The 206,938-nt window shown below is 37.4% G+C and overlaps 3 protein-coding genes and 1 pseudogene across 11 annotated transcripts; 1 reads left to right on the forward strand and 3 right to left on the reverse strand.

The window, feature by feature from the left end:
* Positions 1 to 2,206: 2,206 nt before the first annotated feature.
* IFT80 (intraflagellar transport 80) lies at positions 2,207 to 118,979 on the reverse strand. Of its 2 annotated transcripts, XM_087870319.1 has the most exons (21): positions 118,867 to 118,973; positions 113,451 to 113,576; positions 104,422 to 104,506; positions 101,832 to 102,051; positions 92,865 to 92,975; positions 91,306 to 91,374; positions 81,804 to 81,913; positions 75,083 to 75,172; positions 74,255 to 74,392; positions 45,303 to 45,482; positions 35,496 to 35,614; positions 31,580 to 31,654; positions 28,313 to 28,476; positions 22,808 to 22,872; positions 19,877 to 20,012; positions 19,319 to 19,466; positions 18,053 to 18,224; positions 17,022 to 17,111; positions 16,756 to 16,928; positions 12,360 to 12,483; positions 2,207 to 3,036 (listed from the first exon to the last, which is right to left on the reverse strand). In XM_087870319.1, exons 3-21 carry the CDS (start codon positions 104,458 to 104,460, stop codon positions 2,926 to 2,928), a joined length of 2,334 nt encoding a protein of 777 aa, XP_087726445.1. In that variant the 5' UTR covers positions 104,461 to 104,506; positions 113,451 to 113,576; positions 118,867 to 118,973; the 3' UTR covers positions 2,207 to 2,925. The 2 variants fall into 2 exon arrangements, with proteins under 2 accessions (XP_087726445.1, XP_087726444.1); XM_087870318.1 differs by lacking the exon at positions 113,451 to 113,576 and having other exon boundaries at positions 118,867 to 118,979.
* LOC148108434 (alpha-ketoglutarate dehydrogenase component 4 pseudogene) lies at positions 35,629 to 45,296 on the reverse strand (annotated as a pseudogene).
* Positions 118,980 to 119,292: 313 nt separating the features above from the next.
* On the forward strand, positions 119,293 to 155,593 carry SMC4 (structural maintenance of chromosomes 4). 3 transcript variants are annotated; one of them, XM_045811568.2, is made up of 24 exons: positions 119,293 to 119,448; positions 120,598 to 120,741; positions 121,639 to 121,817; positions 122,282 to 122,473; positions 124,040 to 124,216; positions 131,159 to 131,323; positions 131,574 to 131,701; positions 134,925 to 135,065; positions 135,813 to 135,963; positions 137,192 to 137,356; positions 139,330 to 139,563; positions 141,209 to 141,394; positions 142,631 to 142,792; positions 145,175 to 145,400; positions 145,478 to 145,557; positions 146,390 to 146,542; positions 147,558 to 147,684; positions 151,191 to 151,380; positions 152,382 to 152,526; positions 152,817 to 152,990; positions 153,425 to 153,607; positions 153,748 to 153,980; positions 154,496 to 154,679; positions 155,124 to 155,593. In XM_045811568.2, the coding sequence occupies exons 2-24, from the start codon at positions 120,603 to 120,605 to the stop codon at positions 155,274 to 155,276; spliced, it is 3,867 nt and encodes a 1,288-aa protein (XP_045667524.2). In that variant the 5' UTR covers positions 119,293 to 119,448; positions 120,598 to 120,602; the 3' UTR covers positions 155,277 to 155,593. The 3 variants fall into 3 exon arrangements, with proteins under 3 accessions (XP_045667524.2, XP_045667533.2, XP_045667543.1); XM_045811577.2 differs by having other exon boundaries at positions 119,298 to 119,448; positions 120,331 to 120,741; XM_045811587.2 differs by lacking the exon at positions 121,639 to 121,817 and having other exon boundaries at positions 119,298 to 119,448; positions 120,331 to 120,741.
* Positions 155,594 to 156,604: 1,011 nt separating this feature from the next.
* TRIM59 (tripartite motif containing 59) lies at positions 156,605 to 175,859 on the reverse strand. Of its 6 annotated transcripts, none has more exons than XR_006782256.2 (4): positions 171,109 to 171,265; positions 170,097 to 170,174; positions 157,518 to 159,756; positions 156,605 to 157,023 (listed from the first exon to the last, which is right to left on the reverse strand). XR_006782256.2 is itself a non-coding variant. In XM_045811530.2 (4 exons), the coding sequence occupies exon 4, from the start codon at positions 159,751 to 159,753 to the stop codon at positions 158,542 to 158,544; it is 1,212 nt and encodes a 403-aa protein (XP_045667486.1). In that variant the 5' UTR covers positions 159,754 to 159,756; positions 170,097 to 170,174; positions 172,109 to 172,292; positions 175,329 to 175,859; the 3' UTR covers positions 156,605 to 158,541. The 6 variants fall into 6 exon arrangements, 5 of the variants coding, with proteins under 5 accessions (XP_045667486.1, XP_045667494.1, XP_045667508.1 ...); XM_045811530.2 differs by lacking the exon at positions 171,109 to 171,265 and adding exons at positions 172,109 to 172,292; positions 175,329 to 175,859 and having other exon boundaries at positions 156,605 to 159,756; XM_045811538.2 differs by having other exon boundaries at positions 156,605 to 159,756; positions 170,101 to 170,174; positions 171,109 to 171,267.
* Positions 175,860 to 206,938: the final 31,079 nt, after the last annotated feature.

A 206,938-nucleotide genomic window follows, 5' to 3' on the forward strand; every position in this document is an offset into this window, starting at 1 on the left:
TTGGAGCAAGAGAAGAGATTGTCTTTTAGCTCAATTATACCAGATGCCTGGAAGTGTGAAGCTGAGACCACTCCTGTTTTTGGAACTTGACAAGATTAAATGGAAGGAAGCCTGCAAACCTAAGTGCCCTCACTCTGAGAGACATTCTGGTCCTGGGATATGGTGACAATTGGACTAATTATTAGAGACTGGATGGGACTCTAGTAATGTGCCAAAATCTTTTGACTCTTATTTTTCAGGTTATGTCTATCATATGTGATATGCTATTACACACTGGCATTGTTGAAAAGATAGTACTGATATTGATAATCAAATGTTTTGGGAAATTGATTAACAGATTCCTATCCTTACCCCACATTGACTCTTCTAAATGTTACTGTATCTTTTATACTCAGGTATAAAAGATCCCATGGTCAAAGACCAGGGGATGACCTGTGACATAATAAAGAATATATCTGGTCTGAGGTGAGGTGTTGGGGGGTGGCTGGTACAGAGCTTCCAAAACTCTTTGAATTTCCTTAATGATAGAAGTATCTTTGTTATGCTAATGAGGTGACTGTGTGTGTGTGTGTGTGTGTGTGTGTGTGTGTGTGTGTGTGTGTGTGTGTGTGGTGATGGGGGCTAGATAGCTTCAGCATGAGAACAGGTCTGCAGAAAAACCACATGCTTGGAGGGCTAAAACTTTCAGCCACCTGACCTCTAGGGAGAGGAAGAGTTTAATCACATAGCCAGAGATTTAATCAATTATAATAAAACCCTGATAAAAAATTCAGAACAGCAAGGCCTATGAGAGCTTCCTGGTTGGTGAGCACATCAAGGTGCGGGGAGGATGACGGTCCTGGATTCTATGGGGAGAGGGCATGGAAGCTCTATGCCGCCCTGCTTTCCCCCCAGACCTCTCCTTTCTCCTGGACTTTGCTCTATGCATCTCTTCTGCTTGGCTGCTCCTGAGTTGTATCTTTTATAATACAATTGTAGTTGAAAGTAAAGCATTTCAGGGAGCTCAGTGAGTCATTCTAGTGAACTATCAAACCTAAAGGGGCCATGGTAGGAATCCCCAAATTTGCAGCCAAATCAGAAGTGTGGGTATCCTGGGGTCCCCACATGTGGCTGGCAACTGAAATAAGAGCAGTGTAGTTGGGGATCCTGTGCTCTAGTTTGTGGGACCTGACACTAACACTGGGTCTTAGAACACCTTAGTATCAGAACTGTTAGAATGCAGACGTATTTCATTATATTTTTTAACTTTTTAAATTGTAGTAAAATAAATATAAAACTTACCCTTTTAACCATTTTTCTTTTTAAACTTTTTATTGAAATATAATATAAAACATATAAATAAGTACAACTTATAAGTAAACTGCTCAATCATATTTCACAAACTGAACTCACTCTTACACCCAGCACTTGGATGAAGAACAGAACATTTCAACATTCCAGAAAGGAAAAGAAATACATTGAAAAGATGAAACATTTTCATAACAGAAATTTAGATATATTCATTAAAATGGGGGTGAGAGAGGTAATCACTTTCCAATACATATGCATACACCCAGTTTATAATTTACCTTTCCAAAATTTACTTCATGGAGGACTTTCTAAGGAATATTTGTGTTAATGTTCAAAAGCTTTTGTGGCAATAATTTTAGGACAAACTGAATTAAAGTAATCAAAAAGGTTTATCATTTAAGAGTTTCTCAAATTCAGACTCCAGGACTTAGCACCTGAACATTCTCAAATCGGGAGAGAAATGAGGAAAATATTTCTTGCCCATTCTAGATATATTTCTAAAATAATGGTAAGATAGATAGATGGATAACAAAATTTAGCATTTTAACCATTTTTAAGTGTACGATTTAGTAGCATTAAGTATATTCACAATGCTGTGCAACCATCACCACTGTCCATTTCCAGAACTCATTCATTCCAAACAGGAATTCTGTACTCATTAAATAATAACTCCCCATTTCCACTTCCCCCCTGGGCCTGGCAACCACTATTTCTTCTGTCTCAATGAACTTCCCTATCATAGGCACCTCATATAAGTGGGGTCATACAATAGTCTGGCTTATTTCACTTAGCACAATATTTTCAAGGTTTATCCGTGTTGTAGCATGTGTCAGAATTTCCTTCCTTTTAAAGGCTGAATAATATTCCACTGTACCTCTATACCACATTTTGCTTATCTATTCATCTGTTGATAGACATCTTTTTTTTTTTTAAAGATTTTATTTATTTATTTGACAGAGAGAGAGACAGCCAGCAAGAGAGGGAACACAAGCAGGGGAGTGGGAGAGAAAGAAGCAGGCTCCCAGTGGAGGAGCCTGCTGTGGGGCTCGATCCCAGAATGCCAGGATCACACCCTGAGCCGAAGGCAGACGCTTAACGACTGAGCCACCCAGGCGCCCCGATGGACATCTTTTTTGTCCATGTTTTTGCTACTGTGAATAATCCTGCTATGAACCCTGATGTTCAAATATATATACATTTTCATAAATCCATCCTCATGTATTTTTCTTGTATAAATAAACTTTTGGAACATCTTACAATTTAGAGGTCAAATAAAAATTAAGGATAACATACATTTTTAAGAGTCCAATGTTTTATTATCAGAATTAATATTTGTTCATGCTGAAGATTCAGGGATAAAATAATGGACAAAAACTGGAACATAAGCAACACTACATAAGTGTGTCATACACATACAGGAATATTTAGCTAATTATTGGACTAAAATATATAAAAGATGAAATTATGTCAATTATTTTGTGATTAGTCTTTCTGAATGTACTTTTAGTACTAAATACACAGCAAGTGCTTGTACTTAAAGATTCTGCCTTTTTTTTTAGCACTGAAAATATGATTATCCTTGATTAATCAGAATTAGTTTCAAAAGGTAAAACTTCTTCGAGGTAAGCAAGAAATTTAGTGCCTCAGACCTATATTCTTGCTGGACTGGCTGCTTGATGATCGCTCTCGTTCTTTAGTAATTTCCATTTCAATTTTGGCTCGGATTTTCTCCCAATCTATTTGGAGCTGCAAAAGAAGAAATGTACTGATATTTTATAAAATATCTTTGCTTAATTCAAGGTAACCAAGAACAAAGAAAAATAGAATGATGTCTTCTAAATCACTAGCGAAAAAGAGAGCATGAAAGACAAGTTATGAAATAATGCTAAAAAACATGCCTTAAAGAATAAGACCAAACGAAACAATTACCGCAATAAAAAGCAAAGACTCTCATTATGATTCAAAAGACCAAAATCTAGTTGTAGCTATTTACAAAAGGTACATCTAAAGAGTCCCACGGAGTCTTAGGATTCTGCACAGGTGCCTCAGGGACAGGGGGGAGAAGGTGAAACAAGGGGAAAAATGGACAGGGTCCTAGACATGAGGCCATGTTTCAAACGGGTTAGCACTTCATCTCTTAATGCTGAGGTTTCCATTAGAAGCCTAGCTATGATAAGGAGAGGGGAGCATTTGCTTCTCCTGAGCATATTCTGAAAAAGTGGCTGCTTTGTGACAACTTTTAAAGTAATACAGACATGGTGATGGTTTAGACAATGACAAAAAGATATTAAAGGAAGCGCAGTGAGTAACAAGGCTGGGGACACACAAAAATAATCATAAAAGGTGGTACCATTCTTGTTTCCTTTCCTTTTTTTTTTTTAAATCTCTTTGCCCAAAATGGGGCAGTTTTCAAACTCACAACCGGAGATCAAGAGTCAGCCAGGCACCCCTGTTCCTTCCCTTTGATCCATAATGCAGTGCCTCCTGCCTTGCCTTTCCCCTAAGCTCATTACACTCGGTGTTAGCAATGGACTCTGTTCTGAGTTCTCTGAACAAATTTCTTTAGGAAAAAGCATTCTATTGTTTATAAAAGTTTGGAGATCACTACATTAGGAATGTGTGTTCTCTCAGGAAAGACACATATAAATTGGGGCCTAGATTAAACTAATTCTGATTTACAATGAAATAAACCCAACTCCTGAGACTGAGCCAAAAGGGATGGGTTTCCCCCTCCATATAGGAGAGCTGAGTGAAATAAGTAGCATTAAACCAGACTGAGGTATTACATGCTGCCTGAGCAGATTTCTCTCAAGTAACTGGGAAATTAATTTAACCTTATCAGGACTTCATGCTTCTTAAAAAAAAAAAAAAAAAAAAGATTTATTTGAGAGCGGGGGGAGGGGCAAAGGGAGAAGGAGAGACAGAATCTCAAGCAGACTCCCCACTAAGCGTGGAGCCAGAAGTAGGCCAATCCCACAACGTTCAGATCATGACCTCAGCCAAAATCAAGAGTCAGAGCTTAACTGAACACCCCAGGTGCCCCCATGCCTCTTTTATTTTGTGCTGGAAGTTGATGGAATTAAACATGTGGTTCTTTTTTATTCCAATATCTGTCAACTAAATTTCTGTACAGTAATTTGTGGATATTTTGGTCACTTTTCTAAAAAGATAATTCATATGCTTGTCTATAATATATAAAATAGATGAATTAAAAGAATCCCTCCTACTCATAGAAGATGAATGTCTGTGGTAAGATGCAAGTGACAGCTCACTGAAATGTTAGATTATTTGGAAGACTCATTTTTCAGTCATGCCAGAACTTGATATTTTCAAATGGCAAAACACTCGTTTCTATGTCTAACAAAACATTTGCAAAGAGAAAGACAAAACTTGATTAATGCCTTGGCCTTCTTCCAGCCTTAAGCTGACTTACATATGTTTCTCAAATCCACCACAGTAAAACCATATATTGACCGCACACTACACAACTGTTGCTCTGTTGCACCAGAAGTCCCTCAAGTAAATTGATGACATCTACATTAGTCACTTGTTATAGTACAGACGGGGGCGTCAGTTGATAGATATCCTATTGAAAATAAATGTTTCACTTTCACTCTGGCATTAATCCAGTTTTAGAATAGTGTTCTACTGATAATTTAGTTCTTAGAATAGAATATTTCTACTAGTGGGTTTTAGATAAGGATGTGCTCATGACAGCTTCCAAGTGACTGACTTCTACACAAAGACACATCTTTTCCTATTAGAGGGAATGTCAGTACTATTTGGCACTTCTTATTCTGGTCCCCAGTAAATTCCTCTCACTCACATAGAAGTAATTCCAAAACCATACCCAATGGCCTTCCATCCTCTAAGTCTCATACTCTTGACTGAAAATCAGCTTCCTCTTTACAGAGAATACAGTAGCCATCAGACACGAATTCACTTAATTTCCTTCTTCACACAAACTAACCTACATCTGTATCCATCTCTGTCTCTTTCGTTCTGTCTCAGGCCAACCTCTTCACTTATGTCCCTGATCCCATCTTCTTCCACTCCACAGGGACATCTGCCTTCAGTTATCACTTACATATTCAATCTCCCTCTCTTCACTGGCTGCTCATCGTCCTTCCCCCTCCATTCTGTCTCCCTGCAAACTACCACCCTCATTCTTCTCATTCCTGACTCTCACTTTCTCCCCAGAGCACTGTAATGTGACTGTTCCTACTACACTTCATAAACTTTTCACTAATGCCACCATCAAGTGTTTTTATTCTTCATCCTATGTATGATTCAATTACTCATTCAACAAATATTTAGTGCTTACAAATGCCAAGGATCGTGCTAGGTACAAGGATTCAGCAGTGAACAAAAACATAAAAATCACAGTCTTCATAGAAAGATAAGCAAAGATAACAGTGGAAGATATAAACATATATAAAATGTGGGAAGTGGTAAGAGTTCTGAAAAAGGAAAGGGAAACAGTGAGTGGCAGGGGTGGAGTTGAGGGGAGTGGGTGTTGTGTTTCAAATAGAGTGGTAAGAAAAAGCCTCCCTGAGAAGCTTACATGAAGACCTAAAGAGATGGGTGAGTCCATGAGTATATCTGGGGAAAAGCATGATGACAAAAGGAAGAAAAAGGTCCTGAGGTAGAAGGATTTCCTGGACCTTGTGGACCACAGCTCTCTGAAAAATCACTCAGACCATATAATACCATTCTCTTCTGGTTGGTGCTCTCCCTTCTAAATGTTCTTCCCAGTCCTCTTTTTTTCTCCTGTATCTTTTTCCTGGACAACTCTTAACTCTTAGTATTCACCAGGGTTCCAACCACAACTTTTTTATACTTTCCCTAGGAGATCGCATCAACTCACGTAACCTCAACTATGCCTACATGGTCATGACTATACATTTATTTATCATGTCCTGATTGCTCCTTTGTCAATATCCTTCAATGTTCACAATTCTATTTCCAATTGCCCATTAGATATCTCCATCTGGATACCCCACAGGGACTTCAAACAAAAAAAAAATGTATATTTTCATGTATTCAAACTCAAAAGATCTAAAACTTGCATATTCTCATGTTCCTTATCTAGATTAATGGTATCCCTCCCCATTTAACAGTCACCCACACTAGAAATGTTGAAGTTGTTCTCAAATGTCTTGCCTAGCCAACCTAACCACCCCTCCTCTCACCCCCAACCACAATGTTCTCTTGATTTTACAACTGATATTTATTTTTACATTAATCTTACTCTTTCCATCTCCTGGTGGAACTATTATAGTAAGCACCTAACTAGTCTCCTAGTCACCACCCTAACTTCCAATTCATCTTCTACATCAGAAGGTATCTTTCAGGGGCGCCTGGGTGGCTCAGTCGTTAAGCGTCTGCCTTCGGCTCAGGGCGTGATCCTGGCGTTCTGGGATCCAGCCCCGCATCAGGCTCCTCTGCTGGGAGCCTGCTTCTTCCTCTCCCACTCCCCCTGCTTGTGTCCCCTCTCTCGCTGGCTGTCTCTCTCTCTCTGTCAAATAAATAAATAAAATCTTAAAAAAAAAAAAAAAGAAGGTATCTTTCAAATCATTCCCTTGATTGCAAACTTCCAAGTCTTCCCATTGCCTACATTATGAAGTCCATTCTCTTAACATGGTATTAAGACCCTTCAGTGTCTGGTCCCAAACAATATTCTAACTACTCAGAACCCAGGATCCAGAGCAATTGCTAGGGACTCCTTCCCCATTCTTTCAAGACCTCATTTGCTCTTATTATTGTATCCTTTGACTGACAAAATCCTACTCAACATAATTTTGTAGAAAACACTTTAAGTTTCCATTTATTTTGAGGGATCAGGATTTTTAAGGGAAAAGCAATCATGTTACTTCCTTTCGATGACTTCACATATGTCTTAGGATAAAGTTCAATATCTTTAATTTGCCCTATGAAACCCTCAAGTCAATCTCCCTTTTGTTCCTTACTGTTTCCCACTTAAGATCCTTCCCTCTGCTTGGAACATGTCCACCCCCACTTCCTCTCCCACTCCCACCCCAGTCAGCTTCTACCATTTATTCTTTAGAGCTCAATGCAAATATTGTTTGCCTTGCTTAGAAAGTTTTTGCTAATCTCCACCACTCTAGGTCAGTTTCCCCACCCATAAAGTTTTATAGCACCTTCAAGGTAATTATCACAATTGAAATTAACGACTGTATAATTAACTATCACTTCCATTGAATATAAGCTTCATAGAGCTGGGGTCAGTGTCTGCCATGTTTACTCTTATATTCCAAGTAGCAAGGGGAGTACATTGTCTGCCAAAAGTGCTCAGTAAATATTGAATGACAGAAAGGTAACTACCTAGCAGGTGAGCTATCACCTAACAATTTCTCTTGGGTTCTGTGTCTCAGGACCTATAAGATCATAAGGTTAAAACCTGCAAAAGAGTTTAGGGGTAGCTATGCCTAAAGTGGTTTGTCTAAACTAGAGTATTGGTTCTTCTGGATCTTCTTCAAAATTCTATACTTTCTGTAATTCTGCTCCCAAGCTGTTGGTTTGTTTATATTTCCACTGTTTTCTTTCTCCTGGGATAATATTTTAAACATTTCCTGATTTTTCTACTTTTCTTCTTATACAGAATATATTCAGTAGAGTGACATTTATTTGCCCGAATTACAAATTATTTTACAAATATTTACTGAACACTACTGTAGACCAGGTATAATGAGTCTAGTTGGGGTATCAGAAGACAGTCCATCTTGTATGAATCCCAGGTTTTCGTATTTTAAACTAGAAATGCCCAAATAAAATTTCAGGGCTCATAAATACAAATGCATATGAAACTTTTCACTTATAAGATTTTACATTATACATTGTGAGCCCACCAGAACTTACCACATATCTAGAATAAATATCTCAGCTTTTTTTTTAAAGATTTATTTATTTTGTGAAAGGGGGGGAGGGGCAGCGGGAGATGGAGAGAAAGAATCTCAAGCAGGCTCCACGTTCAGTGCGGAGCCTGATGTGGGGCTCAATCTTATGACCATGAGATCAGGACCTGAGCTGAAACCAAGAGTCAGATGTTCAACTGACTAAGCCACCCAGTCACCCCTAATTTCTCAGTTTTTAAAAATGATCTCTATATAACTCATAGTTCTCAACTAAAAAGTTTATATAATCAAAATCTTGGCTTAGATAAGTAGCGGGAAATTTTTAAGTAAAAAATAATTTTCATCTTAAAATACTGCTTTGTAATTTCTAGTTAGCTTCCAAATTACATTAATGAAGAAAAAAAAGGAGGATACTAGACCGTAGGACCATGGGGAGTCAAGGTAACCTATATAGTTTCAGGGTTAAAAAAAAAAACCCTCAAAATACCAGAAAGTCATGTTGTTCTAGTTATCCCATTTGAAGATTTCTGCCACTCTAGTGATTGAAGTATTACATTTTGGCAACAGTTGAATACATAGATAATAAGAAAGAAGATAAAAATGTTAAGTTTTTGCTATCTAAAGTATAATTTTAATTATAATAATGCAATAATTATAATGTAAATTATAATCATTATAAATTTGAGGGTAAGAATTATATATTCTATGTCCTCCAGAGCACCTAATGTGAAAAAAACTGAAAAAATATTGATGGTGAGAATGATGAAGAAGAAATAGAGTAGTACGAATCTGTATAAAATTATGCAATAAAGTAAATTTAACGTGGGTGCTTAGGTTTAAAATTTTCAAAACTATACTAAAAAGATCAAGTAATCAGTGATTCTCTGGGCTGCTTAGCACTGTAGTGGTGGTGGCTGCTGTCATATTCTGTGAATTAGAGTATAGTCCTCAGAGGTCCCAAGGCCCTGAGTTTGTCCCATAGTAGAGTAAGCTCTCATAGCCCATAACTCTCAGAGGATTCAGTTTCAGTACTGAAGGTCCGAATGAAACAAAAAGTCTGTGGAGCATCTAGAAAATACACCCCTTTCTGGGCAGCTGGGTGGCTCAGTCGGTTAAGCATCTGCCTTCGGCTCAGGTCAGGATCCGGGAGTCCTGGGATTGAGCCCCTCGTCCATCCGGGCTCCCTGTCCCTCTGACCTTCCCCCCTCCACCCCCTGCTCATGCTCGCTCTCCTTCTCTCTCTCTCAAATAAATAAATAAAATCTTTAAAAAAAAATACACCGCTTCCTACCAAGAAATAGACAGCTTGTGTCTACCCAGATCCAGATGTTGAAATCGCATTGCAGAAACTCTGAGAGTGGCCCCAAAGTCTTTACTACCTTGTGTACTGTTTAGAAGTGCAAAAATGTGGATCATGACACTCAGTATCTAGATATGGTGTGAGACAATGGAAAATATATATATTGGTTTCTGCCCCCAGTTCCCAGCAGAGAACTCCCGGAACTCTTGTAATTTCCTAAGTGATAGCACTAGGAGCATCTGTTGTTCTAGTATTTGGTCTTTGACCTCGGTTCCTGACACAGGGCTCCTGAAACCTTTGTAATTTCCTGAGTGACAGGAGCATCTTTTCTTTCAAAGAGACAACTCCAGGGTGCCTGGGTGGCTCAGTCGGTTAAGCGCCTGCCTTCAGCTCAGATCATGATCCCAGGGTCCTGGGATCGAGTCCAGTATCAGGCTCCCTGCTCCTTGGGAATCTGCTTCTCCCTCTGCCCCCCACCCCACGCTTGTGCACTCTTTCTCTCACTCTCTCTCTTTCTCTCCAATAAACGAATAAAATCTTAAAAAAGAGAGAAAGAGAGAGAGAGAACTCCAGATGAGTCCCTGGATGGCTCCTGCATGAGGGCTGGTCACCAGAAAGATCAAGCCATGATTAGAAGCTAGGAATTTTCAGTCCTGCCCCGCATCCTCTTGAGAAGGGAGAAGTGCTGAAAAAGGAGTCAATGATCTATCACATCTATGTGATGAAGCCTCCATAAAGTTCCAAAGTACGGGGTTCAAAGAGCTTCCGGGTTGGTGAGCACATCCACACTGGGAGGGTGACACACCCCAGCTCCAAAGAGACAGGGGCTCCTGACGTTAGGGCCTTCCCAAACCTTGCCCCAAGTCTCTTTTCATCTGGTTGGTTCATCTGTATCCTTTATCATATCCTTTAATAAACTTATGTTTTAAGTAAACATAAGTCAGTGTTTCCCTTAGTTCTGTGAGCTACTCTAGCAAATCAATCGAATCAGAAAAGGGATCTGGGACTGAGTTATAGCCGGTCAGTCAGAAGTACAGCTAACAAACTGCACTTGTGACTGTCATCTGAAACCTAAGGCAGGGGTTACTGGGATCTCTGATCTGTACCTGGTCAGTCAGAAGCACTGGTGATAACCTGGGCTTGCAACCGGCATCTGATGGGGGTTGGGTGCAATCTTGTGGGACTGAGCCCTTTATCTGTGGAATCTGATGCTATCTCCAGGTAGATAGTGTCAGAGTTGACTTAAATTGTAGGACACCCAGCTGGTGTTGGAGAATTGCTTGTCGGCATGGGAAAAAACCTCCACATGTTATTAGGCGTCCAGAAGTGAAGTGCTCTTTTTATTTATTTATTTATTTATTTATTTATTTATTTATTTATTTGACAGAGAGAGAGAGACAGCCAGCGAGAGAGGGAACACAAGCAGGGGGAGTGGGAGAGGAAGAAGCAGGCTCCCAGCGGAGGAGCCCGATGCGGGGCTCAATCCCAGGACTCTAGGATCACGCCCTGAGCCGAAGGCAGACACTCAATGACTGAGCCACCCAGGCGCCCCCAGAAGTGAAGTGTTCTGTGTGAATAGTAAAGGAGGCTCACAGGTGAAAGACTCATAGTAGGGAAGAACTGTGTTTTAATCTATACAAGAGGGGAAAGACTGAGTTTCTCAAGTCATATGGCAAATGGATAATGTTGGCTTTAGAAGAAATTGTAGGTACCTTCTCCCTACCTTCTCTCCTCTTCCCAGGATTCATCTAATTTACCCTGCCCTTTAGGCCAGGTCAGAACATCCCACTTTATTCTGTCTCCAAGGAGCAGCACTCCCACATCGTCTACAAGCTCCACAGAAACAGAAGTCATAGCTGACTTAGCATCCAGCATAGTACCTGGCCCAGAGCGAGCACTCACAAACATTTTTTGAATCAAAGGCTAAGAAAATCAGCTGGTTCACAGAGCTGGAAACAAGGTTGCCCCTGTCTTGGGATTGCAAGGCTCTTGGGTCTGCATAGCTAGAGGTGAACTCTTTATTTCTGTGGTCTGAGCCTAGATGGATCTAAGCAGGTGGCCAACAGCAGTCCTATTCTAGGTACTTGGGCAAACTGCTCCACCTCTCCTTGTGGGCTGATACATACTGGAATGACTTTCTTCTAATTATACTGATGAAACCTGAGATTCTGGTAGGGATTTGAAAAGCAAAGGTTTAGCCTTCTTTGGTTCTAGGCAGTGAAATCTCCCTGGGCTAGGCCCTTCTCCAGGTGCAAATAGCGCCCTAGAATTTTACAAAGTGACAGAGTATCCATTTTTTGGCCAGTGCCCTATGTGTTTAGTATTTCCCCTGGAGCAGAAGGGGCAGCTGGTGGAAGACAAAATTCAGGAATTAGAAACTTTTATCCCAGCCATTTATATTGTTTATATAAAAATATCGATTAGCACCCAACTTTAACAGAAATTAAATATAATGAAAACAGACTTGAGTTCATCAAAACATGGATTTAAGGGGCACCTAGGTGGCTCAGTTGGTTAAGTGTCTGCCTTCAGCTCAGGTCATGATCCTGGAGTCCCGGTATCAAGGCCTGCAGCTGGCTCCCTGCTCAGAGGGGAGTCTGCTTCTCCCTCTGCACCCCCACCCCCATTTGTGCACTCTCTCTCTCTCTCTCAGATAAATAAATAAAATCTTTTAAAAAAAATAACTAAACAAAATAAAAAAACACATGGCTTTAAGATTCCAGAAAAAAATCAGTAATATAATTACATAATCAAAATAAGACTATAATATCATAGGCAAAAAGTTATTTTTTGGAGATTATGGTATGAATTATTCCAATTTTGTCTTATTAAGATAAATATTATATATACTTATAAAGCATATACATTATCATAAAAAACTGTATAATACTTACACCTTCTGCATACTGCAAGTATCGTTTATTAGTTTCCTGTTTACCAAATGTCTCCAAAAACTTTTGACGGTAAGCAAGAACTGTATCAACATGTGTTTTGTATTTTACAGCCAATTCAAGTGCCCTATAATAAGAAACAAAAGAGATTATCAGCATTGCTTATATTAGCCTCCGTACACAGTAGAGTTTTGGGATAAGAGAGTGGGACAAATGGTCTATGTTGGTCCCTCCCCACTCATCCCTTAATATGGAACACCATTCCCTACCTCACCCATCTTGCAAATTCCTACTTATACTTCAAGGTTCAGATCAAACATGATCTCTTCTCCCTGACCAACTTCCTTTGTAGAAATAAATGACCATTTTCTTATCTGTGTTCCACAACATTTTACATATACTATTATTCCTACAGCACTGCTTACAGTATATTATAATGATTACTTATGAGTCTGTCTCTTCCATAACCTATACATTTATTGAAGGGAAATTTGGGTTTCATTTCTCTTTGGTGAGTACTCTGGAGTGTATGTATGGTCAGTGTTCACTGAAAAACTCATTGAAATCATAATAAAATTCAAGTGAATGAACATCCCCCCAATTTAAGTGGCTTAACTATCTTGACAATTTTTTTAAAATCCATAATTTATTCTGTTCTTGAATTTATTTATCTAAAGTCTAGAATTTATTCTGCTCAATATTCAATTAAATACTGATATCTTTTATGTTATAATACAGCAAATTTAAAATATTATAAAATTAAAATTTGTGGATAATAAAAATCTGACAAAATGCCTTTGATTCTTAGAACAAGTGAATTTGATTTGATTTAGAACTTAGAACAAGTGAATTTGATTTGATTTAGAACTTAGAACAAGTGAATTTGATTTGATTTAGAACTTAGAACAAGTGCATTTGATTCTTAGAACAAGTGAATAGTCATTTAAATCTTATAATCCAATTAATATGTATCAATATAACTAAGTTTTTTTTAAGATAGTATTTTATTGAAATAGCAGGCAAGAACTAAATTGCTGAAATCAGTGGTACAACAGCAAAGACATAAAATCTATATATTGATAATTTTGAGGGAAATGAAAAGATAAGTCCTCAGTTGTTGGCCTATTTGTGTCTGTAGGTTTGGACAGCATCTCAGCCCATGATCTTCTGCATAACTCATATTAGCTGAGTCAGAAACAATCCTGTACAGTATAGCTCTCTTACATGGTTCACTGTAATCTTGTTTTTAAGTATGATGTTAAAGCACATTCTTTTTCAAGTTCCCTGGCTTTCTAATACGTCATATGACTCTGAATAGGCCAGTCATGATTTATTTATCAGAGCCAACTATTGTAAATCTGTTCTTTTAGGCAATACTGACTACTGACTAGATTTTTTGCAATATGTGACCCTTCAGTAGGAAAATCTGTTTCATTCTTAGCCTGCTTTGGTTTGACCTAAATAGTCACTTTAAAACGTATTTTAGATATGCCATGTGCATTACTTGACAACTGGTAGACAATTGAGAGAAATATTAAAGACAATATAAAAATTATGAATATGTCATGTGTAATACAAATGATAATACCAAAATTCAGCAAAATGATTTCTTATAAACATATTTACATAAACCATATGGCCGACTCCAAGGATCAGTATTTGCTACCCACCACAAACTCCTCACAAAGTTCCCTCATTCCTCTGTGACTTTAAGTCTTTCAGAGAAAAAGAGGATACACAGAAAAGAATGTAGAAGTACTGCAACATAGAGGAACAAAAGTGAAATGCAAGAAGGCAAAAATCCATTCACAGAGTCAAAAAATGAGAAATAGAAGTAAAGGTGCTTTAATCCTTCTAATCCTCTCCCATATTACCCTCTATAGATCCCCAAGGCTCTGACTCCAGTGTAGATGTGAGACTGGAGACTCTGGTGGACCAGCCCTTTGGCACCTGAAATACGTCATTTCCCGTTTTTTTTTTTATGACTGAACATAATTGGGGAAGGAGTTCTTGTTGTGCAAAACCAGAAGTATTCCAAGTACGGAATATGTAAGCATCTATTTTGGGTTGGGACTTTTCAAAAAGAAAATTATCTCCAAAAAGATAATTTGCTATGGAACATCAGTACATTTAATTATGTAGAACGGATAGACTATGATGTCTAATACTGCATTTAGATACTAGATGCTAAGTATTATCTAGATGATAGTCATTATTATTATAAAATATGTATCTATTATCTGATTGAAGAGCAATAGCTGAAGGTAAACATTCAAAGTCTATGTGCTATTTTAAATGTTCTCTAAAAGCATACACTGGGTAAAAAAAGGTTTCTTTATCACACAGAGGAGGGAATTCACTCCAAATTATATAAGGGTTATGGGAACAGCATGTCTCTAGCTTTAAAACGGTTATTTGGCAACCAAACAAATGTGACATTAGATTATGGGCCTGGAATAAATCCATGTACCCTCTCTGATTTTAAATAGAAGGAAGTTATATAAAAAGATTTTATAACTTCAAAATATGATCTTTTATATAACTTGAATGAAGCAAAATCACTTTACATAACTGGCAGAAGTGGAGAAATTATTTTTTCTTAATACTTACATAAATTACCTCTCTTAACTTCAATTTTTGAGAACAGACTACCACCAAATGTCCAAGGTGAACATCAAACAGATGGCTTGCTTACCCACAACTCTTCAAGGGCTGTAACTTATTAGGTGGCAGGTAATTTTCAAATTCAAGTATGAGTGACAGAACCACAAGCCAGCAAGACTGTGCTTCTCAAATGGAGTAACACATACTAACAAAATGAAATCTGTTCCCTTCTAGAGGACTTAAACCAATACAGAAATTCAGGGATCTTAAAAGCACTGTAATATATTTTTCATCCAATACTTAAATTCCATCTTCCTAGAATTCTAATTAATTAAGGGAGCTGGGCAATGATCATCAAGGACTGCTAATATCAGAAAGAGACAGGCAATCAGTCACTGTGAAAATGTACTGAACACCACCTCTCACTGAGCCTTACCAAAAGAAAAAAAAAGTTAAACCTAAACCTAATCAAGTTTCTAGATTCAACACCAATTTATGGCTAATTCAAGGGGCAAAGGAACATGTCAAATGACACCACAACGATGTAATCAACAAAATCCAGACTATGGGAAACTTTATTGGCCCACTTTCTGCGGTGGGAAAATTACAAGACACATAAGAGGAAAACCTATAGGTTAAAGGAAACTTAAGAACATATCAACCAATCATAATGTACAGAACTTTTCTGGATCCTGAATCAAACAAACCATAAAACAAAACAAGACATTTACGAGACAATCAGAGAAACAAGAACACTGAATAGAATGATTGCTAACTCTTTGAAGTGTGACCATTTGTGGCTAGTACTGTGTGGTAAATAAATAGATTTTTAAAAACCTTGGGATACATACTGAAATATTTACAGAAAAAGTGATCTGATGACTGGGATCTGCTTTTTAAAAAAATGGTAGGGTAGGGGTGGAGAGAGACAAAGATGATGAAAGACATTTCAAACCTGGAAGGAAATATTAGCATGCCAATTTTATAACATAGGAACTTCAGGTGTATGTCAGCCCCATAGCCTTTTTCACCGAGAGACACATGCCTGAGGGAAGGAGGGGAGAAACCTAATATGTCATAGAGAAGAGCAGCATGCCACTCTGTTTCAGAAAGCAATGTGACAAAGCCTAATGCAGAGGAGAAGGCTACTACTGACCACTCCTCATTTCAAATCCTATGGTCTTTCTTCCTTAGCATCACAAATCCCTCATGGCTCTACTTCTCTCTGCCGGTCTGACTGCTTCATCCCAATCTTTCAGCAGATTTCTCTTCTTTCACCCACCCAAATGTAGTTGATGTCTTCTCACTCCACACATTTCCCAAGCAATTATGTCCATTCTTCTGGCTTTAATTGCCATCCATTTGCTGATGACTCCCAAATCTACATCCCCAGTTCAAATCTTTCTCACGAGCCCCAGGCTCATTAATCAACTATTATCACATATCTATCTCTTCACAAATATTTCAAATCCAACATGCTTAACACTGAATTCACTATATTCCCTTCCAAATCTGCTAATAGTACCATCATCTATCCAGTTATTGAAATCAGGAATTCAGGAGACATCCTAGACTCTCTTTTCTTCTTCCTTCATACTTCAACTTCTAATCAATCACAAGTTTAGAGAAGGCATAAATCTTCAATGGCAAACTCCTCACAAATAGAAATGTGAATAAATTCTGTGATGTTAGGAAACTATTAAATACAGCGGAAAATGTAATTTACCAAGTCACAGATAGGAGAAAACATTAAGATCAGTTGGGTTCTAGAATTGATGAAAAACATTTTTATTACCTTTCCCAGTTATAGAGATTAATATTGATCTGGATTGCTTGATAAACAAGGCCAGCCTGAAGAAGTAGTATTTCAGCCTCCTGTATGTTCCCACTGAACATTAATATGTGAGCCATTTTTGATTCTTTAGATGGAAGATCTTTTATAGAATTGATGTACTGAACCTTATCAATCTAAAAAAAGGAAAAAATATATAAAAGTGACAGCAATGTAACAAATTATGTTAAGAAAAACCACAAACAGAGAGATAAGTAAACGTTATTTACTTCACCAATTGCCGCGTAGGCTATTTCTGCAGTGGTCATTTCTCTGTTAGCAACTGCCATAGCAGCGAGGCAAGCCCACATGGTCTGCTCCTAAGTGAAATAGGACAGCAATTATTTCAACTACGAGCAGAACTGCCTTAAAACAAGCAGTGATTTAAAATACTTAGAAGTTACATTTTAATGAAAAAATTAAACATTGCTGAGCACGGCACTGAAAAAACTACTAATTTATTTAATTAATGACATGGAAATTTCATGTCCATAGTCATGTCTACTATTTTGTTGAAATATATTAATAACATACAAAGAACTTCTTTTGAATAAAATTTCTTGCAAATTTTCATTTCTAATTATCAAAGATTTATTTGTGAACTTCTGACATACTTTTAAGATAATTAAAGGTTATAAACCCTCCAGTCTTTTTGATGAGGTCAAAGAATGTAACTTATAAGGAACCAGAGAAATAGTGAGGTTCCCAGACAATGCTATTATCGCAGATTTCCATCAACAACTCATTGTAAGGGAAAGCATCTAAAAGTCATTTTAAAAGTGTATTCTAAGGGCCGCTAAGCCATGTAAAATTAAAAAGTTCTGTGGTCAAATATGCTTGGAAAAAACTGGATTCAACCAAGCTAGGAAATGCTGATCTAAAGTAGAGGTTCTTAACCTTAGGTGTACAAACCATCTGAGGAATTTAAAAGATATGCCCAGGCTTCATCCCAGATTGAATAAATTAGAATCTCTGTGGGGGTAAAACTTGGGAATCTGACTTTTTAGCAAAAGTTCCAGGGAAGATTTTTACATGTGCCAGTATAGAGAAATTACTCATTTAAATTATAGCTTCTTCAAAAATAAATCATACAGCAATATCTATCCCCTTGTATTGCTTATGCCTTCACTTATCAAAAAGAGACATGATCTCATTTGCAATTTTTCCAGCCCTTAGCTGTTACCATTTCTTATCTTGCACAAAGATATGTGTAAACTGATACATGATATATACACAATTAGAGATCTAAAACGTGAAGTACCTTAACAAAGCGACAAAGTCTTACAGCATCTTCCCATTTTGAACTGCTTACATATTCATGGAGAATAGCAGGATATGGTGATATGCTGATGTGAACCAGTGAGCCATCAGCTCTTCTTATAGTTACTTGATTCCCAACAAAACTCACAATATGGGGATTTTTACTAAATTCACTGTTGGAAAAAAGCAAATTATAATTTATGTTCTGAGCAAAATCTTTCAAGATACTAAATTTGGGGAGTTGACACTTGACACAGATATCAATACTTCAAATCTCCAAAATTCACCCCCAAAAAAGTTAACTCCAGGGAGAATGCATATATTTAAATAAACATTCAAATCCAACTTGCCATACACTTGGAGCAAAATATAAGTTTAATGTGCCAAAATTATTACATATTTGAGAGCTATGCCTAAAAGCATTTGAAATAACCTTTTTTCCGCTAAGTCTTAAGGTAAATTATACAAATGATTAAAAAACTCAGCGTTCACGTTTGAAAGTATAAACCAATAAAAAATGAAGATGTTTCCAAGATTATTTTCTCATAATAAAAGGAGGTGAACTTTAAGAGATTAACTTCTCTTCATTAGTTTAAATACTTTTAAAATGATGCCTCTCTGGTTTTGCTTAAGTTATGAATTGAATATTAAAATGAACTCAAAATAGATTTGAAAGTTAAGCTAAGGTTTGGAGCTAAGAACCTTTGTATTCTTATTTTGTCAAGAGTGAGAGATCTTGTTATTTCTTAGAGAATTTAGAACTATGTATGTATTTTCTGAAGCCTGTAAAATTTAAAAAACTCTTCAGTAATCTTATATATTTTTTCTATCTTTAATATTAATTTAAAAATTAAATTCTGGAGATACATACAGTCCTGTACGATTATAATTAATAAGTTATGATAATCTAAGAAAGAATAAAGGTTGACACATGTTGTATTTCACTGAAAAATCTTAAAAATGTCCATATTAAAATCACTAAACCACATTGAAAAAAACTGCCTGAGTTAAATTAAACAATACTAGGCTTGAAAATTATATTTATATATGGAAAATTATATTCATAGAAGGAACAAATAAATATAATAGTATTATACAACACTTTCAACCTGACCCCAACACTTAAATCTTACTAAGCTAGCTTTAGCTGAGCAATTTCGTTGACTGAGTTGAGTGAAAGGTACCTTGCAGGATTGGAATTAGAGGCAAAAACATGACACTTAAGAGTTACTTATCACAACAAACAATTCCAGTAGTAAAATGTTACCTTGCATCCCTTTCATATAATGTTTTAGGCAAAATGTCTCTGTCCACATAAACCGTATTGGGGTAATACCACACTGTAAATCGAGTATCTTGAAGTCCACAAAGGATATTACATGTGTCACTCCATGCCAAAGTATGCACCATTGTTCCTTATTTTAAAAAGAATGTTAATGTACTATTAGTTCCACTATAATAAGTATTAAAAATACTTTAAAAATCAACTGACATACAAGCCCCTTCTAATTTCTGGTAGGTATGACTCTATTTTCTGATCGTATAATGGTGAAAATATGTGCAAAAACTCATTTAAAAATGTATGAAAATATTTGAGTATTTTACCTAGAACCATTATGTGTTAATTTGTAAGTCTTTCTTCCAATGCTAGTGTAGCTGTAACAGTTAAAGACTTGCTATTTAAGTGGCGTCAAGTAGTTAAGGGTTATAAGACCAAAGCATTATTCACAGATTAATTCAAGCAAGTATGCTATTTAGTATAAATATGACAAAGTAAATCTAAGAAAATTCAAAGTAATCAATTTTAAATGTATAATTATTTTACCAAGTTTGATAATTTGTTCTTCCTTCCCAAATCGTTTCACTGAAGTGATATAGAGATCTCTATTCTTATCAATGAAGGCAATTTTTCTATTATTGGTAAGTCCCTTTTGATCCAGAGCAATTTCCAAAATTTCATTCTAAAATTTAGAAAAATGAAAATACTGGATTAGTTTTAGTGCTTGACATCAGATCATTTAAATTATTTAATTACAAGAACATTTGTTTATTTAAAGATCAATTAAATATCACTCCCTACTTACAATAAAATGTCCCTGTTAACTAATTTTATTTTTTGTAATTTATTTTTTTTTTAAAGATTTATTTATTTATTTGACAGAGAGAGAGACAGCCAGCAAGAGAGGGAGTGGGAGGGGAGAAGCAGGCTCCCAGCGGAGGAGCTTGATGCAGGGCTCGATCCCATAACGCCGAAATCCCGCCCTGAGCCGATGGCAGACACTTAACGACTGAGCTACCCAGACGCCCCTGTTAAGTAATTTTAAACTACTGATATAATTCAAAAGCTAAAGCACAGTTACTTTTTTTTTAATTTACAAGGGAAGGATGCCCTTAAAACACTATAAATAATGTATACTTTTTTGAAACTCTGTAAGCTGGGAAACATTTCTTTTTCTTTTAAGATTTATTTATTTATTTGAGAGAGAGAGTGTGTGCACCTGTGGGGAAGGGGGGATGGGAGAGAATCATCAGGCAGACCCCCCGTTTAGCTTGGAGCCCAACTCAGTTCAATGCGGAGGAGGGGCTTGATCCTACGACCCATGAGATCATGACTTGAGTCAAAATCAAGTCAGATGCTTGGCTCAACCAACTGAGCCACCCAGGTGGCCCAAGCTGAGCAACATTTCTATCTGTCCTACTGTGCTACCTTTAGTAGACAGAGTGAAAGGGTGAGGCAAGTCTGAACATCACAAAAGAGGTCTACTTGAATTAATATGTTCCATAACAAAATTTACTCTAAGTAGAAAGCCTATATTTTAAAGATTTGTAAGAGTAGATTTATGAAAATATCTTATGTTTTTGGAGTTTTAAATTTTATACATTCTTTCACATTCATTTCCTCTGAAACAGGAAACTACCTCGTATTGTAGATACAAGGTACTATACTATACAAGGTACAAGATACTTTACCTTGTAAAGTAAGCATTACTATACTTACTTATAGACAAGAAGACTGAGATGCATAGCCATTAAGTGATTTTGCTCAGAAAAACTGGTAATGAGCATATCTAGAATTTAAAGTCCAGATCCTTTTTTTTTTTTTAAGATTTTATTTATTTATTTGAGAGACAGAGAGAGAGAGAGAGAGAATGAGCAGGGGGGAGAGGCTGAGGGAGAGGGAGAAGCAGGCTCCCCTCTGAACAAGGAGCCCAATGCAATGTGGGACTCGAGCCTAGGATCCTGGGATCATGACCTGAGCCAAAGGCAGATGCTTAATCGACTGAGCCACGCAGGCATCCCTAAAGTCCAGATTTCTGACTTTAAGATTAGTGTCCTGTCCACATAACAAAGTATTTCTGGCATACTGCATTAATCCACTACACTATTATACTACCTATACTATAAGGAAATGACTTTCCTTATAACTTGGAAATGGTTCAGTGTGGATTCATTTCAACTCAGTCCAGAGGGATTTATTTACTGCTTATTGTCTTAAGGCTTGCTAGAACTTTTTTTTTTCTTAGACTTGCTAGGATTTGTTTTGTTTTTGAAGGTATTACAATAGTACCTTAAATGCCCACCATTTGGGCACAGGTTAAATAAATTCGGATACACTCATAAGATGTTCTACTGTATGGTGGGGGGAAAGAATTGGGAAAGCACTTTATGTACTGATGTAGAAAGATCTCCAGGAATAGTTTATGTGAAAAAAGCAACATAGAGAGTTGTATGTTACATTTTTGTAAAAGAGGGGGAAAGAACATATATCAGTTTTGCTTACATATATGCACTAAAAAATCTCTGGAAGGAAAAAGGAGTTTAATAATGGTAGTTACTTCTTTGGTGGAACAGAACTGTACTGATAAGAAACAGGTGCAGTAGGGAGATTTTTTCCCTCTATACTTTTTTATGGTTTTTCCTTTCTGAACGTTATGAATGTATTTGTTATTCAAATTCAAACTAATAATTACAAAAAGAAGAAAATAAAATATAGAGTAACGCTTCACTAGTGGCATTGAACAATAAAGTTAAAAACATATCTAGACCTGAATATATCTCTTACCAGACTAAATAAAATGTGCTTCTTTGTTTATTTTAATGTTAAAAATCAGAAACCAATAAGCAACTTCAAGATCTTTCTGTACTTCTTTAGCATTTTTTTTTTCAGTTTAACTACAGTGTTAAAACCTAAAGAAAATGCAGGCTAAGGACAGGTCAATGGGAAAACTGCAAGATATTCAGAAATACAAAACTTTTTTATTTACCGACAGGTGCTAAAAGTTTAATCAAGATAGAACATTTCATTGAAAAGCAGTGAACAGCCTGGATAAAGACATGTAAGTCCGATTGTTTTATCCAATTAATTGGTATATATAGCTATCCATTACAGAGCTTACTAGTGCTTAGTCCTCTGACATTTTTACACAAAATACTATATGTAGAATGCACAGTGGTTTAAATATAAAACTAATTTCTAAGGGTGCCTTCTGGCTCATTCAGAAGAGCATGCGACTCTTGATCTTGGGGTCATGAGTTCAAGCCCCATGCTGGGTTATAGAGATTACTTAAAATGAATAAATAAATTAAAACTTAAAAAAATAAAATAAAAATAGAGGATTGAGGCAATTATTGCAGATAACCATTAAAAAAACTAAACTAATTTCTGTTTTTTGCCTTAAAAAATGAAACCATTAATTTTAAAAAGGTAGCAAATAAATAGTGGCTATTTACATTAGAAGTAGCTAATGTCCATTACCTTATGAGAAAGAAACTTCCCATCATCTAATGGTTTTCCAGTTGATGCCTCAAAAAGGTAGATTACTTGAAAAAAAGTAAAGCATTAGTTAATATATTATATTAGAATTTTTATTGGTAAACTTCAATGAATTATCATGTCCTGATGAGAAATTATTTAACCCTTTGGACCACGGAGAATCCATCAGCATAGAAGAGCAACAGCATCAAATTCCTACTTACTAATGGGTCCTATTTCTTAAAAAACAGTGGAACTGAATACTTCTTCCTAAAACATATTCCTTAATTAGAATAGTTATTAATAGGTATGGCTTCACTCCTCCATAAGATCTACAATGGCAAGTCCAAATCTAGATGTAATTTATAATTTTCACAAGTCTGATTTTCTTGAACATAATATCAGACAATCATATTTCACAAAAGAAAAATGTGTCAAGTGTGTACCAGGCTATGTGTTATGTACTGTTTCGTTCCCTGGGGTCAGTACACAGTTCCCCGTGGTATAATTAGAAATTTGTCTGGTTTTTGTCCTGGGTTCCTGGCAGGGACCTTCAACAACCCTTGGAATTTCCTGAGTGATTCGGAGTGTCTTAGTTATACTAGTGGGGAGAATCTTGGTGGGCCCCTAGATAGCTTCAGAATGGGAGATGGTCATCAGAAAGCCCAAGCGTATTCAGTTCCCTGACCTCTGGGGATAGGGAGGTTGGGGGATTGGAAACTGAGTTCAATTATGTGGCCAATAATTTAATTAGTCATGCCCATGTAATAAAAATCCTACAAAAACTCAGTGTTGCTTCCTCATTGGTGAACATACTGATACACTGGGAGGATGAAGTGCCCTGATTTCATGAGAGGGCACAGAAGTTCTGTGTTCCTTCCCAGGCCTCACCCTATGTGTATCCTTTATAATAAAAGTATAATTCTAAATTTAGAATTAAATTCTAAAATGAAAATAAGAGATGTGCCAAATACAGATTTTGGACAGTCCCAATTATAGCCTCTAGTCCCAAGGCTCCCACTGAAAGAATATGTTGGAGAAGATCCTGATTCTGGTCAGCCTAAGGTAAAGCGACTATCCTCAGAGCCATTTCCCAAGGAAAAAGTTATGCTAAAAGAAATCATGAAAAAGGCTAAAATAATTAGAGATAGACAGACGCATCAAGGTCCTCATCCCAGCAAGGTGAAAATCTAAGAAATGGGATGAATAAAGCAAACATTGATGGGGTAAAAAAAAATAGAGGTTGGATGAACCAATGGGAATCCCTGTTGGTCCCCCAACATTGAAGGCCTTTAAATAAATCTGCTTTATTCATCCTAGTTTGGAGGAATTTGGAAAGCTACATGGCAAAATAGCAAAAAGAAACCTCATCTTCAATTGCCTGGGGCTTTGGTTCCCCAATTTAATCAAGAGATGGACTGATGAAAGGGCCAGGGTTTCTTGACTCAACACTCTGTTGGGGACCCAAGGCCTTATGCACCGGAGTCAGTAAAAGGGTCAGGGGGCAGAATAGAGAAGTTTCTAGGACCTTTTGATATGAGAGTCCCATGCAGTATGGTACCAAAACCCATTGGTGAAGTTCTAATGAGGACACAATTAAAGTGAGAGAACAGAGAATTGAAGATGAGGTTTTATGAGTCTTATTTTCATTTTACCTCTTGCAGATTATAATAACCACAGGATTGCATATTTTTCCTTTTTCTTATTATTTTGCATTTTCTTATGCATCAAGTGAGCCAACTTCCCAGGAGATGGATCCATCATCCCAAAATTCCATAGGTAACTTTTACCTCTCACAGCTGATTGCAGCTTAGCTGCTGTCTCATACCGTGGTGATCCTGTTGCCCCTAAGAGTCAGAGGTTCCTCATCCCCTGTTCTTTCATCCTTTCTCTTCCCAAACCACATGTTGGTGTCAGGAAGGGTTAGAGTCACTGGACCAACCCTAATTCATTGAAACATGTGGTTTGCTTCTCCCTCTCCCTCTGCAACCGCTCCCCCCATCCCCCCCCGCTCATGCTCTCTGTCTTTCTCTCTGAAATAAATAAATAAACTCTTTTTAAAAAATAAATAAATAAATAAATAGATTGTTAGGATGAAGGGAAGATTGTTGGAGTGTTAGTTTTGGTGATTTTCTTTAAATAATTCCCAAATAACTCCAATCCAAGGTTCATCCCAAATGGAGTAATTTTATATGACCAAACATGCATAAAGCTTACAAAAATGAAAAGACAGAAATAGCACGAAAAGACAATAGTTGCACAGTAGTCAGCAAAAAAATTGAACAATTCATACAGATCATAAAAATGCTGAAATATGTATAACATGATATTTAAATTCTAGAGGATCACACTTCTAGTATATTGATTATTAGCTGTTAGTAAATCTTAGGAATGTTAAGTTTGAGGTCCCTGGCTATATTCACAGAGGAAATAATGTTGTAACAATAAGTTATGCTTTAAAATTGCCAATTTTGCTCAGAAAATGAAAAAGAAAAATACTGTAACTAAAGTTTTAATTAAGCATAACAAATTTAAAATTTTTGGCTTCCATTAAAAAATGTTTTGGGCTTGGCTAAACCCAGTTTTTTCATAGCTATACAAACTAACAACTTTTTAAAAAGATTTTATTTATTATTTTGAGAGAGAGTGCATGTGCGAGAGTGGGGGGGGGCAAAGAGTCAGAGCTCGATCTCATGACCCTGAGAGCATGACCTGAGTCGAAATCAAGAGTCAGACACCTAAGCAACCGAGCCACAGGCACCCCCAAACTAATAACTTTTTTTAAATATAAAAGTGTTCCCTCCTTTTGCTGATGGATATTATAAAGAGATGGAGGTATATGGATGGACTTCTCTACTTCTTTCTATAACTGTAAGTGGCCCTGAACCATGGGAGGCTGACTCTGTATTTTAGTGTTAGTATGTAGCAAAAACTGGTAGAAAGAACAACTAAGCAGCTGCGGGCCTCAAAGCTTCGAAACATAAGTGACTGCTCTCTAACTTCTACTCTCCCCATACCCAGACACTTGTTTCAAATAGTCACCCACACTAATATCATAGCATCTATCTGTGCAAGTGTTTGAGAAGGAAGTCAAAAGCACTAGTATCTCCACTACTCAATCAGTCACCTGAACTGGTAGAATACTGTGACTTGGTACAAGAATCCTGTTTATTAAGGAGCTCCCAAATTAGGAAGGAACCACTGGTTTCATATGTGAATGTTCTCCCTTGAAGGAAAATTTCATAGGTTAATGATTCTAAGTACTTCAATTTGTTTTCTACTGTTAGCATATACCTCTATTTAATCATCAGTGAATACTAGTTTCTTTTAAAAGGAACATAAGGAAAATGCTTTCCTGCTCATTTTATATCAGTTTACAATAATAATTTTATTTTGGTCTTTTTGATTTTCTGTTTACAGTAAAACAGAATTGCATGATTATCTTGTTCAACAATCAAAATTTATGTGAGTAAAATAGATAATTTAATGGCAGATAAACCCATATTTCTGAAAACGTTGATAATTCTTTCTAGCTCTAAAATTCTATGACTTATCAAAGACTTAAAAAATAATGAACTATGTTTCAGATGTGAATTAAATACAGAAAAATTCAGAATAAGGTATAGTCAGTTGGAAACATACATGCTTTCTTACAGCTTCGATCTGAAATATGCAGTGTTGAACAAGAACAGTACAGATAACTCACAATGTCACTGGGATTTTTAAATTTAAGTTTGCTGAAGACAAAAATCTGACTTCCAAATTATTATTATCAACAATTATCCACTCATCTTAAATGTGTCCGCTAACTAGATACTATCTTATTTGATTTCTCTTTTTAGCCAGAAAGGAAGGCCTTCAAGAAAACAAAACAATCACCAAATGTCCTCTGTCAGAGAAGGTCTACGGCACGAAGAGTCAGAAGTTCTATTTAGGAAAATTATATTTCTACCACCATGAGACATGATGTTATCTGAAAGTACTGAAAATTAAAAAACGGGACAGTTTTCTAGCTCCTGAATTAGGTCTTTCACAGTATGAACTAACAAAATTAACCATCAGGTCAGATTTTTTTTTTTTTAAGTAATATGTCACAGTGACAAACAAACGTTTAGCAATATGTATTAATAAAGAAAAAAATTATTTAATATTTTTCCACTAGGCTTTAGGGATAACTCACTCTCTCATCTCATTGGCTCTACTTCCTCTCGCCCACCTCTGAATATTGCTGTGCTCGGTCTTCGGGCCTCTTCTCCGCCTATACTCACTTCTTAGGCGACCTCATTCAGTGCCATGGCGGCATCTGTACACCGGCGACTCCCAAATTCACATCTCTAGTCCCCAGCTCTCTCCTGAGCCCTGGCTTGTCTATGCTATTGTTTACTCTCCATTCCTGCTTGAATGTGCAAGAAGCATTTAACTTACCGTGACCAAAACAGAACTCCGTATGTGGACTTCCTCTAACCTTCCTCCTTCCCCATCTTCCATCTCATTCATCCAGGATAAAAACAGAGGATACTATGCTTGCCTCCTCTCCTTCTCTCATGCCAACAGTCTTACCACGGCCAAGTTTTTATATGATCTGGTTTCTGCTTATCTTTCTCTGTCCTCTCCTTCCACACTCCGCCTAGCTCATGTTGACCAAGCCCCATGGACTTCTGGCAGTTCCTTTTACATGCCAATCATTCCCACCTCAGAACTCTGCATTTGCTTGTCCTATTGTCATTCCCCTGTCCCACCTGCAGTGTGCTCTATTCCCTCACTCGGCATTTTCTTCACAACACATATCATTAGCTGACTGCTTATTATATATTTATGTTTATTTGTGTGTCTTATTCACTGTTGTATCCTCAACTTCTAGAAAAATACCTGGTACATAGCAAGTACTCAGTATTTATTGGATAAATGTTGCTGTGATAATAGCAATGCCCTAATAAAATGGTGTCTGTACGATGGAATTCCAAAACATCTGACATACTTATATCAATTTATAAATATAATGTGGTCTTTATTTTTATATGAAAATTTTAAATTATTCATAACTTTCTTCTAATTCATTAATTTAAAATATAAACAAATGTAAAAATATTTATAAAAATATAAGTATATATAAGCAAAATAAATAGTACAATGAAGCACAATATTTACTATGTTACCAAATGAAGAAAAAGGGAACATTTTAAAAGACCACTAAATTTAAAAATTAACAAACATTCTTAGGACTCACAAACTTGAACTCAAACCCTCTACTAACAGTTACTATATACATAAAGATTTATTCCTTACCAATAAGCTTTGATGTTGTGACAATCTCTATCAATTGGGTATAATATGACAACTTTAGTTCTTTAATTAATTCACGTGTAGGACAAATTAGGAAGCTCATAATTCATTCACAGAAAGTTAACATATTAATACATGAGAAAATGAAAGTTAATTTAAGGAAATTTTACAGTGTTAACAAATTTCATGAAAACGTGACATGGAAAATTATAAAAATGCACTTACTTTTTTCATCAGCTTTGTCTTTTATTGCTATGGTATCATTACTCAGAGATACAGTCTGTGCATTCAGGATATCTGTTCTCATTCCAGGAAATTTTGGAGAAGAAATGAAGCGGCCTTCATAAGAATATAAATAGATACCACTACCATCTACAAGAAGAAAATGTCTAAAAAAAAAAAAAAGAATAAAAATACATTCTCAAATAGAAGCTTACTATATTTTCATTTTTATATTAGAGAATAGTTTATTCTTTGGAAAAATCTAAATCTAATTTTTTTCTTTTGAAAATTTATGACATTGCAAAAAACAATTCAAACAATAAAGGGAAAGCAAAAGATCTCTTGCAATCCTATCTCTATAGAGATAACTTAGGGCAAAGTATGGATATATTATGATTTCATTTTATTCATTCATTCCCAATAGACATTTATTTCAAATTATTCATTGTTTTAAAGAATGTCTAGTATATACACATCTCTATATGTTTACCTTACTTATCTCCTTAGTATAGCTTCTAGAAATGCAATAATTAGATCAAAGGGCATATACTTTGAAAATTTTAATATATATTGTTAAACTGCCCTTTCAAATGTTGTAATAATTTACACTCATATTGGAATACCTGTTTCCTCGATGCTGAACACAGTATTACGTTTTAAAATCTTATGTTCAAAACTGTAATATCCTTGATTCAGAACTATTTCTTTTTTTTTTTTTTTTAAGATTTTATTTATTTATTCGACAGAGATAGAGACAGCCAGCGAGAGAGGGAACACAAGTAGGGGGAGTGGGAGAGGAAGAAGCAGGCTCATAGCAGAGGAGCCTGATGTGGGGCTCGATCCCATAACGCCGGGATCACGCCCTGAGCCGAAGGCAGACGCTTAACTGCTGTGCCACCCAGGCGCCCCACAGAACTATTTCTTGATTCAGGAATTGCTAAGTGTTCTTTCTTGCCATGGAAACAAATGTACACATTTTAATTAAATTAATACTTGAGTACTGGTGTGTAGTTTAATTAAAGGGTTTGGCCCTTACACATTAGTGTATGAAAACAATATTTACTAATGTTGACAAAATGACACATCATATTAATATATATTTTTTCTTTGTTTCAATACTAAAAACTTTTTCTCTCCTAAAAAAGACACTATAAGCTTTTAACCTCCTTGTGAGTAACACTGTGTTTCAAAGGGCAGACATCTCTAAATGAAGAAATAGGACAAGCATTGGACAGTAAGTAAATTATTCTTTAATTGCCTCATCAGTTATACCATTAACATATGCCTTTACTAAGAGCATACTCAATACACTTATAAGTAATGTATAAATAAATAAAATTATTTGGCACTGTTCAAGTAAAAAGAATTTCAGAAATATGGTTTTTTAGGGGCGCCTGGGTGGCACAGCGGTTGGGCGTCTGCCTTCGGCTCAGGGTGTGATCCCGGCGTTGTGGGATCGAGCCCCACATCAGGCTCCTCTGCTGGGAGCCTGCTTCTTCCTCTCCCATTCCCTCTGCTTGTGTTCCCTCTCTCGCTGGCTGTCTCTATCTGTCAAATAAATAAATAAAATCTTTAAAAAAAAAAGAAATATGGTTTTTTAGATAGCTGACATCTTACCTTTTAAGTGGCAAAGATGTCTTTTTGTATTAAAAATTTATGATATTACAAAATAATATATTTCAATTTCACTAAACAGATGACACAAAATTTGACACAATTTTCTCGATCCCTCAAGGTCATGAATATGATGAGCACCGTCTTCAGTACCTGTTTAACTGACAGCTTTGGTACTCATGAGACTGTTGGTGCATCAGAATAATTAAGCTATTCAGCTATACAGTTCTGTGCTTTTTGTTTTCTCTATGCTGCCTTGCCAGGCAGTCACTTTTCTTCTTGTCCTTGTGCCAGCCTCTCACAGCCCACCAGCATTCCTCTTCTGGTTTGCTATTTATAAAAGGTTGTGGGTTAGAAAACCTGATAACAACACTATTAAGAGATTGCCTAGGTGGTGAGTAAAGAAAATGAGGAATAAAATACAAGGTTTTAGTGCAAAGATTTCATGAGTAGCTATTTTAGGCAATTGTTGATTATATTTTTAAACTTTATTCCTGGTTTTGTTGGGCTGTAGCTTTCTAAGACTGACCTCTGATTCGGTAGGATATCACTGTACTTGATAGACTGATGATAGTTTTCATGGAAAATGTGGGTTCTTGAGGACTAGCTATTCCCACTGTACTCCAGTTTGTTGGCCTGGAGTTTCATCGTCCTCTATACACCGAAGGTGTGGGTAAAGAATATTATTTTTCAAACTTCAGATCACAACCATGTAGTGGCTCATAAAACCAGCATGTTTCAAATATTTAAAACCAAAAACAAGAACAGAACAGAGTAAAAAATAAGGACCCTGAGGTCAAAATGATCTCATAGTAACTCCACCGTCTCTCTTTTTTTTTTTTTTTAAGATTTTATTTATTTATTTGAGAGAGAGAAAAGAGGACATGAGAGAGGGGAGGAAAGATGGAGAGGGAGAAGCAGACTCCCCACTGAGTGCAGAGCCAAACCTGGGGCTTGATCCCAGAACCTTAAGATCATGACCTGAGCTGAAGTCAGAAGCTTAACTTTAGACTGAGCTACCCAGGTGCTCCAACTCACCCGTTTCCCTCTCATTCTCTCAGATCACTACTTTGATATTTACTTGTAATAAATTTAGTCTCATCATTCTTAATAAATTAATACCTTTTATATTTCTTGATTTAAATTTTTAGTATAGTAAATGCTGAGACATATTACTTGTAATAAGTTTAGTCTCATCATTCTTAATAAATTAATATCATTCATATTTCTCAATTTAAATTTTTAGTATAGTAAATACTGAGCCATATAACCTATATGTAACCCTCAAGGACTTTTTAAGAGTGTAGAGAGGGGTGCCTGGGTGGCTTAGTCAGTTACACATCCAACTCTGTATCTCAGCTCAGGTCTTGATCTCAGGGTCATGAGTTCAAGCTCTGCGTTGGGCTCCACACTGGACATGTAGCCTACTAAAAAAAAAAAAAAGAAGAAGGTGGTAGAGAAATTCTGAGACCAACAAGTTTTAGAACCACTGAACTAACAGCTTATTCTTACTTTTTTCCTTTAAAATAAAAAGAAACAGATTGATTCCAAATGAGTAATGTACCATTCTGAAAGGGAAATGCTTTAAAGAGTGCTTGACTGCAATCTGAAATATTTTAATCCCATATTCAATAGTCGAACATGATAAACAAATACCTTTCTGCCTGCAGAATTAAACTAACAGTTCCTTCTTTGAGATCAAATATAAGTGGTGTATTCCAGTTCTTCGTACTAAAAGATTAAAAAAAATGGATATTTATTAACATTCAAAATGCCAAATAACTTTAAATAAATAGATAAGTATTCATTTTAAATAGTGTCATCAGTCTCACTGTAACTGTATATATTTCTATTATAGCACTAGGCACATTGCTCTGAAATCATTCACTTACATGTCTGTATCCCTGACTAGAAATCAAACTCTGTGTAAGTAACAAGTATTCCACAGTAAATGTCAACAAATGTCTATTCTAGGTATCACAATATGTGAATTGAGGAACCCTAAGTACAAGTTCTGTCATTTATTAGCTCTGTGATTTGGGCAAGTCATCTGATGTTTCTCATCTGATAAATAGTAGCAGTATGGCATAGTGAAGAAAGGACACATTTTTGGCTAGACAGATCAGGATTAGCGACCTGGTTTCACCACCTGTCGGCCATATGATTTTAATAAGCTTAACCTCCTAAGCATCAAGCATCAGTTTCCTTATTTGTAAAATGGAGATGATGGCAACTTACGTAAAGTGCCTAGCTAACTGCCTGTTATATAGGAGATACTGAACAAACAGAAACTATAATAACAATAATGTTACGAACATGAGCATTTTTCCTACAAGTCTCCCAATGTTACTGTTGGTCCGAATGAAGATTTCTGTGAAGCATTTTGTAAACTGTAAAACACTATATAAATGTAAGCTATGACCATGCTTATTGAATAAACAAATAAGTGAACAAATAACTCCTTTGGTTTCTATAGTGTAATACGATTGAAAGATAGGAAAAGGGAAGAAAACATTTACAAACCGAAAACCCACCCCAAATCATCAAAATTTCAGTTTAAAATGTTTTATGACTCTCGTATATTCTGAATTGTTCTCAATTATTTTCATGAAACCAATTCTTTAAATCAGATTAAATCTCATATTCAGATCCAAAAAGTGCGGGAAGCAAGTGGGCACACCGGTGGGAAATTAATACTGGCTAATGCAAAGAGTCTGACACCCATTTTAATAAGTAAATGCATGCATAGAGCAATGAACAAGCTACTATTAATTAGTAAGCCTGGTGTTCACAGGTATGACAAAGATATGTGCTTTGTATTTTAGAATGCTTCATTTATGTAGTCATTAGAAGTAACCTTCATTCTTTGATAGGAATAGTGATTGTGAAGTTTTTTAAATGTCCCCTTACAAAATATCTGATATTTATGACAACCGGGATATATACACCTGCCATGGAAATATAAACTCCCTAAACCACATTGGTGAAAACAGCAAGGGTATTTTTCTATACAATTATTTGAAAAACCAAATGAAAATTTAACATAGAATACTTATATATTATTTACTTTTTCTGGAACTTCTTTTCATATAAACTACTATATTGCTTACATGCTAGTTTTTAAAACTATATATTTATTACTGAAAAAGGAGTAACAGTTATTAAGAACTAGGAGTCAAATCCCAGCTCTTCCTTTAGTAAGGCAGGTTTAGTAATTCGACCTAGGGTGAGTTACTTACTCTTGTTTCTTCATCTTGTAAATGGTAATAATAATAGTACTCAACACACAGGGTAAATTAGACCAAGACCATAACAGACAATATAATAGTGCTCGATAAATGATAGTTGTTGTTATCTAAAATGCTGGTTAGGTTTGTTGGGGCCCGTGGCTGGCTCTGTTGGTAGAAGATGCGACTCTTGATCTCAGAGTTGCGAGTCTGAGCCCCATGTTGGCTGTAGAGACTACTTAAAATTAAATCTTTAATACATAAATAAATAAAAACACTAGTAGGTTTTTTAATTTAATGAAATACATTTTGGTGATGATAGGTCTCAGCACATCGCATTCCCACTACTGCTCCCTGGTATTTCACTATAATAAACATTTTGTACCTTAATAAATGTCTTGACAAGAGAGGGGAGGCAGGACTAAACCAGAAAAGAAGAAGAGCAATCTTACATTTTGCGACATATTAACTAGTATGTGAAAAGTAGAGTGACCAAAAAAATTAAATCACAGCTGCTAAACTTTTGGTAAGTATTTTAAAAAGCAACTTCTCTAATACAAGTAACACATGATACTAATCTTATGGATTCAAACGTTATGTCATTGCCACTAAAACTTGCAGAATAAACCCATCATCTGGGGTGGTTAATAGCCCTACCTTTCTTCAAACAAACCCTAAACTGAAGAGATCTTCTCTATTTTTCCTCAACTCCATGAAAATTAATTATTCAAATGACTATTTGCACTAAGTGATTGTGAAATTTCTTCACATTCTAAACTCCCTCCCTTATATAGCAACTGTTTAATTTGGTATCTTTCTGGACTTTTCCCAGAGTCTTACTGTTGCTCCTTCTCTTTCATGTAAGAAAAAAATTTCACTTAAATTGAGCCACCTGTTTCTTTAGTCCCTCTCTTCTCTGCTTCTCCCATTTAATTCTTGGCTGCTGTCCTAAGTTGCAGATTCTGATTAGTAGCAGACTTACACATAGTGAGTGAGAATTTTTGATATATAGTTGTAGTCAGTGTTACTGTTGATCAAACTGGATACCTCTGCGTTGTGTTTTACTGGGCTTAGGAATCCAAGATACCACTATACTTTGTTTTTTGATTCATTTATTCATCCAAGAATACTTTTTTTATTAAGTACCTACTAAATGTGGAATACAGTGCTGGGTACTGGGTGTACAGTTGTGAAGAAGACATATATAGTCCTTACCTTCAATTTTATATTTAATGATTAAACTATAACCATGCGATGTTACAAATATAAGCACAGAATGTAAAAAACAATCCTTAACTATTCACAACTCTGGAAAGTAATATAGTGGTTACATGAGTTTTCTGGATAGTTGAGAAGTCAACCTTGTACCAAGTGGTGTATTTTCAGGAATTTTGCAAGCCAACTTTTAAATAGAGCTATTATCTAAAATTAAATTATATAAACTTATAATTAAGCAAATTATATTCAAAACAAAGATAATACTCCAAGCCTATTATTTCCAGATGATCCTATTACATTTTACTATTATCTATGCACTTGAGATTATTTACATCTGTTGTACCCATATGGTGCCAATTCTATATAATGCTTTGCTACTGTGCATCTCTCTTCAATTCTGCCTTCCACATCATATCGGTATCTTGAAATCAGGCTTGATAGGAGTATTTACATTATGGAAATAGGCAAACACTGCAAATCAGGTTGGTTGGTTTGTTTCCAGAAAGCCAGCTCAAAATTAATCAGTACGTATTGAGTTACACTTTGAAAAATACCAAGTATGTTTGTTTAAGACACAAGTTTCTTGAATGTACTGAATTATTCCCTGCTTTCTAATACAAAGTAGATTGAATATATTTTCTTTCATCACTTCTGGGCAACTCTGGATTTTCAATATGAACATCCATGATTACCCTAGGCTATAACACTGAGCCTGAACATCTTTACTGAACATCTTTCAGCCTGTTGTCGGGCTGCTAGCTGTCCCCTCTCTTCCAGTGGTTAGGTGGGTCCTTTTCTCATCATTTATCAACTGCTCCTCTGGGCTCTGAAATCAAGTTATACTAAAGTCCTTAGAAGTGTGAGTAAAGTAAGAGTAAACACTATCTCAGAGAAAGCATTTTCTATTATAAAAATGATTATTAACCTCTGATGCACAAACTTTATTAGATTTATTTTCACTGCTTATAGCTCATTTTAAATCACTTCTTGGTTGGGAGTAAGTTCAGGATAAGTGAGGTTTTAAGAAAATTAAGTTTAGAACCAAGCCATGTTGATAGGAAAGCTTGAAAATAAATTTTCTCATCACAGACAAAACTCTGAATTTTTAAGAAATGCAAGATGCTTACGAGAACACATAACATTGAAGAGACGTTGAAACAACTAAGTGTGCATAGTTCAAAGATGCTTTAATGACTCTATCACGGAATTCCAGTAAATCCATGGCATCATTAAGAACATTACGAACCTAAACAAGGAAAAATGAAATACCAACAAACAACATTAAAATACATCAGAATTTTAATTAGGTAAGTTAGCAAGATTTTGAAGCATAAAATTCAATGCACTCTGGATTACCTAATCATATAAAAAAGAATTCAATAGGAACTAGGCATAAGATGACATATTTGGGTATAAAAATCAACCAACAAAAGAAAGACACAAAAAACTCTTAGAAATGTAGATTTCTAACCTGAAAGCCAATCTGAATGAGGTAGCAATGGAGAAGTAAGGTGGAAAATGCTATAACATTGAGATATAGTAAAAAAAATATATATGGCATATAGGAGATGGAAAGAGACTATATGATTTCTGCCCAAACAGTAAGAATATCTCTTTTTAGGGATAGGTTTTACTTTAAAATTTAAGTCCTAAAAAAAGAGATAAAAATAATTTTAAAAATCAAAATGGAGTGGGAGGTATTAGTAAAGACAGCAACTGCACAGTGAAGAAGTGAGGCGCACAGAGGGACACAAATATTTCCATATGTTAAAGCATAGAGATAACATTTAAGGAAGCTAAGTACCAACTAACATTGTAGTAACAGGTGAAAGTAGAGGAAAAAGAGATTAATTGTACCTAGAAGTTAGCATTTCTTTAAATTCCCCTCAAAATGTTATCATCTTTCTAAATATAATGTGACAATTATAGAAAGAGTAAGGGAAAAAAGATAAAGTCAAACTTCGTTTAAGTACTTCTTCAAAGCACAAATACCTATTAGGCATATTACATGTTTATTTATTTTTTATTTTATTTTATTTTTTTAAGATTTTATTTATTTGACAGAAAGAGACACAGAGAGAGAGGGAACACAAGCAGGGGTTGGGGCAGAGGGAGAAGAAGAAACAGACTCCCCACTGAGCAGGGAGCCTGATGTGGGACTCAATCCCAGAACCCTGGGATCATGACCTGAGCCGAAGGCAGATGCCTAACGACTGAGCCACCCAGACGCCCCTACATTTTTATTACCTGCTCTTCAACTCCCATCCCCATGAAACAACCACCATGATGGAGATGGCAAAATTACATATACCTATATTCCTTGACCTAACAATCTTACTTCTAGAATTCTGTCACAAAGATAAATAAGCAAAATCATGAAATAATATACACACGAAAGGCTATTACTATATACAACTCTATTGGTAATAGTAAAAGACTGGAAACAGCCCAAATGTCTATCAGTAAGTGATAAACTGAACAAACTACGGTATATTCACAAAGTGGAATACTCTACAGCCCTAAAAAGAAAGAAGAAGATCTATAGAGTGATCTCCAGGATATAATAAAAGGTGAAAAATGCAAGATGCAAAACAATATGTATAGTATAATACCTTTTATCTAATAAAGGGAAGGATATGAAGATATATGGATTTGGGTTTTTTTAATATATACTTTAATCAGTATATAAACAATTAGGTAAGCTTATGGAGAAGCTGACCAAGATACATATATTGGGAGATATAAGTATCCACCTAAATTTTCTGTATTTCATTTTTTACAGAATATGTATTCAAGTTGTTTACTGTATAATTTCTCATGTGCCATTTTAGAAGTCCTTTATTGTGAAGACCATTCTTTTGTCTGATGACAAATAGCAGCCAGCCACACTGTCAGTGATTATTCTGGACCTACACATCGGATAAATTCAATTTCTTCTTGAGCTACAAGTTTCCTTCTGCATTTCTGAGGTAATATTTTTATTATTTCTGCAGCATCTGGTGGACCCTGATGTATCAGCAAATCTGGTGATTTTTACTTCCCTTAGAATGCTGTGAAATTGAAGAAGAGTGAGATGGTAGTCCTGCTGATCTGAAAACTTCTGATACTTTGGGTTTAGGATTGTCTCTTCTGTCAGAGTACCATATTAATGGAATACGTGGCTAGGCTACCTGAATGACCCTGCTGGCAGATGCCATCTTGCGGTCCATCATGACCCTGAGATGGGGCAGCTTCTGGGATGCTTGATAGGCACAGAAATAACAGGAGTCCTGGGCAGTTGGGGGTGGACCCTGCCTGTGATATATGGATTTGTTTATGTGACAAAAACAAAACAAGCAATCTAAAACAGTATTCAGTAACATATTATTAGAATAATATTGGTGTTGGTATTTTAAACTATATTTTGGGATATAGTTTAATATATATATGTATGTGTATATATATGTAAGATAGATAGATAGATCGATTGATTGATCGATCGATAGGCCAAAGGGACCATTTGAGCATTAAAGAGAATAATGACTGCAATGGACTGAAACACACCAAAAATGTTAAAATCTGCAAGTTTATAACGATAATATCATCAACAGCAACAACAAAACTCATTGGGAAATCAACTCATTATTTGAAAATTGGTAAATATAGAAAATACTTCAGAATTGTCTCACCTCAGAGTAACCAAATGGTTGAAAAGGCAGTGTCTTATGGAAGAACTTTAGCTAATAAATGAGGAAGGAGTGGTAGAATTACAAGATTACCAATCCCAATGAAACAGGGTTCTAGACAAGTATTATCAATGGGTGCTAAAAATATTAAAGTAAAAGCTTAATGAGCTCTTCAGACTTTTTTCATGATTGATGAATCAAGACTTACAATACCTAAACATATTGATTAACCATAACATCACTAAAAGAGAGATAAGCAGACATATGTGTCTCTTGATGTGATGCAATAGGAAGTCCACAGCACTACCTACAAAGTGTCCTTTAAACTTATCAAGGCTCTAAATCGAATAACCAGTCTACAGGAAATACAGGGGCTAGATAAACATGTTAAATGGAATCATACCATAGGGATGCAAATGGGAAAATGGGAAAAATTCAGCAGAACCAACCACCCGGTTTCTTAAGCAAATAAGAAGGAGAAGAAATTGTTTCAGATTTAAAAAGACTGAAGAGACAAATTAACTAAAAGCAATGTGAAACTTTGTTTCCTGACATAAACAAACCAACTATATAAATATATATTTAGAAAATAACTGGAGAAGCGGAACCTGTTATAGAAAGATATATTTAGGAAACAACTAGAGAAATGTGAAATGCTACTATGGGTATGTTAAAATAAACAGTTTCATCTTTCAGACACTTTTTGAAAGTCGTCATACAAAACAGCAATGCTGGACTATGTTAAAGAAAAAAGACACTGATATGTTTGTATCACTCTTCAGTGAGTAGGAGAAATGACTGCAAAAGGGGGAGTAGTCTGAGGTAGGTGCTTTAAAGGGCTGGTGGTGTTTAGGGAAGAAGAAATTATTGTGGCCTGAAATCAGCAAAGAGGCATAAGGAAGACATCCCCCCAGTCTCCAGACCCAGTAATACCTGGCATAAAGACGAAAAGTCTGTAGAAGCAACATTGCTCTCTGGAATCAGCCAATTTTTACTTGAAACAAAAATGCGAAGCGTGCTTTCAGTGAGAAGGTCTTCAAAGTTACGGATGTATGCTGCCCACTGTATACTACACAACTCCAGGCCTAAGTGCATGGGTCCCCTGGAACTACCAAGCAGGCCACAACTGCAGGTGGCAACTATGCAACTCTCTCCTTAAATCCAAGGCTTTTTGAGATCTTTCATGGAGGGGAGAAGACCACTAACTACCTTAGAGATCCCCATGTTCTGATTTTAAAGAGACCCAGGTCAGGCCACTTGTCTCACTTTAAGTCCTTCTCGTTCCATTAGCCAGCAGAGCCACTCTTCTCACTGTCTTTGTCTCCTTGCTACTGGACCAGGATTCACTCCACACTCTCCATTTTTGTTCCATTTCTGCTCCACAGACATGTTTACCTTGTTTTTGAGTCCAAATAAGTCTTTTAATTTTAATTTTTTAAAAGATTTTATTTATTTATATGCCAGAGAGAGAGAGAGAGGGCACAAGCAGAGGCAGCTGCGGGCAGAGGCAGACAGAGAAGCAGGCTCCCCACTGAGAAGGGAGCCCAATGTGGGACTTGATCCCAGGACTCTGGGATCATGACCTGAGCCGAAAGCAGACGCTTAACTGACTGAGCCACCCAGTTGCTCACCCATTCTGAGATAAGTCTTTTTAAAAATACATATATTTCATATATTATTGATCTCTTTGGAGCCATAGGTATGTCTCTTTCTTCCAAGTGTGAACATAATGACACCATCTTCACCAGAAGTCTAGGCCCCCAGAGACTTCTTTAAAGGCCCAAAATACCATCCTCTCTTAAAAACATTTTAAAGCTAATGGACTGGAATGAAAGTTTTTAAAGGAGGTTATATGATAGTTTCTTTATAGCAACATGATACACAGTGAAACAAATTGGCTATTAATACAAATTGGGGGAATTCAATATTTAAGAGTAAGATTGTATAAGCCTCTGCCACTATTCAATTATAAACAGATTTCTTAAAATTCATATTTGCCTAAAGCTTCCCATGGGGGAACTCCTTTTTTTGTGAACCTAGAACACTGGAACTAAAAAGGAATAAAACATCTCAGCCATAATAACAAAACTAAAGACAACCTGAAAATTGTGGTTATAATTTCAAAACTATGATGAATCCCACATCAGAAATGTCCTATGCTGATTTTTTTTTTTTTTTAAGATTTATTTACTTATTTGAGAGAGGGTGGCAGGGCTCGATCCCACAGCCCTGAGATGATGACCTGAGGCAAAATCAAGAGTCAGACACCCAACGAACTGAGCCACCCAGGTACACCATTGTGCCGAATTTTAAAATGCACCCATTTACTCTGTTCAATTTAGGACACTTCCAAGATTAACCTCTTGATACTTGTATCACCTAATACTTGTACCTGATCACAGTATTTAGACTCCTCAGATTGACTTAAGTCCAAAAATTCTGTTCCCACATTTCAAAAATACTCATTTAATCCTATACATAGATATAATCATAGCAATACTTACCATTTATTTTTGTTTTACATATATCATCTCATTTAGTCCTCAAAATCACTCTATTATTAATTTTTATCTTTACAAAAGATAAAGTGACTAAAACTCAATCTTGCATTATGGCAACTATTAGAAGCCAAGGTTGTGGCCCTTGCTAAACTGAGAGTAGCAGGGGAAAGAAAAAAGTAAATGCTTCATCTCCTTCACCAGTACCCTCTCTCTTCTAGGCATTTCTTCCTAACAAAGACATCAACAATCTCTTTCAGAAAGGATCATCCACTAAGATTCAGCCTAAAGGCAAGGGCCAGAGGAAGAAAACTTCCCACTCCAGGTTACTGTACACAGAAAAGCTGAGGTCCAGGGAGACAGGTAAGGCAATGAAGCCTACTGCCAGATAGCAACTGCTAGGTCCAGCTCTGTTATTTAACAATTCGGACTCAACATGATCTCTGGTTTCTGAATTAGTAAAATACAAACCAGCCAACAGTCTACTAAGTTTCTAAGGAAATTGTGAAACTCTAAACCAGGCAAACAGCAACAACAAAAATGTGATTATTCAGTCCCTATAACAATCCATGGCCCCACCTTACAACAAAACTAAGTGCTGCTTAATGTACAGTGCCCAGAAAGGGAATTCTCCCAAGTGGGAGATCTTCCCAGAAAAGCACACCAGAGTTGCCAAATTAACCAAGCAACTAACTCTACTGCAAAGAAAAAGAGTTCTCGGTATATTCCTGGCCAGCTGGATTTTAGCTATGGACCCAGTAATCACAGTGTGCTGTTTTCGCTCTCCTCTATTCCAAATAGTCACAGACATCCTGTTTTCCCTTCACCACTGTAGGTTAGCAATATGGGGGGAGGAAGAAGAAAAAGTAAAATTCATATTTATTTATAGTTTTCAGACCAGAGATTTAGAACTGGATGGAATAAGTGGATGAGTCTAAGTTATCTTCTTTTAGGGAGGGATGGGCTTGTTTTCAATTGCATACAGAATAGCTTCATTAGTTATGTAAAGTGGCTGGTAAAGCTTAGTGATCTCCACATCCTGTTATTCACATCCGTGTATATGTCTTTCCACTTGTGTGTGGATTGGATCTAGTAGCCTGCTTTTAGTGAACAGAATCTGATAAAAATGATGAGGTACCAGTGCTGAGTTCAGGTTATTAAAAAATGTGACATGTCTTGCTCACACTCCCTCTGGCCCTTCTCACTTGCTTGCTCTGATAAAGCAAGCTGCCAAGTTGTGAGCTGCCCTTTGGAAAGGCTACATATAAGGAACTGAAGTTGGTCTCCAGTCAACAGTCAACAAGAAACTGAGTCCCTCAGTTCAGCAGATCATCATAAACAGAATCCTGCCAACAACCATGTCAGTGAGCTTAGAAGCAAATCTTCCCCTAGTTGAGCCTTCAGATGTGTCTAAAACCCTGGCCAACACCTTGACTGTAGCCTTGTGAGAGACTCTAAGCCAGATTCCTGACCCACAGAAACTGAGAAATAACAAATGTTGCTGTCTTAAGCCACTAAATTTTAGAGTGATATGTTATGCAACAATAGATAACTAGTACAGTGTGGTCGCTAAACAGCCAAAGGATAAACCATACTGGATATATGTTAGTTCTTGTCTTCCCGGAATCAAATGCTCTTTTCTGGTAAACATGCCTTGGTTTTCCTTTGGGGAACCATTCTCTCCATTATTCTCAATTACCAAGAGGTTTAGATGGGGTTGACTCATCCTCCCCCACAACTAAATACACTCAATCTAAACTTGACACATGAGACCTGATGCTGAGACTTCTGTTGGAATCATTGTGGGGAGTAAAGCACTCTTCTTCTTGGACTTGAGGTTGATAGATGTAAGCCTGGAACTATCGAGGCCATAAATGAGGGAGAGGTTTTGTAAAAATAAAGCCAACACAAAGAAAAGGAAAGTCAAGGAAGAGAAAATGATGAAATCCTGTTGACATTTAAGCCTCTGAATCCAACAATGCCTCGTCTATTTCTTGACTTCACATGAAGAAATAAGTTTCTTTCTTCATTGTTTACCTTAAATTAATTTGAGATGAATTTATGAAAAAAAAAAAAAGAGATTTTCAACATACTAATCTAGGAGGTTCCATGAGAACAGGGACCAAATTTGTTTTCATCGCAACTACACTTCCCATTGCCTAGCCCAATGCCTGGCAAGAAGGAATCACTCAATAAATATCTATTGAATATGTGAATGAAAGTATTCTAAGAAAAAACACTGAATAGGCCCAACTTAGCAAAAATGCAATGCAAATGTTTTATAATCACTGAGAGAGTAAAACAAAACACCTTTAAAAAAATTAAAATAGTGTTCTAGTTCTAAAACTTTGAAAGATTATTTAGAAACATTATTTTAAGTATAAAAACAATTTGGATTAGATAAGTCACTTAAGCACCTCCACTGTTCATTTTATCTCATGTAAAAATCTCTAGGATGACTCCTTTTTATTTTGGAAGAAAAACTCCTCTTTCTAGATATATTCTCGTCTTGGGGCATTTTTGAAATTAAGGTTAGAATTTATTTTAGCAGTACTATATTAGCTAGTTCCCCATGCACTGTCTGAATAAAAGAACCATGTCCCCAGATCAATTGATTAGAACTCACAATGCAGGGTGCCTGGGAGGCTCAGTCGGTAAAGTGTCTGCCTTCAGCTCAGGTCATGATCTTGGAGTCCTAGGATTGAGCCTGTCAGGCTTCCCTGTTCAGTGGGGAGTCTGCTTCTCCCTCTCCCCCTCCCCCTGGCTTATGCTCTCTTGTGCGCTCTCTCTCTCTCTCTCTCAAATGAACAAATAAAATCTTTAAAAAAAAAAAACTCACAATGCATTCTTTGTCATAGGCACAGTACTATAAGTAATGTTTTGGTTTCCAGGTTAATTAACAGAAATATCTATTTATACATAATATCATCTAGATCCCAAAACTAACGTACAGGAAATATGGAAGACAGAGGGACATGTCAAACCATACCACAGGGGTACAATCACTAAAGTCCGGACTGTGGGAAACTCTGCTGGACAAACAATTTGGTTTCTTCAACAAATAAACTGCAGGGGGTAAAAACAGAGATTGAAGGGGAATCTACAGATTAAGAGATTTAAAAGACAGGTCAACCAATTGCAACATGTAAGCCATTTTGGATCCTAATTCAAACAAACTTTAAAAAATGTGACATGTAGGAAACAAGTGAAAATTTGAAGACTTCCCGGATATTTGATAATATTAAGGAATTATTATTTTTAAGGTACAATAATAGTACCTTATTGTGGTTATGTTAAAAGAGTCCTTATCTTTTAGGTGTATATTGAAAATTTTACAGATAAAATATGATATCTGAATTGGCTTCAAAATAATTGGGGAAGGAGGAAGATATGAACATGGATGGGGCAGGCTTGATCCCAGGTCAATGGGTGTTAGGGTTGGGTGATGAGTACGTAGAGATTCATTATACTATTCTGTCTACTTCCGAATAGGTATTAAATTCTCCATAATAAAAAGTTAAAAAATTTAAAAATAAGTAAACAGAACAAAGAAAAACTATAATGTATCTAATTATTATAAATCTAGTGATCATATTATCCAAATTAAAAAATCTGGATACTTAGGCTAAAGAATATTTGAATAGGCCTAGAAATTACAAGATATATGCTTCCAAATAATTACAATACTCTGAATTCTGAATATGAAGTCAGAGGCAACTGATACAGAGAGGAGGAAGAAGAGTTAGAAGGTACAGTTCCCCTTCCTCTGGCACAGAGTTGGCCACTGTAAGGCCTCTTCCTCCTACCTTTTGTCAACTAACTTTTAAAATATTTGTTGAGGGGTGCCCGGGTGGCACAGCGGTTAAGCGTCTGCCTTCGGCTCAGGGCGTGATCCCGGCGATCTGGGATCGAGCCCCACATCAGGCTCTTCTGCTATGAGCCTGCTTCTTCCTCTCCCACTCCCCCTGCTTGTGTTCCCTCTCTCGCTGGCTGTCTCTATCTCTGTCAAATAAATAAAATCTTTAAAAAATAAAAATAAAAATAAAAAAAATAAAATAAGATATTTGTTGAGCATTTATTATATGTAAGACACTGGGCTTGAGTGAAACATAGCACTATGCCCTCAAGAAGCTTACAATTGCATAGATAACCCCTCTTGCTGCAGTTCTCAGACCTGAACATTTCCACCTACCTCCCACTGCCACATTCCAACCTTCCTCTCTTGTTTTACTAGAAAAGTACCTATTTTTCTCTCCCTAACTCCCAATAAGAACTTCCTACCATTTTCCCACTTTGGCTTGCCTTAGGTAATTCTTAAAAGGAAAAACAATTTTTTTTAATCAGGTTAAATCAGCTTCTACAATTATAAATAAATAAAATAATGTAACCCTGACAGTGACTAGCAGGCTAGGCCTGCCATGAGGTCAACCCCAGGAGTTAGATCTAACTTATCACAGCTTCTTCCCTCCTTCCTGGAATATCCAGGAATAAGAATATCCAGGAATATGAATCCACATATTCCCTAACTGCTTTGAGTTTCACCATCCCTGCCTCAACCCCACAACCACAGTAGCTGTGGGCACTTGGGTTCTATATCAGTGACAGGTTCTTATCTTAGGTCATGAAGAAGTCACTAATGACATAGTTAAAATATTTGATATGCCTGAATTTTTATAAACTTGATTTAAATATAATTAGTGAAGATCATTCCATATTCTTAGTGAGCTAATGTGAAGGAAGCAGGGTTAATCAGCCATGAACATAATCATACCTGCATGGTTCTTCGTTTAGTTAATGTTACTTGAAAATTTTTCCACTCCCAACGTTGCTCCACCACGTGTGCAAAAACAACGTGTCCATTTCCACAGGCTCCGGCGATCTGAGTGCCATCAATTGACCATGCAATGTTAAATATGCTGCCAGTGTTGGGCTTTTCTAAAGCATATGACCACTGGAGGAGAAAGAATGAGAGAAAAATCGATATACTGAAAAAAAATTTTAAAGAAGTTTTAAACTAAGCATACTTTAACATTTTAAGATTATTTTTTAAAAGAATGTCTTTATCCTAGAATTAATATTTTTCATAATAAAATGATTGTGTACTGAACAGAAGATACAGATGTAATTTTTAAAGTACACAGAATATGATAGAAATGTATAAAATCTCTCAAGCACTGCAAAACACCCACACCATTCCCATTCACATCATTAGTGATAATACTGAATGGGTAAATACTAAGATTCCATAGAAGAAAAAAAAAAGATACCTTACTATTAATTCTTAAGGATTTCTATAGTCCAATCTAAAAGATTGGTTATAATATTCCAATAATGTCACTAAAAATTGAAACTAAAATACACAATATAACTAAGACATCTGATATACATTTTAAATCATGAGAGCATAGGTTAATTGATCTTTTTTTCTTGTTTGTTTTTCATAATATAGTAAATATAAACTCTTCTAGAGTCTACCTATGTTTTTAAAGTTATCTAAAGGTATCAATAAGGATCAACTGGGACAAAAGAGATGTGTGTGTGTGTGTGTGTGTGTGTGAATAAGAGAGTAAGAAAAAGCCTTTTAAAAGATGCTATTACATGCATTTTCTTTCATTTTTCAGATGCAACATATGTATTTGCTAAAAGGATGATTTATTTATTTGACTAAATTAATATACATTCTCTTTCCATTCTTCCAACCTTACAGCCTACAAAGTAAGTCTTGATTTTTTTGTGGTTGATTTTTTGGTTGCTCTTGGGTGGGTATTTATTTTGTTGCACATTATTGTTGTTTCAAATGTGTTCGTTGTTAGCTATAGGCTCACTGACAAAAAGTGTGGAGAAAATGGAAAAAATATAGAAAAAGATTCATTAATTCATACTACTATCAAAAAAGACTTTAAATTCTCAATAAAGTTCATATATACAATAAAAATGCTGAATGATCCTTACCACTCACTGACACTTTTTTTCAATTCCCTTCCACTACACTTTAAACTTCTACCTGTTGTTTAAGTAAAAGGCCTATAGGACACCTGGGTGGCTCAGTTGGTTAAGCAACTGCCTTTGGCGCAGGTCATGGTCCCGGAGTCCCAGGATCCAGTCCTGCATCAGGCTCCCAGCTCGGCAGTTCTCCCTCTGACCCTCCCCCATCTCATTCTCTCTCTCTCAAATAAATACATAAAAACTTTAGAAAAAATAAAAATAAAAGGCCTATAAAAAAAGTTATCAAGGAGGAGGTAATGAACAAGCTTTCGCTTCATCAGCAGCATGAAACTGTTAGAAACTTCCTTTTCTGAAATTAAGAAGAGCAAGTTCAAAATATATATATATATAATAGTTGAAGTCATCTTTTTAAAAATAAGACAAAGAACATCAAGGATACAAACAATGTGCTTCTGGCAATAATCTGAAATTAACTCATTTGTGTTTGACAAACAGAATTATGAAATACTGCATGACTACTATTTTACATAAAAATTAAATGGTTGGTATAGGCAAATGAGACTTTATTGTCAATATACAATACTTAACAGACTGGACTAGGCTTATGGCACATCTGTCGTTCTAAATCTCGTCTATTCTCATGGTGTAGATGCAACAGAGATCTTATTTTAAAACCACAGATTCATATTTTAAAACTATTTGCTTTTTTTTTTTGAGAGAGAGAGAGAGTGTGTGAGAGTGGGGAGTGGGGGTGGCAGAGAGGGGTAGAGTGAGAGAAAGAATCTTAAGCAGGTTCCATGCCCAATGTGGTTCCTGACACAGGACTTGACTCATGACCCTGAGATCATGACCTGAGCCGAAATCAAGAGCTGGATGCTTAACCAACTGAGCCACCCAGGTGCCCCTTAAACCTATTTACTTTAAAGTATGATCTTAAAATACCCAAAGAACCAAATCAGCCAGAAAGACACATCTTACTAAAATTAAACATAGAAAAATGTATCTAAGAATTCCTGGATGCCTGATCCTAGCTAAGAGGAGAAACTGGAAAGAAATGTTTAGATAACACTGTCATCACTCTATATTTCTCTGATTTCTTTCAGAGTCTGTAAGGTTCATCAAAAACGAAGTCTGCAACATGTAACTTATCCATAAAACAAACTTCAAAGAATGTAACAGTGCCATGATATTAAAGTTATATTAAATTTTTACATTTTTACTTAAAATTAAGAAGTGATTCCTTTTACATGACTCTAGTTTCAAAAAAAAAATACAAGCACAAGCAAATCAGAGAATGGGTCTTTAATAGTTATGAAATTTGGGGGCTGGAGTTGGGAGATAAGGTTATTTTGTCCAGTCAGTAAATTTAATAATTATTGTTAAGTCAAAAAGATCTATTTATCATCTGTGCTTTAAACAGACTTTTAGGGGCGCCTGGGTGACTCAGTTAAGCATCATTAAGTGTCCTATTCTTGATTTCAGCTCAGGTCATGGTCTCAGGATGATGGGATTGAGCACCCCATTGTGCTCCCCACTCAGCAGGGAGTCTCCTTGAGACTCTTTTCTCCTTCTCCCTCTGCCCCCAACCCCGCTGCCGAGCTCTCTCAAACCAACAAATAAATATTTAAAAATAAATAGAGATTTTTAACATTCTAAATCTCTTCTCTTCCCCAAGTATGCCAAAGATTATTCACGTTTGCATTTCAAACTCTAGAAAGAAATGAAGCAGCCTCCCTCAATGTGATTTAGTGATACTAGTAGTAAGAACCATGAGAACGAATTTTTAAATAACCCTCTCACTTAACACTTATCTCTTGCTTTACCCCAACTATCCCTTACTTTAGGATATGCCCAGGCCAGCACCACCCATATTGCCTGTGATCTTGTTAGAAATGCAAATTAATGTGCCCAACTCCATCCTATTGACCGTGATCCTCTGGGGGTACGAGGGCCAGAAAACTTTTAATGAGCTCTTCCGGGGATTCTTAAGCACGGAAAAGTTAGGACACTGGTTCTTAACTGGTTGCACATTAGAATCACCTGGGATGCTTTATAAAAAAATACCAAAACCCAGGAATCCAATCAATTAAATCCAGAAATTCTTGGGATGGGATCTGAGTATATTTTTTAAAGTTCTCTATGTGATTTTAACATACAGCCACTGTTCTACAAGAAAAGCAAAATCTGTAATTTGGTTTAAGACTATCATTAACAACTGGCTCACTGTTAATACCCTGCCAATTCATCTGCCAACTCTTGAGAAAATTACATGACCTGTGTCATAGCCTCTAATCCAGCATCTCACAGTTATGTGTAAACTTGGTTTCTTACATTCGTTACCAAGTCCAAGCTTGTTCTGCTCACCACATGACAAGCCAGTTAAATTGAGAGGCTAGGTGTTAGGGCAAGGAGAGTGACTTTGTTTGGAAAGTCAGCAAATCAAGGAGATGGGAGGGCCCAAAGAACCATCTCCCCACAGCATGAGATTTGACCTTCTGTTATGTTAGGAAGAGGGGGAGGTGGGAAAGGAGTGGAGTCAAAAGATGATTGACATCTGTAGACATCTGAGAAAGATCACTAACCCCTTTGTCCTTGATCTTTAGGTATGGAAATCTGGTCATGTAGTTTCTGTAAATCTTAATCACAGCATAGTCATTTCTGTATATACTTCCTCATCTCCTTGGGTGAGGTAGATTTTGGGTAAAAAGCAGTTTTCACAAACCTTATCCATAACATGTCTGAGTGCAGGGCTAAGCAGAACTTTCTAAGCTAGGGAAATCGAAGCAATAAGGAGTCAGACATGCTAAGTTTCTCCTTGTTACACATTCATCAATCTAATTTTTCCTCTTTCACTTTTTATTATTAGACTTTCAAACAAACTAAAGTAGGAAGAGTAACATAAAGCACTGGTTTTCAAACTTTAGTGTGCATTAGAATTACCTAGAGGGATTGTTAACATAAATTACTGGGCCCACTCCAGTTTCTCTGATACAGTAGATACAGGGTGGCTGGGCCAAAACATGTTAAATGACACCATGAGACAGCAGATGGCAAAATCCAGACTGTGGGAAACTATAGGACATGACCCAGTTTCTTCAACTACAGAAAATTAGAAAGGGGAAAAAAATTTGGAAGGGGAACTTACAGATCAGCCAATCACAATGACTGTATCTTATTTGCATCTTAATTTCAACAAACTGAAAGAGAAAAGAGTTGGAAAAATCTGAAGTGACTGGGTATTTGCTAATATTAAGGAATTATTGTTCATTGTTTTTAGGTTTATTGTTATTGAGATTAGGTTATAAAGTCTTTGTGGTTTTAGTGCTATATACCAAAATATTAAGTGATTAAATGATACGTTATCAAGGATTTGCTCAAAATAATCTGGGCCATGGAAAAGTAGGTGGTGGTATAGATGAGCTAAGAATTAGCCATGAGTTGGTAACTGCTGGACGCTGGGTAATGGGTAAATGGGGATCCATTACACCAAATGCCACCAATAAATGTTATTGTTAAGTATCATAAACTCATTAATTTTAACATATTTGATGTGTTCCAATTAATATAATGTTCAAATTAATCTAATTTTGGCCAGCTTTTCTGACAGAATCTTGTAGTATTTGATCACTTCCCTTGTCTTTTAGTATGACGAAATGTTCCAGATTCATATTTTATATTTTCTGACCCACACCTCACATCAGCTTTTTCTTCAGTGAGCCTGGGCTTTTTTTATGGAAATGTGGGAAATGGTATTGAGAGAAAACCCTTAAGTGTTAGGGGTGCTCACTGTTACAAAGTTGATCATTGCTTTTCCAGGCCTTTTTAGTGGAAAGAGCTAGGAAATTTTTTTTCATGAACTTAAACTGATACTTCCAATTCAAACCCAGGAACTATAGGATTTTACTTCAATATCTCCTTTCACCTAGCCAAAATCCCAGTTCTTCAGAGCACCAATAAAAACACTCAGAATAACCATATCAACACCATAGTTACAAAGAGTTTTAGAAATTTCGTTTTTAATTCTTTTGCTCATAAGCCTATTTTCTTCTTTTTTTAAATGACAATTTTATTGAAATATATTTCACATATTATAAAATTCACCCTTTTAAAGTATAGAATTCAGTGGTTTTTTGGAAAAGAGCTATGCATCTAACTAATTTCAGAATTTTAGAACATTTTCATCACCACAAAAAGAAACTCATACCCATTAGTAGTCACTCCCATTTCCCCCTCCCCATGTCTCATGGCAACCACCAATCTGCTTTTATTTTCCACACTGGCCATTTCATCTAAATGGAATACATTATGTGGCCTTTTGTTACTGGCTTTGTTCACTTAGCATAATGTTTTCAAGGTTCATCCATGTTGTAGCATGTTTCTTGCTTCATTTCTTTTTTTTTTTTTCTTTTCCTTTTTTTTAAAGTAAGCTCTATGCCCAACATGGGGCTTGAACTCACAACACCGAGATCAAGAGTCGCATGCTCTATCAACTGCCAGCCAGGTGCCCCACTTCGTTCCTCTTTGTTGCCAAATATTGCATGGATATAACATATTTTGTTTCTCCATTCATCATTTGATGGGCACTTGGGTTTTTCAGGTTATTGGCTGTTATAAATAATATGGCTATGAACATTGCACAGAGGTTCTTGTGTGGACATGTTTTCATTTCTCCTTGGTACATACCTAGGAGTGGAATTGCTGAGTCTACAGTAACTCTCTCCTTGACCTCTTGAGGAACCGTCAAACTGTCTTCCAGAGTGGCAGGGCAATCATTTGAGTCTCTACTGTGAGCACAAGGAGCCGACACTCAAATCATTTAAGTCATTTGGAATAGCTCCTCTCTAGGTAGATACACAAACAACTGAATACATAATTAAGGTTTAATTTCCTTTTGAGTTTTAGAAATTGCTTTCTGAAAATTTCATTTTGTTTTATAATTATGTAAAATATTTACATGGGTCCAAAGTTCAATTTACAAAAAAAAAAATTATAAAACAAGGTATAGTCAAAGAAGTCTAGTTTCTACCTTTTCTCTCCCCCATTCTCCTTCCCCACATAGACATATGGATAGCTATTTTTTATTTTATGTTTTATCCTTACATCTTTGTTCAGTGTGTGTGTGTGTGTGTGTGTGTGTGTGTGTGTGTGTGCGCGCGCGCATAGGCACCAGCTTTTACCTAAGAAAGGGGTATGGGACCTATTTTATTTGCTCTCCCTTTTTTGGAATATATTTTAGCATTCAGGAAGGTTTCTATTTTTAAAGATTTATTTACTTATTTTAGAGAGGGGGTTGGGGCAGAGGGAGAGGGGAGAGAGAATCCCAAACAGACTCCACACTGAGTGCAGAGCCCAATGAGGGCTTGATCCCAGGACCCTGAGATCGCAACTTGAGCCAAAGAGATATCCTCCCCCTTCCCTGTTCCCTGTGTCTGATTTTAAGTAATATCTTTTTATTCTTAGTTAATACCTAGAAGCAACTTTATTCTACTTTTCATATGCTTCTCATTCTGTCCCCATTTTGCAATGTTGGTACCTGTGCTATACTTTATCCTTCAGAGACATCCTTTTGTCTTAGTTCTCAGATAAATATGTATCTTGTGCTCACAATCAGCACTTCTTTTACTACAACCCTAGTCATGTTGTTAATCTGAAGCTAATTCTCCAGTAGACTCCTTGAAACACTCATGGGAACCACATTCCTTGAGTTCTTGTATGTTTATACCAGTTTGCTTCTGACCTTTAAAGTTCAGAATGGCCAGATATAAAATCTTTGGCTCACCTATTCTTTGAGTATCCTATGTTAACCAATTGTCTTCTGGCATTAAGTGTTGCTATCGAAGTCTAATGACATTTTCATTTTCTCCCCTTTATGAATGGCTTCGTCTTCTCCTTGGATGTCCACAGAACTTTTTTCTTTTTCTTTAAACTCCTATAGTTCGTTTTTTTTTTTTTTTTTAGCAGCCTATATCTGGGTGTTGGCTATCTGGGTCAATTCTCCTAGGTATCTGGTATGCCTTTGGTATGCCTTTTCAATATCAATTACAAATTTCTTACGTTTGAAAAAATCTTTCTTGAGTGGTAGCTTTTAGTATTTGTTCCATTCATTACCTTGGGTTTCTCCTTTGAAGACTATTATATATACTTTACATCTTTACCTTCTGTATCTATCACTTTCTATCAAAACTTTGTACTCTTTTGCCATTTCCTTGCTTCCATTTCATGTTCTGTTTATCCCCTAAGGCAGTATCCATTGCATTTGTTTGCCCTTATAATCCTCTAGTTTTATCTTCACTTCTGTAATAATTTTTCCCTTTTTTATCACTACCTTCTGAGTTCTGCCACCTCTCCTTAAAAATCTCCCTTTCTCTAGTCACTCATTTCTTAATTTTCCTATGGCTATTTCATAGCTTTTGGCATGTTTTTAATATCCCTCAGCTTGTTCTGAATTATTTGGCAGAGCTTGTCTATTTACGGCATGCCTTCATTGTCTTGGCAACATTATGTACTTTGACTACGATCCTGTTCTAGGACTATGATCCTACAGATTTCTGTCCAGTTTCAACTGCTGTTTAAACTGATTGGCCTGTCTCACTTTCAGCCATTTATTGGCAGTTTGGGAGTTCTTTTCTCATGGTCTTAGAAGCCTAGCTGCCTTTCCTCTGCTTCCTCACACGTAAATGCTGAGACCCATGGTATTTTGGAAAACCACTTACATTTGGGAGTTTGTAGGGATATAATATCACCTAAGTTTTGTTGTAGTAGCTGTCTGTGGATTGTTGGTTGTACTCCCTTACTTTCTGTTTTATGAGGAGATTTGAGAAGATTCAAAAATTATGACACTATACCCAACAACATAGATAAATCTCACAGACATACAGTTGAATGAAAAAAGTCAGACCAAAGTAAAAATGCTGTATGATTCCATTTATAGAAAGGTCACAAGCAGGCAAAACTAACCTAACAGTGACACAGCTAGAATGGCAGTTACAATGGAGGAGTAACTAACTGGGAGGAGGCAGAACGGAAGTTTCGTTGTTGATAATATTTTTTATCAATATGGGTGGTGGTTTCTTGATTACTTACATACATAAAACTTTACTGAGCTGTATACATAAGACACTGTATATGTTATATCTTAATTTTTTAAAATGCTGCCTCTGCCATTATCTTTCCCCCTCAACCTATTTTTATTGAAATTATGCTTTGTTTTCATAGTTTGAGTATTTTAAGACATAGCATAATGTTGAACTAAAATAAGTACACAACATCAATACTAAAAAGTAAAAAGATACATAAAGATATATTTACAGTAATCATAACCATGTAAAATATGTCTGTTTGGGGTGCCTGGCTGGCTCAGTCAATGCCACAAGTGACTCTTGATTTCAGAGTTTTAAGTCTAAGCCCCATGTTGGGTGTAGAGATTACCTAACAAAATAAAATCTTTTTTTTTTTTTAATAATGATTTTTTATTATATTATGTTAGTCACCATACAGTACATCCCCGCTAACAAAATAAAATCTTAAAAAAAAAATGTCTGTTCAAAGACTTGAAAGGTACACAGGTACATACAAATATAAAAATATTAATTGTTGTATGTTATGATTATTGGCATTATATTTTCTATTTTTTGTTTTCTTTTTTGTTATATTGCTTTTTTGCTGTTAATTTCTTCAAAATATAAGCTTTTCTGTATATCTAATTAAGCTATTTAATATTAATCACTATTTGTGCCTTCACAATACTTCACAAAATAAGGTTTTTTTTTTTTCCCCTAATTCAAAGCAATAAGTTGATTGCAGCTAACAGTTTTCTTAGGATACAGAATATGAAAAGGCAAGCAAAAATTACTTTTGACTTGGTTAAGTACAAATAATTTCTAAAACAAGATAAGCAAAGAACAGAAAAAAAAACAATAGAAAAAGAAGTAATTATAAAATAAGTTTACACAACACAAATGTGATCTGTATTCACAATATGTTATCCAAGTAAAACATCAATGTTACTTTGAGCTGCCTCTAAAGGAGCACCGTGTCACCGAGCAGGAACACAACAACTGATTGCTAGTATGCTTCTGAGAGGTTTAGCAATATATTGTTTTCTAAAGGCAATCTTGAAAAATTATAAGGCTGGCCAGTTTGGTTTTGGCTCTGGGCAAATATTACTGGCACCTCCCCAAATACCCAGAACCTTGATGGTGTTCTATGGCCAACCCAAAGTCTCCCCATAAAGGGCCGTCTCCCTGTGTAATAGTATTTTATGCCTCTCTCCTCACTCTCTCATCTGAAATCTGCTCTCAACTAGCCAAATACTTGGAAAAGGACCTGAAAATAACAATTTCTTAAGTCAACGCAATAAAACTAATAGAAATTTGTTATCAATAAGAAGGTGGTGAAAGCCTTCCCCAACATATTTCCACCCACATGCTCATTGCTAAAATTGGCCCTGAACTGCAGTTACAAAGATGCAGTTTTCTATTCCTGTTACAACAAATTACCACAAACTTAGACTCTTTCATAGATCATAAATCCAACACAGTTTTCACTGAGCTAAAATCAAGGTGTTGTTGGCAAGGCTACATTTCTTCTTGGAGACTCTAGGGCAGGATCCATTTCCTTGCTCATTCAGGGTCTTAGCAGAATTCAGTTTCTTATAGCTGTAGGACTGGCCATTGGTAGCTTCTAGAGGCCACCTGCGTTCATGGCTGTGGTCCCGTTCCTCCATCTTTAAAGCCAGCAACAGCAGAATGAGTTGCTCTTACTTTGAATCTCCTCCTCCTTCATCCTTTAACCCAGCTGGGGAAGATTCTCTGCTTTTAAGGATCTGTGATTAGACTGGGCCAATCTGAATAATCCAGGATAGTCTTACCATCTAAAGATCCATACCTTTAATCACATCTACAAAGTTCCTTTTGCCTTTTAAGGTGACATATTCACAGGTTCTGGGGATTAGGGCATGGACATGTTTGGGGGCCCATTATTTGACCTACTGTGAAATTATAGCATTCAATGTAGGGACTTTATTATTTTTTTCAAGATTTTATTTATTTGAGAGAGCACACATGAGACAGCATGTGGTGGGGGTGGGCAGAGGGAAAGGGAGAAACAAACTCTCCACTGAGCAGTGAACCCAACTTGGGCCTCAATCCCAGGGTCCTGGGAGCAGAAGGCAGACACTTAACAGACTGAGCCACCCAGGTGCCCCAATTTGGAGATTTTAAGGTTTTTTTCCTAATGATTCAGATTCAGATATAAGTATAAACACATGAACCAGTACTTTTACCATTTTGTAAAGTAGTTTGGGGTTTGTGGTTTTGGCTTTCAAAAGGTTTATTCACAGTTAAAAAGAAACTAAACAATAATTTGATCATGTTGTCGCCAAGTGGTAGTAGGATCTTGGTATTGCTCACATGGTATTGAATTATCAAGGACATCCAGAAGAAAACATTAAAAATTATCGAACAATTTGCTTTTAAAAAGAAAAAAGAACCAAAATGGGTTTATGACATCAAGCAAACTATGCATGTAATAGTCTATCATGTAAGGAATACAGAAAGCACTGAAGTTCTACAGGCATACCTCATTTTACCGCACTTCACTTTATTGCACTTTGTAGACACTGCATTTTTTACAAATTGAAGGTTTGTGGCAACCTGCATCAAGCCAGGCTATTGACGCCATTTTTCCAAAGTATCTGCTCACTTCATGTCTCTGTGTAACAATTTGGCAATTCTTACAATATTTCAAACTTTCTCATTATTACTATATGTGTTATGGTGATCTGTGATCAGTGATATTATTATCATTGTAATTGTTTTGGGGCACCATGAACCAAGTCCATATAAGACAGCAACTACAACCCTAATCAGTCAGCAGCCATCCACACTAAGGCAAGATCCTCCACCAGCAAAGATTAAGACTCACCAAAAGCTCAGATGATGGTTAGCATTTTTCAGCAATACAGGATTTTTTAATGAAAGTATATACATTGCTTTTTTAGACATAATGCTATTGCACACTTAATAGACTATAATATAGTGCAAACATAACTTTTATATGCACTGGGAAATCAAAAAATTTCATTTTGCTTGCTTTATTGTGATATTCGCTTTATTGAAGTGGTCTGGACCCAAGCCCACAAAATCTCTGAGGCATGTCTTTACTGAGAAAAAGCAAGCTATTTTTTTCATGAATATTTCCTGATAATATACGTGAAAAAATTAGACTCTGAGACAGAACCTTCCTCAGAGAAAATATGAACATCTTAGAATCCTGAAGGGAAAATCCTTAAGGATCAATTTTAAATTATTAAATCTATGGCCCCTAAACAGATGATACTGCAAATAATTAGATATGGCCTAATGGTCTGGAAAACAAATCTACAGAATTTCTTTAAAAGGGAAAGAGTTTCAGAAGGAAAAGGCAATTTATCAGGGAAATTCAAATCAAAACCACATTGAAATACCACCTTATGCCAGTTAGAATGGCAAAAATTGACAAGGAAGAAACAACAAATGTTGGAGAGGATGTGGAGAAAGGGGATCCCTCTTACACTGCTGGTGGGAATGCAAGTTGGTACAGTCACTTTGGAAAACAGTGTGGAGGTCCCCTAAAAAGTTAAAAATAGAGCTACCTATGATCCAGCAATTGCACTACTGGGTATTTACCCCAAAGATACACACATAGTGAAGAGAAGGACCATATGCGCCCCAATGTTCATAGCAGCATTGTCCACAACAGCGAAATTGTGGAAGGAACCGAGACGCCCTTCAACAGATGACTGGATTAAGAAGTTGTGGTCCATATATACAATGGAATATTACTCAGCCATCAGAGAGAATGATTACCCAACATTTGCAGCAACATGGACGGGACTGGAGGAAATTATGCTAAGTGAAATAAGTCAAGCAGAGAAAGACAATTATCATATGGTTTCACTCATTTATGGAACATACGAAATAGCAGGAAGATCGGTAGGAGAAGGAAGGGAAAAATGGGGGGGGGAACAGAAGGGGGAATGAACCATGAGAGACTATGGACTCTGGGAAACAAACTGAGGGCTTCAGAGGGGAGGGGGGTGGGGGACTGGGATAGGACGGTGATGGGTATTAAGGAAGGCACATATTGCATGGTGCACTGGGTGTTATACGCAAATAACGAATCATGGAACATTGCATCAAAAACTGAGGATGTACTGTATGGTGACTAACATAACATAATAAAAAAATTATTATAAAAAAAAAGAAGGGAAAGGCAATTTAACTAAAAACAATGAAATGAAAGGAAATAACATCTTTCCTTAAATCAAAATAAAGGATTTAAAAATTTTTACATGACTGGTATCTCCAGCATTGACTCATTGGAATGTGTGAATATTGGAGTTGAGTTTATGAGGTGTCTATTTATGCGGAAGATACTATGAGAGAGCTTTTAGAAGAGGAAATTGTACCACTTCTCCCCCAAATGGAAGGTGGAGGAATGATGACCTACTGTGTATAAGGAGTTAGTAGATTGGTCCATGTGTAACGGGAACTTTTGCATGATTTTAGCCTAATTACCTAATGAACATTTGTCAACAGAAGTAAAGTTCTGTGCTTCTAGACATAGGTAATCAAATTAAGATTACTAAAATCAGAAAAAGCAAAATCAAATTTGTGCTTCTTGGTTAAAAAAAAATCTCTAGTCATTTAAAAAAAGACTTTTTAATGTTTTTAAGTTATTCGACCTAGAGAGAAAGCTTACTTAAACCAAGTTTAGTCTCATCCTAAATAAGTACAGACATATCTTAAAATTTACCATTATTCTACTCCTTCTCTATTCTCCCACAACAATGATAACCTTTGCCATTAAATAACTATGTTATTAAATTATCTGTTTACATATCAATACTCTCAATAGAGGGTGAGTTACTCCCAGAGGACACACATGGATGTTAATCTTTGACTAGCTAGAGTATCACAGAGAGCTTAGCACACATCAACACTTGTTGAATGAATGAGTGAGTGAGTGAGTGAATATGCTTGTGTCCTTAGGAAAGAATTCTGTCCCAGAGCTCAACCATGACTTCAACCTTTAAAAAAAAAAAAAAAAAAAAAAATCCAAGGAACAAATTAAAAGCCAAAGATTTAGAAATCTTAAAGTAGCTTTCTCAAAAAACATCAACCAAACTGATTAAATGGATCAATTCTAGTAATGACCTAGTTAAAATGTTGCAATGTAAGTCATTAATTGAGTTACATTAGTTGTATTAAGTAAATGTAAACCGTTAAGAACTAAAACAGTATCTTCTGTCTGTACAATGATTCATTAAAATGCAACACCTGCTGTGTGCTAGGTATTGGTTTTAAGAAGGTTAAAAGTTAATTCTGTAACAGAACTCTGATTTTGTTATGCTTGGTGAATTTCCCAATTTCAGATGGCAGGGTCTCCTACTGTAAAGGAAGCACAGCTCCTTGACCTGGCCTCTGGAAGATATCCCTGTAACCTTGTAGCCAATTCTTCTTTTTGCTTCATGGTTTCTGCTACTTGTATTCAACTATAATAAAATGTAGAATAAGTTTGAAGTTATAGGATCAGCCACACTTCTCCAGCACTGCTTGAGTTTTTCCCACTTCTAGTATACCATGTGCAGTGCTGCCTCTTCCTTGTAACAATCTTCCTATAAAACAAAGAAACAGAAACACCCTACTACTACTTATGAGAGGAAGCAAGCAGTATGTCCAATGGCCATGGGAGAGGTATCACAAAATGGTGGAGTTGAAAGGAAAGAGGTTATCACTTAGCTTAGCCCATTTAACTTTGTAAATTCACCACTGGAGTCTTGACTCCAGGCCTCTACGACCGTGTCAATACTACTCCTACATTAAAATATACACTACAATAGGGGGCGCCTATGTGGCTCAGTGGGTTAAGTGTCTGACTCCTGATTTTGGCTCAGGTCATGACCTCAGGGCTGTGGGATCAAGCCCCATGTTCCAGCTCCACACTCAGTGCAGAGTGCGGAGAATCCTTGAGATTCCCGCTCTCCCTCTGCCCCTCCCCCTGCTCACACACGCACGCTCTCTCTCTCCAATAAGTAAATAAAATCTTAAAAAAAAAAATACAATACGCCATCATACTGGACAGCACAATATGGAGAACAATTGAGAATGCATCTATAAAGTACTGACCTATTCATTAAAGGATATTACATCCCTGTGAGTGAACAGACCATTTCCCCCCTGTATTCTGTCAAAATGCTTAGGCATACAGTTACCCACCAAGGAAATAAGAGATATTTATACTAAAAAACAGGACTTAGGGGCGCCTGGGTGGCACAGCGGTTAATCGTCTGCCTTTGGCTCAGGGCGTGATCCCGGCGTTACGGGATCGAGTCCCACATCAGGCTCTTCCGCTATGAGCCTGCTCCTTCCTCTCCCACTCCCCCTGCTTGTGTTCCCTCTCTCGCTGGCTGTCTCTATCTCTGTCGAATAAATAAATAAAATCCTTAAAAAAAAATAAATAAATAAAAAATAAAAAATAAAAAAAAAATAAAAAACAGGACTTGACTATAATAACTTACAAAAGCACCTCCCAAATGTTAACCTTACCTTTCTCTTTACTACTACTATATAAATATACTAGATTAAAAGGATTCTCAAAAGCATATATCTTTAGCCAAGTTGGATGAATTCAATTCATGAAAGTGTGTGTTCACAAATTCAGTTTAGGGGGAAGAGATGATAGATGCAAAGTTTCTTAATTTCTTTGTTACACTAATGATTTCTAAAATCAATATTCTCTCTCATATACCAGGAATTAGGAAATTGCAAGCTACCTTAAATTATATGTGTTGATATCCATAATTGACAATGAAAAGTTACATATAGCAGTAAGACCAGTTACTGCAGATGATGAATCATTGCAATTATTTTAATTGAATGGAAGAATGAATGAACAGAGGGAAATCTTTTTATTATAATGACTAACTGAATATTCAAGATTAGAGTGAAAAAAAAAAAAGGCAAAAGTTCTCTTACACAAACAATAGCACCACCTGCTGATTAATAAAAGCAACAACGTCAGTTAATTTAAAAAATCTGGCCAAAGTTACCTTATATACTCAGATCTTCACCCTTGAATTCTGTTCCATTTAATGTAACATAATGCAATCATTAATATATTCTGTATATTTATTTATAATAACTAATTTAATCTGAAAGTTTCTATTTCACGTATTTGAATCATAAGTTTCTTAAAAATCAAAGGTAAAAATAAAATTTTATTATCAAATCAAGGGGAAAATTATGGTACTATGGCTTTTAATTCTTATTCCATAAGTAATTTACTCATACCATAATTTATCTTACTAACCACTCAATAATGTATATTTAGTTTGTGTCTGATATTCCCTGACCACCTCACCTAAAATAATGCCATCTTCCTTACCCAGGCTTTTTTTTTTTTTTTAAGATTTTATTTATTTATTTGACAGAGAGACAGCCAGTGAGAGAGGGAACACAGCAGGGAGAGTGGGAGACGAAGAAGCAGGCTCCTAGGAGCCTGATGTGGGGCTCGATCCCAGAACACCGGGATCACGCCCTGAGCCGAAGGCAGACGCTTAACGACTGCGCCACCCAGGCGCCCCTACCCAGCCTTATTTTTTTATGTCATTTATTACCATTTAATATATTACAAATTCATTTTGTTTGTTTGCGTATAGCTTTTCATCTGTTGGAATGAAAACTCTCAAGAGCAAGGAATTTAGTTTATTGCTGTTTCTTTAACACCTAGGGCAAGTGCGTGGCATGTAACAGATTCTCAATAAATATTCATGAAGGGGTTAATGAATATGAAAATAAATGAACAAATGAATATGCAATGTATCTTTAAACTTCCTTGAAAGGATAATAGCTGTGTCAAAGTTTCAAGGATCTTGATAGATTCTGCCAAATCATACTTGAGAAAAGTTGTACCAATTAATACTCCCTTCACAGCTTTTTGAGGAGGCCCATTTTCCCATTTTCTGATAAGTGAAAAATGACATCACACTGTGATTTTTATTTGGATGAAGAAGAGACTGATCATATTTTGGGGTTCTGTGGGCATTTACAATATACTTCTTTTATTCTTTGCTCATTTTTTTTCAGTTCAAGATTTTCTATTTGATTCCTTTTTGTAATTTTTCTATCAATCTTTTCTATTTGTTCAGAATTTGTTCTTCTGGTTTCTTTTTTTTTTTAAGATTATTTCTTTTATTTTAGAGAGAGAGAGAGCACGTACGCTTGCAGGAGAGGTTGGGAGGGGCAAAGGGGGAGGGAGAGAAAGAATCCCAGGCAGATTTCCCACTAAGCATGGAGCAGAATGTGGGGCTTGATCTCACAACCCTGAGATCATGACCTGAACCAAAAGCATGAGTCTGATGCTCAACTGAGTGTGCCACCCAGCACCCCTGGTTTCTTTTAGTTCTTTATCGGTGATTTTCTTTAGCACTTTAAGCAAATCCAATGCTGGGCTTCCTCAGGGATGGTTTCTAATTTTTTTTCCTGTGAACGGGTCACACTTTCCTGCCCCTTTTATATGCCTTGTAATTTTTTTGTTGAAAATGGACGTTTTGAATATTATGATGTGGTAATTTTGGAAATTAGATTCCCCTCCCTCCCCAGGGTTTGCTGTTGTTGCTTTTTTCGGGCTACAGTATTTGTTGTTTCTTTTTTTTAAGATTTTATTTCTTTCTTTGAGAGAGAGAACGTGGTGAGCAGGGGGGAGGGGCAGAGGGAGAGGAAGAAGCAGACTTGCTGCTGAGCAGGGAGCCCAACGTGGGCTCAATCCTGGGACCCTGAAATCAGGGTCGGCTGAAGGCAGACACTTAACCAACTGAATCACACAGGTACCCCAGTCATTTGTTTATTTAGTGACCTCTCCAAACTATTTTTGCAAAGACCGTATTCCTTTCATGTATGGTCACCTAAGTCTCCATTCCATTATGTAAGTAGTCAGTTAGTGACCTGACAGAGCCAAAAAGAAAGAAAAAATACTCTCCTGCTCTTTGCCAATTGGCTGTGAGCTGGGGCACTCCTACAACATTTAGCCAAGCCTCCCATAATGTTGCCTTAGCTTTCACCACCTGCTTGTGCAGAGCCGAAAGATCTGCCAGTGATGCAAGCCTAGCACCCTCTCAAGTCTTTTCTGAGTGTACATCTGGCCCTGGGCATGAGTTTTGCACTACAGAATCCCCAGTATTTCTAAGAGCCCTACAAAACCCTTATTTTTCCATTTATCTTCCTCCTCAGCCTCCTCCCTCCCAGGCTTTTTGGTCTATCTGCTGCTTCCCCATTCACCATCCCTTGCCCACAGCAGCTATGGGTAGTATGCTTTCAACAGATGCTACCTGGGAAGCCACTGCAGCTCTGAAAGATTTCCAAGGGAGGCAACACAAAGACACACCTCTGTGCTGGTCCCTTAGGGGCACCAAATAAGTCAAAAAGTACAACCACAATTTTTTTTTTTTTTTTTTTGAAAACATGGTCTGTATCATTCCTCCTGGGACCAGCAAGCCACACCAGAATGCAGGTTGTCATTGCTATAGCCACTGCCACGCTGGGAACAGGGGATGGTAGAAAGGGAAGCAAAAAACACCACAATGGTTTCTAACCAAATTTAGCAGTCTCTTTCTTCGTTAAGCATTCCCCTTGGGTGTGGCAAGTTCTGAATTAGATTCCAGAGCTCTGAAAAAGTTGATTCTGACATGTATTGCCAGTTAATTATTGCTTGAGTGGAGGCAACAACTCTTGGAGTTCCTTCGTCCACCATTTTCTGCAACATCACTCCTCTTTGGCTCATTTTTATTGAAGAGATTTTTATTTTTATTTTTTTAATTTTATTTATTTAGGGGTGCCTGGGTGGCTCAGTTGTTAAGCATCTGCCTTCGGCTCAGGGCATGATCCTGGAGTCCTGGGATAGAGCCCTGCATCGGGCTCCCTGCTCCACTGGGAGCCTGCTTCTTCCTCTCCCACTCCCCCTGCTTGTGTTCCCTCCCTCACTGGCTGTCTCTCTCTCTGTCAAATAAATAAATAAAATCTTTAAGAAAAAAAAGATTTTATTTATTTATTTGAGAGATAGAGAGAGAGGGGGCATGAGCAGGGGGAAGGGCAAAGGGACAAAAAGAGAGGGAGAAGCACACTCCCATTGAGCAGGGAGCCAGATGCAGGACTCAATCCCAAGACCCTAGGATCATGACCTGAGCCAAAGGCAGATGCTTAACTGACTGAGCCACTCAGGCACCCTGAAAAACTTTTTAAAAACCTTTACTGCATCTATATAATTGATACATAGTCATTAAGAAAGGTTTACACTAAAGAAAATCATATGAAGAAGGAAAAGATGACCCAAATATAGTACTGGGTACAACTTTACCCACGTAGTTAGAGATATGAGTATAAAATTTTACACAAATGGAATCACAGAATAACATGTTCTCCTATAACCTGGTTTTTTCACTAAATAACCATGTATATCTTTCCAGGTTATTAAACATAAACTCTCTTCCCCATTTTTAATAAGTTAAGGGTATTCCACTTCAGGCATAATCAAATAATAACCTAATCAATCTTCTTGTGGACATTTACTTCTAATTTTTATTATTATTTTTTAAAAGATTTTATTTATTTATCTGACAGAGAGAGACACAGCAAGAGAGGAAACACAAGTAGGGGGAGTAGCAGAGGGAGAGGGAGAAGCAGGCTCCTTGCCGAGCAGGGAGCCCGATGCGGGGCTGGATCCCAGGACTCTGGGATCATGACCCGAGCCAAAGGCAGATGCTTAACGCCTGAGCCACCCAGGTGTCCCTCTAACTTTTACTATTATAACAATTCTGTGATGAAATTGTTATGCACACATCTTTGTGTACTCGTACAATGATCTCTTTAGAGTAAATTCCTAGAAGTAAGATTACTAGGTCAAGGGATATGTACATCTGCATTGGATATGTACTATCAAACTACCCTTTAAAAAGGTTGAATCAGCCCACATTCCCGCCAACAGTGAGAAATGAGAGAGCTCAATTCCTCCTACTTGAGTGAATCTGAGGTTTTCAAGTCATTATTAATCTTTTCAATCTATCAGGTAAAACACGTCATTATTTCTTTATTTTATGAGTTAAATTGAACATCTCTTCATGTTTTTATTGGCCACTTGCACTTCTTTTGTGAACTGACTATGTCATTTTGCTATTTTCCTGGCTTATTTCTTGAACACAGAATGTCAAGCAGGTAGCTCTCCTCCACTCCTCCACTTTGAGAATCACTGCAGTAGTCAGCATAACCTTCAAATATGCAGACCTAATGTTTTAAAACTTGTGATCAATTATTTTACATAAACTCGATATGTAAGGAATGATAGTGGTAGAACGGCTGCTATCAGATCAGCCTTCTCACAAATAACGCCTAGTCACTTCAAATGAGAAATAAAACAGCTACTTGAAGACTGGAGAGCGATCAAAAGCAGCAGTCAGCTACTCTGGAAAACAGTTCGGCAGTTCCTCAAAAAGTTATAAAGATAGAGTTACTATTTAACCCAGTAATTTCATTCCTAAGTATACCCAAAGAAATGAAAACATATGTCTGTACAGACTTACATACATTCTTAGCAGCATTATTCATAATAACCAAAATTTGATACAATCTAAATGTCCACCAACTGAGGAATAGATAAACAAAATATTTATATTCATATAATGGAATATTATTTGTTCATAAAAAAGGAATGAAGTACGGATGTATGAAACAACGTGGATGAACCTTGAAAACATTATATTAAGTGAAAGAAGCTAGTCACAGGAGGCCGCATACTGTCTTATTCCATTTATATGAAATGGTCCAAATAGGGAAATCCATAGAAAAAGAAAGATGATTAGTGGTTGCCAGAGGCTGACGTTGGGTAGGGAGAAATAGGGATTGATAGTAAATGAGTTTGAGACTCCTTTTAGAGGAGAGGAACATGTTCTAAAATTAGAGCGTGGTGCTTGCACAACCTTATGGATACATTTAAAAATGCTGAATTGTACACTTTAAATGGGTAAAATGTATAGAATATAAATTATGTCTCAATAAAGCTGCTTTTTAAAAAGGAGGCAGAAACTTGGGAGGAGTCAATGGTTGAAAAAAGGGAACAGTACTGAGTAAATTTCCATTTTTTACAATCTTTTACCTAAGAACAGACTCTAGTTGGTGCCAAGCATGGTGGCTAAACCTCAGATAGAAATTTGCTGTCACTGGCAGAGAAATCAGAGGATAAAGTTTAGTGACCATGCAGATGGAAATTGAGAGGAAAACTCCAGAAAGAAAAAGGTCACAGAGAATTCATCCATCCACCAGAAGGAAGACAGAGACTGAAGTCTGAGTTCAGTCAAATTAACTCCCTGTTAACAAACGCAGAAAAGTCAGTGCTCTTTAGAGAAACGTAACAGAATCCAGTCTTTACTACCTATGTATTGTTCACAATGTTCAGAATACAATTCAAAATCACTAGTTATGCAAACACACAAGAAAAATGGCACAAGAGAAAAGGCAATTGATGACAAAATGCTAGATTTAGGAGATAATGATTTTAAAGAAGCATTTATAACCAAGGCCTTAATGGAAAATATGATTTTGAACATATATAACAGAGAAAATCTCAGCAAAGAGAAAAGAACTGTGAAAAAATAACCAAATGGAAATTCTAGAAGTGAAAAATACAACATCTGAAATTAAAATTCACTGGACAGGCTTATGAAAGATTGGAGATAACCAATGAAAGGATTAGTAAACTTGAAGATAGATCAACAAAAATTATCCAATTAGAAATCTGAGGGGAAAAAAGACTAGGAAAATATGAATAGAGCTTGATGACCTGTGGGATAATATCAAAGGTCTAAAAAATTCATAACTTGTATTCCAGCAGGGGAGGAAAGTAAGAATGGGACAGGAATAAAATCTGAAAAAATGGCCAAAATTTGTCCAACTTAGGTGAAATCATATATTTATATATTCAAAAAAAGTATACAGAACCCCAAACAAGACAAATACAAAGAAAAGCATACACTATCAAACTGCTGGAAACCAAAGACAAAGAGAAAATCTGTAGAGCAGCCAGAGGTAAATACCACTTTACACTCAGGAGAACAATGATACAAATAGTCACTCATTTTTCATCAAAAACAATAAAGACCAAAAGAAAGTGAGACAATATTTTAAAGTGCTCAAAGGAAGAAAACAAACAAAACTCTGTAACTCAGAATTCTAAACCGAGTAAAGACATCCTATAAGAATGAAATGAAAACAGACATTTTCAGATAAACGAAAAGTAGGAAAATTCTTAACCAGGAAAGGAAGATTTTTAGCCTGAAGGAAATTTATATCAGATGGAAACTAGGATCTTCAGGAAGAAATGAAGAGCACTAGAAATGTTAAACATGTAGGTAAATATAAAAGACTACCTTTATTCTCTTAATTTCTTTAAAATGAATATGATTTCCAAAGCAAAAGTTATGACATGCTGTGTGATACAATACTTATGACAACTATAGCAATATAGGAGAGGTACATAAATGGAGTTATATGGACACAGTTTCTTATGTTTTACACAAAATGGTATAATATCAACTCTAAGTAGTATATGAGACAAAATAAGCATCAAGTAATGCCCATTCTCTTTGGACAAAGGACCAAGTAGAAGGGGCCCTGCAGCCGGGAACCCTTTTGACATAACTACCCTAACTCCAGGAATACACCAAGAAGAAGCCATGGCACCCACCCCACTAGGCACTGTGTGCTGTGGAGACAGTGGGATAGAATGCTACGGAACATTGCCACCCTGCACTAAAAGAGCAGAGGGGGCACCCCTCCTCTTCCCCACATGGTGCTGCCAAGGCTATATGGTAGATCTCAGTCAGACCATTCCAGCCCTATAATACTGAAGCAGGGGCCATCCCTGATGAGCACTGCGAAGACTGACAAGTAGGGCCCTATCTACCATCCCCAGTTTGCACTAATGACAGCAAAGAGGCAGCACCCAAGTCTTCTCAACAAAAGCTGGGGTAGGATTACGGAGAGAAGGGAGCTACAGAAAGGTTTCTTTAGGTCTGTGTATGAAACCCCTGGAACGCCATCTAGCAGCCCATGCATGCAACCCACTAGAAGCAACACAGTAACACTATGACAACTGTACTACAGTGTGGAAGAAATACCACTTAGGTTTTAAATTTGCCTCTGGGTTAAAAACAGGGCAGACCAGAATAGCGCTGCAATGACTTTAAAAATGAAACTAATATTTGAACCATAGTCCACAAAAGTGAACCAGGACATGGGTTCTGAATCAATACAGGTAACTGCCTGATTAAAGAGAAGATATAAATAGAAACCAGAGTTTCATATCAGCTTAGTGAGGGTCTTTCAAAAATAAAATCTCTAATTTGTAGATGAAAGTTAATGGCAATATTAAATTTATTGTATAAAAACTGAGTTAGAGCAATATACCTATTCACAAAAATATACAAATTTCCGCTTTTTCAGCATAGGGAATATAGTCGATGGTACTGTAAGAGCATTGTATGGTGACAGATGGTAGCTACACTTGTGGTGAGCACAGCAATACATATGGACTTGTCAAATCACTATGCTGTGCACTTGAAACTAACATAACATTGTGTATCAACTACACTTCAGTTAAAAAGTTCGCTTTTTCAATATTCCTGTCATCAATCTAGTTACACACTTGCACGGTAAGAAATGTACTCAAACCAAAACCTAATCTATCATTAGCAGCCTCCAAGCATTTGAACTTTCCCCTCTCCACTAGAAATATTTCTTGAAAAACACTAAAAGAAAATGTTCACAAAAATCACATTTTTCTAGGCTTAATATTTCACAGATATCCTGAAAGTTTATATCACCATTATTCTTTGAAGCTTATTTTGTAAAATTACTATCGAATTTTTGTCAGGGAAGCCTAGATAAGAATTTTTAATAAACTGTTAAGAAACACTGCACTCAACTAAAAATTTGTGAAAAGCTCTCAAAATAGAAATCTGATAAATTTGTAGCAAATGCTGGGGTACAGATCACTCTTGAAGACCAGATTCTTATATTTAATATTGAAATTCTTCCACAAAATCAGGCTCTGGATAAATGATTACTACTATTTAAACTTTCCGTTCCAAATTAGGAGAGGAAAAAAAATAAATGAGCTACATTTAAGAGTGACATTTCCAGGTTGAAGAGAACACGTAGTCACTTCTTAAAAGAAGCCTTAGCAGGTTTTTTCAAGAGATAAACAAATGTGTGAGAAAAGCATCCAATACCAACTGACTTACATTTTTGATTCTAAGTTGAGATCACTTACTTGGTAAGTAGAAAAGATGAAGAGTCTCAGTGAGCATTGCCCTGCTTACCTTTCATCACGCTACCTTGCCTTGACCCTCCAAATAGATTAGTTCCCATTTCTAGGAGCAGCCTGTACCTCCTTGTTAAATTTATTGCAACTGTAATTAAATAACTGAGTGTGTGATCAACCATTTAATATCTGTCTTAGCAACAAGACAGCGAGCTCCACAGGGGCAATGGCCACTTGGCATTTTTTTAAAGATGTGCAAAAAGTACTCATACAGGTAATTTGGTTTTGACTCAAAATGCTTACAGCATTTATATCTTAGGAAAGAGAATTATTCCTCAAGAAATATGTAATGTTCTATATCACCTTAACAGTAATTTCCACGTTTTAACATTTGTATGTATGTATGTATATCCATATGTGTGTGTGTATATATACATATTTAAATAGCTTCAGAAAGCAATATTTTTTCCAAAAGGTGAGAAGGCCGAATTAGATGATTAGAGAATCAAATGGATTTTGCGAACAAAATAAAAGGATAAATCTAGTTTTTTCTCCTCTTCAAAAATTACATGAAACATTGTTATTTGAAAATTTTAGAAAATGCAGATATGCAAAAAAAATTTTTTTAAATCACCTATCATTTCAAACTCCAGAAGTGACCTTTGCTATGTATTATATTGTCAGACTATTTTCCACTCATACATAGAGATAGATAGATTTTTATACAAATTGGACCATCCTATGCACAAAATTTGTAACTATATTTTTCTTTTGGCTATAGATCTTAAAAATCTTTTCATGGCATTATGAAAGTAGATTAGCATTTCTAATAACTACATACTAATCATTATAATAATTATATTCCATGAGTTAAATAACGTCCTAATGTTGGAGATTTAGATTGCTTTTCATTTGTTGAATCATAAAGAACACTTCATTGAGCATCTTTACCCTATTATAGATTTCTAGGACCAGAGTAGTGAAAGTATGTGTGTATTTCTTGGGTTTTTGATATATAGTGTCAAATTGTTCTCCAAAATGTATGAAGAATCAATATACATATATATAGTTTTCTAGGAACAGTCCTTGTCTAATCAAATAATTCATAAAAATCTAAAAAATAATTGTATGAAGGGAAATATTATATGGTTAATAAAAATCTTGCAAAAAGAAAAAATGATCAGATAAAAGAATTCTAAATAATTTTTGTGAAAATACACAAGGGAAAAATGAAACAAAAAAAATCCATTCAATTTCCATTGATAATCCAATGACTATAAACGCTCAAATAGTATTTACAACTAGTTATTCTGAGTCCGCAATTATCATATGGTTTCACTCATTTATGGAACATATGAAATAGCAGGAAGATCGGTAGGAGAAGGAAGGGAAGAATGAGGGGGGGTAAACAGAAGGGGGAATGAACCATGAGAGACTATGGACTCTGGGAAACAAACTGAGGGCTTCAGAGGGGAAGGGAGTGGGGGACTGAGATAGGCCGGTGATAGGTATCAAGGAGGGCACGTATTGCAGGTGCACTGGGTGTTATACGCAAATAATGAATCATGGGACACTACATCAAAAACTAAGGATATACTGTATGGTGACTAACATAACATAATAAAAAATTATTATTAGAAAAAAATAAAATTAGGAGACAATATCATCACATACATTATTTATATACTATAAACATTTTCCCTGAAGCAAAATGATAGAGTATAGATCGTTCCTGAAGACTAAATTCTTACAATATCTAATATTGAAATTTGGCCACAGAATATGCCCCTGGGAAATGATGACTACTATTAAATATACAACGTTAAGTTACAGATTATGGGAGAGAAAAAATATTGTATCTCCAAAGTAATTTTAAATGAGACAGATGCTAAGGAAGAATCAGAAGAATAAATTACATGAGTTTTTTTTTTATACTTAATCTTTTCAATTAGACCACTCTTTTGGTATCACCTTCATTTCATTTACTCTTTCAGCTCTAAAATTACAGCATGTTTTCTATAGTAGTGCAAGCATTAACACTTTCAGAACTCAGAAGGAATAATCAAACATCTCACATGTTTTACTTAAGTGTTCCTTCAAGTGTGGTCTGAGGACTACCTAATAAAGGTAACCAGGGAACTTCTTAAAAATACAACTCCCTGGACCCCGTTCTACTGAGGTTTTATTCATCACGTTGCAAGTGGGAGCCCAAGAATATGTATTTTAGCAATCCCCAGGTGATACTTCCGAACGCTGAAATTTAGGTAACTTGATTTATCATTGTAAGGACTGCACAGGGATCTAATAAAATTCTATCACACAAAGCCAGTACAAATTATACCAAACCATAAGAAGGCACCATCCTCAGGCCAGCACCCAGACAGTAAGGTATTCAAATTGAAATCCAGGTAATTATTCTTGAGTCTTGCCACTTTTTATAGCAAGAGTCTCTCTCTTGAACCTGTCCACTTCCCATCCCAGCAGCTATTCCCTATTATTCCGGACACCACTTACTTTTACTACTGCAAAAGCCTCTAATAGCCATCCTGCCTACCGTCTACTGTCCCTCTAATCCATCCTCCCTGCTGACCTCAGAATACACTTCCCTAAAAATGCCAAATCTAATAAGGCCACTACTTAAAATGGATCAGTGGCTCACTATTGCCTGGGGATAAAATCCAAGCTACTTTTAATTTTTCTAACAGACTATAATTCCTTGTCTTTGCATGTTCTGTTCCCTCTCCCGTGCCACTGTTCCTTTGATACCAAAGCAGTATTTCCAATATTTGAATATTATCATGTCACTAGCCACCACCCATGGCTCTCTATTGATAACATAACATGCCAGTTTTCCAACTCATTTTTCTAGCTGTTCAAAGGAAATCTTATATTGGATGCTCAAACAGTAAAACTGATTAATATAGAGCTTTTCTGGTTGCACCTGGACAGGATGCTCCTCACCTCCTTTCTACTTTACAGCAACTCCAAAGAGTACTTCATGGAAAATAATTTGACTTTTAAAAGCTAGACTCTTTTACATGGCAAACACATGTAAAATACTCTGGTCCAAGAGTATCTTTTCTGTATTATCTCCTGGTACTACCCCATGCAAAATCTTACTGACACTGCATAAAAGGCACCATACTTGGATACCCAAAGGCTTCTTCTGACTGCAACTCTCATCCCCCAACTTGTCTCCTTGAAGAACTACTGATTCTTCAAGCTTCAGCTCTCCAATCAATATTTACAGGCAGAATTAAGCTCTTCCATACCTTCACAGTGCTTGCACAAAACAAACCTCCTGTATAACATTTATCACATTGTACTATAGTCTTATAGCCTGATTCTCTACTAGACTGTCAACAACTTGAGTGAAAATGTTTACACCTGTCCATCCCCAGTTTCTAAAATACTCTGATGAGCAGTATACATGTGATGCCTATTGAATAAAAGAAAATATATATAAATGCTAATCTCAAGTCCTTAAAAAACTATTACGTCTTCAGTCTATTCAGTCAAATAAGGTAAAAGAAGAATCCTTTTAGAAGGTGTACTTTTCCAGAATAGTTAACATTCTAATAATAGGCTTGGGGTTTAATAAAGTAAATCTTTAATTCAGTTATTCAGATCAATTCAACACCCTGTATTTTTAAATTTTTTAATATTTTCATCAAAATGGCAAGTTAAAGATTCATCTATTTTTTTTCAAAGATTTTATTTATTTATTTGAGAGAGAGAGAGCATGAGCGGGGGGGGGGGGGGTAGGGGTAGAGAGAGAGGGAGAAGCAGACTCCCTGCCAAGCAGAGAGCCCCACGTGGAATTCAATCCCAGGACCCTGCGATGATGACCTGAACCGAAGGCAGACGTTTGACCAACTGAGCCACCCAGGCACCCTTATCTATTTATTTTAAAGAGAGAGAGCACACACAAGTAGGGGGGAGAGGGGACAGGGAGAGGGAATCCTCAAGCAGACTCCACACTGAGCGTGGAGCCTGACACAGAGCTGGATCCCAGGACCCTGAGATCATGACCTGAGCCAAAACCAAGAGTCAGATACTCAACCAACTAAACCATCCAGGTACCCTAAAATGGCAATTTAAAATTATCATGCTTAAATCAATTTATTAGTGAATTATTGAGTATCTACTGTGTTACCTAGGTAATAGAGAATCATTGAGCTATGGGATCTTATAAATTATCTAGGGAGTCAACAATAATATACATAAAATGAAAATGGAAAATATAAGAGCATAATACATTGTGAAAATGAGTACATATTCTACAGACTTAGAATCATTGCTGAAAAATTGGATGAAAATGAGATTATCTGATATAACATCCTAATGTTATAACTAAAAAAACAGAGACTTTATATGAGAAGTTAGAATAATAGATAAATACCCATGGAAGGTATCAGGAAGGGAAGTCAAACACAAGCTGGGCCTTAAAGAATGGGTAGAATTCAATAAGTATAAGACAGTGATGAGAGCATTCCATGAAAGGAAAACATGAATGAGGATGTTAGTGAGGGTCAGAGAAGATTCGTGAGCCTGATTTGAGCACAGACACAAATTAGGGAGTTGTGGGGAAAAGATGAATGGATTTTATGGCATCAGGGTTCAGAGAGCATCTAAAACTAGGCAGAAGACCTCATATTTTATGTGATAGAAAACAAGTAACCAGAAAACTTACAAACCAGATCATTTATAAAGCTTTAATAATTCTAACTTAACGGTTTTATTTTGCATTCAAGGAAAATAAGCCACAGAACAATTATGTGATTTCCTTTTAGTTAGGAATAGTACAGAATAGCCCCACTCACCACTCGGCTGCTTCTGGAACACTCTGATGAAGTAACTCATCATTCAAGTACAATGGGTGAATGCTGTTGAGCTTGGCTGTTTGTCTAGGTTTTAAACTTAATTTGTACAAGAAGGGTATACTCTCTTGTGAGGAAAAAGTCCCCCACGTATTCAAACATGAATTCTTGACAAAAACCCAATTCCTTTGGTTTTAAAATAATCCTTTTTAAAATTTACTATTAATACCATGCCAAAAATATGCAACTAAAACTTTTATATGAAACATATTGACAGTTTAAAAAAAAGTTTAAAAACTGAACTCTCCATATTGATTGGGTATAAATTTTAATACTTTACTTCACCATCTTCTACAATCATGCTTAAATTAAGTATTTCCAGAAAGACAAATAATAGAGAACGTACCCATTCTTCAAATTCAACTTAAAGAGTTTATATGGTTCCATAAATCTGGAATTGATTGAACCAGTATATTCAGAAGACAAATCAGAAAGATGCGGTCAAACGCATTCATTGAAAATATTTTTTAAAGATTGAGAACCAGGTGTGTTGTGCATAACCATATTTATGACAGCACATCTGTGATTGTTCACCATTATAACTTACCCCAGTTTTATCACACAAGCGTAAAGTATGAAACGATCCAACAGCAAATAACTCTCCATCTGGAGCCCAGGCAACTGAGGTAATAGGATGCTCGTGAGGTTGTGAATTGTACAAAAGGCGGCCATAACTATCCCATACCTAAAAAAGCAAATTTTTAGAAGTCTTTTATAACAAGTCCCCACATTATTACAAAGAAGCTTGACCTAACAGTAAAGTATTGATTAAAGATTTAGAAATCATCACTTTATAGTAGTAGTAATTAAATGTCTTTACTATCACATAAGGAGGGGGGAAAGCTGTATTCTTTAAAGCCTAAATATCTCAAAAAAATTTTATAACATGGTGATAACTTTCCAATTTCACTAAATCACTGATTAATCATATAGCCTACACATTTTGAGTCTATCATTTTGCTCTATCAAACTTTCCCTAAAAGCATTTATTTCAATTAAATTTCCTCTAACTCCAGTTACATTAAATCTTATTTTTAGTATAAATTATTTTGGTCTGAAAGTGAATAATGTTTAACAAACCAGCAAGATAGATTTTTAAAACTTCACTTGAGTTGATTTTAAATAACTAGTAAACCTAGGAGTTTTATTTATGTTGCTACTCATTAAATCAAATTCTATGGGTCAGTGAGATAGGTCAATGAGAAAGTCAACACTTTAAAGTACCACTTAAAATTATAAAATAACAATGTGCCAAATTATTAGAGTTAAAAGACATAGCTAAAGTGAAGGACTAAAAGAATATTCTTATTTGCTAAATACTTTTCACCTAAACTTAATTCCTTCAACAAGGTGATAAATGAAAAACATCACATACCTTATATTTACAGTCCTCACCAGCAGACAAAATCAGATCATTGACAGAGTTCCAATCTACTTTTAGAATAATGCCATCATGAGCTTTCCACTATGAGAAAAAAATAAGATATTAATTAAAACTTCAAGAACACTAAAAAGTTTTTTTGTTTGTTTTTTTAAAAAAAGACATTTTGCCTTTCTAATGATTCTCTTGTCCTGTCTTCGGAGATTCCTATCTTCCTTTGACAGCTGTTATGCATAACCTCATTTGCTTCTTTCATTTCTAATTCAAAGTAATGAAAACACTTAGCATTATGACATCCACTATATAGCTTACCTCCTTATAAATCTCAATTGCCTGGACTCAAGATGGAAAATCTCTTGCTATTCAACTATTCCAAGCTTGACCTGTGTGTGATAACACTGGACGGAATCCAAATCTTGCTCTCTTTTATACAGTTGCTTCAATCAAAGATAATGCCTTCATTCTTATTTACTAATTCTTTTCTTTTTTTTAAACTTTTATTACATGACCATTTTCTTTAGTACTCTGTTCATTCTATTCTGCATTTTTTCCTAAGCCTCATTCTCTTTACCTTCATGTCTCTAGTCACTTAACTATATAAGAAACCTCTGCATATCACCTCTGTTACCATATAACAAAAGGATGTTTTCCACAGATATGTATATATTCTATACATAAATATAGAATGCATACATGTATGTCACCCAGAAATTGATCATCTAGAAAGTAAGCATGGATCCCTTCTTGCTCTTAAATACAACCAATTCATGTGTCCATTTAGCACATGAATTTTACCATGTTTAGGCAAAATAACATAACTCAAAAAGAATTAATTCTCCTTGAAGACCATAGGTACATTTTAATGTCTGAGCCAATTAATTTCACATCAAAGAGTAACTGATGTTAAGGGCTCTATTTCTATAGACCATTCCCAACCTATTGTTCCTTCTTTTTTTTTCTTTCAAGATTTTATTTAAATTCACGTTAGTTAACATCTAGTATAGTATTAGCACAGGAGTAGAATTTAGTGATTCATCAGTTGCATGTTAACACCCAGCGCTCATTACATCAAGTGCCCTCCTTAATACCCATCACCCAATTGCCCCATCTTTCCACCCACTTCCCCTCCAGCAACCCTCAGTTTGTTCCCTATAGTTAAGAGTCTCTTACAGTTTACCTCCTCTGGTTTTATCTTATTTTTCCTTCCCTTCTCCTATGTTCATCTAGTTTGTTTCTTAAATTCCACATAAGAATGAAATTATATGGTATTTCTCTTTCTCTGACTTTTTCACTTAGCATAATACCCTCTAGCTCCATCCACGTCATTGCAAATGGCAAGATTTCACTCTTTTCAACGGTAATATTCCAGTGTGCACGCACGCGCGTGTGTGTACACACACATCTTTTTTAAAAATTTTTTATTATGTTATGTTAGTGCCCATACAGAACATCCTTAGTTTTTGATGTAGTGTTCCATGAGTCATTATTTGCATATAATACCTCCATGCAATACGTACTCTCTTTACTACCCATCACTGGGGTAGCCCATCCCCTACCCCTCTCCCCTCTGAAACCCTCAGTTTGTTTCCCAGAGTCCATAGTCTCTCGTGGTTCATTCCCCCTTCTGTTTATCCCCCCCTTCATTTTTCCCTTCCTTTTCCTACCAATCTCCCTGCTATTCCGTATGTTCCACAAATGAGTGAAACCATATAATTGTCTTTCTCTGCTTGACTTATTTCACTTAGCATAATCTCCTCCAGTCCCGTCCATGCTGCTGCAAATGTTGGGTAATCGTTCTTTCTGATGGCTGAGTAATATTCCATTGTATATATGGACCACATCTTTTTTATCCATTCGTCTGTTGAAGGGCATCTTGGCTCCTTCCACAGTTTAGCTATTGTACACACATGTTCTTTACCCATTCATCAGTCAGTGGACATTTGGGCTCTTTCCATATTTTGGCTATTTTGGACATTGCTGCTATAAACATTGGGGTTCATGCGCCCCTTTGAATCACTATGTTTGTATCCTTTGGATAAATACCTAGTACGGCAATTGCTGGCATGTAGAGTAGTTGTATTTTTAATTTTTTTAGGAATCTCCATACTGTTTTCTAGAGTAGCTGCATCAGTTCGCATTCCCACCAACATTGTAAGGAGGGGTCCCCTTTCTCCACATCCTCACCAACATCTGTTTTTCCTGAGTTGTTCATTTTAGCCATTCTGGTCAGTGTGAGGTGGTATCTCATTGTGGTTTTGATTTGTATTTCCCTGATGATGAGTGATGTTGAGCATCTTTTCATGTGTCTGTTGGCCATTTGAATGTCTTCTTTGGAGAAATGTCTGTTTATGTCTTCTGCCCATTTCTTGATTGGATTATTTGTTCTTTGGGTGTTGAGTTTGATAAATTCTTTATAGATTTTGGATACTAGCCCTTTATCTGATATGTCATTTGCAGTATCTTCTCCCAGTCTGTCAGTTATCTTTTGGTTTCGTCGACTGTTTCCTTTGCTGTGCAAAAGCTTTTTATATTGATGAAGTCCCAACAGTTCATTTTGCTTTTGTTTCCCTTGCCTCCAGGGACATGTCTAGTAAGTAATTGCTGTGGTGGAAGTCAAAGAGGGTGTTGCTCGTATTCTCCTCTAGGATTTTGATAGATTCTTGCCTCACATTTAGGTCTTTCATCCATTTTGAATTGATCTTTGTGTATGGTGTGAGAAAGTTGTCCAGTTCCGGGGCGCCTGGGTAGCACAGTGGTTAAGCGTCTGCCTTCGGCTCAGGGCGTGATCCTGGCGTTCTGGGATCGAGCCCCACATCAGGCTCCTCCGCTATGAGCCTGCTTCTTCCTCTCCCACTCCCCCTGCTTGTGTTCCCTCTCTCGCTGGCTGTCTCTATCTCTGTCGAATAAATAAATAAAATCTAAAAAAAAAGAAAGAAAGAAAGAAAGAAAGAAAGAAAGAAAGAAAGAAAGAAAGAAAGAAAGAAAGAAAGTTGTCCAGTTTCATTCTTCTGCATGTTGCTGTCCAATTTTCCCAACACCATTTGTTAAAGAGACTGTCTTTTTTCCACTGAATAGTTTTTCCTGCATTGTTGAAGATTAGTTGACCATAGAGTTGAGGGTCCATTTCTGGGTTCTCTATTCTGTTCCATTGATCTATGTGTCTGTTTTTGTGCCAATACTATACTGTCTTGATGACTACAGCTTTGTAATACAGCTTGAAGTCTGGGATTGTGATGCCTCAAGCTTTGGTTTTCTTTTTCAACATTATTTTGGCTATTCAGGGTCTTTTGTGGTTCCCTACAAATTTTTGAATTGTTTGTTCTAGCTCTGTGAAAAATGCTGGTGTTATTTTGATAGGGATTTTATCGAATGTGTAGATTGCTTTGGGTAGTATAGACATTTTAACAATATTTGTTCTTCCAATCAATGAGCATGGAATGTTTTTCTATTTCTTGTGTCTTACTCAATTTCTCTCATAAGTGTTCCATAGTTTTCAGAGTACAGATCTTTTGCCTCTTTGGTCAGGTTTATTCCTAGGTATCTTATGGTTTTTGGTGCAATTGTAAATGGGATTGATTCCTTGATTTCTCTTTCTGCTGCTTCATTATTGGTATATAGAAGTGCAACAAACTTCTGTGCATTGATTTTATATCCTGCAACTTTGTGGAATTCCTGTATCAGTTCTAACAATTTTTTGGTGGAGTCTTTCAGGTTTTCTATATGGCGTATCATGTCGTCTGTGAAGAGTGAAAGTTCGACTTCTTCCTTGCAATTTGGATGCCTTTTATTTCTTTTTGTTGTTTGATTACTGAAACTAGGACTTCCAGTACTATGTTGAACTACAGTCAATCCTATTGTTCTTAATGTACACAGAGTAAAATATTAAATTAGGGTCAAACAAGATCTAAGAATAAGCAATAATTCATAGCTTGCTTTATTCAAGATATATTAAAATATGTACTCTCAAAAACAAATGTTTTGATAATATACTTTAAAAAGCATTAATTCACACAATTTACTGCCAAATTAATACAATGTCCTGAAATAAACTGCAAGGATAAAAATAACAATACATAGACACAGATATGAGTATATATAGATACACATACACAGAGATTCTCAAGAGTGTCATTTTTTTTTTAAGATTTTATTTATTTATTTGACAGAGAGACAGCGAGAGAGGGAACACAAGCAAGGGGAATGGGAGAGGGAGAAGCAGGCTCCCCGCCAAGCAGGGAGCCCGATGTGGGGCTTGATCCCAGGACCCTGGGATCATGACCTGAGCCGAAGGCAGACACTTAACGACTCACCCAGGCGCCCCAAGAGTTTCATTTTAAAGCTACAAAAATAAATTTTGCATATTCAAAAGTTAGGAACAAAATATGATTTAAACTTTCTGTATACTATGATTTAGGATTATCAGTTTATATATTACACATATTTATATACTACACATAAGGCATAGACAATGTTAATTTTTCAATTAACTGGGCATTTTGTGAAATTCCTTTGAACAACAAGAGGGCAGGAACTATGTTCTGTTTCACTCTGAGTTATCTCACATGTGGCATAGTATCTGGCATATAGTATGTATGCACTACATTTTCACTGAATGAATAAATAAACAAAAGTCTCCTCACTATAAAACCAAGTTCTGGGTCTCTAGAAAAGTCCCTAAAGCTTTTGAGGGAAATCAGGTATATACTTTTGAACTGTATTCTACAAGCAAGGATTGTGTCTCCTTTTGTGCACAATTCAAATTTGAATATGTTTTTATGCCCAAGGAAAACTGCCTCAGCTTTAGTTTACCAAAAAGAAGAAAAAAAAATTGCATTAAGTTACTAATTATACTTTAACTCCTCTTCCACTCTAGCTGAATTTTGGCAATGAATACTTTTCTTTCCCTCCACTAAGTGCTGGCCCAAAGATTCTACTAAACCACTGAACTATAATTTACCAATGGTAATATATAGTATCTTTCTGAGTTTCATTTATATAAGCCTAATTACAGGTATCTTGATAAATCACGTAACTATAAACCAAAAGATTCCTCTTGCCTATTTTTGCTGTATAATTTTAAAGCAGATTTTTAGAGTTTAAGTAGTATGGAAGGACTTTAACTAAAGGCAGGCAGAACTAGTCCTCTTTCACAGCTTCCTCTATTTGCCCAAATTCTTTACCTTAGCTGCTTAAGGGCAAGCAAGGACTTGTATCTTTTTTTTTTTTTTTTTTAAGATTTTATTTATTTATTCGACAGAGATAGAGACAGACAGCGAGAAAGGAACACAAGCAGGGGGAGTGGGAGAGGAAGAAGCAGGCTCATAGCAGAGGAGCCTGACGTGGGGCTCGATCCCATAACGCCAGGATCACGCCCCGAGCCGAAGGCAGACGCTTAACCGCTGTGCCACCCAGACGCCCCAAGGACTTGTATCTTCTATTTCTTGTTTGTACCATAGTTCTTAGCAGAGTATTCTGCATGCAGTAAAAACCAAAATTCATGATGACTTTATGAAATATATATAGCTAAATCTACATTGAAGTTAAAATTATGGAAACTCAATGTCATTTCTATTTCCTTACTTCCCAAAATCTATACCTACTCAACTGTTAAATCTGATGCTTTTCTTAAAACACTTTTATACCCATTGCAGCTGCTCAATTTCCAGCACCAAATCCCTTACTCAGGATCCAGTCATTCTACATCTTTTCTCCAGCCTCCTTGGCTCTAACTTATTAGGGGCTGACTAAAAGGTAGAGATGACATAATAACTCACACAGTTAACATCCATAGTAACAACTACTCTATATTGAGTGCTTACTGTATGCACTCAATGTGCTTATTGTATAGACTGTCACATGCACTTTGCAATTTAACTCATTTAATCCTCACGACAGTCCTATAAGTAGGTATTAGCATCACAACTAAGAGGTGAGAAAGCTGAGAATCAAAGATTATTTTTTAACTTGCCTAAAGTTACATTTAGGTAAATGAGTGAACATCTGAAATCAGGTGATTAAGTCTGAAGCCTGTATTTTTATTATCCACACTACACTGCGTCATTATCAAAATATGAAGAAAATGATTCTGCCTTTTAACACTGAAATCAAACATTGAAATCTGAATAGGCCTAAAGGATTTCCATTAATTTGTCCTACTCTGACCTGTCTTAACTGCCACCATTGTTTTGTTTCTATATATTTTGTAAAATTATATACACCTAACTTGTTCTAAACATTTACTGACAAGCCCTCCACTCTAAAAATACTAAAAGAATGCTAAGGTTTTAGAGAAAGCTTAAGTGTATTGAATAAATGATGTTGAAGAGAAGGAGGATGCTAGTTATAACGATAAGAAACACAGTCTAAACAAGCTTTTAAAGTTTTAGGATTTTGTCCTGTTTCATCTCAAATCTATACATGTGAGGCTGACTCTGCTAAATTTAAAGATGCCTATCATGCCAAATCATGTGACAATTCAGTAACTCAAAACACATTTATGATTCACTGGTATAATGTAAGTTGGAATAATGAGGAAGTGAACCTTGTTAGAAACATAACCAGATATCCCCTATTCTGTAATAAAGGCTAATAAAAACACACACTTAAAAGCCTCAGACAGAAAGACCACCCAGAAGAAAGGGACTCCTGAGAAAGTGACCTCTCACTTAGCAGTCCAACAGATCCTGATAACAGTTTGCAAATGCCTGAGAAGTACCTGTAAAACTTTAGCATTTGGTTGAAGAGGTTTAATGATCAGCTGCTTGCCTGCTGTGTAAAGAACCTTTTCTGAATCAGGGCCCCACGCTACTGAATATACTGGTGTTCCTGTAAAAAGGAAAAGAAAAAAAAAAACAAACAAGAGATTTTCATTATTATGCCTTATAATAAGAGAGATAGTTAAGAGGATCAAAAAAGCAATGTGGGGTGTCATTTCATTTCCTTCTTATTCAACGGCCCTTTCAAATTGGAGCATAACTTGATATTGAAACAGACTGAGTTAATATTAACCATTGAAATCTACTGTAAGCAACTGAAAAACTGTTTTTAACTAATTTTGATCTTGCTGAAAAGGTATGATGGGAGTTTTTAGGAATTAAGTATAGTGCGCTATTGAAATATAGAACATAAAATAAATATACTTCATTATTTTAAGATATAAAGTATCATGACATCAATGCTTAAACTGATTCAATACATAAGTTGACTTAAATTTTCCATACAACAATATACATGGTGTATTTACCTTATTGATTAATTCCCATTCCTGAGGCTACTACAGGAAAGAGACCTACCACTCAGCTGCTGCTTAAGCAGTACTCTAATGGACAGAAATCACCCTGCCCCAAAATGATATATCTCTCCTATCTATGAGTTTACAAATGGCAAATTAAATATCAGATTAGGGAAAGTTTTTTTATCTATCAAGTGTGGCTTTGGCCTGAAAGCTAGGCTAAGAAGAGTTCAGATATCCCATAATCAGGATGAAGTTGACTTACACTTTCAGGAGAAAAGTACATGTTTGACTTACATACCATTCTTTAAATTTCATACTGTTTTCAATTTCTTAGGTTAGGAATTTAGAGAAGGTATTTTTTAACTCAATGACTTTCTACATTATTTAATATCTTCTAGAAGGCTATACTTTATTTGAACTGAGTTTTTAAAAAATGAATATCATACCTATAGAAAGCATTAAATAATCTGTATTCCACTGTCTGACCCAGTTGCCATCCATTAGGAAAGTGAATCAAGTATACAATTAATCTATGAAATATTAATCCATTTATATTTCTAAAGCCACTTTCAAAAATTGTCTAGAACTCCTCAGACTACTGTAGCAGTTGACCTTCTGTGAATGAATAAGAGATTCTTAGTAAAATGAAATCTGGATCTGAGGATTTATGTATACGTAATCAATAAGATTAAATTGTTCATTTAAATGGAAAACCCAACTGATGTTAATCAACAGGGAGTAATCAGTAATCAAAAGGGAGTAAATTTCAGTAAGATAAAGGCCTGTGTTCAAGTGGCACCCTACTTCTTTCATGCCATTTTCTTCCCAATCAGGATATAATTCGGTTGTGAGCAAGTCTCAGTGGTTTAAGGGATTTAGAAAGTCTATTTTACAACAGACCTAGTGCAAAAAAAACCCTGAAGCATGCCTTTCATGATTCAGGTTAGGTATTATATTGGGTCTAAATATGCTATTCAGTCAATGACATCTAGGGTTATTCTGCATCAGAGGAACCCACAAATGGCCAACCTCATTCAGAAGGCACTTCTTCTGTACTTGGTAAGTACATTCTCTTGGAATATTCTCAGGAAGTAGCCAGCAGCTGACCTGGATTTCACAAGTAAATCGCCAAATAGAATTCAATTCTAATAAACTCCCCAGAAAATGTAAATAAAAATTTCAGATATTTCAAATGTGGTTCTTGATGAGTACTGGAAGGGAACAGAAGCTGAATGCTTATTGGATAGGGTGGTAGAGTTATATATAGGTACCTTCTTTATTTCCATTATTATAGTTGCAATTATTGTGCAAAAAAGTAAATTAATATATTTTAATTAAAGACTATCAAATCATCATGAATACAATCAGTAAAATTACACTTTCCTGGGGTGTACACTAAACGATGACAAACATCTACCCCCAAGGAAATAATTCAGTAAATACGACTCCCATTGAGTTATACAGGATGTGACTCTAGCCCTTTAGTTGTGGTAAAAGGCACAGTTGGGGTATAGGATGAGGAGCTAGGGACGCTTTTGTCCTCTTTAACATTGAATTTGTGGCCTCATTAAGTCAGCTGTGTCACCATTTCCTTGCTTCTAAACCTTATAAATCTTCAGAATACTTATCTTCCCTGTTGGGACTTGGGAGTTTATTCATTTCCTGATTATAAAATATTTTTTAAACAATAATAATGTTTAAAAAAACAGATATAAGAAATTTGAGTATAAAACAAAATAAGATTATAGAGGAAAAGTTAAGCAATTCCTTTGCTATAACATGTGGCTTTTAACCACATTTGTTTAATTAAAAAACAAATATGGGGTGTGAGAGATAAGATTAATAGCTAAATCTCATTAGTTCAATCTTCCTAACCACTAATCTTTAAAATGGATATAACATCAAGAACAAAGAGCAGTTTTCATTATATTCATCTCTCATATTTATAATGAAATGTTAAGTGTGAAACTACTGTATATATCAATGTTTTCTTTTCCAAAAGGAGATATACTATACAACTTCCAATTTTGGTAGTTCTGATGAACATCATTATTGAAAGTGGAAAAATTAGCTTCATAAAGAAAATAAGGACTTTTATTATGATGAAATCCATCCCACTTGCATTTCTGTAATGCAAACAAAACTGTAATATTTAAAATATTTTTTTTAAAGAAACATGCTTATTAAAGCATTGAATTACTCTCAGTGCTACACTTCACTTCGCGAAGTCAGTACGAAAATAACAACTACAGCCTTCAGGTTAAATAAGTTTTCAACAAAAAGTTTAGCAAATTATGTAAGGTTATTAATTCCAACATTAACCAAAAAAATGGACAAAAAACAAAAGGAGTTTCATAATAATTAATTTCTTGTTTTTTATATTGGGAATTTTTATTTATGTTCCATTTCAGTTAAGACACTCAAAAATATCTTGTTTTTCTGACTTTGTACACTAAGATCACGTGACCTTTTTGACATTTTTTAAGAAACCACATGCACCTGGGGTTGTGTTAAATGTCAGACCCTTATCTCTCTGTAAAACAAATTATCTAAATTCTTTCAACCTGTTGAAGGCATTTTAAACCACAGAAGAGGAGACAAAAATGTATCTCAATTGTTTTAAGGAAGTACATGGTCAAATATACCATGTTTTTCACACTCATACTAAAAAGTAGCCCCTAAAAATGTTTTTGCATGTTTTTAAGAATGCTTTTGAAACAAACTCTTCACTATTACACTGAAGTATTAGCTATCTTTGCCTTGAATGCAATATAGGTCTGCACTGGGTGAATGTAAGTAAAGTACTTAGAGCACAGTGTGATACTCTATAAGCACTGTACAGTACCTGCTACCACTAGAAATTACTTTGTAATGCAATAAGCAACCAGTTGTTTATTGTGTTGTTCATGATAGTAGGAACTCAATTTTTTTTGGTTGCCAAATCATCAAGAATTAAAAAGCCAAGAACTATTTCCCCTTCATTCTATTCGTAGGGACATATATTAACAGTAAGCAATCAGGTAGATTGCAAAAATCTACACAAAAAAAGCAACTTTTCAGTTACATATGTCACTGGGTTAGTAAAGAGAAAAAGCGTAAATGAATGCATTTGTATCTTTAGTTTCTATCCTAGCCACTTCTCTCTTGGGGATCGCAACCTCCCCTATAGCTTCACCTTTTACCTTTCTTTTTTTTTTTTTTTTTTTTAAGAAATTAGGGTTTTTTGTTTTTTTAAAGATTTTATTTGTTTATTTGACAGGGAGAGAGACAGCCAGAGAGAGAGGGAACACAAGCAGGGGGAGTGGGAGAGGAAGAAGCAGGCTCCCAGCGGAGGAGCCTGATGTGGGGCTCGATCCCATAACGCCGGGATCACGCCCTGAGCCGAAGGCAGACGCTTAACGACTGAGCCACGCAGGCGCCCCTCACCTTTTACCTTTCTATAACTGATTCTCACATTAATATTTCAGCCTTTACCTCTGAGTGCTAACACGGTATTTCCACTTGCACCAAAGACTTCAAACTCTACACATTCAAAACTATCATTCCTCTACACATATTCTTCTCTCCGAATTCTTCACCTCTTACAGGATATCATTCCTGTCAGCCACTAAGAACTAGTCAGTTTTTTTCAACCATCATCACTGTCTCTGTTCAAGCTTCAATGCATACTAGCATAGAACATTCCAATAATCTCCTTACTGGTCACCCCCATTTTTTTCATTTTTTTGTTATTATTATTTTTAATTTTTTTGTGTAGCTGACACACAATGTTACATTAGTTTCAGGGGTACAACACAGTAATTCAATTTCTCTATACTTTATGCTATGTTCACCACAAGTGTAGCTGCCATCTGCCATCATACAACACTATTACAATATCATTGACTATATTCCTTATGCTGTGCTTTGTATTCCTGTGACTTATTCATTCCATAACTGGAAGCCTATATTTCCCACTCCCCTTAAACCATTTTGCCCATTCCTGTACCCCCTTCCCTCTAGCAACCATCAGTTTGTTCTGTATAAGTCAGATTCTGCTTTTTGTTAATTCATTTGTTTTGTTTTTAGATTCCACATATGAGTGAAATCATATGGTATCTGTCTTTCTCTGTCTGACTTACTTCACTTAACATGATACCCTTGGGCTCCATCCATGTTGTCTCAAGTGAGATAACCTCATCCTTTTTATGGCTGCATAATATTCCATTGTACATATATACCACATTTTCTTTATCCATTCATCTATCGATGGACGCTTAGATTGCTTCTATATCTTGACTATTGTAAATAACGCTGCAGTAAACATGTATATACCTTTCTGAATTAGTGTTCTTATTTTCTTTGGGTAAATACCCAGTAGTAGAATTACTGGATCATACGATATTTCTGTTTTTAAGAGGAACCTCCATACTATTTTCCACACTGGCTATACTAACTTAGAGTCCCACCATCAGTGCATGAGGATTCCCTGTTCTCCACATCTTCATCAACACTTGTTTTTTGTCTTTTTCATTTTAGCCATTCTGACAGGTTTAAGATGATATCCCATTGTGGTTTTAAATTGCATTTCCCTGATGGTCTGTGATGTTGAGATCTTTTCATGTGTCTGCTGCTGGCCACCCCATGTAATCTCTATTTCTTCTAATTTATCCTACATATTACTGCTAAGTTTATGTTCCCAAGAGATAGTCTTTATCTCTTATTATTCTGCTTATTTTTTTAAGGTTTGGTATGCTCATAGAATAAAATCAAAACCACTTCCTTTAGTAACAGCACCATCAATGTCTTGGTCCCTCTGGATATACAGCCTCATACAGCCTACCCTCTGGCCCAAGGGTCTGATTTCCATGCCGTACGCTGTACTGCCTCTATGCCTTTGATCACTAACTTCCTCCACAGCTCCACTCCATTGCCAACAAGTCCATTTTCTTCCCTAATTTCTTTATCCTTCAAAGCTCAATCAAAAGATAGTCCAAGTGCACCTGGGTGGCTCAGTCAGTTGAGCGTCTGACTCTTGGTTTTGGCTCAGGTCATGATGTCAGGGTTGTGAGATCGAGCCCCACATCAGGCTCTGCACTGGGCATAGAGTTTGCTTAAGATTCATTCTCTACGTCTCCCTCTGCCCTTCCCTGCAACCCCCTCTAAAAAAAAAAAAAAAAAATTTAGACATTCCAATAGTTGCCAGGAAGACTCTCTGATACTTTTTTCCCCCCAAAGCGATAATCTCTGCTTTCCTGTCCTCTCACAGCACCTTATAATAACAAAAACATCCTGGCTATGTTAGAGTTATTTATATTTCCAGTTCACCTCCTTTACTAAATTCATTATAGACAGGTTGCATTTTTGTCATTCCATTTTTCCATTTGAATATAATGTGGGGGAAATGTCCTCAGAGGTTTACTCTACTCCAGAGTATTACTCTACTCCAATTTTAGCCTATCATTAAAATACACAATGTAACACAATTTAGCCTATAATTAAAATACACAATGCTTAATTATAATTATCCCTGGCCCATACACTATTTTTCTCTAATAAGGAAAAACAACTCCTCATAGGTACCAGTAAGAATTGTTTTTAAACTAAGTCAAATTAAAAAAAAAAAAAAAACAACCAACTTGGGATTAATGCTTTTTCTGTATTAGAGGAGAAAGTGATGGCCATGATTTTTTCTATCTATATATCTGTCTCCAAACATTAAGAAATGAATTAAGGGAGTGCCTGTGTGGCTCAGTCTGTTAAGTGTCCAACTCTTGGTTTCAGCTCAGGTCATGATCTCATGGGTTGTGAGACTGAGTCCTATGACAGGCTCCACGCTCAGTGGAGAGTCTGCTTGAAGATTCTCTCCCTCTGCCCCTCCCCCTACTCATGTGAATGTGCTCGCTCTCTCTCTCTCTAAAATAAATACATAAATCTTTAAAAATAAATAAATGAATAAAATATGTATTTCTAAAAAAAGGAAATGAATTCAGGAATTTTTCTATTCATCAAAAATAAATGTAATTAATATAAACATGTAGTAAAAATCGCAAGGATGCTTTCAACATTGCTTACTGAATTCCAAGTTTTACAATAATTCAGGCTTATGTTATTTCATTTTTGTGCCAAAACTTACAGTTTTTCCCCTAAAAGACGCAGAAGTCCCCTACCCCACCTATTGTGGCCTCCTTATTTGAGCCTTTAGCATCCAGCTCTCAGTAGTTCATAATCACCCTCAAAAGTTGTAGTCTCTAATAAATCAAATAAACCTTATAAATAACCAGAGATTTTTCCTTCAGGGTTAATAGCATTATAACTTAATTTTTCCAATGATTTTTCCTAGAGATAAAACAGGAAAAGTCTATGCCTTATTAGGAAAGTGTGGGTGGCCCAAACAATCAAAAACCTAAAAATCAGATGCATAGTTCTATGGTAAATCTGTAATTCTTAATCTAAAGATATCTGATTACCTTGAAATACCAATAGGTTAACTAAAATAAAATCTATATAATTTAATTTTGCTCATTAATCTCATACTTAATATAAACCCTGAGAGAGGAAAATAAATAAGATTCAAATGAGATAAAAATGATCAGCCCTTTCACAGTTATTTGATGTTAAGAAAATTACAGCTATTTGGAATGTCAATGGAAAATATGATTACATGATGCGATGAAGACATAATAAAATTACCTATATTATGACCAATCAATATTTTAGCTTTCTAAGAGAACTTATTTACCTATCTATTTAGAAGGAAAAAAAAAAAAGTACCACCCATACCTCTCTAAATAAACATACACAAATACTAACTCAAAATGGATTGTAGACAAAAATGTTATCACTGAAACTACAAAACTCTTAGAAGAAAATATAGGTCTAAATCTTCATGACTTTGGATTAGGCAATGGTTTCTTAGATATGATACCCAAAGCGAAGCAATCAGAGAAAAAAAACGTATAAACTGATTTCATCAACATTTTTGTGCTTCAAACATTAACCTCAGGAGATAACCACTACCAGGTATTTATGGTTACCTAGATAAACACTACCTAGTATTTATGGTTACCTTTTCTAAAATTTGGTCAATGTGTAGCTAAAGAAATGTAACTATTTTAACACCATCCTAAGAGTAAACATGACTTAAAAAATGAAATCTGGGGGCACCTGGGTGGCTCAGCCGGTTAAACGTCTGCCTTCAGCTCGGGTCGTGATCCCAGGGTCCTGGGATCAAGCCCCGTATCAGGCTCCCTGCTCTGTGGGGAGCCTGCTTCTCCCTCTTTCTCTGCCTGCTGTTCCCCCTACTTGTGTTCTCTCACTCTCTCTTAAAATAAATAAATAAAATCTTTAAAAAAAATTTCTTAAAAATGAAATCTGGAAATTTTTGCACGTCAGTTACCAGAGATGCTTCACAATGTAACTTTATCATATAATTCTCAAGAATAGTCTGCTACTGGGGCGCCTGGGTGGCTCAGTCGTTAAGAGTCTGCCTTCGGCTCAGGGCATGGTCCCAGCGTTCTGGGATCGAGCCCCACATCGGGTTCCCTACTCCACTGGGAAGCCTGCTTCTTCCTCTCCCACTCCTCCTGCTTGTGTTCCCTCTCTCACTGGCTGTCTCTCTCTCTCTGTCAAATAAATAAATATATAAATAAAAATCTTAAAAAAAAAAAAAGAATGGTCTGCTACCTTTGAAGATCAACTGATACATGCTCAGTTCAACATGAAACTGCTTTACTATTACTAGATAAAATCTAATCAGGAAAATAAAACTGCTATACACACACAAAAAAATCATATGTAATCTAAATCCCAACAGGAATGACCACTGAATTGACTTTATGGGCACTTCTTTCCAATTAACATGGAAAACTGAGATGCTACTCTAAGCGTTGCAGTTTACCAAGTTTTGGACCATCAGGGTATCTGCTCCCCTCCATTAGTATAGATATCAAATGTAAAATACAATTTAGAAAGGGTGATAATATTATGAGGCTATTAGGACTTTTAAGTAAGGAGTTACTCTTAATGTTTCTATTACTATTATTTACTTAACTAGATACCCAATCCTATTCCAGATAGTATATGCTCATAAGGATTCAGAATTTTTTTTTTAAAGATTTTATTTATGGGACAGAGAGAGACACAGAGAGAGAGGGAACACCAGCAGGGGGAGTGGGAGTGGGAGAAGCAGACTCCCCACTGAGCAGGGAGCCTGATGCAGGGCTCGATCCCAGGACCCTGGGATCATGACGTGAGCCAAAGGCAGACGCTTAACGACTGAGCCACCTAGGCGCCCCCAGAATTATTTTTAAAAGAATCATCAGCCTTTAACTGCATTTATATAGACTCACTAAAGAAGAAAAAGTCCTTGAGTGTTTCTTATATTTCTTGGCTCAAAAAATACAGTTACCATGGCCTATCAGGCAACATGGAAAGTAAGAGGAAAGCGTATAAATAGAAATAAGAGATTTCAGGGTGCCTGGGTGCCTCAGTTGGTTAAGCATCCAACTCTTGATTTCAGCTCAGGTCATGATCTCTGGGACGTGAGATCAAGTCCTGCATTGGGCTCCCCATTCAGTGCAGTCTGCTTGGGATCTTCTCCCTCTCCCTCTCAGCGATGCCCCTCCACTCATGTGCGTTCTCTCTCTCACATAAATAAATAAACAAAATCTTTTTAAAAAAAATAAGAGATTTCAGGCTTTGAACCTTATCTAAATCAGTCTTAAGAACTATAACAGTTCTTGGGGCGCCTGGGTGGCACAGCGGTTGGGCGTCTGCCTTCAGCTCAGGGCGTGATCCGGGCATTGTGGGATCAAGCCCCACATCAGGCTCTTCCGCTATGAGACTGCTTCTTCCTCTCCCACTCCCCCTGCTTGTGCTCCCTCTCTCGCTGGCTGTCTCTATCTCTGTCGAATAAATAAATAAAATCTTTTAAAAAAAAAAAAGAACTATAACAGTTCTTAAAGGGAAATGTTAAGATATCTTAATTGATTAATATATGTACCTTGCTGAGCTAGAGTTGATCTCAGCATCCCAGTCTTTGACCAGATTTTTATTTGTCCGTCTTCTCCAACTATGAAGAGAAAAAATAATTGATATTTTTATCTATAGGAAATAAATTTAAACATTAAATTTGCATATAAAAATCAGTATATCTATGTTAATACATATTTAAAATTCAGACACAGTTTACTCATTAAACGACAGTGCTTCATAACTGTAAAATTTAACTGAAATTACTTTGAAAAAATTTTGTCAGAGTAGGCTAACTTCCATGCCAAAAATTTTTATATTTTCCTTTAATCTTAGAAGACTTATGAGTATATTATTCAAATAATGCTTTCATTTTCACTAAAATCTCCATCCGAGAATTCTAAGAAATGTGCTTTCAGTGCAGTAAGAGTTGCAGACAAATACCAGTGAGTTGGGGACTGAATGGAGTGAAGTAGTAGACTTTTCTTTTGAACAGCTTGCCTAAAAGAAGAAAGAAAGAATTCTCTAGAGAGAATCATTTGTTAAAGGCGGGATTTTTATTTCATTCTTCTCAATTTCAAGATGGATGACATCTAAATTCATTTATATGCTGAAAAAGAAACAACTGGAAAAGGACAAGTTGAAAAAATAGGCAGGAGAGGAGACAACTCACTGAAAAAAGTCCTAAAGAAAGGGATAGGTTGGTGGTTTGATTACATATCCGTAATCTTTGTTACTCCTCCTTTTGATAGGTGGAGCTTAATTTCTCTCTCCTTTGGGCTATAGTGACTTGCTTCTAATAGAATACACTAGAAATGATGGAGTATGACTTCCAAGGGTGGGTCATAAAATATATTGTAGCTACCATCTTTCTCTCTCTTGGATCACTCCCTTATGAAGCATACTATTTGGTTGTTACAACAGTCAAGCAGCCCTATGGAGAAGCCCATGTGGTGAGGAACTAAGGTCTCCTGCCAATAGTCAGAGAGGAACTAAGACCTCTTGCCAAGAGCATATGAGTGAGCCATCTTGGAAGCAGAACCTCCAGCCTCAATCAAGCCTTCACATGACAGCAACCCTATCCAACATCTTGAGTCTGAGACAGAACCCCCCAGCTAAATTAAGTTGTTCCCTGTCCCATAGAAACTATGAGATAATACATGTTTATTATCTTAAGCCATTACCTTTTGGGATAATTTGTTAGACAACATTAGATAACTAATACCATAGATGAAGATGAGAATGCTTATGAGAATAGGGCAGGAGATGGGAGAGTGATGGAACAGGGGTAAATGTCAGTTAAATAAGACTATTTTTAATTTCAAAATTTTAAAGAATTACAACTTTTATTTACTCCATAATTGACCATTTCAAAAGCCTTGACAGAACATTCTCTGTAAGTCATATATGAAAACTAATAATTAATATGACATTCTGAATTATAACATCATCTAGCAGCCTAGTTCAATACTATGCCAATTATTTGCTATTGGACAATGAAAGACACTATTACTAAAGAAAATATTCTGATTCTGTGAAATTTTTTCTTTAAAAATTTCATTTAAAATGTCATTTTTGCAGACAACTTACCTGTAACTAATGCTGTTCCTTCATAATTCCATCTTCCTGCAAGAACTGCTCCACAGTGAGCTTCTACACTTTTTTCCACTCTTCCTAACTTAGAAATCAGATGAAATTTACCTAAAAGAAATTATACTTGAGAAATCTATTTGAATTTACTCAATCAACAAATATCTGTTGAACAGGTACCTACTACTAGACTAGTTAACATAGTGCTAGGCACTGGAGACATAAGGACAAATAATATTCCTACTCAAATAATTGTTCCTACTGTCAAGGGAAAAACAAATCTATTGGAAAATAGGCACAAAAACAAAATTATAAAGTCTTGAAACAAGTGGTGTAATAGAAGTAAGTGTATGATGCTATGATAGATCAGAGGGACAATAAAACTCCACTGGGATATGGTCAAAGGGGGCCAAGAGAAATGTCAAGAAAGCTTTTTAATTAAGCACAGTTTTGTGGTCTTATTTTTTTTTTTTTCTTTTTGCAGGCTATAGAAAAGCTGGAAAGTATAGAAGACAGGAACCAGGGCAGTTAAATGGTGTTAAAAAATAAACTGAAGCAGGGGCACTGGTATGACTCAGTCTGTTAAGTATCCGACTCTTAATTTCAGCTCAGGTCATGATCTCAGGGTTGTAAGATCAAGCCCTGCATCGGACTCCATGCACAGCATGGAGCCTCTTAAGATTCTCCCTCTCTGCCCCTCCTCCCTGCCTCTTTAAAAAAAAAAAAAAAATTCTCTCCTTCCCTCTGCCCCTCCCCTCTTCTCTCCCTCTCTAAAAATAAAAAATAAAAACATAAACTGTGGCCTAACAAAAATTTTAAGAGTTTATTTGAGCAAAAATCTTCCAAATGGGCAGCACTAAACCAAAAGTGGTAGAGTGTTTCACCAATAGGAGCTGAGGAAGAGATTTTTATAGCGAAGAGGGGGAAGCAAAGTAAGGAAATCATTGATTGGTTATAGCCTAGTTGGCTGTTTATGATTGGTTGTCCTTAGGTTTCAATTTCAAAACTTTGAGGTGTTTACAGACTTCAGATTTTCATTTGCTCACGCTGGCCAAAGGCATTAGGGCCACCTCTGTTTAATGGCCTTGTTGTTTAATTAATTTAACAATTGATAATTCCAAATTTTAAAATAATTGCCTCATACGATTTTACACTGTGCCAAGCACTAGGTAGACAAAAAAGGAGCAGGCTACTTGATTGCTGTTCTCAAAAATTTCATACATATATAGTTAAAAAGCACAGCTTTTTAAACTTACAACTTTAAAGGACCTAAGCAAACTAAGAGATGTCACGGGGACAAATCAACTGTGCTGAGAATAAGTGCTATAGAAGGCTGAGCTGTGTGGCTCAGTTAAGCACCTCGACTAGGGTCATGATGGCAGGGTTTTATTTATTTGAGCGAAGGAGAATGCGAGAGAGAAGAGAGAGAGAGAGAGCGCACCCGACAGGGGAGAAGGGAGAGGGTCAGAGGGAGAAGCAGACTCCCTGCTCAGCAGGGACCCTGGTGTAGGACTCAATCCGGGGACTCCAGGATCATGACCTGAGCCAAAAGCAGTCGCTTAACCGAGCCACCCAAGTGCCCGAATAAAATCTTTAAAAAAACAAGAAAGAGAAAGAAAGAAAGAAAGAAAGAAAGAAAGAAAGAAAGAAAGAAAAGAAAGCAAGCTGAGAAATCATGAAATAATGTGGGTTTGAATAATCATGAAATCTAGTAATATATAGCTCATAATAATTATTTTAATTAAGTACAGTAAAATTAGAAACTTCCCCCAAATCTATCTATCTATCTATCTATCTATCTATCTATCTATCTATCTATCTATCCATCCATCCAACTATCTATCTATTTTGTAGTAAAAAAGTCATGTGGCTAATCAAATTTTGACTCAGAGAATTTACTTTGCTTGAATTGACTTTTAAGGCTTTTCAAGACTGTCTTAATATCAACAATTCATTAAAAGTTTTTCTAGGTCAGGGACACCTGGGTGGCTCAGTTGGTTAACCATCTGATCAAGCCCCCACCCAGCTCCCTGCTCAGTGGCGGGGAGTATGCTTCTTCCTCTGCCTCTCCCTGCTTGTGCTCTCGCTCTCTAAAAAATGAGTAATATCTTAAAATGTACGTCAGATGCTTGAGATGGCTTTAAAACATTTCTCTGGAAAACTCTAATACAGATGGCTTTGAAACATTTAACACCTAGCACCCTGTGGTTATTTCTCTAACCATCTACCCATTCTTATCGAAAAGTCATTCCCTCTTTTTTACACAGTGCACATTATTTGCAGCTCTGCTACAGCATTTTTTATTGGGCTGTGATCTGTCTCAGGTCAGGGAACCATGTCTTAGTCATATTTTTATTTGTAATAGTGCTTTTACATAATAAGCATTTATTAAATTTGACCAACTCAGTAACCATCTCCTAACCAAAAAAAAAAAAAAGACTACACTGACATTCTTTTTTTTCTTATTCTATCTAATAGCTTTCTTTTATCATCATTCATTTTCTAGGCCCTCTACAATAAACTACCCTTTTCCTTCATCTAACTACCCACTAGCAGCAACCACTTTTCCTCATACCTTCCTTTTAACTTTGTATTTATCGCTGGGTCATTTTTGAATGTAATAAGATTACTTTGAATTCAACTGTTGTTATTCTCTTCATGAAGCTAACTTGAAATTAACTGGGATATACTTTTTTTTAATGCATTGCTTTACAGAGAAAATGCAAGGGGGAAAAGAATCTCAAAGAGGAAATTGTAAAGATGACATACAGTAAGTGGAAAGCTAATCCTGTGGCCATTGTTTACTTTATCGAGGTCTGTTCTCACTAAATGTTAGCAATTGCCTAACACAGAATATCCACATAATAAACAACTGTTGCATATAATGAATGAATCCATCACCAAAGAGATTAACCAAATAACTCTTAAATGAAGGACCCAGAAATTTCCTTCAAATCTATTCCATATTTGAGAAATTTTATGTATTTAGATCATTGATATTTCTTATCCTAAAATACCAATACTGATTTTCTGGCAAGTGCTAAAATTATTCTTGCTTCCTATAACCTCACAGAAGACATATACTGGGACAACTAACGTCAGCTCTTTGCTTAGATTTGGCACTCAATAAATCTTTGGCCTTTGTATTTTGTCTGATAACAGATTATATGAATAGCACACCTAGAATAAGCCATAAATATAAAATTATATATGTCAAATATTTTTATTTTTTTATTTAAAAAAAATTCTTTTAAGTAGGCTCCACACCCAATGTGGGGCTTGAAACCAGGACCCTGAGATCAAGAGTCACAAGCTCTACCGACTGAGCCAGCCAGGTGTCCCCATATATCAAATATTTTTAAGCCCATAATTATCCATTCAACTATTTTGTTTCTTCTCTCCAAATTTTCTATAATCTTTTAGAAATGCAAGATCCAAACTAGAGATCAATTTACTTCTAATTATTTACCAGGGATGGGGTAGCGAAGAGAATATAATCAATATGGTTATATTACTGTATTAATTTACTGAACAAAAAAGTGGATTTGGATAACAAACATGGATATTTACATCCTAAGGTGGAAAATTACCTTTTGTTCATTAAAGAAGAGAAACTTTTTAAAAAGAGGGAAATGTTAAAAAAGAGAAAAAGAACAGAGGAAACATTAAAATTATATAAAACATATTTCTTAAAGTTAGAAATGCCTTAGGAAATGTCCATGGAAACATGAAAGGGCCTGGAATAGGGTGTTAGGAAAAAGGACACATGAGCACTTTTGCAGAATGCTTAATAGCAGAAATGATTTGGCAGATGGTTGCAAAAAGCCAGAGATCTATAACCAACCACCAACTTATGATAACAGAAATGAACACACAAATTCTTTTTAAGATAGGATTTTTAAATGGACATACTAATAAAAAAAATAAGGGAATTATTTTAAGATATCTAATACAATGTATTTTAAAAATCATCTTTCAATAAATATAATTTAAGGAGTATTTAACAGCTTTACAAAAGATTTTATACCAGAATTCTCCTAATGCATTTTACATAATTCAATTATTTTATAAATGTAAATCTTTTAATACATTGTCAAACATCTCTTCTAAAAAGTAGTATAGAGCTGCATGAAATATTCATAAAGAAGTAGTAATGTTGGAGAGAATTATTGGTAAGACAAAGCACTTGGCAAAAGTCTGCCTTATGTATTCAAGGACCTGCCACCAAATCCCAGGGATCTCTTTTGGAATGTTACCATTACACAGAAGAGGGAAGGGGGTATGATGAAGGAACACTGGAAGAGTCAGAAGAACAAACTCAAAAACTGTAACCCTTCTCTGCCAACGTTGGGGGAGAAAAATCAAGAGGAGAAAGTTGGTGGCAACTAGAAAAGAGAAACTCCTGAGCAGTAAATTAAATTTTGAAGAAAAATTTTTTTTAAGAATTGGGTTAACATCATACAAAATGAAAAAGTCCTAGAGGTCTGCTGTACAATACTGTGCTTACAGTTAACAATACCACACTGTATATTTAAAAACTTGTTAATAGGGTAGATCTCATGTTATGTATTTTTTTTTAACCAGAATAGTATTTTTTTAAGTATTGGGTTAACAAATAATATAGCTCTGATATATAAAATGACCTCAAGTATTTATCTGACAGAAAACCCCTTCACCACCTCCCATTGACAACTACTTTCTTCTTCCTTGAACATTTCTTTTTCATTTCTGGGTGCTCTTTTCTATCTTATCCTTCCATTCCTTTTCTTTGTTCTATCATACTTTTCCCTCTCTTCCACAAGTTCCCAGATATTCCTCATCCTAGCTTAGAAGAAAATACTCAACCACTGTGCTTTGGTTCTCACTTCTTCCCACATCTAGCTGTGGCATGTAATGTTATTTGTTTTATTCTACAGTAAACCTAAAAATAAAATTAAACATCATAATTTCTCAAGAGTCATAATATATTTATACTTATATATTTACATAAATCTTACAAATTTATCTTTTAAATTACATTTTTACATTAAAAATTTTTCCCTCACAGAAAGTGTTTTCTCTACAACCAATCTGAAATAGAGACCCAAGCAATTATTCTTTAGTTGAGTGTAATTAAGTGATCTTAATTCAGAGAAACACTCAGACAACAGAAATCATCCAGACTAATTATATTTATTGTCCATATTCACCAGATAAAAGTCAATTCTTATATCCATTGAGTTTAAAAAGGAAAATGCAAAGAAAATATATGGTATGTCACCTTCTGTGTAATACAAAAGGTGAAATGAGAAAAAAAAGTAATCAAAGTTAACATGAATCTGTTTACTTTTGCCAAAAGAAACACAGGAAGGATAAACCAGAACCAAAGAGATTGTTTACCTACAGGGAGCTAACAGCAACAAGATGTATGGGATTGGACGGGTAGGAGTAATGACATTGCTCTAAGTATGCTTTTTAATATAGTTTTGTCTTTGTGGAACCATCCCTGTTAATGTTTTACAAGTTCAAAAAATATTCATATCAACAAGGATGGGGGAGAATGGAAACCTTAAGTAGAAAACAAACATAAATAATACATTTAACTGTATTCTAAGTGAATAACGTTAACAGTTATGGAAGGGGGATATACAAGTAACTTCTGAAGACAGGACTTTGACCTAGATATTCAGTATAAAGATAAAAAAAAATACTAAACTTTAGTTTTTTGCAGTAGTATAGATTAGTCATTCTGAAACAACCTACTGTATATTGTAGAATTGAGCAAGTGAGTAAATATATTAGAATAATGGGAGCCAGGCTCCCTCACTGTTTCCAAGTGTGGAAAAAAGACTGGAATTACCCCTGTAATGTTGAATTGATGGCATCAGGATGAACTCATGACTTTTAGTATGGAAAGGAAGAACGAAGAAGAGGAAGAAAGGAAAGGGAAGGAAATAAAATGGAGGGAAGAAGGGCAGCAGAAAAAGAAAAAGAAATAGCTGTAGATATATATGGGTTTTTTTTTTTTTTAAGATTTTATTTATTTATTTGATAGAGAGAGAGATAGCCAGCGAGAAAGGGAACACAAGCAGGGGGAGTGGGAGAGGAAGGAGCAGGCTCCCAGTGGAAGAGCCTGATGTGGGGCTTGATCCCAGAACGCCGGGATCACACCCTGAGCCGAACGCAGATGCTTAACAACTGAGCCACCCAGAAGCCCCTGTATGGTTTTTTTTTTTTTTTAAGATTTTATTCATTTATTCGACAGAGATAGAGACAGCCAGTGAGAGAGGGAACACAAGCAGGGGGAGTGGGAGAGGAAGAAGCAGGCTCATAGCGGAGGAGCCTGACGTGGGGCTCGATCCCATAACGCCAGGATCACGCCCTGAGCCGAAAGCAGACGCTTAACCGCTGTGCCACCCAGGCACCCCCCCTGTATGTTTTTTAATATACATTATATTCCTATATCTTAGCTCTCTGGAAGGATCTTGAAGCAAACACACCTCACTGAAATGAGCTTTGCTAACACTCTCATCTTGTTTTTAAAATACCAGAAAGTACCAAGAAAAGAGCAGGTCTCCTTGGAGAAATGGATGATTTGGGGGGCTGGGATTGGGAAAGCACAAGATAAGCCTGATACATCTTGTGCCAGCAAAGAAGTGCTCAAAAAATGATGAGGAAACATAACCCCACCCCCCCAAAAAAATTCGTTGGAGCTGGCTTGATGGGGCTCCATTGGCAAAATCTGGGACAATTTTCACAACAAAATCAAAAAATTATAGAAATAAAATAATCTATGAGTCTCATCTGACATAAGTAAACAAATAAATGGGTAGGAGAGGGGAGGCTCTTCTTTGCAGCAGAATAAAAATTCAATTCAAATTCAATTCAAAAGCAGAATACCAACTAATCAATATGAAAAGAATTATGGAATTTAAAAAAAAATCACCGTTTGGCAACCATCTGAGTAATAAATGATTCAGCTGAGTATCAACAATAGATGCTAAAATAGTGGACGGAAGTTTAAGGAGGAAGAGAATATTTTTACATAGTCTGAAAGTATCCGTTCACAAATTATTTATTAAAAGGTAAAAATAGTAACTTCACAGTGGATTACCTTAGTGAATACAACCTTTCAAAGTAATCAAAGTTAACATCACCAATAATGGGTCAAACCAGCATCATGAATCTCAATCTGAAGCCCTAATTATTGCTGCTAAAAATGTACACACCGAATCTAATTATGAGGAAATATCGGACAAACACAAATTGAGGGACATTCTATAAAGAAAAAACAGATCTGTATTATTCAAAACTGTCAAGATCATAAAAGAAAGACTAAGGAGACTCTAGATTAAAGGAGGTTAGAAAGATAAGACAAAAGCAATGTGTTATTCTGTACCAGAAAAAAAACAAATTTCTATAAAAGATGTTATTAGGACAATTGTTAAAATTTGAATATGAACTGTATATTCAATTTAACATCAATATTAAATTTCCTGATTTTGATTATTTGTGATTTGTGATTTCCTGATTTGATGGTTATATAACAGAAAATCCTCATTCTTGGGAAATGCACTGAAGTATTTATGGTAAAAGTGGCATGTCGCACGTCTATAACTTACCCTTAAAGAGGGGGAAAAAAGTGTGTGTGTGTGTGTGTGTGTGTGTGTGTGTGGTGAAGTGGGGGAGAGGGAGGGAGAGAGCCGATGATAAAGTATATGGGATAAAATGTTAAGAGGAAGTGAATTTGGATAAAAGATATGCAGGAGTTATTTCTATAATTCTTACAACCTTTCTGCAAATGTGAAATTATATCAAAATTGAAAGTTTTTTTTAGAAAGTCAACCCTTCATTTTATCATCTGAGGTAAGCCAAATTCCACCTGTGGTTCAGAGTTAATCTTCTAAGTCCAACTACTTTTACACAACATCTCATTTAATCAAGATTCGGAAAAATAAGGTTAAAAAAAACTATCTTAAGTTCTGTCTGTAAAAGAAGTGAAATCTGATTTGATACTTTGCCATGACATCCCTTTTCCTGTTCTGGTTACAAAAACTCTCTTCTCTTTCTCTTTCCTTTTCCATGGTGGCCTGAGGCCTGCTGTATTCAGTCCATCAGTGTCCCATCTCTTGACTAAAGCGATTCTTTCATTGGCACATGACCCAAGCTCACCCAGGACCCTCTCTGCAACTTGTCTGCAAGAGATACTGAGGAGGAAGCACTCTCTCTGCTGACATTTCTTTTCTAGGATGAGCCTTGGGCTACCGGCTGCCATCGTGCTCACCTTGCGGGGAGAGCCCATCTAAGAGACAGTGAGAACAGGGGCCTAAACGCAGCTATGCTTGAAGATCTACCCCTGGAGTTAGGTGAACCAAAAAACTCCATCTAGGCATAAGTTAGTCAAGTAAGTTTCCATTACTTTTGATGAATGTATTTTTAATTGATATGGTAGGTAAAGTGTAATACAGACAAAAACAGTTCAAGTTATTTCACTGAAAATAAAAACATTCCTTCAAAAAGTAGAAAAATCAAGCTATAGTCAAATTAAATAAATCTCCAACTCTGTTGAGTGGAAATTAACAAGTACTAGAAAATAAAGACAATATTTAATAGCTTACTAAATGTTGCATTATGCCCATATTTTTGGTGTGTCCATATTTTTTTAGTGTGGTTATGTTATAAAGTTAAATTTGAAGAAATTAGCAACCAAAACCAGTAACAGCTTAACAACTATTTTCTGTGAGATCACAGAAAAAGTAAAGCTGAAAGCTCAGATCAAATACCATGATATGCCAGCTTCACTTTCTCCCATGACAATAGTTTTATAGCCTATACCCACTTAATGACTATGAAGAATATGGATTAAATGTGTAGGTAGAGGTATGGAGATCTACAAATACCAGCTCTGTAAAACAACTAAAAGCATAAGTCACACTAATATGTCTTTTAAATACAAAGATGAGCAGACAACATTTATTAAAAACTTACCATCAGAACTTGTGAGGACAAAGCTTTCTGCTTGAGTTTGTTTCTTTATGCCCAAACTTTTCGGAAACCAGTGAAGATCTATTGGGTAAATATCATCAGGAAGCTTTACTATTTGACTTGTTTCACTGGTTAACAAGTTCCACTTCACTATCTGGTGATCATCACTACATGAATACAGTTCTTCAGCAGTAGTCCAGCCCACACAGCTTACTAATTCTTGATGTGTCACCATGTTAAGGAAGGAGACATAAAACACACAAAAACCTTAAATCTTAACAAATAAAATAATTTGTAGATGCAGATTATAAGAAAAAGATAAAATAGGGTCACATGTCTCAAGCTTCTAAATACACTTTGCATTTCATGACTTTCATATTTTTTCCATATAAAGGAAAACAAGCATCTATCAAGACAGTTGTAAGAGTGGAAAACAAGAAATCCACATGCCAAAAGAGGAAAAAAATAACGATCTGACAACATGAAAATGTTTCAATTGTGTTACAAAAGATTCCATAAATAAGGCCAAAAGACACAAAAAGACATCTAACAGATCAAAAGGTATGAACGGATATACACTAAACTGTTGGAGGACAGGTGAGAAGAAAAGTGAACTATAATTTTTAAATCTACATAGATCTATATCATAATAGAATAAATATGTATTATTTTGATAAGTTAAAAAAATCAAGTGTTAAAAGAAGGCTGAAATCTAACAGAAAATACCTGCTTAAATTACACGTTATAGTAACAATTTACCTAGGAAAAAACCTACAGCTTAACTGCCAAAACTAAAATCTTACCAAATTTTTTGACATTAAACTTAGGAAACAATTCAATTATAATTTGCTGCACCTACACAATGCCTGGCACTGGATAAGACATGAACCCTAATATTCCTACTTTGTTTAACCCATTTTCTCCGTCTCTAATTTATAAGGAGGATTTCTATAAATTGAGGTACTCAAGTAGCCCTCCGTTCCTCCATCAGAACAGGCTGCCTACCCTAGCAGAACTGTGTATATAGAGAAGGCATTTCAGTTTGTCATTTACTGGGAACCTTTTTCTTGCATGTATCTTGGTATCTATATTACCAGATCCTTCCTAGTCAGGTTGTTTGTTCTGTTATTATTGTATAAACATTTTACTTCCTCCTCTTCTCACTAGTGCTTTTTATTGGCTTATCTGAGCAATCAATAAACTCCAAGGAAAAAGAAACAATGTGCTTTAATTATTCTGGAATGTTCTAAGATTTAATATTTCAAAATGATAAATTAACCAAATTACCAAAAAAGGAAAAGAGAAATTATAGAAAGATCTTAAGAGTCTGCAAAAATAGATAATAAAGTAGCATTGGAATATTCAAAATACAATCTAAACAAAAAGACCTGGATATCATGAGACCATTATTGAGAAAATTGTTCCAATATAATTGCTATAGTCTAAACAATGCTAGGTAAAACCTAATATTAGAAAGGGAGAATGTTAGATAAAACCAAGAAAGGAAGAAAATACACACATACACACCCATTCTAAAACAAAAAACATGAAGTTTATCATTATATAAATTTCTATAAGTGCACATCGTACATGTGTGATGTATCTTCAACCTAATAGGTCAACTAAGAGTATGGGAGAAATGAGGGGACTGACAGATTAAGAAAGTTTAAAAAACTACTATTCTTCAACTTGGAAAGGTAAAAGCAGACAACAGACACAATCAAAATCTTTAAGATTGTATAAATCAAAGAAAGTATATCTTCACTCTACAGGTAAACTAAGATAGTATAAATTCAAAAAATTTGATCAAATATCTAAACAGTGCTTTGCTATCTCTGATGAAAGACCACATTTTTCTCTATTTCAAACCTACGTTTTGTAAGATAAAATAAAAATGAATTATTAGAAAAATGGTCTTATATTTGGGTGTTGTGACAATGTCAACTTGCTATAAAAATTTCTTACTTCTTACTTTCTAATTTCTGTACTTATCCCTTCACAGACCTGCAACAGGCTACAGTTGATTCTTATAGAAGCACTAATCTACCTAAGAATAAAGGTAGAGCGACCTGTCATATCTTCCTGACATATAATTGGATATTCTTGCTAACAAAATATAGGGTCATGCATTTGAGTAAATATTTATAATCACTACCTTCCCACATGAAATAATAAAGGTCTGACTGCTCAGATTTCCCCAGCTTATCCTTCACTTTATCATGAGTGTAAAGAAATAGAGCAGAACACAATGAAAACATACTAAATCACACTAGCAAAGAAATTATTTGTGTTTAAAAAAAAAAAAGCCGCTCTTTAAGATCCTACTAGACTAAACAAAAACTGTGTTTTATGTACTTAAGCACAGTACTTAAATAGAGTAAGAAAAATGTCAATAAGAATTTGAAAGTAAGATTTAGAGCAAATAGTTTGCTTTGGAAAATTACCTGCAACACATGATCTCAAATATTTCAAAAACAATTTAGCTAAATTACCATTAGAAGAATGAAAAAAAATTCACTCTTTAACTAGAAGACAAAATAAAAAACTTTTAACAATAGATGATCACAATAAGGTTTATAAGTATCAAAAGGATATGTTTTGGTTCTTTTAAAAGAGATATCTTCAGTCTCATGTCTCCACTTTCAGCAAAATTTTAAAATGCAACTTGATTGTATTCACTGTAAAAATAAAAGTTAGGGGGAAAATATAAAATCTGCATTAAAAACAAACACATGTACACAAAAAAATAAAAGCAAACAAAACATCTTAGCACTCCAACGACACTAAAATACCTTTCATACATGTTGGCATCAAATACCTGGAAAGAAGAAAACGAGTCAGTGTGCAAATCCTGCCAAGGAGTGACTGGAAGCCTCGGGTTGGACTCCAGAGGTCCACTACAACGGACCTGAAACAGTTCTACAAGTGCAGACCACCACTGTCTGAGCAGGTAAATAATTTCCAAAGGCTGTCCTGGGGTCGAAACAAAAGACTCTGTAAACTGGGAAGCCCTTAATGGCAGATTATTATTGTTCCTATTGAATGGTACATTAGAATAAATTCCCAAGGTCTAATCAAGGGATCAAGGCCTTAATTTTAATGGCCTCAATTCTGGAGCCCATATGTGAATATTATGACATCATCAATCTGAGGTTTACATTCTGTTGAAGGCAGATACACTGTCCAACAGTTATGGTTGCCATGGTGGCAATGTGAAAATAAGTGAGTTACTTAAGGAAGAGGTAATAAATCTCTTATAAAAGTTATATAAAAATCACAATGTAATTGCCAAATAAAAACATGGAAAAAGAAGAGTAATACTCTCCCAAATAACCTTGTCTTCAGAAGATATAAATCAAATGGAGTTTCCTCAAAAAATTAAAAATAGAACTACCCTACAATTCAGTAATCACCCTACTGGTTATTTACCCAAAGAATACAAAAACACTAATTCAAAAGGAAATATGTACCCCTATGTTCATTGCACCATTATTTACAACAGCCAAATTATGGAAATAGCCCAAGTATAAATTGATAGATGGATAAAGAAGAGGAATATTAATCATCCATAAAGAAGAACGAATGCTTGCCATTTGCGACAACATGGATGAAAGTAGAGTATTATGCTAAGCAAAGTAAGTCAGAGAAAGATGAATACCATATGATCTCACTCATATGTGGAACTTAAGAAACAAAGCAAACAAAGGGAAAAAGAGAGAGAGAGACAAACCAAGAAACAGACTCTTAACTATAAAGGACAAACTGATGATGGGGGGGGGGGCAGACGGGTGTGTGTGAAGTAGGTGATGAGGATTAAAGAGTACACATCGAGATGAGCACTGAGTAATGTATAGAATTGTTGAATCACTATATTGTATACCTGAAACTAATATAACCTTGTATGTTAACTATACTGGAATGAAAATTAAAAACTTAAACATATAGGGGCACCTGGGTGGCTCAGTTGTTAAGCGTCTGCCTCCAGCTCAGGTCATGATCCCAGAGGCCTGGGATCGAGCCCCACATCGGGCTCCCTGCTCAGTGGGAAGCCTGCTTCTCCCTTTCCCTCTGTCCCTACTTGTGTTCCCTCTCTCACTGTCTCTTTCTCTGTCAAATAAATAAATAAAATCTTAAAAAAAAAACAATTTATATATATATATATATATAAATTGGGACGCCTGGGTGGCTCAGTCAGTTAAGCATCTGACTCTTGATTTCAGCTCAGGTAATGATTTCAGGGTCCTGGGATCCAGCCACAGGTGGAGCTCTACACTCAGCAGGGAATCTACTTGAGACTCTTTCTCTCCCTCTCCCTCTGCCCCTCCCCCCTGCTCACTCTCTCTCAAGTAAATAAATAAATCTTTTTAAAAATTTTTTTAAAAATAAATTACATATCTATCTATATATAGATATATACCAAGAAAATGCTAAATTGTCTGAACCTAATTTATAGTTTCAGAATTCTTTCTGAGTAATATCACTAACCTAAAAAGAAAAAAACAAATGAAAGTGTAATTAAAGGAAAAATAAAACCCTTCACTCAGTAGAAAATTACTGCTAACTACATCAAAGGAGGTGCTGAGTATAGATAAGTATTCCGTGGACCTCCCTTAGATAATTTCTCATTCTCCCAAATCCAAGAAGACTTTTAGATCAGCAAAGTGCTAAATACAGCTGTATTTCAAAGCACTTTTTACACTTATTCTGCTCATAAATTTGTTAGACTGGGTGGGGGTGGGGACTGTTAAAACCACAGACAAAAATCTGAAGTTTTATGGTCAACCAATATGCAATTAGGGTCAGAAACACTTCTTTTCCAGTTAGTTCACTTACGGAGATTTCTGTTCTTCAAAAGTATGAATCTATGTATAGTAGCCTGGAAGGCACACCTTCCAGGGCTTACTTTTTCGTCCTTAGGAGCACCTTTAGCACCTTTCTCAAAACTCCTTTCTCCCTTCCATCAGACCTTCTCTAATTATAGGGGAGGAAAAAAAGCAAAAGTATTTACAAAATGCTGTTTTTCACAATAATTCAAATTCACAAAGCTTATAAGGAGTTTAAAACAATAAAAGCAAACAAATTGGTGCTTCTGGAAATGACAACACAATAGATAAAATATATATTTTTTATATATAAAATATATATATATTTATATATAATATAAATGTATAAAATATATATAAATATATATAATATATAATATAAAAATATATATATTTTATAAAATTATATATTTTATATAAAATATATATATTTATATATAAAATTATATATTTTACATAAAATATATATATTTTATATATAAATATATAAAATATATATATATAAAATCTGAATATGCAATTATAATCAGAAACTTAAAGATCTTTGGCAAAGGAATGATGTATCCTACATCAAAATACCTCAAATTGCTGAAATCCATGACAATCAGGAATAATTCCTCACCAAAGAAATTATAATCCCATATAAATAATAAAGGCAGTTTGGTTTTTATAAGAAAGGTATCTGCAACCATTCAGAACCTGGTGCCAAGGAATCAGAGCATGGCACTCCAACACTGAGAAGATTCTCCTGTGCTCAGAAAGATTTTCCCCCATACATCCTAGTTAGCTGAGATCGTCTGCGTGAAGGAAATGTGCATTCTGATGTGAGACTAGATAGTGGAATAGGGAAAAGAAGTATTAGAGCATAGCCAATTTGGGTAAGTACAGAGCTGCCGGAGGACTGCATTGAGGCTTTTTTTCTGCCCAAAGCCACGGTCACCAAGGATCTGACCAGTCAATAGCATTTGGGGAGAGGGAGTGGCTAGGGTGGGGGAGATAATAAGAAAATCTCGGGGCGCCTGGGTGGCACAGCGGTTAAGCATCTGCCTTCAGCTCAGGGCGTGATCCCGGCGTTATGGGATCGAGCCCCACATCAGGCTCCTCCGCTATGAGCCTGCTTCCTTCTCTCCCACTCCCCCTACTTGTGTTCCCTCTCTCGCTGGCTGTCTCTATCTCTGTCAAATAAATAAATAAAATCTTTTAAAAAAATAAGAAGAAGAAGAAGAAGAAGAAGAAGAAGAAGAAGAGGAAGAAAATCTCTACAGTATAGCTAACTTGATCTATTTTGCAATTCTATATGGGAAATAGATAGGAGCAGCTATGCCTTTACCACTGAAAATCATTGATGAATTGTTTTTGGTCCAGTATAGCTCAATATTTTGGGGCTTAAGAGGAAAAAATGTAAGGGACGCCTGAGTGGCTCAGTCTGTTAAGCGTCTGCCTTCAGCTCAGGTCATGAACCCAGGGTTCTCAGATTGAGTCCTGCATCAGGCGCCTTGCTCAGCAGGGAGCCTGCTTCTCCCTCTCCCTCTGCCTGCCACTCCCCTTGCTTGGCCCTCTCTCTCTCTGTAAAATAAATAAATAAAATCTTTTTTAAAAAAGTAAAATTCAGATTCAAGTTTTCAATATTCATTTTATTATGTGTTAATTATACCAGATTTGAGAGAGGATGTAGACATTGGTAATGATAAGGTAGGTTAAGACTGTGAAAGTAGGTATATGAGGTCAAGGAACTAAGAGGTCAGGGAATGGAATGGAATGATTTGTGGATATTAAATCACTGAGAATAATGACAATAATAGTGGTACAGGATAAAGACAGCTAGCCAGGTGCTAAAAGATTCATTGAATGAGGAAAAATCGCAGAGACCTGCAGCTGACTGCAAAAAGACAGGATAGAGAATGGTTTAACCTGGTAGGACTTGTTTTAAAGGGACTAGGGAATTATAAAGAGGACGAGAAAGAGAATCAATTGTCCAGAAACATCAGTGAGAAACAAGGCCTTTTGATACAGGGGATCCTGGGAGGCAAAACAGCCTCCACTTGAAGGGGCCATGGGGAAAGCAATTTCCTAATGAAACAACCAGATTTAAGTTAGACTACCAAGGTAAAGGGATCATTCAGAGTAAAGGTTGAGAATTGCAGATTTGGCCAATGACATACTGTGAGTTCCAAAAGGTAGAGTGGTAGGATTTAGATGGGGAGTTTGGGACAAGTGGTAGGAAATGGTAGAAATGGCTAGCTGTCCTCCAATATTTATTCATCCCTGCTTCTGTGGTAGAAAATTCTGAATTTTTGCTGTACACCTAGAATAAAACTATGTTTCCCAGCTGCCCTGGAAATTAGGTGTGGCCACATAGGGCATTAACAATTCTGAAACCCACGTGGAGATATTACAACATCACCAACCTAGTGGCCCAATCTGGGATTTATATTGTGGTTAACCACAGCAGCAATATGAAAAGTAAATGAGTTACCTAAGGAAGCTATTTTATTAACTCTTATAAAAGTTTTATAAATCACAACATAATCGACAAATAAAAACTTGAAAAATAAGAGTAACGCTCTTCATGCTGTCATCAAAGCCATGTATAAAACAGCAATAAAATAGAAGGAACCAAGATTCTTGACCTTGTGGAGAGTCACATCAGTCTTGTACCACCTATTCAGTGATAGAGAATAAAGTTTTATCATGTGTAAGTTACCATCATTAACAGCTAAACCTACTAACAAAGTAACACAGGGAACTGAATCTTGAATGTGGAGATTGAGGTAAACATGGCTATAAGGCATGCTGGAAGAGTCGGTCTCTCATGGGAGGATGGATGATAAATTTAAATTATACCCTGCTTCCTGGAACTGCTCTCTTAGGTAGTTTTTTGCAGTGCTGATGCAGTTTTGCAAGGGAGGAAGAGGCAATCTTCCTAAGAGCACATGGAAGTCTGTGGGATTCCTTTTCAATCTGTTGGGGGTGTTAGGCTTTATTCTAATGGGCAGTTTAGGAAGGGAAAGGAATTGCAGAGTTACAGAGGGAATACATTTCACCAACCTTTTGTCCTAATTTTGCCAACCTTAATCTGTGGGCTCAGTTCTTGTACCTCCTCTATATCTACACGACTGCCATGGTGGTATCACCCAGTTTCATGGCTTAATATAAATTCAAACATATTGACTCCATAGTGCAACTTCTAATTTCATATCTCCAGTTCAGACCTCTCCACTGAAACTGACTTTGATATCTAACTGATTATTTGACAACTCATCTGAATATCTAATAGACATCTCAAACTTGAGATCCAAATCAAACCTCTGATCTTTCCTCTAACTTTGCTCCTTTCATAGCCTTACCCATCTCAGTAAATGGTAATTCCTTTCTTCTGATTGCACAGGCCAATAATTAGAATTAGAATTACCACTGACTCTTCCTTCTCTCAAATACCAAATACAATTTTTAAAAATCAAAACTTTTACGCTCTGTCTTCAGAATATCTGATTTTTGTCACCCCCACTGTTATGACCCCAGTTCAAGATGCTATCATTTTTAACTTGGATATGATAGCCTCCTAATTGGCCTCTAACTCCTCATCATCCATGCTCACCACAGCAGCCAAAGTGACTGTTTTAAAATAGATCATGGCACTTCTTTGCTCAAAATGGCTTCCTTATAATGGCTTCCTATCTCACTCAGAGTTAAAACAAACTTTTGCAAGTGTTCAAAGCTTTTATTAATCTGGATTCCTCTATTATAATGGTTAATTTTATGTGTCAACCTGGCTACACAACAGTGCCCAGTTATTTGGGCTAGTCTAAATGTTGCTGTAAATGTATTTTTTAGAAGTGATTAATATTTATTATCAGTCAACTTACAGTAAAGCAGATTTCCTTGCATATCGTGAGTGGGCTCCATCTAATCAGTTGAAGTCCTTATGAGAAAAGACTACAGTTTCCTAAAGAAGGAATTCTGCCTCCAGACTGCAACACCGAAATTTTGCCTGAGTTTCCATTTTTTGGACTCAAGACTACAACATCAACTCTTCTTTCTCTGGAAAGCCCTAATATACCCTAATATTCTCTGACTCTACCTTATTCCAATCTCTCTTCACTCAAACTGCTCCAAACACATAAACCTCTTCTTCTTCTAACATACTAAGAATGCTCCTGCCTCAGGGCCCTTGAACTTGTATTCTTTGCCTGAAATCCTTGCCCCCAGATAGCTGCACGGCTTACTCTCTTCCCTCCTTTACATCTTTCCCCCAAATTCACCTTCTCAGTAAAGCCTTCCCCGTATACCCTATTTAAGGCCATCTGCCATACTACGCACTTTATTTACCCTTCCCCTTTCTAAAATGTAAGCTTCCTAAGTGCAAGAATTTTTGTCTATTTTGTTCATTCCTATATTCTCTGCAACTAGAACCATCCTTGCATACTCTAAAATGGAATCAGCAAGCATAGGTCATAAGTGTAGAAGTTAAAGGTACATAAGTGTACATATAAAGATATTTAAGTGTAGAGGTTAAAGGAAGAAATAGAACAGTAGCTATAAAGTAGGGTAGACCTCAGTATGTTTGGGGACAAAAGAGAAGGAATCAGTGGAGAGGGATAGATTGGCCATCTATAGAAGCAGAGGATATCTAAGACAACGTGGTCACCCAAGAAGTCATTTGATCGAGGGCACTGATAAACGTATAAATTAACAGTTCACAGAAACATAAATACGGATGGTCAGTGGGCAATCAAAAACATGAAACAATGCTTAGCCTCAATTATAATTAAAGAAATGAAAACTAAAACAACTAGATACCATTTTTCTGTTATCAGAGTGGTTAAATGCAAAATACCAAGAACCCAGTGCTGGCATATGGAGAAACAGATACTCGCATAATTACTGAAGGGCAGGTAAATTGCTGCTAATGGTCATTTATTCTTTTGTTCTCCACCCCAAAGCTTTGACTGCCTTTCCTATACTTGGGGAATCCCCTATCTTATGAGTCCTTTTCCCACTACAAGAAACATTATTTCCTCTCTAGCCTTCCTTAAAGCTAGACAGAGGCAAGTAGTCTAGGCTCTGCCAATCTGACACATCTGTGCTATAATTTGAGTTAGAAGCTACTGATTCGGTGGAAGTATTGTATAAGGAATCTATCCTGGGAAGAATTCCTAGTCATAGGAACTTATCGTATACATATAAATGTACATCAAGATACATATGCAACTACATAAGCCTGTTTATTACAGAACTCTGTATAGTTTCACCAAAAACTAAATTTAAATGTTCATCATAGATTACACACTTAGGTTGTGGATAGATGTGTTTATAATGTGGAACGGAGTTAGAACCAAGGAACTAATTTTAAGAATTAGGCTTAACATTATGCTAATTGAAATAATCCAGTCACAAAAGGATAAATTATGTATATTCCACTTATATGAAGTATTACAGTAGTCAAATTCATAGAGACAGAAAGCAGAGTGGTGGTTGCCAGGGGCTAGGGGCAAGGAGGAGGAAGAATGGGGAGTTATTCTTTAATGGGTACGGAGTTTCAGTTCTGCATGGTGAAAAGAGTTCTGTGGATAGATGGGAGGGGATAGTAGTACAATAATATAAATAAACTTAATGCCACTGAACTGTACACTTAAAAATGGTTAAATGGTTTACAAAAAAAGAAAAAAAAACAATTAGATTTAAGAATTAAAACTAAGAGGGGAGTGTGGGTGGCTCAGTCAGTTGAGCACCTGACTCCTGATCTCGGCTCAAGTCATGATCTCAGGGTCGTGAGATAGGCCGGGGTTGGGCTCCCACTCAGTGCAGCATCCGCTTGAGATTCTCTCCCTTGCTTCCTCTCCCTGCTCGCACTCTCTCTCTCTCTCTCTCAAATAAATAAATAATAAAATATTTCTTAAAAAAAGAATTAAAACTAAGAGGTAGAAGCACTAACAAGACGAGAAAAATTTTAAGCAGGAAAGAAGGAAGGCATAACTTGTCAACTTATAGATAAGAAACAGCAGACAAGCCTCAAGAGTGAACAAGAATGTGAAGAACAGATAAAGCACAAGAGCTAGATCATAAGTACATTTATACCAAGTTCTGTCTGGGTCATTTGCATATTGGTGAGCCCTTGGGTATTGATATTAAAATTAATGGTTTGCTTATGCCTACCCCAGGCCCTATTTTTAAAAGTGCAATTTTTATGTACAGTTTTCTAAATTGATAGTTCTGATTGGACTCCTGTGACACTTTCCCAGAAGAGCAAGGAAGGAGAGGCAGGCAGATCTTTTACTCAGGTTGTCCCATCATAAAATCACTTGCAGACTAGAGCTGGGATCTCTTGCATGTGAGAGAAGAGAGAGGCAGGCTCACCATTTCCAGAGACAGATTCAAAGGCATAATAAGCAAAAGAAACAGGCTTGCAAATGGCCATATAGTTCAATTACCGAAGACCTCCAACCCCCATCCCACACCAATGCCTCTATGCATTTGCTAAAGTATATGTATATGCTGTGGTATTTACATTTCCCTGCAGTTCCAGCCATGATTATATCTAGAACTTGCTAACCAGACTTTTAATATTAGTTTTGCTTGCTGTATTTATAATCCTTTTGCAGTATGGCCTAATAAATTCTAGCCAGTAAACCATAAATTTTCAAATCTCAAATAAGCAGTCATCTTGAATTCATCCTTTTAATTCATGAACTAGCATAAAAGCAACACACTCAACAATATGCTAGAGTGCTGCGCAACTATTTAAAAAAATGAGATGGGAGCACATGGGTGGCTCAGTCAGTTAAGCGGCTGCCTTTACCTCAGGTCACGATTCCAGGGTCCCAGGATCGAGTCCCACATTGGGCTCCCTGCTCAGCGGGGAGCCTGCTTCTCCCTCTCCGTCTGCCTGCCACTCCCCCTGCTTGTGCTCTCTCTCTCTCACTCCCTGTCAAATAAATAATAAAATCTTTTTTAAAAAATTAATAAAATAAAAATTAAAAATGAATCTGTGTGTGTTGAATCTGTATGTACTGATATAAAAAGATGCCTGTAGGGGCGCCTGGGTGGCACAGCGGTTAAGCGGCTGTCTTCGGCTCAGGGCGTGATCCCGGCATTATGGGATCGAGCCCCACATCAGGCTCCTCCACTATGAGCCTGCTTCTTCCTCTCCCACTCCCCCTGCTTGTGTTCCCTCTCTCGCTGGCTGTCACTATCTCTGTCAAATAAATAAATAAAATCTTAAAAAATAAAAAAATAAAAAATAAAAAGATGCCTATAATGTTAAACGACAGAAGCAAAGTATATGGCAGTATAATATAAAACAATCCTTTCTGTGTAAATAAAAAGGGATATATATTTAAGCTAGAAGATTCTAAAACACTTTTCTGGGAAGATATGCAAGACAATGGAGACCTTTGTGAGGGCAGATGCACTGGGATGAGAAGGGAAGGTTTTAATTATCATTTTATGTTTCTGTACCATTTGAAGTTGTTCATAGTATTTTATTTATCTATACATTTGTATATTTAGTACAGGATTACCTGAGTGATAGGATTATGCCCAATTTTGTTTTCTTCTTTATGCATTTCTGCATTTGAAAAAACCTAATAAATGTTATTTTTCTCATAGGATCACCATTCTCATTCTCTTCAGTCTCTACTGCACTTGACCCCCTTCTTATTAAAACTTTTACCTACTGATCTTCCAGATATTGTATTCTGTTTTCTTCCCTATATAAAATGGGTCTAATAATACCTACTTCACAGGCTGGTTATGATAATTAAATGTGTGTAAAATGTCCAGTAAAGTGCCTGAAACATAGTAAGAATTAAATAATCATTAGCTATTCATAGTGAAAATTGGTGTTTTTGTCACTCTACATATATTCACTCTTCCTAGCTACAAAGAAGTTTTCTCTTCGGAACACCCACTTCCCCACTTTTAGCCCAGGTGGCTTCAGTGAAGCCAGCATGAGAGAGACTTAAGCCAATTAGAACATTCCGTTCCCTTTGCACAGAGACTGTTTCACAGGTGGCCCAGGACTTTTATTCAAAAAAATGATGAGGTCGGGGCGCCTGGGTAGCGCAGTCGTTAAAGCGTCTGCCTTCGGCTCAGGGCGTGATCCTGGCGATCCGGGATCGAGTCCCACATCAGGCTCTTCCGCTATGAGCCTGCTGCTTCCTCTCCCACTCCCCCTGCTGTGTTCCCTCTCTCGCTGGCTGTCTCTCTGTCACATAAATAAATAAAATCTTTAAAAAAAAAAAAAATGATGAGGAAGAAAAACTTTCCTTTTTCTCAAGACAATTTGGATTAGGTTTTCTGTTATCTATAATCTAGAATCCTACCCGAGACATTACTATAATTATTTTTCTTTCTAGAGTCTAAGAATGGACATTTTCTGGTGCTATCTTCCTTTACAACCTTAAAAAAACTAATCTGTTTTTATGTTTCAACCATTCATATAGCACTGTCTCATCCTATTTTCTTTCCTAAGCTATATTCTTTGCCTCTGCTCTCACTGGTACATCTTTCCTAATCCCGACCTACATGAAAAAAAGCAAACTCATTTTATAAAATAGTCTTTCCCCAAAAAACTATTCCACTTCCTTACTTCCTATTTTTTCTGTGTTAAGACAGGTGAGAATTTCAGGGCACCTGGGTGGCTCAGTTGGTTAAGCGTCTACCTTCAGCTCAGGTCAGATCCCAAGGTCCTGGGATAGAGCCCTGCATCAGACTCCCTGCCCAGCGGGGAGCCTGTTTCTCTCTCTCCCTCTGTGGCTCCCCCTGCTTGTACTCTCTCTCTGTCAATACATAAAATCTAAAAAAAAAAAAAAAAAAAAGATAGGTGAGAATTTCAATAACATTCATATACTAATATATAATATAATGTATAATGTATTTATGTACATATTATATGGATGTGTAATATGTGTATGTGCAACATGTAAAATGTATAATATGTAAATGTATAATAACATTATCAAGAGGAATATTCATTACTATCTGTCCTGTTCTATAGCCAATTTATTAATCTTTTTTTTATGATTTATTTTTAAGTAATCTCTACACCCAGTGTGGGGCTCAAGCCCACAACCCTGAGATCAAGAGTTTCATGTTCCACCAACTGAGCCAGCCAAGTGTCCCAACCAATTTATTAATCTTGAACAACATTCTCTAAGTATTTACTCATTACTTATATAAATTCATGTTTATTTGTTCATTTTTATTTATTAGTTAAGATCTAATTAATCCAAATACTTGCAATTAACTAAAAACTTGATTAATATTTTTAAAGATTTATCCACAAATCTAATATCAGACTGTATGAAATGTTGAAACCACATCAGCAGACAAAAAAAATATATTATGATGATGACAAAACTTAGGTGTGTACTTAAAGAACTGCAAATGTGGATTTGAATTCTAATTCCAATTAGTCTCTGTCAATTTATTTTTATTTCTTCCTATGTGGTACAATTTCATTTTTAAAATGTAAAAAGTGAGAGTTCTCTTCTCGGACTGCCTGAAATTACACATAATGGCTGTTAGATTATTTTGGATCAGAAAGATGAGACTTGATTATACATTCCCAAATGACTGTAAATTAGTCTATCCCAATCTGACCAGCTTCTTTTTATAATTAAACTCTGTTATTTTCATGAGAAGTATCCAAAGTATTGGAAGGGATCAATTAAGTCTTTTTTCTTGTGATCCTAATCTCTTCTCAAATCACTTCTTCACTTATGCTAAGTGTCCTACTTTCACTTTAGATTTAAGTCTACTCTGTAGCTGTTTGTTATAAATGTCTTTTCTACATTATACAACCTGGTTTAGCATGTTTTGAAAATATTTGTTCTGAGTGGAGCATGGTTACGTTCAACTAAATCTAAATCTATAGGTCACTTAATTGATTTATTGAAATTACATTTCTTTCTCAACTCTCGTTAAGACCTATTGCTATTTATAGCAATCATCAAAGGCAGTAAAACTAGGAATTATCTTTAACTTGTTTTACTTTCTTTCCCCTCATCACTAGTTCAGGATTCAAAAACAAAGAATAGTATCTGACTGACTTTAGGTATTCAGACTCTTAACCATTAAAATCTACAAAAGCTATAGATTTTTCCCCCAAATATGCCTGGATTTTTTTCCATTCTACTGTGTAGGCACTTCTTACACATGGAGGACTGTACAGTAATAATCCAATACAGTCGTGTCTGATCTAAATCTTTTTCCTCTTTAACACATTCCACTTAACTACCTTTTTTTTTCTTTTTTAACCAAGTTACTCCTTAGCTCAAAATTTTTCTAATAAGTGTTTCCTCCATATCATATCTAACATCCTCAGTCTGGCTTTCAAGACCCTTCATAAGCTGACTTTCTAACTTGACATCCCATTATTCATCCTTAGCACATGCCCTAATAAGGTGCAATATCAAATGCTTAGCATGCGTGCTAGACAATTATAAACAATCCTATGAGACAGGCATTATGCACTGATTTTATAATAAATATTCTCAGAGATTGATAAATTGTGTAAATTGTCCAAGCATGTAGCTAAAAAAATGATGGGATTTGGGATTTTGTTATGTTACATCTTTCTACTACATTGTCTCCATGACCCTTATACACCACTTAATTTGGTCTAGTCTTTGCTTTTTCCATGGTTGATATCTCTCCAACTCAGGTTTTGTAGTGTTTTACAAACTTTGAAAATTCAAGATTCCAGAAGCTTTCAAAGAGAATCACTACATTTTCTTGATATGCCTACCAGCCAATAATTTTTTTCCTTGAGTTTTACTGTCTGTAGTTTGTCTTATGAAAACAGTAATTTGTTTTCAACTTTAAAAATAAAGATATATTATTGGGTGATGGGCATTAAGGAGGGCACTTGATGTAATGACCACTGGGTGTTATATGAAGCTGATGAATCACTAAATTCTGCCCCTGAAACTAATAATACACTAGATGTTAACTAACTTGAATTTAAACAAAAATATAAATAAATGTGTGTTATAGTACCGAGTCAGTGTTCCTGCAAACCACGCCAGTCCCTGAACCTCACCAAATTCTTACAGTTGGCAGGGAGTGTCCTCCACATCTCTCTTGAGAATCACTGAACCTGACTTTATGCTCTTGGGGCAAGATTCATACTACTTACTTAGAATGGCAATATAAATTCATTTATAAAGCAGATTTATCAGTGCTTTACCATGACAGGCCCTAGGTATACGAAGGTTAAAGGGGGGTAAAAAGGCTCCCAGTTCTCAATGTCAATTACGTAAGTGTCGCTGAATAAATAATTATTGGAGGTAGTCAAATCAACCAACGGTTAACATAATAGGGGATTAGAATCACATCGAAGAATGTAATCAAAGTTCTGGGAAAACTAACTCCCCAGAAAAATGCACAAACACACAGAATTCCATTTACAGTTTCAGCGGGGGGGAGGGGATAGTATTAGGAATTCCACTGAATCTCAATCACCTTACCACCAGGATCACAGACTCCAGGTTAAAAATCAACTAACAAGGGGCACCTGACTGGCTCAGTCGTTAGGCGTGTGCCTTTGACTCAGGGCGTGATCCCGGGGTTCTGGGATCGAGCCCCATGTCAGGCTCCTCAGCTAGGAGCCTGCTTCTCCCTCTCCCACTCCCCCAGCTTGTGTTCCCTCCCTCACTGGCTGTCTCTCTCTCTGTCAATAAATAAACAAAATCTTTTTTTAAAAAATCGACTAATAAAACTTAAGTTCTCATGGCACAGGAATACTTGCTTAATAATCCTGACTATGCCTTGCACAGTGCAACGTACTCAAAAGTTAAATATTTTCCGATCGATAATTTTTCTCATTAAGATAACCAGATAACATCGACAAATCTTTTCTTCCATTACGGAATCTTTCAATCAAATGATTTTAAGAGCCCGAAATCCCCTTTCACTAGTGACACTTATGACCTAACACCAATAAATTCGAAATTATTTTGCTATTCACATATAGACTATACAATCATTCACCAGTCCAGGTTTTCTGTTCTTCTTGTCTTTCTACTCCTTCCAAACTCGGGGGTTCCTGCTTCGAATCCCAAAAGCTACATCCAGAGCCCCACTGCCTCCAGGGAGATGGAAAATAACTGATGCTCTATACCGCATACACTTAAAGCAGGTAAGGCGGGGTCCATTGATGGCCACAATTTCCAAACCCCTTCCTCACCACATCCAGAGGTGAAGAGATTTACCTTAAGTTCCAGGTAAGCAGTGACGATTGCTCCCACAGAGCTAGGACCAGTTACCAAGAAGCCTCCCGACCTCCCTGTCACCATAGTGAGCTACGCACACTCCCTCTTCTCGCGATACTTCCCCGCCGCGGGTCACCCAAACCCGCCCTCTCTTTAAGGGACGTTAGTGGATGACTGAGCCCTTCTTCAGCTGTGGGTGGAGCCCTAGTGGTTTTTGCCTCTTGTTCAACACTCTCCAGATTGTTTTTTTTATATATATATTTTTATAAGACTGCTGCCGTAGGCCTCAGGCAAAAAGTGCTACGCTCAGCCTTTTCACTTAGTATAAACGTGCCCTGCCGCCTAGGTCCCGCCAGGAGTTTGCGCAGGCGTGTAAGCGACCAGAAGATGGCGGTGGTAATCGCCGCATTTTTTTCAAATTAGTGGTTCCCAGAAAGCATTGCGCGCATTTGTAACGAATTTCCGTTCGAGTTTGTATTTTAGGCGCCATTTTCGAGTGAAGGACCCGGAGCCGAAACACCGGTAGGAGCGGGGGTGCTGTACAACGGTTTCCAGCTTTGGTGTGAGTGGACTGCCCCGCAGGTAAAGTACTTATTTTCCTGATCAGGGTGTCACAGTCTTACTTCCTGCCCCGTCTGCGGGCGCCTGGAAAGTAGAGGCCTTGAGCTGGAGCAGCCGAAGTCCGCTCTGGGCTGAGGCTGCCGCCGGGAGATTTCTTTCGCTGTCACCCCTCCCCCCCTCGGCCGCCTCCCGGCAGTCGGGACTCCCGCGCGCTTCTCGCGGGCGCCGCTTCTCTGAGCTACTTAAGCGTCTCTCGGCGGGGGTGTGGGGGACGCAGACTCTAAGCCTCACGGATCTCTTCTCAGAAATGCTGGTTTCTGTCGGGAAAGGGCGTCTCCCCTGCCCCCTGACCTTCTCTCTTCTCCCAAGGGACTAATCACCAGATCTGAGCCCTTACTGGTGACCTTTTGTAGTTTATTGTCCAACGAGATTCCTCAGCGGGCCCCGGAGGGACAAACCCCGCCACCCCAAGATGATTGAACTGGAACAGGCGCTGCCCACGTCTGATTTGGAAGTCGAGAGTGGTCGACCCTCGTCTCCGGCCGCCTTTCCTGGTCGGACGGTAGCGAGGAGACCTGGAAGCCCCGGGGCGGTCAACGGCGCCAAGAGCTAAATGGCGGGGAAAGTGGGCGGCGAGTCGCCCGTTAGTCTTATTAGCTACTCTAGGAAGAGTTGATAGTCCCCCGAACCTAAAGCTAATAGAACTCTTCTCACAAAGTCTGTGCGCTTGCTTCCCTAACCCCAACAGCGTGGGAATGTCAGTAAATACCGGCGTATAGGATTTATTTCGTTAGGAAATTAAAGGATAAGATTCTTACACCCTTCTACTGTGGGAGGACGGGGATGGGGGGCATTAAGAAAATAAAAAGAACTTAAACAGTTCTATCCTTGTTTGATAACCAGGCACGTCTAGGTTTTCCCACTTGTTCGGACTTAAAACGAATCCCGCCTTTTTGGCGCTTGGGTTTTTTGTGCCTTCTTTACCGAGCACCCGCTGGCGTCGAGCGGCGTTTTTTAAACGGGGCTCTCGGAAACTGGCGGACGGAGTTGACCCCCGAGTGGCATGGGGTGGGGGCTGAACCCATCCGACGCGGGCGCCGGCGGGGAATGTACCGGTACGGTTCTGCGGCCCGGCGGGCTGACTTGCTCCTGGCTCTCCCCCGGCCCCAGCGACCATGCCCCGTAAAGGCACCCAACCTTCCACCGCCCGGCGCAGAAGGGAAGAGCCGCCGCAGTCCCCGAACGGCACCAGCAGCGACGCGGAGTCGGAACCCCCGCCCGGGCGCGCGGGCAGCCCGACTCCTGCTACCGCAGGTGAGTACCGCCGCGACTCCACAGGAAAACGCGCTGGGAGACCAGGGTGGGTCCGCGCCCAACCTGGGACTGTCTGGTGTTTGGGGGCGCGGAGGTGAGGGGCTGCGGAGTTGACGTCTGTAGATCGCGTATCCGTCCCGTAGAGCAGCTCAAGAAAGCGATTTGGCAGTTTTCAGAGATCGGAGTCTTCGCGCAATTTCGGTGTAACGGTGCTGGAGGGGATTGGGGCAAGTACGTGGCTACAGTTATGAATTTGTTTGTGGCCTTGTATTTCCGCGGAAGTCGGCATGGTCAGCCAATAGCTAGTGGACTATTTTCTAGACAGAATTAACATGATTATATCTTAAAAGTTGCTTGGCCCTAACTTAACTTCCCTAGTCTTAAATTGCGTTTAAAGAGATGGTGATAATTTACTCGAAACTACCGTAGTTTTTGTGAGTATAGGAATTGGGTGACATTAGGAAGCCCCTGTGACAGGGTCGCTGGAGCTCTTGAGTGTCCAAAGTTAAGGTTCTAGGTGCTCCGAGATACGGGGAAAGTTAGATCTAGAGCCTTAGGATTTAACCACCTGTTTAGGTGAGGAGCAGAGAATCAGGTTGCTGTGGTTTTCCCAGACCTGCTTTATGTTGTAGTGTTTTGACTTCTAAGAGATACATTTTTGTAGGATTTTGTGACTGGTGGTCATTTCTTTTAAGAATTTCTTTTTTTTTTATAAAACCAAGCTGAAAGATTTTCATTTCTCCTGAGTTTAGGATAATACATTTACGTGGAAAATACAGATTTCTAGGTTTCATAAATAACATTTCTCCAAAGAATTAGCAGGCAGTAGCTCTCCGAACAAATTGCACTAATGCAGGCTTTTCCCCCCTTGCTTTCCCTTTCCTTTGACTGATTTAGAGACACCAAGTGAGGAAATTGATAATAGAAGTTTAGAAGAGATTTTGAATAGCATCCCTCCTCCCCCACCTCCAGCAATGGCCAATGAAGCTGGAGCTCCTCGGCTTATGATAACTCATATTGTAAACCAGAACTTCAAATCCTATGCTGGGGAAAAAATTCTGGGACCTTTTCATAAGGTATTTGATTAAATATTTTAAATAATTATTATAGGGGAATGTGTTTTTATTACAAGATATTTCAATTTTATCATGTTTATCCTCATTGATAACACATGGTATGTTTCCTGTGTTTTTAACAACCGAAATTAGTTTTTTGTTTATCCTGGTTATTTTTGGTACCTCTTTAGCTATTAAGTTTTCCCTCACTGAGTAGAATTGGTGAGTTTTTGTTTGAAGAAGTATTTTCTCTATTAGAATGAATTTTGTAAAAAGTGAGTTAGAATTAGAATATAGTCTTATTTAAAGTGCTGAAGCTTGCGATAAAGGAGAACATGATGTAAGAAAACAAGTTGAAATTAAACCTTTTAAATACTTAGTAGTTTTGCTGCAAGTAAAAAAAGCAAGCAGTTTAAATTAAAATCAGTTGTATAGTATGACCTTTTTAACTTCACTTTAATTTTTTTTCTGTTCTTTTTATGCAGCGCTTTTCCTGTATTATTGGGCCAAATGGCAGTGGCAAATCCAATGTTATTGATTCTATGCTTTTTGTGTTTGGCTATCGAGCACAAAAAATAAGATCTAAAAAACTTTCGGTATTAATACACAATTCTGATGAACACAAGGACATTCAGAGTTGTACTGTAGAAGTTCATTTTCAGAAGATAATTGATAAGGTAAGGGACTTTGGAGTATTTAGTTATTTGCAACTTCAAATACGGAACACAGGATTTCCACACATTGCGCATTTATTATTTTTGGCTTAAATTGGCTTTTAAAAATCGCTGTATGTTTAAAGCAGAACAGATACTGATTTCATTACCTCCCAGAGACTGATTTCATTACCTCCAAGACCATATTTTCTTTTTGAGTAGTGGTGGTGGCAGCTGTTAAACTTAAAATATTAAAATTTTCAGCCAGAGTAATGAATTATAAGTAGCTCATCATAGTACTTATCTTTTTAGAATAAAATGAGCAGTTTTAGTATCCTGGGTGCCAGCTAGGCATTCTTTCACTATAAATTTTGGGTTCATTTTTAAAGTTCTGTTTTTATTGCTTTCAGATAAATTACCTAAATTCGAAAATGTAACAGTTGACTAATTTTACCATCTCCATTATTTTAATTCACATTAATATTAGTAGTCTGTAATATGTGTGTCTGTAATATGAAAGAGCTCTGCTTCAGTTTAAACTATCCTTTGTAAATTACCCTTTTAAAACAGGGAAAAGGTGAAGTTAGTAAGTTTGTTTTCTAGAAAAAGAAACAATTTTAGGTAAAATGTGTATTTAGATTATTTACATGGTTCTGTTGGTATTGGTTTTTTTCTCGTCTGTTGAGTAACTTTGGAAATTCATGGCTTAAAAATGACCGGTTGGAACCTAAAAATATAGAAAACTCCATAATGAAGCAAGGATGTGACTTGGCTTCTAAGTTTTGCTTTTTAGATTTTTTTTTTTAACATAAAGGGCTTTAATTAAATTTACATGGTGTCATCTATTTTAATTTTGTTTCTTAATGCTTTTCTATTATACAATTTAGGTTGAAAAATGATTGCCAGTAAATGAGGCTTGATTTCTTTGCCTATTATAATTATGTTTGATTCGTGTAAATTTTAAAAGCCATGATTTCAAAATGGCAAAGCTTTTAAGGGAAAGCAAGTTTTAATATTAAAGTAGATTATTAATACTTTTTTTTAATCCGTTTGATTTTTTTTTAGAAATTGGGGGAATGTAGTTGTCGATTCTTTGCAATTTTTTATACCTTCCACTAATGGCATATTGTTTACCAAAAAAAAGATAAAAAATTAAGCCATGTTATGCCATTACTACCTTTCTTTCCTTGAATCGTCTCTTTCAGCTTTTTAATATGGACTAGTAATATAATCTGTAAGCATGGTTTAATAATTTGGGTGAGTTTGTTTCAGATATGGTGAGATTCGTGTCCCACTTCAAATGCTCTTTTCTCAATCGAATATGTTTTTAGACTTGTCTGGAGGTGGGTTTTTTGTTTTGTTTCTGTTTGTTTGGCTTTTTGGTTTTTGTGATCTACGAGGAAAGGATCAAAACTTGGAAACTATTCTTTGCTAAGAATTATTTCTGAGAATTATTGCCAGTTGATATGCATGTTCAATTGAAGTTTTTAATCCATAGAATAAGTTTGAATATGAAGAGAGTGAAATTTGGTGCAGACCTGTGACTTAATACCAACAATTGTTTTCTGGTTTTGTTTTTCCGAAAAACAGGAAGGGGATGATTATGAAGTCATTCCTAACAGTAACTTCTATGTATCCAGAACTGCCTACAGAGATAATACTTCTGTCTATCACATAAGTGGGAAAAAGACAACATTTAAGGATGTTGGAAATCTTCTTCGAAGCCATGGAATTGACCTGGACCATAATAGATTTTTAATCTTGCAGGTAAGTTTGTTAAAGACGTCAGAGTTTCTCTTATTTTTCTTACTTTTTTTTCCCCCAGTATAGTTTAGAGGGGTTTCCCCCTGTTGGAATCCTGTATTATTGAGGCCTTAAAGTACTGTAGCAGCACATCATGGTTTACATACTACAGTCAAGATGCGAATCATTATTTGCTGCTCTAGAAATTTAAGGAAATTCATTCAAAACTATTTTCACCATAAGATGCTCATTTTATGTTTGGATGGACTGACATACTTGTTCCGCTCTAGCAGCACGTAAATATTGGCGTAGTGAAATAAGTATTAAACACCAATATTATTGTGCTGCTTTAGCGTGGCAGGGATATAACTGCTATTTATTGCTACTATTTGTATGTTCCTTTAAGATAATATTTTTAATGAGATTCATTATCTTTTAATAGTCTTTTACTTTTTTCCTTATTATCTGTACTAATATTAAATAGCACAAAAAAGAAAAGAATTCTGTACACTTGATGTTTGACAATTTTACTTGAGTGCCTTACTAATTTTTTTTTTTTTTAAACACTTAGCGTGGTTAACTAAAAGTTAACCAAGCTGGTTTTTGTTTTGGTTGGAGTGGCCTACTTGAACCACTAAATATTGGAAGATCAGAAAGTAACTCATGTCATTCTGCAGTATCACAACTCTTGAAGTCTTTTTAAAGGGGTATAATACTAAGTACCTGGTGTTAAGTTGAATTTTATTAGAAACCGTTTGTTCTTTGAGTAAAGATACGTTTTATCCGCCTTGCTTGGTAACAAAAATATCTTTTCTTTTGTCTTCCCTTTCAAAAAGTTTTGAGTGTAAAACATGGCTTTGTCAGATACATTAAAATTCCTTTTTGATTTGAAGCTCCTTTCTTTTCCTATGTTCTAGCCATAATCTCCCAAGAGCATAATAATTGAAACAAAACTATTTTGTGATATAAAATAGCTGATGACATTCTTTAATGTCTTATGCTACTGATTTTAAACTAAGTTGGGAATTTTGATTTGATACTGAAAGTTTCGCTAGGATGCCTGACTGTTCTCAGTCTGTTCCCATTGTTCTGGAATGACTTATATTACTATCTTTTGTTACCAAGCATGGTACATTTGTAATACTTCTGTAACTCAGACTTATTTTAAAAATGAATGTTGGGGAAAATCAGCTGCAGATATATTTCTAAACAGAATTTGAATTTACATATATGTGAAAATAAATCTGTGTATTTGTGTATGTATGTGTGTCTTTAATCACATTTAACTGTTATATGGACTTTCATATTCTGGGATTTGGTTTCGTTAATTGTGGATTATAAGTTATTTCACTCTGTAATACTGTATTTGTTAATACCATTTTGTAGGAACCTATTCTTATGTTTATTTTTTGTTTATTATTTGCTATTTACTATCATCCTGGGATAATTGGTCAAAATTTTACACCTGTGCCAAGATTCCTCAAAGTGGACTGCATTTTAACCCTTGTAAGGGTTATTTTATTTCCTTTGGTGCAGCCTCTCTATATAATTCCATAATAAAGGAAGCTAAATAAAATCATAACTTCCCAAAGAAGTAAATAACAGTAATTTTTTAATCGTCAACTTTTTTAAACATGTGCTTCCGAAGTATCTAAGCTTAAGCCATTTGTCCTCATGTAATCACAACCTTTTTGTGTCCTTTTTAACAAATTATTTAACACATTTTTAATATCAAGGTAAACTTCCCAGGTAACAGATTTTCCATTTGATTAAGTTTACAGATAGGAACCTTAGGAATTCACTTGTTAGGAAGAAGAAACAGGGATTAGGTAGAACTAATGATGCCCTATTTAAAAGCTTGAGGGAGAGTGACAGTGGTTTCTATGGATGTTTATTTAATTCCTTTTCAAAAGCTTAGACACCTGCACTAGCTTTAAAGCAGTTGAAGGTAAGTAAAAATGTGGCTTTTTTATTATCTTCTCTCCCATTTAACATTTCTCTTAATGTGATTTGGGAGGCTGGGAACTTGGAGACAGCCTAATATCAAAACATAAGTGCTTAGTTTGAATAAAACGTATAGACTGGCCAGTGGTAGTGCTTAACAGTCTAAGTAATCTAAATTAGGTAAAGTGAAAATTGATTTTTAAGATTAAACAGCACTAAATGTTTAGAAGTCCATAAGGGTAAAAAAAATTTTGCAGTGTTTTTATTGGTTTAGTATTTTTTTGAAGTAAGCATTTCTAGTATTTGAATCCATTTTAAATTTCATCAGTTGATTCAAATAAGTACCTAACAAGGCTAGGTGCTAAGATGATACAAAAGATAGAGAAATGGTTAAGCCCTGTTTCTTGTCCTTAGAGGCACTTACATAGGCCTCAAAAGTATAATTGGCCATTGTACTTCTCATGTTTGTACATGTCCCCATTTATATATACCTTAATTTCAAAGCCTTTGTCCCATTGTAATAACCGTTGGTGCAAAATAAGTAGGGTTTTGTTAGGTCTCCATAGCATTTCATGGTAACTATGACTTATAAATGAGATTTAATTGGTTTTGGTGCATATGCTCCGAAGTTAGAAGAATGATAACCTTAATGCTTTTATGATCAAAATTAAGGTAGTGATTGCTGTCTCAGGAGTGGTTTTGTAAACTCCTAAAGCTACAGTTATTAAGGCAATTTTAGTTTTGTCAAAGTTTTCAATTTCGTATATTTTTTGTCTTCATTATTATAAAACCTGAATTAGAACTTTAAGTAGGAACCAAGGTTGTTGGTTTTTTTTCTTATTGTTTAGTAATTTGGAAATAGGTAATTCAGATCTAGGTTAATCCAGTTTATCTCTTCTTCCTTTTTCTTTCCAGTATACTTCTCCCAAGCCTGGTATGTCATACAGACTATTTGGGTTATAGTCTTTTAGCCTGTAAGTCAGTGCTATATCAAAAGAGTTTTTTAGCTTTATCAGTTAACCAAAAGTGTCTGATTCAACAGCCTCAGTTATGGAAAAAAGCTACCCCTAAGCAACCAGAATAGACATCAGGCAGTCCACCTGCTAAAGCATTATCCTTTCTGTTTATGTATTTATTTTAGGCAGATATTAACCTTGGTGGTTTGGTTTGTTGGCCTCTGACGGCTGACAAAGAGCAAATTAGAATAAAAATTTATTAGCAGAACATAAAGGACAATTTATGGTACAGTGGAAAATGGAGAAAATAAAAAGATTATCAAGACAATATAAAAATACAAAGCCCAGGGGCATGTGGGTGGCTCAGTTGGTTGAGCATCCCATTCTTGGTTTCTGCTCAAGTCATGATCTCAGGGTGGAGAGCTCCAGTTCTGCATCTGGCTCTGTGCTGAGAAGGGAACGTGCTTGTCCCTCTCCCTCCCCCTCTGCCCCTTCACTGTGCTTCAGCATGTGGGCATTTGTGCTCTCTCTCAAATAAATAAAATCTTTTTAAAAATTTCAGAGCCCAGTAAATCGGGGCCATTTAGTTTTGATGCAAACACCCATATTTATCCTAAGAATCCTTCAGGAATTATTAGGGAAAAAACGTTTAATATAGCTATGGACTTGAGTTTCTTGTGGTTCATGCTTGCTAAAATTTGGATTCCATGTGAATTAAGAATAAAGAGCATCATCCTGTTTATTTCTTAGATTTTTAAACTGTATTTCTGTAAAATAGATTATCAAAGAATGGTACAACTGAATCACAATATCATGCTTTGCCATCTACTTTAGTAAATTAAGGTTTAAGCTCTTGGTATTATAAATATTTTCTTGAAATATGTTTGCTATTTCTCTGTTACTCTTAAAAACCATAGCTGGTATTTTACACAATTGCTTAATGTCACTGATATAATTTAAAGGACGTTTGTAGTAAATAACAGCAAAAAAAAAAAGTTAAAAGCTTATTCAGTCTACTGAAGGTATAGAAGCTAGAGATAACTGTGGAGGTCTATGGAGCTTGGCTAGCTTCAGATGCTAGCATTATAGCAACTTGAAATTTTTTATGTTTTCATGTAACCATTATTTGTGGTTTAGAGCCTTGATGTAGACAGGTGACTTTAAATTTAGTTGATGCTTTAAAAACATTTCTGAAATGTATGGAGCTTATTATCCTAAGTTAAAACTACATTGTATAATTTCACATGGGATTGGTATGTTTTTCGGAGGGGAAGGGGGGCAGAATGGTCTTCCAGGCACAGATTATGAATTCACAGAGTATATATGAAATATATATGAAATGGTGCAAAATGGAAAAAGAAGAAAGCAAATAGTAGCAGGTGGTAAGGCAGGCAAAGGACATCAAGGAACAGAGCCATAAGAAAGGTCCCAGGTTGTCATTGGAGTACCACAGTAGTCCAAATAAGTCAAGTGACAGGTAGAGGCCTAAAGTTCTAATAGCCTGTTGAGTCAGTAATACTAATCTGGTAATAACTGGTTGAAAAAAAAAAAAAAAAGAGTGCCATATAACAATCTAAAACTGAATGTTATGTGGTACTTATAATGGAACTATTTTGATTTATAAATGTCCTTGTCTTTAGCATTTTTATTTTCAACGGACTGCATGCAACCTTACTAGAATGAAAAATCCTAGCTGTACAGCCACCATTTTAACTGGGAAGGAGAAGCAGGTAACCCAAAAGAAGCAACCACTATGCTTTACTCAAAGATAGGCAGTCTCCTAATTGCGTTATTCCATCTCTTCAGTAATTTGGCCAGGAAAAGTGTGATGCCTTTAAGAATATTTTTGTCAGTGTAAACTGCTACATTGAATCCTAACTTCTGGCTCTCTGAAAATACCTACTCAAGTAATACCTTATGCCCATTGACTAAGACGTAAGTTCTCTTCGCATAGTTTTTCAGTCCTCTTAAAACAGGTGTTCAGATACTCGAATTAGGCAGTATATTAGAATATCAGATGTCAGATATTTTTTGTTGTTTGTATTGTAAACCCAAAAAAAGAGTTAAACTAGTGCCTCAGCATTAGTGGTTCTCAGCTGGGTGTAGTTTTGCATCCCTGCGCCCAGGACATTGAGCATTGTCTGGAGACACTGGGTTGTTACAACTGAGGGTAGGAGGGTATGCTACTGGCATCTAGTGGGTAGAGGTCAGAGATGCTGTTAAACATCCTATGATCCCCAGCATAGCTCCCCACAGCAAAGAATATCCAGCCCAAAATATCAGTAGTGTTGCTATTGATAAACCCTGCCTACCTAAAAACTTTGAATAAGACTCTGCTTCAGGGGCTAGCATTTGCCTTTTGTAATCCAAAACTTTGGACGTTATTCCAGGTTTAATCCTGTCTAAGACTCAAAGCTAATACTGCAAACATTTGGAAGGATCTGATAATTGAAAGCAGAATAAAATGTTTTATATAAATCTCTACATATTTTAAACAGTTAAAACACTAGTTTATACATACTGAAGGTTACAGAGAAAAAATAACAAGCTCTTTGGGTAAAATTTTACTTTGTGTTTGGTAATCATATTCTATTGTGTTAAACTGCAGGAGGATGGTAGTGTACAAAAATGTTAAAAGTTATGCTTTTCAATGATTTAAAGTAGCTGTGTTTAAGTTTATGGGGGGGGGTTGGTGTTGTTTGTTTCTGTTTTTTGGTTTTGGGTTTTTTTTTTTGTTTTTAAGTAGGCTCTGTGCCCAAAATGGGGCTTGAACTCACAACCTTGAGATTAAGAGCGGTATGCTCTACCAACTGAGCCAGCCAAGTGCCCCAAGTTTGTTTTTGGTTTTTTTTGCTTTTGGTTTTTGTTGTTTGTTTGTTTGTTTGTTTGGTTTGTTTTGTTTTCTCTTTTTTTTTTTTTACTTAAATTTATGTGGGAGCTCTTAGTAAATATGACTTTGTCATTACATTAGCAAGATTTACCCCAGATTTTTGAGGTTTATTCATAAATATTTTGAATATTTAAATTGAGGAAGTGATAATGCTTTTTATATGTATTTTTTTTCTTGATTTTTTTTCCACCCTTGCTATTTTGCTGAAATAAAAGCATATTATGTATTTTTTCTACTTGCCTCTTCCTTTTCTTCTATTGTAATAGCCCAAGCAGGCTACTCATGTGAAGTAAAGCAGCAGCATTTTGCCTGAGCATGTTCAGACAAAATTTTCTCCACCATGAAACTAAATGGCTGCCTGGCAGTCAGCCTTGAAGGTTACTGATTGTGCGTTTTTCTTCTTTTTCACTTTGTAATTAAATTACATAAATACAAATAATATAATGTGAATCTAAGAATTTTAATTACACTTCAAAGCTGTTGTATTAATGATTGCAAATAAAAGTTTTCCAAATTCATATGTACCATGACTTTTAGTTTTCAGTCAGTTGGATATCTTGTAATAAGAAATGGGTAATTTCCTTTTTTATTTAATGATTTTGATTTTAGAAAGGACATTAAGTTTGAGAAGTCCTTATGAAGTCTAGCACTTGTTGAGGAACTCAGAACGCAGATTTATAGACAAAGTTTAATAATAAACTATCTTGGGACAGGATTCCTACTGCAGTTGAGCCATGAAGGATCTTTTTGAAAATTCTTTGTTTCAGAACAGGAGCTCTAATTATGTTATTAACAATTGATAATGTTGCCAAAGTAATTGTAGATTATGTGAATTTCTTGCTGAGTTTTGCTTCATAGAAAAGTTAATACTTTTTTTTATATTGAATGAACTTTTTAGATTGGGAATCTTTCTTTGGCTCTAATATGTGTATGTGACTGTACATTGTAATTTTGTAAAAGTTGATGTAAGGGAGTATAAATATATATTTCTTACCACCTATGAAAATGAAAACACCAGTGGAGAAAACATTTTTATTTGTATCTTATTAAATCTCATTACTGATTGACATCATTTAGTTTTTGGTTACTGTTGGGTTTAATTGTTTCTGATTCTCACAAGATTGATGTGGCTAAACGTACACAGTAAGTGTGTAATACAACTTTTTTTTTTTTAAGGGTGAAGTTGAACAAATCGCTATGATGAAACCAAAAGGCCAGACTGAACATGATGAGGGTATGCTTGAATATTTAGAAGATATCATTGGTTGCGGACGGCTAAATGAGCCTATCAAAATCTTGTGTCGGAGAGTTGAAATATTAAATGAACACAGAGGAGAGAAGGTGAATCTTCTATAGACTCTTCTTGCAGATCAGACTGTTTTGTTTATTGAAAAATTCTGCTGAGTTAAATAGTAAAGTTAGAATTATTAAAGAAATCTTTACTGTTCTAGGTTGAATTTTATATTATTGGCATTTAAATGAACAGTTTTATTAATATAGCTTATATTTTTGTCTAATGTGGATATATTTGAAACTGAAGCGGTACACATAAAGTATATTTGAATAATCTGTACACTTTAAATTTTTGTAGTTAAACAGAGTTAAGCTGGTGGAAAAGGAAAAGGATGCCTTAGAAGAAGAGAAAAACATAGCTATTGAATTTCTTACCTTGGAAAATGAAATATTTAGAAAAAAGAATCACGTCTGTCAATATTACATGTAAGTACATTAATTTATCAGTTTTTATTTCTGACAGTAAGCCCTCTCCTATATTAGAGAAAAATTAAGACTGAGTTAGAAAAAAAATTTTTAAATCTATTTTATGTAATGAGTCCATTAAATTGGGGTTTTTAATCATATTATTAAAGTTGATTATTTTTATTTAATTTTAATTCTAATATAATTAACATATATTAGTTTCAGGTATACACTTTAGTGATTCAGCAATTTTCTATTCAGTACTCATAAGTATACTTTTAATTCCCGTCACCTCTTTGGCCCATTCCGTCACCCACCTTCCCTCCGGGTAACCATTAGTTTGTTCTCTGTAGTTAAGGATCTCTTGGTTTGTCTGTCTGTCTTTGTTCCTTTGTTTTATTTCTTAAATTCCCCATATTCATGAAATCATATGGTGTTTGTCTTTCTGTGACTTATTTCACTTAATACTCTGGATCCATCCATGTTGTTACAGATGGCAAGATTTCTTCTTATGGCTGAGTGATATTCCATTGTGTGTATATATACCACATCTTTTTTTTTTTTTTTTTTTTAAGAGTTTATGTATTTGAGAGAGCACGTGCAGGGGGAAGAGCAGAGGGAGAGGGAGGAGCAGACTTTCCACCCACCCCACCACCCACAGGGAGCCCAACACCAGGCTCAATCCCAGGACCCTGGGATCATGATCTGAGCCCAAGGCAGACATTTAACTGACTGAGCCACCTAGGCATCCCATACCACATCTTCTTTATCCGTTCATCTATTGATGGACACTTGGGCTATTTCCATAGTTTGGCTATTGTAAATAATGCTGCAGTAAACATAGGGGTGCATATATCTTTACGAATTAGTGTTTTCATACACTTTGGATAAATTCCAGCAGTGGAATTACTAGATCATATAGTAATTCTATTTTTCAGTTTCCTTCCCCAGATTTGGGAAGTTTTCAGCATTATTTCTTCAAATAAAATTTCTGCCCCCATTTCTCTTCTCCTGAGATCCCTGTAATGCAAATGTTACTGCACTTGATGGTGTTGCTGAGTTCCCTCTCTTCATTTTTTATGATTTTTTTTTCTCCTTTTCAGCTTGATTGCTTTCCATTACTCTGTCCTTCAGGTCACTGATTCATTCTTCTGTTTCTTCTGTTTTATTTATTTCTTCTAGTGTACTTTTAATTTGAGTTGTTGAGTTCTTCGTCTCTGGTTGGTGCTTTTTTAATGTTTTTTGTTTCTTTGCTGAGTGTCTCAATGAGATCTTCCACTTTTTCTCAAGTCCAGTTAGGATCTTTATGACCATTACTTTAAGTTCTCTTTCAGGCATATTGCTTATCTCTGTTAGCTGTCTTGCGATTTTGTCCTTTTCTTTCATTTGGGACATATTCCTGTGTTTTCTCATTTTTGTCCAACTCTGTGTTTTTCTATGTGTTAGGAAAATCAGCTATGTCTACTGCTCTTGAAAGTAGTGGCTTTATGAAGAAGAGGTCCTGTAGTGTCCTGCAATGCAATGTCCCCTGTTCACAGAACTTGACACTACAGGGGTGTCTGTTACGTGTGTTGCATGTGCCCCACTGATGTGGTTAAGCCGCATTTGCCTTCAGTCCAGTCGTCTGCAACGGTTCTCTCTGCCTTTTGGGCAAGGTTTGTTCCCTGTGTTGTTAGCCAATCTGGGGCCACTTTGGGCTTGAGTTGAATCAGACTAGCCATTTGCCAGAGATACAGTAGCACCAAACTCTTTCCCTGTTGTCCCTTGAGAAGCTTTCATTGGTAGGCAGGGCCTGCAGCTAGACCAGATTTCTGCTCCCAGGCCACTGCTGGAGTTTAGTCAGACTGGTGTGTGTAGTTATCTTCCTCTCTCCCCAGGGCAGGTCACTTTGGAGTGGTGCTGGCTCCTGTCTGTGCTGCATGCATGTTGCCAGGCTTGTGGCACCACTTTGGATGGGCTCTGGCCAAAGGCATATTGGAAGGGACAGGACTGCAAGAGAATTGGGGCGGGGGGGCAAGCTCTTAGCAAGATAGGTGGAGAGTGTTGGCATTGCACTGGTTCACACAGGTATCCCTGTATCTAGGCTGGGAGATAGGAGGGAAATGGCTCCCACCAGCTTCTTTGTTCCTGGAAAAGTCTCCTAAAGGTGTCTTCCCCTCCAGCACATGCTCTGAGATTAGTACATAAATTTCTTTCGCATATACCCCAGTTTTTCAAACTGCTGATTCTGTGCTGTATCTCCATGCAGCTTTTTGTTACGCTATCTCTTTAAGGGTCAGGTGTCCATGTCCTCTCACCCTCCCCTCTCTGCCTGCTGATATTGAAAGTCCCAGGTGTGACACCCCACTGATTATCAGAACTCTATCAAAATTAGGCCCCCCTAGTGTTCAAAGCCAAATGTTATGGGGATTCCTCTTCCCATGCCTGGGATTCTTGATGTGAGGATCTGTTTCTCTCCCTTTTTCATGCTCCCAGCACCCCTCCCTCCCAAGGACAGTCCCGTGGGTCCCTTTAGTCCCAACCACATCTCCACCTTTCCTACCCCATCTTTAGTGTGGCAGGCCTCTTCTTTACATGATGCCAGTCTTCATCATTTTCTGGGTTTGTACTGATGTGGGTATTATCTAGTTATATCCTTAGGTTGAGGTGAACTTAGGATCTTCCTACTCTCCCACCTTTCCCTGAAGTCCTCAAAGTTGACTTTTAAATATTCTACTTTAAGTTAGGAGGTGGGTTCACAAGTGTTTGTTAACATAATAATTCTACATATGTATTCTTTATAATTCCTGTAATAGCCGACCTAATTTATGGAACCTATTTTGTTCCTAATTCTAGCTTTGACCCTGAATTAGGTCTATGCTGCAGCGTTCCCTGTCTCTCCCCCCATGCCCCTAGGTAATTGTAAATTGACTGCAGTTAAGAATACTTCAGAAACAGTTCCTTCGGTGCTGAGTCGGTGGCTGAGTCGGTGGCTGAGTCGGTTAAGCATCTCCCTTCGGCTCAGGTCATGATCCCGGGGTCCTGGGATGGAGGCCCACATCAGGCTCCCTGCTCGGTGGGGAGTCTGCTTCTCCCTCTGCCCCGCCCCCGCCTCATGTGCCTCTGTCTCTCTTTCTCTCCCTCAAATAAATAAAATCTTTTTTTTTTTTTTTAAGAATACTTTGGAAACAGCTCGTTTCACCAGAAGTTATTGCACAACTTTAGAAATAGCATTTTAGGATCTCTGATTTTTTTTTCTTTCTAGTTATGATCTACAGAAACGAATTGCTGAAATGGAAACTCAAAAGGAAAAAATTCATGAAGATACCAAAGAAATTAATGAGAAGAGCAGTATACTGTCAAATGAAATGAAAGCTAAGAATAAAGCTGTAAAGGATGCAGAGAAGTAATAATCTTTTGGAAAGTATTAAAAGTATTTGGGTTGAGTTCATGTTTTTATGTGTGTGTGTTTATATATAAACTTAGTGCCAGCACATAAGTGTAATGCTTTTGCCGGCATATAAAATAGTTTCCTTTTCCAAACAAAATAAACTTAATTGCCCTGCATCCAGTTGATTATTACAAATTGAATGTCCAACACTGGTCTGAAAATAGCAGAGGATGCTGTCCCCTAGTGGCAGAACACAATAGCATAAAACCTCACAGCAAAAATAAGCATTTAACCTGACAGGTTAGTTGTCTTAAGAATAAACAATCCACAAATCTAATTGAGGTAGAATTAGGTTACTCCAGATTTTTTTTTTTTTTCAAGTTTTATCATGACGTTTCTCTTTCTCTGTCAGTGTTCGGTGACACCAATATCTCTTACCTATGTGATTTTTTTTTTTTTCCTTTAAAGTGAGTTTTACCTAAATTTATGGTAAACTCTTTCTATACCTTGCATTGTAGTCACTGGAAAATGTAGTATTTCCTATCTAGCTTAGAAGGGCAAAGCAGCCCTCATAATCACATCTTAATGGCTCCCTCAAATTTAGTGGGAGGTGCATATCAGTTTCAAAATGGATAGCTGTAGCATCTTCCGCTTCCTCATAAGAGTTTGGACATGTTTACAGCAGCAGTGTCCCAGGCAGAGCATATAACGTGGCTTTAAATGAATATCCAAAATAGTGACATGATTCTCTTTCTTTGCTAGGAAACTGAATAAAATTACAAAATTTATTGAGGAAAACAGAGAAAAATTTACACAACTAGATTTGGAAGATGTTCAAGTTCGGGAAAAATTAAAACATGCTTCAAGTAAAGCCAAAAAACTGGAGAAGCAACTTCAAAAAGATAAAGAAAAGGTAGGTTTCAGAAGAATCTGAATATCAGATCTAATTTTCATTATTTTTCATGGGTGTGCCAGTCCCTTATTTTTTAAGAAAATGAGATAGGATTCTGAATATTAAGTGTTTCAGGATTTATCTCTGAATGTGATTTCTTTCTTCAAAGGTAAATCTCAGCATTCATTGGCTTTGAGTTTTAGAGCTTATTTTTCTGTGGTATGTATTTTTAGGGAAATATTTACCAAATTAGCAGTTCTATTTGATCAACAAAATAGTTCTTCTTTTCTTAAGGTAACGGTTTAAAGAGACGTCTTTGGCTATGTGTTTTAGACTTTTTAAAAAAATATTACCTGCCTCCTACAAAAATCGAAGAGTTTCAGAGTAGGAGTTCCCTCTTGGAAAGTATGGAAGGGAAGGCTCAGGATCTGCAAGGAGCTGATTAGCTATTCTGAGGCTTTAAAAACGAAGTTTGGACGAGAATGCCTAATTTCCTAGGAGTCGCTAATAATCAGTTGGGAGTCTTTCACTGTATTTTTCCAAATGCATTTGTTTAGAAAATACTTTCTGCTCAGTATGGGAATAAATCTTGTGTGAATCAGTGTTTGAGGCTCATCATTTTGGGAAATATTGAACTCTCCTACTAGGTTATCAGGATAAACAAAATAACATGGATTTGAAAGTAACCCTTAAATTGGACAGACTAAGCCAATTGTAACTTACAGAACTATTGGCTTTTAGGCATCAAATGTCAATAAGTGGTTATTACCAAAAAGTATTAATAGAATAAGGTATTAGTCCTACGTGGTGACTTTGGAAGAGTGACATGAAAGATTTTAGGATTTCAGGGAGGCCAGGGGATATAAAAATAATCTGTGGTAAGTTGCAGTATCCCATGAAGGACAGTCTAGGAAATTCCATCTAGTCAGAGAGTATTAATCAGTGAAGAAGAGTAGTTACAGACTGAAGATGGAGCAGAAAGGAAGAAAGACCTGATGGCCAGCTAGGGAGGAGATTTTCTTCCTTAACAAATGAGGAATTCACAGAATTAGCTTTTCTATTAAACTTAGAGCACAGAAATGCATAAATGGTTGAAGTATTTGCTAAAGCCAGCTAATTCAAGTCTGATTTACAAAGGAAACCACAAAAACTCAGAGGATGCTGAGAAACAGCTTTAAATAAGTCGAATATTGATGATACAGGATTGTCTAAAAGCATATGCTTGTATAAGTTTATTTCACAATCTTAGGTTGAAGAATTTAAAAGTATACCTGCCAAGAGTGAGAAGATCATAACTGAGAGAACAACTCAAAACAGTGACCTTGAGAAGGAAAAAGAGAAAGAAGAACAAAAATTAAAAGAAGTTATGGATAGCCTTAAACAGGAAACGCAAGGGCTTCAGAAAGAAAAAGAAGTAAGATTCTTTATCAATTGGTGTTTATTTTGGTGACTTTTTTTTTTTTTTTCTTTTTTGGCTTAAAGAATGTTTTGCTTAGTAATAGTAAAAACTGAACTGCTGGAAGAATTTTGGACTGCTAATATCTAGTGTTCCTAAAAATAGCCTAGACTGTTTCCCCTTTTTGTTTTCTACTTTCCCATTTTTAAAAAAGTTAACTAAATGAGAATTTATAGTGATGGCAAGAAATGTGTCATGTCAAATACTTTGTTATATATGTCATTTTTTAAGTCTGTTGATTACATCAAATAGTCTTCATGTTCTTTTAAGTTACCAAGAAAATAATTTAATCAACACTGATAAAATCATGGAACCACACTAACCACAGGTTGATATCTACCTTTCTTTTCTCTTGTAGCACTTGTGTAATAGTTTAAAACCATGGCTCTTGAGTCAGTTCTTGGTTGAAATCCTACATCAGTCATTTATTATCTCTGATCTTGTGTGGGTTGTTTTTATCTCCAAGTCCTCTTCTCAAAATGGAAGAAAATATTAACCATCTTGTGAATCTTTCTGAAAATAAAATGTACATATTCTTACATAAAGTGCCTAGAAATAATAAACGTTAGCTATTTTAGCAGTTCATTAATAAAACAAGAGTATGAGGTGGTCATATTGATACGTCTTATCTGCCCAGCAAGAGTGTAAAGCACAAAGGTTAGCTATCCTTGTTTATATTCACCACAGCCTTTGACAAAACCGAGTATATTGAGTAGAAATTATAATGGTAATTGAATTGACTTATGTTATATAAGTAAATTATGTAAGGCTTACATACATAAGTTACAGGCCTCTGTACAAACTGTGTATACCTCAGGAAAGTTTTCTTGGGTTTTGTGTTTTTTTAAGTTACAGATTTAGTAGACTCTGTTTTGGAATAGGGGCATGTTCTAATGCCACACTAAAAACTTTACAGGTAGGATGCCCATGTGATAAAATGGCAATAGTTAATGCAGTAGCTTTCATGATATAATACTTTATGGATACAGATCTTCACATTTGCTCATCTAACGCATATTGAGTACATCTGTGTGTCTTGGCACCCTGGGTTAATGACAAAGCCAGGACATACATCCAAGTTCCTCAGCATAATATAATATCTGGAAACAGAGGTTCTACCACTTAAGAGTGATTGCATGACTTGGAGCAAGTTATTTAAACTGACCTCATTTTCCTCAAAATGAGCGAGATGATGGTATTTACCTCATGAGATTGTTATGTTAAGGAATTCATACATAACATTCAGAATAGGCCTAGAACATCATGAGCAGTGTGTGTGTATGTTAGTGTTCATGATTTTCACCATCAAACATTTAAACGGATGATCTGATGACTTGCACATAACCTCTGGTCCTGGGCCTATTCTCTTGTGTGAAAGGAAAGGATTGAGCTTTTGTAAGGGCCTTTCACATGCCATTTTTCTAATACAGAGATCCTTTCTACACAGTCAATTATAGTAGCCCATAATTTCTGTTCAGTTGTCAAATAATAACTAGTGCTGACAATTACCTGGCCTTAACTCTAAAATTTACAATGATCCTCAACATAAATATACTTGAGGAAACTTTCTGCTGAATAGCCCTTATACCTTACCATTTCAGGTGAAGTAATGTAGAAAGACCATGGATCTAGAGGTTAGACTCAAATTTTTCTTCTTTGAACGACTCTTTTTTGTTGTTTTAATCTCCAAAATGAGCATATTTATGTCTAGTTCATTAAGCTCTTGTGAAATTAGTTGAGAAGAGACTATGTATGGTGAACATTGGCAACTAAGCGAAAACTACTAGTCCAATTCAAATTGTAAGAATTACTTATTTTTATGTATTATGTTTGTAGAATCTCTAAAGTTGAATTCAACATGTATGGTTTCCGTTTCAGCTTAGGTTTGAAAATGTATTTCAGAATTAATGGAGTCCATCATATTTTAACAGAGTCGAGAGAAAGAACTTATGGGTTTTAGCAAATCAGTAAATGAAGCGCGTTCAAAGATGGATGTAGCCCAATCAGAACTTGATATCTATCTCAGTCGTCATAATACTGCGGTGTCTCAATTAAGTAAGGCCAAGGAAGCTCTAATTGCAGCTTCTGAGACTCTCAAAGAGAGGAAAGCTGCAATCAGGGAAATAGAAGCAAAACTCCCTCAATCTGAACTGGAATTAAAGGAGGTAAATCTTTGCTTCTGTATTTCATCTGAAATATTGTGTATCAACCCTTGTTATCAATTTATATATTTAAATATGTATTTTTTTCTAATTCAAACTTCTGAAGTGATGGGTATATTTAGTATTATGTTTTTCATTTAGTGTAATCTTCCCCAAAAGAAGTTAGTATTTCAGTATAATATGAATTGACACTGGCAAGGAACTGTATTCCCCCCAGAAATGTCAAACAGTAAATAACACTGCTACTACCACCATTATTTCCCACAGAAATAATTTGAACAAAACAAAGTTTGTGTTTCCCTAAGTCCAGGCGTAGACAACTTATGCAGGGGTAAATTAAAAACCTAAATATATATGTAAGAATGAATATACAAACCATCTAAGTATATTTTTTTCTGATTTTAAACTTAAGGATATAGTTTTTTGTTGTTGGGACTGCATACTGTTTTAAACTAATCAAGATACCTAACTTAGCCCATTAGGTTCCCCTCCTTATCCTTGAGTGAATTAGGTCTCTAAGGAATTTCACAACTTTAATCTCCAGAGCCTCATTGGGTAAGATGGCAATAGAAAATGCTGTTTGAAGACAAATTATACTGAAAATAAAGTCTTTTTTCATTTTAGTAAATGTACGCTATTTGGTCATCAGGGAATTTCATGACCAATTAGAATTTAAATGTAAACTTAAATTATATCCAGTGACCACTTCTATCTTTTTGGTGATTCAGTTTGTTTGGGGATAAATTCTATTTGTAACTTGAGTTTTTACTTGATACTGTGGTAATATAGGTAATCATTTAAAGCCAGGAGATAGGGAGAATGTCAGGAAAAAAGTGACTGCTCTAACTTAAGAGATTGAGAAACTGATTGGGGTGCCTGGATGGCTCAGTAGTTAAGCATCTGCCTTCTGCTCAGGGCGTGATTCCGGAGTCGTAGGATCGAGCCCCGCATCAGGCTCCCTGCTCCACTGGGAACCTGCTTCTTCCTCTCCCACTCCCCCTGCTTGTGTTCCCTCTCTTGCTGGCTGTCTCTCTGTCAAATAAATAAAATCTTTAAAAAAGAGAGAGATTGAGAAACTGAGAGTTTGGGGTTTTGTGTACATATGTATGGTTCCTCTTGTTGGCAGCCGGACATGTTTGTATAGCAACAGTACTAGTCACTTACCATGTTCCCTTTCATTTCAAAGCTGTGCGTTTTGGGGGTGCTTGGGTGGCTCAGGCAGTTGAGCATCCAACTCTTGGTTTCAGCTCCGGTTGTGATCTCATGGGTCATGAGACGGAGCCCCGAATGGGAGGGGGAGATCCACACTAGCAGGGAGTCTGCTTGAAGATTCCCTCCCTCTGTCCCACCGCCCCCACAAACTGGGATTTCCACAGCCATAGCTCAACTCATTCTATTAATCAGTGTATTGCTAGAACCATACTGCACTTAATATTCCTTATTATTGACCCAAATAATTTATGTCCTTTAAAATAGAAAACTCATCCATATTTTCAAACCCAGACCCAACAGTTGCAAGATAGAAGTTTAGTTCTGGTTCAAGTGTTGATTATTGGTGTTTCCTTTTTTTATGAGGCATTGCAACTAATTCTATGCTATGCCTGGGCATATGCTTCTGGGATTCATTCTCTTCACTTTACGCTTTTAGAAAGAAAAAGAACTTCAAAAACTTACACAAGAAGAAATAAAATTAAAAAGTTTGGTTCGTGATCTTTTCCAAAAAGTTGAAGAAGCAAAGAGTTCCTTAGCAATGAATCGAAGTAGGGGGAAAGTCCTTGATGCAATAATTCAAGAAAAAAAATCTGGCAGGATTCCAGGAATATATGGAAGATTGGTAAAGTAGATTTATTTGGAAATGACTATATATTTTTCTTAAGAAAGACATTGTAAATAATTTTCTTCCTTTGACTTAACTGTAATACTAAGTTACTGTACATGAAATGACTTTTAGTTTAGTTTTAAAAGACATTCATTTTTAAACACTTTGCTCTTCAAGCATGGTAAAATTCTTTGTGGTATGGGTTATCTCATATTAAAAGAAAGTTTTTTTCTTTTTTAGTTTCAGATAACTGTCATTTTCATACCAAGAAAAAAACTAGCTAGTTGTGATAAGGAAATTTAACAAAATCATTTTATTCTTTTTTTAAAAAATTAAGAATGTGATAAATTGTTTTATACCATTATACTGAAGGTTGTGGCTAGAATGTAGAGAAATCAACAAAGGATAATATAGAAACCCAAGACTAGCAGTAGTGGAGACCATTACTGCCCCTGTACTTCAAGAGGGAATGGGAACTGTAGCCATGGCTTAGAGGCTGGCCAGAAGGATATGGGGGAAAATACATCAGCCCCATTCATCTTTACCGAGCCATCTCTAGCTGATACCTCACATTCTCTAAAGCTAGAGAACCAAGGGAGCCGATTTGTGTATTCCTGAGTCAGCCTTCCAGAGAAGGAAGCAGAAGAAGAGAATGATTCATAAGGGCAAATGAAAATTACCCAGCATAGTTGCTTCCATGTCTTCATGTCAGGTGACTTCTACCTTATTTTCTTGGGAGGTAATGTGATTCTGTTCTTCTGCTCTCATGGAAATATGAAGCTAGTCTGTGGATGCTGCTTCCTGACTAATTCATGGATAAGTAGGGAAATGTGTTTTATCAGGACTTACATAATCTTAGCTGGCTTTCAATAATTAAAAATTTTATTTTAGAATTTGTTTATGCTATAGTACTTTTAAGGTTGAAAGATTTTAAAATCTTAACATTTTCATGCAACAGACAGTTCTTTCATTTTGTGCTCTCATTAAAAATTCAAATTCTACATATCTATACATTTTTTTCTAAAGGTATGTTAAAAACTAGTCATGATTGCCTTTGCAGAAGGGGAAGGTTGAGTGAGAGGACACATATTTTTCATTGTGTACCCTTTTTGTATTTTTTAAACCATGCATAAGTATAGTTTTTCAAGTAAAAGTAATGAAAAATCTGTAGAAATTGTAATGAAATGATCCTGTGCCTATTTCTTACTGATTATGCATTGATTTTTTTTTTCCCTTCCTCTTAATCATTAGGGGGATTTAGGAGCAATTGATGAAAAATATGATGTTGCTATTTCATCCTGTTGTCATGCATTAGACTACATTGTTGTTGATTCTATTGATACAGCCCAAGATTGTGTGAACTTCCTTAAAAGACAGAATATTGGAGTTGCAACCTTTATAGGTTTGGATAAGGTGGGTATTCGCAATCTACCTGTAATTACCTATAATTTAAAGTGCCAGATTGCTTTTTGATTTTGAATCCTAGCTTTTTTTCTATATAGTTATTTAGTGAACACCTGATATGTTTTGAGGATTCTTTTAGGTCCTGGGGTCATATAGTTGTAGGAAAAAACCATGTTATGCCTCCCCTAAAGGAATATCCATTTCCAGTATTAGAGTGACTAGTAGCTGTTTTTAACTTCCATCAACAATAACTATTTTTAAAAGAACAAAACCAAAAACCTTTATGGAGATAGAATTCACATACCATAAAATTCGCCATTTTAAAGTATAGAGTTCGGTTGGGTTTAGTATATTTATAAGGTTGTTAAGCCATGACCACTAATTCCAGAATATTTTCATCACCCCAAAAAGAAATCTCTTACTCATTCACAGTTACTACCTATCTCCCACAACTTATAATCTACTTTTTTTTTATTATTATTATTTACCTGTTCTGGACATTTTGTATAAATGAAATCATTCAATACATAGGTTTTTGTGTGTGGCTTAGTTAAGGTTTTCAAAATTTACATATATCAGCAGTTCATTCTTTTTATTTCCAAACTGTTCCATTGTGTGGATGTACCACATTTAGTTTATCCATTCTTCAGTGATGAACATATGTTGTTTCCATCTTTTGGCTATGTGGGTAATGCTCCTATGAACGTTCATATGCAGATTTTTGTGCAGACCCATGTTTTCAGCTCTCTTTGGTTAATACCTAGGATTAGAATTGCTGGGTCACCTGTTAACTGTTTAACTTTTTGAAGAACTGACAAACTTTCCCACTGTTGCTGTACCATGTCCTACCCATAATGTATAAAGCTTTCAGTTTATTTAATAGTCCTCACACCCTACGTGAAGTTCAAACATGGGGCTTGAACTTCCGACCCTGAGATCAAAACCTGAGCTGAGATCAAGAATTGAACACTTAAACTGACTGTGCCACCCAGGCACCCCTCTCGTTGTGGTTTTGATTTGCATTTCCTGATTACTAATGTTGAATATTTTTTCATGTGCTTATTGGCCATTTATCTTCTTTGGAGAACTATTAAAATCCTTTGCCCATTCGTTTATTGGTTTGTCTTATTGTAAGAATTTTTTTATGTATTTTGGGTGCAAATCTCTTGTCAGACATGATTTGCAAATGTTTTCTCCCATTCTGTGGGTTGTCTAAAGTCAACATTTTTTTTAATTTGGTTTCTTATGTTTTGTGTGTCATATATAAGAAACTACTACATAATCCAAGGCCATGGTGGTTGACCTTCTTTTTTCTTCTAAGAGTTTTGTAGCTTTAGTTTTTACATTTAGGTTTTTAATCCATGTTAATTTTATAATACAGTGTAAAGGGTCTAACTCTGTTCTTGCATGTGGATGTCCAGTTGTTACAGCGCAATTTGTTGGAAAGACTGTTCTTTCCTCATTGAATTTTCTTGGCATCCTTGTCAAAAATCAACTGACCATAAGTGTAAGGGTTTATTTCTGTATTCTTCATTTATCTGTATGTCTGTCCTTGCATTAGTACCATACTGTCTTAATTACTTTAGCTTTGTAAAAAGGTTTGCAATCAGTAGTCCTCTAATTTTGTTCCTTTGTTTCTTTCTTAAGTAGGCTCCACCTCTAGCGTGGAGCCCAATGCGGGACTAGAACTCAACCCTGAGATCAAGAGTCGGATGCTTAACCGACTGAGCCACCCAGGCACCCCAAATTTTGTTGATATCAAGATTGTTTTTGGCTATTCTGAGTCCCTGTAATTTCCATATGCATTTTAAGATCAGCTGGTCAATTTCGGGGGTGGGGGAGAGGTAACTGGGATTTTTAATGCAGGTTGCATTGAATCTGTAGATGAATTTGTGTAGTATTGCCGTCTTAATAATTTTAAGCCTTAACAGTCCATGAAGTGGGGATGTGTTCTATTTATTTAGGTCCAAATCCATACTATAATATTTTATAGCCTTTACAGTTTTTGTGTTTCTTTTGTTAAATTCCTGTTTTGGAGGTTTTCTGTCTCTTTTAATATGATTATCATTATAATTGGAATTTTTTAATCTCATTTTTAGGTTATTCATTACTGGTCTATAGAAATATAATTAATTTTTATATATTGATCTTGTATCCTACAGCTTTAGGCTGAAATCTTAGGTTTAATAGTTTTTTGTGTGTATTCCCTAAGATTTTATATAAGACATCATCTGTGAATAGAATTTTACAGTAACTTTTCTAATAGTAAAATAATCAATTATGCAGATATTCAGAACCTTGTATACATGTTCTTACATGATACACATGTATGTATCTTACATAAATGATACCTGAAAGAAATATTATTTTTCTTTTTTTTTAAACTTTTAGATGACAGTATGGGCGAATAAAATGACCAAAATTCAAACTCCTGAAAATACTCCTCGTTTATTTGATTTAGTAAAAGTAAAAGATGAGAAAATTCGCCAAGCTTTTTACTTTGCTTTACGGGATACCTTAGTTGCTGACAACTTAGATCAAGCCACAAGAGTAGCGTATCAAAGAGATAGAAGATGGAGAGTGGTGACATTACAGGGGCAAATCATAGAACAGTCAGGTAATATTTTTTTTCCTGCCATTGAGTTTATTTAATCTTGTTGGGGGAGACAACTAAGTCTGACTTCTGTTCTGTAGGTACAATGACTGGTGGTGGAAGCAAAGTAATGAAAGGAAGGATGGGTTCATCAGTTGTTGTTGAAATCTCGGAAGAAGAGGTCAGCATATATAAAATCATCGTCACAGCTTTTTTTTTAATGTGTAACATATATACTATAAAATTCAGCCTAAGTGTACTCAAATTTTAAGTTAACAGATCAAATTTTGTATAAATGACATAAGCTGTGGGAATATTTTTTAACATAAAACCTTTAAAGCTGTAAAAATAAAACATGTTAATTAGAAAGTATATGCTCAACATATGTATCTTTCTAGTATTACATTTGGATCATATGGATATTTCATAATTTAACCACTCAATAATTATTTGACATTTAATGGTTTTTTTTCCACATACAGTTATTGCTGCAGTACGTAATTGCTTTTTCTATTTCAAAATAATTTAAGTATAGCAGAGACTTCTGATGCATATTTCCAAATTTTATTTCAAAATGTTTAACATGACCACAAGTATATGAGAAGGTCAAAATGTCTAGAAAAAACTGTTCCTTCATCCCCTCGGAACACTATACTTTTTTATTCCTTAAAAACATACTTCGATGTCCTGGATACCGAACTTTTTCCGAAGAGGTATACCTTGATTTTTTTTTTCCCCCCATATTTTGAAATAGTTGCTATCCTTCCACTTAAACATTTTCATGGTGTAATAGGTAACTAACTATACAGCACTTAAAATTATCTTCCCATCTGATTCTGTGATACAGAAATTAGTTTGACCACCTCCTAAGCTTTAGGATTGGGAATCGGAACTGGGTTTTTGGTTTTATTCTAGTCTTTAAAATCAGAAGTTTGGTTGTCTTCATAGGTTGATTTGGCTACTAATCTGAAATAACTCTTGGAGTAAACTTATTTCACTGGTATTCTTTGTAGGTAAACAGAATGGAATCGCAGTTGGAGAGAGACTCTAAAAAAGCAGTGCAAATCCAGGAACAGAAAGTACAAGTGGAAGAAGCGGTAGTTAAGTTAAGGCATGATGAACGAGAAATGAGGAATACGCTAGAAAAATTTACTGCAAGCATCCAGGTACTCTTGTCCGTATTAGCTAAAACTGTTGAAATTCAGTAGCATTTGGCAGAAGCATTTTGTTGTTTGCTTATAATTTTAGAATATGAGGGAGGAGAGTGGGTCTCTAGATGGAAGTCCTGTGTCTTGATTTCATTTCCCTGAGTAATAATGGATAAATGCCCTGTTGCAGTTTTGTTCTAACCGCAGGTGTTCTTGGTTTCCATTTATACTCCATGAAGTCTTCCCTTAACATCTATGTGAGCCTTTATTTTCATTCTCTTTTCAAAGTAAAATGCTTCTTAATTATGAAAAAGCAGTGCATACCTACTTTTAAAAAAACAAAAAAGTTAGCAGAAAATACCCAGAAGATTATCACCCTTAATTTGTATGTATATCCTTCAACTTTTTAATATACTTAGTCTTCGTGTATATGTTTATGGTAGATATGGATATGTGCATAGATTTTTAATGAATCATACTAACTTTTCTTAGTAAATTGTGGTTTTCTTTCCGAGCCAATGTAAATTTACTTTGTTTGCAGCAGCATTTGAGCATTTTGTTTGTATCACAATTTATAAATGCTTTTCCATGTTATTAATATTGCTGTGTTTAAAATATCCTTGTCGGGTGCACCTGGCTGGCTCAGTCCGTGAAGCATGAGACTCTTGATCTCAGGGTTGTGAGTTCAAGCCCCAGGTTGGGTGCAGAGATTACTTAAAATCTTGAAAATAAGTAAATTCTCCTTCTTAGGTCTATCTTTATACACTCATCCAATTAAATTAGGTTAGATCCCTAAAATAAGTTTGCTAATCTGCACCAAAAAATGCATTTTAACTTGTTTTTATGATGAATTACAAATTTCATGTGTTGGCCATTTTCATGTTTTAATATTAATTGTTCATGTTTTCTGTCCCTTTCCTGTTAGTATTTTCTCCTTAAAGATTTTAAGTATATTTATTTCATTCAAAGTGTTTAGGGCAAATGTTACTATTAAGTTAAAATATTGACCTATAATGTTAAAACATTTCTGTAGCGTTTATCAGAGCAAGAAGAATATTTGAATGTCCAAGTTAAGGAACTCGAAGCTAATGTACTTGCTACAGCCCCTGACAAAAAAAAGCAGAAATTACTAGAAGAAAATGTTAGTGTTTTCAAAACAGGTATGTTTTAGGATACAAGCTTATACATGATTTCTTCTTCCTCTTTTTTTTTTTTTTTTGAGATTGTCAGAAATATGTTTTTAATGTTTTAAAATGTTTAACATAGTTTATAGAATAAAAATAGCAGCCACATACTTCTGTGCAAGTCACTGCTCTGTGTCATTGTTTCTGTTATTTCGTTCTTAAAAGGTTATAAAGTATTTTTAAGTACTTCATTTGACTGATAAGAAAACTTAGGCACAGAGTGGTTTATATGCTTTGCCTAAGGTCGTATAGCATGTGGTGATAAAGGAATTGAGGACCAAGGCAGTCTGATTCTAGAACGCATGCTCTTAACTTTATACTTTGTATATTTGGCCCAGTCCTTACCGTTCAATATAGTAGTTATTTTATAGATTTAGGAAACTTGCGTATCACTTAAACAAAAGCATACAGGAAATAAGTGGTATACACATGAAGAAAAAGTCTTTGTTTGAAAACTTAGAAAACATGTTTTCCTTCCAGAACTTTTTCTTCTTGTGTACATGTAAATATGTGAGGTTCCACCAATATCATCAAGCAAGAAAAGGAATTCATAGGCTTATAGGCAGAATTGGCTTTGAAGTTGAAATCCCCTAATTATGTACTTGAGCAGCCCTGCTGCTTGTTCCATGTTGGCTTCAATCAAACATAGATGTGCATCTTATTGCGGGAGGAAGGCGTGATGGGTTATGATGACAGACCCCTTCCTGACTACAGTATCTTAGCTAGCAACTCCAGTAAACACTGTAAGCCTTTTGTCACATCCTCAAGAAAGACCCCTGTTACGGTTCGGTTTGTGAGCCCAGGAGGACAATACTGATTGTCCAACAAAAGAATTAGTTGGGGTGAACTTGTAGTAATTATCCAAATGCTCCAAAAATGACAGTTTTCTTCCAAAAGAAAAAGAGGTAAAAGATGTTAAGTAGACATGTCCATATGTACATTGAATATTCACCAGTACCCATATTAACTTTTTATTTTTGTGGTCCTGCATTTTTGTCTGAATTTTTAATATTAAGATATTCACTCAAATAGCATTTGCTACTGGCCATGGCCAGGTTTGTTTTAGGTGCTGGTGATTGAGCATTGAACAAAATGAACTCCCTCTGTTTAAGGATCTCACACTTCAGATGAGGAAGCTGTACTTTGCATTTTGTATTGGATTGTGCTAAGTGATAATAAAACAAGGGTTGGCAGGGGATGGGAATCAGACACAGTGGTTAGATGGACCTCTACTAGAGATACTTGAGCAGAGACCCAACAGAAGTATGAGTGCTAACCATGTGATACTTGGAAAAAGCGTTCTAAGATCATAGAGGAGTAAGTACAAAGACCCTGAGGCAGGAGTATGCTGGGAGTCTCTAGGAACACAAGGAAGCGAGCGTTGCTAAAGTAAGAAAGGAAGAGTCCGGATAATGTAGGGCTTCATAGGCCAGGTCTCCAAGAGAAATAGCCACTGGAGAGTGATGTACAGGGAAGTGGCATTATCTGATAGGATTTTTTGTTCCTTGCATTTGTTTTGGATCTGTATTTTGTTATTGTGGACACATTGACTTAACCCACGCTCCTCTTTCCCCACACATACCCACAGTATTTGTTGTGACTCCTTTCATGGTACCTTATTGTCAACTGAGAGGCAAAAAATGTATGTGTCATTTATAGCAACATTTCACAGAGACTTCAGGAATCTGTATTTCATTCTTGTTTGAAAAGGAAGCCTTGACTTTATTAGCAGCCATATATATATAATCTTATGGAAATACTCGGTATTATCAATAGATTGTGTTAATGTGTAAAGGACCAATTTCTGCAAGCGTATCTTTAAATATTTCATTTTACATTAATTTAAAATTTTAAAAACATTTAATGTCTAGAGAATAAAGGGGGCAAGGTGGTTATAGAATAATGACTTCAAAATTAGATTATATATGCCACAGTTTTTTCCTCCTACTTGTAATAGACATACTACTACAGATATTTTTTTTTTAAAAGATGCATGGTAAATAACTTGAAAACAAGGAAGAAAATGTTCTAAAAGTTGGAACCTTTCCAGGAACATTCTGGCCCAGCCCCCAAGTGTAAGTTGTGGTGCCAGCCCCCATAGTAGCTGGTGCTCTATCCCATGAGTGAGCAGAGCACGCAAGCAGCCTAGTGGAATTTTGACTTAAGAAAATATTGACACTGTAAGCAAAACCATTCAACAGAGAGAGCTCCGGGGGTTGGGGGGATTACTAGTGTTGGTAACATAGAACTTTCAAAGTGTATATTTAATATCCTTAAGATAAAAGAGGGCTACAGAAGACCAAAAAAAGGGCAGAAGTTGTTTGTTTTGTTTTAGGAGCCAAGTGGTGATTTCAGAAATGTAAAAAAAATGAGTTGTTGGAATTAAATTCAATAGATGAGCTGAAGGGCACCTGGGTGGCTTAGTTTAAGCATCCAACTCTTGGGATTTTGGCTCAGGTCATGATCTCTGGGTCATGAGATCAAGCTCCCTGCTAGGCATGGAGCCTGCTCAGGATTCTCTCTCTACCTCTCCCTCTGCTCCCCCCACCCCCACTTGCTTGCTTATATAGTGCATGTGTGTGTTTGAGAGCATTGGATTGTTTACAGAATCATTAGGATGAGTTAAAGAAGGAAATTTTAGGTTGAACAATGAATAATTTCTAGAGGTATTCTAAAGAACAATCAGAGGATCTGTACTGCCTCTTACACAGTTGGAAAGTCCTCTCTCAAACTGGAATGGTGACACCGCAACTACCAACAACAGAAGCACATTGCACCTACTGTAATTTACACTGTCCAAGTTAGTGCCTGACAGTATTCACAGAGCTTTTGACTGGACACCAGAACTTCTAATGCCACCAAGAAAATGCAAATTTCTCTGTGACTGCTTGCCAGTAGAAACATGTATGCCTTCCAAATTATGTGAATTTTTTCAGTTGAATGGCGCCAAATTATGTCTGAACCCTAGATATAAGGAAATGTGGGAAATGTAACTTTTAGTTTTCTGTGCCACAGAGAAAAGTGCCAGTTCATCCTGGCTCCCCCACTATGTTACAGTGTGTGAGGGAGGAGAATAAAAGGTTAGCAGAATAAAATAACCAGTTTTGTTGGGTTTTTTTGTTTTACCACAGGCAAGTTAATAGGCATACAGTCTGAGGGTAAAAATCATTGAGACCAATAGTCAAGGAAGTACGTGAGAAAAAGTTGCAAAGATTTTTGAAAAGAGCCTGAGGGCATGAAGCCATTAAGAAATGTGGGTTATGCTATGGCTAAGCCAGAGTATTTAACCCTGTGTGGTTATAATACCATTTGTTTTGACATAGGGTGTTCTGGTTTTTTTTGAGATATACTTTTCCCCAAATGTCTAAAATTTCTTTTGTGTGCATCAGGTTAAAGGACTGAAGAAATTTATATATCTTAATAAGTGATTGTGTGTGAACCTAGAAACACAAATTGAGGTTTGTTTTTTCTTTTTATTTCAGAATATGATAATGTGGCTGAGAGAGCTGGTAAAGTAGAAGCTGAGGTTAAAAGATTACACAATATCATCGTAGAAATCAATAACCATAAACTCAAGGCCCAACAAGACAAACTTGATAAAATAAATAAGCAGTTAGATGAATGTGCTTCTGCTATTACTAAAGCCCAAGTAGCAATCAAGACTGCTGACAGGTAGAGTGTGTATGCTGCCCTGACCTGTCTTCTTCCTGCCTCCGTGTTGGAAAAGGGGTTTATATTTAAATATAATGTTCTTTAAACATTTCTGCTGTTACTTATTAAGCCTGTCTGACATGTTTGTTTATCTGATAGGGCTTTAGTAAAGGGAAACCTATAAACATTTATTTATGATGAGCGTTTCAAGTGGTAAACAGGTATGTCTTGGCAAACTCCCCACTTGTATGCACATAAAAATCTGTTTTATTTCTCTGGCTTTAGAGTAGTTAGATGGTTATTAATTTAAATAGATCTAGATCTAGGAGAATACGAAGTAAAAGTTAGACCTCTTAGTAAAATTGTCTTGGTAACTTAGTTTTTAGTTAACTGGATTATTCCATTGTCTTAACCATTCGTAGATCTTATTTTTAAAGTAATTTTTAAAGTATTGGTGTTTCTAGGTAATTAAAGCTAAATATGTATACAAAATGTAAGTAACTTTCTTTTATCTTACTAATCCATTTGTTATAATTTTATCTAGTTAAGTTACTGTGGTGTTTTGGCTCAAAGGTAGATAAAGCACTAATAAGCCATTTGTTTGTTAGAAGCAGAAGTTTGCCTAAACACACTGGTCAAAGTAGAAGTAGCTTTTATTAAGGGAAAAAACAGTCATTGTTCCCCTCCTTGTGAAACACAGGTTGCCCTAACTGGGAGGTATTATTTGAAGATATAACTTCATGGGTGTAGAGATTTAAGAATCTCAATCAGATAAGAAAATGACAAGAATATAATGATACAATGGACAATTTTGCTTCGTGGTCTAAGTTTAATTTATACTCAGAGTTTAATAAGATATACAACATCCCAGAAGTATGTATAACATAAAAACCATTTCAAGGATGGTTTAGTAAATGATAAATTTTAAGATCTGTGATAGTAAAATCTCTCCTTAAACTTTTATAAGCAGGATAACAAATCCCATGTTAGCATATTTTTAATGTATCATTTTGCTTGTTTAGAAATCTTAAAAAAGCACAAGACTCAGTCTTTCGCACAGAGAAAGAAATAAAAGACACTGAGAAAGAAGTAGATGATTTAACAGCAGAACAAAAAAGTATTGAGGACAAAGCAGCAGAGGTCGTACAGAACACAAATGCTGCAGAGGTAAGACTTGGAGATTGGAATGAATGGTATTTGAAGCAATTTAAAGATTTGGATTTATGACATCAGTACCTTGCATAGTAAGCACTCAATAGCTGAAAACTTTTGTGGCTATAATTAACATTTATTTGTATGATAAAAATGAGTACTGTAACTTTTCCGTAAATAAACTTTTTAAATGGAAGGGGCATAGGGAGAGATTGCTAATTTCTTCATCTCTGTAATGTAAAAATACCTGTTCTTTCTTTCCATTTGGGAAGATCATATCTATAGTAGTTCTTCTTGGTTTTTAGGAGTCCTTACCAGAAATCCAAAAAGAACATCGTAATCTACTTCAAGAACTAAAAATAATTCAAGAAAATGAACATGCTCTTCAAAAAGATGCACTTAGTATTAAGTTGAAACTTGAACAAATAGATGGTCACATTGCTGAACATAATTCTAAAGTAAAATATTGGCAAAAAGAGGTAAGATTGTTAGCATTTAGTTAAATGTCACTTTAAAATATCCTTTATGAAAGGGTTGTGTTTCTTGTTTCTATTTTGTATTTTTGAGATGTCGTGATTCTTAGTTTCCAGAGATAATCATTTCTCAAGTTTATAGGGGACATGATGAACAATATGTAGTCATGTCTATATATAGAAAAACCTGGGTAATGGTTCCATTCGTCAACATTTTCACCCAGGGCTGATTCAGAGATTTAACACAAGCCTACATGAACACTTTGGAACACTATAATTATTTTTCTTGATGCCCTTTGAGAAACAATTGCTACAGAAATTAGCCACAGTTCCTTAGTATATAGTGTTTTAGTAGATAGGTAATTTGTCATATTGTGGTTGGATTTTTTTAAACAAGAGTTCTGTGCCTTCCCTAACGCTCATCTAAACTGAACCTTTAGATTTCAAAAATATCATTGCATCTCATAGAAGACAATCCTCTTGAAGAGATTGCAGTTTTAAGCCCAGAGGATCTTGAAGCAATCAAGAACCCAGATTCTATAACAAATCAAATCGCACTTTTAGAAGCCCAGTGTCATGAAATGAAACCAAACCTTGGTGCCGTTGCAGAGTATAAAAAGAAGGTATGACTAAACTGTTCATGACTTAGTCAGAAGTTTTTAATCCTTAGCCTAAATTGTAAATTTTAATTTATATAATTAGCAGTTTTAACTCTTATCTCAAAAGAGTAACTGAATATGTTTTTCTCATTTTTTTTTCATAGGAAGAATTATATTTACAGCGGGTAGCAGAATTGGACAAAATTACTTGTGAAAGAGATCAGTTTAGACAGGCATATGAAAATCTTCGGAAACAAAGGCTTAATGAATTCATGGCAGGTTTTTATATAATAACAAATAAATTAAAGGAAAATTACCAAATGCTAACTTTGGGAGGTGATGCTGAACTGGAGCTTGTAGACAGCTTGGATCCTTTCTCCGAAGGAATCATGTTCAGGTTTGTAATTATACTGAGTTTTGGATACTCTTGTTACATATCTACATTATTCTCCAAACTGTCAGTATTTTTTAAGGGTGGGAGGTGAAGGTTAGATCTCCAGCTTGTTTTATTTGATGGTAAATACTGATTTGTTTACGTATTGGCAGTTTACAGCATAAATTCTGGGCAAGCAGCAAATAATTTTACACAATATTTGTCTAGTTCATCTTTTTAAATTTTTGAGCCATTTCAGTTTAAAATTTTGATTTTAAAATTCAAAGCAAAAAAAATGCACTGGAAACAGAAGAATAGCAGGAAGTGTTTACTGGCTTGCTATTTAAATCTTAAAATTTTGGTAGGTGTTCTTGTGTGTTCATTCTCCAATAACATTTTTATAAAATAACCCCAAAAACGTTTAGATCTGTGGAAAGTAAATTAGAGATCCCCAAGGAAGGTGGTAGAAGCCATTTACGGAAAACAAATCATGAAGTCTAGCTTTGCAAGTAATCTAATAAGAGATTTTCTTAATTCAGTGTTCGACCACCTAAGAAAAGTTGGAAGAAGATCTTCAATCTTTCAGGAGGAGAGAAAACACTTAGTTCGTTGGCTTTAGTATTTGCTCTTCACCACTACAAACCTACTCCTCTGTACTTCATGGATGAAATTGATGCTGCCCTTGATTTTAAAAATGTGTCCATTGTTGCATTTTATATATATGTAAGTAATCATTTAGAGGTTTTCATTCTAACAATACATATGGAATTCATTGACTTCTTACTTTTGAGCTTTTCCCCTGTACTCCTAATACCATGTCCTGTGGTATCAGAGACCAAGTCCTTTATTGGAACTAAACATTTCCAATTTGGACAAGTAAAATACAAACCGATAATGTAAATTAGTAGCAGAAACACAACTAGAATCTCTGGTCTCCTTAGATTTTTTTTTTCTGCTAGAAGACTTCTAGGCAACCATGCTTCCAAAAATACCCAGTTCCTCTCAAACTCAAATACTGTGTCATGAATTATCATGCTGTCATTCCTGTTCATCTTAATTATCAAAGTAATGTTGAATTTATTGCCCAGAAAAAACATTTCAGGGAAGTTTAGATGTTTATTATGATTTACTTGTTATTAATGCTTCTGTTTTTTCTTTCTTCTTTAGGAGCAAACAAAGAATGCCCAGTTCATAATAATTTCTCTTAGAAATAATATGTTCGAGATTTCAGACAGACTTATTGGAATTTACAAGACCTACAATATAACAAAAAGTGTTGCAGTAAACCCAAAACAAATTGCATCTAAAGGACTTTGTTGAATTTGTTTATACCCAGGATTCCTTAAATTGAATCAGCATAGATTCAGCATATTGTATTATTGAAATTTTCTATTTGTAAAGGATTATAAATTATGTAAAATACATATTCCTAAACGGGATAACTAACTGGTATGTGTTTTATGCTATTAGGAGATCTTTATAAAGCCTAATAAAATATTTTAGGGGCGCCTGGGTGGCTCAGTTGGTTAAGCATCTGCCTTTGGCTCGGGTCATGATCCCAGAACCCTTGTATCAAGCCCTATATCCCTCTCCCTGCTTGTGTTGTCTCTCAAATAAATAAAATCTTTAAAAAAATATATATTCTATATATCTGCTTCTAGGAGACTAAGAATCTGACAATTTTGTAAGCAGCAGGCTATGCAGAAAATAAGATGCCTGGGAGGGTCAGGTGATTTGCCCTTAGTTAGTCCCAGATTGTTACAAACAGAGTTAAAAGTGTGTAGAGTTCATGAACAGTAAGTTCTAAACTATGTCATGTTCAGATGCAGCATACCATCACGGATCTCTAATCTACAATGGAAAAGCCTGCCAACTAGTAAATAACAGTATCTTCAGGTATTCCATTTAATTTAATAGACAGTCACTGTATTTATTACCCAAACAATGGGAACATTTTTTTTAATTCTACAGGATGAAAATTTAAATATTTTATATGATTTTCTGTGTTTAAAACGTGCAAGAGGGCCAGAAAAAACAGACAATATCTGAACGTGAATAAAATACTCAGTAAAAAGGAATACCCATTATCATTGGTTGGTTCATAAAAAGAATGAAGTATGTAGGGGTTAACTAACTTAGGATAAATGGAAATTAAGATGATGGAGTGTTTGCCTGCCCACTTGCCAGGGCTCTTTTTCTTTGCTGCACCGCATCAGCTCAATGTTACAGTGCACCCGAAGTTGGCAACCACTTGGTTTTCAAGAGGAATTTTGGTACTGAATCAAGTCTTAGTCTTTGCCCTAGCTATTTTACGTCTAGATACTGATCCTAACTACAAAGATCCAACAAAGATGGTTTGTATCATAATACAGTTGTTAAAATATGTAAATACCTTAGCACGGACTTAAAGCAAGATCTGAAACTCAAGTATGATCATTTGTTTTAAATTAAGATATAAGGGAAAAGTAAAACTACAATCACGTGCTTTTTCATTGGTGAAAGTAGTGATAAATGGAACTTAATACTCTAGTACTAAGCTCTACAACATGTCTTTAAAGAGTTAAGATAGATAATTCCCATTACCCATATGAAAATTCCAAAGCTACCACTCCTAAGTTTGAGCGCCTTATTAAGCCCCTCAATGCAAGTAAAATAGCAAAATAAGTTTATTAAAATATAGATTTTGTTATACATAAAACTTAGAAATATTTCAAGATTATATACTTTAAGTTTTACAATTTCATTCTGGTAAGAATTACAAAACAGAACAGCATGTATTAAGAATCGGTTGTTTGTATTCTTGACTATAATTCATGCACACCACACACCACATAAAATTCATAGTTTTGTCTAAGAACTGGCAACAACTTAAGAAATGGTAACATCAAACTTAAAATGTGTTAATAGGTATATGTTCCAATTTTTAGCTATAAATGAATCTTAGACATAAATTAGTCCTAATTGAATTAAAATCTTGGCTTAAGTTTCAGTAGCATGACAGCAGGAACTCTGAAAATACATTGTCTCCTATATGCTGGCTGTATGACTTTGGGTTGTATTTCCTCACCTACAAAAAGAAGTTAATACCTACTTCAGAAACGTGTGCATTAAGTGCTTGACACAAATAGCTAACAAATTTCAGTGCTTACTAATATATATTCAAAAAGTATGTGGCATTTTTGTATTGTGACTAATCAACTTCAGTCAAGTTAATATGCTGTATTTATATTTCAATACCTTAATATTTAGCTTCCCCCACCACCTCTATTAATACCCTCCAAATCTTTGCCCACACGATTGTGATAGATATATATTCTGATTCTGGTCATATATTTGACTTAATACAACCAGCCATCTTTGTGTTAAGACATTCTCAGCAGATAAGACATTAGGAGCATTTCAGAACTACAGCCATATTAATTCATTATAATTTATATGTAGTACAGGACCAGAAGCATTCCCTAAAATGACCTGGAAGTCTCTGAACTAGATAGGACTTCTAGGGAATGGATCAAAGAGCAACAGCCAATTTGGTCTGAAAAACAATGACCTTTTACTTACGTTTCCATGGACAAAAGGGCCAAAAGTCCTACCACAAGCACCACAATTCCAGTCCCTGTTAATAAGAACTAACAAAGGGATTTGACTTAATAGCGTATACAGGCTCCCATTTAAGCAAAATTCACTAAAGTTGAATTATCAGTACTTTGATAATAGCTTAAGCAAATGGCAGAAAAGACCATTTTTAAGACAAATAGAGTAAACATGATGCCACCTAAATCTAATGATGGAATATATCAACAATATATACTCTGCTAGTAACGTGTTGAGTTTAAGAACTGATTTGGCAAGACTAAAGCACTAACCAAAAAGTCCAATTCACACAGTAAGACAGAGTAAGACCATTATTTGAAAAGGTCACTGTTTGTTCCCTAACAATATATTATTCCCAAAAGTAATAGCTTTGTTAGGAATGAATGTTGATAAACATTGTAGGGCTCTTAAATCTATCTTAAAATACATTAATGTATCAGGTATGTTTGATCAAAAATATCCTTAATGTAAGCATCCCCTTATCACTTTTAGACTTTGCTACTTGAATTTAAAAGCTCTACTCACCATCCTTATTTGGCCACTCAAAGGCTTCAAGCCACATCAAAATAAATGCCTATACACTTTAAGGATCTTGCCATCTTTTAACCTAAAAACTGTGTATACATAAAGAACTGCAACACTAACCTCTGCGGTAATTGAATGCTAAGACAAAAAAAAAAAGTGCTAAAAGACAATATTGGTACAGGAATGTTTCAGTGTCACAGCAATAAAGTCAACCTCAAGCAAATAAAACAGAATAATGTATTAAATCAAGTGAACAAGATATTCATTTTTAGACACCTTATGTATCATTTCTCACTGTGACACATTTCCATCATCTAAGAAAAATGGTTTAACATTTCTATATATTTGTTGTAACTCTGATAGTTTAGTTTGCTATTTTAGTTATCCATCCTACCCTATTTCTCCCTTTAGCAATTCTTGTTAGTCTGCTGTACAGAATAAGCCTAAACAATTCAGATTTGAATTTTCAACGAGAAACTATTTTCCACATGAATTCCTTCAGTAAATATAAAGTGTGACATAGCATATTCTTTAAATCATATAGATTGTTAGACAAACTTTGGTAAACAGATAGCGAGACTTCAGAAAAACATATTGCAGTGATTTCATTTAAAAAGGTTATTATGTGCTGGTTAAAAAAGAGGATCGACATCAGTATCACTGAAATTAAAGTAACTATAACAACGTTTAAAATCTTAAAAAATTCAACTTCTTTGTCATCTTTATCAGGCCAGGAACATGGCATCCTCTTTGAAGAAATTTTCATTTCAGGAATGAGAAGTTTCTTAATTTGTCCAATTTCTGTTCTGCTCCAATCTTCTTTCAATATTTGGCTTACTCGAGGATAGATTTCAACAGGCTGGACCTCAGGAAGTGGTCTTTGTTTCAAAATCTGCACATGTTGGCGGATATCGTCAACTTTTTCAAGAAATTTAAGTGGAGACTCTTCCTGTAAAGATGTTGTCAGTGTCATTAATTCAAGTTGCTGCTCTCTTATTTCTTTCATTCTTTCAATTTGTGGAGTATATTCTTGATTAATCAGATTGCTAACATCACAGAGAGCAGCTAGGAAAATTTTTTTTTTCTGTTCTAGTGTATCACTAAGCTCCTTAAAATACTGGAGAACAACCTCCTTATCACTTTGGACCATTTTTTCTGAATGAGATTTCTGTTCTTCCAGCTTTTCGATAAGACGAGTAAGATCTGTCCAGTGTGTGTCAGTTAACTGTTCAAGCAGTTTCTGAGGTGTGTCCTTTTCTTTCAGATAGGCACTCTGAAGGTCATCTATGGGGTGACCGTGGTGCTGACCTACGGTAAGGCAATGACCACAGACTAATTTTTTATCTAGGAGACAGTACACATTTAATGGTTGTCGGTAATGTTCAGGACAGGTGACAATATCTGGATGGTCTTCTTGCTGGTACTTTTCAATAATAGCCCTTAATGCAAAATTAACAGGTAAAGATTCAATACCAGTTGGAGCAATTTCAATAATACTTCTGCAATTGGGACACTTGAGTGGAATTCGTAAAGGTCTCCATATGTAAAAGTTCCCAGATGCTTGAAGAACATTTTCCAAGCAATTTCTACAAAATGTATGAGAGCACGGTAGCACACGAGGATCTTCAAAAATACTGTAACAAATGGGACATGTTAACTCGTCCTCAAAATTGTGCATTTCCTGTCAAGAGAAAAAAGTATTTTAAGCCTACATGTAACAAAGACACTTGTAAATACCATATAAAGTTTTAGGTGTTAACCTCAAAACTATTAATATACCGCACTTGTCATTTAAAAGATAATTAAGATGTTTAAGATTTTTAAATGCAGCTTTCTAAATAATACAATTCCTAATATATAGACATTTTTAAGAGCTTACTTTGGTACAAAAATCATGCTAAACAATTCTAATTTGTAGTAAATACTTCAAATTAAAGTTATTTAAGTCTGCCTCTATGCAAAAGCAAAATTCAGTGTTCTGTTGAAGTCTACTTAATGATAACCTGTGCAACTTTTACATTCTAAGTGCTAAAATCTAAACTATGGACAAGAACTGGAAGTCGTAGCCACAACAGACAAGGAAAAAAAAAAGGCATCTACATTGGTTAAAAAAAAAAAAAAGTAAAACCGTCACTATTTGCAGATGACAGGATACTTTATACCTCAAGACCACCAAAAAACTTAGGATAAATTAAGATTCAATAAAGTTGCAGCATACAAAATTAATCTGTTGCGTTTCTACACACTTAACAGTTAGCAGGAAGAAATTAACAGCCACATTTATCAGAATAAAAACCTAGGAATAAATCAAGAAGGTGAAAGACCTGTACTCTGAAAACTATTCAACACTAATGAAAAAACTGAAGACAACATAAACAGGGCAAAAAATATGCCATACTCTGGACTGGAAGAACATTGTCAAAATGTCTGTACTACCTAAAGCAATCTACAGATTCAAGGTACTCTCTATCAAAATACCAAGAGTACTTTTCGTAGAACTAGAATAAGCCTAAAATTTGTATGGAACCACAAAAGACCCTGAACAGCCAAAGCAATCTTGATAAAGAACAACAAAGTGGGAAGAACACAATTCCAGATTTCAAACTATACTACAAAACTGGAGTAGTCAAAACACTACGGTACTGGTACAAAAACAGACAAAGATCAATGAACAGGATAGCCCAGAAATAAACTCACACTTACATGGGCAATCTCTGACAAAGGAGAGAAGAATATACAATGAGGAAAAGATAATCACTTTAATGATGCTGGGAAAACTGAACAGCTCTATGCTAAAGACTGAAACTGGACCACTTTCTTTACACCATATACAAAAATAAACTCAAAGTGGATTAAAGACCAAAATGTAAAACCTGAAAACTCCATAAAGAAAACATAAAAAATAATCTCTGGGACATGGGCTTTGGCAACATTTTTCTAGCTATGTCTCCTCAAGCAAGGGAAACAAGCAAAAATAAATTGGAACTGCTCCAAAATTAAAAGTTTCTGCCCAGGGGCGCCTGGGTAGCGCAGTCGTTAAGCATCTGCCTTCGGCCCCAGGGCGTGATCCCGGCGTTCTGGGATCGAGCCCAACCCACATCAGGCTCCTCTGCTGGGAGCCTGCTTCTTCCTCTCCCACTCCCCCTGCTTGTGTTCCCTCTCTCGCTGGCTGTCTCTCTCTGTCAAATAAATAAATAAAATCTTAAAAAAAAAAAAGTTTCTGCCCCAGCAAATGAAAAAGCAATGGGAGTTTATTTGCAAATGATACCTGATAAGGGGTTAATATCCAAAATACATAAGGAACTTGTACAACCCAACACCAAAAACAATCCAATTAAAAAATGGGCAGAGGACCTAAATAAACAGTTTTCCAAGGACATACAGATGACCAACAGACACGACACAACGCTCAACATCACTGACCATCAGGGAAATGCACATCAAAACCACGAGACGCCACCTTAGGTTTGTCAGAATGGCTAGCGTCAGACAAGAAAAGTTAAGTGCTGGCGAGGATGTGGAAAAAAGGGAATTCTGCACTGCTGGTGAAGTGTAAATTGGTGCCATCACTGGAAAACAGTATGGAGGTTCCTCAAAAAACTAAACATAGAAATACCATACAACCCAGTAATTCCACTACAAGATATTTATCCAATGAAAATAATACTAATTCCAAAAGATATATGCACCCCATGTTCACTGCAGCATTATTTGCAATAGCCAAGATAGAAAGGTAATACAAGTGTCCATCAAAACTGAACGGATGAGATCTGGTGTATATGAATATATATGTGTTTATATGTTTATATATGATAAATATATAGACTCAATGGAATAATAATCAGCCATAGAAAAATGAGACCTTGTCACCTGCAATAACATGGATGCATCTGGAGGTAGTATTATGCTAAGCAAAGTAAGAGAAAGACTAATACCATATGATTTCACTTATATGTGGAATCTCAACAAATGAGCAGGGGCACCTGGGTGGCTCAGTTAGTTGAGTGTCCCACTCTTGCTTTCAGCGCAGGTCATGATCTCAGGGTCATGGGATCGAGCCCCACATTGGGCTCCTTGCTCAGCACAGAGTCTGCTTAAGATTCTCTCTCCCGGGGCGCCTGGGTGGCACAGCGGTTAAGCGTCTGCCTTCGGCTCAGGGCGTGATCCCGGCGTTATGGGATCGAGCCCCACATCAGGCTCTTCTGCTGTGAGCCTGCTTCTTCCTCTCCCACTCCCCCTGCTTGTGTTCCCTCTCTCGCTGGCTGTCTCTATCTCTGTCAAATAAATAAAAAAATCTTGAAAAAAAAAAAAAAAAAGATTCTCTCTCCCCCTCTTCCTCTGCCCTTCCCCCGGCTCGTGCTCTCTCTCATTCTAAAATAAATCTTTAAAAAAAATAAATGAGCAAACAAAAACACCGAAACAGACCCATAAATACAGAGAACAAAAGTGGCTGTGGGGGAGGGGGTGTGTGGGGATGGTGAAATGGGTGAAGGGGATAGGAAGGTTCAGGCTTCCAGGTATGGCATAAGTCATGAAGATGAAAGGTCCAACACTGAGAATACAGTCAGTGGTATTTAATAGCTCTGTAGAGTGCCATGGTAGCTACACTTGTGTGAGCATAACAATGCATACAGAGTTGTTGGAACTATGGTACACACGAAACTACTGTGTCATTTAAACTTAAAAATAAGTCAGGATTTTTAAGATTTTATTTATTTATTTGCCAGAGAGAGAGAGAGACAGCACACACACAAGCAGGGGGAGTGGCAGGCAGAGGCAGAAGTGGGCTCCCCATATAGCAAGGAGCCCAATGTGGGACTCGATCCCAGGACCCTGAGATCGTGACCTGAGCCAAAGGCAGATGCTTAACCGACTGAGCCACCCATGTGTCCCATGGATTTTTTTTAATTATGCAAAAATAGAGAAGATTAGACATTCCTACTAAATAACAAATTGGGATTAGCAAAATTATATTCTTTTTTTTTTTAAGGATTTTATTTATTTATTGGACAGAGACAGAGACAGCCAGTGAGAGAGGGAACACAAGCAGGGGGAGTGGGAGAGGAAGAAGCAGGCTCCCAGTGGAGGAGCCTGATGTGGGGCTTGATCCCATAACGCCGGGATCACGCCCTGAGCCGAAGGCATACGCTTAACCGCTGTGCCACCCAGGCGCCCCAGCAAAATTATATTCTTTAATTCAAAAGAATTCATATTCCCCGTTGGCTCAACCATAGTTTCTAAAGCAAAGTATTAAATTTCTCTATTAACAGTTACTATAAATTTCTTAGCTTCTTCGATTGAAATACTAGTAAGCTTGAAGTCCAGAATCAGCATAGTTTAATATTCCAAAGTAATAATTTTACTTTGCAGATTTGGAAGGGAAAAACATTTTTTAATTAGTCCTTCCAATAAAAATCAGTTTTATTTTTATTTTTTAAGATTTTATTTATTTATGTGACAGAGAGACAGCCAGCAAGAGAGGGAACACAGCAGGGGGAGTGGGAGAGGAAGAAGCAGGCTCCTAGCAGAGGAGCCTGATGTGGGGCTCGATCCCAGAACGTCAGGATCACGCCCCGAGCCGAAGGCAGACGCTTAACGACTTGCCACCCAGGCGTTCCACAGTTTTTTGTTTTTTAAATAGCAAAATCTCTATTTTGTTTAGAAAAAGCTATAACAGGAGAGTCTATCAAAAAATACTCCCTTCAGGGGCGCCTGGGTGGCACAGCGGTTAAGCGTCTGCCTTCGGCTCAGGGCGTGATCCCGGCGTTATGGGATCGAGTCCCACATCAGGCTCCTCCGCTATGAGCCTGCTTCTTCCTCTCCCACTCCCCCTGCTTGTGTTCCCTCTCTCGCTGGCTGTCTCTATCTCTGTCAAATAAATAAATAAAATCTTTAAAAAAAAAAAAATACTCCCTTCAGATTACAATATTCAGAACCCTAATGAGCCAAGACGTGTCACACAGATACTAAACTTGAACTGCGAGCATTCCAGGAAACTAAAGTAATTCGGCAACAGTACAGAAGATGACATTCATCGCAGATAAGTGCAACTGAATGCATGCTGGGAAGACTTTATGACTTTACCCTATACTACAAAGAGCTCTATAGTCACACAAAACCACCCATGAAAAACGAACATGTTTCTCAGAGGATTTTAGTGATGTCAGAATTCATAATGAAGGAATAAACAAAACAGCACTTTGCAGGGGAAAAAAAAAACATTTGAGCAGTGGACATATATTCAATTTAGGCTTAATATTAGAGCTATTTAAAATTAGGCTTAAAACAAAATCAAACCTTTCCCTCTAAAGTCATATTTCACAAAACGCTAGAAAACATTTTTCCCTGAGAACCCATTTAAGGGACCCCAGCTCAACTTTGTTTAGAGCGAAGATATTTATAACAATATTGAAAGAAAATGTCATCTCCTGAGTTCATATAAAATAGAAAGTAAATATGGTCTCAAAAGTTAACTTTCACAGTATATAAACATTTTTAATAAAATTTAATTAGAAGTTTATAGGTAATTTGAAGATATAGAAATAAAATCCTACTCTTGGACGACCCTCCTCTTGCTGAGCTATTAAAAACTGATTTTAGGCAATAAATTTATGACAAGTCAGAACTGGTTAGCAGAAGCAAGCCTGGTTGAAAACAACTCTCTAAGGCCAGCAACTTTCTGACTCTGGTTATTGCCTGAGAAACAGAAGATAGAGGTGGTTATCATGCTTAGAAGCTAGTTTTTCCAGAAACTAGCATGAAATTTTATGCACCAAAAGTTTTCTATATCCAGCTCAGACTTTTCTGAAGGAAAAAAAAAAAAGCAAAAAACTTTACGTATGTATATTTTCTAGGATGACTATCTTGAATTTAGCTATGTTGTTTGTACATCACAACACTAAAAACTAGAAGGCTGTGAAGCAATGCCCTCAATGTTCTCAGGAAAAAATGGCTTCCAACCCAAATTCTATACCCAGAAAAATAAATTTTGGAATAGAAAAGCAAGAATTCTCACCAGGCTAATGGTAAAATTAAATCCAGGACAACTGTGCAGCAAGCCTAGAGAACAAGTAGTCTGAGAAAGGAAGATCCAAAAGGAATGTCTTTAAGAAATGGAACTGACAATATTTCAAGCGTCTGAACAGAGAGGTGATGACAAAACTAAAGTTTGGGAAAAGTGATAGAACCATGAAATGAGAGGAAATATATGGCTCATTTATCATATTAGTCATAATATTAAATATTGATTTTACCAAAAAACAACTTCTGGACTGAATGCCTGTGTCCCCCCAAAATTCATGTTGAAATCCTAGTCGCTAATGTGATGGTATTAGGAAGTAGAGCCTTTGGGAGGTGATTAGGTCATGAGGGCAGAGCCCTCATGAATGGATTAGTGTTCTTACAGAAGACAGGATGGCTTGCTCCCTCTCTTTCTCAGCTCTCCACCACATAAGGGCAACATCATTAAGCTGGCCATCTGCAAACCAGGAAGGGAGCTCTTACCAGAACCCAACTATGATCCATCCTGATCTTGGACTCTCCAGCCTCCAGAACTGCGAGAAATCTGTTGTTTAGGCCACTTAGTCCATGTTTTTTTTTTTTGTTATGACAGCCCAAACTAAGAAAATGACAATTATACTGGCCAGATGGAATAAAGGAAGGAAACAGTGTTTAAGAACTAAATCTTAGGGGCGCCTGGCTGGTTCAGTCGGTTAAGTGTCTGCCTTCAGCTCAGGTCATGATCCCAGGGTCCTGGGATAGAGCCCCACATCGGGTTATCTGCTCAGCAGGGAGGTTGCTTCTCCCTCTCCCTCTCCCTCCTGCTCTGCCCACTTGTGCTCTTTCTCTGTCAAATAACAAAAATTTTAAAAAATAAATTTAAAAAAAGAACTAAATCTTAATCTTCCAAGAAGTCAACACATACCTAAAAGTAAAAAGTCAAGAAGTCACATCAAAAACGTATTATTTAAAAAATCTAGAAGCAGATACCAAAAGAAATTGTTAAATGAAAGTGGTTGCTTCCGGAGTGCAGGAATCAGGAGTGGGGAGAGTGAGGGCAGGGGGCTGCTATTTTTCATTATTAACATAAAATACTGCTATTTTATTTTCAACTATTAACATCTAATTAAAAATATAAAATTTTAGAGAGAGGCAATCCTACAAGCATCCAGGCAAAAAAGTAAGATATCTAAAAAAGGAAAAAACAATGGTCTCAGAATTCTCTTCTGGGAAATTGTAATTTCCAAAAATGGCCACAACAATTATCTCCCACATATGCTCCGCCGCAATGTGGCTTCAGTGGTACTCCCCCAGCAAAAGATGAAATCTCTTCCCCACAAAAAACCTGGGCAGGCCATGTGAGTGCTTTGATCAACAGGATATAAAATACGAGTGATGCTATGACCGTTCTGGGGATAGCCCTTAATTCGCCTGGCAGGTTATTGCCCCAGAGCCATGAATCACTATGTAAAACAAAGTCCAGGCTACTCTGCTGGCAGAAGAGGAAAAGTAGAGAAGCAATGAAGTACCAGACATGTGAGTGAAAAAGTCATCATGAACATGGAGCCAGCCAAGCCTTCAGATATTTGTTACATGGCGGTACATAACCAGAATATCTCCAAAGCAGCAAGGAATGCTGAAAGATCATATAGCAGTGTCCACAGGGTCTAGAAGGAAAAGCATATGACCTAAGAATTCTGTACCCAGCCAAGATGTACCCTATTCATGTGAAACAAAAATACTCTTAGGAAAATCTATAGGGTTTAAAAAAAAAATTCTATAGGGCAGAGCTGAAGCTATTTACTTTCATCACCAAACAAAAGGAATATAAAAAGGATTCATCTAAAGAAAAAGAGTTAGAAAAAAGGAAACCAACCTAGGAAAAGCAAAAAAAACATAATAAAAATAAATGAAGAAAACAGTGAATTAACAAAATTGCTAGTATTGCTAAACCCAAGAGCTGTCTCTTTAGCTATCCGGGACAGGCAGCCTCCAAGATGGCCCCCAATGACCTCCACTTCCTAATACTCATGTCCTTTTGTAATCCCTTTCCCTTGAGTGTAGACTCGACCTAGTGACTTTTTTTTTTTTTTTTGAGATTTTATTTATTTATTTGAGAGAGAGAGAGCACAAGCAGGGGGAGCAGCAGAGGAAGAGGGAGAAGGAGAAGGAGACTCCCCACTGAGCAAGGACCCCGATGCGGGGCTCGATCCCAGGACCCCGGGATCACGACCTGAGCTAAAGGCAGATGCTCCACTGACTGAGCCTCCCAGGCACCACCCTTCTAACAGAATACAGCAGAAGTGATAGGATATTACTTTCAAAGTTTTGTAATAAAAGACCATGGTTTTCATCAGGAATGATCTGGCTCTCTTCATTTCTCTTGGATCAGTCACTGAGGGAAGCAAGATGCCATGTTGTAAGCAGACCAAGGTCCACTTGATATGGCCAGGAGCTACAGCCCTCAGTCCAATAGCCCCCTAGAAACTGGAAGCCTGCCAACAACCACATAAGTGAGCTTAGAAGCAAGATATTTTGGGTCCAGTGAAATCCTGCAATGACTGCAACCTCATGAGAAACCTTGGGCTGGAGGTACTCGGCTAAGCTGCTCCTAGATTCCTGGCCCACAGAAACTGTATTTTAATATTTGTGGTTTTAAGCTGCTAAATTTTGGGATTATTTGTTACGCAGCAACTGATTAATACACTAATCCAGTCAAGAGGGGAAAGAAACAACAAATATACAAAGTTAGCACTGAAAAGAGGAAATAAAAATAGAAAAAGCCAAAATTAGAATACCTTGCATAATTCTATATGCTACTATATTTGAAGAACCACAAAAAATTAATTATTCTTTATATCCGTTCAAATACCAAAATGACCAGAGAATATAAAGCAAAATATGAAATTCACAAATTGGAAAAATGCTACTCTGGAAAAAAAAGAGGTGAGGGGGACAAGCTTCTCTGGGGGAGCTCTTTCAAATTTTTAAGAGGCAATTTCTTGTTCAACTGTTCCAGAATACAAAGATGTAGAGTTCGCAAATTGTTTTGAAAATAGTATAACATGATTTCAAAACCTAACAAAAACTAAAAATAGACTAATTTCAAAAATGGGTACCAATATAAAATACCAAACACAGTATTAGCAAAAACAAATATAGAGTACATTAAAGGAATATCATACAGTGACCAAAATGAGGTTCTTCCCAAAAATGTAAAGTTAATTTAATAATAGAAAATTACTCAGGTCAATGGAGAAAAATTATATTATTGCAACAGATGTGGAAAATGCACATAATATAAATACTAATAAGCAGTCCACAAAGACAGAAAGTGAAAAGGGGCTAGAGAGAAACGAGTTGGAGAGTTATTGTTTAGTTTTAGTTTGGGAAGATGGAAGAGGTTCTGGAGACAGATGGGTGGTGACAGTTGTGCAACAATGTGAACATACTTAATGACACTCAACTGTACACTTAATGGTTATAATGGTAAATTTTATGTATATTTTCAACACAATCAATACTTTTTAAAAATTTTTAGGTGCCTTGCCCATTATCTAGTCTTTCCTCTGCCAAATTAACTATAGAATCAATCTATATTATTTTTTACTTTTAGAAAGCAAAGAAGTAAAATAAAAGTAACCCACATAAAATGTTATTTTCCTCCAGTAAGTACTAAAAGCCCAAGTAAACATTGATAACTTATTTCAAGATTTCCTGCTACACTTTTTAAAGTCACCAAGAAATGAATATAATAAAAATCTTCAGAAATTCTGAGACTAAATCATCCACGTATAAATTATTTCCCAAAATTCTTGTGTTTAAGTGTCAAAAACAAATACACTTCTGAATTTCTAAACTTTTACTGCAATCTATCTCCAGAAAGCAGATTTCCTACACAGCCTCTACAATGTACAACTAGCATATTACAGATGGTCAGTACTAATAATAGATTATGGAGAATTAAATAATACGAAAAAAATATCACTACCCATTCTATTTCACAGTAGTGTGTAAATGATTTTTTAAGTTTTAATTCACTAATAATGTCTTTCATCTCTAAACATGAGTAGTAATAAAACATCCATTACATTTTACAACCTCTGAAGAAAATTATGTTTACCACATTATAGAGTTAAGTGACTTGCTCTAGAACTTACAGTGTGAGTCAGCTGTAAGTCTGGGAAAATTCTGATTGGGTCTCACATCTTTGTGGCCCTAACTGATCCAAAGCACAGTTTATGCAATTCAAGACTGCTTTAGAAATACTACAATTGTGCCATCTATATACATACGGCAAGCCTTTAAAAATACTTTACACATATTAATATACAAAAATAAAGAAGGATCACCATAACTCTTTCAAATTAAAAAAAAAAAAAAAATCCTATGGTCAGATAGGACTTTAACTCTGCCCATTAGCACTGTTCTTGCATTTTGACATCAATCTATTTCCCCAAACTAAAAAAGAAACTACTTATGTGATTTAACCAAGAACTGAAATGAGAAATTCAGGTTTTCATTGCTTTTTCCTCAGTACTTTTCACAGTGAGAATATATTCAGCAATATGTTTGCTGAAAGGCAACGGTAAAACTAACATTACCTAAAATCAAAATTTCACCTTGCCAGACTAAATTATGGCACCTTATTTCAAAGGCTAGCTAGTCATCAAAAAAAATAAATAAATAAAATGCAAATCAGTATGTAAATGCATAGTAAAAAGGTATCCATCTAACTTAAGTGATAAATGCAACTTGCAGGTCTGTATGTATAAAATGTGTGTTTAGATGTACACAAATTCTTGTAAAATTTCTGAAAGGGTATACAAAAGTGACTAACTTTAAGGTATAGGTCATATGAGGGAGCTGTTTTCACTTTATGCTCCTCCTAGATGGCTTGAATTTTATACACCAACATGTCTTTTTTCAGAAGATTTAAAAATCTCAACTTACACTTTAAATCATACACTCAAAAAAATACCAAGAATTTCTTTTGTATTCACTTAATCTTTCAGAGCTTACCTACTTTGCTGATCTTCTGGCTTAGTGACTGAATGTACTTTATCTTCTCCAACTTTTTCAGTTCCTTTTATTCGTATTCTAAAATTAAAATAGTTTTATCTTAATATTTTAGATTTACATTCTCAAAGAATAGATTAAATATGACATCACAGGAATGGTTATTTCACTCTTTGACGTTTACCTCCCCCATGCCTCATTGTGTTTTTATAAACATCGTGACAAATATCAACAGTTGTTGGTGCAGGAGAGGTATCACTTGTACACTGAAAATCCCAACAATCCCGTGACCGAATAAATTGTCACAAAGGACCTCTTTTTGTAGCGTCAAGTATCTTACGAGCACTTGAAAATGTTAGCCAACAATGGTGATGACGGAGCAAACATTCATGCGCATTTTAGACTTCTTAAAGTTAACTTGAAGAAGCATCCATGGAAGTGAAACATTTTGCCAGCCTAAAATTATAAATACTGATTTAGCTTATTCCCATCAATACGTCTGTCAGTTCTGCCACTGAAATGTTGTGGCGCCCTGGGTCAGTTTTTCCTAATGCCTCTCAGAACGGAGGTTTCACACCTGTAAAATGGGCGTAATTACACCCACTAAGTCTCATGAGAACCTCTCACAAAGAAGGGCCTCGCCATAACCATACCCTTCCCTTTCTCGAAGGTTTAGGACAAATCTTCCCGAGTTTCCCTCCTAATGCACTTCCACCGCCCCGGCGCCCCCCGCCCGAAACCACGCGAGGCAGCCCAGGGGTGTGGAGTCCCGCTCTCCTCACCCTCACCACCACACGGCCCGCTCCCGCGCAGAAATTCAGCTCCATACCGGACGGAAGAAAACGAGGTTCCGCAACCCCTCTGGGGCGAGAGAATAAATGCAAGACCCATGCCCACCCTCGCCATCATCAAGCTCTCCGCCAAACACATCCGGTATACCAGCTTGTGCTTACAGGCAAACAAGAGGGACCCAGAGACGCCTTCTCGGACCCAAAGAGACGCTCCTTGGACTCACCGCGGGGAGTTGGAGACCAACCTACTCCACAAGCCAGAACAGCTTTATGGCCTCCAGACCCAGCGTCCCCGAGATGCTTGGCGTCCCCGCCCTCCTCCGCCCTGAGGGATTTCAGGTGCCCAGACGGGGCGGGGCCTCGCGGAGCCTCAGGACGCAGGCGCGGTCTCCTGGCAACATTCAACTGCGTAGCGTCCGCCAATGGGAAAGAGCGCGGGGCAGCCGTTCAAAAGTAAACGGCCGGCCGCGCCTGCGGAGGCGGGGGCGGAATTGCGAGGGCTTGGCTCGAAGCCCTGGGCCAGCTTCCCGCACCTGCGCACTAGGCGCCCGCCGCCTCTCGGAAGCTCCCGAGGCACGCAGCAGGAGGCGCTTCAGTGTGTGCGGGTGCTTCTGGAAGCTGCGGAGTTAGGCTGGCCCACCTCGTAGGACGTCGTCCACAGCCCTGGGAGAGGTGGAGCCTGGTTCTTAGAACTGTTTTTTACTTGGAGCCAATCCGGCACGTCCTCATTGTAGACTTTAAAGAGCAGCGTCTCCCATTGTTACCTCACAGTTTCCCTCCAGTGGGAAACCTCCAGCGACCTCGAGGGCACACGCAACCCAGCGGGCAAGCTCCCTCCTCCCTGGCTCCGAGTTTCCTCTTGTTCACGAAATCTGGATACCGGGACCTACCGGAGTCCTTGGCTGAGTGTAGGGGAGGGGGCTTCTGATTGGTTACAGTTTTCTTAAAGAGAACTTACTCTGTGACAGCTGGTGGGAGCTTAGGACTCCTTTAGGGACCATCTGCCTCATCTCTCTCCTCCTTTTCCCAACCTCATGAAATTAACGCCTGGAAATGACCACTGTTGCTCAGAATTCCTGATTTCTGATTCAACCTCTTCCCCCATTTCACCTTCTTAAACCCCGAGAATCCGAAAACATGCAGTTCACTAGTCCTTTTCCCTTTTTTCTTGAGAAATTTATCCAGCTGTATCTCAAGACTCTTAGTACAGTTTCCATCTCTTACCTATACCGAAAAGCCATTTAACGCTGTGCTGAATAAAACTGAGCCTGGGGGCGCCTGGGTGTCTCAGTCCTTATTCTGCTGAGGTCCTGATGCTGGGGTCCTGGGATGGAGCACCGCTTGGGGCTCCCTGCTCAGCCAGAAGCCTGCTTCTCGCCCTTCCACTCCCCTTGCTTGAGCACTCTCTCTGTCAAATAAATAAATAAAATCGTTAAAAAAAAAAAAAAAAAACCTGAGCCTTGGTATACTGTGTATTGCCAGTACCTTCAGGTATTAGGCTCTTATGCAGTAAATTATAGAAATATATTAAACATGATTTTTTAAAAAGGTAATATCAGTGAATCCTCAATTTAAGATGTCTTCGCGAATTCAGTTACTGAAAAGTTTGCTTATGATGATGGATTCTGGCAATATCCCAAGATTCCTACTGCTGCATGATGGTATAAATCCATTTCAGCTTTATTATGCATATACATTTTCTATTTAAATATTGGAGTCATCCTGATAGGTTTTTAATTTCCAGGCAAAATAATATGGATATCTTTCCATAGCAATAAATGCACTATACCTATATAAAAATTATTCTCTTTAGGAGTGCCTGGGTGGCTCAGTTGTTAAGCGTCTGTCTTTGGCTCAGGGCGTGATCCCAGGATCCTGGGACCAAGCCCCATGTCGGGCTCCTCCCCCGGGAGCCTGCTTCTTCCTCTCCCACTCCCCCTGCCTGGGCTAAAGGTGAACATTTTTCTCCTACTATTCCTCATCATTTCCCCCCTGACCAATTTTTGGTCCTTAAATCTTTAAAGTTGTTGAAGGGTGAAGGGCTCATCTTCTGTAACTTCTTCAGGCTGACTGGGGTCATAGAGATATCCCTGTCTATGGACTGAAAATGGTCACTATCTGTTCCTATAAATAACAACTACAGAGGCCATTGCTATAGAGTCCAGCGTGAGCATCAGGATAAATTTGTTTCGATTTGTAAGTCAGGAACTGCTTGCATGTATCTGGACAATAGGAGAGAACAAAGTGAAAAAGACAATATAGTAGTAGAAATGTTATAAAGAAAAGAAGAAGAGCAATGAGAAGACCCTTTAGCATGGACCACAGTTCACTTCCTGACCAGGAATGTCACCAGTCATTAAGTGGCAATGTAGGGTATTAAAAGCACCGATTTGATTATTCATATCAGTAAGCAATCCTGTTATATTTTTGTTATAATTTGGAATATAGACACAACATTCCACTGTAGTAAGGGCACATGTTCCTCCTTGTGCGGCTGCTAAGACATCTAATGCCATTCTGTTTTATAGAATTGCTTACACATTTGAGTTACTTTAGTGTTTAATAATGTAATGCTGTCTTGAGAGTCATTTAAGGCCTTAATTGTGTATTTATCAATGGCCTCCCTGTGCCATATGACATCTTCTAAATCTACTGATGGAAGAAAAATAGACATCAGATGCTCATACCAATGGAACACGGATCTTGTCCATCATTGTGTTAGATACAGAAGATTAGCTGGGATTGTGATAGTCCTAGTAATAAGGCCATGCATCCAGCTGTAACCTACAGTGTATCTTCTAGCCCAGCCTGGTGGAAGCCATGGGCACGAATTCAGCCCACATAACCGTTGTGTTCCATTAGGCGCAAGCCATCTGATGCCTGGTCGCCTTGTCCAGTCAGTAGCAAACCAATCATTTGCCTGTGAAATCGTGGTATGTTTACAGGGTTCTTGGGAGGAGCCACTCCATTTGGCGAGTACTACTGGGCTATGAATCAAGAGTATGGCTTTTCAGGGCACCTGGGTGGCCCAGTCAGTTTAGTGTCTGCCTTTAGCTCAGGTCATGATCTCGGGGTCCTGGGATTAAGCCCCGCATTGGGCTCTCCTCAGCGGGGAGTCTGCTTCTCCCCCTGCCCCTCACCCTGCTCATGCTTTCTCTCTCTCTCTAATAAATAAATAAAATCTTAAAAATAAAAAAAAAGAGAGAGTATGGTTTTTCTGTTCCCATCATAAAAGGGCCTTTTGGCTTAGTTGTCCTATTGTAGGAGTAAGCTACATATGCCCATCACATATTTGATATAATCCTTCCTGGGTATATCAGTTGGAAGGACTATGTAGTGGGGAAATTTGTTGTCATGAGCCTATCTGTGGGTTGGTATATTCTGTTAAAATGTTGATAGTTTGAGGATAAGAGAGCGGTGCCTACAGAGAGTCCCATGTAATATTTACCAAAGCCAATAAGAAACATTCTTTCTAGTAATAGAAATATCGCTATATGTGCTGGTATGGGGGTGACTTCGTGTTGGGTTTGGTTAAAGGCAGCCACTATATGCTTTGCCGAAGGCTCTACTTATAATTTTACATTAACAGAGGTGGTTCCCAGGATGAAAGTGGCTAAGGGATAAAATCATTAAGAAGCGTTCCTTGCCTGACGTCTAGCCTTAACAATATCCTAATTAGGAGGAATTGCTGGCAAGTGGGAGATGACTTGTCCCAAGAGATAAGGGCATCCCCAAGTACATTCTCCAGTCCAATTATAAGGAAGGTGGGGGCCATCCATTATCTCCACAAGTTCATAGTTAACCCCACGGAGTGGGGTATGCTCTGACTTTTAAGGAACAATTTTGTTATCCCAGCCACATAGAATTGATCAAGGTGACAGCTGGTTACATAATTGTTGGGGAGTCCATCCCAGTGTCCAACTGTTTAAATAATCCGATGCCCATGGGTCCCTTCTATTATCCCCATAGAGTAATAAGGAGAAAGATTGTCTACATATGAGCTATCATGGCAATCCGTCTGAGGTTTACCTCAAGTTGTCTAGCTTAGGCAAACAACAAACATTTAAAGACAATTAAAACTAGAATCTAACATCTAAGGATGCATTATCGAAGCATAATTTTTCTCTCTAAATTCACCCTTAATTCCAGAGACAGCCAAATCAAGACTAATTCATTTATAAAAAGAAGTCCAATTTTAATAAACTTGGCTTGTTTACATAAGCTCAGCAAAAGTAGTGATTGATCATATAGATCCTTTAAAATCTGCTTTGCTGGGACTTTTTATAAGGAATCTCTAGATTGAACTTTAATAGCCTCTTAAGGCCAGAGCAAAGCCAAATATTTGCCTGCAGTACCTATAGGCTTGGGTGTATTCCTCTTCTTGAGGTCCCCAAAATATCCTGAGGGTTCTTGCACCTGCCAGGAAGTAACATTCTTTACTCACCTGGTGAGGCTGCTGGGAACTCTGTAAGCAGCACAACAGGCTGACCCTCTCAAGGGGTTTTACTGGCTCCAACAAGTCAGCCTGAATTCCTTAGAACTGTCCGTCATATCTCAGTCTGTGCATGTCTCTCTCAAATGTGACATTCCTGTCAAAGCTCTGGTATTATAACCAGTGTTTCCAGTGGTGTCCTATTACAAGAAGAACAGATGCTCATTGAACTTGTGCAAATAATCAGAATCGCCGTGGAAGAAAGAATATTCATTGAGAGTTTCTGACTTCTAAAAGGTTCAGCTAGGGAGAAAAGTTAAATCTTCAATTTGTTCACAACAGGATATGTTATCAACTTCCTCAATTCATTCAGTCCTATGTTATTAGTTTTTGTTCAGTTTGAATGCAGCTTTCCCATTAGTTCTGAAAATTCTTACCCAGCTCAGTTTTATGATTTTAAAGATATCAAAAACCTGTATTTGTCAAAAGTCCTTTTTATGAATCTCCTTGAAGATGAAACACATTTTGCAAGAGCATCAGAACAGTAACTATAAATGACCAAAAAAACACAAGACTCAGAACTGGATATGGTTACAGATACGATACAGGGTTCATTACTATGTAGCTAACAAGAAATCAGTTATTTCTGTGACACACAACTTTCAATCATTTAAGTAACGACCTTAGATCAGCACATATTAAAACTTCAGGCATTTCATGTATTTTCTAGAAGAGTTACAGCCTTTAGCCATCCAAGACAACCTAAGGCTTATCATTATTGGTTTGATAGGGCTTTCCCAGTAACTTAACATACCAAATAAACAAGCCTAATTAGTCAAAAAGATTTCATTTACAATTCTGAACTGAAGGGGCGCCTGAGTGGCACAGTCGTTAGGCGTCTGCCTTCGGCTCAGGGCGTGATCCCAGCGTTCTGGGATCAAGCCCTGCATCGGGCTCCCTGATCTGCTGGGAGCCTGCTTCTTCCTCTCCTGCTTCCCCTGCTTGTGTTTCCTCTCTCGCTGGCTGTCTCTCTGTCAAATAAATAAATAAAATCTAAAAAAAACAAAACAAAACAAAACAAAACAAAACACCAAACACAAAAAAAACTCAGAAAGTTATTTTTAATATATATTTATTTAAATAATCTCTACACCCATTATGGGGCTCAAACTCATTATCAAGACTCACACACTGTTCTGACTGAGCCAGCCCCAGGTGCCCCAAAAACCTCAGAAAGTTTTAAAGCACATGCCTAAATAGGATTACAGGCACTGGGGCACTGGGGTGGCTCAGTTGGTTAAGCGTCTGCCTTTGGCTCAGGTCATGATCCCAGGTGGGGAGCCTGCTTCTTCCTCTTCCTCTGCCCCTCCCCCTGCCCACTCGTGCTCTCTCTCTCTCCTCTCTCTTTCACTCTCTTAAATAAATAAAATCTTTAAAAAAAATTTTTTTAAAGGACTACAGGTCATTATAAATTTAATGTTTACATTTAACTAAGTTACTCTACAGATTATATGATTGTTAGTAAAACTTAGTTCCTTTAACATTGAGAAGTTTTAACTTTCTTCAGTAATCAAAGACCTGATAAGACAAAACATAGAAGCTTTGGTTTTCTGGGCAGATAAAGAAAAGAGAGGAAAAAAAAAAAAAGAAAACAAAACAACTTTGTTTACATTTTCTTATCAAGAGCAGACCAACAATCTAAGAAAACTTTGTCATTTTAACAGAGAGAGAAAAGCGGAATTTCAATCTCATACCAGTGTACTTTTAAAATCCATTCATTTCAAGCTTAGTCCTAACCACATATAAAATTCTATTCCAAAAATTTCGCCTCACAAGTCTTCTGCAACTTTCTTTTTCATTCAGATTTTGTCCTAAGCCATTTCTCTCCAAACAACCAGTCTCATTTTAGGACCGAATTACTTTCTTTTTCCCTCAACAAAACGTATTCCCATTCTTTATGTCTTTCTTATTAAAAACATCTTTTTCCCACATACAGAGTTGCTTCCCTAATTTCCATCAGTCTTCATTACATTTAGCAGAATTTTAACTCTTAGAAACCTTAGTCTTCAGTGGAAGTTAAGTAGTAGTCAATTGTGAACTGTTACACCAGAATTTTTTAGATCTAAAATTTATAAATATATTTCATAATTTCTAAAGACATATGTTTTTCCATACTACAATCTTTCAATAAAGCAGAAAGCATGATTACCAACAGACCCAAGTATCCTCAGTTTCTCTGCAATAAGAAGCCAAAAGCAGATGAGCCTACATTCAGTAATCAATGCTTCAGTATTCTCTCTTATTTGGGAAAAGACTTAGTTATCCAATGAGTTCAACCGAATTTGTCATCTAACTTAGCAGCACTTTAAAGGTTCGGGTTACCAAAGATTTTAAAGCTATTGTAACAGTTACTCGTGAGAACTTTGAGACAGACAAAATTAACCATCATATTAAGCCATCTTTTGCTGACAAATTACAACAGAGATAACATGAGCTTATTTGATCTTTAGTAAGCCTTGGTAGAATAAAAGTTTTAATGCTTTAAAGACATGTCTTTTTTTTAAGTAGGCTCCCTGCCCAGCACGGGAGCAACCCAATGCAGGGCTTGAACTCATGACCCAGAGATCGAGATGTGAGCTGAGACCAAGAGTCAGATGCTTAACCAACTGAGCCACCCAGGCGCCCCCAGACATGTCTATGTTAATTAAACTAACAAATTTAAATTAGTTTACCGAATATGTTGCACCTGGGTCCACTTAAAAGTTAATCAATTTGTTCCCCACTGTCAATTTTTACCTGGGGCACCTGTGGGGAAATGAAGTGGGCAGTTTAAGTCCAGGGAGGAGTGCCTTTCACCCCTGGGTAGCGAGGGTAATAGGAGCAGGAGCCAATGGCACCGGGGGCATGGAGGACGGTGTAGGCCCCGACATGCAGACCACGCCCAACATGGTGCAGAAACTGGAGGAGAGCAAGATGGAGGCAGAAGAGGCGAGCTGAGGCCAGGAAGGCTGGAGATGGATAAAAGCTCAGAGGGCAGAGAAAGCTGACTCCCGGTCCTAACGCTCCATCAGCTCAGACAGAGGAACAGACACACGTTTCCTTTCCACCAACAAAAAGTGAAAATAAGTAGTCCGCGTCAGGCTGGAGAAGACAGGGAACCTGCCCGAAACCCAGAGAGTTTTGGCAGCTGCTTGGGAATATTCCTGAAAGTCCCTGTCCTGAGGGAATCTCACCAGACAATTGGCTTCAATTATTATAGCTATTAACCCAGGAAATGGATGAGGCAGAAAACCCCACATACAGGGGCGCCTGGGTGGCTCAGTCGTTGAGTGTCTGCCTTCGGTTCAGGGCGTGATCCTGGCGTTATGGGATCGAGCCCCACATCAGGCACCTCCACTGGGAGCCTGCTTCTTCCTCTCCCACTCCCCCTGCTTGTGTTCCCTCTCTCTCTGGCTGTCTCTCTCTCTGTCAAATAAATAAATAAAATCTTTAAAAAAAAAAAAAAAAGAAAAGAAAACCCCACATACAAGAGTCAGACAACATTCATCCAGTCCTCTCAAGATAAATTCCAGATCTGACACAAAAAAGAAGACGCAAACGAAGCGGAGATGAGTGATTCAGGAAAAGCAGAGCGAGGCAGGTGCAGGAGCTTGGCCAAGCAACCTATTTACAAGAGTCACAGTAGCATGGGGACAGGACCCATGGCTAGAGGTCAGCCTACTGGGCTAAAGGTGAACATTTTTCTGCTTCTGTTCCCCATCAGTAACACTCTGGTGGAGGAGGTTGGTAATGGGGGAGGCTCTGCATGGGGTGTGCGGCCCAGGAAATACATGAGAAATCTCTGTACCTCCCCCTCAATGCTACTGTGAACCTAAACTCAAAAAAAAAAAAAAGGCTTTATCAATTTTTTTTATTTTAGTGTAATTGCTTCTAGAATTAGTTAACATGGCTGAATAATGCTTCGAGCTATTATATTTTCCACCTATGTCTTCCCCTCTACCTCCTTCGCTGAAAACAATTCTGTAGCAAGACAGCAGAAGCAGCTCTCACAGGACTTAACTGGTGGAGGAAGCTATCACATCTAACAGGAAAGGCAGCCTCTGTTTCTACAAGGAGACCGGCTTCGAGGCCCGTGGGCTCCCAACTCCGCCACGGCTTTCTGTGACCAGCGTGTCCAGGAAGTGGCAGAGGGCTTCCGGAGCCCACACGAGAACAGCAGCCTCAGCAGTGACCCTCACCCTGCCCTGCTTGTGCGTGTGGGCTATGATTCGGGCCTTCTGCAGAAGGTAATGCTGGCCTGGAAAGGTTGGACAGATGGGGAAGCACATACTTACAATCCATCAGCTTGGCACAAATCTGAGGTGCTAAGGTGCTCAGCTACCCCCCAAAAAAGCAAGGGAGGGGGAAGCTCAGCTGCCTTGGGGCTCTGCCTATATACTGGCACCAATCTCCTTTTGATAGAATCTAGGAAAAGGAAAAAAGATGATAAACTTCGCGGTTATTAACAGGTTTTATGAAAAGGAGGTAACAAAACATGAATTTTAGTCAATCTTTGGTGCTCAAGTCAGAATCCCTGCTTAGACACTCTCCGTCTCAAGCCCCCGAACAGAGGGCCTCGGGCACAGAGAAGTGCCCTGTGGCAGGCTGAGACACTTGCTGATCTGCGGAACTCAACATGTCCTGTTGTCTCCCATCACACTGGCCTCAGCAGAATTGTAATACAGACAACCTATGATTTTTCCAAAGTTGGAAGCACCTGTGGTTCGTTTGTAGGACTTCAAAGAAAACACAGCAGTAACTGGTATCATGATTACAGTGGCAGTGCACTGAGGACAATGAGCTGGGAGGATTTCCTAGCATCTCATACAAGTTCATTTTAGCTGCAAAAAAGCACCTGTCTGCTGCAGTGGAGTTCACAGACTCAGAAGAAATCTGGAAAAAACTCATTTTTAGAGGAATAAAAATCGAGCTCCTACGTTGGCATTGCCTTAATGCTGAGTTTGAGCCCAAATTTGATGCTACTACCTGAAAATATATAAACTACACAATTTTATTATTTTATTTTATTTCTTAGAGAGGGAGGGCAAAGGGAGAAACAGGCTTAAGCAGGCTCCACACCTGACTCGGGGCTTAATCTCATGACCCTGAGATCATGACCTGGGCTAAAAGCAAGTCAGACACTTAACCGACTCAGCCACCGAAGCGCCCCTAAACTACTCAATTTTAAGCACTGAGACATATACAGAATTTATTTTCACACAACTCTTTTCAGCTATACCTCTGAATGCAATTTGGAAAATGAAAAGTCTGTCTTCTGTTCAATAGTAGCTTACCTCCTAACTAGTTTCCCTTTCATTTACTATCTATCATTAAGAATCATTTTATTTCTGGGCGCCTGGGTGGCTCAGTCCTTAAGCGTCTGCCTTCGGCTCAGGTCACAATCTCAGGGTCCTGGAATGGAGCCCCATATTGGGCTCCCTGCTCATTGAGGAGTCTGCTTCTCCCGTTCCCTCTGCCACTCCCACTGCTTGTATGCCCTCTCTCGCGCTCTCTCAAATAAATAAATAAAATCTTTAGAAAAATTACCCAAACGTGTTGACTTTCAAGACTTTTTTCCTGTAAGTCATTCATAGAATTATGATGTTGATTCAGTCTTGCCTGATTCTCTGATCCATTTCATCGAACCAATTTGATTATTTGCCTAATGAATGCACAGCGTGAAAGACACCAAGAACACAGGTCCTGTATTCTAGTTGCTTATCTAAGCGAGCTAACACACAGCTACGGTAGAGTTAATAATATCGGAGAAACTGTAGTCTAGGGTGAGCGCACAGCAAGCTGGGACAAGGAGCCCGGGCCTGAAGCTGGGGATCTCCCCGGCTTGCCCGTGACTGGTGACCAGGTGGCTGGAGCTACACGGAGGGGATCTTCACCTGCTCTGAAGTCCGCAGAGAGGTTTCTAAGTAGACGCAGATCAGAGTGGCTGCCTGCCTCACAGCTGAATTTCCATGAGTCATGTCTGTACTACACCACCTTTTTAGTTTATGGTCTCTGTCACCTATACTCAGACTGGTTGGATTCGAGGCAAGACAAGTGTGGCATTGGCTAATGCCTTCCCAACTGTGGCTGGCATCACAGCTGAAAAATCAGGAAACATTCATCTTTTAAGTTTTAGAGGCAGGGAATAAAAACCCTCTGTTGTTTAAGTCCTTTGCTGAGACACTGCCCTGTTTTCTCTTAAAGGAAAAGAGCTAGGACTTTTTTTTTTTTTTTTAAGATTTAATTTATTTATTTGACAGAGAGAGAGGCAGGGAGAGAGGGAACACAAGCAGGGGGAGTGGGAGAGGGAGAAGGAGGCTTCCCGCTGAGCAGGACCCTGGAATTATGACCTGAGCCGAAGGCAGACGCTTAATGACTGAGCCACCCAGGCGCCCAGAGCTAGGACTTTTCTAGTAACAAAGACGCACCTACTTGGCACAGGCCGGTGTACACTTGTCATCCTGTATCTTCAGGATGGCAAATACTTAGTACGAGTGTTAAGGCCTTGAAACAGTTCACGTGGACAGTAACATACAGTTCCTTTTTGTTCTCTTTCAGGATGCCCTTAGTGTTCGTTATAACCAGAATTCACCTCTTCTTCAAGTGTAGGCAGATTTGAAGACAGAAGCAGATGGTGTGATTTGTCTTGGACCCTGCCTCGTTGTTGAGATTATCTCGGCAATATATGAGTAAACATCAAATAAGTTTTATTTTTTAAAGATTTTATTTACTTATTTGACAGAGAGAGAGATTGAGAGAGAGAAAAAGAGAAGGCACAAGCAGGGGGAGTGGCAGAGGGAGAAGCAGGCTCCCCACTGAGCAAGAAGCCTGATTCGGGACTTGATCCCAGAACCCTGGAATCATGACCTGAGCTGAAAGCAGGCGCTTAACCAACTGAGCCACCCAGGCATCCCACCAAATAAGTTTTAGAGGCGGTGTTCGAAAAGGGAAGAGATTGCCACCTCACATATGTCATGACCTCAATACAAGGGCTAACACTTATCGAGCCCTTACTATGAACCAGGCACTGAGCTGTCATTCATTCTCTCACTTAACTACCTCACAACCACCCTATAAAATAGTCACTATTTTTTAAACTTCTAAATGGAGTATAAAAAAAGTGCCTCCATTTTTATCCTTGTTTTACAAAGGAAGGAACTAAACACTAGCAAGTTTAAATAACTCCCCCAGGCCACCCAGTGGGGTTCTCTGATTCCCAAGCAAGTGTCTCCAGGGCTGGGCCGTGTGCTTTCATTTTCTTACCTTCTTCTAGGGTTTCCGTAACAAATTGCCATAAATTTGGTGACTTGAAACAACAGAAACTTCTTCTCTTGCAGTTTGGGAAGACGAAGTCCGAAACTAGGGCGATGGCAGGGTTGCGCTCCCTGCGAAGGCTCTGGGAGACTCTGTTCTTGCCCCCTCAGTTCCTGGCGGCTCCAGCACTTCCTCGGCTCGTGGCTGTCACTCCAGCTCCAGCCTCTGCCTGCACGTGGCCTTGCCCTCTGTGTGTCTGTCTTCTTTTCTGCCTCATGTAAGGACACTTGCCGTTGGATTTAGGGCCAACCTGAGTGATGCAGGATGATCTCGTCTCAAGATTCTTAATTACATCTGCAAAGACCCTTTACCTGAATTAGACCACATTTCACAGGTTCCGGGAGCTAAGATGTGGACACATCTTTTGGGTGACCACCATTTAACCCACCAAGCCTTCCTAATAAGATCCCTGAACGTTGGGGCGCCTGGATGGCGTGGTCACTTCAGCACCCGACTCTTGCAGCTCAGGTCATGATCTTGGGGTCATGGGCTCGAGCCCTGCGTTGGGCTCCGTGCTTAGTGCCGAGTCGGCTTGGGACTCTCTCTCTCCCCCTCTGCCTTCCCCCACCCTCTGGCCGTGTGCACGTGCGCCTGCTTTCTCTCTCTCAAATAAATACATAAATCTTCAAAAAAAAAAGATCCCTGAACATTGTACTTGTCACATATACAGCGCTGAGGACTTCACAGACTCACAGAAAACTACACAGTGAATCCCAGAGGTCACCTCTCATTTTCAGCAGAATAAACTGAGGCCCAAAAGAGAGGTGCCTTGTTCAAGGGGACACAGCAAGTTCACAGCAGATTCAAGGCCACATCTTACCTTCCTGGCGCTGTATCCAAAGGCCATTTCACATCCTGAGAGGATGATTAATATATATCATTGTATGATTAAAAATGTTTTCATCTGTCAAGGAATCACGATTTAAAACAATGACCAGTATGTCTCTGTGGCAAATTTCTCTCAGATCTCAGGCCCAGGAAAAGTTCTTTTTTTTTTTTTTCCTTTTTCTTTTTTTTCTCCACAGCTAGACTAGGATACACATAGCTATGAAAGCTACAAAATTATATCTCTTTCTGCCTGGTTGCTAAAGTGTTTGTTCTGAATCTTAGATTCTGGCCGATTTCCTCCTCCCCAGGCCAAAGAAATTACTTTTCCTCAGATGGTTTTTGTATTAGAAATTTGAGTTACAGCTTCAAGATACAAGATATCAAATACCGAAGTGAAGCAGGAGGCAGACCACTCTGGGGGAACTTAGGGAATATGGGGGCGCTTTGAGAAATGGTGGGGGTGTTAACCTCTCACCCTGAGTGTGTGTGCAGGGCTGGGAGAGGATTTGTGAGGGCTCCCTTTGTAAAGGTTTGGGAGGGTGCCTTCCATCCTGTCTCTCTCCCCCAGTGTCTGTCCCTCACCACAAGGCTGGTGAGAAGAGCTCAGCCTCACCTGCTCTGTCCCAGAGGGACGGAGCGGCCTGGCATTAAGTACGTCCTGCGGAAATCTAAGCTGGGACTGCCAGCTTGGGGAACTGGCCTGCACTCTCAGATTTGGGGTGCCACAGAAGCACGAGGGTCCCAAGGATCTGATGAGCCGGAATAGGGTGGCCTGAGGTCCTGCCTCCTGTGCCAACCAGAGGTGCCTCGGCGGGAAATGCTGGAAGCATCCTTGCACTCCTAGAGGCTGCAGAAAGAGTAAAGAAGGAGCCCCAAGCAAGCACCTCTCCTGGCCCAAGCAAACCACAGATGAGAAGTCCCCAAGTGTAGACGCCAAGGAACCCGTAAAAGAACTCCAGTTTCCAAAGAGCTGCAGAGGAGCCTCCACGAAAAAAAGGTCCGCTTCAAACATCTCCCAGGCCCAGAAAATTCAAACCGGGCTTCCAGAACTTTCCCTCCCCTTTGCCCTCTGCCCTAACACCCGGACAAATTAGAGACAGTAGGTGGCTGGGTGCGGGGGTGGGGGATGGAGAGCAGGTAATGTAGAAAGAAGCCCACCCTGTGCTTGCCCCAGGAACCAGCAGCCCTCCCAGAGCAGGCCTTAACTGAGGGAAGGGGGAGGAGCTTAGAGTTTTCAGGGAAGTTGAAGCTCAGACAATGGGACGAATTTCTGAAATGAGACTGTGTTTTGCAATTTAAGGGGGCCTCAGGACTTTGTGTGCCAAACCGTGTGTGTAGCCAACCAAAAAAAGTCAGGCCTGCTGGCATTTTCATCCAGAATCATGGGAAGAAATTTCCCCACTGAGTACATATTAAAGGCACCTTCCTCAAAGAACATTTCAAAGTCGCTATGTAGTTGATATGTTCCTGTCCAAATTATCACTCACACTGTGTTGAAAACCAAAGTCAGCATCTCCACCACTTGTCCACGAACAATTGGAGATCTATTACTCCTAAACAAAAAGGTGTTTGTTACAGTGGGACAATGTTGGCAGAGATGGGTCCCAGCTCGCGATGGCTTCGGCAGACTGCCCTGTTCACCACACACACACACACACACACACACACACACACACACACACACACACACGGCGTCGCCTCCCTGGTTTCACTGGACCTCGCTTCCGATAGCCTTCTCTCAGGAGCAACACACAGGCTACTCACTTTTGCATGGAGAGCAGCTTAGCCATTTCAAGCTTCTGACTGCCTTACTCACAGGGTCAAGTTACTTTTCCTACCACGAGGAATAAAATGTTCCTTCTCTGAAAGGAGTTCTAGCATCAACTGGAGACACCATGGTTTTCATTCTGTACCCACTTGATGGCAACTGAAAGTGAGTCGTGCATTTATAAAAAAATAACCCGCTGTCAAAACCGTGAGACTCACATATATGGTGAAGCCAGGCTTGACTACTAGGGTTCAGGGCTTCTGGTTCCGAGCAGTCATCAGTGAGTTATAAACGTCATACTCACGAACCTCTGAATTCCTGTTCACAGAGCCTACTCTATCCAGCTGCAGGACTGACAGAAGTTAGCACTGCCAGATTAACCACGAGGTTTACCAACAACGATTAGCTAACATTTCCAACAGAGCAAGGATCTGGGTCTCATAAGACTGGGAAGCTTTCTGTTATTTGAAACTATTCACCTGAAGAATGTTCTGCTAAATAAGTCAGAGATGATGGACAGGGTTATTTTTATAACTTGAATGATCTTAGTTTATGGAGAATTAGGTATTATTTGCAGTCGACAAGGTGGTTACCACAGGGGGGAAATGCCTCCTGGACCTGCTCCTAGCTCTGATTGTAATACCCCAGAATATTTCAAATGTTCTCAGTGATTATTAGAACATTTCAAAATATTTTCTCAGCAAAATCTTTTTTACTTTGGTTTTTAAAATATGCATGGAAAAGTTGTAACCATATAGTCAGTTGTAGGCTTGAACTTTTTAACAGTCCATACTGGGTACATTCAGATCAGTGCCATACTGACATACTAACATGGCTCAAAGCACCGAAGGAGCTCTCTTCAGAAACTGTCTCTAAAGTTAGTCTATGAACCAGACCCAAACCCAAAAACAAACAAAATTAAAATAGGTGTGGTATTTCATTGGTCTATCCCACATTTGTTTTTAAAAAGAATTAAACAGGGGGAAATGAGCCCTACCAGACATTACAGCATACTAAAATCCTCTATATTAAACGAATGAGTTATTGATGCAAAAACAGACAAATAGACCAGTGGGATACACCAGAGCAGAGGTCAGCAAACTATGGCTGCTTTTGCATAGAAAATATTATGGCACTGGGGTGCCTGGGTGGCTCAGTCACTTAAGCGTCTGCCTTCGGCTGGGGTGGTGATTCCAGGGTCCTGGGATCAAGTCCCATGTCGGGCTCCCTCTGCCTCCCCATCACCTTGTGTGCGTGCACTCTCTCTCTCTCTCAAATAAATAATAAATAAAATCTTAGGGAAAAAAATAAAAGAAAATGTTATGGCATTGTCTGTGGCTATTTTTGCCCTAAAACAGCAAAGGCTTTAGAGCCCACAAGCCTAAATATTTACTACATGGCACTTTAAGAAAAAGTTTGCTGACTCCCGTGCTAGAGGGTCCTGAAATAGATTCAAATGCATATAAAATTCAGTATATAATAAAATGGGTGTCTCAAGTTACAGAAGCAAAGATGGCTTTTAAATCAATATTGGAAACAACCTAAATGCCTATTCCCAGGAGAGTGCTTGAATAAAGACTGTGGAACATCCCTCTGATGGAGTGCTATTCAGCTGTAAGAAAGGTGGGGAAGCTCTTTATGAACTGATACACAGTGCTCTCCAGGACAGAACAGGTAAGGGTTTCATTTTCTCCCATCACAAGAAACCTGGAGGCAAGTGGTCCCCTGTGTTCGTTCACAGCTCTGCGACCTCAGGCCCAGCGCCGCGGCAGCTCCTTCAGTCTCTCCTTCATGCGGGCAGGAAGCGGCCCAGCTTCCACACCATGTCTGCCTGTTGTCTAGAAAAGAAGGGAGGAAGGGACGGTGCCAGCCACGGCTGTCTCTTTTACCAGGAAGAAAAGCTTTTCCAGGAACTCCTCAACATTCTTATCTACTGTCTTTTTTAGCCAGAATTATGTCAAGGGGACTGGGATGGGCCCTCATAGCTCTGCCAATGTAGATTTTTAAAAATACACATACGGGGCGCCTGCGTGGCTCAGCGGGTTAAAGCCACAGACTCTTGGTTTTGGCTCAAGCCATGATCTCAGGGTCGTGGGCTCGAGCCCTGAAGGGCGCTCCACATTCAGCGGGAGTCTCTGCTTAAGACTTTCTCTCTCCCTCTCCCTCTGGCCCTCCCCCCTCACTCTTCCTCTCTCTCTCTCTCTCTTGCAAATAAATAAGTAAATCTTCAAAAAAATACATGTACATAAAATATATTTTACAAATGCAATAGAAATAACAGTGATTCCTGAAAGAAGACCATTTACTCTATGAATGAGACAATATCTGGACTTCTGACAAAGAAACTAAATAATGAAATCAATTTTGTTACTTACAAGAAAACTTTGAAAATTTCAATATGGAGAAGTTGGAAATACAAAGAGCCAATTCAGCACCAGTCCCTGCTTGAACTGGATTTATATACACTGTCTCATGTTAGAACCATGCTAATAGTTTTGAATGTTACTGAAATTTTCTCATCTCTGTTAGCAGCCAGCCCTGACCTGTGCACCGATCAGGTGAGGTCCCCGGGTGTGCAGCGGTGGCGCGGCGGCGGGGTGGGGAGGCTGCCATTGAGAAGGGCCCTCCGTGTGCCCACACAGCCGCATTCATCACAGGTCTCTGTCGGAAGCTTGTTAAAATAAACTTGTTACAAAACAGGTTAGTTCAGTTCAATTTCAAATACACACCTGCAAGGTGCTCATCTGTATCTGCTGAGAATCAACACAGTAAACTTTATTCCAGTTTCATCTTTCTGTGATAAAGCTGTTTTGCCCCTTTTCCCTTTTCAAGTGAGAAAAATCTCTAGGATCATGAGACAATTGAAGACCCAAGTGTGAAATAAAATCTGCTTTCTGAAAATATTTTCTGATTACAAAAATAAGGAAACTTCCTATTTAAAAATAAAAATCATTGGTACAGAAATGAAGTAGAAAATGTAATAAGCCAGGACACCTGGGTGGCTCAGTTGGTTAAGCTGCTGCCTCTGGCTCAGGTCATGATCTCAGGGTCCTGGAATCGAGTCCTGCATCAGGCTCCTTGCTCCCCAGGGAGCCTGCTTCTCCCTCTGCCTGCTGCTTGCCCTGCTTGTGCTCACTCTGATAAATAAATAAATAAAATCTTTTTAAAAAAGAAAATGTAATGATCCTATCCTTCAGAGTAACCACCGCTAATGGTATGATATGTCTAGAAATCGCCTCACTTGTGAACATTCACAAATATGGGGAAAAATTAATTCAAGGCAGGAACCTCATTGTCTCTCCCAGCCACCAAATGATGCAGTTGGTGGAGACTTGCACAGTGATGTCACCTGGGACTTAACGAACCCAGGAAACTGTCGATAAGTTGAGCAGCTTCTGTGTTCTCCAGGCGTCCTAGGTATTTGCTAACATCGGATGGATTGTGATTATTAGCCTTTATCACATCTTTCTCAAGAATGTATAATGTTCTCTTCTTCCAGAAGCTTTCTTTCTCCCCAGCAAGTACTACTCCTGGAATACATGCAGTATAGAGGTCAGGTGGGGTACAAAACCCCATTCCCCTCATACCTTGAATTTTATTTGCTTATTTATTTACCCCTTGGATTTCAAAGTGCAGTTCTTTTAAACCGCTTCCCACCCTCAATTTCTAACATCTGGGCAAGTTCTCAGGGGTTCCTCAAGATTTCTGAAAACTTCCATGGATTTAAATTTAAGGCCCCAAGGGTACTGTCTCTATTTCACCTCCCCCGTCATCCCAGAAGGTGGAGCTTAACCCCATTTCCAGTTTCCACAAGAAATCTGTTCCTGCAAAGCATGTTGTTTGAAAGTCTTTACCAGAGTTCGGAAGACTGCAGGACACAGTTCCTAGGATTCCACCACCTCCTTTGCCTCCCCTTACTCTTCTCTTCACCTGGATCCCCCTTCCCCTAACCCCAAATTCTTCCCCCTCAGTTATTCAGGAAGTCTCCTTTTTTGTAAGCCAATGGTTCCCAAGATTTGGAAAAACCAAATTCTTCCCTCCAACCTCTTAAATAGAGTTCACCGCTTTTCAAGCCACTAGTGGTTAGTCCTGAAGCTGCACCCGTCTGCCCCCCACTGCCCACTGTTCTATGGGCCCAGCCAGCCAGTGGTCCCCCGTGCTGCATAGAAGTGAGGCCCTGTCTCCAGCCCTGTGCCCCTGGGACTCCAGAGTCTCACAGTGTCCCTCATCATCCAGTCCTACAGCTTCCACCTGAACTTCTCAGGGTCACCAGCATCAGCAGCACCCAGGAATATGCTAGTAGTGCAAACTCCCAGGCCCTACCCCAGATCTACCAAAGCAGAAACTGGGAGCAGGGGCTGATGGTCTCCCTCCAGGGGTTTCGATGCATGCTGAAGTTGAAGAATTTCTGCATTAACATCCAGGGTTTAAACTCCACTCCATGTCTGCTTGTGAAGTTATATTGTGAATGAAGGAGCAACCCCCCCACCACCACCAAAAGAGGCATTTTCACACCAGCTACTTGGAGACTAAGTATATCCCATATCCATTATAATACATCTGATTCTTGCTTTTCTCACTCTTCCCTCTGATCAGACACCTTCCCTGCCTTGTTATGGAACACAGAGGTGGAGCCTGAGACCTGGCCATCCCTTTGACCACAGCCTGATTCACCGAGTCACCAAGCCACTCCAGAGCAACCTGGGTCCAGCCTGTGGGTGTCTGAGAGGCAGGGGGTTCACAATAGGACACTTAGGTCCACACATGTAAGAGCGTGTGAGGATAAAGTGTGCATCGGATTAACTAGCGAACACCAAACTCTAAGATGAGAAGTTGAAAGGCTGATATAAATCAGGAGAACTCCCACTAGCTAACAGGTAATTAATTCGAAGGCTTTGAGTTGTTTTGGAGGAGCAGAGGAGATACGGGAAGGGGAGAGCAGCCCGCGCCTACTCCACTCTGCCCCGGAAGCTTACAGACCAGGTCAGAAATAAATTCTCCCCAGGACTGGGGTATATCCTATTCCCCAGAGACTGATGGTCTTTCTAGAGAATGGAAAGAGGCCCGCACTGCTCTGGGACAAGGCCCTCTTCGAAGCCCAGCGGTTCCTTAGGAGAGCTGAATTTGCTCTCCCATTCCTCCCTCCTGGGCTGCCTCTTCCTCCTCTCAAGTCCTGAGTATCTTTGGTCACGGCCATCTCTCTTCCTATCTCCTCTTACGCACGTTCGACCCCTTATTACTCTGGGCTTTCCTTCCCTGACCTAATTTTCTACTATTCCACTCCCTCCTGAACTTTCCTTTCCACTATGACTTCTGGAACTTCTGCTTCCAGGAAAACAAACTCCCCACATACTCCTCCTTTCCACTAAAAGTTCCTTCCGCTTCTGAAACTGGCTAGTCCTAGAGGAGCCACGTCCCCTGCAGCTCTCTCCCAGAACACTGGGCTTTCTCCTACACCCGGGGACGTGGCCCCAGTCTCAGCAGCTGTGGACGTAGACGAGAGCACATGTTGTGCTTGCCCCTTCACTCTCCCCCACCAGCAAACCCTCAGCTCCCAAAGTTTCCCCAGGTATGTGTTGTGGCCTCAGAGGGTCACTGACATGTTCTTGCTCTTCTGCCAAGCTCTTAAATAGAGTTCGCTGCTTTTCAAGCCATTACAGGCTGGTCCTGACCCTACACCCGCCGCACACACACACTGCCCGCTGCTCTCTCGCCCAGCCAGTGGTCCCCCGTGCTGCAGTCCTGTGCCCCGCAGACCCCAGATTCTCACAGGTCCCTTGTCACCCAGTCCTATAGCTTCCACCTGAACCTCTCAGGGTCTCCATTTTCTTCCTTTTTCTCCATCTCTTCTATACACCCAGACGACAATGTCTTTTTCCTCTTTTTTTGTTTTGTTTTTTTCTCCAGCTTTATTGAGATGTAACTGACAAATAACATTGAGTAAATTTAAGGTGTATAAAGTGATGACTTGATACATGTATATATTGCAAAATGATAACTACAAGAAGCTTGGTTGACCACATACATCACCTTACGTAGTACTTTTCCCCCTTTTTCCTTTTTCAGACAAGAAAAAAGTGAATACCATCCATGCATATTGAGAATACACATGAATTCCAGAGGGTGGGGATTATTGACAGCCCACACAGCAAGCTTTGGTAGCATTTTACACCCGTAAGCATCTCTATCTTCTAGAGAGTCTCTAGGTTTTGTTTTCAGGATATCACATGCTTTGATCTAACTCCTTCTCCCTGGCCATGTCTTCTCTCTGGGAAATCCTTTTCTATCCCATGTCTACAGGTAGATGTTCCTTTCTTGGGCCCCACTTTCCTTTCACTGTACATATTTCTCTCCGCTAACCACACTCACTTTTACAGCTTCAGTGACCACGGGTAGACTGAGGATTCCCTAAACTACAGCTTTAGCCTAGACTCCCTTTTCTGCCCCAGAGTCACATATTTTCCACTCATTGGACATCTAACTCTTCCTGGATGTCTTCCAGATCCCTTATCATCAGCATGTCCTAACTCACAGTCCTACGCCACACCCTAGCTCTTCGCCTAAGTTCCCCATCTCTGCAAATGGCACCATCACCCTTCCGGTTGTCCAACACCTTGATTCCTACTCCTCACTTTACAACCAGTGACATACAAAGACAAGAGTCAAATCCTGACCTCATGGTTCAGGTCAATAGGATTCCCTCTTGTATAGCCCGTGGAATGGGGCTCCCCACCTAGAGTTTTGCCCTCCTCTGAGGCCATGCTCTCCAATCTATTTCTTATCATTTCTAATCTGTTTCATATAATTTGCACAGCACAGTGGGGTAACCATTTGAGGCTTCTGGAAGAGCCACCAGGTTTTGCCTGTTGCCCCAAAGCTCAAGAGGTTCATAATCTGGGTTCTTTTTAAAGCCGCTCATGCCACCCTGGGAACCTCTGGACTAATTTCTTCACCCTGCTGCAGTCAGAGTGGGCTTTCTAATGTGCAGACCTCGCCAGGTCACTGTCCTGCTCAGACCCCTCCCGTGGCTTCCCACCAGCCTGCATGGCTCTGCAAGATCTGACCCTGCCTCCTGCTCTAGCCCCCTCCCTCCTTGTTTTCTCCTCACATCTCCTTCCTCAAGGTCCAGTCACACCAAAATGACGTGCAGTTGTTACCCAGACAGGGCCATGAGCTCTTGCCCCTAGACTTCCTTGCCCGGCCCAGAGCACCCTGTACTCCCCAAAGGCCAGCCCTCACTATTGTCCAACACAGACGTTCACGGAGAGCAGAACCCTGCCCAGAACTGTGTTGGGCACATAGTGAGAACCTAAACATTTCCTGAAAAGTGAATGAAAGAATGCATCAGATTTTGTGATAAAGCACCAAACCAAGGGGGAGAAACTTGGGTTCCTGCTGGGCCTCCAGCCCACTAACCCACTCCAGATACTCCTACCTGGGCCTCAGTCTTCTCGCCCATCAAGTGAGAGGACTGGTCTCTGAACTCTTTTCCAGCTTCAAAGGCCTGTGCTCCCCAGGGTTCTTTGGATCCCGGCAGTTGTATAAAACTACGTAACTCCTGAACTTTGCAAATAGAGGTTTAAATTGATAACAATTGCTACAAATTTCCTCACCAGCAGAAATTGGAAAGTAACTAAATGTAAACTAGTGTATTTTTAATAATATATATTTTTTAAAGTAGGTTCCACACCTAGCACAGAGCCCAGTGTGGGGCTTGAACTCATGACCCTGAGATCGAGACCCAAGCTGAGATCAAGAGTGGGAGGCTCAACCAACTGAGCCATCCAGGTGCCCCAGTTTTTAACAATACTTTTTACTAAATTCCACATGTGGGGAAGACAGCAAACTTGGCCCCCTCTACTCCCCAAGCCCCACTCCTAGTGTTTGGTGTTTGGCTTGAGGAGGTAAGGTCGTGACTGTGGAGGAGGGAGGGTTTCACAGTCCCTGGGCCTCCTCTCTTCTTGCCTTCATTCCCTTCTCCTCCCTCCTACACTCAGTTCATTTGGTTGGAGGAAAGAACAGATACACTGTTTCAAGGCTGACTGTGAAATAAGGTCCAAGGGAAGAAGGTGAAGAGGTAAGTAACACAAGGTGTGCGGCAAGCTCTTCAGTAAGTCCTTTCAAGATTATACTGATCTTCCCAAACCATAGTCACCAAACAAAAAGCTTTAGTCATCAGCAGGAAAATGGGTTACATTCATGCTATACTTTATATGGGGCAGTGACTCTAAATGAAAATGAAGCTAATAAATGACCCAACTCAAGAAGAAAGAAAAGAAAGATCAATCTTCCAAGGGAAGAGGAACTAAGACACTCCGCCACTTCTAAGGACCTTTCCTCCTGAAATTCTCTTAGTGTGTTTAAGACTAAAATCGAGTCTCGAACCAAAGCGATTACTCCCCTAAGAGTCTCTGCCGGGTAGAAATGTTACAGTTGAAAGACCTGGCTAGTAAGTGCTAATCGAAATAATATTGGCCATCAAATGCTACACCACTGAGTTACTGTATCTATCGTGGAGAGTCTGAAGCCTATTCTATAGTGCTCTTGTTCATTTGTATATTTGTTCTTCCGTTTGAGAGAAGCTATTGCTACGGTAACCACATACGCATATGTGTACATAACTAACCCCTCTGGAGTATAATCTAAATCTACATCCTAATGATAATTTTTATTTCTGTAGTTCTTTTATACCTTTTTAAAAGATTTATTTATTTATTTATTTATTTATTTATTTAGAGACCACGCGAGTGTGTGTGCATGGGGCAGGGGGAGAGGTGGGGGAGAGGGAGAGAATCTCAAGCAGATTTCTCTCTGAGTGTGAAGCCAATGCCGGGCTTGATCTCACAACTATCAGATCATGACCTGAGCTGAAACCAAGAGTCGGATGCTTAGCCAACTGAGCCACCCTAGTTCTTTTACTTTTATGGGTACGTATTATTTCACCTTCACTCACATTTGGTTCTTTAAAATTTTTTTAATACTCCAAAGAGAGTGGTAGACAGGACTTGAGATTTGAGGGTGGGGAGTGTGAATGAGGAGTGACAAGGGAAAACATTACAGGAGGGAGGGAAGTGCGAGTTAAAATGTGTTCCTGCTTCGGCAGTTTATCATTTTGCAGTATGCTCCCCGCAGATAAAATGATTTTTCTTCTGGCTTTACAGTGAGAGGTGCCAGGGTTGTTTCGATAAGCCTGCCTCCTGAGAGTGGCTGCTTGCAGAGGATGGGCCCAGAGCTCTGTTTTCCAGAAAGTAGGGTCATCAGTTCCCTGGGGTTCAAGGGTTGGAAATGACCAACCCTAGAGAGAATGGGAACAGTGGTTCTGGTCCTCCAGGAGTGAATGCCAGAACACAGCTCCCAAAATGGGGAATGCCCCGCCTGGGTCCCAGAGATGAGCAGTCCGGGCTGGCACTCTTGGAGCAACCCCAAGTGAGGGCCTTCCTTGGCTAAGCCTAGTGCTGAGGGAAGGAATGTCCTTACCTGGGTCCACGGGGCACAACCACTCAGCGGCCAGTAGTAACTGTCTATGATAATGGAGGACCAGCCTCAAAAAATGACACTAAATACCAGTGAGACACGATAGCCATAATGGCCATCTACAGTGAGTGGCCATGAGTGCCTTCCTAGCTAGCGGTGAGTGACACCCTTTTAAACAGGGCAGGCCCTGGGGTTTTTAGCAGATGGGGAAGGGGAAGACTTGTATGCTTTACAATGCCTTCAGCTTGTGTGCAAGCCCACCCTCAGATATTTAGAGAGTTCTTTTAAGGTCTCAGGTACTTCTTGCCTATCGTATATAAACCACGTATTTGGATCGAAAAACACGGTGACAACCCTTGCTGTAAGGCTGGAGTGAAGGGACACCAGGGAAACAGGATAAGAACTCTGGAGAGAGCCCTGTGGCCACCTGAACCCTGGGGTGGCCAGCTGGGGTCACCCAGAGGCCTTCACCTTCTCACCCTCTGGTCAGCTCTTCTTCATGGATCCGGTGATTAAGTCCCAACAAAACCACTCACTGTAACAGAGACCGAAACATTGTAAACAGTAAAACTTACCCTGGATCTCGGCTTGTTCTCTCTGCCTCTACTTTCTTCTGGGGCAGGTAATGGATCAGTTATGATAATTTTGTTTGCAAGTAAGTAATTGTAATAGTCATTTTAAAAGAAATGTTTTAAAAATCTCAACTGGCTACTTGGTACTGTAGCTCTGAGGTGACTATCCTCATGGAATTTATAGCTCCATGGCAAAATAAGAATAATACATACGTATTTACTAGGAAATGGATTAATTCTATTTACTTTTTTCACTTATTGAATACCTACGAAGTACAGGTATAAAAAGATGACTAAAGGTATATTAAGATAAATAAGAATATGAGTTCTTTGAACCTAGGGAGAAAATTCTCACCACCCAAATTGGCATATTTCAGATGTTTTTAAATGGTTGGAAGACAAAATGTATTTTCCTATAGACGTGGCAAGAACTAGACAAAGGAGGAAAGGAACATCATCATAAGAAAAAAATGGGTCTGTCTCTTGGTTTTAGCACTAGTTGGGTTTAACAACTTCGTGCTATAGAATTTGAGGGAAAGAAAGGAAACAGTGGAAGGGTTCTCAGGGCAGGTCACAAAGCACGGAACAGCTTGATTACTTTCCAGAGTAATGGTTTTGCATGGGGGCCAGGTGGCCACCTCCTTCGCCTGTTGTCATACAAAGGTCTTTTATAACTCAGACTTCTGTCCCCTGTTCATCACTGCATGCACAGTCCAAAACCCCGTTCTAATCTCCAGTGTAAACCTGATACAGAATCTCTTCTCTAGTTTCATACATTGCCCAGAATCTTCATCTATGAACAACCCCCTCATTTATCTTTGGCACAGTCACCTTCTCCTTTACGGTACAACAGAAATCTCACTTTTATAGAAAGAACCTTTTTGACTCAGGCTAGGGGAATATCGCTACCACCACATTTTGACTCTACCTAGAGAGAGGTCATCTCTATTTTTGTACGTATTGCTTAGACACTCCTTGTGCTTCTTCTAATCTATATGGCCTCAGAGTGCCCTTGTAAGCTTTTTTTTTGCATCCTAGAGCCATTTAAATGAGGGGAGTTTTCAAAAACAGAGGATTTTTAAAAAATGGAACCATTTTTATGTTAAATATTTTTTTTCCTAAAATGAACTTCATTTCAAAGGCAAGTATTAAAGGTTGTTTAGTGTCTCATAACCTATCATTCATTATTTATTTATGATTAAAACTAATCTTTACGGCCAAATACACAGTGGAGGGAGCGGATAGACCCATCCAAGGCTGCAATGAATGGATAGAAATCATTACAAATTTTAAGAACAGCATTTGGGAAAACCAAACAATCATGCTAGTCATTACTCGAGTTATTTAATGGCAACACATGGGCTTATTTAACAGCGGATGGTTTCTTCATATTCCATCTCACAAAAGTACAAAAGCACTTAGTATATGCAGTGAGTGGATTCCTCATTAAACTGGATCCAAGTTTAATTAGGGACTCGCTATACGTAGTTTTATTTGCAGGAAAAAATCAAACGAGAAACTCCATCACTCCTATCTATCCGTTGTTTGGGAGCATTGAAGCAGCTGAAAACTACATAAATATTTACAAACGGACTGCGGTTTTAGTTATGAATAGCTGCTGACTTAATTGTGGATAAACCACATCTTAGTTGGTGCTTAAGGACCAAGGCCAGGGGCTTGACATGAACTTGATGCTCATTACACAGAGATTTTTTTTTTTTAAAGCCATTGTTGCCTCAGAAGTATGTGCCTGTGGTCAAGGGAAGCCAGCAGTGGAAAGCATGAAGCTGACCAAGAGATCAGTCCAAGCGTCCGTCTTCTTGAATGAGCGGCCTCTGGCGCCGCCAGACACGAAGAGCGAGTTCTTTTGGTTCTTTTTATAGATATGGACGTACCATCTCATTTCACAAAGGGTTTAAGGCATCCTACCATTCTTAACCCACAATTTAAAAGCTGATCCTTGAGAAATCTGCAAGAGATGAAGGAAATCACCTGTGAAAACAATTCTAAAAGTTGAACTTGCAACTGTCTGGTGTTCACCCCTGTGTATGATTCCCACCCCTGAGGGTGGGGGGGGGGGGCCTGTGATTTGCTTCTAATCAAAAGATTGTGGCAAATGGAATGGGATGGCACTCCCATGATTTCGTTCCATTTGTAGGAGTCCAGCTTGCTGGCAGTCTTGCTCTCGCTCTCCCACTGGCTTGAGGAAGCAAGCACCCACTCTGTGAGGGGCCTGTGACGTGACCCGCACGGCAAGGACCTGCGGGTAGCTTGTCAGAGGGCTGACAGCTTCCAGGAGCTGGTCGGCCAACACCCTGAGTGAGTCTCAAAGTGGACCCTTCTCTGTCAAACTGCAAGACGAGATGACAACCCCACCAACACCTTGGCTGAAGTCTCGTGAGACCCTGAAGCAGAGAACCCAGTTAAACCACACCTGGACTCTTCCCCACAGAGACTATGAGATATAAATGTATGTTGTTTTAAGCTTCAAACAAAAAAATAAAACAAAATAAAATAAAAGTTAAACTAACTCAGAATATTTTTTTTCAGCAACTCTATGTGCAGAAGGATTTTAAGTTCAGTAATTCTCCCCTGTCTAATTTCCTGAAAACCTTAAGACCTACACTATCCAAGAGAAGGAGAAAAGCTTTAAGAAGGGAAGTCAAAATGGCAAATACAGAAAGTAAGTTTAGCAGTAATATTTAAGACATAAAGGAGACAGGGGCGCCTGGGTGGCACAGCGGTTAATCGTCTGCCTTCGGCTCAGGGCGTGATCCCGGCGTTACGGGATCGAGCCCCATATCAGGCTCCTACGCTGGGAGTCTGCTTCTTCCTCTCCCACTCCCCCTGCTTGTGTTCCCTCTCTCGCTGGCTGTCTCTCTCTCTCTGTCAAATAAATAAATAAAATTAAAAAAAAAAACCCAACGTTTTTAAATGAAATTTCCATTTGAAGTTTGTGATATAAAAGGTTTAGGTAGTGTTCGGCCTTGTGGAAGCAACTGCGGAGGCCCCTTCCTCTCTGAGGCGGGTCTGGATGAGGAGGAGAGAGGCGCTTCTGTGACTTTGTACAGTTGGTTGGGGGAAGGCAAGGTCCTTAGAACCATGCTCAGTGTTTGCTTTTGTACCTGGAGGCTGTGCACAATCCCTCGTCTACTCAGTGCCTTCTTTGCGATGCTGGACTTCATGGCTGAAGTCTGAGGCTGGCGTGAGTGGGGACTCTTGCAGTGTGGGCAATGCTCCCGGTGGCCCCCCGAGCAGCCTGGCTTTCCCAGACTCCTGTTGCCTGCAGACCCCTGAGTCTGCCACATTCTCTCTCTGGTCTTTAGCTTTGTTCTCCACCCCAGTCTCTGGGTGAGGAGGAGCCACTTGCTCTAGCTCTCAGGGCCTCAGTGTAGACCGGCGGCTCCCACGTCACCGTCTGTGCTGCGTGGGAGCTGGGAGTGGCAGCTAACGTGAGGGCCTCCTCTGTCCAACATGCTCCATCGACATGGAAGCTCCCTCGTTGGGACAGGCAGCTTGAGGGCGTGGGCGCTTTAGACGAGTCTGAACCAAGTTGCACGTCCATCTTCCTCCGTCCCTAGTTCTGATTCAAGGGAAAGCAGGAGTAATAAAGACCACCCAGTGCCGCCAGGAGACTCTGTCCCTGTTCTCGGTAGTTGCTAAACAACTTTTACGCAAACTACCAGGCAGCAATGTTAAGGAAGCTTCATGAAGTTTCAAAATCAAGTCCAAGATACCACAGGATTTGACTGAGTCATCGAAGGTCATTGGAAAAATGAGAACTGCGGTTCTAAGGCAAGGCCTGCAGGAAGAAGAAGGAACATGGAGAGAGGTGAGCAGAGGTCCTGAGCTGCTGCTACTCTTTGGTATTCGCGGCAAGTTCAGATCAGCAGGAAGGACCATAGCTGCCAGCGTAAACAATGACCTCATGCTGACCCTGTCAAGTTCCTCCTCAGACCCTTCACACTCACGGGCCTGGATTTAGAGTCACAACTGCAAAGCCTAATAATTAATATATCTGATATATATCATAAATAAAATATATATCAAATATATAAAACAAATGATTGCCAAGGTGAAAAAAAAAAGAATTAATAGGACTGGTAGATAAAGTAAAACAACAACAACAACAAAACTATTAGAATGTTAAGAAAAAGAAGACAAAGGGATAAAAAGTAGCATCCAGGTTTCAGCATTTATGTTCCAAAAAAAGTGAAGAGAGAATTGGAGAAGAAATTATCAAAAAAAAGTACAAAACATTTCCAAGATCTGAAGAAAGAGATCACTCTGCCAAATATGATAAACTAAGCAAGATCCATGCTAGACATATCACCATAGAATTTCAGAACACAAAAGATAAAGAGATCATTAAAAGACTTAGAGAAAAGGGGGATAAACAGACTACCAAATAAAGGAATGAGAATCCAGTTGTCATAAAATTATCAGCAGTAATATTAGGTGCCAGAAGACAATGACATAACTTCTTCGGCATTCTGAGAATTCTAGATTTGAAAGCAGAATTCTATACCTTGTCAAATTTTTGTGAAGGTAAAATAAAGATATTTTCAAATATGCAAAGACTTCAACAATTTACCTCTGTGAGTCGGTTCTCAGGAAGTTACTTGAAGATTAGTATTTATAAAACAAAAGGAATAAACAGCAAAGAGAAAGACAAGAAGAGATCCACAAAGAAATTGATTCCTGCTTGCCACTTGCAGTGAGTTTACATGATAACAGACAGTGGAAGGCTCTGGAAGGGATGCTTTAGGGGTAAAAAGGAGATCGTGATGTTAATTTTGCAGAGAAGTAAACGTAACCCTAGCACACTATTCTGCTCTGTAGTGAGCAACATGTTGAAAATTATGTAAGCTTATTATTTTTCAATTTTTAGAATCAATCCACAGTCAAGACAGATAATTATGATTACAGAATAAAATGAAAAACGAACAGTTTACAGCAACATTATTCATAATAGTAAAAAAAGTGGAAACAACCAAAATGTCCATTAACTAAGACCAACAAAGCGTGGTATGTCCATGCAACGGGATATTGTTCTCAGCAGTAAAAAGGAATGAAATACTGACACATGCTAAAACATGGGTGACCCTCAAAAACATTATGCCAAATTAAGAAAGTAAGTCATAAAAGACCATGTATTGCATGACTCCCTTTATCTGAAGTGCCCAGAATTGGTAGATCTATAGAGACAGAAAGCAGAGTAGTGGTTGTGTCAGTCTGGAGTTGTGGGGTAAAGGGAAGTGGCTGCTAATGGGAATGGGGTTTCTTTTTGCAGCAATGAACATGTTCTAAAAGCAGATTATGGTGATGGCTGCACAACTCTGTTGTGCACTAAAACCGTCACATTGTGCACTTTAAATGCATGGACTTCATGACATAGAATGATATCTCAATCCAGATTTTTTTTAAAGCAAAGCTAACAAAAGTTGGGAGGTAGAAGAGGGGCATGGGGTGAAGAGAAGAGCTGAAGCAGTAATATTATCTTACATACCAGGGGCTTAAGAGATAGTTGAAAACTGATAGAATAAGAAATGGAGGTTTAATGAACAAGTATAAGGATAACCGTTAGAAGAATTCGAAAATAACTTATCAAGGGGCGCATGGGTGGCTCGGTCGTTAAGCGTCTGCCTTTGGCTCAGGGCGTGATCCTGACATTCCGTGATCGAGTCCCACATCGGGCTCCTCCGCTGGGAGCCTGCTTCTTCCTCTCCCACTTCCCCTGCTTGTGTTCCCTCTCTCGCTGGCTGTCTCTCTCTCTGTCAAATGAATAAATAAAATCTTAAAAAAACAAACAAACAAAAAACCAAAAATAACTTATCAAAATTGGGAAGAGAAAGAGAAGAATGAAGGTGGAAGGTGTTAGTGAGCTAAGTCTTCGTCTTTCTTACTACGGGTAGTATGTACTATTTAACGTTGATTAAATAAAAACTAGAGATAGATGCATATTATTTAAAGTGTTGGATGTAACCCCAGTATCAGTAAAAGGTAGTTACCTCTGGGGAATGAATTGGGACAGAGACGAAAACTGAAGTTTCAGTAAAAATGCTTTTGTTCTGTTTTGTTTTTAACCACAAGCCAATAGTGCTTTAATTAAAGCAAAAAGAAAACAAAATAGACTATAAAATTAGTGAAACGAAGGGAAAATATTCGCATAGCTCTCCAAATACTCTATCTTGTATGAAAATATATTTTATATATATTCAATCCCCAACTGGATCCTTGAAAATTACAAACCAAATGAAAAAATTTCCATCCTGAGACTAATTTCAGTATTGCGTTCTTCCACAAAAGCCTTTAACACCGCCACCCTGTGGCAGCAAAAGTGAAACTTTATGTAAAAATTGTTATTTTTGTTTATATTATTCACGTGGCTAAAAATTCGAAAACTATATTTTAAAACATCATGTAATTAAAACTGTCTCTCCAACATTGTCCTTGGTGGGTTCTTTTCCATAGAGAATCCAATGTTGATAGTTTCTTGTGAATATTCTTCCAGAGTATTTTAAGCATGTTTAAGCAAATGTGTTGTTATATTTTTTAACACAAATATAGAATACTATATACATTTTGCATTTTCAGTCTTTTAACATTTGGGGGATTTTTCTATGTTAATACACAGAGTTTTCTTTAATTTTTTATTTATTTTATTACTTTTTTTTTTTTTTTTTTAAGATTTTATTTAGGGATGCCTGGGTGGCTCATTTGGCTAAGACTTTGCCTTTGGCCCAAGTCATGATCTCAGGGTCCTGGGATTGAGCCCTGCTTCGGGCTCTCTGCTCAGCGAATGTCTCTCTTCCTTTATAGTCATGTAATCACCACTACACTGAGGATACAGCACTTCTCCATCACTCTCAAAATCTCTCTTGTGCTCCTTTATAGTCAGTCATACTCTCCCCTCCCTAGTCCCGGGCAACCGACTCATAGATATTTTATTCTTATAATTTTGCCTATTCCAGATTGTCATATAATTGGAATCGAACAGTATGAAGCCTTTGAATTTGGTTTCTTTCACTTAGCAGAGTGCATTTTAAAATTCATTCATGTTGTGTATACCCATTTATTTCTTTTTATTGATGGCTAATCATCTATTATATGGATGACCAGTTTATCCATTCACCAGGTGAAGGAACTTTTGGATTGTTTATAGTTTTGGATGATGACAAATAATGCAGCTATAAATATTCATGTGCAGGTTTTTTGTGAGAATCAAGTTTTTATTTCACTTGAGTAAATACCCAAGAGCAGGATTGCTAGTTGTAGGGTAAAGTGTATGTTTGACTTGAAAAGACACTGCAAGACTGTTTTCCAAAGTGATGGGACTATTTTGCATTCCCACCAGGGATGTAAGACAGTCAGTTGCTTTGCATCCTTATCAGTACTTGGTAGTCTGGTTTTTTGTTGTTTTTAATTTTGGCCGTTCTAATGAAGGTGTGTAGTGGTATTTTGGAGTTTTTACTTACATTTCCCTCATGATTAGATGTTGAGCATCTTTTCATGTGTTTATTTGCCATGCATACATCATCTTCCACGAGTCTATGCAAATTTTTGCTCATTTTAAATTGGGTTATTTTCTTATTGAGTTTTGAGAATTTATGTATTTTGAGATTACACTGATTTCCTGCATTAGCATTTTAAGTTCTCTTCACCTTAATCTGGCACGATTCTTATAAAATTTATTCCTTGGATAAAATTTCAACTGTAAATACAGTTTTATCATCTTTTTAAATTTTGAAATTTTTATTTCTTTTTTATTATTTGTTCTTGGGGGGGGCAGAGGGGCGGGAGAATGAGAACGTTAATCAGGCTCCATCCCAGCATGGAGACTGACTCAGGCTCAGTCTCACGACCCTGAGACGATGACCTGAGCCAAAATCAAGAGTCGGATGCTTAATGACTGAGTCACCCAGGCACCCCTATCGTATCTTCTAGATGATACACATACATGAGGCTGTGGAAGAGGCCTGTTGGAGCTGCTCTGAAGCAGCTGCCATGTTGAGAGTGCATGGCCTGAAGGCACAGCAGGAACTGGTCTCTGAAGGTCACTAGGCTCCAGCGGTAAATAATAAAAATGGACACATGGCATCCAGAAGTGTCTTCCTCCCATAATAGTTCTGTGATGTCACTCCAGTGCTACTGACAAAGCCTAACATTGTGCCAGCTGGTAATGGAGAAATGTTTACATGGTCTAGCTCCAGTGTCACAAAGTAGTGCAAAGAAGGGTGGATTTGGAGATGAGAGAGAACGGATAATAGATATGCCTCTAAATATCTTTAAGGCGATTCCTTCTTTTCTATTTCTGCTATGTACTGCCCTATTCAGGACCTCCTTACCTCATGCTCAATTGCTCTAATATAAGCTTCCTAATTAGTCTTCCTGGCTCTATTCTTATCTTTCTGAAATCCAAGTTCAACAAAGTTGACAGAGTGATTTATTTAAAAATTTGAAAAGGACCCTCTCCCATTTAAAATCCCTAAGTCCCTTAGGGGGACTTAGTCTGGTCCCTTCCCACCACTCCCTGACGTGAACTTTTAGAGTAAAAATGATTACAGGCATACCTTTAAGATACTGTAGGTTTAGTTCCAGACCAGCTTAATGAAGCAAGTATCACAATAAAGTGAGTTGAATGAATTTTTTGGTTTCCCAGTGCGTATAAAAGTTACATTTATATTATTCTGTACTCTACTAAGTATGCAATAGCATTATGTTTAGAATGTACATATCCTAATAAAAAATGCCCTGTAGCTAAAAAATGCTAGCCATTATCTGAGCTTCAGTTAATCTTAATCTTTTTGCTGGTGGAGGCTCTTGCCTCAATGTTGATGGCTGTTGACTGCTCAGGGTGGTGGCTACCGAAAGCTGGAGTGGCTGTGGCAATGTCTTAAACTAAGACATTACTACAGTTTGTTGCATTGACTGACTCTTCCTTTCATGAATGATTTCTCTGTGACATGAGATGCTGTCTGACTGCATTTTACCCAGAGTAGAACTTCCAAAATTGGAGTCAATCCTCTCAAACACTGCTGCTGCTTTATCAACTAAGGTTATGTAATATTCTAAATCTTTTCCTGTAATTTCAACAATTTTTATATCTTCACCAGAAGTAGATTCCAGCTCAAGAAAGCACTTTCTTTTCTTTTTTTAAAAAAGATTTTATTTGAGAGAACGAGCGCAAGTGAGACCAGGAATGGAGGAGCAGAGGGAGACAGAGAAGCAGGGAGACCTAAAGATTTTATTGATTTTAGAGATAAAGAGCAGGGAGGAGAGAATCTCAAGCAGACTGCGCAGTGAGCATGGAGCATCGTACGAGCTTGATCCCACGACCCTGAGATCATGACTTAAGCTCAAGCCAAGAGTTGGATGCTTAACTGACTGAGCTACCCAGGTGCCCCAGCACTTTCTCTATCCACAAGAAGCAACTCCTCATTCATTCAAGTTTTATCATGAGATTGAAGCCATTCAGTCACATCTTCAGGCTCCACTTCTAGTTCTAGCTCTTTTGCTATTTCCACATCTGCAGTTACTTTCTCCACTGAAGTCTTGAATTCCTCAGTCACTCGCAAGGGTTGGATTCAACTTCCAAACTCTTCATGTTGATATTTTGACTTCTTCCCATAAAATAACTAATGGTCTTAATGGTATCTAAAATGATGAACCCTCTCCAGAAGGTTTTCAATTTACTTTGCCCAGATCCATCAGAAGAATCACTATGGCCTTACAAAATGTACTTTTTAAATGATAAGACTTAAAGTTGAAATTACTCCTTGATCCACAGACTACAGAACTGATGTTGTGTTCACAGGTATGAAAACGTTAATATCATTGTACATCTCCATCAGAGCTCTTGGGTGCTCTGCCAGTGGGCAGTCATATTCTGAAAGGAATCTTCCCCCCCCACCCCCAGCCCCCGAGCACTGTCTCAACAGTATGCTTAAAATATTCAGTAACCCATGTTGTAAACAGATGTACTATCATCCAAGCTTTGCTGTTCCAATTACAGAACACAGGCAGGGTCCATTTAGCATATTTCTTAAGGGCCCTAGGATTTTCAGAATGGCCAATATGCATTGGCTTCAACTTAAAGTCACCGGTTTCACTTGCCCCTAACAAGAGGGTCAGCCTGTCCTTTGAAGCTTTGAAGCCAGGCATTGACTTCTCCTCTCTAGTTATGAAAGTCCTAGATGGCATGTTCTTCTAATAGAAGGCTATTTCATCTATATTGAATTGAATATATTTTATTACTCATCATACTAGCTCTTCTGGATAATATGCTGCAGCTTCTATATTAGAACTTGCTGCTCATCTTGCACTTTTATGTTACGGAGATGCCTCTTTCCTTAACACTCATGAGCCAACCTGTTAGCATGAACTTTTCTTCTGCAGCTTCCTTACCTCTCTCAGCCTTCATAGAACTGAAGGGAGTTATGATCTTTCTCCAGATTAAGCTTTGACCTAAGGGAATGTTGTAGCTGGTTTGATCTTCTATCCAGACCACTAAAACTTTCTCCATCTCAGCAATAAGGCTGTTTTGCTTTCTTATCATTTGTGTGTTCACTGGAGTAGCACTTTTAATTTCCTTCAAGAATCCTTCCTTTGCATTCACACCTTGACTAACTGTTTGATGCAAGGACTTTGTACAAGAATATTATGAAAAATTATATGCCAACAAATTGGACAATCTAGAAGAAATGGATAAATTCCTAGAAACATATAACCTACCTAAAACTGAAGCAGGAGGAAATAGAAAATTTGAACAGACCAAAGACCAGCAGTGAAATTGAATCAATAATTAAAGAACTCCCAACAAACAAAAGTCTAGGACCAGACAGCTCCACAGGAAAATTCTACCAAACATTTAAAGAAGAGTTAATACCTATTTTCAAACTGTTCCAAAAAACAGGAGAGGAAGGAAAACTTCCAAATTCATTCTTTGAGGCCAGTATCATCCCGATAACAAAACCAGACAAAGACACCACCAAAAAAGAGAACTACAGGCAATATCTCTGATGAACACAGATGCAAAAATCCTCAACAAAATACTAGCAAACCGATCCATTACAATACATTAAAAAAAAAACCATTCATCACGATCAGGTGAGATTTATTCCCAGGATGCAAGAGTATTTGTTTGTTTCTTGTAAATTGTTCAATATTCACAAATCAATCAGTGTGATGCATCACATCAATAAAAGGATAAAAAAACATATGATCATTTCAACAGATGCAGAAAAAGTATTTGACAAAGTACAACATCCACTCATGAAAAAAACCTTCAACAAGGTAGGTCTAGAGGGAACGCAACTCAACATAATGAAGGCCATATATGAAAAACCCACGGCAAACATCATACTCAATGGGGAAAAACAGCTTTCCCCCTAAGTTCAGGAACAAGACAAGGATGTGTATTCTCAAGTTTATCCAACATAGTACTAGAAGTCCTAGTCACAGCAATCAGACAAGAAAAAGATATAAAAGGCATCCAAATTGGTAAGGAAGAACTAAAACTTTCACTGTTCACAGAAAACATACTATATACAGAAAACCCTAAAGACTCCACCCCAAAATTACTAGAACTGAAAAATGAATTCGGTAAAGTTGCATGATACAAAATC

The sequence above is a fragment of the Ursus americanus genome, chromosome 20 (assembly GCF_024610735.1).
Source record: "Ursus americanus isolate L20-20 chromosome 20, mUrsAme1.1.p, whole genome shotgun sequence".
Taxonomy (NCBI): domain Eukaryota; kingdom Metazoa; phylum Chordata; class Mammalia; order Carnivora; family Ursidae; genus Ursus; species Ursus americanus.

Bases quoted from the DNA above. Each gene is read 5' to 3' on its own strand.
- IFT80 (XM_087870318.1), bottom strand. From the start codon at position 104,460: ATGAGACTGAAGATATCTCTTTTAAAAGAACCAAAACAT. The intron at 92,976-101,831 runs GTAAGTTTTTAA...AATTTCTTTTAG, and splicing joins TGTCCTCACAAGTTCTGATG to GTAAATTTCATCTGATTTCT. The intron at 28,477-31,579 runs GTATTTGTTTAT...TTTTTTTTTTAG, and splicing joins TTAATTCTGCAGGCAGAAAG to ACATTTTCTTCTTGTAGATG.
- SMC4 (XM_045811568.2), top strand. From the start codon at position 120,603: ATGCCCCGTAAAGGCACCCAACCTTCCACCGCCCGGCGCAGAAGGGAA. The intron at 122,474-124,039 runs GTAAGGGACTTT...TCCGAAAAACAG, and splicing joins TTCAGAAGATAATTGATAAG to GAAGGGGATGATTATGAAGT. The intron at 153,608-153,747 runs GTATGACTAAAC...TTTTTTTCATAG, and splicing joins TTGCAGAGTATAAAAAGAAG to GAAGAATTATATTTACAGCG.
- TRIM59 (XM_045811530.2), bottom strand. From the start codon at position 159,753: ATGCACAATTTTGAGGACGAGTTAACATGTCCCATTTGTTACAGTATT.